Source organism: Aphis gossypii, chromosome 1 (assembly GCF_020184175.1).
Source record: "Aphis gossypii isolate Hap1 chromosome 1, ASM2018417v2, whole genome shotgun sequence".
Taxonomy (NCBI): Eukaryota; Metazoa; Arthropoda; class Insecta; order Hemiptera; family Aphididae; genus Aphis; species Aphis gossypii.
The window spans coordinates 49,354,057-49,603,811 of record NC_065530.1 but is presented as its reverse complement, the minus strand read 5'-3'; the positions used below and the strand labels follow the sequence as shown (position 1 = coordinate 49,603,811).

The window sequence follows — 249,755 nt, the reverse complement described above, 5'->3', positions numbered from 1 at the left end:
AATTGAAAAGAAAAATGTTCTACTTTTCAAAAACACACCACAAAATTGTTTTCTGCATACGTCCCTAAATCATTAATTATTACACATATTTTTTGTGTAAATTTATGGTAATAAGTATAAATCATCATATATCTACATTCTACATACATTATGTTAGTCAAGCACTAATGACATATCAGCAATATTTTCAAAAATATTATGCAGTATTCGCTATCTAAATAAAAATATTAGTACCTACATAACTATTTCTTACTTAATCAAATTTTTGATAGTATAATGTTGTTAAGTTTATTACTGTGTATAATTAATAATAATAAATAATACTATGCACTTAGTACAATAATTAATTTACAAATATCAACCTAGTCCTTCAATAATCATTAAATCATAAGTTATTCTCCAATAATTATTAAGCCATAAACAATGTATAATTGTTAAAAAAAATGTGAGTTATATAATTTATATCTTACATGTATAATTTATAGTTGTATTATTATATTGTTCAGAAATAAATATTTTGATACTTGCCTAATTGTGAACTTATTCATAATATTACATATTATAATATTCACAACACATCATAAAACAGTGTAGTATAATGCGGAAAGAGTTGGTGCTACTTACAAATTAATAGGTATAATAATTATAAATATATTATGCTTATACATTGTACATTTAAATGTAGAATTACAAAGTATTAGTTAAGCAATAGGTAAGTGTCCCTGAGTTGTATGAATTAGAAGTAAATAACTATCAATTTTATATTATCAAATACTATACGTTTACTGTTTTAAATGTTGAGTTATAATATAAATAATAGGTATGAGTTATTTATTTTAGTTTTTATAGAAATTCACAATTAGATCCTAAATTTACATCGTAATTCATATAAAATCGATTTTTATAACAGTAAGCATATAATATTATAATTTATAATAATTAATAATTAATTCATTATATTATTAGGTAATATTGTTTATAACTACATAGATAAATAAAAATTATACAACGTAATAAACATTACAACACTATTCTTGCAAAAATGCAGTTATATGTTTATACATCGCAAAAAGTTATTAAATACACATAATAATTCATAAATGCATAAGTTACAATAGAAAATCCATAGAAACCATTTTAGAAAGATCTTGATTAGATCCAGAAGAACCCTATGAAATAAAATGAAATTAACTATTTTTGAAAGTTGTTATTAATTTTATTACAAAAAAAAAAAAATAATTAAAACATACGTATTGAATATTTAATTAAACTTATAACCAGTAAGTATTTAAAATTTGAACTTTAGTAGCAAACAGACATTAAACATTTAGTTTCATTGAAAATTCCTGTACATCAATATTTGTAATGATAGTTACTAAATTAAGAGAAAAAACAAAGTACTGTTATATCACTAATCGGCTTAGTATATTTTATCAAATTTATATTTTGTGTACCTGTACCTAGAAATTGTTTTGTTTATTGCAATAATTAAAATAATAAATTACATTCACTTTCAAAATATTGACGTATAAATAACGTTCATATAAAGGCAATTATCCATTGTTAAAATATGTTATAAAAACTTATAAAAAAAAAAAAACAACAAAACAATAATAAATTTCATTAGTCTTTTCAGAATTATTTTTAATCGTATTCAAAGTACAGAATACCATAATATATTATTAATGAACTAACAACCAACAATTGTTCGGAATTCAGTTATTTAACATTTAAATAGTTTATGGACTATGTTTTATAACTTAAAGTTGAGTTATTTAATAGGTATTATAATATTTCCTATTAGTGTATTACTGTATTTCAACCTCTAGGTATCTAAGAACATTATTATTCTCATATTTGTACATAAATTTTATTAAATTATAAAAAAAAGTCTGATACCAGAGTTGTATATGTCATACCTACCAGTGATTTAAAGGTTGACGATATTTTTAAATTGTAAAGCAATGCTGAATACTTAACAGTCATTTATTCGGTGGAGTTTGAAATTCAAACGAATATTATAATAATCAATCATTGATTTAGAAAAAAAAAGTCAAGACATTTAGTTCAAAATAGGCATGTCAGGTTTTTTTCGAAATTTTTTTAGTAAAAAAAAATCCTCTTTAAAGTTCGGCAGAGCAAAAACATAATAAAAAAATATATATATCGATGTAGAATCTATATAATATTATAAATAATATAATGTTTATGATGATATACATATGATGTAGCTTTGCCACAATGAAACTTATGAAACTATAATACCACCTACCTATTAAATTTACCATAACTACTGGCATATTATGATATTATTATATTAGGTATGAGTCAATGTCAAACAGAAATCTTTATAATGCTCTGACATTGAACTTGAAAACGAAATGACGAATGACACGTCAGAGACCCGAAGATGAGCGTAGGTTGGAAACAAAAATCTTATGGAAAATCAACAACGCCAACGATGACGACGACGACAACAGCAACAGCAACAACAACAACAACAACAAGAAAAATAACAAAAACAACATCAATATCACACTGCAGCTGTTGCCGCCGCTGTAGTTGAGTAAGGTTGGTGTAGGTAGGTACGTAGAGAAAAAACAATGACGTCATTATACGATCGGACCTACTCGATTTATTTGCTACGTCGTCGTCGTCGTCGCTTGGCCCCGTCGTCGCACATATTGAGCACTATTAATACTATGTATACCTACGTCATCATATAACGTGTATCGAAAGGAAAGTATATAGTATTGATAATAATAATAATATAATAATAATAATAATAATAAATATATGTGACGATTACCCCCGTTTGGGACACGTCTCTTCCACTGCTTCCACCGATTACCGTTGGATTGTAACTACAGGGGTCACGACGACATCAAAATATGTACACACTACATCCACCTCTGTTTATGTGAGTTTTATACGTGCCGTACCATCTTTGACATAATAATTCAGCATAGACTTGAGTCCCTATGTTATTAGTTCGGAAAAAAAGAACTAGGTACGAAGAAAATCGCTATATATATTTTTTTTTTTTTAATTATTGTCATCAATTTTACTATATTATATAATCAAAATGAAGCTATAATAATATGATATGGTAATATTTTTTTCACGTGGGTTTGAAAATTCGATTTTAAGAAACTCCAAATATTAAGTACCTACAGAATAAATAATTGTTTAAGTACCTGGATAAATTACTAATCAGAGTAATAGCCAATAAAAATATAATATTAGAATTTCAAATTTAATATTTTAACTATAGAATACGAAATTTATTAAACATTTGAAACAAGTTCACAATTTAATATTTATATATAATAACATAAAGACTATAGACTTTAAACTGTAAATTATAAATTCACAATATGGGTACTTGGCATTCACAATAATATTAAAGTTAAAAATACAATATTGCAGATTCTACTGGACGAAAATTGCTTTATTGTATATTTGTTAAACAGAAACATTCCACATACTACGTGTGTTGTGTCTTTTTAATGAGATTATTAGAAAATTTTTATAACTTAAAAATAATAAGATTTATTTCAATCTTATTTGGGCTACTCGTTAGTTATTATTCGATACAATTATGAATATTTCAAGTACCACGTAGGGAAACATACGTATTATGTTTTTCAGGTTATATGTACTTAAAAGTTATAACAGCTAATACATTACTCACTTATCTACAGTGTATTCACCAATTTAGGGGACACTGTATTTTTCGGCAGGATTTTTTCAAAATAAATCGATTTTTTTTTACAAGCTGTTAGTATTTATATACACATTTTTTGATACATTTCAAAAATTTTTGAAATTCTGGTCTGCGCATGCTCAGCAAAATTTTTTTTTTTTTGAACAGCAACACTTATTTTGAACACCATATTCGGATAGGCCTATTTTTTAAAGCAATTTTGATTTATCAATTATGGTTCTAAATTCAAAATTGACTGAATAAGAACCATGTCAATTTTAATAAATAATAAATTTTTTTTATTATTTTAAAAAATTTATAAAATCATTTAAAATTAGTTCTTATTGGTAACTTTTTGAATATTTGTACGTTTTTTTTTTAGAAGTGTCATAAACAAGACTAACAAACTATGGGTATACAATTATAACACTTCTAAAAAAAAAAAAACGTACAAATTTAATATTCAAAAGGTATACATGATTTCTCATCTCAGTCCCTCAGAATACAGTGACTGCTAGATACTGGATATTTTGCGTACATCTTGCTTCAATAACATTAGAGCCAATTCAAATAAACATGTCAAATGACATGCGAATATGTTAAAATGCAATAAAATGCAGTTTTTATACACTTTTCTTATGAAATAACATTTAAATTAAAAAAAAATGTATTACATTTATTCGTGTTTCGTCGTCAACTACAATATTACCTATATATATATATATATAGATCTCGTTACTAATTTTTCAATTTATAGATACTTAAATATTGTTATGGGTACATTTTATTTTATAGTTTATTATAAGCTCGTATTAAATTATTTCATGTACATCTACAGAAAAGTAAACTAATATAAATTTGTTTAAATTTAAATCTGTGAACTTTATAAAATAATGACGTATGTAAAGTTCATTACACCTATTATACTTTTTGATAATTGATAACAGCATAATAAATAAATTATTATTACACAAATATAACATATTTATATATATATACATTAAATAAAGAATTATAGTACAAATATAAAAAAAAAAATGTGTAAAAAGGTAATTATTTTAAGAAAACATTCAAGATGTTCAATTTTATTTTCAGATTAAATGCTTTTTTTTTATTAAAGCTAGAAACCACTATTTGTTGTTTAATGTAATGAGATAAAAAAATTATTATTTCATAAAAACATTTTAAGGAATATATTATGTGCAAACTGCAATCACAGTTATCTATGTTGTGTTATATTGTTATTTTAACATTTTAAAATCTAACTATGAATGGCATTGACACACTTCTATCTCAATCAAGTACCATGGCGTAAAGATTACTTTAAAAAAAGTACTGATAAAAAGTTGGGTGGGGCAGAATACTACTGCGGGGTGAGTGATCTAATTTTAATAAATACAAATATTGTATAATATATTATAAATTAATAATTATAGTAAATACACATTTTTCTTAAATCTTTTGAAGAACAATTGTAACTCGTAAGTGAAATTCAGTTTATGTACAAAAAGTGTAAAGATTTAGTTTAAAATTAGTACCTCGTTCGCCAATATTTTTCAGTTATCTGAAAAACTATTAATATCTTTGAGAACGTGTAATCTATCATTAACGGAACATTGTTTCATGATTTTTTTAATTACTTTACTATTTTTTTAAAAAAAGCAAGAGGTAGACGTAATAAATTGTAAAGTTAGTAGATATAAAAGATTAAAAATGTATTCATAAATATTTTTTATTAAATAGGCTTTAGCAGCTATGCAGGGAAATTCTTTTATCGAACAACATTCATTATTTCAAAATATATTTACGTTCTTAAAAATGTTTTTTTTCATATAATTTCCAATCGAAATTAAACAAAATTTTTGTATGTGAACGGAATGGAATTGGAATACCTCGCAAAATTTTAGTCTACTATACAACTCCGTTGACTTAAACTTTAAACTATATTTAAATAAATCATAAACTACTCATCCAACTTTATGTATTGAAATACTTTGAAAAATATTCTGTTTCAGAATATGAAATTAAAAATGTATGTTTTCATTTAAAAAAAGTAAACATTTTTTTAAAAATTATACATATATTTTTTTTTAACGTTGTTTAATTTAACTGGGAATAGTGTGGGCAATCTTTTTTAAAAACTTAAGTAAATTTTCAAATAATAAGTGTTTGATAAAAGAATCATCCAGTTTATGCATACCTACATAATATATATATTGAAAATAGACAATAGTAGATACTTGATGTAATACATTGATCTATTTACAAATCTATCAATATACAATATTCTTTAAACTAAACTTGAATGTATACAAAAAAAACTATTTTTAAAGAACGAAAATGTTTTCAAATCTTAATATTTTTTTTTCTTTTTTGAGTACTGTTTTGGTGTATATACATATAATACATATAGACATATTGCAGAATATGAATAATTTTTTTTATTAAGTTCTTATGTATGTATGCTGTATAGGCAAATAAGCATTTTGTGTTTTAATTTTGTTTTAAGTATTACTATAGAACTACTTCTAGCAAAATATCACTTCCTATGTAAATTGTATTAAATACTTACTTTGTGTGTAAAATATTAAAATACAAAAAATCGTTTTAATAAATAATTATAAACTGTTAAATAATAATTTATGAGGTCAGTAAAAAATTGAAATAATCCTTTTTTTATACCTACTTAATATACGGCTAAATGATAATCATTTGTGCCAAATTACAAATAACTATAAAGATTATGTAATGGCTATTTTTGACAATGTTGAGAATGCCTTGAAGTTTCACTTGACCGTGTTCACTGACGGTCGACCACATTTCGTTGTAAAAGAACATTCCGCATCAGATTGCTGTTATTGGCACACCATTATATTCACGTCGTATTCCATTAAATGAACTGTCTTCTACTTTTTTTTTTTAAATTATTTAACAATTATTTATTTTTTTTTTTTTTTTGTTTTATTAAATAATATTTAATAGGTAATATCTTATTAAACAACATAAAAATACTTCGTGAATCTAATTCAAATATTTAAATATAAATTCGTGCTTATATCGCCAATAGCATTATATAATATGATGTGTTCAATTGGATGGGTACTACTGCAGAACAGTTTAATTATGCAATTGACATTTTGTATTTTAACAATAGTAGTCACTAGTTGGAATACAATAAATTGAAAACTGTATTCAATAGGTGTATTTTGGTCTTTGCTCACTTTCATAAAAGTTAATATTTCGCTTGGCCTGCAATAATAATACCTTCTTATAGATAATATATTGTAATGCTAATCACGAATACACAATTTTTCATTTCACATGCTAACCAACAATTAATTATAATTCATATACTTTAAGTATTAACTGAACAAATTATAGTAGTTGATTAAATGGTCTAATAGATAACAAATTATTAAACAAAACTACTACACATTATACTATATATTATATTTCCAACAAATTATTTATTATTACCCATTTTTTATTTGTATTTATATGTTATACAATTTTTAAATAATAAAGTCAAATCATAACATGGTTAGGTTAGGTTAGGTTATTAATTGTTGTAACTAATTCTTAAATTATTATTTAATATCGTAACAGTTTCAACGAATAAATGTTCCGTTTTAAAACGCAAAAAAAATTCAGGTTTTAAAAAGATATTTATAAAAGTTAAATTCGTATTGCTAAAAATATCTTATGAACAATGACCAGTGGTCCGGTTTTGTAATTTTATACTTCAAACGTGTACCATAAAAGAATGCGGTCAAAAAGGAATGGATACATAGGGTTTAAACACAAAATAATAGGTTAGAATAAATTGAAATAAAATGTTTAGTGTATCATCTTTAAATATCAAGTTGTTATAAGCTTATAGATTAGTGAGGTGCGTTATTTTTTTGTTGCCCTCTAATCAATAATCAATAACAACATGCATGGCAATAAATCAACAATGTTTATTTTATGCAGTTAACCGGTCTTTATAAAATACAAATAAATTGTAAACGACCCAATAAAACTCCTCCCATGTACAATAAAGAACAACTCTTTTCAACATCAATTTCGCACCAGTTGCGTTCAGCGTTAGAAATAGATTGCCGCACAATTATTAAATAATAATAGTAATAATAATATATTAATAAGTGTATTAATAACACTTGCCAAATATTTAAATGCACCTATAGGTAGGTATCTATAAATTAGATATTTTACTAATTGCTGTGAGAGTACATCACTAAACCATAAATTACTTAGAATTAATTCTCATTTAAATTTTTAACTAATAGGAACTTTCCGGCTTCTGTATTTTACTTAAATTATACTATTATTTATGTTTACATATAAAAAACTGACTGCAATATATAAGTATAAGTGTGTTTGATTATTAGATATAAATTATGGTAGCTATACTCATTATAACATACATTTTAATAATATGCTTATTCTTAATATCTGATTTATAATATTTATATATTTTTTTATATTTGTGTATATTATACAATCACCATTTAAAAATAATAGTATTAGTAAGTGCCTAAATACAATTTTAATTTTACTAATATTTAATTTCTTATTTTGAAAATAAGTAAATCATTGAAGATTGAACTACACGCTATCCCTAATATTATACATACTCGTATTATGTAAAATTATTGAATATTTAAAAATGTAAGTAAATTTCCAAATATTATAAATGTATTATAGAATGTTACTTGTAGATGTCTACTAATAATATAAACACCGATTAAAAACGGTAATGCTTATAATTCCTAATCAACAGTCATAGTATTAACCCCCAGAAATTTTAGTATAGCTTCATCTTTAATCCTATTTTTTTTTTTTTTTTGTTATCTGGTTATAGAAATATCCAATAAAATATCAAATGCCTAATGGTAATAGTAAAAATAAAAATTGAATTTGTTATTTAGACTAATATTTAAAATTGTTCAGTGTTTTTTGTAAAAACTAAAAACATACAACAACTGTTATTTTATAAGTTACAAAATATACAGATAGGAACCAGAATACCTAATACAGATAAACGTGTTTAGATGTGTACATCAATGTTTAAAACTAAAATCATATTGTTCGCAACTCATTTAATTAATTTAAATTTTTAATGCATTTTTTTTATAAGATATGAAGTAAGTAATCTTAAGTATAATATTTTTTGTATGTATTCCTTATTAATATTAAAAATAATATAAAATAATTAAAATATAGTTCTTGACTATTATACCTACTGGTAAAATCCGCAACTGAGCAGTGCACGTTATTTAAACGGGTCAAAGACCTGCAGAGTAATACCAGAGAGAGAAAGTGAATCGGTACCCATTTGACAACGACACGCGTTCAATTTATTTACACGTGCACGTGTTCTGTCATACGCATACAGTATACCTAACTACCCCTAGAGCTTAATATATATAATAATTAAATTTAAAAATTAATCCTTAAAAATTAAATATAATAATTATCAAAACTGTTCTTTTCTCTAATAAAGAATATGAGATTTGTTTAAATTTTTTTTTTTGAACGCGCAATGTTTCGATAACCTTTCGGTATATAAAGTCAACGAACTGTGAAAAGTTTATTTTGAAATATTTTTCAAGGCTTTAAATTTATCTGTGGCTGTTTGATCGTTAACATATATTTTAGTAATCTTATTACAGTAAATAAATTATTGATTCAGTACCCTAAACCTACATATGACCTTAGTATTTTTGTGTGAAAAAAAAAGTGTAATCAATATATATATATATATTTATACATAAAAACAAATATATGATAGTATATAATCTAAATGTAGAGAAGGTTAGTAACCTTTTTTTATTAGTTACGACTTATAGTTACATTTTTTTAAATTAGCATGTTTTTGACAGCTATTTTCAATGAGCATCGTCTTTGCGGAGAAAGTAATACTTCTAGCAAAAATCTGTTAGTTATATGTTGTGTGGGTCTGGTTTTCCCCTCTTTAGTGATTTTACAATCCAAAATATAGTAGCAGTGGTTCCTTAAGCCGGTTTTTATACATATATATTTTTTTTTGTATAAGCAAACTTATAGTTTACAATTTACGTAAAACTTAATGTAACTAATAATGAATAATGATAGGTATATAATATGATACACATTATCAAACGGTATTAATATATATGATATTGAATTCACACTAATAAAATATTTTAACTCCTAATTATCATAATCGATATTATCATATATACCTTCTCTAGAAGGGACTTAGTAGATAGTAAGTACCTGTCTTGTATTTTAACTCTCGAAAAAAAATATCTTGTGCTATAGGACTAAAATACTTAATATTCTGCATAATATATAATTATATAACTGTAAGTAGCTTATAAAAATACATAAGTTGTTAGTATAATATAAATTATTATTTTAATAACTTCAATATATTTTAAGTCTATTCATAGTTGTATGATATATAACTGTAAAAATTATTAAATGTATTTATTTTTAACTATGCGTATTTCTATAAATGTTTATATGTATATGAGATAGTCTTAAATTCTTTTTTAACCATATAAATGTTTCACTTATATTATGCATAGATATATAAGTACTATTTTAATAAATTTCAATGATTGGTTAATTTTAGTTACCATCATGGTCAAGGTAAGTTATATATTTTGTATATTTCATTAGCAATTAACATTAAATACCAATACAGTTTTTAGTTTTAACCATAGTTCGTAAGATAATAATATAAAATAAATACTCATGATTAAGAACAATTATTCCTATAACCTGCGCAACACATCATGGTGATTTTTTAATAATAAATTATAATCTTTCTGCCCATTCCTTATTCAAACAAGATCTACATAACAAACAAGGTTTAGGTAATATCCGTGTTCCTCTGGTCGATCATCCAGACCCATAGCTATTGCGTGACATCCAATCGTATACAGTCAGCTGTATGAAATCAAACGAACCGCATTGCTGTACGATATGAGTATGTGACTACACATTTTTAATGTACTTATATGAGAAGTTTTTCTTTTTTGACTATATCAAACGATTGATAATTTAAATAACATTATAGTGGTCAGGTTGGATGTCTGGTTCCATTCAGTGTGTCACTGTGTCTAATGATGAACTGGTTTTTTTTTACCATGCGGTCAATGACCTCGAACACTTGAGGCGACAGCACCTTTTCCTTGCTGGAATATAGTCAATTTGAAGCGAACTCTACTACTTCTGACTACTGTACAGACAAAAACTGCCTAAGTATATAAAAATGAATTCCAATCAATATTTGTGGTTTGATATCATAGGAAGATTTTCGCGTATCCCATAAAATCCACGCGAAATTAAGTAGGTATAATATAGTGTATAATAAACACCGTGTACTATAAGTATAAGCGTATTGCTGATACATTATAATTTTAGTTAATTTAGTAATTAAGTATAAACTATAAAATTTGTATTTTTTTCGTATAATTAATGTTCAATAAACTTTGTAGAAATACTTTTAATAAAAAAAAATTTAAAAAATGTATTTATAACGAAACTCATACAAATGTTTATCTATGTATGGAATTTGAATAATAGTGAATCTTACATTTTTACAGCTAAAATATTATATTTGTAAATAAATTTGTATGTGTTCTATCAATATTTATACATTAAATTTTTAACAATTGCTATAAACAACTAGTACCTATAATTTGCATTAATTTTATTCTACATATATCAATACAACTATATTATGAATTAATATCTGCTTGATGCGAGCGAAGTAATATAAATATCCTACAACAGATCTCTGGATATATTTATTCATTGTATGTTATTAGTATAGTATGTATGTGACACAAAGATAAATACAAGTCTTAATATAAAATATAACAAATTATTACATATTAAATTTTTTTTTTCGTATCACTTGATAAACTTTCAGTTTAACTGCATTTCTGATATATTATAATGATGTGTGACTTATAGTAAATTTGTTTGCTGTATTACTAAATATTAAAGTTTTAAGCTTTGATAACAAAAATAAAAACGAAAGACTACAGCGCCAGTGTTTTAAAATGTCTATAATTCAACCAATAAATAGTTGAATATATTTGAAAGTATTATAAGTATAATGTGTTCACGCGTATAACGTATAGAGTCGTAACATAACTATAAGAATAGTATAGCAATACGTCGGGAAGTAATGGATCAAGAACCCTACAGCTTGCGGATGTTACAGGTTTGAAATTGTTCAACGCTTCGCTAGTGGTGTATAGTATATACCATGATATTCTAATAGATCCTGCTATAACATAGATTTATATAATACTTATTTTGTATAAATCGAAAGTGTGAGTTTATTTATTATAATCCATAATAGGTTAAATATTCAGTTATTTGATGTCATACATTTTGGATGAAGGTAAGAGTTTAAAAATAATCATTTTGGAAGTATTATGTATTTATGTCTATGTATATATATTTGATTTTTAATGCAAAATATTTACTTTTTTTTGTTGACATCGAAGAAAATGTTTGTTATGTTAAAAATACACCTACTAACGATTTTTCTGCATTTATTTTAACTATCAATTTAGGGAACCAGTTATTTACTAATTCAAGGTTATTGTGAAGGGTTAAGGACACTTGGTCCTGGATACTTGTACATCTTTATATTGCCATAAGTGGCATCGTATAGTCATTTATGACTAAAAGTGGACCATATATTTATATCATTTTCAGATATTAGTACTAATATGTATTTATTTATACATTAGATAGATCACGAAAGAAGTCGCTTCCTTGTAATATACTTGCTATAAAATAAAAAAATGTAAGGATAATACATAGAATCATTCCATCTAATTGGAGTATTGTCACTATGATATTATGAATGAATAAATGGCGCACTTGGAGCAGAATATACGATTATATTTTTGGTATAAATCTAAATTATTTGTATATTCTAGATTTTGAGTGGAACGATTTTCAATAGGGAAAATAGAAAATTCATTTTTTTTACCTTAATTCAAAAATGAACAACAGTTGATTGCAGAGACTTTAATTTTCAACAAATATATTATATATTAACATTTTTATGACGTTTGTCATTTTTAGTGGTTTATTCATACATTTAATTCTATTCAATTTATGTACAATAAAATTTTAATTTGGGAGTAAAAAAGAATGAATATTTAATAAAATGTCCCTGATAAATTATTATTTCTAAAATTAAAAATTTTCAAAAATACACTATCATAATTTTTTGTAAGCATTTAAAGTTCAAAATTGTACAACATTTTAATAAAACCACGAAAACTCGAAAATTATTTTGTACATAGAACACATAGAGTTTTTAATTTTAACACTAAGGATTTAAAATTTAGTAAAAAATGACTCTTAATTATTTTTAATAAAAAATAGAAATAAAATAAAATAATGTAATTTTTTCATGAGCGATTGAAGTTTAAATTTTAATGACATCGGATATTCAAACGAATACAATAACAATTTCTACTAAAAAAAAAAATAAATAAATAATAAAGTATTGTTCGTAGATATATGAAACATTCCACTATTGTTGCTATTACTTTTATCTTCTATATGAGGTATTTACTTAAGTTTTCGTATTATGGTGGTTAGGTGGTTAGATCAGGAGTGAAATGATTATTTATTGTCAATATTTTTAGTAATTTATATGTAATTTGTATATTATTTCAGAATGAGACATTGTCATAGGCGGAAATCGGGGGAGGGGGGCTTGCGGGGACTAACCCCCCCCAAAGTTTAAGGTATAGCTGCTCTAGTACAGTAGTACCATATAGATGTAATGAGCATATATTACTTAGCCCCCACAGAAATTTCATCAAATTTCCGCTTATGGACATGGGTGTTTTAGCCATTAGGTAGATACTATCAAGTTTTACGAAAATACCTATGCCAATATGTTTCTATAATCGATACAATCCATAAAATATTTAAAAACATTAGGTATATGAGGTACTTACTTAAGTTTTCGTATTATGGTGGTTGGGTAGTTAGATCAGAAGTAGTATGATTATTTATTGTCAATATTTTTAGTATATTCATGTATAGTTTAGAAAAAGGCAAGTTAATTATTGTTACATTTATGTAACATGATATTATATTATAGTTAACTGTTTTTATTTTTACTGTTCAGCCTATTAGATAATACCTATCTACTAATATGTAATACAAACTTGTTGGATTGTTTCACTAAAATCATTTTTAAAGTGGAATTCATTATTTTAATTCAGTTCTTAATGTATTTTCTTTATGATTTGATAAATGACTAAGAATATTTAACTACGACTAGATGAAATTCTTAATAGTTAGTATGAAATATTTGATGCATACAAATAATATACCTAGGTAGATGATAAAAATAAAATAAATATAAAGCACATAATTTATTGTGAAATCGATATATTATATTATTACCTTGTTTAGTTAATAAAATAAAAATATATAAATAAAAATACATAATATATAGTATATACTATATTAAAAAGGTACTTGCGTATTTAATAACTTCAAATATATTAATTAGTATTTTCTATAAAGTAATTAAATTTTTTTAAATAAGACAATTATTTATTTATTTATTTTTTTTTTTAGGTGTACGAAGTTGATTTTATTTTATTACATTATTCAGAAATCATAAAGCAGCTAAATGTGTAAACGATGATTTACGTAACATTTTACATTTTATATCACCTTGAAAAGTGTACCAAAAATAAATGAATGGGTAGAGGTAACTATATTGATATTTACCTTAATAATCAATGAAAAAAAATACAATAGATTTTTTTTTTATATAGTATTATAAAAACGTATACTCATTTCATTTTTTTAATTGTTTTATTAGGCGCTGGGTATAGCGGTATTAATAAATGGAGTTATAAATTACATAATATTAATTTACTATAAAAGAATTAATATTAATAGGCAATCTATTAGATTTCAATGATATTATAGAATACTGAATAGGTATACCTAACCAGTACTTTATTAAATATCACTGCTGTATTGTATAAATTAATATATTCTATAATATTTATATATAGAGTCGGTTGTCTAATAAATTATCATGTCACATTGTCGCTTATATCATATTATTCAATATTCATTTTAAGAGGACCCAACACGCAACACTTGAGTATTTTGTCTTACGACTTGCACATGCGTAATAGGTATATTGAAATATGTATAGGTATACTTTCTTATCGCTTATGAACATTAACGATACAGTTTTTAGTTTATTTTAGGTAATATCTATTAGAGAAAATATTTTACTACTTATTAAATTATCGTGAACATTATGAGAACAATTATTTATTTATTCATGTGTATTATCAAACTGTATTAGTAATTTTAAAAAGTATATTATTTTTCTATACAAGTACCTACTTATAAAAAATAAAGTATAAAAACCTCTTCACTAAATTACAATTAATGTTTTTACTTATACATTTATTCTAAAATATTTTATTATAATAAAAATGTACCATATATTAATGCGTTATGTCGTTATGTGTTAGATTGTTAGAACCTACGTTATTTAACCATGTTACATGGGTGTAATACAAATAATACACATGTAATCGCTTCAAGCTGTAATTAAGTAAATAAAAGAATAACTTAATGATTCAACTTGTTCTTGATAAATAATAAAAAAGATGATTTTATAGCCATTAGTACCAGGGTGGCATACACCATGCGGTTTACCATATTATTATAGTTACAATATTACTAATACTATGTATAATAATGTATGGAGTACATCTGTATCTATAAAGACACCATAATTTAAAATAAATGTTAAATAATTGAACATAATATATAACTGTTCTTACTTATTACTTTAATAATTTATAGGTTATTCATTGTATTATGGGTATTATGTTTAAAATAATAATATAGGTATGCTTATTAATGTAATAAATTTATAATATAACTTAATATGCACTGAAATATATTCAAAAATTATCTTATCATTTTATAAACTATCTATAATTATCTTATAATTTTAGGACTTCTATTAATAGTGACTTTAAGAGAAATTACTAATGAATAATAATACAAATGTACAATTACCGTTATTAAAAAAAATTCTTATTTTTAAAAGTTGGGATAAAGCCACACTGCTATAGATAGGTATAATAATAGTTGTCAAATTTGTTGAGTGTATTTATCGAGAGGATTACTGTAATGGATGTGCTACATTTAAATTCAATTAAAAATCATTGAATATGAAAAATGATTCTGAATAGAGACTAATCATAGTACCAGAGATGAACTTATGTTTGAAAAAATAAATCTTATATGTTGTATAATATAGGTACTTATAAGTTATTACATTATTTTATATGATATTACTAGCTTTTATTTATTAATTAGTCAAGATGGTTAGATGTAACATTAAATGACTTAAACGGTGTGAAAAAGTTCGTAATATAATTGTATAAATAGTTTAAAATTGAATTGTGTTTATTTAAAATTATTATGTTTCAAATTCGTACGAATAATATTTTTTAAACTACAACATAATAACTAAAATTATAATTTGTTGTCATCATTACTTACATAAAATAAAATACTAAAAATGTACATAATTATCGAACTCTTTTACACTAAAAGCTTGTATTAGAGATATAGGTACAGTAATATACTTCTAATTGAAAACATATGTCATTTATAAGAAAATAAATATAAGCATATAACTAGCTTAAAATTAGTTTAAATATTTTTTAAATGTGACTAGTGACTAATCTTTTTAAATATTTTTTGGGTTGTATCGATTTTAAAAACATATTGGCATATTTTCGTAAAACTGATAGTATATCTATCTAATGGCTAAAACACCCATGTCTCATTCTAAAATAATATACGTATTGTATTACTACTATTACGGTCACAACACAAAAATGTAGATCGGCGCCACTGATTCGTCATGGTACATTCTTATAAAAAAAATAATAATACATATAAAAGGACTGATTATAGATCAGACGAGACACGTGGTTTCGTGGTCACGAAATTATCGTGAAATTTCAGTATAGATATTTTATAATACATTTTAAAATATAAATATATATTATTGAATATTTAAATAATATAATTGATTAAATTGTTCGGTTAAATTTTAAGCAATTTAAATAAATTCCTATATAAAATAATTTAAAAAAAAAGTAAAAAGTCAATCATATTATGCTCAATTAAAATTTCTTACATTTAACTATATTATTTGTATTCTTTAAATAAATATTTATACGACTTTATCACCGGATATATTTCAGGTTAAAAACTAAATAAAATTAAATCAGAGAAGGCGAACGAAAAAATAAATTATCTCTAATCTATAAACACGTGACACAAAATACCTAAAAACTACACATGTTCGCACTCTTACTGGAGGTAAAATGTAATAAAATAAATGAACATGGCGTAGAGAAATTAAATTAGAAAAAAGTTAATAGCCTACGGGAATGGCAATAAGTACTGTTGAGAAAGCAGACAACCTAATCATAATTTTAAGATTGTAAACTATATGTAACTGTTAACAACTATAGATAAAAACCGAAAAATGTTTTTATGAATAATATTATTTAATAAATATTATATTAGATAAATTTAAATTTACTTATTTTTAAAACTATTTTCACAAATACATTTTTATAAATAGTATACAAAATATATCGATAAAGTTTACTTCCTATTTTTAAATAATAATTATAATATAACATATTGATAATAATTATATTACTACAAAAAAAACTAAATAATTTATACAAGGTTATCATTATCTATATAATAAATTTATCCCTGAATTCATATAACGGAAAGCAGAGTAAATACTGTTTCCAACAAGCTATCCTATACCTTACCTGACTATGCAGTATGCACCTACAAATTATACGTAGGTACAATTTTACGACGAATAATTGACACCGAATTTGATACAAAGATGTTTAAAACTAGTTAATTTATGATAAGTAAAATATTGTCATTGTTTTATTATGTGTTGTTTAAAATATTTTTTATCCAATAAGCCAATATTTATGAATGTTAATGAGCAAATTTTAAATATTATCATAGTATAATCTACATTATACATTTATGTCTACCTATAATAACTATTTTTACTACACTGAAAATTAAATAAAATGGTCTAGCACTAACAACAACAAAATGGGTAGAATTATCATAAAACTACTCGATTACAATGTATAGGTTATATAATTTACAATTTGATGTACTTACAATGTTTAAAAAAGCAAATTCAATAGGTAGGTATAAATAAAACTGAAAAATAATACAGATAATACATAATAATAAAGTAAATAATATATAAAATAGCTAATTAACCAATACGTCTTCCTTATTAGTACTTTGTATAGTACGTATTCGTTATGATTATTATGGTTATTTAATAAATAATAGATCTATGATTTTATCAGAAAATTAATTTTTTTCATTAAAATTTCATATTTATTTTTGATAGATTAATCAAATGATCATCTTTATATCAATTGATTCAATACATTTTAAAACAAGGGATGCTATAGCAATCCAACATCTCAGCAAGTCAGACACGAGTCTGGCTATGTATAAATTGTAAACCTAGATTTTGTGAATAAACCAAGTAAAAAATACATTTAAACAAATTAATTATATTAATTACGTGAAATACTTATGCCCTAGAAAGACTTTTATCAATACTTATAACTTATAAGATATAAAATCACTTACACAGTATAAATTAAATATTTTAAATTCTTACGTCTTGGCAGTATTTACAATTTTAAAAAATATGATTTTCAATATTCGAATAAAAAAAAATAAAATTGTTCATCCTTGATACGTCAATTTTAAGCAGTATTATTATTTATTACCAATATGTACATTGTACCTTTATATTATAATATAATATTAATTAGTATAATTATTGTAACATTATAATTTATACTAATCACTTCGAATAATACAATTTCCATGTATGGTCATTGTGTTTCAACTTTTAATTTAACAGAGTGTACAATTTATTATTTTAGAGAAAACTATTTAATGAACAGATACATAGATAAGTAATATAATTCGGTGACACTAATTTTCCGGGTAAACTAAGAGTGTGGGTAAATATAAAAATAGGCCCTCCCTAACTTTTGTAGCGATAATCCGGCCTTCAACAGAATTGATGTCAAGGCTAAACATTTCTTGAATGTTACTAATATAACACCAATCAATTAGAATCCAATATGAACGCATTCAACTATTATCACAATAAAAAAAAAAATTTCCAAGGTTAACTCATAATAAAGTCTATACTTAATTTGGGGATTATTTTTGGGTTTTTATCTAAAATAAATTAATTAAAACTTAATTTAATCCATACCAAAAGAAATATATTGTACTTATTTAAGGTTCAATTTTTTTTAAGTAATATTTTTTTAGTCGGCCAGTCTAAAATAATTAATTTAATCATTTTTCTCATAAAAAATGTTTATAAGAATAAATGGTATCAACACCAAAATCATCTTCTGCTGTAAACTAAGCCCAATATTAAGATTTGTGGATACAATTTAATACACTAGACGTTTTATGTAACGACAAGGGCGTAATAGTGCACGTCTCTTAATATTATATCATATTTTAAAATAAAATACGGGCCATGGTCAGTGAATTTTAAAATCTAGGTCCGTTATTCAATATTTATATTCTATTATTTATAAACCGCGAATATTTATGTTAATATCAATATGTTGTCAAAGATTAAATACTTATTTCACGTTTATTATATACACAATATATAAACATAGATATTATATTGAGGTAAAATTGTAGAAGTCAATTTATTAATATTCAGAATTAAGACTATTTATTATCACTACTTTAATTATAATTTTTAAAATTAAATTTTATAGTAAAATAATGAATAATTTTAATTTTACTATAGCAGGTATTAGTTCCTACGAAAGTGTATGAATGTATTATCTACTGACCCTTATGTAATATCTTCTATAAGAAGTGTATTGGTGTAGGTATAATGTATATCATATAAAAGTTAATTAGATAATTAATTCATTTTTAATTTAAATTTTCAATTCAATTATACATTAAAACTATATAAAAATATTTTAAATTGCAGATAGATATATATATTATATGTATATTGTATGTGTATTATATATAGATAAAAGGGTATTAACAGTAAGAAGTAAAATGTACAGACCAAGAATTGTCAGTATTAGACATTTTCTTAAAAAAAATAAAATAATAAAAAAATATCAATATTTGTATCTATAATAAATAATAATAGTAGGAACCTAGGTATAAATAAAAAATGCATATTATAGAATATTCTTGTTTCTAATCGTTATTCGTTAATATTAATTATACGATTTAATTATATCATAGTAGGTACGCAATTTGATTTGTAGTATAGTCTTTGATCGTTGATGATAATAATACGATTTCATTATATCATAGTAAGTACGCAATTTTATTTATAGTATGATCTTACGTAAAATAATAACAAAACAATTACATAAATATAAGACGTGTTTATAATATAATGTCAAAATACAACAGTTAAAATCATTGTAAGCTAATAAATTAAAAATAAATAAATAAAAGAAGTTAGGTACAGTTAGGTATAGTTGTTATATTGTTATAAATGTTATAACGAAGCATTTGCCAACTAATAACTATAATAATTTGTAATGAGAAAATTTGATTTATCAATTAATCATTAGGATATTATTTTATTAATTAATTATTAATATTTTTAATTCACTTATTAATTGCAGTTGTTTATTCATTATATTTTATATATTATTCGAAGTAACTGCATTCATTAATTAAATTACTTGTTATTAGACTACGTTTGTTTTCATACATAATAAATAAGCTTATTATACCATCATAATTTATATTAACGATTCTATATTATTTTTGATGTAAGTATATAATTCTCTATAACTCTATTCTATCTTTGAAAAAACAATAAAATTATACCATTTTTCCTTGGTTATTAAATTATTTTCAAAGTACAGAAATTTATGACCTAAAAAATACTGAATAATGATCTAAAAAATGCCCCTCAGAAATATTAAAGCTAAATAATGCTTTTTCTAATTATTTTAATGAATTAAATTTTTAAATATTACAAATAATTACAAAAAAATTACAAGAAATTAACTTATTTATAAAAATACTCTGAACAACAAAAAATCAAAATCAAATTAATAATCGTATAACTTCGGAACCCTATATTTATTAGGTAATAGTTATAAGTATATTTATAATTTATGAACTAAATGAGCAATAATCTCAAATTAAAAATTCGTCTACTAAAACATTTATACATAATTAATATCATTTACAAGAATAAGAAATACAGACCAAGTTACTTATTTCAAAATAAAAATAATTATAAATGGTAAATACTTAACTTACCATATAAGAGTTTGTTCCTAATAGTTTCATTTACTTGATTAAACAATCAAAAATAAATTTACTAAAAACAAAAAATTTTGAAAAATCCTTATTCCAATTTGATTATTTAATACATTTGTTTTTAGATTTTCTTTATTTAAATTTTTGACATTTAACCTTGATTTTTTTTAGCATAAATTAGATTGTTTCTAATTAATAGTATAAGTAGTATAACTATTAATTTCGCAGACGCATTAATGTGACGCAAATGCATTATGAACACGTGCCATTCTTTTCACCTAGGTTAAAGCAGGACATTGACGGCACTTGTTTTTCACAACTAGCGTTTGTACTACATGCGCCAAAATCAAGGGAAACCACATGTTTTTAAATATCTACTACATACTTAATGTTTACATTACTGGTCTATACCGATAGATAATAAATTATAAATAATAAAAACACAGGTAGCTAATAGTTAATAATGAAAAATATTAAGTTTGTTCGACTTTTTATTGATTTACTTGCTATGTATGACTATATTTAACACTTTCATGTTATCTTACTAACTAAAACTAATTAACTTATACTAAAACTTACTAAACATTTTATAGAAAATTAATCAAGATAATATAATTATTTAGTCATTACACATCATCTTATATATTTTTTGAGACTCATAAATTAGGTAAAATAATTGAGAACTTTATTTTTCTATACTCTATATCTACTTGTTTTTTCTAATATTATATTCATACGTTAATTAAATATTTAAAAATCCAAAAATGTATTTTCTGAAAAATAAATTATATTATAATTTACATGTTCATAAAAGTATAAAACCATACGACTTTCCCGCTCTGTCCACAACTCAAAATTATTTCCGACAATTTAGTTTATGATTGACCGCTATATTATAACCTTCAACTCAATGAATATTGAAGACAATTTTCCCTATTATAATAATTAACTGACACCTCAAAATACAATAATATTTTTGTATGAACTGTTGCTGCAATGCAGTAATAATGCAATATAATAATATTGCAAGGTCGTGAATCATCTAATAATTACTGATTGCTCTATCCATTATAAATGGTTTTAGCTGAAGGTGTTTTCCGCATGCCATCACTGCAAATGTGTTGAAACACTATTGTAGTAAACAATAATTGCATTTTATATGCACTTATTATTGAAAAAAAAAATCGACAATCATTGCACGTTGAGTAGGCCACTATTTTGGATGGGTCGTGGACTCACAAGGACGCGAGTATACTAAGTACGGATAGAATACTACAGAAACTGGGTGTTGTCGTGTATGGGGCCTTGCTCGCTTTGCTCACCTCTAGATAGTAGATACGACTATACACGTCATTGTGTTAAATATTATTATATAATATTAAATATTAAGCAATGATTATGATAAAATATCACACTTACCATTCGAATAATAAAGCTCGGTTTACTATTTACTACTTTATAGTTAGTCGAATCGTACATGGTTTTCAAATCATTGTACGAATTTTAAATTTTTCTCAAAACAAAAATGTGTGCAAAATTTTATTTAATATTTTGCATACATATCTATAACATATCTATTAAGTTAACTGAAAATTAATATTTTATTTCTAAAAATGTACTAGGGTATTTAAACCTATACGAAGTGATATCTCCGTAAATATCTACCAACAACATTACAAATTTGAGTTATTATTTTGTTAACTTTTAATTTAATATTTGAATTCAATTTTCAATTACTTATGATATCACCTATATTTTGTCGCAGTTGGGAATATTAAACTTTTAGAACATCTAACAGTGAAATAACTGATCATCATACAAAAAAAAAACAGATCAATAAATTGTAATATATAATATATATTATCATAAATTATATTAAACCATGACATATTAACGTTACATGTAATATTAAAAAACACCAGAAAAATATCAATTATTGAAGATATTTAATTGCGTTGATAAATATTATACTAGGAAATCGATCATGTATTCATTTTATGGTGACCGGTCAAAATATATCCGACAAAATATCTTTAGTCAAAAATATCTCCAATTTAAAATATCTCCGACTTTAAATATCTCTAGTACAAAATACCTCCCGTTAAAAATATCTCTAATGGAAATATCTCCCATGAAAACATTTAAAATAATATTTAAAAATATGTTATAGTAATCATAATAATATGTAATTTTTAAAATAGGTAATAGAAATACAAAATAAATTATATTATAATCGACTGTATACAATAATGCACGATTGAGTAATGTAATAAAATTAAACAAAAATTAAATAAATAAATATAAAATCCAATCAAGTTAAGTCAAAATTAAAATTTAAGATTGTGGGCAATTCCCCTTAAATATTTCATAGAGAAGAAATTTATAAATAATGCACGATTGTGTACCTATTGTAATAAAATTAAAAATTAAATAAATAAATAAATATAAAATCCAATCAAGATATGTCAAAATTAAAATTTAAAATTGTGGGCAATTCCCTTTAAATATTTCATAGATGTCATTACGTTGTATTAACTTACTATTTTAAAAAATCATTCATCGTAATCATTGTACTTACTCTTTTCTTTTTTTCGGATTTTGTACTGAAGCTATTTTGTCCGAGATATTTTAACCTATAACTGATTTTATTCATTTGTATTGCACTTTTCATTGTCTATGTTAAATATTATATTATTGAAATTTAATAACGATAAGTAATAAAATTATGTTTCTTATAAAACTACAAAAATACTTTGATTTTAAAACTTCAAACCTAAATATAGTAATAATCGTATGCCAACTTTATAAAAAATTATTTTATGAATCATTAAATAATAAGTAATGAAAAACATTCATTACAATTCTCAAACACTTGATAATTTCATTTAGTTTATATTCAAAATATATCAATACATTTGAATAATTTAAGTGATACTAATGGAACAAATAATTATAATTGTCTACAACAAAGTCAGTGCCCATTTTTTAATGTTACCAAAACTATTAAATGCTTTATAAATTAAGCAATAAAATGTATTAATTATATTGATATTTCTAAGAGTACTTATACAATATATAGATCGAAAATATCTTTAAACGGAGATAAGATAACTAATAAAAGTATCGGACAATCATTTATAAATACAAAATCCTTAATAGGTACATACCCGAATTTAGATACTGATTTGATTTTAAATTATTTATAAAAGTTTAACTTAAGATAACAAATTCGAATTATCCAATAATTTTAATGTAATAAAGTTTTATTATAAACATAAATCCAGATTATTAATGCTTAAAAAATATATTGAATAATTAAGTCTGTACTTATGTAATAAGGTAGTAAATTAGAATACATAATGAAATTAAATAAATAGCTAAATCTGATCTTAATTTTGATACCTACTCATACTTCTATATGAGTCATTTGTGTTCAAATATTATTTATCGTTTATGATTCATTATAGCATAATAAATAAAACTATAATTTATTTATGTATTTTTCAGTATTGACCAGTTGTACCAAAACATTGAGTTGTATAAAAAAAATGTGGTTTCCCTTGATTTTTACGTACGTACCTAATACAAACATCAAAGTCAGCGGTGGAAAACAAGTACCTATACCGTCAATGTCCTGAAATAACCTAGGTGAAATTGGCACGTGCTTATAATTAACTTAAAATTTTATAGGTAGGTAAGAAAAATCACACATTATGAATATGCTTCAAGTTCCTTGTTACTAATTTTTATTTAATTTTACGAACATTTAAAAGTATAGTCTAAAAAATTAAATATTACTATTTTTATATTTTTATATTTTTTATGGGACAATTTCCCATGTTTCCAAAAGTACAAAATATTCGTAGTAACAAATGTTCGATATTTATGACCTCGATAAACGATAGATAACGATTGAAAATTTAAAAATGCATGTTATCATAAATTGATATATTATAATAGATAATTAATATTTTATAATTTTTAATACCTTTTTTTAATAACTTTACTATTTAAAATATAATTTGTTTTATTAGGAACTCATATGGATATATCATATAATTAAATATTAGTAAAATACATATTTTGAGTTTTTTAGCACATATTTATGTGCATATTTTGGTAGCATAAATACACATAAATCCGAGCCCTAATATAACTTACTATAACAAATAAACACTAGATACATATTATAATTTATAACATTATAACTTATACTAAGGTCTATAAATATTAATTGCATACAATAATTGATTTAATATCAACAATCAACACTTTACAACTTAATGAATTTAACCTTATAGTCGTATTATAAATTTATAGCATGATAATACCTTAAACCAGTTAACCCTTTATATTACAGATTTACAGAAACATAAATATAAATTTGAAGTGATTATATTGAGTAGAGTGGCTTACTGTGATTCCGTGTATTTAAATTTGTAAGCAGAATCATATTTTTCCATTAATATCGTTTTTAATTAAATGTCAAAACTTTCAAAATTTGAAAATGTTTTTAAAAATCATTAAACATTAAAAAGTACTATTTCTTATATAACTGTTTTAAGGTTCTTTTTTTAATTTTAATTCATTTCGAATGCATGTTACAGATGCATAAAACATTCACATATTTAAATATTTACAATATGATTACCTAATTAGTAAAAATAGTTTTTCTTGGAGTGTTCAATTCATCAGAGAAAAATATTTTTATTTTTCTAATTACACAATGTAATATTCTTATCTATTGATTTATTTCAATAAAATTTTATTTTATGGGTTTTGGTCTAAGTTAAAATAAATAAATTGCAATTTAAACATAAGATCGATAAAATTAATTTTTACGTAACAATATTTGTATATTGTATGCAAAAGTATCTTAAATATAAAAAGAATTAAATAGACATTGTTTTAAGAAATTTAAATTTAGTATAATAAAATTAATTAGGTAGTTGAATTTAATTGATTATAATTCGATTAATAAGGTTATGTAGGTATCTATTATTATTTATTAACAGATAATTAGTAAATATGCTTAAAAAATAAAAAATAGGTAAACAATATTTTTTGAAAATTCATATGCTTACAAATTAACTATTTAAATTATTATTATTTTTAATATTTTTATATATTTTTTTCCTGTTTAGAAAACTAATCTACATGCTAAAAAAACAGTATCTAGTATAGAATATTATACTTACTAACTTAACTATATTAACGAAAGACGAAAACACATACGATACAAACCCACAAATGTATTGACATCAACTGATCGTATTCGACGCTTCCTTGTTGACCGATTTTATGTTTTTTAAAAAAAAAATAATTGAGAAAACATACAGTAGATAGATTATTCAATAATTTATACTTAATCTATTTTTACAATTTCTAGAAAATTCATATAAAATATTGCATAATTAATAATACCTATGACCTATGTACTTTTTTCTATGTTACACAATATTAAAAATTTTTTTAATAAACTATGTGAAGTATGTATTTAAAATACAAATATAACAAGACATGCACTTCTTAATATTTATATTTATTTATGAGTCACCATAAATGTTAATTTTCATAAACTTATGAATAAATTTGAAGTTATCTTGATATTTAGTGAACTTATAATGTAAATTGTTAAAATTTAAAGATGGAAATGCTCATTTAGGGCTGTTCGATTATTTATTACCACTTGGTTGTTAATTTCACGTTTTAATTGATTATTTCGATTAATCAAAAATGAATATTCATATCGATAATACATTTTTTAACGTCTGATTAATCAATAAATCGATTTTTTACTATGGATAAATTAATTCATATGTGCTAAAAATAGAATTTCATTTAAACAGTCAAAACAACGGTCGACTTGATTATTTGAAATAAATTGATTAATCGAATTTCGATTATTTGGCGATTAATCACATTATATAAAAACTGTAAAATAATTTATGGAAAAAAATAATAATCCACCCTTTCCGTTAATGTAGGCTGGATCCGCGCCTGCTACTTGAAGTCTATTTTGTATTCGTGTCTGTACATTTTACAGATAAAATTTATATTATACATATACTATACATAATACAATATAATATATTTAATATTCGGTGAGACGGTACTTACGATACTGCAGTACAACTATAATATAGAGTATCTAGCATGATAAAATTAATTTGCGTCGTAGTCCAATAAAATATAATATATAAAAAACAACTTGTGCCATATAAAATAATACACCATATTATTATTTAGATTTTACCAAAAGTTTTATAAAATGTAATTTATTAAAAATATTACAATATAAGGTTTAAAATAAGAGATTCAATTTCATGAAATAGAAAAAAAAAATTAAATGGATGAAAAATATGATAACATTCATTAAATAGTAAATGAATACGACTTATAGATACTTGAGACTTTTAGAAATATTTTGTTATGTAAGTAGATATATATTTTGGCTATTGCTTATTTAACGATTTTTATAAGTGCATTAAATATTGTCAGTCCTTTTAAATTACAAAATATGAATGAGTGTACGATGTACCGTATCGCAATAGGCCCAATAGGGAATAGACAATCTATGTAATAGGGGTAGCCAGCGAGAAGAGACTCGCGAGCCACCAATATATTAATACATATTGAAGAGCCAAAATGTAAAAAAAAGGTCGTATTATTATATACACATAAATTCATATAAAAAAATTTATTAGTAAAAATTTTACAAGATGCAAGCCGCATGCGGCTCACGAGACGCGGTTAGGCCACTGCTGCTATAAGTACTGTGGATGATGAACATTTAGACGAGTGCAATCATTTTAACCAAAAAGTTAATAATCCGTTTGGAGACTATCATTAATTCTATTGCAATTTCTACCGTTTGGATTAGTAAAATTAATTATACTTTCATGTGTAATACATGGACTTTGCTAATTTTATGCAGACGACATTAAGTAGATACGCAAGTATGCTAAATTATAATATTATACTATTCCAATATACTTGAATACTTTTAGAATATATTATATCTATGGGCTATGAGTTAAATGATTAATGAGATTTTATTTTCTTATTTATATTTTTTCAGTTGACAATATACTTAACTGTACAATTCATAAAAATATAAATTAATCAATTACAAACCTAATCATACTTTTTAGTCCAAACTACATTTTTTCTGAAATTCACAAACTGTGTACAACTATTGTCTATTCACCTAAATAGACTATATTATTTTGATTTTTAAGGTGATTACATAAGACTCGTGAGACATTACTACTTTTTCTATTAGTTGGATTGCCTTCAATAAAAGTCATCGCCAAACATTAAACCACCATCATCATTACTTAAATATGAACACTAGTATAAATTATTAGTCCTTGCATATTTTCCAACCAATAACCACTGTTACCTATTATTTGTTATTAACCTACCAACAGGTAAAGTACCTATAATAATTTAATCTTTTTAATTTATTAAGTAGCACCTACAAGGTAGCCATAAGCCTATATCCAATCCTAAATTGATGACAGTAATTTATTATTATTTATTATATTATATAGTGTAAAAATATTATTTTTATTGCAACTATTAGAACTTATATTAGGCTATAGGTAACCTTTGTAAGTTGTAACCAAATTTCTTAATCGAGAGCTAGATCAAACAACATATTATAATAACTCATTACTCGTATTATAAACCCAACAATTATTATGGTTAAAAATCTTAGTAGATAACTAGACCTTGAATTAACCATACAATTATATAGACAAAAAGATAAATATATTATCTATAAAGATTACTTATTTAATAATTTAGGGAAAATTACATCTATCTACGTTTATTAATTGCTGACTTACAACAAATAAGAAAAAAAAAATTGCCGATTTTCCCGGTTATTTTGAAAATTACAAATTACTGAGAATTTTTAATTTTTATCTCTCAGAAGTTCCAACTACTAGATTAATGACTTTTCTATGAGAAAAGATATATTAAAGTTGAAAATCAAAGTTACAATATTTACTCTCGTGGGCATAGCCCGAATGCGTCCCGCTAATTATATCGTACCTTTTTTTTAGCCCAAATGCATCTCCAATAATATCACTAATTGTTTTGGTGTATTCCACAAATTTCAAGAACTCCCGCTATCAGTTGAAGCTTAGTTTTTCGATTTGCATTATTTGGTATTTTATATGGTAAATATTAATAATGTTGTATTGTATTTTATGATTTCTAAACCTGTTGTTTTAAAAAAAAAATATACATATTTTATTTAAATTATTTTACATTTGTTATTATATTTTACCATTAAAAACGATGTTATTCCTAATACATTTTGTATAATAAATGTAATGTTTTACCAACCGACAAAATGGCGGAAACTGATACATGAGTTTCACTTTAATAACTCTAAAGTGTTAATAATATATAAATAATATAGGAGTACCTTATCTAATTAGTACTTATATAAGTCTGTGGTGATACATACCAAGTGCGTCCGCAATATTATCGTTGATAATATACTACCTATATGTGTATATTGGTAGTTGGTTCCTATTATAAACCTATACCATTCGCAGGTAACTAACATTTTACATTAGTCTTTGACAACTACGCGCAGTATAATATCTAACGATATATATGCAGCTAACAGTTTTATTAAAATATTAATACTTACATTTTATATTAATTTATTTATTTTATTAAAAAATTTAATTCATTGAAAATAACTCACAAAATTATATAGCTGGACGAATTTCTAGATTCGATTATGTGAAAATCGCTGTATTAAAATTTCAACCAAAAAATTGTAAATAAATAATAATTAGAAAAATGCAATTGAAGTATTTATTGAACATTCTAAAAAAAGATTTTTATTAGACCAATGTTATATGAGGTGATAATTAAATAACTATCCATTCAAAAAACTAACAAAATATTGCACAACAATTAAATTCATAACTCAATGTGTGCTGCATAAATAAGTTTAAATCACTACCATTAAAGTTTAATACTACATAATGATAGCAATTTCCGTGCTTTATTGCGAATGCGTGTTTATATGTCCGAGTTGGGTCCCGAATCTAGGGGTTAATCGCAGGTAGTGTACTAGTTAAGTCCGGGATTTTTATAGGTACTACACTAGTTCCTGAATAGTTTTTAGTAAGTACTACACTATACTAAAATCTTCCTTCTCATTTTAACAGACTTAGTACGATCTATGATGTATTTAGATTTTAGACCAAAAGACAACATTTTTTTTAAATTGTATAACTTATATAATAGTATTGGAATGTTACTATAATGTAATGAAAATATTATACAATAATATTAATATAATTTTGTTAAATTTAAAAGTAAATGATATTTAATAAAAATAAAATAATATTTAAAAAAAAAAAGAATTTTATGTTGGTAAAAATGTATAATACATTAATTTTACAAAATCGAATCGATTTATTATTTTTGCAATTTTATTAGTCATATTGTTAGTTATAAATTTATCTTTTAGTAAAATCCACTAAAGTATTATAATATGAATTATACAATTGTTAAAAGATGTGGACCTGTGGTCTAAATAGTTCATAGACAGTTCTAAGTCAGTTAAAATAGGAAGGAAAATGTTAGTATAGTGTAGTACTTACCAAAAAATATTTAAGAACTTGTGTTATACCTAAAATAATTCAAGACCAAACTAGTGTAGTACCTATAAAAATCTGGGACCCAACTAATGTAGTACCTAAAATAATTCGGGACCCAACTAGTGTAGTAATTTTAAATTCAGGACCCAACTCGGATGCAGCTTATATGGCGATAAATAGTTAGAATAAAATATTGGACCTTTCCTACTTGGTATTTGTTTTCAGTTACTGCTTTGACATGTACTTCATATGATTTTTTTTCATTTTTTTTTATATAAAACTATTTTCAATAAAAAAATGTTATTTGGTCAAAAAACTTGAAAATTTAATAAAATATTCTTCATAACTTTTTATTAACAATACAGTTTATCCCAGAAATCCCGGTCCCTTAGTATTTCTGTGATAAAGGAGTCATAATTCCCTCCACTCACCATATACCAATAACAAATAAATAATTTGGAAGATACAACGATCAACATTTGTTACGCTTTTTTATTTCCCTACTTGGCCTATTTGTTCATTGACATTACAAAAGAGGTAATATTAATTTTTAATAGAATATAAAATCAATGAAATAATTCAATACGCTGCTAAATCATTCGCTACATATCTAAGCAATTTGGACGATTTGAGTATATTTTTTAAATTGTTGTAAACAATATGATAAAAAAAAAATGACCATCTTGAAAATTTAAAATACTAAATTTCGTATTTTTTAAAAAAAATATTTGAATTTTTGGAAAAAAATTAATACCTACATATGCCATTTAATTGGAATTTCCGTACTAGTAGTTATAAAAAAAAACCCATTTAAATGTTTTTATTTGATAGTTTCTACGGAGATAGGTACTAAAGGTGATAGGTACTTCTAGTTTCTATGGGACACGCTGTAAATTGGGTGGGTCCATTTTCTTCCAAATATTTTTTTGTATAAATTATGTCCATTTTTCTCGAAATATTAAAATATTTAGGCGATATTTTAGTTAACACCAGTGTTGTAGAGTTTTACTGTTGAGCACCGAATTATAAAGGGAGAGTAAGGATAGGACCATGCTATATACGTTTTATCGGTTGCCGATTATCCATTCTGGTCACGGATCTGCGATTAAACGAAGAAATCTGAAATTCTTAGAAATCATAAAAATTTAAATAATTTTTCATCTTTTTTATATTTAATTTATTTAAATAAGTATTATTTATTACTGAAATATCTTATGACTTTTTATCTATTCATAGGTAATAAAACGACTGATTTAAAAATATACTATATTTTATTATTATATATTCTTAATTCCTTATTGGAAAAGAACAGTACCTATCCTAATTTTATCATTGTAGATATTATTACCTTCGCCTTAGATTTTGTCAAATGAGTATCCTTTCATAATAAGCATATAGCATGTTATGATAACAAAAAGTCAGAAAAATATGCACATTTACGTTACAATAAATTAAGAAAATAGTGAAAATTATCCTTTTGTGAACATTGAATACCCGCCAAATGTTAAATCATTTATTATTTCAAATAAAAATTATTTGTATCTAATGACCATAAGGCATAAGTAATTACTTCACACTTATAATTTCAAAACCCGTGTCCAATCGTGGATTTATTTACATATAAAATAAAAGATAAATAAATTAAAAGAACAATTTTATTAATTAACTAATTGCTATTATCGAGCCGAATTTATAGCCCGGAATTAGATACGTTTAATATATTTTGTGGTTGTACAGCTACTACAGTAATAGTTCGCTCACACTAGTTAGGGTGAAGGGTGAATAATGTAATAATGATAAAAATCATATATAAAACGAATATCCATGAAGACTAAAATAAGAATACCAAATAACTCTGCTTTTGATAAAATTCCGAAATTAGTCGAATGATTAAAAGTCCACAAGCTTGAAGCTGCTTACGGTCGCAAAGGTTGCTATAAAAACCCCCACGTATAGTATATGGATAATTCGTGTTTTTCGAAAAATAAATATATTATTTTGATTGATGACACATTATATATTTTATAGCTCATAAAATTTCACATTCATACAAGTGCATAATATGTGTATAATTCATAAATATATTTTTTATTTTTCCTCATAAATTATTGCTAAAATAAATGCTATACCTAGCTATATTCAGTATAGGTACCTACCTATTATCCATGTTTAGCTTATAACATAATTATCAAAATATAATTTAATTTAGTACTATAATATTATAATGATATATTATATTTTATAATCATACATTAAAAATACAAGAAATTTATATATTTTAAGATTCTGAACGAAGTGATGAATTTATTGATTTTACAATGATGTGTATTTTTTTTGTGCCTGTGTACAGCATAACTTATCGAAATAATGCTTCAATTACAAACTTCAGAGTTGGTTTCCGATGGCAAATTGAATACTATTGGTGCATTATAATAGAGGTCAAAAGTAAAAATTAACTAAAAGTTTTCAAAAAGAAATCGATTTTTTTTATTTTATTGAGACTCAGAAACTAATTACTGTAAATACATGACATTTTCACTGAATGCTTACACTAGCGTTAACTACAATTAAATTTTCAAAATATTCTAGTTTTTTTTTTTTTAGCTATTTATAGACAACTGAAGTTTTGGATTTTTTTTAAGTATTTTTTTTTTTTTTTGAAACGTAGATAAAAAAAAAATTTAAATGCCCAAAAAAACTCGAAAAATTAATACAAAATTTCTTATAAGTCGTTCTTATATTATAGTTAAAAAAAATTGAAAATCGTTAGTCACAAATTGTTTTTATAAGCGTTAAAAGATCACATTTTTACGAAATTATCAACGTAATTTTGTAATTTAAAATTAATAAAAATATTTATTCTTATATCTAAGGTTAAAAAATTTAACACTAAGTTTTCTTTTAAATATTTTTTTTTATAGCTATAAAGAAAACTCGAAGCGCCATTATAGAAAAAAAAAATTATGAGCATTTGAATTATAAATTTTTACGAAATCGCGTGACGATAACGATTTATCCTCAATTGATTTTCAATATTTCTTATTACCTACTCAAAAAGTATAAGTCATAGATACTTGAAAAGTTTACCAGTTATTTGGATTGGTATTTTCTTTACATAATTTAATTTTCAAAATATTTCCCTATTTTTAAAGTTATATATAGGCATTTGAAATAATTATATTTTGTAGTTAAAAATATAAATAAAATGTTGTAAAAATAGCTAAGAATTGAAAATTAAATACAAGATTTTCCAAAAGTTTGGCTTACAATAATAATAAAAGAACTTGAGAGTTGGCCAATTAAAAAAAAATTATCTTAAGTTTAAATTATACGAATTGTACGATTTTACGAAACCATCAAATAATTTTAGATTTTTTTTATTGTTCAAAATTAGAAGTCGTAGAAGCTTGAAACATTGGTATATCAACATTAATTGTTTAAATTGGTATTTTCTGTACCTACAAGATTAATTTTATGAATTTTTATTTTTTATTGTATTTCGACTATAATATTAGAACTCTTATCAGCTAAAAGCATTCATTTATATTATTATTATATGATTGACTATTTTAAATGAAACTTAAATGTGTATTAGATTTATTTTATAATTTTTATTTAATTAAATTAGTGGTAATGACCATAAGCGGAAATCGGTGGGGTGGCTTGCGGGGACTAACCCCCCCCCCCCCAAAGTTTAAGATACAGTTGCTCTAATACAGAAAATGCCATATAGATGTAATGAGCATATATTACTTAGCCCCCCCAGAAAATTCATCAAATTTTCGCTTATGGTAATGACGAACCAGGGGAGTTCACATGTTTCCATCAGGTAGGTACCTAATATTGGAGTAAACCTGGGATAGTTTACCATCAGGAGAGTTTACAATCGCCCAAATTAACACACCCATTATAGTGGGCGGGTCCATTTTCCTCCAGAAACGAGGTATCGTTTTCCTCCAATAACTAAAATAATAAAATAGTATAAAATATTATATTTTTTTATAATATAAAGTAAAGTATAATAATACGACGTTTGTTTGCTCGGTGGTGTATCGATTTTTTTTTTTTTTTTGAGTACCTATGAATACTTCTTATTTAACAATAAATATAAGTTTGAATTTACTTCATAATATTGAGCCACATAAATATGTTTGGTTTTTCTTCGTATAAATTTTCTTTAAAATATGAATGGAATGACTTACATGCATTGGTAGTTCGTAATAATAAAGATGATGATTCTGCCCAAATATGTAGTGGAAATATAGCATTTTCTAAAATGTACGTGTCTGTTCACATCTACACATTTTTCACATTTGGTTCTTGAACTAAACCAAGACTTTGAATTTTTCAAAACCGTGATTGTGTCAGGTTAATCTCTGCTCAATCTTTAAATACGGAACGCAACACTGACTAAAATATTTGAGGAAAATAGACATTAATATGTCAAAAATAATATGGAGGAAAATGGAAACCAGCCTTTTTTTGGAGGAAAACTTTATCTTGTTTTTGAAGGAAAATGGCTACGGCCATTATAATGATCTACTCTATGCGTCCTAGGTCCACTTAATACCTACTGTACAGCAGAGCGTTACCCACTTATATATATAATATATATATATTTAACGTTTTCTTTATACGTGTATCATGTGAGTAATTTACTTGGTGATGTTATGTCTAAATTTGAATAAGCTATAAGTAAAATGTTATTAAAATATAATTTATGGGAGATATATTAAATTTTAAATATGCCCAGCTATTGCTTTAATAAGTACCCTATATAAAATATGTAAGTCATATGCCTGTAGTCATAACGCAAATTTCATAGCAGATAAATTATTGCATAAGAGACTAATATAGAACCTACCTATATACATTTATAGTAATAAATTAGTACATTTTTTCAAACCATAATGTATGTTTCCAGTTTTCTAATGAACGAAGAATTTCTGAATAAGTAACTATTTGAATTTGATTATTGAATTTAGGAGCCTGTCCTAATTGTTTAAATAATAATAATGAAATTTTATGAAATATGCACATACGCACATGTATATACTAAATAAAATAAATATTTAGTTATGATACAAACCTTAAAATTGACGGTGGTAAACTTTTTCGATTGTATGGTAAACTCTCTCAGTAGTACACCCTCCGGTCATCATTATATTTACCAATGGGAAATATATGTAATCTATCCTGAGTTATTTTATATGCACTGCAAAGATGACACTAGCGAAGTCGGAAATGACTGCGTTGTATTTTAAGATTTATTTTCACAGATCCTAATGAAATTGGGAATGTTTATGTACTCGTATAAATTTCAATAATGACTTCATAAAATGAAAAAATAGAAACTTTTACTTCTTAATTAATTCAGATATACATTGAATAACAATGAAGATACATCATACATTCTAACCTTCAATGATGTGGACTTCAGCATTATCGTCAACTTCAAAAACAATTAACACTGGAGATTAGTTCATTCGTATTTTAATTTATATTTTTCTAGTTCTTATCCATCTCTAATTATATGTATTAGAGCCCTAAAATATTTACAAACAGAAGCGTAAATAAAAATTCATAAATACGAATCGTATTAGGAGGGACTTACACCTTTTATCGTATTCAGTAGCGTGATGAAGCGGGTTTAGAGGAGCGACTGCTCTTCCAAATTTTGGATTGACGAGTATTAAAATGTATCATATACGTACATACTAAAATTAATGAAATACTATAATATAAATAAAATAATAATAAGTAACAAAATAATCAGATTATCAGGTATATTGTTAAATGTTAATAAATTTAAAAGCAGTATATTATTATTATCAATGTGTCTAAATCAAAAATTATTGTATTATGTTCTATATTCGCGGTATAAACTCTAAAAACGTACGGCGTATTTTTTATTTGATACATCTTTTTTGTAGATAATATGTTTGATAAAATATTTGGTGGGTTTGGGTAGATAAATATCTTTTCTCATGGAGTTAAAATAGCTCGCCTCGCCACTGGTTACGATAAACAAAATAAAGTAGGTGGGTAGGTACCTGAGTAAAAACTCATACCAATAAAGAAAAAATTATATCACAAAAAGTTATTGACTCTAAAAACTAAAACAGACGCCTTAATTTTTTTTAAATCTCTATGTTCCTGACACGATAATTAAGTATTGATAAAGTTATATTATAATCTAGGAGAGTTTACCATCGGGAGTTTATAATCTCCCTAAATTAAATTTTAAAAACAATGTACTCGCTTTTCTCTTATTATTCTGCATAAACTAATATTGTGTAATTGTACACATTAGGTAGGTATACATACAGTAGAAATTGCTTAGTGTGCAATTTACAAAACAGTCTTAAAGAATGGCTGTAACACGATTGCGCCCCTTTTACCATTTTATAATTTTATCTGGAAAAAAAACGTATCACGAATTCACGATTGTGCTCCATGAAATATAGGTGTTATTTCTTTCAACAATTTTCCAATACATTAAACACTTATTTAAAAATACTAATATATATTATAAAAATTTTTATTTTTCCAATAAGTAGGTATAAAATAAAGAAAATTTCCCATTTTCAAAACCGATATTCTAAAGCTATACTATATAATAACTGGTTATTTAATATGTATACCTACATATATATAGGCATAAATAGTTTTTTTATTTATTTATATTTTTAAATAATGTATTTTCAACAAATTTAACAATTTACCTTTGTTATCAGATTATTTCTAATAGTCCTAATTTATAAGAGATATATATATAAGTGAATAAGAATAAAAGTATAAGCAATTAGTATGTATATAATATTCATAAACTCTCACACACACACACTGATACATTAAAAATAAATTTTATTAAATTAATTAAAAATACTTAAAATATGTGGTAGCGGTAAGTGATATCTACCAAGAACCATCTATGAATTGAAAATTGCAATTATAGAATATTTTGTAGACATTACTCACAATTCTCATAGTTTTAATATATTCAATGAACATACAAATGTATACCTCCCTAATCATATTAAATTTATTAAGTATAAAATAAAAAAAAAACTAAATATGTGAGTGTACAGTGTACACCAATCTCCAATAATAAACCACTGAGTACAGTACAGTTAAGGCATGGGAAATATAAGTAATTAGTGTATGTATACATATATAACATTGTATAGACTACACAATACAGTAACCTATGACTAATGCAACAGATTTCTAAAAAATTGTGTAATCTAAACATGGAAATTTAAAATTTGTATTATAATATAATATTATTTATATTCAACAGTAATTGGATTTTCACTGGTTAGTCTAATAAAAAGTAGCTATATTAATAACGACAAATATATTAATACATTATTACGAGTTTATTACCAATTTGATATTATTACTTTATAATGAGTTATTATCAGATAAAATTAAAAAGTAGATACAATATCATGACTTCTGACAATGGTCAATAAAAAAATGTATTTATGACCAGACATCAACATTTTATTATTTTTTAGAAAAAAAAATCTACAATAATTATAATACTTTACTTTTAAACTATATAGATCATACAAAAAATATAATATGTATAGCAAAAAATTTAAATACTTCAAGTAAAACAGAAAAACATCTTAAAATGTTGCTAAAACAACTACAATTAAATAGTAGTATGATTTTGTTTAAAAATATGATTGACAATGTGTCAAAACAAAGTACACAAAATAGATGTGATAAGTACAAGTTATATTGACAAAAGAAAAATGACATTGGAATATATTAAGTGCCCAATGGGTTAATGGTGATTAGAACACTAAACATTTTTTTCTTTCAAATATCAAATTTCATTGTTCAATTGATTTTATTGTAAAGCTAAGTGTGCAAAAAAAAAACTATTTGTCATGGCCCTATTAAAATTACTTATTAATTAAAAACAAAATTGACGTACTAATTTTATAACTTAGGCTGTAAGAATTTAAAAAAGAAAAAAATCTTATTGATGATTTTCTGTATCATTTAATAAAATGCTCTCTTAATCACTAATAAAAACAAATTGTTTTATTAAAAAGACTTAAATTGCACTATTTTTACAATATTAACACTTAAACATTAAAAAAAATTAATATCTTCACTACAATTATAGGCAAAGATCAACAAATTTAACAAGAAACAATTTTCACTGTACAATTTTTATATTTTAGATATTCATAATATAATATTCTATAATTAAAAAAAAAAAAAAAAAAAACGAAAATAGTCCTCTAACCTATAAAATTGTATATTCTGATTGAAAATGTAAATTACATTTCTATCATTAACAAATAATAATAAAATAAAACAAAAACATAAATAAATAAATAAAGAGAATAATAATATTATGAAATGTTTAATAAATAATCTATTTTTTTTCCTAAAAATGGTATTAATTATTAATATTGTAATTTGATTAGAACACAATAACAGCAATATGGCAAAACATGTAGTATAATTAAATGTATTTACAGTAAAATTGTATGTATTTATACTTTTTCTAATTTAAAATACATTGTAAAAAAAAGTCTGTAAATACGAATACTGTGACTAAAAACATAGAATATCAAGAAAAAAAGCATAGTACCAAATATCTTTAAAATTACATTATAATTGTTAAATTAGTTTTAAAAAATTAATTAAATATGAAAATACTAATATAGTAGTTTAAAATAAAAATAGGTAACACTCTTACACAGGAAAAATAAAAAATAATTGATTAAGACATAATATTGTCAAATGAGATGTGTAAATAATCAAAATAAAAAAAAATTACTTTTCAGAAATAAATTATATATCTTGAGCGAATTCCACTTTGTGTTAGAAATTTAGTAGTAAATTGAGATCTACAAAATATATGTTGAGAAAACATGTATTATGTAAACACTTCATGAAACTTTGAATGGCTATACATTTCTAACAGTTTTGTTATTTATTATTACCATTATTTTAATAAAAAGGTGAAGGAGAATGAAATTTTTAAAATTAAACAATAATATAATTAAAAAAAAAAAAAATGTTAAATTTAGAATTACAACATTAATAATACATAAATAATGTATATTAGTATTGATAATAATATGCGTTTTCAAATATTAATAAGCTTTAATGTCTAAATTCTGTGGATGATGGCTATATACTCCAAGGCACTTTTACTTAATTTAAACTATTATGGAATTTACTAAAACTAACACAAAAAATAATAATCTCAAAAGAAAATCAATGTAAAAACAATACATTAGTTCTTCTAAAGCATATACTGATGAATAATACTTAAGTAGAACAAAACAACTATTTTTTTTTTTTTTTATTTAAAAATTGACATTATTTCCAATTCACCTACGCATCGCACTGCAGAAATTATAAAATGATAAAACGAGGAAGCCAAATTTTTTTGAATATCTTAACGAATTATCACATGAATTTCTATATTATAATATATAGTTAATAATTATTATATATAGATATATAAATTGGTTTTAAAAATCTAATAATTTTATCAATAACAATATAACTATAATAATTAAGAAAGAGGTTTTAAAAAACAATAAATATTATAATATAGTTACTTTTAAAACAGGACAGACAGCGTTCATAAATAAATCACATAGACTTTTTTACTTGTTTTTTTTTTTTTTTAGGCAGGAAAAGGAAATAAAAATTAAATAAATTAAATGAATAAAATGTTGTTTTTCGTACACTATTCCAGTCTTTACAAGCCGAAGAACTAGTATGTATTGAGTGACTGCTCTGCCGGATGTACCCGTCAAAAAATTGCTCTGTAAATTATTTAAATAAACAAATTTAATATATTAAATACATACATATTATGTATTAGCATTCGTACTAAATTTTATATCTAATTCTTGGTCTAAAATTATTATTGTGTGTAAATACGAACATTTGTTAAGAAAATATATTTTTAGAATTTTATTTATTAATTGATATACTGAATTTAAGTGTACAACAAATTATGATAAATTTAATAAAAAAAATAAACAAGTTAATTTGATTTTTTTTAAATATTATTGATCATAATGTATGTATCTATGTAGGTAAAGGTACGCTTTCATATGTGCATCGAATGCCAGGAACACCACACGAGTGATATGCAGTATTAGCAAAATACCCTCCGGCAATCGTGACCATTGTCTGGTTGCACCTAAGAAAGAGTATTTTTATGAACATAATACACATATGTCTGCTAAATAAAAAAGGGAAAATTATTGAGTGGTTTTTACCTATATTTTAAATTTTTATTTCAGGCAAAGAATTTAAGATGATAACTGCTTATAAATATAAATAATTACAAACATATAGTTTATAAATTTATGTATTACACTATACATAAATTAAGTGTTTCTACAGTGTAAATACATTTAAAAATTTGTAACTAACATTAAGACACACAAAAATAAACAAATAAACTTTTTTCTTGTTCACAAAAATATATATCTTGTGTGAACAAGGTTTTTTATATTTTTTTTCTAATTAAAAATCTAAAAATTTATAGATTTTTACAATAACTGACATTGGTATGATAATAATTAATAATAACATTTTATGATAGTAGATAAAAAACTGTATATTTTAAATAATTTAATTTACATAAAATTATTAAATTCTAAAAACTTAAATTTACCTATGCTTACTTATTTTCACGAAGATCTATTAATGGAGCTTGGGAAGAAAACTCATCACAAATCCTCCAAGAATAACAATGAGAATTGTCAAACATATCAGGATCATGATTTTCTTCTAATTATTTAACAACAATAATCATATATTAGTATAAAAATAACAACAATAAATAAAATATACAAAAATATGATCTAAATAAAAGAATAATGGGGAAGCTAATAGCATAAGCAAAGAAAACAGTGTTTACACAAACAAACAGTGCATTATTCAATATTCAATACTTATTGGTATGCAAAATCAACTATAACTAATAAAAAATAATAACAACTAAATTTCCCTTTAACTTGAAAATATTTAAGTATAATTTAATTATCAAATAATAGTATAAAACAAACACAAACACAATTGACTTGCCTTTTATTTAACTGTAACTTGGTGTTATTTTGTATAGTATATTAAACACAAAATAACATATTAAAAAAAAAAAGTATGTTCCAAGATAACTATTACCAAATATAATTAGATAAAACAACATATGTTTAATAATATGTTATATGATATTAATAATTCAAAATAAAGTTATGTTATATTTTGGAAGGATATATATTTATATATTATCTTTTTCGATAATAATTAATAACTTACTTTTTGGGCTCCTTTATGATAATCTTCAGCAACATCCAATTCTTTTTTGCCTTCAGCAACTTTTTCAACAGTGAATGATACATGGTATTCTATTCTATCAATAAGTTCACCCTAAATGGTTTTTTTTTTTTTTTTTTGGATAACATTTTCAGTTGGAATAAGATTGGGATAAGGAATTATTATTTGAAAATCCCAAAATTATTTATGTAATAAAAACAAAAGTAAACGAAACATTTTGAAAAGGAAAAAAAACAAAACAAAACAATCTTTAGTAATAATAAATTAATGGTAATCAGTTAATATTATACACTAAAAACTAATAGTATTTAATTTTTCTAAATACAAACAAATATCAAATAAGTAATAAAAACCTACAAAAACAAACAAATGCATTCAGCAAAGCGAGTGGGACCATTGCAAACTTCTACGCCTTTTGACTTACTCTTCTCGCTTTGCTTTGATATTTTAACGCTTTCTTAGTATCTTGAGTTGCCGTCTGTACATAATCCACGGCGTGTTCAACATGATACTCAATTCGATCAATCATTTCGCCCTAATTTTGTTTTTAATTTATAAATTAATAGAAAACTAATTTTATTTCATATTACATTGAAACATGGTAATATCAAAAAACTATGTAAATAAAAACAATAACTTGAATTTAATTATTTATTTGTTTTTAATTGTTAAAAACAATACCTATATTTTTTTAATTAAATAATCCAACTAAGCTTAATCAAATTTAAGGTAATAAAAGTTATTTTTTTTATTTCATAAATTAATACAAGAAATGGAATGAATGAATTTCAAGGATAAAAAACAACACTATTTCATATAAATGTAACTTACTACTTAGTATTTTAAGCGGTAGAGATGGAAATTAATAGTAAGTTTAAGTACAAACAAAAAAAAAAAAATAATTCTAACATGCATTGAAAAACATTTACGAGGAACAAACAATAAATTTATGTATTGAAATACACTTTACAATTCTTTATATGTGCTTAATGAAATTTGTTTAGATTTTAAGTATAAAATATATATAATGTTGTTCAAAAAAATAGAACACACTGTATCAAAGTCCAATAAAAACATTTTTAACTGAAAGGGCACTACAAAATCTAATTATTGACGTGATTTGTGAGAAATGCTCCTTAAAAATATAAGATATTGTTCCACTATATTTTCATATTTTATTAGTTAACATTTATGCGAAGAATGAAAAAAAAGGATAGGGAAAAAAATTGCTAAATCTAAAATAACTATAACATTAATTATAATAATTTCTTATTTAGATATTAATTATATTTTATTATTATCATAAATAATTGACTATTTTTTTATTATTCAATAATACTTTACATAAGGATCACATCTAATTTTGGCGAATCTACATGTTATTTATTATAGAACTGAAAATTTTTATTTACTAAAAATTCACAATATTTTTCTATAGAATGCTAAGATTTTAAACCAAAATATTAAAATTCTATAACATTATTGTTTTTTATTAAATATTGATCAATTAAGATTTCATGTTGTCATTATTTTTTTAAATGATATTATAAGATATTTTAAAAATTATCTCTATGATATAATATGATGTCAGAGGCACTAAACTTTCTTTCTTTTTAAAAAAAAAGGCGCATTAAATAACATTAGTTGATACACACCCACAGCACACTAATCCATTCTATTTTACCCAATAACTTAATTCAACAAAACAATTTTTTTCCAAAAATAGAAAATTAAAACAACTTGTTTTGAATTATAATCCAGACAACCAATTTGATTAAATACATAAGAAATTAAGTATCAATTTACCATAATAAATACACAAAAAATTCACCACCACATCATAAGGTTAGTACCTCTAGTATGTGTTAGGTGCCATAATCTGGAATAGATTACCCTAATAAAAAAGATTTCATATAACTTTAGAGTACTACTTTTATCCAAAAAATTGTTAACAGACAAAAAAACCACGCAATTTAAATCCAACAGCTTCCTTGCTCTACTCAGTATCTGATTACAAATGGATTGTAAACCATTATACAATAATTAAAATACATACCTGATTTTCTACCAACATTGCCATATCCATGAACATATCATGAAGTTCTCTGATTGAGTTTTCCAGTTTTATAATATCAGCATGCCTGGCTTCAATGTCAGCCAATGTTTGCCTAGCTTGTTGTGTTTCCATAATTATCTAAAAAAAAAAAAAAATCATAATAAAACAAAAAAAAAATTCTATTTTTATAATTACGCCTTGCGTGAATACAGCCGGGTTTCCTTGTTCTAACATTTCTTCAAGTTCATCATTAGTAGTTGTTCTTCCCGCTAAAATATAACACTGAATTAACACAAAATAAACTAATAGTAATTCTTGAAAGCACTATGTATACATTTATGAATATTTAAAAACATTGAACAACTAACAAACTTAGTTTTGAAAATTATTTAGATTTTTTATAAGAACTTATGAGAAACCTTGTATTAACTTTGATACAATATTGAATATCTCCAATACATTGTACTTTTAGCAGTTAACAAACATTAAAAATAAATAAATTGACACAATTTTTATTATTTGATAACTTTTATCAAAATTTAAACGCTAACACAAATATTATTATAACAAATCTTCAAGCATTATACCAAGTCTAATATGATTTCTTAAAACTTGTTTCAAAAATTTAAAACACCTTAAAATTAAAATTGTTAATATCTTGAAATTATTATGTATAGAAAATTATATTTTTTATGAATAGTGAAATGTTTTAAATTTTTAGAATTATATTATATAACAATTTTGCTGTATAATAATATAATAACATCATAACAAAATTGGTAGACTTTACTTTTGAATAACCAATGTCATCAAAATGTTAACCAAACATTAATCTCTCATAAAAATGTAAGCAGCTTTAATCAAACTTTTTTATTTCAGATTGAATAAATTTATGAGAAATCTTTTATTACATTTTCAAACCTTAGGTAAGACAATTTAATATAAATATAAAAAACACATTCAAATAAGTTTTAGGCCAGGCAATACATTTATCACTCTCCTCAAAATCTAAAATATAGTACTTACTTATTTCTAATTGCCTTTGAATTCGACCTTTACAGCGTTCTCTGTAATCTGTCTGTGTACGGTTATATTCTGTCATCACTTCAACAAATTTACGTGATAATGTTGAATGTTGAGTTTTGCGTATTCTTAAATCTGCTGACGATTTGTTCAATTGCTCTTCTGCTTCTATATTCTGTTCAATTTCTAATAAAAAAAAAAAATAATAAACTTAATACTCACATAACAAAAATATTATTATTTAATAAAAGAAAATTAACCTTTGAGTTTGGCACGGACTCTATTAGCAGTTTTTTTTATATCCACCATAAGATCTTCCAGCTCTTGTTTCACTTCTAATAAAACAATTTTTGTTAATACAATTACTTAAAAAAATACCTAAATAGTATATAAAAAGGTAAATACAATTATTATATAATTTATTTTTTATTTTCAACACCCCCTGCTAAAAATAAATAATACAAAATTGTTAGTCAGCCATTTTTTTTCACAACCAAAAAAAATAATAAAAATGTAAAAAATAATGGAGACTTTTTTCCCAATATTTCTTATCTATAACTGTAACAGGAACTAATCTTTCTAAAAAATGAAGTCACTTAAAATTATCCAACAAATTAAGAGTTTAAATCATCTCAACATATTATAACAAATTATAATAAATTTTTTCGAACATAAAATGAAGAAAGTTATTATTTTTAAAATGACCTCTCTTCTGTTTGAAATTATTGTTAATCATTCAATTTTTTAATTATTTGTGCTTACTCTTTCTATACTATATACTAAATAAATTTAATTATTTAGCTATTTTTTATTTAATACATGTACAGTTAAAGAAATAATACTGAATAAGTTAGGTAGGTAATATATTTTTCTACATGTTTTAGAAGCCTCAAATGTTTACATCATTCTAGCCGTGGTAGAGATAGATATAGTAATGCTGACAACCAGTGTTTATTTCAGAGAGTGGACAGGGGGTTAATACCCCCCCGAAAAAAGGCATGACATTATTACGTAAAGTGTACATTGTGATGAGATTTCTAAGCCGATTATCTTAGGCATACCCATCTTGAAAATTTACGATACTCCCCCCCCCGGATAGAAGGTCTGAAATAAACACTGCTGACAACTGTTAAAAAATGTAAAAATATATGATTTTAATTTAGAAGAGGTAATTCAATTTCCCTAATAATATTTAAAATACAATTGAAAATCCATACAAATTTATAAAACGTAAATAATCTAGTTTGCCACATGATCTTAACATTAAAATAATGTATTAAAAAAGTGCTGTCACTTTAAACATAAAATAATAATTAATTCTTATACTCAATTCTGAATAGAACTTATTTACTCATGAATAATAATATTTACTTATTTAATAATAAACAATAATGCATAAATTATTTTTTTTTTTAAGTTTTTTTTTTTAGTAGGCAGTAGACATTTTGTTATTTTAACTACCTAGCTTAAAAGTAAATTATGGTTAATATTAATAAAGATACTTGATCTCTTTTTACAACTATAAGTATTTTCCAAATTCAATAATTTTGATGCTTTATAAACTATAAACCACTATTTTACGAGTGATAGAAAATCATGTATTCTATTTTCAATTCTTAGCTACTCGTGCAAAATTTTTTATAAATTTTAACTAAAAAATAATTTGTATTATTCATGAATTTGACGAATTTTGTCAATATTTGAACTTCAAACGCTAATACAAAATATTGTGCTTATGTATTCTGATCATTTTTGAATCACTATGAAGAACTTTGTGTTAAATTTTCAAGTATTTTAAGCTATTTTGAAACTTCAATTATGTAAAGAAAATGCCAAGCTACATCTGATGAACTTTTCAAGTATCTACGACTTATACTTTTTGAATAATAACAAATATTTAAAATCGTTTAAGGATAAATTGTTATTGTTACGCGATTTCGTAACAATTTAAAATTCAGATGCTCATAACTTTTTTTTCAATGACGCTTCGAGTTTTCTCTAGTTATTTAAAGGATAACTTATAGAAAACTTTTATCTATTTTTTTTTATTTTATGAATAATATGGATTATCTTCTCGTTTTACGGACAACAATTTTTTCGAATATAGATAATAAATTTCTGTTTTTAAATAAAAAAAATAGCACTTCACAATTGTACTGGCGAATATTAAGTGTGAAAATAGACTAATTACATATCAGTGTCGTTTATTTTATAACATATAAAACATTTTATAGCTACAACAAACATATCTTCCAATTAAGATACCTACAGGGACGTACTAAGCCGGAGGGGGGTGTTTTTGGTGTTCAACCCCCCCCTGAAATATTTGTAATACAAATGTAATACTAACAAATTAAATTAATATAATATGAATAAAAAATTAAATTACTTAAACACGATTTATAAATAAAATAAAATAATATTTATTGTATATTAGAGTGATGGGTAGAAAATAATTTGAAAAAAAACTGTTCTACATTTCAATAACTTATTTTCAAAAACACCCCCCAGCATTTTTTTCTGCGTACGTTCCTGGATACCTATATTATGTAACCTAGAATACTAGTCCTATTTATTTTTCAATTTATCGTTAAGAAGAGTTCATAAACCCTGGCAGTTCGACGCTATTATTGTAATATTATAAGTACCTATTCAGACTGGCCAGACCGCTAATAAACATTCTTTCTCCATTTAATATACGACTTTTAACATTATCCAATATTGACTGATTAACGCTGCAACATTTCTGGATAATATTGATATTTCCGGTGCAATTGAATTGACTCCCCAATACAGGTAGTCAATATTTTACTCTAAATAAGTACCTTTGAATTGGCTCCCAAGAATTTACTGTTCAATTGGCTCCCTACCGCTTTTTTTTAAAAAAATGTATTGGTTATCTACCAAAATGTTAATAATTTAAAGAACGTAATTCGTAATTCGTATATTTTACATCATTACACAAAATTAAAAAACAGACAATATTTTACCTAATTGCGTCATTATAAAATGTATGTATATTATATAAATTTAAAAATTTAAAAAACAGACAGTATTTTAGCTAAGTGCGTCATTATAAAATTTATACATACAAATTAATAAGTTAAATAAAAATATTATATTAAACTATTTTTCGGGGTCTGTACTTATTGGTCAATATTTTTATATATTGAAACCTCGAACTTACACCAGTATCATATTTACTATAATTCAATTTTCTAAAATGTTCATCTTTTTTCATCTTTCATTTTCATTTCTACTTTCTTTCCTGTTATCTTTCCTATATTGGAACTCCTTTTAATAATTGTTGTATCAAATTGAATAGGTATACTATATATTTAGAAAGTTGAATATATTTGGATGAGGAGAATTAAATTTCTAATTAAATTTTGAATGAAACGATTCACACGAGTTAGTTGTACGATAAATATTATTACTTTTTTCTGCCCAAATTTGTGGTGAAAATGTTGAATCATTTGCAACATAATTTTCTACTAAATAGTCATTGAATTTTGTGAGTTTTTCATTCATGGCCAGTATTTCAGCTAATTCGTCTGAAAAGCGATCCCCAACTAATTGTGGAACTAGGAACGGCAATCCAAATATATACGTTAAATATTGGCCTATTTCTGTATTTTGTACGTATACCGATGGAAGATCAAACTTTTATATTGCTCAATACAAAGATTGTCCAAGATGAAATCGACAACCACGAACTTTAGTCGATGAGCAAACATCATTTATTGCAGCATTATATATAGCTAATTCAAAATCAACATAAATGCTTTTTACATTAAATACATTATTGTAAGTTAAACAATAATTATCAATAATTCGAAAAATATCAACATATGATTCTTGTTTTTTGTCTTTCAGTTATAGGTGAAAACTAAAGGTACATAAAGATTGTTTATTATTACATGAATAATTGTGAAAAATTGGTAATAAAACCATGCCCGGTGCAAAAAAGTTCCATCAACGTAAAATGTGGTTGATTGACTTAAAAATTTTAATTTTCATCCGTACTAAATAATAAAATCTCTTTTTCCGCATTATTGTAAAAATGCATTACCTTCATACGTTTTTACGTCCATGTCTTTCAAAATAGCATGCACCTCTTGTCTACTACGAGGTAATTTGGTCATAAAGATGCTCGAGCTTGAAATATATTGTGTTTTAGATATGTAACATCTTTAGTTGCAATTGCTTTGTATTATTCTCCCGTAAATATGAATGTAATAACTTCGAAGGGCGTTCACACATATTTTTAGTGGCCTTACGTTTCAAGTTATTGCTTATTATTTGACGTTCAATTTTATTTTATTCGTTCGCATCGTGGGTATGTTTTAGATTGCATGATGTCCACACGATGTCCTCATTTTTCAATACTTTTAAATTGGCAGTACATCCGTTTTTAGTACATTTATACCAATGTTGGCCATTTTGGAGGAGTTTATGAAAACTAAAATTGAATTTATTAACTATAAAAATTAATTTTCCCTTTTCACTTAACATTTTCTCAACAGAATTCATTTTTACACACTCGCGTGAACACAGCGTCTACTAATAAAGTTTAATACATTGATGTCGTGGTCATCAGATATAAAAGTAGTGTATAGGAGTCAATGATAATCGACTATTGTAGACAATTACGACGATTAAGACGATAAGACTAAATTCAATATATTTTTAATGTAAATAGTATAAGTATATTCAGCGGTAAACTATATTATTTGAGGGCAAACTGCCATGCTATATTAGGTAGGTTAACGTCGTTAAAGTAAATGCCTATAATCTTAGAACCCTTGGTTAAAAGATAATATTTAACAATTTAAGGAGCCAATTCAAAAATATATTTTTCAGGACCTAATTTATATTTACCCAAAATTGGAATTCAATGGTAGCCGATATTTCATGTTTATAAACGAAAGACTACGCATAAGTATTTAAATGTGTATAAATCACATAAACATTATCTAAATGTTAACATTATCCGTAACAATTGTAACATACATGTATAAAAACAAATAACAATTAATTAAAATAACTTAGTTTTTATCATAAAAGTTAAAAACTAAATTAACCTAAAAAAATTGTTATTTTTGAATAATGAAAGTGAAATCGTCTCATCTAATGTAAATATGTAAATGCGTTTTTTCGAAAATAAATATTATTAAATATTCTAACACGTTTAATGTCTATTATTATATAATATACAATATTTCAGCACTTCTTAGTTTTTTTTAGTATATTATATTCATGTGAGATTAAGTATCCAGCTAATTTTTAAAATCTTATCTCATGTCAAAACCAAACAAACAAATTCTATAATTAGAAAATTATTTATAATTATACGCATACAGGCCTTAGAATAAAGTGATTTTTAAATCATAGCTAGAAATAAAAACTAACAAATTATTTGACAATATTCACGGAGTCGTCAAGGTGACTAGACTGTATCAGAAGGAAGGCAATGGCGGTAGAGTAGGTTCAGAGTTTTGGGGCTGGGTAGTATATCGATTAAAATCACTGTAAAGGCAAAAAGACGCATTGTATTACAACGTACATCAAATATTAACAGAAAAGTATACAATTATAGCAATTAGTACTTAGTTTAATTATTTTTTTTTTTTTTTTTAATCTTAATAAAAATCATAATTTTGAGGTAAATTTTACATAATTAAAAAAACAAATTTAATAACAATTAAAACAAGTCTAGCCATAATGTGAATCATAGTTATGCATTAAACTTCGAAGTAATCAAGTATTATGCATCACACAGGATGTATCTTTCTCATATTATCATTTATCTTGTTCGCGTGCTTTTTTTATGATTATAAAAACAATAAAGTTGAATTTGTTGTTTTTAATTTACTAGTAATGTTTTTTTTTTCTGAAAATATTGATAGTCGAATTATCAATTTCGGACACGCTTCATTATTAACTAGTTTTCCATTAGGAAAAATGAAGCTTATTTGTGACATAAGATGCACTCTGTATACTTTCATATTATAATACTCTATTATTAATTATTATAACAATAACAACATTTATAAAATTAATTGTTCATTGAAAGATTAACTGACTAGCTTTCTAAAGAAACGCCATAAAGTATTGTGACTATCTATTTAACGCTGAATTCATTAAAATATGAGTAACCAATCAGCTGTTAAGCTATTTCAAAATCCAACATCGTATTAATATCAACTTATTATCTGCTTACACATTTTGAGTATCATTAACTTAACACATAAAAAAAATATGTATTTAAAATGATGATTAAATTATTTAGGGACAATATTTAGACAAATCGATTTTATACCCTCAAAAATATCCTTTATAATTTTTGTATTGGTTGATTTTATTCTAAGATTAATCGAAATCGAAAAAAAAATTGTAACATAAATGCGCTAACATTCTCTTGAAAAGAACTTTTTGTGATGTTTAGTAATTTTCATGATTAATATAAAATTCAAACAATCAAAGATCATATATTCTGATAAAAGATTGTATTAAGAAATTATAAAACTTAAATTCAGCTAAAGAATAACTAAAGGTATATAAAACGTGAAATTTGATAAACTCGGTTAATCGAAATACAATTATTCTGAGGGAGCTGAATTTACTACAGTGATATTTTTAAAGAACTTTAAAGTTTTAGGTTACTCATAAAAAGTAACGGAAAAAAATTTTAAAATTAATATCATAAAGCAATAAATGTATGTATGATTTAAACAAAAAAGATACTAAAAAATTAAAAAAAAAAATTGACAGTCAATTTATAAATAATATTTTATAATATTCTATAGTTAACTTTTTGTATATTTTTAAATAGTTACAACGAATACAAACTACAAAAAACAATCATAACATTTTAAGAAAACTCTAAATTATTAGAATCCCCATTTTAATATTTATCGAAAAAAGTGATTTTAACATTAATTAAACTCTTAAAATAACTTTTGAGATTTTGACGAATTTTATCAAAATTCAAACTTTAAATACTTATAAAAAAACATTGCGATAATAGATTTTCAATATTTTTTTAATTGAGAAATTAACGACTTACGATAAGTTTTATATTCAATTTTCAAGCATTTTTACTCAGTGAATAATTTTTAATCGACATTTATTAAAAAAAGAAAATTCGCATGACATGTAGCTCCAAAAGATTATTTCAAAATTTCATCGTAAATAGAAAACATATTAACATTAGGTGAACATTTTAAGTATTTACGGAATATTCGTTTTCGAGTTACACATAAAAAAAACAAAATTGATTTCATCAAAAATTAAATTTGTGTAATAATTTCCCGTTTTTCATTAATTTCTTTTTTTTTCTGTTTTTTTTTTTTTATTATTATAAAAAAGGTATTCCAAATTTTTACTTTTGACCTATCAACTAGAACCACTTTGCAACCAAAAAGCACCACATTTTTGAAAATTTTTTTCTGTTCCAAAAGTTGATGACAAACAAAAGAAAACATTCAAAATTATAAAATCAATATATATTCACTCAGCTTAGAATCTAAAAGTAAAACTACTCTTAAAAGTGCGTGCATTTTATATTACGAGTATCCATCATATTGTGAGAAAAAACTGTAAACCTAACTCCTTCTAGTATAAATTTTAAACTATGTTTATGCATTCATAATCTATTAAAATATAATGACAACACACTCTTTCACGTTACTCTATACGACTATGTAACATCTACGTGGCTACGTGTTAAGTATATCGTATATCTAATTTTTTTGTGTAACATGAAACCAATGTATAATGTAATAAAGAAAATTACAATTTTATTATAATAACGTTTTTTATTAATCAATAATTCAAGTAAAAAAAAAGAGTAACAAATCAAACAAATCTTCACTGTCAATTTTAACATCAGCATTTAACTCTTTTGAGTACCTAAGTTAAACTTAATAAACCAACGATTTTATTATTCTCAAAAATTGTATTTTATTCTTATATTAAATTAATATATTTTATTTTATATACATATCATACTATCTACAATTTAAGAGCAAAATCTGTATTTTTAAATTTTGTAATAGTAATTTTAGTAGGTAACTAAGCTATAAATTTGTGTAGCATCCTTGAGTTCAAAATCAACCCACAATGAAGCACTTTACACATCGATGTCATCATATTTTCTATTAAGAGAAAAAAAAATGCTTACTATAGCTAAACTATAAACAATTTTGACTACAGAATACGCAATTATATGTTATATTTTTTTATTAATGTATACAATACTCTATTTATATACCTATAAATCTATATATCTCTCACAACAAATTAGTTACAATATTAAAATGAGCCGAGTGCAATAATTTAAAAATCAAATTGAATATAATACACTTTTCCAGTTTTGTTTGTTCTGCAAATTGATGAAAGTTATTAATAATTGCTAATTAATAATACAATAAAAGTGTAACTCTACATTTTTTAATGCAGCATAAATAATAAAATACATAACATAAAATATAATTTATAGCAGTATTGCATTTTTTCTAATCCCAAATAATGTTTATATCTCTAGTGCAACAAATTTTTCTGTAATTAGAAATCAAATTAATTTAAATGGGATGAAGAAGACTGGGGTGTTAATTGGTTAAATAGCTAAAAGGCAATAGCTAAGTATTATTTGTACCATGTTAGGTATAATATGCATATTATAATTTTAGATTAATAGTTATAGAATCACAGATAAACTCATATAGGAAGTAAAACTGTCTTTTTTTAAAGAAAATAAATACCATACATTCCTATTTCTATATCTTTATTATCAAATTAGAAAACTAAAGTCGTTATAATTTCAACTCCAGAGTAATTAATAAATATCTACCTAATTATATACTTACATGCTAAATTAAACATTTGATTTATAAAAATAATTATATTTCAATACTATTAATTATTCAATATACTCTGTACTACAAATATAATTATATCTGATATATTTAAATAATTACAGATCACAGTTATAAATTACAAAAAGGTAATAAATATGATTGTAAATTATAGTATATGATTATTGGCCTAACGAAATATTCTACTTCAGCATAAAGATATTTTTAGCTGATTAATATACCAACTTGTATTTTTATTTTATTTTTAATAAATTAAAAATTGAAATGAACAATTTTGTTAATTAATATTAAAAGTAAATTATTGTGGAATATATTTTTTAATTTTATAAAATAGGTTTGAATATTATAATTTAAATAATAAAGGACTCAATACATTACAATATTTTAAATATGTAGGCTAGAACTATACATGTTAGAACAATTAATTACAATTGTCAATAAATATTATTGAATGTTATTAATAAGTACCTAACTATGTAGGTTAGGTTTCTGTAAATCTTCAAGGAACGATAAATTAAAATTGATACAATATCTGCAATAAATGGTTCTTGCAACATTCAAACTTCAATTGCTCATAAAATATTATTGTGCCATACACTTTATTTCTTTTAAAGTTTCCAAGAAACCAAGATGACAAAATAAAATATTTATGAACTTTAAACTACAAAAATTATTTGCAATTTTAATAAATTTTGTTAATTTTAAATATAGGTAACTGCCAAAATATTAAAAACTGTATCATACTTAGAAACATGAATCAAATCGGATATTCATACCCATAATCACAAATTAAACGCAATTTACTACCAAGAACCAATTATAAAAAATTTATAATAATAAAAAAATTATGTTTTTCTACTTAAAGTGTACAGACATAAAATTAAATAAACAAACTTAATTTAAAACCAATACCTCAATCAATACATTCTGATAACTACTTTCCAAAATAGGAAAAATTAGTTTTTTTGATACTTAACTGCAAACTTTATCAGTAAGATATAATAGGTAATATTTTTTTTATTTCATAAAACAAAACTTTTAATAAGTCAAAACTTTCAAATATTTAACAGAAAACTATTTCCATATTCAAATTATAAGTATAAGCAAAAATACTACAATATAAGCTAACTTTAAATATATAAAAGCTTAAAATTATTGATTAAACATATTTTTAATTAAACTTGACAATAATGCTAATAACATTATTTAAATAAATTACAATTACAATCACCGTTTTTTAATAGATCAAACATCCAAATTTCAAAAATTATTTTAGCATACCAAATACTTATATAGTCAGTTATATATTTTATTATATTTATATATCTATGTTATAATTATTTATTTATACTAATAAATTATAAGGTAAACTAAAATGGTTATTAGTTATATTAAATGGTTAGGTACTAGAACATAATTATAAATTAACCATACTAGTTGATAATAATGAAAATATATTTATATTTTATTCACAACTATGATACAAAATATATCAAAATAGCAATTTAATTATTTCTAATTAGTATGTTATGTTTGTTACAGCCCAAAGTTCACAAATTAATTTTTTGGAGAGCCATTTTGGAATTCAGAAAGTCTTAGAAAACACCAAAATTAATTTACATATTAATCCCAAGAAAGGAAAGACCAAATCAAAAACTTAAATTAAGACTTCATTTAATTTAACATGTAAAAAAGTATAGTGTGGTCCGTCGTTGGCGTACGGTTTGTTAGCCACACCCACCGTACGCGAACACAAGTCATGTTATTTTAAACAGACTAAATGTAATTTTACTATTTTATTAAAAAAAAATTATAAACTTTACTTCATTAAAAATAAAAATTAAGTGATTAAAACATATTTTGGCTATACACATAACAGTACTATGTGATATACATATTATACAATTATTTTTTACTTTAAAAATTAATATAATTTATTTTAATAAAAAAGTCAATAATGTATTTGAATTATGCAAGTATTATGATGTATGCAATTTAATATCTAGTTTAGCACAGTTAAAGGCCCTGTATTGGCTAGAAAGACTCATCACACTGTACGCTCAGTTTTAATTATCCATGATGGGTTAACTACATAAATCTATTAAATCAATAATAATTGAAACGGGACTAACTATACTTCATTTATGATTCAGAGTGAACCAAGCTAAACATTAAATAATTCACCAAGATGAATTTTTAAAATTAATTAAAATTTTAATCAAACAAAATAAAAAATTTTTAGAAAAAAATAATAATATAACATTTTACATATTTTACAAATCCATTTATTCATTGAAATTTCCAGAAATTCCATAATAAAAATAAAAAATAGCATTTAATAAAAGGTACTGCCTTGAAATTCAAACTTAGATAACTGAACTAGATGTAACTTCATAGCAGTGATGCTCTCAGGAATTTTCAATGGGGGGGGGGGGGGACTATGAAAATTTACTAAAATACTCGTAATAATTAGTGTAATTAAATATTAATTATAACAATTATAAATGCCTATAAATAGCATTAAAATAAGAGAAATATTTTGAAAATTAAAATCATGTGAAGAAAATGTCAATCTAAATAACTGGTGAAATTTTCAAGTATCTACGACTTATACTTTTTGTATAATAACAAATATTTAAAATCGTTATTGTTACGCGATTTCGTAAAAATTTAAAATTCTAACATTAAATTCATAAAATTTTTCCTATAATAATGTTTCGAGTTTTCTCTATAGCTGTTTAAAGGAAAGCTTATGGAAAACTTAGTATTGAATTTTTTAACCTAAGATATGAACACAAAAAATTTATGATTTTTCAAATAGAAAATTACTTGCAAATTTTCACAACTTTGACGTACATCGTAAAATTTTAAACTATAAACGCTTATAAAAAAAAATTGTGGCTGAAAATATTTGATTTATTTAACTACAATAAGAACAACTCATAAGGAACCTTGTATTAAAATTTTAAGTTTTTTTGGCCATTTAAAATTGTTTTATCGACACTTCAAAAAAAATTTCTCAGGAAAATCGAAAATTTCAGTTATCAATAAATAGCTCAAAAAAAGTGAAAATATTTTGAAAATTTAGCCATGTTTTAATAATGATAATATAAACACGTGGTAAAAATTTCAAGTGTTTATAGTGATTAGTTTTTTACTTACAACCATATAAAAAAAATCAATTTAGTCGAAAACTGGTTTTACATCAAAATTCCCGATTTCCATCACTTTTTTTTTGTTTTTCTCGATTTATTGAAAACTGTTAGAAAATGTTTACTTTTAACCTCTATAATGCACCAAACATATTCACTTTGCCATCGGAAACCACCCCCTAAGTTAAAATCAATTAATTCATCAATTAGTTCAGAATCTAAAAAAATACGTCCAATGGAGGGTTCAAACTCCATGAACCCCCCCCCACCCTGTGAGTACGCCACTGCACAATAGTAAAATGTTTTTGATGGACTTTTGATGACTAAACAACTTTTTATAATCATGAAGGGCTCAAGTACAGTTAAAGATAATTCATATTTTTTTTTCATAACATTAACATACACTTGTGTGTATTGTTAAGTTTAATCATTATAATTAAACAGTAAGTATACCATTAGAATAAAATTTTTAAATCAAACATTGAATTTTTTTATAAAAAAAAAGCTTCAACTTTAATAGGAATAATATAAAATATTATTTTTTAATATAAATTAATTACTTTTTTAGTAAGCTGTTACACTAATAAAACTAACAATAATTATATATTTCAACTAAAATTTCAGTTTTAATATAAATAATATTAAAATATAATTAAATAATTTTTAAAAAATATTAAAACATAATTCAATAATTTTTAAATAACAGTTAACATAATTAATATATTATAATGGTCACTTTTTTTCAAGATAGTCTCCTACCTAGAGAAAGAGGCCACAAGTGGCCGAGATGAGCAAGAGATATTACACATTGGCACTACCACATATTTCTGCTTAGCCACATAGTATAAATATTAAATTAAATAATATTCAATACTTTTTAAACTTAATTTTTTTTTTTTAATTAATTGTAACAAATTTCATGAATATTAACTTTAACTTAAATTTATATTAAAGATAAATTACCTACAACTTTCAATAAATAATTTATATAGCTATATGACTTTTTTATTTTAAACTTATTATGGTTTTATATAATATTCAATGTAATTTTACTTCAGTGTATACTAAAAATGTAAGTTAAATAATATTTATACATTTATATCACACCTTAAGCTTTAAAACGACAAGCTTTGAACAATTTTTAAAATTTAATAGTCCCAGTAGAAAATTATAATATAACATTAAATAAATCCACAAGAACTACTTTAAAAGAAACAACTCAAACATTTGATTTTTCTATTACCTCTTTAATTTTAGTTTAAAGCTTAATTGCTTACTACTTACAATATTACAACATGGCATAATTTATTAATTAGTGAATTTTATGAAATAAAAAAAGTTATAAGTTATATATCTATAGTTCAGTATATAAACCCCCAATAAATAATTCCTTAGTAATTATATACTACATTGTTATTAGATGTTGAAAGAATGTCAACTCTTAAATTATTTATTATTTATTATGAATAAAGTTATATTACTTTCATCAGTCTGAGGAGCAGATAAAATTGCACTATGTTTTTTCTTCACTTCTTCCACATTTGCTTGGATTTTATCTATCATCCCTCGGATACCTTCCACCTATAACATAAATAGTTTTGAATGAATTAACTAATTTAACTTAATTATTTAGGTAACTTAATTAACTAAATAAATCAACACTAATTTTTCATAATAAATATATAATAATAAAAATAAATTAGATATTTGAAAGTAACCTCAAGCTTAAAATCGCACAATAAGGGTTTGTAAATTGAATTCATTGTTATAAAATTTTTATTTTTATCATACAAAAATGAACATTTTCTAGGCAGAATGAATTACAAACTGATACAATTATCAACACTAATTAAAAAGTTTTATCTGTAAATAGGTTTATCTCCGGGCTTATCTTTTATTTGACTAACCAATATTGTTATAAAGCACTTATATAAAACTTATAGTTTTGAAGATTTTAATGAATATTGAACTACTATAATTTTTTATAGTAAAAATCAAGAATACATATTTTGTACGTCTATAATAATTATTTTGTCAAAATTAATTGAGTTAGTAAATTTTTAGTGAATATTGTTATTTTAAATTGTTAATTTCTAACTTATTATTAATAATTTACTATCATACAAATCAACACTGCATGATACAAGTAAGTACCTAAATAATACATTATATAATGTAACATAGTTATTTGTAATTCATAAAAGTACCGATTAACTAATAACATTTTATTTTATAAATATTGTTTAATTAAATAGTCTTTAAGATTTCAGAAAACTATTTTTATTAGGTATTTTTTAAAAATTCTTTATACAGAAAATGTTTGTTAAAAAATTCTAGAAAAAATACCTACCTATATACATAGGCACAGGTACATTACAATTAGTAATTTTTAGTTATATTATTTTTATATTTAACATTTTGAGTGCCTTGGTCGACAGATAGTCAACTACTATGACATTACCATCATCAGATATCAAGGCAATGCTTCCATTTTTATGTGTGATTATTCAGTGGTTTTTAAAATTGCCCTAAAGCCAACATTAACACATTGACGGTTAATAGGCAAACGGCTGTATCCACCACTTTAGATGTATCCACCATAGTAATTGATTTTTAATAAGCAATAGAAAATACATTGAATGGGCTCACTCTGGTGATTCTAGCTACAACTATCATTAAGTTATTTCAATTTTACTAGTAGCCGTATCCATCGTTTTTGATGATTTAATTAGTAGATATAAAAAACAATTGACTTATGCACCAGTATAAACATATAAATTATAAACCTTTCCAAAATAATATGAGTGGACGTAAACATAAATTAATTGAATCTTAAGTTTATAATTACTACTTTATTTATTGAAAATAATACAAAATAATAAAAAATGATTTTTTGGGTCTCCTGAAAAATAGTGATAGTGACAGATACAGCCGTTTGTCTGTTAGCCACCTACATAGTTATAGACACAGGAATTATGCTAATCAAATACTATAAAGTACTAAAATAAATGTGAAAAATTATAATTTTAAAATGATCATAACTAGTTTAAAAATTAAAATATTAATAAAAGCCTATGAGGTACTCCATATATTATTCTCACCTTTAAGTTTAGTATTAGGTTAATTCGCCTCAATAATAAAGTTAACACAATTGGTTTTGCTGAATACAAATTTTGTATGTTGAGCAAGGATAGCAAGGAGATAAAAAAATGAATAGTCAATCGATAATCCTCGGTAACAAATAGTACATAAAATATCTATACTCAATACAATAATATATAATACAATTTAATGAGATAAAAACTGGGTAAAAATGAGATAAATCATGGTCTATTTTTAAAAATTAAATCATTACCCATAATTTAACTCAGATTAGCTGTTTTTTTTATAAATTATAATGATATGATATACATATATTTTAACTATTATATTAAATTGGCTCATTTAGTATTAAAAATGTAAAGAATAACAATATATTTATTGAAATTTACTATAAGTACAAAATAATTTTGAATTTTTAAATTATTTAATCCTTTATTTTAATAACCAAGCTACTTTTTTCAAAATGTAAGAAATATAGCTAAAACAAAAATGTTAGTGTATAAGTAGCAAAAATTATATTGTTTACAAACTACATCACATACATGGTATACATTATATTATGTAAATTGAAACAGAATATAAACTTTAATTTTTTTTAAGAAAATTTATAAATTTAAATTAAAATATATTTTTTAGTTTAGTAATTATCTTCTTTAATCTATCGTTTCCATTTTCAATAATAAAAATATTTACCTCTTCAAAAAATTTATCCATAAATCCAGCTCCCGATCCATCTTGCCGGCCTTCCAAACTAACAGCCACATCATCGGTGCCTCCTTCTTCATCATCACTTTGAGCCTAAAATAAATAAAATGTATGAGTTTATTATAATAACAACTAACTTAGAAATAAATTAAAATTGTCAGGGCAATTTTAGTAAGTAGATATGTTAAAAATAAATGTTAATAGGTAAAAACTAACATATAACTTTATTCTTAAAATATTTATAGTTTAGTTTATATACTTCATAAGTAGAAAATATTGTAGATACTCAACATAAATCTAAATCACTTAGGTTTTGGTATAATAGTCAGTAATCATAGAATAGTAATAGAACACACATGTATATACTTAGTTTTTGATCAAAAACTATAGGATATTTTTTTTATAATTATTACTTATTACAAACACTAAGTAGTATGGTATAATATTTTATTATAATAATATAGATAGTACAAACAAAAATAAATATTTTTAATTTTAAAAGTATTTATGAACAGAAAAAAAATAGAGAAATATAGCTTATAATTTTCAATATCTGGTTTTCAAAAAACTAAAACCTTCTCCAAAACATTTTTTTGGTACTTGTTTGTTATCGTTCCACTAACATACCATATACAATTTATCACCTTAATGTTTGTTAGATATATATGCACTTTAAAGTATATATACAATACATAGATTAAACTGAAAACATACTAACATGATTAAGATATAGTAAAATCCAATTTTAAATATAATAAGTATTTACTTTTTTTCAATAAACAAATCATATAATGGATTAACCTACTCATATATCATAGAGATACACAGAAATATTAAAATTTTAGATTTTAGATTGAACACATAAAATTCTGAGGACAGAGTGATAAATTTAATACAGGTTGGTAGCAGGAAAATAAAAAACAAGTAACCTAATTGAAGTACCTACATCCATTATAACATTAATGTTTTTTAAAAGATATTTTTCATTTTAACTATCTCGAGCCAAATTATGATTAAATTTCAGTTTTTAGTTGACTATCTTCAGTTTAACACTTCATTAGGATCATCATATCACATATTGTCTTTTAATAGTACATAACTAAAAAAATACAAATATCTATATTTCAGTTACTTAGTAATATCTATACATAATATAATAATGATCATAAATCTAATTATTTCATTATTATTAAATGATTAAGAAAATAATCTTTTGAAGAAATAAAATCATTGTACAATACATCATTAGTATTACAAAAACAATAGGAATATTATTTTATATAGGTAAGTAATAATAAATTGTAAATAAGTATATACACAACAGCATAGGTTCAGTCATTCATTAATTTTAAACTAACTACCTAGTTTTAGTTACCTAGTTAATTAAAATAAAAAAAATTTAAATACTCAGCAGATAGTGGTTATCTACAATAAAATAATAAAGTATACATCAATTTTACGTATGCTCAGACTCAAAATTGAGTACTTTCGTCGCACGTCTAACTTTAAACCGTCTGATAACTATTAAAAGTTTAAGTATTAAGCTTAATAGGCAAATCGATGTTAGCTTTTAAGTTGTTGATAATGATAAAACTTTTGTACTAGATGTACATGGTTAAGAATGTTTATAACGTAAATTTGCCACCAATATCAAATATATATATGTTTTTTAAATCATACCGCTTTTAAAGCCGCTAGCCTGTCTTTAGCCATTATTTACAGTATGGAAACGCGAAATAGATACACAGACTAGCCGAAAACGGTTGGGTCTCATAAACGCGTCATTTGGTAAAAACGGTGAAACAGACACAAGTATAAATAACACTATAATATAGATTAAAAAAAATAACTGAGAAAAACGATAAAAAAATTAACTTTTATAATATTAAACTCCGAACGTGCGGAAAACTCGAAAAAGGGACGAGATAAAAATCAATACATACTTCCTAACTACAGCACTGTCAGCGGCAGACCTGCGAGTGAAATATTGCGCGGCTGCGCGTACCGTGGACCAAAAAACGAATCTAGACCAGTCTAGCCAACGTAAAAAGTTAGCGCCTTTCGATAATATTGATTAACATTTTCAATATAATATTTTGTATTTTTGTTATTCCACCTAATATTGGTATAATACGTTTTGTTATAATTTATTAAGTAGTATTTAATAAATTATACCTACAAAAATTAAGTTTCAAAAGAATTATTTATTTTTTTTTTTTTTTGATAAATACTGAATTTTTAATCTATACAATTGAACACAATAAGTACAAATTACAATATGATATTGAAATAGTGAAATTTCTGTAATGAAAATTGGCTTGAATAGACTTGAGAATGGAAACCGTTCAGCTACAGAACCTCCTAATTAATTTAATGGGTTTTGAGGAGTAACCGTCTTTTTTATTATTATTATTTAAAATATATTAAGACTTTTTCTTGGCTATTTTATTTTAAGTTTTTTGGATAAATTATTGGGAATGATGATTGATATCATAAATGAGATTATTCGGCTCTGTCGGTTCTGGTTGAAGAAGAATTTGAAATGACATTTTTTTTATGTCGAATCGTTACTTCGTTTACTGTTAGGCTTTGTAGATCGTAATATATGTAGAACATTGTTAATTATGTACCACGGGTCTGGTTACAATGATTTGTCTAAGATATATAAATTGAAAAGTTTGTATTTGTCTTATATTAGAGCCTTAGAGGGTTGAGTTTGACTTTAGCCCCAGATCTGAATACCACACGACCAGAGGGAAAAAAAATTAACTAGATATTCATTATACCTAACTAAATTGATATGGAAACAGGATATTGGATAGGTACCTTCGAAAATATTCGTTGTTACTTTAATAGACCACACAACCAGTGGCGTACCGACGGGGTTTTTTAGGGGTTTACCCCCCCCCCCTAAGTAAAACATGTATAATGATTTCTTTTATGGAATATTACATAAATAACATTTAATGTATATATATATATAAATGGTAACCCCCCTCATAAACGAATTCTGCGTACGTCACTGCACGCAACAATACGTTAAAACCATTTGATCATTTTATACTATAATTTTATTGCACTATATGCGTTAGTATTCTACCTTTTACCTAGGTATATTTTTTAAATTAATGAACATCAATAATAAGTAAAGAATACCAATAACAAAAATGGCTTTTTCTGCAAAATATATGTACTGATTGTTTAGTTTAAACAAATATTTAAATATATATACATAATACATTTACTATGTCTAATCACCGTATACATTTATAATGTATATAAAATAATTTAAAACATTGTTGTATGTTATTTTTATAATTTTATCTTCATCAATGTTTTGTAAAAAACAAATTAAATTTTCATTTATATTGATGAATGTTGAGTTTAATGTTTAAATGTATAGACTGCTCAGTTATGTCTACATGCTACATTTATTTATTTGTTCTTCAAATATAATGAATTCTAAATTTTAACGATAGACGAAGAATGTATTTAGTCAATACTTTATTAAATTTTCATGTGTTATATTGTTACACTAAACATTTCTCTCAAGGGGTGCGAGGGCGAAGCTTTTATATTTTTAGCTCCCCTTCCCCAAGAAACATTAAGAATAGTTATAGAAATATAGAATATTAACTGGCTACCTACCTATAGAAAATATAGTTAAATAATTAAATTAATTTCACATGAATATATTTTCACTTAAGCTTATGTAGTTCCTATTTTTCCTTATTTACGGTACCTTCTGCGTCCTGTAAAAAAGTAAAAAAAGGAGAACGAGAACATTTATTTAAAAAATACAAAGTGGACTGCCTACCCTACAGATTGCCTAACTACAATAACACAACCTTACTTTAATAGCCTAAGCTATGGTATACTTTTCAGACATTATGTTAGGTATTGATACTTAAGTACTTTGGTACCTAGTCTAGTAGTCGGTGGTAATACAATTTATGAAGTTTAAAGAAAAATAGTAGTTAAATATAGACTACTTATAGTAACAAGGCTAAAATACAATTTAAAAAACTGTCATTATAAGTCATTGCAAATACTATTGAAGTTATTAAATTAACGCTAATCGTAAGTCGTAATCACATTCCGTGAGTACAAAACCCTACCTATTTATTATTTATATTTTGTTATGACGTGCTGTCCATTACTCATAGGCAGATAGCTTATATTCTTTATTGTTTTATGTATTTTATTATTATTTATTGAATGTCAGTGTTAAATATTGCAGAAAATAACTATCATTACAGTAATTAATTTTTAACAATATTTTAAAATTTTTAAAAATAATAAAGTTAATATGTTAATTATGTTTATTATATAGGCAGTTTAGGCGGTTATATGCAAACACTTTAAGTTGTACATACCACGTATAGTACGGTTTATGTGATAAACCGATTCTAACATGATTACTGCGTATAAAATAAAATTTGAAATATTAAAAGAAGTACTTACGCGTTTCCAGAAATATATATATAACACTCTAACTCTATAAATTAATCTACAGGTAATGGATACCGAGATTTGAGATACTTATAGAAAAATACTGATCACCGAAATGTAAGACGATATATTTTCACAACTTTTCTATGATGGGGCGATAACAAGTCAAACAGTGAACAAGTTTACTATCCTATATTATTAATCATCAGTACCTAGAATGGTCATTTTATATTTTGTTTTTACATTGAAAAATAATAGCCGATTGCAAGATGAAGATCACTGATGGCCACTGAAGTGTCGGTCTGATCATAGTTGCTAGGCCCACTCTGGCTATAGATAGGTATATTTTGGATTGGTGCCGTTAGTAATTATTATAGTGGCTCTAAAATTTAAAAATCTTTATCTTTTCTTCTTTTTTTTTTTTTTTTTATCTTTTTTGGGTATGTATTTTAGTTATATGCTTATAATTTATATTATTTAGTTAACTATTTCTGACTGTAATAAAATAATAAAATTTAATATTATAATTTATAATTAATTAGTGAGTATAGGTAAATTTAATACTTATAACTTAAGATAAACCTAACTTAATTATTGTTGTTGTGAATATTTATGTTAGTATTACCAATTACCATGAAATCCAAAGTAATTTTTAAAAATTATCGAACACAAAGTACTGACCAATATTATACTAATATACCTATTTAATATATTAATGTATATCATACATAGATATTGGATGAATCCGATAGGGACCTATAATTACAGTTACCTAACTATCAAAGAGTATAGAACTTTTAAAAAAAATCCTCCAGGTGTCTTTGGTGTACCAGATCGACACTATAACCGTTAATTAGTTAAATCAGTGAATAGGAAACATAATATTCTGAAAAATACATCCTGTCAACGTATTAACCACTGCATTGAGATAGAATAGGTACTACTACGTATGGTAGATACTTAATAAAAATAATATGTATTATTATTTTATTTAAATAGATTTACTAATACGCATACTGTATACATGATACATATACGTACCTATAGGTATCTATGAGTAGTAAGGAAGTAATGCGATCAAGGAAGTAATGCGAAATCGGTCCCCTTCCGGTCGTCGATTCAACCGGAAAAAAAAAAAAAGGTATCTATGAGTATTTTTAAAGTATACCTAATATTTTATACTTACTTTAAAATTAAAATTAAAACTAAAAATACTTTCAACAAACCATAAAATATGACATAACATGTTGTTTTGTATATTTATAAGTTTAAAATCATAGATAGATAAATTCACTCAATTCTCAAATATCAAAACTTAATGAGAACTGCTAAACATTAATTTGTTACATCTATGTTACACATTTGTAAGTTTGTATAGACAAGGACAATATACATACTAGTGAGATGTTCTTTCAACAAGTAATACGTTGAATTTAATTTGAGTTCATGGAAATTCTTAAAATGTGCAGAACTGCAGAGCCAGGAAGTGTAGTGTGTATTATTTTGTGTTGGCAATTCTATATTATATGTTTAATCTTTAGTACCTACATACAGTAAACCTCTCTATAACGGACCATCTATTAGACGGAATCCTCCTAACCTTTTTATAACGGAAAACATTAATGGTCCCTAGCGATTCCGTTATAGAGAGGTTTTACTGTAATTTATATTTAAATTTTAAGGTGTAATAAATGTTTCAATTAAACTTACATATAACAATACCTACTTACCGTACAATACAAAATATTCTTATTATAATAATAATAATTATAATTCACAATGGTATGGGTAACTATAAATTATTAAAAATTATAACCTACATAATTATATACATTTATTCAAAATTTAGTATATATTTAACGAAAGTGTTTCAGAATAATGAGAAAGGATTAATAAAATAAACAAAATAAGTAGGTACAAATGTACAATAAGTACATCAAATATAATAATAATTATTATTAGTGAGTGACATATACCTATATTATTACAATAATATAATATATATAATTATTTTAAAAGACAGAAGAACTTTCATTATGTGAGATTTGAAAATTAAATTATATAAAGAAAATGCCAATCTAAATAACTAATGAAATTTTCAAGTATCTACGATTTATGCTTTTTGAATTATAACAAATATTTTAAATCGTTTGAGGATAAATCGTCATCGTTACACAATTTCGTAAAAATTTTAAATTCAAGCACTCATACATTTTTTCCTATAATGACGAGTCGAGTTTTCTTTACAGCTATTTGAAGGAAAACTTATGTTAAACTTAGAGTCGAATTTTTTAACTTTAAATAAAAATACAAAAATTTTCATGAATTTTCAATTACAAAATTACTTAAAAATTTTCACGATTTTGACGTACTTCGTAAAAATTTAATCTTTAAACGCTTATATAAAAAAAAAAATCATGACAACGATTTTTGTTTGTTTTTTTTTACTGCAATGATAACAACTTATATGAAATCTTGTATTAAAGTTTAAATTTTTTTTAGGTAACCAAAATTTTTTATTGACATTTCAAAAAATTCAAAAGTCTATAAATAGCTTAAAAAAAGCCAGAATATTTTGATAATTTAACTGTGTATTGATAACATTAATATAAACATTTGATAAAAATTTCAAGTATTTACAGTGATTAGTTTTGAATTAAAACTATATAAAAAAACGATTTTGTCGAAAACTTGTTTTGCGTAAAAATTCCCGTTGGGTGTTGTTCAGTCACTTTTTTGTGGTTTTTCCCGATTTTTTGAAAATTACTGAAAACTTCTTACTTTTGACATCTTTAATTTACCAAGGATATTCACTTTGCCATCGGAAACGACAGAAACCACTCCTGAAGTTTGAAATTAAAGCATTGTTTTAATAAGTTATGCTGAATCTACACACACATACAAAATAAAAAAAACCATAAATATAAAATCAATACATTCCTATTTCCATTCAGAAACTAAAATACGAATCGATTTTTTCTAAAATTGGATATGCATAAAAATTACTGTTTTTCTTAATGTTTTGTTTGTTTTTCCCAATTATAAAAATAAGAACTGGGAATTTTTAAGTTTTAGTAGTTTTACCTCTCAAAACTACAAACTATAGATTCAGTTAAATATTCAAAACCATCCCCATTTTTAAAAATCGAAGCATTTTATCAACTATTTATCGTGTATTGACACAAAAAAAAACTCATCATGATAAAATCAATACATTCATCGCTCAATTTATAGTCTAAAATTCAGTAACCCATGTTCAAATAATGGCGCTTAAAAATACAGGTCGCATTGACGACCACACATTTTGGCAACACTGTAGAATATGACAGTTCCGGTGGCGGGTTGTGACGTGATAGCGGCATCAGAGGCGGTCTCCTACTCTCCTGACGCCATCATTCCTTGTTTGCAATCACGACTCTCGAGCGCGTTTTTTTCACGTCTCCGACGAAGCCGTTGGAATCCGTTACAGTATACAGTAGTACTGTACGGCATTGTCATTACTTATTCGTTTTCACCTATATTGCTTACACAAAATTAATAAACACGTAAGTAATCTTATTATTTTACCATTGCTAGTGTTTAAGCAGTATACAACTATTATCGCTTTCATCGTAAGTAGTACTCTATGCCGAGCATCTTTTCTTAAACTATGATTCATAAAATCTTAGGTTATAATCGGGTTTCTCTTGAATGAAATACTTATCGATTCTTAAAAGTATTGGTCAATCATCAAATTTGTTTTAGCTTGCGTTTATCGATTAGTTGCAACATTCCTTCAAAATATTTTTCTTTGAACCATGTGATTTATTATAGCTAATATAGGCTTGCCGCCTATGCTTACCTACTAAAAATTATAATAAATTATCCTTATACCATTATTGATAAAGTATTACCACTAACATTTTTCAAACGTACATCATTAGATTTATTAGAACATTTGTCTTTATACAATTGAAAAGTTTCTTTGAAATATTTGTACTGGTTACTAAGTATTTGACTATTAGGTTAGGTATCCTTATCAAAACAATTGACTTTTTTTTTTTTTGTCTCGGAATAAAATGTTTTTAATTATAAGGTACTATTTTATTAATATGAGTTTTTGCCATTTTAGCTAAAAACCTAATAGTTGTATGTAAACTTATAAAAGTTGTAATACATGTACAAGATAAAAATGTAAAATGTGATAATTAAGTCAATTAAAAAAATATATATATTCAATATCAAATATTATTTCTCATTGGAACTCATTAAATCAATTACATTCCTATATTTTGTAAATAATCAAAAACTTATCTAATTCTGACTATTAAAAACATATTTTTTTTATTTTTATTTATAAGTGCATATTGATTTTATATAGAAAACTATAAAATGAATGTACCCGATGATGTTCCCACATTCAAATGTGTATTGGTTGGTGATGGAGGTACTGGCAAGACAACATTCGTTAAACGTCATTTGACTGGTGAATTTGAAAAAAAATACGTGGCCACATTGGGAGTAGAAGTACATCCGTTAGTATTCCATACAACTCGTGGTGTCATTCGATTCAATGTTTGGGATACTGCTGGTCAAGAGAAATTTGGAGGTCTCAGAGACGGATATTATATTCAAGTAATTATAATATGTATTGCTTAAAAACTGATTTATATGTTTATTTTACTCTGCAGTAAATATTAATAAGAAGTTATAGTTATCATACCTACCTAATGAAAGAATAAATAATAATTATTTTAATAAAATTTTTATAATTTATTATCACAGTACAGGAACTGGTGGGGAAACTATTGACTTAATGGCAAATGTTGATAATTTATTGATCTGTGTATTTTTATCAAAACCATATTTCATAATAGTTAATATGCAATTGTTTTATAATCATGTGTTGGATCAGTTTAAATTAATTTCAATTTAGTTATTAAAAAAAAAAAATGTAGATATTGAAGTATGTAATACAAAAGACTTCTTACACAATATTTTTACTGTATGTATCAATTTAAAAAAAAATAAGTCTCATATTCATATTAAAAAAATTACATTATGATGTTAAGATTCTATATTAAATGTTTTTTAGGGTCAATGTGCTATCATCATGTTTGATGTTACTAGCCGTATCACTTACAAAAATGTACCTAATTGGCATAGAGATTTGGTGAGAGTATGTGAAGGCATTCCAATTGTGCTTTGTGGCAACAAAGTGGATATCAAGGATAGGAAAGTAAAAGCTAAAACAATAGTTTTCCATCGCAAGAAGAATTTACAGGTTCTTTTAAATACTCTTTATTTGATCCTGAACAATTGCTTAATCTTTTGTTTTTATAGTATTACGACATTAGTGCAAAGAGTAATTACAATTTTGAAAAACCATTCCTGTGGATGGCCAGAAAATTAATCGGTGATCCCAACCTTGAGTTTGTTGCAATGCCTGCTCTTGTACCTCCTGAAATTAAGATGGATCCTCAATGGCAAGATCAAATAGAACAAGACCTTAAGGTAAAAATGAAATATAATGTAATTATGATAACACAAATTTACAAAATTAATAATTATTTTAGGAGGCTCAAGAAACAGCATTGCCTGACGAGGATGAAGACTTGTAATTTATTAGTCCCCATAATTTCAATGATTTGTCTGTCTGAATTGTCTCAATTAATTGATTTTCTTGCACATTAAGTTGAATCTTTTTTTTATATATATACTTATTAATAATAAACTTTGCCTGTATTTTTCCAACAAACAGAAACTTAAATTAGTTAGTTATTATTTAACTCAGAAAATCAGATTATCAATCTAATGTACAGTTTATTTATTAATTTTTTTTTTTTATTTTATATTGTAATTGTATGTCATAGTATGTGTGCTTATTATGAACATTAAATTACATTCAGTAAATATCAACAGAATTATCATGTAAACACGTTTTTATTTAAATTGAAGTAATTATTATTATTATTTTTTTAATTCAACCATTTTGCAAAAGGGACAAACCAAAAATACCTACATAATTTAAATTAAAGTTAGTTATTAATTATTATTATTATTTTTTTTACATTAAAATCAATTATCCAAATAATATAATTTAATAGTACATCTATTATATATTTTTTATATCTTATTTAATATTCCCTGTAAATCAAAATAGTTAACCCAACTATTTTTTACTTGAAATTACATAATAAAATTAATTTCTAACTTGGCTTCTCTCTATACCAGGGGTGGCCAAACTTTTTTGGTCATGATCTACTAAAATATACTTCATCTTTGAGGATCGACTTCCATAGAAAATTTTTTTTATTATTGAATAACTTTTATTGTAAAGAAACATATAGGGCGGGTGGCCTTAAAAATAAATTCTAACATGATCAACTGTTTGACTGCCCTATGTTCTATACTCTGCTTGCATATCTACTATTCATATACTCTGGCCCATCAGTACCGTCCCCAAATATCTATACTAACTAGATATAGTACCTATACTTTATTAATTTATGATATAACAGTAAAGCTTCTGTATCAGTTTCCTCCATTTTGTTGGAGGATAAAACATTAGATTTCCTATGCAAAATGTATTAAGTATAACATCGTCTTTAATGGTAAAATAAAGTAAAAAATGAAAAATTATGTATATAAATTTTTTTTTTTTTTAACGACAGGTTTAGACATCATAAGATACAATACAATATAATTAATATCTACTATATAATGCCCACTGAAAATTCAGGCTTCAATTGATAACGCTTTAACGGGTGTCAACTATCTAGTTCTATATCGAAATCTTAGGTGCTGTCACGCACATGCAGAATAACTGACAACGGCGTTATTTCCCCCACTATGTACCACTGTCGGTAGGTGGTTGAAAGGGAGATGTGTGAAATCGAACAAGTTTTAGTCAAATTAGTGGTACTGATCTCTCATGGGCTGGAATATAATAGGTTTATTTTATGAGTTGAAACTTTATTTTTAAGTATTTACAAAATTTAGTTGAACCAACTTGGAATACCCTATTTGAAGTCTTAAAATGACTCTTTAACATGGTTGGAATGCTGTTTAAAATATGTACAAAACAAAATGTTATGACTTACTATTGAGTAATATCAATTAAATTTGCAGATAAAAATAATTTGGTTATTAGATTAGATAAGTGTCCCTTTTTAGTTTCATTACCTAGTTCATTAGTTCCTCTTCTAAATATTTCTGAAACATGAAATTTACTTAACCACATTCTGATGTATACTTTTTTCAAATTTATTTAACCCTTAGATATATTTTTTTTTCTATCTTCCTATAGATAAAAATTAGCAAAAAAAAAAGACAAGTTTCATTTAGTACATCAATAGTATAATCTAACATGCTAAAACAAAAATTAACTTGTTTTCAAAATAGATCATGAAAATGTAAAACTAGAACTAGTTAGATCACAATGAGTAAGAGCTCGGAAGTTGTAGGAGTTACATATTCTTCTGTATGCTCTCAATTTATAGCCAAACCAAGCTAGAAATCTCTATTCTAAACAATGATGATTAAAAATAAAAAATGCATTTTTTTTTTTTTTTTGCACATTTTGTCAATTTTAGAAAAAGAGTGCATATTTCTTCTAATAAAATGACTCACAGCCAACAAACTCGAGAATTAGGAGGGGGTACCCAGGTTGAACAGTTTACTATCAGTGCAATGCTGGAATATTCCAACTATTGCATCACTGGCCTTATGGTTCGTCCAACAAGATCAGAGGTCTCCGTTTACCTGCACTATGTCATGATGCCGGTCCTGTGTTCTGTCACGGACTTAATCAAGTTGGTTAATTTTGTTTGCATATTTAACATTTTTTCATGCATATTTTGTCTTTTATAACTTCTACAACTTCTGAGACGTAGTCATTATTATTTATTATTATTTGATAATATATGAGCACATATTTTCTTATTATGTACACTTTAAACCACAGCTATATAATGTATAAAATATATTGTTTATGTTAATATCTAATTATTCATTTGATGAAATACTTAACATTTCAAAAAATAATTGTGTACTTTTATATTCTTTAGATTTTTTTTTTTTTATATCAAAAAAAAAAGAGCTTTTTTAATAAAAACTGTTTGCACCAATCAAGTTAGAAATTAAGGAAATTCAGGAATTAATCAGTTGAAAAAATTACTTTGAAGTTTGAATATGAGTTTTAGTTCAATTTTTTGAATTTTATGTATCATGAAATCCCAACCAAGTCTGGAGTTACAACTTAAAAAGCCTTCTATAAATAATAAATTATCAGCCCTCCACTATCATTTTAATGCAACATTTTAACAATGTCATTGGCAAGTTATGAAATTGATATACCTCTAAAAGTTACCTTGACGTCTTTCTTTCCAGCACATATTCCATCACTCATATGAATTGCTGCATCATCACTACGACATTACAACATTTCATTGTTTAATAACTAATGAAAATATTACTATTATTCTTATTTTCTGCAGAAAAAATGAGAAAATATAAATGCCAAAAGGAGTATGTATATGTTTCAATCTATATTTATTTAAAAGCATGAATAATTATTAAACATGTTTGTTTCATTGTACATAAAAAATAGAGATATAAGAGATCATCAAAATAATAAAAAGGTATACCAGATATAATTTATAATAATTCTAAATATATAAAAAAAATAAAAAAAATATATACATTCGTACTTAAAACAATTTACTACTACTTTCTGATAAATATTTGACATGGAAATCACACCAATTTCTAAGATAGTCTGCTGATTCTGTAAGAATAATAATTATATAAAAACTATTTTTTTACTAATTTATAATATACAATATTATACATGAAATATATTTATACACAATATTATTTAAAAAAATATTGTTGGTGGTTTTATAATTAATATAAATATTGAAAAAAATTTAATACTAAGCAGCGATTAAAAAATGTTACAGAAATGCATAAAACAAGTATCTTAAATATTCACCAATGTAATTTTAATAATAATAGTATAATAATATATGTCATGTAATTTAACAGATTGAATCAGAAATATAAACATCCATATACTTACACAGTTGTCTCTAATTCACTAAAAACTGTTGTTGTGTCACATAATAATGACTCTAAATTACTTGTTTCCATCAAAACGACAATATTATCTTCACTTATGCCCGTTTTCCATATTTTAGATAATGATTTCTAAGGAAATAAAATATAAAGTTAAGATTCTTATTAAATGATGTGTATGATTATATTGGAAATGGTAACTTATTTTTTGTTTGGAAATAATTAAGACTAAGTTAATAAAACTGTGCTAATTTGTAATAAAATAATAATAATTAATAGATCCAAAAATAGTATTCAAAATTAAAACAATCTTGTTAGTTGAAAACAGTAACACAAAATAGTAAGTGTTTATGTTATTTTGTATGTAAATTCCAAAAAACATTAAAGGTTGATCCAAAATACACAAATATTAATACAAATACTTAATTAATTAATTTTTACAACTGAGATCTATGGACTATGGCATTTAATAAAATTGTATTAAATTGTAACAAAATACTTTGGTGATAAATTTATAACCAAATTAAAAATTTATTGGTAATAGATGCCATTTTGTTGTGTGATTATCAATATTAACAAGATAAGAAAATGTTAAAGGTCTTGCATCTTTATATGAATAGTTAAATAACTTAATAAAATTAAATAATACAAAACTTTAATTTAAGCGTTACAAAAAAATTGTTTGTTTTTTTTTAGATATGGACAAAGTTTACTGCTAAGTAACATAATATATACACAAAACATAGCAAACAAGTAGAAAAGAGGTAAAATAAACCTAAAAATATATATTCATATGTATTAGCTTAGTACATAATATCATAATATAAAACACAAATTATAAGAAGAAATACTAAAAATAGACAACACTTTTTTAGAAATAAATTATCATTGGGAATTGAATATTGATCCACTACATTAATATACATTTTATACTTTCAAATGATTTTTTTTTGTTTATGAAATATAATAAAAACTTATTTAATATACATAAATCAATGTAATAATTTACCTCGGTGTCTACAAGATGACCCACATCAACAAGATTAACGTCATTGAACATGTTTGATATTTCATCTAAACGTTGTTGATTTAGGTATACAATTTTTTTTTTATCATTATTTTTTTTCCAGAGCCTATAAAAATAAACATAATTGTAATCTATTATTTACAATTTCATCATAAAATTATTAATAATTTTAAATGTTCTAAAAGTTGTAACAATATAATACATAAAATATATTTAATATAGAAATTAATTCATTTAAGCACACAACTAAATATTAAATTTAAGGAAAATAATTATAAAATATGGTAACATTAGTAGCTTATCTTGTATAGCTCATAGCTGTATCATATTTTACACTTATTTATTCTTTTTATTCTTACAGATATTTTATCGACATAAAAAATGAAACCAATTATATACACAAATATACAATACCCACTGATTCTATTATATCTGAGACTATGACAAAATGTAATACATCAGCAATAGTTTATGTTAATATAATAATTTAAAAATAAATCAACTCGCAGTTTATCATAATAAATTATTTATAGGTTTATCTCGAAAAATATAATAAAAAATAAATATTAAATATGTATTAGGTATTTGTAAGTCAATATTTTATACTAACCTTGATATACGCATTCTAGATGCTTCATCACCATAAATCACTGATATTTTATTTATATTAATGACTTTTGAGCTACAATTTTGTCCAAGTAACATTTCTAATCGTTCAGGACTCATAACTATTGTAATTTCAACATTAGTAGTTTCTCCTTTTCTTAATATAAACTCATGAGGATGAATTATATCTTCTGAAGAATTATCTAAAACATTAATTTTGATTGATATTGCAAGTACTTAAAAAAAAAAACAAAATAATTAAAATAAAATTCCACCTTGAATAATTTTTACAAATGCAGCAGTATTTCCAGAGTTTGTTATGGACAATTGAGATGTCATAAGTTGAGGATTAGGATATAACCACATATTACCAAAGTTGTCCTCAAATGGCCCACGAATTACAATAACTGAATGACCACAGTAGCCATACAATGAAATCTGAAGTTTGAAAATAATAAATTAAAGTAGTTCCATAGTTAAATAGTTTTACAACATAAATAATAAAAAACCTATAAATAGCAAACAATAAGGCGTAGAAAATAATTGAAATAGTAAAAATTTTTTTTTATTAAAAATAAATTTTAAATAAGTAATTTACTTAATTTCACAGTTTACTACTACATAGATATTGACTACCAATTTCTTAACACAAGAATCAATATGGATTTTTTTTAATAATTATGAATAATGAAGAAAAATATAATGTAGGTACAACTTAAAGTATTCAATATAGAATTTTCCAAAATAAATTAATTTATCATCAACAAATTTTTATTCTACATATTGTTTTAAAAATTATATTAATGAAAATCAACAGATTAAAATAAAAAATTTCTGAACGGACTGTTTCATAAATAGCCTAGATATATTTTAAATAATTAAATTATTTAGCAATTAGGTTGTAAAATAAATTAATAGAAAATAATTTATAAACTGACCACACGTTTTTCATCACTACGTTGTCTTTGTAAAACTAAGTGGCCATAGGCCTGGCCTTCATTTGATGTAGATATAAGTGCTACACTCAGTTTTTGACTTTCCATTGGTTCTAATAACAATTTCATTTCTGATACTTGATTTTCTCCAGAAGATATCAACTGAAAAGTAAAGATAATTAAACATCTTATACATATAATATGTTAAATCTTATTTTGAAAAAATAAATACATACTTTAAAACAATTTTTATTATCTTTTATCCTTAAATGCAATTTTTCTTTATGAGAACCACGGTTACGTAAGGTAAATATTTGAACTGATTTAGTATTTGAAGGTACACTTCCCCATATTAAACTTGAACATGTAGATTCCAATTCCAACCGTCCAACTATTGATAAATTCAAATAAAATCAATTAATGAATAAATATAATAATTAAATAAAAATATACCTGCACTGGATGAACTTGTACTCCAAGGAGATATAGGTCGCGATGATGGTGAACTAATTTGTTGAAACTCGACTAAAATATAAAAAAATAACATTACATGTATTTTATATTTTATATGACGCAAATATAAGAAAAAAAAAATTATTACAATTGGATTCAATATAGTTGACTTTAAAAAAAAATTGTTTCTGTGAAGACACAACTTGTAAACAAATACTTGTCTCACTGAAAATAAAGAAAAAAAAAATTAATAATTAATTATCAAAAAAATATTAAAATTATATTACTTGAAAGAATTAATTGACTTGGATGGGAAAAATACAACTTTCAATTTTACTTTTTCATTAACTCCTAGTTTGAATTTATCAGGCTGAATTGTAAACTCTGCACATTGTTTGTTATTTTGTTGTACAACTAAACTAATTGGAAGTTCACTATTGTTTGTTATTTCAATAGTACCATTCAATGAAAACTGTCCAGTTTTTTGCAATAATAAAGGATTTTGATCAAAAGAGATAGATGTAAAACCAACACATCCTGTCAAGTTGGAACAGAATAATAACGGCGAATAATTGGTGGACAATTCTTCAACAGAATCTAAAACTACTTGAAGACGACCAGTTAGCTTGCAATTAGATTTTGAAAAATGTGCTGTGCGAAAGTTCACATAACATTGCCATAATTCAGATGGATTAAGAATGGCTTTACCCTGAATAACATCACAATTATCCTAAAACAATTATAATATATTATAATAATATTATTAAGTATTAATTATAAATTATATAATTGGTGAATATATTTTACATTGGATTATTGTACAATGATACAAATACAAAACTCCGATAAAAAAAATTATTATTTATAACATCCTTTTTATTCTTATAATTTATTGATACAAAGATAAGATTTTGATAAATTTAAACAAACCTGGCTTAAAATAAATTTAATAGGGACTTGGTATGCTCCTTTGTTTAACAATTTGATTGGTATCGACTTTTGAGATAACTCTGGTAATAAGCCGAAGTCTATAGAACCAAAACTGTTATTTATCCATGTAACCTAAAAATATTTTATTTAATGATTTATTTACAATGTCAATCTAACAATAAAATACCTGTGGCTCAATAGACTGAATTTGAATGTTGCGATAAATTTCTTGAGTTATATCATTACTTTTAAGTTTTATATAAATATTTATACTTCCAGAAATTAATGGAATAATCCCAATCTATAAAAATAAATATATAAATAATGTATACATTTATTATAGTTTTTGTTTTCATACAGTAAACGAAGCTTCAGACAATGGAGGTATGATGCAAGTTTTATCTGAACAAAATACTGTTGCCACATTTGATCCAATTGGTTTATTATCAACAAATTTAGAATTATTAATATGGTCAAGTGACACATCTAATAAATGTAATGTATATTTTGCTTCAACGGTTAATCGATTTTCCAATGTAATTACTGCTTGAGAGTAAGTTCCAATACATACATCACCAATTTCAAGTTTTTTACTTATTTTCCCTTAGTTATAAAAAAATAAAATATTATTATGGAAAATATTTATCTATATCCTAAAAATGTATGTTTTATTAAAAAAAAACAATAAATCATTTTCTTGTGAAATCCAGACTAAGAAAATATATCATTATTGTGTATTATTTAAAACAAACAAAATAAAATATAACAGTTGAGTTAAAATTTATCTAAGATTCAAATTCTACTTATGATAAATATTAAATATAATGATTTATCATTGTCAACATATTTTTAAAGCACTTTATTAAAATTAAAAAAAAAATTAATTAATTAAAACTAACTGTAATCTTGAATGTTTGACTGGCTCAATTTATCTTGGCGTATTGCTTCATTGCAATAGACAATTTTAGAAATATTAGTAGATTTATTGAAAGACATTTCATTTAGAACTTCATTATTATTAGTTAAAATAGAAAAATTTGAAAGATCAATATTGTTTTCCAATATCTCAACTGTTCCCGATGTGCAATCTTCATAATATCCGTCTTTAGATGTTAAAAAAAATTCACAACCATTATTTATTTGTGTTTTTGTCTGTTTCCTGAAAAATGTTAATATGTATTACTAATTAAATATTGCAATTATGATGGCATTTATTTGAGCAATGAGTTTACTTGGTAAAATTATTGGATAAATCATGCTTGTTTGATGTACACATATTTGTGCTATTAATACATATTTCACTTTTTTCATTTATATTTTCATAATTTGTTTCCAAATTAATATTTTTATCCAGTTCTAAAGTTGTTTCATGGATATCTGTAGTATTTTTTGGAGGAGAAATAAAACTAAAACTGTCTAAAGATTGAAAACCTAAACAATTAAAACATAATCCACATGTTATGTAAAAAAAAAAAAAAAAAATGCATCGAAGATAAAAGTAAATAATAATTTACATAGTTCTGCATGCTCAAGATTTTGCGAAGCGTAAGAGAATCTAGTGGAAGTAGATAATCGTCTTTGAGGAAACTTATAAGATTCATTCAACTGTCTATCATCAGACAAATCTAAATTTACAATAAACGAGATACTTAAGTTAATTTAAAAAAAAACGCATTATATACGTCATATATAATATATATTTTATATGTATAAAATATAAATATATGTTACCTTCAAAACTCGATCATAATAGTTAATCTTAAATTTTAAAAGTAAACATAATAATATATTAATTATTATCACTCAAAAATAAAACCAATTATAATTTATGCATTTGCTAAATATATATACTATTTTTTGAATAAGCTTAATAATTATTTTAATTATAAAATTTTTTTGCATAAAATGGATATCCATAAATCATTGTTTTTTATTCAGTCTGTAAATATCAATATTACTAAGTTATGAGCAAGAAAGCTTTAGTTTTAATACTGTTCATAAATAAACATGCCAATTTGTAATAAAGGTTTCAATTATAAAATATTACAATAAAACTAGACATTTATATTAAGTTTAGGGACATATTTTGTTTGAGATATATCAAATTAAACATTGACTGTGTTTGTTTTTATAACTTTGAAAAACAAAAAGTGAAACAATTAAATTTATTGTGAAATCATTATTTACTGTTGGTATTGTGAAATTTAAGATTTAAAAATTAACAATTGTTAAGTTTTTAAATTTAGTACTTAAATGATATTTATATTTTATAAAGTTATATTCTTACTTTGCTATGTATAAAACAATAAAATAGTAATTTATTTGGCTTCATTACTTAAACTAAATAGTTTATAATTAAATATTAAATAATTGATTATACTGTTAAGTTTATAATTTTTATATTATCTGATTATTGTTAAATTATAACTTTCCTCCTACATATAAATACATTTTAAAATTGCTAAGCATTAAGAATAAAATGAAAGCATAAAATACAATTTTATTTTTTAATCTACGAAAGAAGAATTAGTAAGCAATATTTTTAAATACATAATTTACTAAAAAAATTTTCTAACCTCCTGATAACAATACTTCGGTCAATTCTTTTGGATTAGCTGAATTTGTTTTAGATGTTAAAACTTCAGAAATATCAGACAAACTTGTCAAGTTTAACAAATTATTGGATACATGGCTGTCAGTCCAAGACGTAATTGAAGACATTGTTTTATAGCCTATATGTGCTTTTTGATCTGAATAATCAATAAATAAATATTACATTGAAAACACAATTGATTATAAAATGTAATTATAAATTACCTTCTGGGTTTTTGTTAACATTACTAGGAATTAAAAATGAACAATCATTTCCTTTAAACTCTTTTTTAAATGTTTCATTGCAGTTTTTTCGTTTAGGAAAAATTGCAGATAAATCTTCAACAGGTATACTTTTAGCAGCAAAATAATTAGCTGCAAACGATGCATTTTCATTCGACTGCCTAAAATATTAATGTCTATTACATTTTTTTTAAATAAAATTGGCAAGACACCTATAACTGGACTTCTGATAAACATTATCACAGTAATAGGTCAGCAACATGTCTAAAAAAAAATCAAATTTAATTATTATAAATATTCATTACTTTTCTCCTTCTAAAGAAAAATCAAAACGACTTTCAGATAATGATCCAAATTCTTTACGATTAATTTCTTCAGTTTCAGCTAATTTTTCTTTAAAGTCACTACCACATATAAAATCATCACTAGAAAATGAACTGCTTGAATTAATAAAATTATCTTTCAACCTAAATAAAATAAATAAATTAAGTAAATACGCTTAAAAATCATGTCTAATTTATTACTAACATATCATTGAACGCATTGGTTACATTTGTTAAAGATGTTCTGGCATTCTGTTCATTAACTTCATTTTCTTTAAATAAAAAATAAATAGATTACAATAAAATTTTAACTAGGAAAAATATATATTTACTATTGACAATATTTTTTATTGAACTTGCTCTAGCAAGAGTATTTCTAGCTTGAGTAGCTTGACTTAAACGACGTTGCAGAGCAGATTGGTTATTATGAATATTATATTGAAATGATTCTCTTTTGTAAGTATGACCTATATCTAGAAGTCAAAGAAATATTAAGAAATGTCAAAATATTTAGTTAGTACTTTTATTATTATTACCAGACATATTATCTAATTCAAGTATTCCTAAAGAAGATTGTCCACCAAATGATGAATACATACTTTCCATTTGAACATTTTTTTTATTACTTGACATTTCTGATAAAGTGTATGTCCCTAAATTACCATTAGTCAATTCATCAGAGAATGTTGAACCAAATGTCTCATCACTTCTGATATTCCTAATATAATTTCTTAAGGACCTAGAAAATATAAATTATAGTTTTAGGTAATTTAATAACTAATTGTGTTTAAGTTATTGAAATTAAATTCAATCTACCTATTAAATTCTGAACATTTCAAATTATTTTGTGTTTAACAAATTAATAAGTTTATGACGTCATTTAATTTTTTGGCTTGGCGCTATTACAACACTATAATACTTTTAGGCCATAAAAAATACTTGTTATTTATTATATCCTATAGGTGTATATAGGTATAATTATTTAAACACGTAAGTGAAAAAAATGAACAGTAAATAACTTAACATTAAAATGTCTATATCGGAATTAAAAAAATAGTATCAAATTTTACAGATTATTGTGTGCAATGAATAGGTTAAAGCTGTTATCATAGATAAAAGACTGAAATAAAGGCTGAACAAAGGCAGTTAGTCAAATAATAATTTACTTATAGAACATTATAGAAATAATACAGAAACAAGAGTATCGCTGAAATATTAAAATGTATATAATAATTTTAATGTTATATTGAATTATTTTAAGTGTAACTACACATTGTTTAAAAGTATTATAATAAAATATGCGTCAAATGTGAAATGGTTTATATTATACTACTTAACAGAATAACAAAATATAAATAAGTATTCTTTTACTTCAATGACCAAACATGACATAATCTTACAGATATTTAGTTCTCAAATATTATGTGGATAGTGGATTTAGTATACCAAATAAATTAAAATGCTCAATTATAAATCATAATAAACTAAAAACGAACAATACAAAAAAAATTAAGATGAATACTTTTGTGTTGTTGTACAAATGGTGTTAAACAGAGGCAAAACATAGTGTAATAATGTCCTTTTAAAGTAAAAGATTTTTATTTTATCTTCTAATAAAGTTTGTACTCTATATTAATGTAACAATAATATAATTATTATTTATAATTTTCAACATACCGATGATCTTGAGATTTAACAGCAGTAGACGAGGCTTTAGGTTCTATGCCTGATTTGGACATGATTATAAACTCAGTAATAATATCACTAATTACCAAAGTATATTGTTATAATTAAACCACTGCAATTGATAAAATATCATTTTAATTAATAAGTATGTAAAACCCGCAGTGGAGTCATTTATACTTGTTACTTGATGTTGATGATGAACTGATTATCATAAACATTAAACACTACGTAAACACCATGATATCATGGTAAACACTAAACAGTATAAACAATAGAATAAAAATTTAAACTATTAATTAAACTGAAACAGGTTATAATACATATTATTTAGAGTAGACACTAGACAGATATTTGAATTCCGAACGGTTGAATATTCAAAACAAACGATGATCGTTAACCATAAAAACGAATTAAGATAACAAACACAATACCACAACAGTTAGAGGCTGTATCACTTATCAGTAAATTTTGACTTTTTGACTTTTTTGAGTTAGAAATATAAATGATTAACAACACATTGATGTCTGTAATTTTAATTTTTAATAACTTTAAATTACAGATTTAGGTTTAAAAACAGAAAATGTATCTAAAACTAAAATATTCAATTAAAAAAAAAATACACTCAAAGCGTAAAATGAATCACTATCTTATGTTCCAAATGTTCCAACGACCAATTGTACGACAATATACTTTTTTTTTGGTTTTAAGCACAGACCTATTATTAATAAATTTATAGGTAGGTCAATGGTTCTAAGACTCATTGCTCCAAGCTTTATTTAACCCAATATTGGTTTATTCTAAATCCCATTTATACAAAAGTATTTTTAATACGCAACATTAGATTTTCAAAGCTTGGAACAGTTGAAACCATTTATTATAATTTATAAGGTTAGTGTTCCTACACGAAGTGAAACTATCATAGAACTGTCGGGAACATGCGCAGTTTCCGTTCCAACCATATCGCCTGAAACGCAAACTCAAACCGTCAGATAGTTGTTCCAACACGTTATTAGACCAGTTTTATGTCTGGTTATTGACGGTCAAAACGATCCGCGGATTCTGACCGGACGACGGACCGGTAGTCAAAATCCATGATCAGTCCACATTAACGCATGCGCTGTAAATCAATCACGGATCAGTTGGAAACTAATTCCAAATTCCGTGTTGGAAGTTTGGAACAAACCTATTATAGGTAGTATGTAGAATAGACTATTCTATTCTATTTCTATAATCATTAATCAATGCACAATGCTTAGAACTACCTAACGACTAAATAAACCACCTAATGTTTATTGTAACAATTGATGTTTGGAATAAGCATTGCAGTTTTAAGAAATTAACTATAGAAATAAAAATAATTTTCGATTTGGTAACGTTTGTTTTACAAAGATACTTTTTTGAACGAAATATAATTTATTTTTGATTGTAATTTATAATGTTCTCCGACCGGATCAAAATAATTATAAGGCATTGTTATTGCTTTCATTTTATTTTCAAGTCTCTAAATTATAGGTAATTCCACGATTGGTATTTCAGTCTGACAGTAGGTACTACACTGCTACATTTAAGAGGCTCGGCTCGGTGCCAGATTTTCAAATTTTCCGCAATTCTATAAAATTTGAAAATTAAATTTTGTATTTTAATTACCACCTAAATTGTAATACTTTTCCACTAATTTACTTCCCTATACATATTTAAGGGGAGTTTATAGGATGTATAATATCGAACAAAATAAATTCACGGGAATAATTCTCAGGCCTTGTAGAATTGTCGGATTTTGGTAACTATATTTTTATTTTAAAGAAGAAGACTTCCTACAGGCTGAATCGAACTCCAATTTTTATTTTATTCAACATTTTAGTAAAATATAATTTATACAAAATTGTTTAAAATTGTATTACTTTTGAAGACAGATTATAAATTTTGAAATTAAAATATTGAAAAACGGAGATCGATGCGGCCTGTAAAATATTACCCTCTATTAATAAAAAAAAATTATAAAATTTGGTTAATTCTACAGAACAGGATCCTTATTCCCATAGTGCGTATTTTTGTGTACAAAATCCCATTGGCACCGGGCGCCTTAACGTTCAAAATTTGTTCTAGTTACTTTACACCTACTCATTTGAATTTACAAAAAAAACAACGATTTTATCGAAAACTGCAGGTATTGAGGTATGTAACGTAAGTATAAACTACTTATTATACAAGTACCTAGTAGTATTCTTGTAGCTTTATTTTGTTTTTCCAGATTTATTTGAGTAGATAGATTTTAAGACTATTTGAAAATAATTTTTTTATTGAATTATATTTGTATATAAAAGAAAAAACCATTCATTTTAATTATTTAATTAAAATAAAAATATTGACCGTACAGGTAGAAAATCTGAAATATTTTACTATTACTAGTGTTACTTATAAATTATTATCACTTGTAGGTACCTATTTAATTACATTTTCAAAACATTTAGAGATTAATAATTAAAATGCCATACTATGTACGTAGGAATAGTATTGAGGTATGACGCATGGCGCTTGCTATTTTTCTATAACTTATAAGTATTTACAGGCTTACAGCTGTGCAAATAATAATAGGTACCTAGTACTTTTTCATGGATAAATAAAACGGGAAATGTGTACCAGCTAATAAATAATATTTTACGAAAATGAAATCATTCTTACCTTAAATCTAGAGGATACTTTACAATATAAATACAGAATGTACTAATACAGTTCACAATATAGTATTTACAGAATATATAACATACATGTAACATAATATTCATTTAATTACATTGTCAAAGGAATAAATAAACTTCTTCGATGGTAGGTCCTCTGGAGCGGGGTCCATCTTAGGTACCAGGATGATGCACTATGCACTTATCGCATTATACCTATTTACTTTTCTATGCATTACCGGCTTGTCCTGCTGTCTGCACCACGGATCTTTTGAGCAATATTTTTAGATTCCCTTTCATAACACTAGTACTCATCTCTGTCTGCTAACTGATTATTATCCAACCATTGGATGACTGCATTACATTTTCAGCATTTCCGTTTACCGTTGTTTATGTCGGACTTCTTGTCACCGTCCTCATCGGCCTCATCCAACGTTTGTTAAGACTAGGGCACTTTAGATATAATATTTAGTATTTTAGTAGCTTAGTAGTTAGTAAATTGGTTCTTGGCTACGGTCTTAGCTTTTCGTAAATATTTAATAATATATAGTATATATATATATATTTAATATTTATTTTCTTTTTTTAATTCAGTCATTTAACGAATTTTTCCGGAATTAAATCGGAAAGTTTTGAAATTTTGCAAAAAGTTTGGTTGTGGGTTTCTGAAAAACAAGTCATCGTCATCGCTCTGAGGTACGGAAGTGTTCGCCATCTTTGATTTTATATGAAATTTTACAGTTTTTTAAAATTATCTTTAAAAATACATCTGCATAAAAATATTGCTGACAAAGTTTACTACAAATACGTGTTTATATATAGGCTTGTAGCCACGGTCTTAGTATCTAGAGTCATAATAATATTAACTGCTTAATAGCTTAAATAAGTGAACTGTGAAATCCATCACCCACGCGTTATGATATTTGATGTGGCGCGCATTATTGCATTAATATTTACCTTGTCTATAATACATAGACTGTCTGTTTGCGAGTCTCACTAATGTAAACTAGAAAACGTAATCTTACACTTTTTTTCATATTCTAAGTTTAGCATTTCATAATATTTTATTGTATATTTGTATATAATTATTGATAAATATTACCCATTATGTATATTGACAAAGGTAGGTACATGCAGTGGCGTATCCAGGGGGGGTTTTGGGTGTTCAACCCCCCCCCCCTTGGTTAGGTAAATTGTTAGTATAATGTATATAAATTTATAGTTTTATTAACTGTTATACTTATGTATTAAATCTTTTATTCAATTAGCTAACCTAACTCAATACATTTTACCGCTTCAGGACAATTTATTTTAGAGGTGAGCAAAAAAAAAGGTCATTAACCCCCCCCCTCGGTTAATTTCTGGTTACGCCACTGGGTACACTATAGTCTGTATTATTTTATTTAAAATTAATTTAATAATATATGTATACCTAGTGTAGCAAACTTTTCAAAATGTGTAATTCTATACTTCTATAGCGCATTATGTTTACAGTTTACTTACCAATTTAGATATTATAATATTATTATGCATCTTAAATAATATGAATAAAATGTTTATTTGGTGCACAAAAATAAACAAAAAATAATAATAGTAACTAGGTTTTTTTTAAATAAATTATTTTATTTAAATTTCACACGAATGTGAATATGAAGTAATAAGTAATAATAATGCATATCATTTAATTACAAATATTACAATAAATTTCACGTGTACGGTAAGTTTTAAATTATTTTTTGCGTTTGAGTGCAGAACCACTTTGACCATATGAAATTTCTTAATCATCCTGGATCATCTAAAATTTTTTTGGAATATTATCATCAATTGTTATTTGTTGACGATTTGAACACGATAGACCGTAACACGTTTTACATGCAACAGAATATTTCAAACCTCGTTTTCGGCATCTGCTTAATATAATATATGTCGGTTTATGATTCTTTAAACACACCCATGTAATTTTTTCTAAAACACATTTTGAATCTGGTTCTTATTTTTTGAAAATATTGTTTACAACAATATATTGCTGGTTGTTTATACCATCCCCAATCTTAAATGACTAGACTAATTAGGTATAGCCGGTAGATATAGGTTAGGGTGATCATACGTCCTGTTTTAAACAGGATTGTCCCCTTTTTCGTAGTAGGTATTAATAATACATATATTATGTAAATATTGTATATTGTTTCATGTTTTGACAATCAATATACCTATATTTTACTCATTGCAAGAAAGTGTCCTATTTTTTTCTTTGGAAGTATGGTCACCCCAGTATAGGTATACATCCGACCGGAACGTTCGAAAAGGTTTGAAGCGTTTCGCGAGCTCAGTCGTGAGCCTATGATAGCCGCACCACTTCCCTACTTTATCTATGCACATTTTTACTTACATATATGATATATGGTGTGTAAAATGTAAAAAAATATTACTATGTATAGTACTATAGTGTGAGTAGTATGACGTAGAAATAGGAAGTACTTAGGACAATTATAGGTACTTTTCTGTTATCCCTACTACCGATCAATGCCGCGACTATCGTGACTCTCAATACCTAGATTTATTCCTAACAATTTGTTTTTATTATTAATATTAATTAAAAATTTCAATAATCAATACTAAAAATTCACATGAGGAAATCGGCTTACTGGATGAAAGGAATAGTAACTACTAAGTATGAATATAATTTTACTAATTTAAACCACTAGGGCAATGATTTCAATTATCTTTATTTTTTAAGTATTTAAGTTTGTATAAGTTAACTGTTTATTTTTGTTTGACAATAGTTTTTTTCAATAACAACCTAATAATTTGGAATTATATATTTTGAATGTTTTGGACATCTAAATTATAAGCAATAAATAAAAAAAATTTAATATTTCCATCAATTTCAATTTATTAGTGTTACAAAAATAACAAGCAGGTTAATTATATAATTGAGACTAATTATTACAGTATTAAGTAAAGTAGTTACACATATACACATATAAAAATATTAATATTAATAATAAAAACATTGTTAGGAATAAATCTAGGTATTGAGAGTCGCAATAGTCGCGGCATCGATCGGTAGTAGGGATAACAGAAAAGTACCCAATTATAGGTAGTAGATGCCTAAAAAACATTTTATCGAATCTGTTTATTCTCACTTTTGTTATTCTTGTAATCTTGTTGTATGTTGTTTATCACGCATCTATAATCGTTTCCGACCACAGATATAGGTATATTATGTGTTTCCGACGATTTAATGGCGATGACAATTAAGCTTTATCTCAAACAATCGAACTTTAATATTGATAATACTATAATAAAAGTAATAAAATCTAGTGTATTCATGACCAGGGGTGGATCTAGAAATTTATCAAATACAAAACAAATATAAGATACTTAACGCTGAATATAACTAGTATTTCTCACAAGTCACAATGTAATAAATCTGTATATAATAAGCTCAAAGGTGGGGGTATTTACCCTATTATTTAAATATTTAAATATATTGGATCCGCCAATGTTCGTGACTATACTATATTGCTACTATAAATTATAATCTTAAGCCCATGAGGTAATCAGTTTTAATTAGGAACCATTTTAGCACCAAATGTCATACCATAGTATTTTATAGAAACAAAATGACAGGAATGAGATGTCCTTTGAGTCAATGTATATATATATTTTTTATCTTGTCTATATCTGCCTACCTAAGCATCATATTATAATGTCATTAATGAGTAATAGACAAGGTTTCTCTTTTCTTGTCTTTAAAATTATGCCCACATCATAATAACTTTTCAACTATTCTCCATAAAAAAAAAAAAAAAAATGAACTCTTAGTAAATGACTGACTCGAACATTAATGACCATGGGATTTACATATTGCAGGTTAACTGTTAAATTGTGCATTAAGGTATAGATCAAAAAATTCAAAATTGACAGGTACATTTTGATCCGTTAAAAACTTTATCTGATTATATTTGAAGCATCAATATACCTACATCACTTGCAGAAGTATATAAATAAGAAAAACCATAAATGTATGTTAATTAATAATTGCACAAGATCAACACTTATTGGTGTAGGTATTTTATAATATGCTGAAACAATTACATGAGATACTGTGAATACCTATATTGTATTGAACGGATAACACAAATTCTAATAAAAGGTTTACAAACTATTAAACAAAATTGCGATTAAAAATTAGTATAGTATACTAAATATTTTATTACATTAAAAATAAATGAACATAAACAAATTACATTAACACATTAACATACACCTATAACCAAAAATCACATGAATGGAATGATTAAGTACCTACCTATTAATATATATATTTATAAAAAAAAAACAGATAATCAGTCTATTAAACACATAACAGTATGATAAACTATTAAAATATTAAAGATATACTTTTTTTTATATACTTTATAATATAATATGTGTAATATTATGTTAAACATTTTAAACAAAACAATTATTTATCTATCAAATAATATTATATTATGCATATTACCATCTATACTCAATGATATTACATTAAAAAAATAGTGGTAAAATGAACTATGCTACACTAATGTTGCACATAGGTATATAATAAATAGCATAAAATAATATATATACCTATGGATATATTATATTAACATAATATACAAAAGATAAAATTTCTTAGTTCTGATAACAAGCGATGAGCATTTACACAATAAAGAGAACAACAATAAATTACATTTTAATCATATTATTTAGTATTTGCTGCGTATCTATAAAGTATTTATTCATTATTTGGAAAAAAAATACTTTCTTTTAATTATCTATTTATTTATTCATTAATACAATGTACTGAATAATGCAAAAGTATAACAAATCGGTACTTAAACATAACTTTTTTGGTAACAATATTTGGTTTTTGAAAATAATTACACACAAACGATAAACATACATATTATAAACCCCTAAACCAACTAAAAAAAAAAAATCAAAAGTAATCTGATAAATATTAGTCTTATATTTGAAATGCTAAGTAATTAAGTATATAGTTTATAAGCCGACCCAGTCTTAATAGAAACAAAAAATGTTTAGTTTAAAACATTTGTCTATTGATTAATAAAAACAATTAGTAAACCTAAGGGTTTGAAATATATTTAAACATGCTATGAATTATTTTTAATCCTAAAAAATTATCCAATCATTAATGTTTATCAAATAAAACTTTTTAAATGTAATGAAACAAGAGATTTCATTAAAATTGTAGAACACCCAGATAATTTAAATATAATCATAGTGATTATGTATAAATATAAGATTGATCATTAGTTATCAAAAAAAAAAAAAAGATTGTGAATTGTTCTAATTAATATTATGATAATATAATTATCATGAATTAATAGGCCAAGAATTATTGAAAAATAATAAAATTCACTACAACCACATACAAAAAAACATTGATATCAGATCAGAATTTATTTTGGGGCTATGAGACCAGCAAGCATATCAAACGAATTTCCATCCGGTCTGACATCTATGATGTCTCCATCTTCTGAACGAACTCTCAGAAATCCATGGTCATCAAGTCCTATCACGGTGGCTTTGAATGATGATTTGTTCGGTCGAAGCACAGTAACTACAGTATTACTAGTAGAAAAATACACAATTAATAGATATTATGTGAAGAACATTAATATGGGAACTAAAAGAAAATTATTTTTACCTATGAAGCCAATATTTGTAATAAAGATCAAATATTATATCTACGTTGCCATTTTGAACTTGATTCAATAGCCTTTCAAGTTCAGTAAATACAGTGGCAAAGTATTGCTCAAAAGTTAAGGTCTTAAGTTGATCGTGAGTGTTAGCATTATGTTCAATTATTATATCATTTATACAAGTGGTAGGTAAATTGTTATTTAAATTTACACCACATCCTGTAAAGTGAATAATAATAAATAAGCAACAATGCATTAAAATGTAATCATATAATTTGTAACATTATACCAATTGAACAAATGGCTGTGTTTCCTGCTGCAGAACTGCTAATGACTAAGCCACCAATTTTTGCATTCCCTCCAGCATATATATCATTTGGCCATTTTAGACCGAGATCAAGTTTCTATAAACAATTGAAATATTAAGTATTAATCCATAACAAGTATAATAAAATATAAAATAATTAAAATATTTACATTATAGCCACCAGGTAGTGAACATATAGCAGACACAACTGATAATGCAACAACATGTTGTAACAATGCTAGTCTTTGACCAAGTTGAGAATCAAAGGGAATATGTAACTGTACAGAAAACATGGCACAGCCACTTGGACTCAACCATTTATTACCACCTCTACCTATTTATAATAAATTATAACATAATTATGAAAGTGAATGTCTTAAAACAATTGGATATATGCATTTTATGTTCATAAACGGTTCTTATTTTTTGTTATTTCAATAAAAATTACAATATAGAAATTAAAAAAAAAAATTGTTTTACCAATTCCAGTAATTTGTTGTTTTGGAATGACTACAAGTCCATGTCGGGATATTGGATCGTTTAAGAGCTTCATGGAAGATGACATAACTTCTCCAAATATTACTAAGCGTCCTAATTCTTCAGTATGGAGATTCTATAAACATTAATCAATCAAGTATAAAAAAAATATATGGAAATATATGGAATATTTGTATAAATCTTTCAGTGTGATGATATATTTTATTATAAAAGCTGTTGGACTTATTTTGATTTTTAAACTAGTTGATATATTTTTTCTTTTAATATTACAATTATCTCATAATTAACCTATTTAAAAAACATAATATATAATTAATAAATGTACACATTAATGGATCATTGAAAAGTGATTGATAGGTTGAGTTAGAAATAATTTGATAAAATTAAAAACAATTTAAAGTGTAAAATGTACTTTTTTGCAATTATTAATTTAATTTTTATTCAACATAAAACATCATTCTAAGATATAACACTTGTTTCTTATAATTATTAAATTATTAAATATATAAGCAGAATGTATTCATTTAAAGTTTAAACATTTATTTAAAATAATATCATAATGTTATTTTTATTAGTTGTAATTATATGTAAAACTTACTTTGAAATAATCTTCTTCACTGAAGTCCACTGGGAAGTCATTACAAATTACAGGTAAGGAGTATTCACTAGCTCCAATACACATTTCATCTTTAGTACAAAACTGAACTTTTAAGTCTTTCAATAACAATATATTATTTTTAGATACTTTTCCATTTAAAGAAGTTAAAAATTTAACTTTATCCTATAAATTAATAAAAAAATTAAATATTAATGTAAAAATGATAAATTAGATTACAATATACATTTTCAGTTCCCAATAAATAAGCAGGCGTGTGTTTTGGTTCTTGATCACATGACACACAATCCAGTCCCAAATGGGTGCTCAGCAAATCCTTAATTAATAGGTATCTATCTTCAGTAGTTGACTGGTGTTCTCCTTTTTGATGAGGATCGATTTCCAAATGTACCTAAAGTAGTAATAATGTTAATGTATTTATTACTTTTTATATTAATTTGTTAATTTATATATTTATAAACAATATTACATAGACTCTTTAAATATTATAAGGATTTTATGAGGAAGTCATATAGGAAGTTAATATTGATAATTACTTGAGAAAAAATAACTTTTCCTCCAGATGGAGCTGTAGCTAAAATTAAACTTGGTGTTTCCCAGGTATCTTCAGCAGCCAGAACTTCAATGTTAATAGCATGATGCTTGTTGTTTGTATCGAACATATCCACAATATCTAAATTCTTATCTTCTTTAATGCTAATTGATTAACATACACAATTTTTTATTACAACTTAAATAATTACTGAATTAACTAATTAGTCTTTACCCATTTTCAGATGGAAAATGATCATTATTGGGTGTACTGGGTTGGTAACAAAGAATGTGGTGTAAGAGAGATGTTCGCATGGATAACGGACGGTATGTGAAGCTTACTATGTCATCAGAACATACTTCAGCTGTACTAAAAGCAGTTGGTAGCAGTGTACCAAGAAAATCAGAACACATGCATAAAATTCGACCTCCTTCTGTTAACAGGTATTGTTCAAGTAATGGATAAAGTTCATCAGGTACAGCACCGTAAACGACTACCATTGTAGCTTGCGACGTCCATGGCGAATGAAGCATTTTATCTAAGCTCAATGTGTAGATTGTGTACCTATATCATTGATAAATAATAAAATATATATAATCAACATTTAATATTTGAAGACTCTAAATCAATAATAAGAATAATAATCATTTGTTGCATCAATACACTTTACAATTTAAAGTGGTTTACAATATTATAACACCCTCTAAACTCTAACTGTGGGAGTATCAAAAATATTTGTAATTATTCAAAATTTAATTCTATGATTTATTATGGCTATATGTACAAATACACAGTATTATTTGAATATTTATTTCAGTTACAATTAAGTATTATTTTGTGTGTGCGAATATACAATAAGTAATCGACAAAAAATGCTTAGATATTTTCTTTGAGAATAGCTTTAGGTAGGAAATTATATCTAGTTTGTTCATTAGAAATGTTAAAATGAAAAATAACTGGGAAAACAAACATAAAATTAAGAAAAACCAGGAATTTTCACACAAAATCAGTTTTGTTTTAATTTTGCTATAACTTAAATATGAATAACTTAAGATATTTAAAATTTTTATTTTTACTGGTTTTTTTTTATTTATAAATGTCAATAAAAATAGTTCAATAGGTAAATATGTTTGAAAATTGAATACAAAGTTCTTCAAAAGTTGTTCATTTACCATAAAAAATATTGATAATTTAGTCACAATATTTTTTTATAAGTGTTAAATTATAGAATTTCAAATTATTTTTTAATTAGAAATTTATAAAATATTTTATTTTTATACATAAGATTTGAAAATGTAGTACAAAATTTAATTTAATTAACAAAAGTTTTTCATATTAGTTCATACCTATTGAAAGTCAAAAACTAAAATATTAGCATACTTTTTTTTTTATAGACATTTTAAATTTAAATTTGGACAAAATAACATATTTAAACTATGAATAAAGATAATCATTATTTTTTTTATAATTCGAAAATATTATTTGTAGAGTTCTATTATTATATTTTATATATACAATGGTATTTTCAAGTGCCAATAATTTCAGCAAAAATTAATTTAAGCTACTGCATTACTAATAGTAAAATAAAATACTTTACCTATACCTAATAGCAATATCAACATGAAATACATAAAGATAAATGTAGGCTGATAGAGACCATCACCGCTCAGAATCGTTTTTTATGTACAATGGTATATCATTGAATTAATTGAATTCAAATTTAACATATTTATCAGTGACCCACTCAACAATATTCGTAAAACAGAATTGGTACATACATTTTGTTGATAAATTTTATGATAGTTTTGAATTTTTGATGATAGGATGTTTAGATAGTTATCATATGAAAAATGTAGGCAAGTAGGTACCATTCTGCTGTATAGTGGGTATCGAGTGGGTCACTGACGTGGTCATAGTGACAGTCAATATCTCTATGAACTTAATTTCACTAAGTATCATTCATGTTATATTTTTTGATATTGCTTTTAAAATAATAATTTATTTTAATTTGTAAAAGAGTAGGGTTAATTAATTTATGTTAAAAACATTAAATTTCAAAATGTCATTGTGTATATAAAATATAATTATATACCAACATAGAAGTGCTATATATCCACAAATAATGTTTTTGATTAATGATTAATTACGTTAAAATTTGAAATCCAAATGCTATGTGTTAATGTATTTTATATATTTTTATTACATATCTATAAGGACAACTAAAGTGGGATCATGAATTAATTTTCAAGCTTTTTAATCGAGCAAAAACAATTGTATTGAAATTTACAAAAATAAAATTAAAATATCCATAAATAACTCAACAAGAGTCAAAATACTTTAAAAATGTTAAGTATCTATGGTAATTTGTTTTTGAATTACATGAAACAAAATAGCTATAACTATTATTAATTGATAGTATTTTTTTTGTCAGTTTTCTCAAATATTGGAAACTTCTATTTTGATTTTTAAAAATTACAAACTAGATCTAATTTGGTATCAAATATTACCCACATAGATGAAAATTGAATCATTTTATTGATTAAACACATAAATTATAATAATAATAACAAAAAAAAAACAACATGTAAAATCAATACATTCAGAAGTTTTAGTTAAGAATCTACGAAAAAAATAAGATTTGATAAGTACTAGGTAATTAAAAAAGAAAATTAAGCCATTACAGATTCAATTTAGAAATATTAAAAGATTTATGTAAATATATAATAATCAATAATCATTAATTAATAACTTTAATTAATAGCAAATGATACAAATAAAATATTATAATAGGTATGTGTATTGTGTACAATTGAGATTAATTAAATATTATCTATAGTTTATTTGTATCAATAAAGTAGTGAAAAAAAATCACGATAAAAACATTAAATAATAATATATTATTATAATAAAATAAAATTTAATTACACGTGATGAATATTATTATTAGAAAATGTTAAAAACTACTAGGTATAATTACAATTTAATTACTAATAACAATAACAATGAAATATTTGTTTAGTATTAATCAGCTAAATATTATGATAAATCATTAACCCATCACAGGAGTCCTTATATTTGTTTTGTAATTGATAGCTATGAGCTAATATTAGAATTTTATTATATCATTGGAAATTGATTTATAAAAAAATATCAAGATAAATTTTTTTTTTTATTGAAACTTTGTAGTTTTACAATTTGTTTCAACATTTACATATATATTTAACAAAGATAAAATTACTATTTTATATTTATTTCCACATAAAAAACATTATAATTTACCATTTATTTAGTAAATTAAATATGTATAACAAATTAAAAATATATATATTACTTACATTATTACATTGTAATAAGTAAGATGCTAAAATAACTTTTACTGCAGACTTAGACCTAACGTACCATTGAAGTATTGACATCTATAAATACTGTTTTTAGTTATAGTGGTACTATATTATCATGTTGATAAAACGTACAGAAAGTCTTAAAACAATCAGTAATTGTTTATGCAATGATTCCCAATAAAGTAATAATGATAGGGGAATACTAACACTGATACAGATCATTTAATAAGTATTTTGAAAATAAACTTACCTGTATCTATGCAAGACAGACTCCAATGAATGCTGAATTTGTTGTGCACTAGAAGCACTTTCACTAAATATTATAATATTTGGCGGTTTTCCAGTTTTTGACTCACCACTATGTTGTACAGGTGTATGACATCGGGGTCTTGCTTCCATATTGTTACTAAAATCTGAAAATGATCGATGACTTCTCATCATTGAACTATTTAAGGAATTATTATAAATCCCAAACACATCAGGGCTACTTTTAATTGGTTTCATTCTAAAAATAAAATAAGGATAAATCATTGATAGAAATATTTTTAGTGATATTTAGTGCACAATTAAAATCTCCTTACCCGCTTGATAATTTTACTTCATTTTCTTCAATAGGAGTAAGAACTATTCTTCGAAAACTAATAGATTCACTGGAACTAGTATTTGAAGCACTTTCATATTCATAATCACTATTTGATTTTCCATTTAGTCCATTAGTTAATTCGTATTCATTGTTAAATTGAACATATTTTACGTGATTTTCTTTTGGTACTTCAAGTACAGGAATAGTGTTTTTATAAATTTTGCTCTCAGTAAAACATTTTGATTCAACAGTGGTACTGTCAACTTCATCTTGTACATTTTCAATAACAACATAATCATCCATACTTATTTCATTATCTGTTTTCTTTGACAACACTGCTGAACTGAAAAAATTCAGATAACTCATTAGAAAATTATAAAAAAAGTTATGAATAAATGGTTAAGAAATGTTACCAAAAATTAATGGGTTTTCCAGATTTTAGCACATTTGTTGCTGCAATAGATACAGCATAAAGTGTGTCACAGTAGTTTTTCCATTGAACAGTTGTAACATTATTGTTAATACCTATGAGAAAAATAATTTTGAAAAATCACTCGTCTTCATAAAAATAAAACTATAATTTACCATAATTATCATGTAAACTATAAACAAAGTCAATGTTAGAAGCAATTGATTCATTATTTTCAATATCACATGGTTGACCTTCAACTTTTACAGCTAAAAAAAAAACAAAAAATTTTTTTTTTAATTATTATTAGCACTATATTTTAAAGATAATTTATAACAGACTTTGTATTCGTAGTAATTCCATATAGTTTCCCAGGTATAATGATTTGGAATCGGCCATAAAATTACTAGTAAGTTTAGCAAAATGATCCAGATCAGTTTCTAATAATAGACTAAAATTTTCACCGGCATTCCAAGCTTTAGGTACACCAAAATCTTCGATCTAAAATAAAAATATATAATATTATTAATATTAATATATATAGACACAAAAAACAAACAAAAAAAATAATCAAGAGTTAAATTTAACTTACTAAACATTTGTTTATATTTTGATGAACATCAAACATTCTGTAAGTGGCTTCAACCAATAAATGAAGTTTTGTTTCTAAATTTAAAGTTAATGGTTTGTGTGTATTCATGAGTATAGGAAATGTAATTGAGTTATTTGGAATAAGAATCCAACTATCCACATTCAATATTTGCTATTAAAATAAAATAATCTAGTCAAAACTGGCTTAAACTAAGTAGATAATATTTAAAATTTATCAATATAATTTTTGTATAAATTATTAATTCTTCTTTACTCTCAATTATTTGAGGTCAGCCATCCTTGTTCTACATTTCTATAGGGCCTCTATTTTATGAACATACATTCTTAATCTCCACAATCTGCCTCATATTAAAAATTGTTTCCATCATAAATATTCCTCAAAATCATAATTTCATTACTTGTTCTTTTTTCTATTACCTTTTACTGAATTTTCATACTATAACTTTTATGTTTTATATATCTTTAAACACTATTAATTTAAAGTTGAATTTTAATATTTTATTAAATATAAATCAAGCAACAGGGATTATCTTATATTCTAATAGGGATATTTACAACCTCAATATGTTATAAAAACTAAATATACATAAATATTTTACCTCAGGTAAAACGGAACATGACCTTTTGTGCCCAATAAATGATAGGATCTGATCAAGCTGAGCAGACCTAGCATTTTTGCAACTATCTGAAGTAATACCACGAGGTCTAATAGACAGAAATATATCACCATTTTCTTTATTGTACAAGTCTAAAATTACAATCTCGTAAAAATATTTTCATTAAAAAAAAATTAAGTTATTTAATAATATACATACTTTCATTGTCTAATCCTACAAAATCCTTTTCTTTATACAACACGAGAGTCAAATTATTAGTCAGGTATTTTTTTAAATTTGATTTTATGTTTGATAATCTATATGATTGAAACCAACTTGTAGCCATATAATAGAGCGTCAATAGCATTGTCTCTTTAAGATACCATCAACAGAACTCGTAAATTTAAATTGGTAACATAAGTGTTTACCAACAATAACTATCTAAAATATAAATTACCTAAACATAAGTAACAACATAACTTGTAATTTGATGAACACCATAATGATAATTATGTTCTATGTTTACAATACAGAATTGGATTTGTAGAAGGTCATCTGTACACTTACTTTCATCTGGACGACAACTACGAATTATGATGGTGATAAATAAGTATAATATATTGAATTAAACTCAAAAAATTATATTTCGTATTAGATCAAATGCAAATGCATAGTCAGAATGACATTCAACTGACTTTAAACCAATAACTGGCATAATCACTAATTAGATTAGGAATTATAGGGATATAATATTTGATAGTTGTCGATCGACATGATATGAGAAAAAATACATATTTATTAGTTACTATTTATTTTTTATAGTTCTGTTTTTACATTAATTATATATATCATCAATTGTAAGTACTAAAAAATATAATCTGTGATAATATAATCTAATACCTTAGACAGGTATGCAGATAATACCTAGATAGCAGCACAAATATTGCATATTATTAATATTATGATAATTTATTTTTGCCTTTTTGATATTTTACAAATATTTTAACCAAGATGATTTATGAATTATCTTAATTTTACTTTTGAGTAAAAACTAGGTAAAAACTAGGTATATAATAGAGATAGATGATAATAAATGCTTTGTACCTATTTTTTTCATTATAAATTATAATTAATTAGTAAAGTAAATCGATAAGTACCTAAAATATGTTATTTTGACAATTTACGTGGTGAGCAATTCACTTTGGTAAATTATTATAGAATTTAAGTATTATATTATTATAGCCATACAGCCATATATAAAGGTATATAATATAATAATATATCACATTTATATGAATTGTATTTGGTAGGTACTAGGTAGGTAGTGTTTTATGCACAGATGAGTAATGAGTATATAGGTACTGTACACTTATTAATTTATAGGACCCAGCTTTATATGTATTTGCATGTTTTTTTTAAAATAGTCAAAAAATAGCTAGGTAAGCTACAGCCAACAAGTTTGAATAATATTTAATAGATCCGTAATATTAAGTTTTATTTTGCATATTTTTGAATATTTTATTATTTTTTGATATGTACTTACTGCATACTTCTGTATTTTATGATTTTTTATTGCATTTATACGGTTTTTATAAATGCATAATAAAGGTATAATATTTTACTTATTTTAATTAAATTGACGTATTTATAGTTTTGTAATTGAAATTACAATATGTTGAAATAACTACAAAAAAGGAATCACATAAATATAATATAATTTTATGAAAATTGTATACATATAAAAAATAATGAAAAAAAAAATGTAATCGATTTTTTTTGTTATTATTTTTTATTTTATAGGGTATATTCCTTCAAAATAAGAGCATAAATCCATTTTATGATGCATACTTCTGAGATTTTAAGAGCATATAAATTTGAGCGCTGAGCCCTACAATTATATTATTACCTTCTTTATGTCCTTTATGGTTTTATGTAAGAATATGAAATCGTGACGAGTTAAATATATACTAATTTTTATTTTTTATTTTTCAGTTATAAATTTATAGTATAAATATATTATAATTTATTAATATGATACAATTTAAATAATAATTTAATGTAAGTATTTAAATAATACATACCTACTACCTAGTATTTAAATTAGTATTTTTAACAAATTTAATCAGTGCACTCTGTTTAAAAGTAGGTATTGTTAAAATTTTATTGAATACCTACTAAAGATTATTTTAATTATTTCGTTCAATTGGTTTTGTACGTATTTCTCGTATTTTTATCGGCAAATTAAGGTATTACCTATTTTATAAAATAAAAGGCTAAAATGGTTTTATTAACAACTTTTTATGCTTAAAATGATGGTGTACATTTTTTTTTACCGTATACTTATTTTAGAACTTATAGTCTTCCAAAGTTTGCGGTTATTTGACAAATATTACCCATTGCGTTCGGCGCGCTCATTAGTCAATAGTCATTACTCATTAGGTACTCATTACCTCCATAACTCGATCAACAGCGCGCGCGTAATAATAATATTATGAATCACGTGAAAATATAAAATATTAATTTAAAAATATATTTAACAATACTAATTATTATATAAATTTATATCTCATAAGTCATAATCATCATCGACATCATCTCCACTGAGTGTCTCATAATTAAAGTAGTGAGTATCAGACTACCTACTATGTACCATTTAAATTTTTATACTTGAACCAAATACTGTAAATTTGCTTGAACTTCTACAGTACCTGTATATTATTTTATTTTGTGCTCCTATTATGGTTTGTGAACAATTCGAACGAAACGATGTTTGTTTTGTCCATAAACTATAAGGAATATGCCGAAAGCTGATCGATAGCCAATATAAATATCCATCTTTGAAGTGAGGACAATGAGACCTAAAATTAAGTTATTACTTATTAATGAATAAGTGTTTGAAATGTTTTATTATATTTTTATTTTATAAATTACATTGTAGGTTTATGATCCAATTTTTAAACCGTTTTCGATGTATCTTTTTTCAAAATAGGGATATTTAGGAGATAGATAAATAACAAATGGTCAAACTGATTTTATTAGGTTATGTTTTTATAATCAAATTTATTTGCATTATCAGTGTTAGTTTGCAAAATTTCAGTCATAATACAAATTACAAAAAAAAGCTTGATAAATATTCAATTACAAAGTATACAATATACATTATTTCTTTTAATTATTTTTATAATATAGGTATTTAGAGTGTTTTAGTTTGTATAAATTACATTAATTATAAATTAACCAAAATGAGTTCAATTGGAACTGGTGTAAGTATATGTTTTGATTTTTTCAATGACAATGTTCATTTTATATTTTCAATAATTTCCCTGTAATTTATTAAATTTAAATCACAAAATAATATTAATCAATTAATTAATTATTTAATCGCATTTTTGGATTTTAACGAATATACATTGGAAATATTTTTTGTACAGTATGATTTATCAGCATCTCAATTCTCGCCTGATGGTCGAGTATTTCAAGTTGAATATGCCTTCAAAGCAGTTGAAAATAGCGGGTAAATACTATAAAGCTATTTAATTGTTATGTTATTTTTTATTGAATTTATGATTTGTATTCGCTAGAACTGCAATAGCTCTACGTGGTTCAGATGGTGTTGTTTTTGCTGTTGAGAAATTAGTCACTTCAAAACTTCATGAAGACAGTACAGGAAAAAGGTTGTTCAGCGTGGAAGATCATATTGGAATGGTAAATCTTAAAATATACATTTATTGTAGCCTATTAATTAATAATATACCTAATCATTTAGGCTGTTGGAGGATTAACTGCTGATGCGAGTGCTATATTAGATGTTGCTCGTGAGGAAGCGAGATCATATCGCCAGAACTACAATATGCCTATTTCAGTGAAATATTTAAATGAACGAGTATCAATGTACATACACGCTCATACATTATACAGTGCTATTAGGCCTTTTGGATGTGCTGTTATTATTGGCTCTTATGATCCTAAAGATGGTCCTCAAATGTATATGATTGATCCAGCTGGAGTATCATTTGTATGTTTTAGTTTATAAATATTGTACCTATATATTGGTTGTATAATAATTCACCAGAATTTCAAAATTAGAAATTTTTTACATTCTTATTTATTTATTTATTTTTTTGTAATTTTAGGGATATTTTGGATGTGCTATTGGAAAAGCTAAGCAAACAGCAAAAACTGAAATAGAAAAATTGAATTTGAAGACAATGACATGTAAAGAATTGATTAAAGAAGCTGCTAAGATGTATAAAAATATTTATTATTTTGTATAAGTATGGGTTTGAAAATATTTTAATTTATTTTTTAGAATTTACATGGTGCACGATGAGTTGAAAGACAAACAATTTGAACTTGAACTTAGCTGGGTTGGTAGTCATACTAATGGAAAACATGAAGAAGTTTCAAAAGATGTATTTGATGATGCTTTGAAATATGCTAAGGCATCTCTAGATGATGATTCTGGTTCAGATGGAGAGTAAACTATTGTTAATAAATTAAGGAAAATTGACTTTGTCAAATTACGGTACATAAGCTTAAAAATATATTTTTTTTTTATTTAATAAAAAACAATAACATTTTTGAATTTGATTATTTATTTCTACCTTTTAAAAGATATAGTAACAAGTAAAATATTTTCACATTATACTATTATTTCCTACCTACTCTGATTTCTGACCAGTTATACTGTCAAGTGTTGGATAAATATTTTTTATAGTATTACAATATAGATTTCATTTTTGATGTATTCACAACTTACAAATAAATCACAAGGATTAATATAAAATTATAAAATATGATTTACTTAAAAAAAAAAAAAAAACTATTATAATAATATTTACATTTATTGCGTCAATAATTAACTAAAAGTTATAGTTTTGTGTTAATTTAACAGCAATATAAAAATAAAATGTATAATAATAAAGATTGTACATTGATGTAACATTGACAATAGTCATATGTGGATATTTGTAACTGGATAACTGTTTGCTGCCATTTTTGTTAGACAGTCGATTTTCTTCTTTTTGAATAATTCGAAATCCAGTTTCAATCCATGTTAAATTGCAAAACTATTTTCTGAACATTCAAAACAAATTATTTATCAGAATATTTATATTAATGTTAGACAGTTTTACTTTCTTTAATTATGTTTGTTAGTTAAAGGGTGAATTAGCTATAACCATTTTTTAATTTAGAGTGAATTTTGCCAATCAATTATACCTAAAATAATAAAGGTATTTATACCTAAAATTATTGGATTTAATTTTAAAAATAATTTTAGTTCCTTTTTTTTTTTAACTTTTTGTATAATAATAGTATATAATATGGTAAGTTAAATTAATTTTTCCTAAAACTAAGCACCTGACATACATTAAATAGTAATTGTTACAATATTACTTCATTTAATGTTATTAACTTTTTACCTCTCTACTAACTTATAAGTCATTACCACCATACTGTGAGAATATGTGGTATGAATAACTTATTAAATAAATTTAAATATTTTTTTAAAAATCATTGTGAATAGTAAATAATAATGTACCTACTACCTATACATAATGGCGAGGAGTCATAAGTAATTAGTTAATTTTTTATTGTCTAATGTTTTTTGGATTAGGTACAGTATAAGCAAAATTATTATTTTCCTTTTAATATTCTATTTTATTAAAACTTATAATTGAAATGTTCAAAAAAAAAAAAATAAAAATGTACAAAAGTATCTTAGCAATATTATTATATTAAGGTTGTTTCTTTAAGAACAACTTAGGAGAAATCTATGTCGTATAATATTGTTTTTACCTCGGTTTTTGTCTGACGTCTGACATCAAGTTAATAATTTTGACAAAATTTGATGTTTAAATAAAAATTAATAATTTTAGTTGTAATTAAAAAAATATTATTCGAACAGTTCATTAGAAGGGACTTAAGCCTTTTTTGTATTCCTTATATTATTATTTTCTTCGGGCACAAGACGTTTTCAAAATATTTTGAATATATTATATATAGGTAATATTGAGTTATTAAGTTATTTATTATTGGTTATAAGACGAATATATTCACACGTCACACCGTTCTATTATGGTACCTACCTACTTTAGTGTTGATCACGATTTAAGATATATATATGTACATACATTTGTATATCTTAAATCGTGGTGTTGACAGCTAGTGTTTGACATGAGCGCCCACGTCAAATTATTAGGGAAGGGCAAAAACTAAAAAATAAGAAATTTAAGTATACTAAACTTATAAACTCAAAATATAAATTTTCAAAGTTATATTTGAAAAATATAAAAATATAAAGCTACGTCTTATCACCACCCCACCCCCACTACACACACACATACTTTGGTGCACCATACCTGTTAATATAATAATAGTAATAATTACTAAATTATAAAGATTTTTTTTTGTTTAACACTCGACACTTTATTTTATACCTCACTGATTTCTAAAAATGTTCTATATATTATTTATGATGAAAAAAAATATTAAAATGAATTAACAAATAAATTATTATTAAACATTTAAATTTGTGATTTATTTATAAATCGTATCCTTGATTTTACTAAAATAATGGGTAAATATTTTTTATTAGAATAAGATAACCTTTTTTGTTTTCTTAAATTGCGATAAGAAAAAAAGCTATTTTCATAAAATATAATTTATATTTTATGGTTATAGTTGTGGGCTAATATTTTTAATCAGTGGACATATCTATTAGAGAAATATTACATCATGTTTACTATTTTTTGCTATTACTTTTTATTTTTACTTTTTTAACGACAAGTATTTTAATTTCTGAAGTTAAAGTAGAATATTTTTTTGAGTACCTACTCCGATACACAAAATGTGCTATAAATTAAAAGTATTTTAAATTTTCAGAATGTTTCGTACAAGAGTAGGTAGGTACCTACCGCGCGAAATTTTGATACACTATTACCTACCTATAACTTAAAATACGTATAATTAATAAGCTACTTGTCCAAAATTTTATTTTTATAGATCGAATAGTATACCTATTTTGAATAATATTTTGCTTTAGATTTAAGAATATGAAATTAAAAATATATGTTGTAATTAAAAGATTAAAAAAAAAGATTTTCCAAAAATGTTGTTTTTTTTTAACGACTTAAAATGATGTAAAAGAAATAATAAGTTTAAAAATGACTATATTTTCTAAAGTAGTGCGTCGTATGATAACTGGATTTCTCCGTATATAATATACAATACTTACATACATAGAAGTCCTTAACGGTTTTTAGTAATATTATTAGTTGGGCATACACGAAGTTTAACTGTCAGAATTGTTCTTTTGTCCCTTGTGTTGGACTCCAACAGTTGGAGCGAAGTCTATTCGGAATCCGAACTTCGGATACCTAATATTATAATATACTACGATTAATTAATATTTTTATACACCCGCGGACGACGATATCCGACTGCTGAGTGCAGATGACCGTCGACCATACTGCGGTGGTGACGTAACGAATATTATGATTATGATAATATAAAATATAATATTATGATATAATATAATATTTACTTGGGCATGGTTCATGATGAAAATAATGGTTACGTCCATCGGGCGCGGTACAAGACCGACATCTACACCCCAATAATAATAAAACTTTATGTGGACGGTTTGAAGACGTCGGGCGTTTGCAATAGAAATACCCTAACCTCGGTTGAACAGATAACTATACAATGGATTAAATATCAAATCGTTAAATAGCACATAAACAGCAGCTAGCATGTACAGTAGACACAATACGCAAACGACCAAATATACGTATTTGAACATTTCGATTGTGTTTCGTGATCTAAAACAAGAAGAAAAAACATGTAAGATTATTTCCGAAGAATAATATAGATCAGAGGTATTCAAACTGTGCGTCGCGGCTTCCAGGGGCGTCGTGGGAATTGTCTAAGGGAGCCACGTCATATAATTGAAAACCAATAAATATTTTTACGAAAAAGTTTATTATTATATCATTGAGGCACACTGGTTGGGAAACGTTGAATTGTCTACAATAATCATTCGCTGAATATACCTAGCTTTAATTTGTTTCCATAATGTTATAGCGTTAGCGATAAATTAAAGTTTTGTATTTATAGTACTTTTTATTACAACCAGTTACTATTATTGTAGCAATATAGCGGCCAAATTGTTATAATAATAATAGCCCATGTTGTAAGTTTGTAACCATCGACTGTCATAGTTAAATTATTATCAGTGCGTATGTCGTTTTTGGCAGTACTAGTCGCGAGTAATAAATAATTAGTATAAATTATAAAATATAAATTACATTCATACAAACATTGATTTTTTTGTCATTTTTAATTTGGAAGCCGTCAATATTCACTCAAAGGAGCCTCGGGATGAAAAAGTTTGAATACCTCTGATATAGATATATTCCTACAATATACGGGTATTACGAAGATATATCATAAATAATTATTGTCCATTGATAAAAAAAATAATTTATAGGCACCTACCTGAATATTATAAACGTTGTCGTGCACGGAATAACGCGTGCGCTGGGAACGTGTGTTACAGACTACATTTCAAATGATGACATATCGCAGTATTAACTTCAAAATAATACGTATATAACGATACTATCATAGAGTAATCGCGGTGGGTTTGGGCAATTGTGCCGATTGTGGGAATATCGAAAAGAGTGATCATCGAAGGTTGGTAATTAATTATACAAATAGATCAGAATTTCATTATAACAGACGTTTACGTTTTTCGTAAAAATATACTTTGATAAATACGGATAATTTCATCAATTAAAATTTTTTTTTGAATACATTATACAATCCAAAGATTTTTTTTAGAAATGAGGGGGGGTATGATTAAATACTTTTTTTGTGACATCAGACGTCAACGTTGTGTCTGCAGCTGTTAATATTTTTTTCCGTTATATTGTTGATATTTAAATATCAAACACTATATTGAATAAATATTTTTTTATACCTATCATCGGTATTGCTTATACTTATAAGCATTCAAATAGGTAAATATAAATTATTGGGATTGGTGGATCGTATAAGGTCATACAAGGGGATACCAAATCATAAACTTGATAATGTGGTTAAATACTCAGCTTGTCAATACTTAAAGCTTGTATTCATAAAAAGTAAAAAAATTGTTCTTACATATTCAGTGATGAGTATTTGATAGCTATTTAAACAATGAATATTTTAGTAAAGTATTTTTCTACTTTTGATTATAAAAATACAATTATGAATTGTCATTAAAAAAAATATCTAAAAACCGATATGATAAAAAATTAGATCATTTTTGTAAAAAACAAATAATCAAATTTATAAAAAAAATATTTTTCCAAAGACATATTATCGACTAAAAGAGTAGTACTTATTCTAACTACTCTGTGAGTGAGAAATTCATGAACTACGCTTGTTGTAATATATAGTTATCAATGTACCTGCAGATACAGCAGAACACTTATGTAAACTCATACGTGCCACGATGTGTGCGCATATTGTGTACCTTAGGTTAAGTTTATAGTGCTTTTAAGTCAACAAACGCGTGAGAAACGCACTATCTATATAAACAATACCTAAAAACGCCGCGAAGACTTCAAACACAAATTAAACAGATAACTGATAAGAATCTGTGCATATAAGTATAACTAGTATAAGTGCGGACACACCATAGCATTAATTTAATATAAAGCGTATCTGCGTAAGTAGTACATTATCATGTGTAGTTAGGTTATAGTTACACCTTACACTGCTCCGCTCGGTGACAGCATTAGAGCAATAGAGCCGCAGTTATAATAAAGACTTTTGTCCACTTAGCTTTAGCACTCCCGATATTTGTATAAACTTAAAAGCTCGCTGGGAATTTTTCCATACTAAAAATGAAATTTATAATATCATAATTACTTACAATACTTATTTTTGAGTCTATAAAGACCTCTTTTCATATTTTTTTTTCCGGTTGGCGTAACATGCGCGCTCGATAGTTCATATACATATACGACCACGTGCGTGCTGTTTATTAAGTACCTTTACAACGCATTTGTATGTGATAGTTTAGATAATATACCATATACCTATTATGTATAGACAGCTGTACACATATATTATGATGTTATTTAACACTATGAAAGTTTACTGGCTTGGAGACAAAAGGAGTAGGTATGCTCTCGAATTCTTATTATTATACATATTACAGTATTTGGTACGGTTATTGAAACTGAATGTTCATTCATTATAATTTTAACGAAATTCGGTTACGATTTTGATTTCAAATTGTAAAAGTTTTAATAAGTTCCAAGATCGTTTTAGCCAGTTCACCTAACCTAGAGATTCAAACATTGTTTGGCGAGGAAATGTTGAGTGTTCGGAGATCCCAGTTTTTGTCGGCATTTCTAGGATATCATTGATATCAATATCCTAATTATAAAATTTGTGAAAAATAAATTCATACAGATTATGGCCAATTGTATATTGTTGACGAAAAATGAAGAAAGCCAACATACCAATAATACCTACAATATTGTGATAGCTAGTGACTATTTGTTTGCAATTAGTAATAATTACAATAAAATTACTATAAGGCACCGGCGCGACGCTGTCATCTCACTGCTACTACCACACTATAAACACATTCATAATATGTTTATTTTTTTTTTACATGTTTGGTAAAAGTAGGTATGTATATTTTTAATGTTTTATACACTGAAATATTAATATGAAATTTATTTTGTTTAGCAAAAACAAGCATTTTGGACAAACTGGTGCGTATTTTGAAGAGTATGCATGGTACCTATAGTTTCAAAACCATTTAAAATAACTGTTTTTCAATTTGTGTCTGGTGCGCTTAATGGTTCAAATGGATTGTTGCATTTCAAGAACACCAACTGCTAGAAGAGGGAGGGAATGAGAATGGCTACACCTGCAAAGTGTATACAACGTGATTAAAATATAAAATTAAAAATATCTGCAGACAGCATTGGATGTGTCGTGTGATTTGTTTGTCGAAGAACCGCGCAACGCAGAAATTTGAAGATCCAATCTAAACTATACATAATAATATATGACATAAATGTATATTGTATAATGTATATTGATTTGTGATTCCCTAAATATGGTTGCGTTCTTTTTCTTCTTCAATAATGCCGTTTTTAAAATTCTTGAGAATTTTTGTATCATCAAAGACTATGGTATGTAAGTACCTTTAGGTATATATTAAACATTTTTAAAATATGAATTTTAATAAACCTATCATTTTTTAAATAATACAAAAAAATTGTAATAATTTAAAATGGGGTGGGAATAAGCACGTATAGCGATTTGTCCTGTTTATTATATACAGTAGATACCACACGATTGCGTACGAATCGTACAATGCACTTTTTTGGGAACAAGATTTCGAACGTTAAACAATTGACTTTAATATTTACCCCAAAAGTCGAAGATTGCGTATGATTTGCTGTGCAACATTACCACATTTAAGTTTTTATTTGTGATAAGTCAAAATTAAATTTTGAAAAAATGACTTAAGTCAAAATATTTAAAAATAATAAAAGGTTAAAACAATGAATTATAAAAGTGTAATTTAAAATTGTACATTTACCTTGGCACAGCTTAAATAACTAATTTTTGATAAACACGTTATAATATTCACTTGTACTAATCATAAAAGTAAAATTTTGTTCCGTAGTAACACAAACCAGCAATTTATTGTCAGGAATAAATGCAAAAATGGCAAAAGTGCTTCAAAGCTATAGATAAAAATCGTGTTTCATCAATACAGTATACGTTATATTATTTTTTCAACAAAACATTGATATTGACTAGAACTATATTTATTTCTCATTAGGTACTCAATAAAAAGCCTTTTTAATATAAGTGTTTTATTAATTTTCATAACAAAAATTGTCGATAGGTACATCAAATTTGTAAACAATGGTTACTTTTTAAAATAAAAATATTGTATTATATTATATTATAGAACTTTGACTAAAATAATATAATAATATGATGTCTTTATTTCCTTAAATTTATTTACGCTAATATACATTCGTATAAGTATTTTCTAATAAAATATTTAATAATAATAATAATTATTATTATTAATCAACATTATTGCTAAGATTAACAGTACATAATATTATTATGTTTACAGTTTTGGTACACTATTAGCACTTGAATATATATATAATATATGTATAAACTATAAACAATACATAATATATATACTATATTAAAGTAATATAATTTTTTTTAGATTTTAAAATCGTGTAATAATATATATTTAATATCACAGAAATTTCAGAAATATAAAAAAAGAACACCCAAAATGGTGATGAAATGGAATTTTTTAAGATATTATTTACCATTACATTATGTGAAATATATATATTGTACAATTGTACATACATTAAAAATAATTCTGTATTGTAAAATGTGTATATATATATATATATATATAAATACATATATGCACAGTTAGTGGAGTTAGTACACATGATGTGGACTTAATGATTATAGAAACTTGTTTCCTTCTCTTAAAGTTTATAAAATACTATTGCTTAGTGTTAGATGATTAAAAAAATAAATGAATACGTTATGAGACACGTGGAATCATCAATAAAAATAAAACTAATGTACACATTTCATAAGGCACGACTGCAAGATGTGTATTCTTGATGAACTTACGAACCATTTAGACTTCTCCAACGAATTCAGCTTGTTTTACCGTATCGGGTAATTTTTGATCTTTTGTTTCAGGAAACAAGAAAGCTAATGCTCCCGCCATAAAAGATATGATTCCAAACAATAAGATCGGCACGTAATGTCCAAAATAGGCACTCTGTGAAACAATATTTAAACATTTATTCTTTTCTGGAATTACATATTATTATAGTAATAGTATATTATGTATGTTTTTATCACAGATATGTATATATTGTATATATCTGTGGTTTTTCTTTTCATTAAACTCACAGACATATATATTGTCAAATATAACTCATAATATGTCTGTGATTAAACTTGGCTATCGGAAAAATTTTCAAATATACACACCAATAGAGTCATCTGTGGAGCGAACATAGATCCCATTCGACCAAACATAGAAGCTATGCCAAATAGTGACATTCGCAGTTCGGTGGGGAACATCTCTGCGGTGAACACGTACATAGTATTAAATGCCATGGTGATGGCGTATTTACTGCTCAAGAACAATATCAGTTTGAACCACGCATAATCTGCAAATTTATGATACATATATTTTATTGCAAGGTTAAACAAACATAATCGGATTAATATGTTTTTATAGACATGCGTATGTGTATATTGAAAAACCAAGTCTATTGGGACCTTAATACATTACACAATATTTTAATTTTTAATTTTTTTTTTAAAATTAACATATTTTTTGTTGTTATATAAAACCATAGAATGTTAGAATGAGTGGTGTGCAGGCTTATTTAATTGTTCTAACTGTTTAACTTTATTTATTTTTTTGAATGATCTTTAATTTGTTTTACCAATTAATATATTCATTAATGATTTTAAAAATGATGAATACGGCGTGAACGACAATTTTTTTTTTATAACTTAAGTAGAAGGTATTCAATTGTTTTTTTTTTTTTGGAATTAGACATTTATTAAAGAACCAGATTTTTTTAACGAAGTTACTAAATTAAAAACATAATATAAAATGCACTTGCTTATCTAAACAAATAAAATGTATTATACAATATTAAACAATTAAAAATAAAGGAACTTGTAAAAATATACTTACTTCAATAAAATTAACTACAATTTATATATTAACATGTTATGTTATAAATTTATAATAAGGGTTAGTTATAAACTATAATATTAACTTGAATTCTTTTATTGAATAGAATATTTTTACTTGACGCCTTGGCTATATGTATCACATTTATATATCATATACCTATTACAGATAATATGCGTAGGTATTTATAAAGTCAAGTGGAATGAGGAACTATTTAAAATTTAGTGAGTGGCTTACCCTTAGCAACTAAGTTGACCATAATACACCCGATCCCACTGAAGAGAAATGAAAACGCTTGGGTATTTCGTCTGGAAAAGTGTTCCATGAAGTACCATGATGTCAAAAACGCTGGTACTTCTACAATGTTTACAAGCATAAAGTTCACGTATTTGTTACCGGAGAACTCCACAGAAGTTAATGAGAGACCGTAATAAACTAAAGTAATCGTCATCCTGAAGTCATAAAAATATATCAAGATATTTTATCAGATCAAAACGACAAGGACGAAAGCACTAACTAATTTATAATATAAATAGTTGTGTAATGTATATATATATATATTAAGATACTATACCAACCAGCAAAACGAACAGTTGATCAGTCTTAGGAAAATCTCCTTTGAACTAAAGATTTTACTCATTAATTTACTACAAGACAATTGGTTTTCTTTTGGCTGAAACGACAACGATAAACAATTTATAACTTCAATATGGTCGAAAGTTGTGATATTTTAGTAAAATTACAATTTATAAATCATTGTGCGGGGGTATAAATTATCATTACCGAGTTTGTTGCGTTGGAATTGGCTATACTGTTGGCGATCAGTGCTTCTTTAACGCTAGCTGGTAGTATTTTGCCATTGGATTTTGCAACTTTAGACAGTACGTTAGCCATTTCTTCGATTCGGTTTTGTGTTTGAAGCCATCGCATAGACTCTGGTACGTACCTATATTTATATATATATATATTAAAACGGTATCCAGATAAATGCGTTTAAAACGGTGCGTAATGTAACGGTATGTAATCGTAAATGCAAATATGACAGCAGTGAAATAAATGATCATTAAGCTTACCAAGCATATCCTAATATAAGTAATCCGGGTAAGTAAAGTACCCTAAGCATTATCCGCCAATCGAGAATCATGTAAGCTGCAAAGCCCATGATAACCGCACCCATGGGATAGAAACAGCCCATCAAAGTGCTGACGGTAACCCGCGATTTTGGACTGACTAGTTCTAGACCTTAAATATAAATGTTGATATTATAGAGAATACATTTTGGTATTGTGATGTTTTATTTTTCTAACTAAATCAATTGCTTATTGCTTAGTTTGGTTCAAATATTTTCACTTTTTGGTCGGAAACCTAAATATGTATGTACTTATATTACCTACATATTTTAATAACAGTCAATCCGCTATAAACAATAATTTTAAGAAATATATTAAATATTGCATATGTATATTTACAACCTGCGGTCATATTATAAGTCTAATTTAGTAATTAAAAATTTGTATTTATTTTAGAATATATTTTGAGATTACGAGAGTTTGATTTCTTACCTAATACAAATGTGGCTGCATACACTCCGCTAGAAGCAATAGAATCCAAAAGTTCGAAAAGGAGGAATGTATAGTAATTGGTAGAGAAGGATCGGAGTGTTCCAAGTATGGCTGATAAAACTGATCCTATAATTAAGATAAACTTGCGTCCATACCTTTATATTCATAAAAAAAGTATGTAATTTAATATTATATAAACAATAAGAATAAAATGTATAAAACACATCCTAATTACTATACAAAATAAAAACGGTTTTGTTAATATAGGTAGATAATTGAAAACGTACCCACTATATGATTATGGGTTTTATTATATAGGTATAGTTTTTAGTTTAGTTTCAATTTGCAATGTAACTTATGTTTGACTGAATATTGCCACCTCACTATCCAACCGGTTTGAAAATTGTACTAATAAAATATGTTGAAAATTATTAATAAATTATTTTTATTGATTTTTAGATTTTACAATAAGTCATGTTATGCCATGTTATAAGATAAAAGTCATTACGGGTAGAGGGGGGGGGAGAGGAAATTCTCACAGTCCTCCAATTTTGTTCGATCAATTTAAAAAATATGTCAATAATTATCAAATTAATTGTAAATTGGATTTTAGAATTTGCAAATAATACCATATTTGTTTTAAGTTTTGATGTGTAAGACATATTAAACATGTACCTGAATTGATGATAGTCATGGCATCAATAAATAAAATAAATTAATAATTTATTAGCTAAAAAACATTCTTTAAACGTGTAATTACTTGAGTGTCTATTTTTTGAATCTATAGGAAAAAGTTGGGGGACTGCTCCGTAATAGTTTTAAGCTAATAATATTTGAATGACTTATTTGCGAGGTCTAAAAATCAATTTGCAAAATATTAGTACAATAAAGAAATTTATTTGACAAAACCGAGAGTCTTTCCAAGATAACGATTATCGCGAAATTGTATAAAAAAAAAAACGGTTTTTATGATTTTTTTGATAATAAAGTAAGTTAAAGTACTACCCACATATTTATACTATATAGTACATTCATCCCATACGGGGGATCAGTGATATAGACTTAATCCAGACAAATAATAGACATACAATTTAAAGATAAAAGATTACTGTATGACATAAATCTATAAAAATATTCAATAAAATTATGGTAAATCGATTGCTGAAGAGTGACACGGTGGATACATATAATAATCGTTCAATAAATTAGTCAAGTGAAATGTAATTTAAGCAATTTTTAAATTTAGAAGTTCTTTGAATTACATGAATGCTTGTAGTGTCTATAATGACTTCAGACTTAATACATAATAATATAATACTCACTTATCCGAAATAAATCCTGCTAAAGGAATTCCGACAAATTGACCAATGCTGTTGATGGTTCCCACCATGCTGAGTTTCCATTTATTTTCTTCGCACATAATTCCAAACTGTATAGACAAAACGGGTATATAGGTATTGAGTTTTAACGAAAAATTATACAACCAAGACCATTGACTCACATCGTTCACTATCGTTCTTTCCGTTTCCAAAAATATCCATTTGTTGCACTTTTCTTTGGAATTTCGATCAAATGCATCGTAATTACAAGTGCCATTGGTCGAGGTGACAGTTCCGTTTATTATAGGCTGGTAATGTAACTTTAGACATTTGTACGGCTCTATGGTCTTTTCGTTGAAAGGCACCACTCTTTCTAACCAGGTTGGTTTGTATTCAGGATTTTCTATGTCATCACACTGGGGAATTTCGCATCTAGAACAATATTATAGTTAAAAATAATAATACGTTGAACATACACGTACGGTAAAAAAAAACCATATAAAAATTACTATTTGTGCTATGTTTATTATCTAAAAATAGAATTATAATAGAAATCGTGCAAGATATATATTTAGGTATCACTTAGTGATATGATTTTGATTGTTGCTATGCAGTTATTTTAAATTCGTACCTATTCAATCAACGAACCTGGAAGTGAAAAACGATTACAACTATACACTTTTGATCGAATACAACGAGAGATCTAATATGACATTTTTTATTATTTTACAACTACAAGAAAATTAAAAAAAAATCTTTTTATTAGAAAATATTGAATAAGTTGTATTCATGTTTTTGATAAATACGGTAGGTACAGATATTACCGTATTAAAAGGAAGTGATGAATGTATTGATTTTACAATGAAGTGTGTATTTTTTTATATATCTGTGTACATCATAACTTGTCGAAATAATGGTTCGATCTAAAACTTCAGAGATGATTTCCGATGGCAAAGTAAATATCCTTGGTGCATTATAGAGATCAAAAGTAAGAAGTTTCTAGTAGTCTTCAAAAAAATAGGAGAAAATCATAAAAAAAGTGACGAAAAAACGGGATTTTTTTACAAAACCAGTTTTCAAATTTTCTTTTTTGTAATACAAAGTTCTTCATGAGTTAGTCTTATAGAGATTCAAAAATTATAGGAATAATTAGGCACATTTTTTTTATTAGCGTTTGAAGTTCAAATATTAACAAAATTCATAAAATTATGAATATTTGCAAATTATTTTGTAGTTAAAAATTACTAGTCACATGAACTTGAAACATATACCATTTGTTTAAATTAGCATTTTCTGTAGGTACACAATTTAATTTTGGAGTATTCAGGTCATTAAAAGTTAAAACATTAACCACCATTTTCACCACCCATTGAAAAATATATCCTATGCTGACCAATCATCTCCATTCAGAATCGTTTTTATCATACAATGATACCTATCATTGGATTAAAATTTAACACACTCATTATAGTGACCTAATCTATGTCTAAGGTTCACTAAATGTCTCAATACCTACTATATATAGCAAAACGTTACCCACTTGACCACTCTTTTTTATTATAACAATAAAGCTGATTTGCATGAATGTACTAAAAATGCCTATTCAATGCGCCTGGTTAAGAATATGAAATATAATATTTTTTTATATTTAACATATTATTGTGTATTTAACATAATGTTGTCAATGACATTATTATTTAGAATTATACAGATTGTGTATACCTGCCTAATTATGTATTTTAACAAATTTAATTTTTAAAGTAGATTTACATATTCAAGTGTATTATAATTACTATACGATTGATAATATTTAGTGATGCGTATTTTATTATGTGCATTTATAAAAACGCAGCAAGATTGAAAATTAATCATTTTTAACCTTGCACATTAATTAAGTATCTGAAGTTAAATTACATAACGATTGTTACGTTATTCAAACTCATTACTTCTGTTGTATCTTTTAAATATATTTTTTTGTATGAGTAGCAATTAGGTAATAACGAAGTACCTAATACTAATTAATTATAATATATCATAATATATTATAAATATTATTTCGTAAAAATTAAAAATTTAGACACTCATAACATTTTTTCCTATAATGGTGATCGAGTTTTATCTTTAGATATTTAAAGAAAAACGTATGGAAAACTTAGCGTTAAATTAAATAACCTTAGATATAAACACAATTTTTTTTTATGAATTTTCAACTACAAAATTACTTATACATTTTCGCGATTTTGACATAGTCTGTAAAAATTTGAACTTATAACACTTATATATATATAAAAAATTGTGATTAACGATTTTTGATTTTTCTTTTGCTGCAATAATACCAATTTATAAGAAACTTTGTATTACATTTTAAAGTTTTTTTAGCCATTTAAAATTGTTTTATCGACATTACAAAAAAAAAAAAAATGCATTTTAGTTTAAAATCGGAAATAATAAAATAAATAATACATATTCAATTATAAATATACAAGTATACAATATATTACTTTGTGTACAAAAATTAAAGAATAGCTAGAAGGATTTATATATTATTTGCTTATCAATGAACCAACTAAGATTTATTAGCTTTGCATTTAAAATATAATTGTATTCTATTTGTACTATAGTTGCATTATTTATTCGAAATATTATATTATATTAAATAATTCGATTTTTTTTTTCATATAAGAAAAAATATACGTCGGACATTTTTTTATTTATAAAAACTTTTTTTGTGCTGGTATGTTTTATCCTGAAATTAAAATTAAAATTTTTTTATATGGATATAAATTCAATTTATTTTTTTCGCAATACATCGATGAAATTCGATTATAAAAAGTGTACTGTCAATCATACGACAAAAAAATTTAGTTTATATATATACAAGAGTTTTATTTCTGAAGAAATATATTGGTTTTACAGTGATGTTTATTTAATGTAATCATTTTTCCTTTTGAAATAAGTGGTTTAAAAGTTTGCCCTTCAATACATATTGTAAATTGAACTCTGATAGTATTTTTTAAATGTCACTTCTAGGATTCTTTAGAATTTTAAGAAATTACAAAAAGCTGTATTTGTGCTAAAAACACATAATTTAGTACTTTCAAAATCTTGATCACATCTGGATAAAGCAAATATAATATGAAAAAATGAAAAAAAATGTATGTTAGTTGGTTTTTTTTTATCTTTTGTTTTACATGAAAACAACGATAGTTTTTGTAAGTATTTCACGTTGTAAACATTTAATTTTAAAATATAAATAGTTAGGTATTAAGTACTCTTTATATTAATATTTATTATATAAGTATATGCTTCATAAAATTTTACTAATAAATTAAACGATTTAATGTTTGAAAAATATCTTAACATATAATACATTTTAGCATTAAGTGCTCATAACTAAAATGAAAATAAATTAAATAACTAAAGTTGAAATTATACAGATTATTTATTCTTAGTTACTAGTTATCTCTTGTTTACTTATTATAGTTTTGTTCTATGTGAGTAGCAGCAGTAGCACTGCGTTAGAAAATGTATGTATGTAACTGTACTAGCTATTCAATTTATTTTTATTTTTATCCGTATAACAATATTATGTAGCTTAAAAATTATTTATGAATTCATTTGACACTGATATTCGGTCAAAAATTTAGCAGCATAATTGACAACGTTAGAGACAACTTTTGCATAATGTATATAAAAATAATATATTTAAAATAAATTGTATACCTAGTAAAATTATACATTCACATAATATATTAGTTATTAATTTAACGGGTATTCATCTGCTTAAATGACTATGTACTATGATAGATGATAAAGCCAATTTGTAATATTATTTTGTCCAGTTTGTAATAAAATTGTATAATAAAAACAATGAGAAAAAAATTGTTCAAGTTTACCTGTAGTTAAGGTCACTAGCTGTAATAGCGTAACTAAGCGGTGATATGTTTGAGTACATGAGCACGAGTCCCATCAGAGCACAGACGGTCACTTGATATGAACCCAATCCAAAATTGCTTAAGATCTCGTCTAAATCCATTACTTCTCCGGAATTCACTTCTTGGTACTATATACGAAAAAAAAAAAACAACGGTACAATCATTAAAAATACTCAGACAGTATAATGCGCGGTTGTATGGTATTATTATGTGATTAACCTTACGGTGAGTTGAATACCCTCGACTAATGCTCCAAAAAATAGTCAAATAATAATATGTAGAAAGGTTTATCATAAAATTATATAGATTATAATATAAATATAATAATTATTTTTAGTAGGGAATATATTTCGGTTAAAAATAAAACTAATAATATGATGGACCTAATAGAGGGAAATTGATCATAACGATTATTATATATGTATTCGATAATTCGATGCGATGTAGATATTGATTGCTAAAGTATATTTGCTCCGAATGAACACAGATAACAATGATTTGAAACAGATAATTCTCTAAGATAGGATTAAGATTTAAGTTGCAATAAACCACGCTGTCAGTGAACTTAAAGAATATTTCAAACAGTTAATATAACTTAAAATTCTCAAAGTAAAATACATAATACGATGTGCAAATATATCTCATATATTTTATTATTATTCACATTTATTTTCAATTTTCTCAAACGGCATTTTGCAATTATAATAAGCAAATTTTAAAAAGTATAATTTAAAATATATATATATGTATATTAAACTAGTCAGTATCTTTCTTCTCTTAGCATATACGATTTTATTTTATTTTTTTCTAACTTTTAAGAGTATACCCACATAAAAATATAATATAAGATATTATGTTTAGTAATTCATTAACCATAAAAAAGTAATTTTGTATACAAATTTGTGACTATGTTTAATGATAGTAAATAAAAGCTTACCTACACTTTTAATTACCCAATATACTAAAGAAGACATTTTGATATTTTTAGACATAATACATTAATGTATTTATATTAAATTATGTATTTTGTATTAAATACCTATACTTGATATATTATGTGTGATATTACTATATTTTATTATCAGAACCGTTACACTCGTCCATAATGTAGTACTGTATGAACGAATGATATAATAATAATATGATCTATGGTTGTCCATGGGCACCATACAGTTCGTCCCCGTGACACAATAGAAATAATAATAACATAATTAAAACAATCGTGAATTATATTCAGTAGAGATTTCAGTGAAATGATTTATTTTATTTTACGCTGTTATTTTGATATATTTAACGATATGAGATGGAAATTATAATACTGTGTCATGCCGTTGGTGGTAAGTACCTAAATATAATATTATGAACTTTAATATAAGTAATGTATATCATCATTGTCTTATTCAACACTAACATAAGGTAATATTATTCAGATACTAGATTATAGGTAGGTTATATACAACTTAAAAGCGTAAATTGAAATGAGATAACAACGTGTGAAATGTTTGTGTAGTACACTGTAAGTATGTCATATATTGTTGAACAAAAGTGAATTAATAACAGCGGTGAGTTGAAAACGCAAACGAATGAAATTTCAAATGCCTAATATGTTAATTATATAAGGTACGTTATAATTTTTATATGCATGACAAATTAAAATGTCTAACAATAATACTTATGAGTAAATGAAACAAACGATAAATGTAATAAATATAACTTGAAAAGTTAGACTCTAAATAGAGTGCGCTAAAATAAAATAAAATAAAATAAAAAATATATTATATCTACAAACATATATTATACAAATAAAATTTATAAATTATATTTTATAAAAACGAGAAAAATAATATTATTAGTAGGCTAAAGTTTTCTATTGCCTAAATTATAATATATACTACGCTGAATATGTCTGTTCATCATGTCTATCATGTATGCATGTTTAGTAATTAACAATAGATATCATTATCAAATGTAGAACCTACTATGCTTGCGAATATTTGCATAAATAGTAAAACAATTTGAATAAAAAAAATCTCTAAGAGATAGGAATGATAATTTTTTTTAAACTTATGAAAACCGTATAAATGTTATTTATATCAAATAGGTAGATAATATCTAATATGAATATTGCAATAGTACCTATATCAATTATTTGATAATATATACATGCCTATTAATAAATAGATAGTTGTCACTAGTTTATGTATAGTTATATAAATAATTATAGGTAATACTAAACATTAAGTATTCATATTTTATTTTAGATTTATTGTTAAATGTTATGTACTTCAAAATGTATTCTTAAAAAATGTAGTTTTTAATCTTATTTAACATGAGTTTTAGCAGACAATTTTTACGTTAGTTTAATATGTAAATAATGATATTATTATACCTATATACATTATAGATTTAGTATTAGAAAAAAAAACAAATTTTTCTTTAATATATATGTATTTTTTAAGTTATTATTACTTGCAATTTTTAAATTGGTAATCGTTATTTTAAATTCTGTTTGGAATGATGAGAGTATTGATTTTATAATGATTTCTTTTTTTTTGTATTTACCAATATACGAGTACCTATATACCTACACACGATTAGTTATCAAAAAAATGCTTTGATTTTCAATTATGAGGGTTTCGGATTGCAAGGTTAATAAAGAATAATAAGGATTGAAATTTTCACTGGATGTTACTAAAAATTATATTGTTTTAACAACTTATAAGACATTTATTATTACCTATTTATTTTATACATAGATATTGTTATACATATTACAATAAAAAAATTGAATTATGTAAAATTATTTTTCTACCACTTCAATCACCTTATCATCAACTGTTTACTTTCGTGATAAATTAATCACTTAATGTAAGTTAAGTGTAATAATGATTTAAATGTATAAATGAATGTGATTTGTTAAATAAAATGTTTAGAATATATAAATATTTTTAAAGCTTACATTAATTACTAATATAGTATACATTTGATAAATGTTTATTGACATTATATTTAGTAGTTACATGATCACATATTATGTACATATTGGACGGAGTTATAAGAAATCTATCATTAACTCTGATGTTGGCAGATTTTACTCGTTGACCTACCTATATAGTATATATAGTACTCCAATGGAATTTGCATTTGAACTCACAATGAATAAAACGATAGACAATTAAAAATAAACATGATCGTTTTACAAGTAGATCGATTAGTATTTTTTTTTAATTAAATTTTATAAAACTATACTGTACTAAATTTAATTGTAAAATGTTTTATTTAGTTAAGTACCTATATCTTCAAGCGCAAACGAATCAACAAATCAGCAAAGCGTATTTCTGCGTAATACGTATATTTTGACGTAAATTCTGAAGTAAAAACAACTTTAATTATACAATATTTCATGTTGTTTGTGTTTATTTTTACCGAATCTAATTTACCTATATTATAACTGCGTAAATCTACGTATTTATTACTTTTATTTTACATTAAAATTTCAAACGATTACCATTATATTTTGACGACGAAGAAATACTATTAAAAATAGTTAACATAACTAAATGCAATTAAATTCTTAAGGTAAGTTTACCAGTAAAATTGCAGCCTCAAAAAAATTAGTCATTCATAACAGTGGAAACATCTTAAGTTAAAGGATTAAATTTGATGCATTATAATATATTATCTATAAGAATAACATTTGTTAAGATTTTTTTTTGTCTGGCAGTGGTGGGAAAAAAGCTATTAGTTATATTAATTATAGGACATGGCATGGCAGGCTATTTAAATGATTTGGTGGTTATCCATTCGAGATCAAGGAACTTAAGGAGTCATTTGATTTACCAATAATGGACAGCAGCTAGTGTGCAGCTATTTATTTCATATGTAAATCAAGTAATATTTGTTCAACAAATTTACAATTATTAACGTTAAAATTTGATTTTTCGAAAACTGATTTTCTGAATTATAAATTCTTTGATATATTAGTTATCGAAATGAAACACAATTATGAGGTGAGAATAAAAATAAAATAAAGACATTTCAACATTTGTTACCTAATACTTAAAACTTAAAGATAGTTTTAAAGTTATACTTGGTCCAGTCTAATCTGTCTAACAAACAATGTCTATACTACATCGTTGAAATTATTTGAAATATACAATGGCCTGGACTTCATAGATTGTTTCTCAGAAAAAAGTTAAGAATAAAACAAAATAACGATTTTAAACATGTATTAAGATATTATTTATGTACGATTATAACACAATTTTCAGCATGTTTTTGTTAATTATACTGTTAAAAAAAAATCTTAGGCATTTTGTTGTTTGGAAACCAAATAATGGTTTTACATATAGTATATACTATTATAACCATAACTTTTTCAATAGATATGTACTTTAAGTTGCTGAATCTTACACAGTTATATAACAAGATATGCAACATTATAGTATCTATTATAAGACTGTTACAGTACAGATAATCTTCCCACACGGAATACACTGTATACATTTACGATTTACATAATATTATATAATATAAATAGTTCTAATTGTCTCATTCTAAACGAATATAAATTAAATCAAACGCTAATAAACTAGTAGGTAACCTATAAAAATCACATACGTACTTCTAACAGAGGGTAAAATAATTTTTTCTTATTTCAATTTATCACGTTCAACAACAGGTAATTTTCAAAGTTTTTTAGGAACTTAGGTATATGTCCACAGTATACACCCTGTGAACAGTCCGTGTATTATGTTATTTTACTCGTCAATTGTTATATAATTACAGAACGATGCGACGCTGTTGACCTTGATTTTCTAACTCACTCACTCGTAAAATAATCATGCGTTTCACGTGTTTGGTCTTAAAAACCACAGTTAAAGGAAGTATCTTAAAACAATTATAATAGGAAAACCACGATTGCGGTATAGCCATCATATTATACACAAGTAGCGCATAGATTTATATACAGTGATAGTATAACATATTATATTGCATTGTGCGTCATAATATAAAACCTAAGCGTATTTTTTTACAACGCACCTCTTTCAACACGATACAGACATAGGTTTTTCTCTCCGTCCACAATGCGGCCATTCGAGTAAAACATACTCAGAATACCAGCAAAAAATCTCTTTATATATATATATATATATATACATTATACATAATACTGATTTAAAGACCCCCTCCTAAAAAAAAAAATAGCTTATTTCGTCGACAACACTTATAAATAATTATAATATTAGATGACGCCCCACCCGCGTGTGTTGTCTCTGTCTGACAAATATAAAACAGGAAAAACTTTCGTTCAATAAAACTAATTTTGTGTGCTTAACTTAAGTATTAGAGTGAAATTACCTATTATCAAACTTAAAGGTACCTAAGAACATTATCTGTATTCTCTCGATGGTATTTTACAATACTTTATTTTTTTGTGAATTATGAACGTAGGTAAAGTATAGGACTTACTTCATTATTCTGAAACCACAATAACTTGTATTTCGATAATTTCATTGTCATATTATAATATTAACTATGATCTATTTATTTCGATTACAAACGAAATAATTTCGACAAAGAAAAGCAAAAAAAATTTACCTATGTCTGGCGATAACATATAGTAGGTAACCTGGTTAATACAACACAAACAAAGAAATATATTATGACATTATCAACTTATTAAGTAATTATCAAAAAGAGTACAACTAGAGAAAAAAACAAAGTAAATTTTACTTCACTACAATCAAAATGATACAACACGAATTTATACATTGATTAACATAATTATTTTATTTTAAAAATTAATTTTTTATTATATTCACCATCAGAAAAGAACTTGTTACAAAATCCGAATCTTAAATTTATATGAATTGTGGAATTAAAATATAAATATAAATATAGTATCATTTACTATTTGTTTATTTACGTTTATATGTATATTTATATCCTATGTTTGGGGAGCAAAATGTATGCTGTCAGTCGAAGGTCGACAAATCTGCGAAATTTTGATAACGGATAAAAATTTTAAGCCCTTCCCCTCCTTTGGACCAAAAATTTGTCAATGCTGCGATCGTATTTATCCCACGTATATACGATTTAGTGGATGATCTAACAGATTATACAAAATATATGATATTATACATAGGTATTGTCATAATTCATGGTCTACGAGTCTCTTCGCATTAATATTTTGTTACGACCGATCGACCAGCGAACGACCGCCACCCATCGCGAACGAATGCGCACACTGTGTGCGTGTTCTTTAGCTTCTTTAGTCGCGGTGGACGTAAATCTCCGTCGACATAACACGTAATTATTATATTGAAGCGCACGCACGACCCAAGGACGATTCCCGGAGTCGATCGGCCAATCGTCTTATTATATTATTATTTTTTGACAACGTTTGTTTGAATCGCATTCGAAAAAATCACAGCCAAATACGATATAGTGATTATATTCACGCGTGATGTTATTGAGTCGTCTAGACTCTTTTCCTTAGATTTTGAAGAATAAAAAAAAATCCTTTAAATTTGTGCGTATAGAGAAATGATAGTGATACATTATAAAATAGGTAGTTTAACAATCATATGTTTTTTTCTTATATACCAACAGTAATCGTATTTTTAGTATTTAGTATTTGCGTTCAGTGACAGGTATAATAAATATACCGAATTCAATGCAGATTGTGCACTTTAGAGATGGGCGGGTTTTTTTTATTTATATGCCTCTTTTCACTCTTCGCGATGCATTAATGCGTATTGGTAACGAAAAACTTTCAAATCTATGACATACCTGTTTTTTTTATATATAACCTATTAAATTTAAAAATAATCAATGCTATAAAAGTTTGAAACTCTTGCCCATATTTATATTAGAATATTAGAATTTTTGATCACATGTATGTGTTTAATGTTTTGAATAATTTAAGATACCTAATTATATATTTTTATTTATTCTTTCATAAAATACTGAATTTTAAGTCTAATTCAATTCAGAACTGCTCAAATATTATATTGTTTATCAACTGAAATTACAATTTTTTCCAATACTCGCATAGATATTAAAAATGGTGTCAAGTCTCAATATTCTGTTCTAATGTAATTCGAACGTACTCTAATAACAATAATATACATCGTGTAAAATAATATGTTGAATCGTAGAATTGTGCTTTGCGTAATGGAATATATGTGTATAGTAAAATTATAATTCTATACGAAAATTTAATCGAACTGTGCCAAATCATAACAAATAGTAAATGGATACCGACAAGTGTTTAAAAAATAATAATAATAACAACAACGAAAAAATATTAGATCATATGTATATTGTATATATTATATTATATATATATATATACGTGGCGAATTCATTACTATTGATATTCCATAAAGTTTAACATTTCACACACTTATTTTATTTAATTGTATAATGTAATACTTATTGGAATAATGTATTAGAAATCATAATATGTAATATTTTTCTCACATAATTTTAAAATAAGTTCTATTTATTTACTGTTATTATTGAATTATACCCACGAGTGTATGTAATAATAATGGCATGCCAAAGTATAGGTACAGTTATATTAATATTATAATATCATAATTTAACCTAAATTATAATTTGAAAACTATAGGTATATGTAAACGGGTTAGATACAAAACAATTGTTTTATTATGGTATAAATTATACAGCAGGCAGTAAATAAATATTTGTTAACGTGACACACCTAAGTTGTTTGAAATTCGTTAAATTTTAAAAAAAAAAATAAATAAATAATAATATGGAAATAAAGCACTATAGTAGCTTTGAGTGGTTGGAAATTCGGGGTCATTTGTTAATTATTTTGGCGCCTGTGTGTTATGTTTCACAGACCGTTAAATTGAAATACAATAGTCGTGGAATTAGCTTAGGTTCACGAAATCCCCAGTAAAAAAACCGCATGCGTTTAATTAATTTCATTATAACCGTACATTTAAAATATTAAGAAACGTATAATTTAGATCAATTAGTTTCTCATTAATACAATTCTGAAGACATATATACGTATCTTAAGTAAACACGCGAGATTCATCAACTATCTAGTACTCAAGTCGAGTGTTAGTACATCGTAATAAATATCAAGAGCAATTGGATTAATTTTCCGATTATTTGTTAATGTAATGATTTGTGAGCTTTTTTATTTTCAGGCTAATTAAATGGGTGCTATAGAATTGATTCTAAATACTACCATTTTTAATCAATGGTACTATTAAAAAATATAAAAGTGTATATTTTAATTAAAATAGAAACAAATCATACGTATGGAGAGTGAATTTATCGAATAATTTATCGAATATTATTCAGTGTCATATTATATTATTATGTATAAAAAAATTATGTATAATAATTTTTATTTATAAATATTTTATTAAGCAAATGGCGAACATGTCAGTAATTTGTGTGGAATTTAACCGTAAAAATTGATTTCCATTTAGTTAATAATTTAATAAATTAAAATTAAAATAATTATAATACTATGAAAATAATTATAAATTAATTAAAAATAAAATAATATTAATATTTAATTACAGCAAATACTTTTATATAATATATAGTACCTAATCAAACCTTACCTTAAAATGTCTTTACATTTGTATTACTTTTTTATACTAACATATTGATTATAAATGTGAAATATATAATGATAATAACAAAGAATTGTATTATAAATACTTAAATAAAATCAATATATTATGAAAGAACGCAGTCATCTTTTATAGTGATCTGCGTGCACGTTTTTGAATTAAAAAATATGTTTTAATTATGCCACCGAAATAATGTGTTTTCGAAAAACGAGTTTAAATAAAACCGAAATTTGGTAGGTGCCTACTAAATGCATAAAACTATCTACAACAACTACTATCTACATGCTATAATATTTCGTGGATATTGCAGCTATAAAAACACGTTATTTATTCATCAATTAGGTAAGTAAAAAACTATTTTGGATAGACATCAAATAGTTTTCATGAATAAAAAAAATGAATAAGACGAAGATGAAGAAATATTACAACTATTTATGAATAATTCATTTTTGAAAAAAAATAACGTATGATACTAACTATAGTATACTGATGCAGAGGGTCAAGGTTGGGAATGTTTACGAAAACATCGCCGTATAATCGGTATAGCGTTATAAGTTTCAAAATTTTACTTATTCATATCAGGTGTAGGTAATGATGTATTACCAGCAATTTTTTCACGGAGAGGGTATAAAAAAACTATTAATTTATTATTATCGCAATGTAAAAATGACCCCACTAACTTTTCAACTACCTATTTTATTTATGAAAAAAAAATGGAATTGAAAGAATTAAAATTTTAATTTTTGATTAATTGACATTTGATATGTTCAAAAGTGAGAGGTTTGAACTCAGATCCCCTTAGGTGATCATTTATTTAATATTTGAATATTCTGTATAATGTATATTGTACTAAATAATTCGAACCATAATAACTATTTGGAGAAATTTATCATATATACTTCTGTATTAGTTTGTTAGTACTTTTTTGTTAAGATTTAAAAGTCGATCGATAAACGTTGAAAATGCTGACATAAATCTAATAAAATTTCATAAAATTTTATTTTAAAATCTAGTTTTCAAAAATATAACTTTACAATCATTATATAATCCGATAATAGTTACATTTTTGTTAGGGTTGGTCACTATATAATAACTGATTAACGAAACATTAATTTAGTGGTTAAAGAAAACAATTATAAATACGATACCTTAGTTATAATAAGAGTCTTTGTGACAAGTTTATCTTACCCTAATTTCGAAGAAAGGGAGGGTTATATCAATTGGCCTTTCCCCTATTGAATTATGATAATACAATAATAATACGCAAGGAAAGTATTTAAAAGCAATTAAAATTAATATCAATTATTATGAAAATTATAATTATATACACAGATATCAACACATAAAATATTTAAAATTAAAATTTAATTAATTAAATGTAGAATAATTAAATATATCCAGATATTGGTATACAATTAACTTCGATGAAGATATTGTTGTTTTTAAACATGTTATAAAAACAAAAACATGTTAACATGTTGTATAACATGAAAAAAATATTTATATCTTAATTTATTAAGGTTCCATAGCTTTAAAATTAATAAGAATGCAACAATATACCTAGGTCTAAAATTTAATTATTCTAAAGTTGAATTGGTTTCATTTATTTTTGAGTATGTAACGTATCTTGATGCAAAACATTTATTTATAAATATTTATAGTCAAAAAATATTGAAAAGTTTCCAAACTGAAACATGCAGTTTTTCACTATGTATATATAATGTATTTAATATATATTACTCAGAAGTCAATTAAGATTGTCAAGTGATTTTTAAGCGTTTGACGAACTCGTTTAATTTGTCAGACTACAACCAGTAGATCGACCGAATTCCAACCCCATTCCTCATAAATATGTCATCGTTATACACAAACAACTTTAAATGAAGATGTGAAAGTCGAAGATTGTTTTTCATGTATGTTTGCATCAAATGTTATTTTAAATGTATTTTTTTAACATTTCCCACGCAACTCGTTTTTTACAAAATGATTTACAAGGCACTTTTATAAGTGGATGAGTTTATATAAATGGGTAAGACTAGTGAAGTTGACAAATCTGGGCTTAATTATGTTTGATTGATTTCTAATATAATATATAAATATTTTAAATATATAAAATTATTTTAATTTGTCAGAAGGAATTGCAATTATGTTTTGTTATACAGTTATTGATACGACATAAAAACGTATTAATTATAATAGATATTCGTTTTCTTTTCAAAATAAAAATAAGTCATGAACATACACACTTATGGCTCCATGATATAAAAGGCTAGTATTGAGTATATAAACTATGGTTCTATGAAGTATCAACCTAACGCATTTGGTTTTATCTTTGCCCTTTGCAGAGTAAGAAATGATCTCAAGTTTGATATCTATTAGTCTATAAGCAAATACGCCGCTACCTACAATAATGTGAGAATATTTTATTATGTTATGCAATTCAATACATGAACAATATCAATGAAATTTACATGGTAAAGTATATAGTTATACACATAAAATATTAATATCTGTTTAGTTTATCAATTATTATCATCATATTATTATTAGTAGGTAAATATTGTAAAATCAGATTAATACGTAATTTATTGTATATTCTAAATCAAAAATATCAGATTAGATTAGATGTTTATGAAGTGGTGCCTGTCATTGCTTAAAAATGATGTTAGTATATGAGCGTTCTATTATAATTATTATAATTTATAAAACATACTAACATTTTTATTTAAACAATGTTATTAATTGCATTACATTTTTGATTTACGTAAAGTACGATTTTATCTTTGTCGTTGTGATATACGAAAATCAAGAAAAGTGCCAACGCACAATTTTTCATATTATTTTTAAACATGTATAATATGTACGATGTCCATTCATATTTAACAACATTAATGTTATTTTTCCTTTTAATACTTGATTAAATATCTGTCACGTATGTGAATACGAAGATACACAGAATCATAGAATATAAAATATGATCAATTATATAGGCAAATAAATAAATATAATTTAAAATATAAAATATGTTAATTATACCGATTATAAAAATTATATTATTATATTATTCAAAGTATTTCATATTATTAAGTTATAAGTAAAAGGTTTTGTAATAATCTAATATATTAAAATATTATTATAATGGCATTGCTAAATGGTTTTTTATTTATTATTGAAGGTAAACTAATTATGTTTTATTCGATATTAATATTTAATTAGATATTTATGGTTTTTTTTTTATCATATTTATATATTTTTATATTAACTCTGGGTCAACCATAATAATTATAATAAGCATTTGACTTTTTATCATAATTGATATTTTTGTCAGAGCATTTATCCTTTACGCCTATTTTGCTTATTCTTATCTTGAAATATGTCAAAATTAATAGTTATATACTGTTATAGGTACCTATGTCCTATATAAAATCAGAATAATGACAGAAGACAATCAATTCATTTTTGGGATTAAAATTGAATTTCGAAATTTTAAATTTTAAAAATAAAGGTTTAGAGGAAATTGAAAATTATTGTTTTTAAAAAATGTGATAGTGATTAAAATTTATTTGGGATATTTTATACAATTATTATGCTTACATAATAAGCTAAATAATATATTCACTTCACACAAAAAACTTTCAACATTAATACTAATTTCAAATATTATTAAACATAATATATTATAATAATTCATAAATATTTGAAATGTATTCCACTAAAAAAATTGTCATTAAAAAAAAAAAATACATTTACAGTAGGTACCTTAGTATACCTTTGGTATAAATATGTGTAGTATACATCTAACTTATTCTAGTCCTATAATATATATATGCGTTAGAAATATGAACATGATCTTTCATCAATTTGGTATCAAATAAACATAGTTTTCGTTATTTTCCCGATTAAATATAAACACAAACAAGAACATCACGGGAAGCGTATATATTTTAGAATTTATATCTACCGAATAGATATAATTATATTATAACGATTTTGTTAACACAATAATAATAATAATACGTATCAATTTATATTCAACACAATATACGTCACCTGAGGATATTGTTTTGATTTCGAATGAGACTGTGAGTTTGAATCGGTGGATAAATATTAAATAAGAAAAAAACAGCGTCGGTGTTGACAGTACTCGATACTCGATGCTACTACATCTAGTATAATCCGATTGCAATTTATGAGCATCTCTAGTAGATCCCCACTAGAGTATCCCTACTATAATTTATTATTGGTTATAGATAGAGTATGTATATACTTAATTTATATATAGGAACCGTTATACCTATCATCCTACTTTCGCCTTTAGTAAATCATATTTGTTTTTTGTCATTAATTTAACATTCAGTATACACACCACCATATGAAACCTAATTAAAGTATAAAGCTGTAAATGCACATATATGCATACGTTATTTGTCGTATACGTTATTTTTTATTGAACAATTAATAAGATGATAGTCAGCGAAGCTGTTTTATCCATAATTGTACTAATAATATTTACGAGACAAACACCTAAATTATAATTTATGCGCACTATATGTGTTACTCGTAACAATATTGTAACATATTTTAGATGAAATTTGTCAATACAATTTTGACTTATAATTAAAATTTATTAGATGTATTAAGTTTTTACTTCTTTATTTAGTTCTAGTTAACTTAAGAAAATTGTATAATTTGCTCTGTCGTATATATGATTTGAGTGTCCTATAGAGAAGGTCATTGTGACACTATTCATCATACTAATGTATATGTTAAATTCGAATTCAATGATAAATCATTATGTAACAAAAATTGATTTTAAACGAAAAAGTGACATTTGGATTAGTAAATATAGATTTAAGGATAATTTATATAATGTTATATCTTATAATATATTATTTATCAATTCAATATGCCAATTTAACTTTTGCTAAAAACATACCATTTAACTCATAATTTAATATCAACGTACGGTATAATGATGTGAATATATCCGTGGTTTAAATAACTTAAAATTAATCTAAATATTTTGAATAATTTTATTGTGTATGGTGTATACAAAATAAAAATGTACGTAATGGTAAATAATGGTTTATAGTTTCTACATCTAATATTTTTTTAATGACAAAAAAATAACTAAAAACTTTAAAGCAAAAATAATTATATTAAGTTTGAATAACCAAAATCTTTGAACTTCAAATAATTAACACTAAAAAATTTTAAAATATCTGTAGAAATACCTAGAAAAAAACCAAAATACTCTAAAAATTATATGATATATTTAAAAGCATATTATTGTTATTAAATTTAAATATTAAGTGAAATTTTTTAATCACTACGATTATTTCTTCATAAATTACAAAAATAAAAGGACGGTCAAGTGAGTAATGCTCTGCTGTAATTGATAAACAATTCTAAGTATAGCTATTGAATATTGATGTACCTTAAAATGATAAAAATGAATAGGTAGTTTACTTGATATTTTTGATAATTTTCTTGAAATTTATTAGAATATTTGAAAAACTATATTATTCTATACAACTCTACAAAATGTTTTATAATAACTTTTAAAAATAAATGTACCTACCAATAATCAATACATAATAGGCTCGATAATCTGGCAAATATCAGTCCAGAGAATATCGGATTAATAAAAATGTCAGATTAATGGAGGTTGACATAAAAACAAATTTTTTCTTATTGAAACATTAATTTATTTTATTAAAACATAAATAATACATACATTCTGATTTACTATTGTATTGAATTAATCTTTTAATGAGAAAGGTCAAAAAAGTTATCATTTTTTTTTTTTTTTAATGATGCTTTTAATACTTTTTAGTTTTTTTTGTACCGGTTGTATTAAAAATAGTCAATAATCAAAAAGATGAAAATTATTTATTTAAAATACCTATATTAAACAAACATGTTTATTATCATATTATCATAATGTAGCATCACCCACAAATATTGTTGAGCTAGTCTAAACTTGATTCCTGTGCCGAATTATCCTTCCCTAAAACTGTTTTACTTGATTATGTTTCGATCATAAGATTGTCAACGTCAAGTAAATTAGGAATAAGTCCAGTTTTGTCTTTGACAGCTGTGATTGATAAAGAAATATCTTTATTCTGTGGTGGTGTGACATTGTCTTGGTGATAAGGAATTACTTTATTTAATTATGTTTCGATCATAAGATTGTCAACGTCAAGTAAATTAAGAATAAGCCCAGTTCCGTCTTTAATATCTGTGATCAATAAAGAAATATCTTAATTCTGCGGCGGTGTGATATTGCCTTGGTAGTAAGGAATTGCTTTATAGTTTTTTGGATTCTGTTTTATCTACAACCTTTAAGCAATATTATGAACAAATTATTCTTAGATATCGTATATTTACTATTAGCACTAACAGGTTTAATCTTTTTTTAGGAGGGGGTCCCGCCGGGGCTCTATTTCATATCTGTTACATAAAGCGACAAATATTTTATATTATATTATTTTTAGTATATACCAGGAGTGGCATTTTTTTTCTAATTTCCGTCTCCTTTTTTTTATTTTTCCCGATTTTTTTGAAAGCTGCTAAAAATTCTTACTTTTGACCTGTATAATGCATCAAGGGTATTCACTTAATCACTTTGTGATCGAAAACCACCCTTGAAGTTTTAAATAGAAGCATTATTCCGACAAGCTATGGTTTACACAGACACACACAAATAAGAAACACACACATCATTGTAAAATCAATATTCCGTTCTGAATCTAATATAGCCTGCAGATTACTAGACGTACCTGATTATCGTACGCCCAGATTAACGAAAGTCTACTGTATACACTAGAGCACTAGACGTGTATTCAATAATATACTTATAAACATAATAATAACTATAATATTATATAGTATAATAGATGTTTGATTTTTAAAAAAGCCAAGTTATTACTATAATTATTTTAATACAATTAATATTCTTAAAACGTATCATCTACTAATTTATTTACTGATTGCGTATCTGAAATAGAAATTTCAAAACAAGACAAAAAAATATATTCCATTATGTAAACAAAAGTAGTATTTTTCCAATTGATTACTGTAGTTTATTTCTTCAAAATTCAACACGCATTTAACATAATAATCAATAAGTTAAATATAACAGAAAAATTAGTTAAGCTAGTAAATTATATCATCAATATCATATATTAAACTACTGAATAAGCATTATTTTTCTCACTTATAAACAACAATCTAACATAATTATTAATTAATATAAATATTCTGTTTACAACTTATGTGGTATCTTGTATCAATTTTTCAAAAGTTTTGACTCATCGAATAACTTTTTAGTGACTATTACCTACATGGAAAATTGATTAAACATTTTTTTAAATTTGTTATGCTGATAAATTACCGATAAATTATTATATAATTTAAATTATATTATAAATATTTGATGAAAATTCTAAGTATCTATTGTTAAAATACAACCAAATATAAAAAATTGTTTGATGAGTAATAATTATTCAATGTGAAAATATCTAATTATGTAAACATTTTAAATTTAAATGCTTACAAAATCTTAATTTGCTTTCCAGTGGATTTTTTTACAACTTATAATTTATACAGACCTTTTGTTAAATTTTAAAACTTTAGATATAACCTCTTTATAGAACAAACTAAATCTAATTTTCCATTAAAAAACACACTCAACGTTAAAAATTGTAGCATTTTATATTTTTATATTATTGATCGTGTACCGTGTACATTTATGTATCGTTAAAACATACAAAAGAAAAAAATTTAAATATTGTATTTGTGTTTGTATTCCTTCTTCTAACTTTATGTGCCAATCCGTTTCGAATGTAGGGGGTTATCATTGAAATACGAGTTTTGTTAGTGACACTTCGGAATAATTCTATTGAACTTTTGTCAAACCATGTTCTATGGTTGGCTAGCCAGTAGCCACGATGTTTATCTCCCAGGCGATCCTTTTACATCTATTTTTCCTTTTAGGGTAGGTTGTAGATATGTCGGAGAAAATCATATCTACACTCATTATATGTCCTAAGTACCGGAGTTTCCTGCATTTAACTGTTATAACTAATTTTTTTTTCCCATTCTACGCAATACGATATCTTAATATTTGTAATTTCCTCAGTCTTCGATATTCTCAAAATTCTTCTGTATAGTTCACATAGTACCATCATTCAAAATTTAACTTATTCGAAGTGGCTTTGGTTAGAGTCGAAGTTTCCGCACCGTACAAAAGAGTTAAAAACACTTAATATTTTAGGAGTCGTATTTTGGTAAGATGTAAAGATAGGTTGTGGCTCTTAAATGAGGAACTCATAGAACTAAATACATTTATGGCTTTTCTAATATGACACTATATTTCTTCCACGTTGTCCCATTGTTCGCTAATGATGGTGCTAAGATATTGGTATTGATTTCTGGTTTGCTTAATGTGTTAGTATTTATTTTATGTTCTTGATTTAAAATTAATGCATTCATCGCTCGAACTTAAAACAAATCTAACTAAAAAGGACCATGTATCTTTGTTGATAACTTTTGATAATAAATAACCTTTCATTAATATTTAAACTAAAACACAAAACGTATATTACTGAATGTACATTTGCAAATTGCAATGTTACAAACTTGTAAGACAGAGATTACAAAATAATTCGGGAAAGATGAGATAAATTCTGTATAAAATTAATTTTTAAGACGTGATGAAGTGTTATCCTGATGTATACGCAGTGTACGATAACAATAATAGTAAATTATTCTCCGATAAAACTGTAAAAAGTTGCAAAAATAATTTAGTCCAGTATCGCTTTTATTAGTGATAATAGTAGGTATATCAAGTTATTTTATGACATAGTTATTCCTAATCAAAATGGGCTGTAGTACTGCACCTGTACGTATACTAACTCTCAACACACTTGGTGTAAATACTAAATAGACAATAGTACATAAGACCAAGAATTGGAACCGAAATTAAGAATGGGTATATTTGAACCAGAACCTTTCCAAAATTCTTATCGATTTTCTTAGGAACCTAAGCAGGACTAATATTTTTTGGGGTAAAGAATTTTTCTGTTTTTTTGATTCCCATTTTATTTAGCTATTTTATATATTTAGGTATACATGTATTAATAATTTACTATTTTTATAACAGTTTCAGAAAATAATAAAACTTGAATAGTCACCATAATGAAAATGTATACTCGTAAATAATAAGTATTGTAATTCACCTGTGGCCGGTCAGTTAGTCAAAACCTATTGGCGTAATTATAAATATATATACAGAGTAATTCTTTCATCATATTACACTCATTATTTCAATTTCAATTATGTATTTTAAAATATTATTTTTACATAATTATCAATCTAAATAATAAACATTAGAAAAAATTCAATGTTTTTTATCGTTAATAATTTTTTTACTGTTTTGAATGATAAACATACATTTTAAATTTTATATTCATGAGTAGAATATTTTTTGGAGTATCTCGATGTATAAAAATCAAAATTCACATAGGTAGTTTATGAGTTAAAAGTATTTAAAGTTTAGTCGGAGAGATAAGGGAATAGGTACCTGTTAAATGTTTGTCTATTACACCGCTTTCCTAACCTTTAAATAATTTTAAGTTATAATTCATAAATAACTTGTCTGAATTTAAATTTTCATATCAAATATTCCAAAAAATATTCTGTTTAGAATGTGAAATTAAAAATGTAGGTTATCTTTAAAAAATTATGTACAATTTTCTTTTCTTTATTTGCAATAATTTACACTCTATACTTACAGAGTACAATTCTTGTATGGGATGTAGATAGTTAATAGTTATATAATATAAATGTTAATTTTTAAATAATTTTTGATATAAGATATTTAAAAAAAAAAATCATCAAAATCAGATCATGAAACCAAAATGAACGAATATCCATCAAATATAGAATCGGATAATGTCTATTAATTTCAAAAGAATATTATTTTAAGACATTAATGGTAAATATAATCGACATATTATGAAGAATAAAGTTGGTGCTTCACGCGTGAACTATAGCTCAAACGTTAGAAAGCTAGCTGTCAAAATGTAAAATAAATAAAAATAATAATACCTAGATTAATGTAAAATATACATCAGAAAAATTAAATTTGTAAAAAAGAACTGTAATGATGATATTTAGTTTGCAAGTTTGCTACTTAATGTTTTGCCATCAAATAATTTTAAGTGATACATTTATATGTATGATAATCAACTAATTCGTTATAATGATATATTATTTGAATCACCTCACGTAAATATTTCACTGAATCTATCTTAATGTATAGAGTAATAATCATTACATATATTTATTTTGAATATAAATTTTATCTACTAAATGATAATAAAAATTACATTTATATGTAACCGTGTAAGCAATAAAATTTTTTATGTTCCTGTATAGGTATAGAATATAGATACTCTATATGATAGCTAAAGTATACACGGTTCACTGTTTACAATGAATTTAAGTACCTAGGAACGAAAAAAGTAATATAACTTAATTTTACTTGTATTAATATATTACATTGATAAAAGATTAGTAAATGCTTAAATCACTGTAATACATTGTTTAGTTTTAATCAAATAAACGGATATATTTTAGCCTACATAATCTAAGTATAATTAATATTATGATTATAATATATACAATAGTATCACAACTGTTTTCATAAGAATAAATAATTTTTTTAACTGTAACTATTAATAACCATTATAATATCTATTCATCTCGCTATTTATGTAAGATAAAAATAATATCCATAGTAAAAATATATTTTTGTATAATATATAAATTATAGGTATTAGAATAAGTAATTTGTCCACTATTTAATGATTTCAGTGTTATTAAGAGGCCGCCACACCATAATTTGTTTTCTCTCTATCTCCCACATAATACATATAGGTACAAAAATATTCCGAATTTCTACGATTACGACTCCCTAGTTCAGTTTAGGTAAAAGGCAACTATTAGATATTTTATGAAGAAGAATATTTCCTGTAAATTGACTGGATTGATTTTTAATATTTATATTTTTGAATAAGTTATTAATGGTGAAAATAATAGAAATCATTTTAAATTGAAACACACTTATATTTATAAACGTTGGTGTGGCGGCCCATTAAATATTACTAAATTATAAAAAAAATTTTAAATGAAAAAACTGTTTGGTAAAATATTAAACATTTTTCAAAGGCTTGAAAATAGATAGATTGTTTTAAGAAAAACAATAACTTTTACAAAAAAGTTAGAAGCCAATTAGAAAAAAAAATGTATGATGAAAATATATTTTAAATACCTAAGTAAATTATTTCGGAAGTTATAAAGAAAGTACCAAATGTCGTGACTTGGTGACTTACTACAAATATAACCTATATCCCTAATAATCGTTTCATAATAAATAATAGTTAAAAAGAAAAAATGAATCAATAGATAAGTTAGGCCTTCGTGTCAATTCCCACCCTTAGCTTATTGTACATCGTATATATTTGTTCATTTAAAAAAAAAATAGATATATATGTGTATAAAAATAATTATGATTACGATTATGGTAATTAATTTGAAACCAAACTATATGTATAATATAATATATACATAGGTTTAATCGTTTTTACAATAACGCTTCCATTATTTTTTGATTAGAATATAAATTCTCCATCAATAGTCGCTTAATGAGTAACTTCTTTCTCATATAAATGTATAATAATAATTTACATTTTAAATTGCATATAGATAATGTATAATTCAAAAAGTCAAACTTAACATTACCACATTACCAAAATCACAACGACTAAAATTTTTAATTTTTGTTACTCATTACAGACAAAATTCACCGTTGAAATAATTGTCAAAGGTTTATACGAGATCTTTATAAACGACTTATATGCATTAATATAACAATATAAATATTATATTATACAACTATGGAAACCCATATTATAATTAGCCGTATATTTTTGTAACGGCAGTAAATCAACAACATACAATATGGTTTAATTACCATCCGATATTGCAGTTTATACTGTATTCTATAATATAACATTACAATCAAATAACCTAGTTATGACTGCCGATATACTCATAGTGCAGTGTGGTTGACGGATAAGTATACGTAAGGACTGATACATAATGAGGTTCGTCTACTCGACGAATGGATGGCGCACTAGTACATAAAAAGACATCTGCCGGTATGGTTACGGGTTGACGTCCGTGTCGGCGGCATTCATTTCAGTGAGTCAAGATGACGGTGCCAAAAAAAAAATTATTAAATAAACTTGCCGCCGTCTGGCGAGCGCATCAAATTTGGGGGATGCCCATACCTTGAGCGATGACGACTGCGGCGACGGTGGCGGGAAAAACGATGACGCAATAAACGCGGTCTGTTACGCGTGACGTCGCGACGGCGGCGCGGGTCACTACTCGCATAGTCGCATTATAATGTTATACTAGCGTTACTAGCCGTAAATGTTAGAACAACATTCGATTTCGTATCGTCAAAAAATTCAAATGAATGAAAAAATAAACATTTATCGGTGTGTAGGTACTTTTAAATCGTACATAGCATTTACTTAGTAAAAAAATAAAATGTATTAACACGATCGGATTACATAATTGATAATATAGAATAATATATAATAGGTATTTTAAGTACGCGACAGAGACCAATTGTTGGACGATACATTTATTAATTTAACGTTAAAAATTATTTCATCCGTAAATCGTATGTATACTTTTAGGAAAACGCGTTCCGCGTGACCCCAGTTTCTCGTTCGTTATCGAATGCATACCTACAGGGTGAATTATTGTGACGAAAATCGACCAGTTTTGTCACAATAAAAATATATAATAACTAATAAATAAACGTTAAAATATTACGTATCGTAATGACGGCGATTATTTTAAAATTGTTTTCCCTATTTTCCAAACGATTAAATATTTTGTTCAACATGAGCTCGTTATTTTTCATCCCGTCCGGGCGCCCCCAAAGCGCACAATGCAACGTCGATTTCCGGTTTTAAATTTGTAACTTGTGTGTATTATAATGGCATAATGCAGTTTATTGTATGCATTTTTTAAAAAAACTACCAAGGGCTTACGGAATATTTTTTTGTAATAATATGCTGTATAATCGTATAAATATACTGCAGTGGTTTGATAGAATATGTAGACGATTCTCGTGAGACTGGCATACTATGTATGTAGAAATGCTATACGCAGCGCAACGTGGCGAGTAGCGAAAAATACATCCGTATGGCAGTTTAGAATATAATAATAATACGATTAAGGTCATTATACCATTATTGACTCCGGTGTATATTTTATTTATTTTAAGCCACGGTCGATGTGACAAATAATTAAATTTAAACACAAAAAAGAAAAAAAAATACAAAAAGGATCACTTACCAACATCTTGGCGGTGATCTGGTTCTGGAACTGTAAAACGACTATAAAATATTACGAGTATTATTGTTTTTTTTTATTTTTATCACCGTTTCTGCGGGTTGATCGGAGAGAAAAAAGCACGTGCGACGAGATCGTGGCGGCAACGTGCGCGCATGCACAAGTACTGTCGTCGACGTTAACTGTGAAGACTGCGGACGGGTGCGCGAGGCGCGACTACCACTGAAAAAACGATGAGGACGACGACGACAGCAGTCTGGTCGCGAGTTTCGCGGGGGCTGTGTTCTGCGAGCGTCGTGGGGTCACCGTGGTATGGACGTACGCCAAAGACGCCGCAGACAACACTGACGGCGCGCGGGAGAGTTCGCGTGTGCCGCGCCGGCGGTCTGTGCAAATAAATACTACGTATATATATATTTGAATGTGCGGATATCGTGTGTATATCTCGTCGTCCGTCGCACAATACATAACATCGTGTACATTAATGGTACATATCTTTATATATATATAAATTGTGACGTACTGTCGTCGCCGCCCACCCGCCAGACAGATCTGGTGGTGGTCGACTGGTGCTGCAGGTAGCTGTCGCCGTAAATTATATTACGTATTATTGTTTTTCGTTTGCAATAATATTTTGTAATTTTTTTTTTTTTTTTTTTTACCCATTTCCGCTCACGTCACACAGTGTCTCCCTCTGCGTATAAATATTATTGTAGAAACCTCGCCGAGTCCCGCACGGTGGTTTTTACTTTTTAGTTTTTACACTGCCTCGCCATAGCTGCAGCTGCCGCTGCTGCTGCTGGCGGCGTCTGGCGGCCGTCCGCTGTAACCGATGCCGCTCCGCCCATCTCATTTACCTATATAGGATAATCCTATTATTATTGTACCTTTACGGACATTTTATATTGTTTTTTATTCTATTTCTATAAAGTATACACATTGCACGTCACTGCTGTCGCGGCTTCTGGATATCAATGTCGTTTTTGTCTGTTATATAAGACCATTGAATAAATGCAATTTTTGTACCGCGTAGTAAAACTACGTAATACGTATACGCGCACGCGTACCTCGTGATGAGCGGAAGTTCGGCGCACCCGCCGCCGGTGTACAGACGGCCGCTCGAGACATCCAAGTTACAGAGCTTCCACGCTTCCCGTTCACGCCATTCACGGAGCACGCGTCATTAATGCAGGTTTAGCGGTTTGTGCGCTTCCGGTAACGGGCGGTAGTCCAGAGTATACGCACGACTTAAAATTAGACTACACTTTGATTAAATTTTTTGGCATTTTGCTAGGTTCTTGGTGGCTAAATCACATCTTGGTGACCATAATATCATTATGAAACAATAATAATGCGTTTAAAATTTGTTTGTAACTTATAATTTAAATTCAAAATCAACCAACCATTTTTTGTTGAGTTTGTTTTTATGTTGTTCACATCCGTCAGTTATAGGTAGTCCCGAAAAGGACCGTTTTCACCAATATGGCCGGAAGATCTTTCGATGTTCGGCCGCTTGATTTATTATAGTGTTTTACTTCCTCTTGTTAACATACTATTAATATCTTAAGGTATGAGCATTCAAATCTTCAAGTATTAACAACACTGCTAGGCAGGAGGGCCACAAGAAGGTACAGCATATACCTGCCATTTATCGACATAGTACTAAATAATTGTTATTGTTTTTTTTTCATTTAATTGATATAATTACAATTTAAAAACGTTAAAAAAAATTGTGTTACATCAACCTTTAAAGGAATTATAATTTATTTTACAAATAAAAAAATACGGGCTTGTGAATGTTAGCTTATTATTTTTATTTAGTTAAATATTTGATTTAAATGACGACTAAAAATCGTAGGACTACCTAGTTATTTAATTTCAAATAATGACAAAATGAAAAAAGTAAAAGTAATTTATTTTAGTAATGGCTAAAACAAAAAAAAAACTATTTTGTATTATTATTGCAAACTTACAATTTAAATTGCATATATTGACATATTGTGAATTGTGATTAAAATGATTACTTATTGCAGTAATGATTGTAAAAAATGTTAGTAAAAATTTACAAAGATTAAGGTATTATTTTTAGATTTTTATCTTCCAAGTTCTAACAAGCCATTTTAGTTTATCTATGGATTAGCTATAAAAGGACAATTAATAGAAAATAAGTATACTGAAGTACTGAACAGGTATAATTTAATATTATTATCTTATTCTAATAAAAGAATTATCTATATTACTATATTATAATTTATAGTTGTATTAGGCGAGTTTATTACTTTATAAGTAATTTATAACCGCCATTATGAAGTGCCTTAATTGCAGCTGCGAAATGTTTTAACTACGAATCGAGAAAATGAAATAATATTATGTATTCGAATTGTAGATAATAATATAATTGATTTTATATACTCTTATAATGCATTATGCATGATGTAAGTATATTAAAAATACTAATTTTGTAAACAATAGTTTTATCATTTACTATTTTATGACTATAATAAATATTTTATTTTGAAACGTAATACAAATCTAAAATCTTTTATATCTTACAAACTACGAAACATTCCTCATTCCTTTAATCATGAAAATAAAATTAATACTACAATCATGATTGAGAGTAAACTCTCAACAAAACCTCAATCGTTATTCTAAGATATATGTATCATATAAACGGATCAATATAAAAATACAGGAAACCGTTATTATAGGTGAGACTGTCGACTAGCTAGTCGTATGCCGGTATCTAAAATAGTCAATGTCTAATGCTGAGGAATGGGACTTTTCAACGATAATAACAAAATACATGCATACAAAATATTTTATTTAAAATAATATATAAAGTAAATTATTTAAATATAACATAAAATAGGTTAAAATATATTATATATAAATCAGTAAAAAAAAAATTGTATAATAATATAGTCAACTATGTGGGTGCGAAAAAAAATGCTGGATTGCATGAACAAGGTTAAGGACTCAACAGTCAACATTAAATTAGCCAATAGTAACTAATGGTTTTTTCAACATAATTTAGTGGCTCATCATGATTATATCAATAAGTTTTATTAAACTAATTTAATTAATTTTTTTTTTTTTAAAAAACAGAATAATTAATAAATATACATGAACAATGTGTTGGGGTAATGGGGTGTAATATGTTATATAGAATATAGATATACTCGTAAATCAATATCACTTATGTAGTTATGTATATACTACATAACATATGATAACAGTTAGGTTAGGTTAGGTTGAAAAACTATTTTTAATTATAAAGTACCTACCTACTTAATAATGGAGGATTGTAAGAAAGAGAACATTTTATGGATTTCGATTTTTAATAAAACCTATTATACAAAATCTTATCAAATGGGGTTTATTTAATCTCTGACATGTTGATAAAAGGTTAATTAATTGGTTATATAGATAATTGGCTTATTTTTATTTCCTATACGAGCTCTATAGAAACGTGGTACCTTGGTACCTATTTATCTGTCTGTACTTAATTTATTTGTTGATAAATCTGTCCGGAGTATAGACTCCCACACACTTAGCTGCCTCAATAATAAGACTATAGAATCGTTAAAATTCAGAAGTATTGTACCGGTAATACAATAAATATTATTTATTTTAAAACTTTATCAGAATTATACATTTTATCAGATATTACATAAATTATTCTCAAAACTAATCAACAATACTAATTACTTTTGCACTTTTATGCGATAAATTGTTATCAAATAACTTACATGGTTTTAGGCAAAATATATCAACAAAAACAAATTAATGTATACTTAAATTTTAATTCGTTTAAAAATTGATTACAAACCGATGTAATTTATGTACCGGTAAAGAAAAAGTCTTTGTTAGTCCCCAGGATCAATCGTAAATTATTATTTAATAAAATTTCTCTGAACAAATTTCTGAACAAAAAAATTTCAAAAAAATTAATTATTTGAATAACACTGTTGAACAACAATGAGTTAAAAATATGTATGTATAAAATTTTAATAGTGTCACCAAAATGCTATATATATGTACCTACTTAAATCTAAGAGTTTGTATAATATATGATCTTAAAGAATAAAAAAGATTAATATTATAAATTAAAGTATTCGACTTCAAACTATCTTTAAATTAGTAACTACCATAAAACGTCTGTAAAGCTGGGTTTTTGAAACGTGTCTGTCGACATTTTAGAAATAAATATAAATGTACATTAAAAATATTGTATTATTCAGAATAATTTATTATTTAATCCGTTCACATTTTAACTATGTCCTTAGTAGGTAACATAAATCCAAGTTTAAAACAAAATTTAAACATAATTTTATGCATAGTATAGATTTTTATGCAAATTTTTATATAAATTACTAAAGAATATGATTGATTGTCTTGAATAACTGAAAAATATAAATTAACTACAAATTATATACAAAACTCTACAAACAATATATAACTCTGTTATTGATATTGATTTTTTTAGTAATTTTTAAATCAGTTTATGGTAAATGTTTTAAGAAATACTCGTACATGATAAATTACTAGAAGCATAATAAACATCTAATTTTTATTTTATTTTCTATTTTTTCTTTTATAAATAAATATACTCAATATTGTATAAGCGATTAACTACAAAATATAATTACATAGATTTTTTTTTCACTCGTGAAAATTTAATTCCAAATTTTTTTTGGTGAAAGCTTTTTACCTGTACGATTCTGTTTTACTATAATATTTTGTTCTATGTGAAGTTAATTATACTATTTAATCAGCACGTCACTGATATTTTTATTTTAAATTTCTAAAATAAACAATTTAAACATTATATGTACAATCGTCAATCTGTATCAGTTAAAATTTTAAATTAATTTTCTAAATCTTTTTTCTGTAAATCTAGCAAAATTATTTAAGCATTAACTACTGATATTATGATCTAAATCTGTTTCAGTGCTTCGTGTAGTGCTATTCTATAACTCACGAAATGTATTTTATAATATTGCAATGGTAATGGTAAACTAATATAATATTAAAATTTTAGTATTGTACTTATGTAAATTATGGTTCTAATTTTCGTATACTATTACAATTAATTTACAATTTATCTTTATGCGTATATATATTTTAATTTCACTATAAGTCTATAAACTATAGTACAACTATATAACTATAGTTCACTCTAGTAGACAATGATCTACTCGCAATTTTAATTTGATCAATAACTGTATAATGTTTAAATATAAATTATATACCATATGCTATTGAGTGAACTTTTTTTTTAACAAAATATGTATTAGGTATATACAAATGAGAATAGAATAAAAATATTTTTTTTTTACAAATAAGGAAAAATTATTAAACTTGGTTTTATAGTTGAGCGGTGATTATAAGTTTGTCAGTGATAGAAATTTATTGGGGATGATTTTTAAGTACCTACCGATTTGGATGATTGAGGTCTAGACTTCTAGAGGATATAAATTGATTCGAGTGTTATGTAGTAACTAGTAAGATACATCTGTCATTAAATTAAAATGTGCTTAATTGTACTCGGGTATTCCGTATGTGGTATATTTAGAGGGTTTTTCTCTATTAAAAAATCGTGAGAGCTTTGTACAACCAATTCTAAGACGGAAGAAAAATATTATACCCACATCGAAAGTACCTCCGTTTCGTCCCTGAATTCCATAGAGGTAGCGTGGCCGAGCGGTCTAAGGCGCTGGTTTAAGGCACCAGTCTCCTCGGAGGCGTGGGTTCGAATCCCACCGCTGCCAGTGGATTTTATTGAATTTTTGTAAATTTAAAAATAATATTAATTTATTGCATTGGCGATTGTGTGTAGATATTAGAAATGAAGACCTTTTTTTTAGTTTAAAATCAACGGCGCTGCTGGAAAGATAGTGAAGACTACTTGTACCAAATCGTACCTTTTATTTGGTAATCAGATCCAAACCGGGTAGAAATTATGTTTATATATTATAACAGGGGTGGCCAAATTTTATGGACTTTTAATCGACCTCTGAGTTTTTTTAGGTTGTTACGTTCGACCAAAAATAAAAAGTCGTTAATAAACAAAAATAGGGACGTGCTCACGGGGGGATGAGGGTGTCAATCCCCTCATGAACTTTTTTTCTTATGCATTTATACATTTTATGTTTATGACAATCAACAAAACAAAATACAGTTCACCCCCCTATCCCCTTCATTGGAAAAAGCTGAGCACGCCCCTGAACAAAAATATATAAATATATTTATCTATATTATTTTTGTTAAAAATATCATAGGGGAATCGCGATCAACTAGTTGGCCACCCCTGAAATTTAATATACTAATATAGGTTTATAATATTGTTATTAATTATTATTTGATAAAAACGGTTCGGTAAAAACGATATAATTTGATCGCTATGACCTGTGATATATTAAATTATGTGTTTTGATTATTCAAGACCAGCTTCCCTGTAAAAACTATAGACATTTTATTGTTTCTATGTTTAAAACTTAGCATACTAAAGCATGCTTAATAGATTACAACTGCAGTCTGCAAATAAACTGTTATAGTTTAAAAAATCATTTGAACTTATTAATTCCCAAACAATTTTTGTGAATTCAAAAGTTCACATAATACTTACAGCATTAAATAAACATTGTGCTTATCGGGTAAATTATGACTTTTTTTGAATAGTTTAATTAGATGAGGAATGTTATTAATTTGAATTAGATAAAATATATAATAACATAATTTTATGTTAACAAACGAAGCTCTATAAATTTAAATAAAATCTTTTAAAAATAAAAATTTATTAACTTATTTATAATAAAATAAATTAATAACACACATTTTTTAAAAAATAATATTGGAATGTCAAGTTAAGTATGAAAATATCTCTTTAGAAGGTAATATCTAAAATTGAGTTATCAGTTAAAATTGTACAATTTTTTTTTAAACTATAAATAGGTATTTCAAATAATTATTTTCATAATTTTTGTATAACACAAAGTATTATAGTAAATTTTAATTAAATGGCATTTTGTTAAATCTTATCATTTTAGAAAAATGTTATAGTGTTTTTTCATTTTTGTCATTATTATTAATAAAGTAGGTACTTCTCCGTAGTCTGTACTAAAATAAACATATTAGATACAAAAAAAAAAAAATATAAAATACGATATAATTGAAATATAAAAGAATTAAAAGTATGTATTTTATACATTTTGCTTATAAATTAAGTTGTATAATATTTTTGGTACTGACTTATGAGTAATCTTCAAATACTTTTTAAACAACGGTGGAATGTTTTCTTTCAGTAGATACCTATTTCGCTCAATAGCTTGTTACTTTTTGAATAATTATTTTGTTTCACGTGTTAATCAGTCAGTCGCAGTCGTCTGGGTGATAAAGTAACCATTCTGTCCATATTATGTTTTTAACGTTCGCGTCCTGAAAGATTTCCAAGATTTTTATTTGTTAGGTAAATATTAATGTGACACTAATAATTTGATCCATCAGCATTCAGCAGTAATATTATATTCCCTCTTACTACTGGTTAGTGATAACTAGCATTTTTATAAGAAAAGTTTCCATATTTTAAGTGATATATTCACATGTTTACAATACTTACAATATTTAGGTATATATTTTGAATCGGGTAATTATTAATATGTTGACTGAATACAGTAAAAAACTATAAAAACATAACAAATATTGACTGTGGATTTACATTTTGAATAAAATACCCATTATTTACAAAATATTTAATTTAAATTTAAATATTTTTAGGTAGGTACACGGTATGCTTACAATTATGAATAAAAACTTGAACTTATTACTTATTGGTTATAATATAGAGACACTAAAATCGAATTTAACTTACACGTTTATCTAACGAGTAATATTACCTATGTGTTTTTTTTTTATTATTATTAAATTTATAACCTACATAACATTCTCTAAGAACTCTTTGTGCTTAAAAAAGTGGAACAATATTTAAAAAAATTAATAATAATATAATATAATTTAATGTAAAATAAAATGATATGTTACAACGTTTCTTAAATTGTGGGTCGAGAGTAAATTTTTGGAGGTTCGCTAGAAGTTTTTTTAATTATACAAATTGTAAGAAATTTATATATTTTTGGAAGAAAATTTGGGACACGGTCCTAAAAAGATTGATTGAATTATATTATATTGTTATCCAAAAAAATTTTGAGTACATAGCTCTAAAACATTAAAGTAAATTTAAAGGAATTATAAGTTAACAAATCGATTAAAATTGAATTAATTTTTTAATTAAACACGAATAATTAATAACTATATAGTATCATAATTTGTATAATATACTTATATTAATTATATTAATTTGGTATTTTATTCATTTTTCTTTTTATGATAATCATCAAAACGGTGAATTACAGTCACTTATAAAGTTAACCATGCCTATATTATTTCAATTATATATTATAATATAATTATTAATTTCTATGACGTAAGTGTGAGAAACTTAACAGTTTACTATTTCAACATATAAAAAAAATAATTGTAATTAAAGTTACAATAACTTTTAATTAGGTACAAGAGAAAAATAATTATTTTAATTTTTATCTATGTAGCACAAATTTTTCGAATTCTAATGTGAATATTTGATTTTATCATTATAGTTTGTATAGTTATAGTGCTTGCGATAATATATTATGCAGTGTGTATAGTTTTATGTAAATTTGGTTATTATTGTTATTAATAAATTGCGTACTATAAAATAATGAAATATTATAGGATCTATACGTGTTTAATTTATAACGATGAATATCATATTGTAGTATAACAATTGCCATCAAAAATACAAATCTTCCAACAAAACTAATTTATGTACAATGTACATTGTAAATTTGTACAGATCTAATAGGTATATTTAAATCAGATTTTTTGAAAATTATCGTGAAATTAAGTATGTTGTATGTATAGTGTATATAATATACCTAGTGCGTTACCTGTGGGTTTATTTAATAATATATCGTGTTATGTAATTTTACGGTTTAAAATCTAAAGGATAGACTTCACATTTTCTGTTTTTGGTTACGGCAACCCAAAACGATACTCGCATCATAAATCTATATTTTTCTTTTTTTTTTGACATACAGTGGAACGTCGATAACTCGAACCTCTATAAGTCAAATTTTTGATAACTCGAAAGAATGTGTTGACTCCTGCTTTACAATATATATATATCGTATATTTTCTGTAAGTCGAATTTTCGATGACTCAATTGTTTTTTCACCTCCGACCGATTCGAATTATCGAGGTTCCACTGTACTCACATCATTTCGTTTGCTGAATTTTCGTGAACTACTTTTTGCCACCGAATAGGTTTTTAAATGAATTTGGTCTTTTATAATAGATTTTATAATGTAGTTATTTCAAAGATATATATATATGAATATATGAATATACGATACGCCTACGATGTGAATATATGATGTACATGATCACTTGCTAGTTTGATCATTTATAAGTTATAACCCTAAACATAAACACAAAATTCAAAATTCAAATAAGTCTTTTATACAAAAATTATCATATACGTCCATATGGAATATATTAAACGTATATTGTATATATATATTACATATAAGTACATTTAGTACAAATAGTACATTATAGGGATGCAATAGAATCGTATTAAAAAGGGTGGCCTGCAAGTGAGTAACGCTCTGGCTGTATAGTAGGTCACTATAATGGATGTATTAAATTTGAATCCAATATTCAATTATTGTATACAAAAAATGATTCTGAACAGAGACAAATCTTGACAAATCATCAGTCTAGGAAATATTTTCCAATGGGTGGTGAAAAAAGTGGTTTATGTTATGAAAATTAAATCATGTACAGATATTGCCAATTAAAAAAACTGGGGTATGTTTCAAGTTTCTATGATTAGTAATAATTAATATTCAACTCTAACAAAAATATAAAATTATTTGATTGTAAATAATCGTTATTATACACGTGCATATATTTTGATTTCATAAATCTTTAAACTTAAGATAAATTTGTTTTAATTAGACAACGCTTAACTTCTTTTATAATTATTGTAAGCCAAATTTATGGGAAATATTGAATTACGTTTTCAATTATTGGCTACTTATACAATATTTTTTATAACTACCAAATTATTTGCAAATATTCATGATTTTGACAATATTTGAACTACAAACGCTAAAAAAAAATTAATTGTGCCTATGTATTTTTATAAATTTTGAATTACTATAATAGACGTACTCATGAGGAACTATGTATTAAATTTTAAAGTATTTTTACTTAACCAAAAAAGAATTATCGACATTTATTACAAAAATAACGAATATTTAAAATGCCTATGAATAGCTTCAAAATAAACGAAATATTTTGAAGTATTTTTTTTTTTTAATTATGTAAAGAAAATGGTTATCTTAACAATTTTTCAAGTATCTACGACTTATACTTTTTGAGTATTAACAAATATTTAAAATCGTTTGAAAATAAATTGTTATCCTTACGAGATTTAGTAAAAATTTTAAATTTAGACGCTCATAACATTTTTTCCTATGTATAATGGTGCTCGAGTTTTCTTTATAGTCATTCAAAGGAAAACTTAGTGTTGCAATTTTTAACCTTAGATACAAATATAAAAAATGTTATGAATTTTCAACTACAAAATTAATTGCAAGCTTTCGCGTTTTTAACATATTTCGTAAAAATTTGAACTTTAATCACTTATAAAAAACTTACGATTTTTGATTTTTTTAACTACAATAAGAAAAATTCATAAGAAACCTTGTATAAATTTTCAAGTTTTTTTGGGCACCCAACATTTTTATCGAAATTTAAAAAAAAAAAAGATGCTTAGAAAAATCGAAAATTTCTGTTGTCTATAAACAACTCAAAAAAAGCCATAATATTTTGAAAATTTAATTGTGTATATATAATACTAATATATACATTTGGTGAAAATTTTTTTGAAAACTACTGGAAACTTCTTACTGGTGACCGTTATTATGCACCAAGGATATTCAATTTGCCACCGGAAATCACCCCTGAAGTTTTAAATTGAATCATTATTTTGACAAGTTATGGTGTACACAGACAAAAAAACCCACATTATTTTAAAATCAATACATTCATTATTCTGCTCAGAATCTAAATTATCAAATTTTACGAGTTAATTTATACACAATTAAAAATAATATGTATATATAACATTATAATTTATAAAGATTATAAATATGCGTGTTGAAATTATAATATTATATCTTTAACGAATATAAAGAAATTGAACAAAAATATTTATACATAACTCAACAAACAGCTGTTTTGCCTGTTTTCTATTCACGGAAAATGGCATTCATATTGAAATTTAATACAAATTCATCGATGATTTTATCCATATCTGGATTAATGTCTCGAATCTCGATAAATGGACATTATTATACTAATCCATCGTTCAGTCGTTAGGCTACACAATAAAAAAATTAAAAACACAGTTATAAGTTATTTATATATTTTTTTTATATTTCCAAAATAATTAAAAGATAACTTCATTTATTGATGATCTTGGATATTTTTCAACTTTGAAAAAATCGAAAATTTCTTTCCGGCGTTGCTGTTGACACGTCTTGTAACAAAATAAAAAATAATTTAGTTAAAGAATGCAAGTTCAAATTTTTACAAACGATATTTAGTAAATCTTAAGATAAATAAGTAGTATTGGTAAAAATCCGAAATTTTTTACCATTTAAGTGTTATTTTTTCCCTTGTTTTATTCCCGAATACAAAAAAAATATTTATTATTCATTTAAGTCGCCGATAGAGAATGATTTTTTAACATTGACAAATTTTGATTCTTAACTATTCGTTCAATAATACATCATATTTTCACTGCAACAACACGATTTTAAAATTCGTAAAACCGTATTTTAAATGACGTATTAAAATGAAAATTCCCAAAGTCAATCGCAGTATAATAATTCATAATAATAATATGAATGTATGTACCTATCTAATATATTATAACAAGTAGTAACTAATATAATTAATATAATAATATTTTCTATTTTTTATTTTATTTTTTTTTTTGTTTTGTTTACCTATTACTTACGAGTATAAAGCGAGGGGAAATATCACATAATTGGTAAAAAATATCAGATTTTGACCAATGCTAGTTATTTATTTTAAGATTTACCATATCTCGTTTGTAAATGTCCAAACTACAAAAAACAATCGTGGTTTGACTAAACTATTTTATGTGGGTATCCTAGGTTTTACCGACTGCGGTCGGTAGAATTTACCAGTAAATCCTAGTTTTTATCGGCATTCATACTTTTACTGAACATGTTTATTTGAAAAAAAATCTTTGAATAATTCAAACTGCTAGTTATTGTTACTTTTGATATTAACATCTTGACTGGCTATTTTTTTCTCATATTAAAAAAACCATTATTGTTTTCCATTGACGATAAATAAAAATCAACCAAATTCTCAAATGGCAATGTTTCTACATCTGTAAATGTTGAAATAAATAAATATTCAAATCTTATAAAAGATATAATATAAAACTTAATGTTTAATACTAATTTTTTATATTAACGTAGATAAATCAATAGCACTACCTTTGAAAACTGATTTATGATTTAAAAATTAATTAGTAAGTTGGTTAATAAATTTGTCTATTATCTACAAAAATACTGTCACTCTATAGTCTATATAATCGTCTATAGAAGATATTCGAGGATATGTATTATTTGATTTTTTTCTTGTTGTGCATTTTTCGGATATTTCTATACCAATAACATTTGCTAAATTCTACTAAAATATTAAAATTTAATTGCACAATTACGAGTATATTCAAGATAACATTACTTCAAAACTCAAATCACATATTTTTATTTTAAGTGCAACAACGCATAATAATTATGATAAAAATTTTATCGTGAATACGTAAAAAAAAAAAAATTGTAAATGATTACAACATATATTAGCATAGAATATGCGCTATTTATATATATATATATATGCATATATTAGAATCTAATAATTAGAAGATTAAATAGGAATTGATGAGTGTTATATTGTCCGGATCCTATAGACCCTCCCCATTGTAAATACGCTAGTACGCTACTATTGATAGACCACTTTTGTAGATAAATATCAATAAATAATAACAAATAATATAGTTATAATATAAAAAAATATACAACGATGACTAAATTTGAAAACAAGTTGTTTTGATCTCGCACATTATCGAAGTGTTAAAAAATAATACTTTTAAAATGTGTTTGAGAATGTATGAATTTATTTATCTATCCAATAAATTTAAAAAAAAGCATGACAAATAATATAATAATAATAATAATTATATACCTACTAAAAATATTTTTATAAATACCGTATAGATCATCCTTAAAGAAATAATCATATGAAGTTTGAACCAAGATTCAAAAACACCTTTCTAACTCGTCTCGAATCAGTTTTAAATTAACTACTGGATATCAATATTAAAATCTTATTCATATGCGCAGTCGAGCCTATTCGTTGTCTCGAAAACACAATAATAGCATTCCATAGTAATTATCTCTTTATCTTATCTCATTAAACTTAAAGCAAGGTTTTTAATTATTATATTTTTATTTTACTTTATTTTAATTATCAGTCTATTATTATAATTTATATGTTTATTTAAATGTAATTACATTATAATTATTGTTATAATATCTGTATTTGTTTGTAATCGTTGAACTGTTTTAATTGTAGTTATAGTATTATGCAGGAAGCTCTATGTTAAATTTAAAATAATATAGGTAATAAGAAATAACGAAAAAAGTCTTAATATAACATTATTATTATCTTAATTCCTTTCATTCAATTTATAAATATCACAATATTATGTCCAGCACAGCAGTGAGTCGTTAATTAAGTATCGCACTCCCTTAATATAATACAGTACCACTTCATGTTTTCATATGCTATGCTCTCGTAAAATTTAATATGTACCTATCTATCTATTATATTTAGTAGTTTTTCAAAACTACAAGAAAAAAATCATACTGCAAAAAACTAAAATATCAACACAATCGTTATTAAATTAGTTAATTTATAAAAATACAAAATAACAAGCAATATACTCTTATAATAAATAATACTTTAATGATAATTCACAAATAAAAAATTATCGTGGTGATTATATACAAAATCAATTTGTCTTTTTGATACAAAGTATTATCCAGACATAGTATTATTATACTGATGAAATGATTTATCTATATATTATGCTTTTAATGACTCACTACTCATTTTATAGAATGAATTATATTTGATAATAAACATAGTAAATTATGAATATAAATAAAACTTAAATTTAAATCTATAGTTCTATAATTTATAAATAATGGTTTATCAAAAATGTGTACTTATACATTTATTTAAGCATTTAGCAGTATATATTAATACACTTTTAGTCTACAAATACTAGGATTTAAAAGCCTTAATTATAACTAATTATTCTGTTTCATACACACCGGATGAAAATTATTGCGTATACCTTACGCCTGTAATGGATATAAACAATAGTATAACACTATAATTTAACTAATGACACAATTGTTAGAATTAAAACTTTTCATAATTAAATTTAGTAGCTTTTGATTTTATAATATATAATTGTTCATTTTACAAATAAAATGCAAACATATATCTTATATTTGATTTTGGGATCCAGACGTATTGAATGTCATTAGATTAATTTATAAGTTTATGTACCATTTCAACAAACGTGATACGTAGGTTTTATTATGATATAAATTCTTACATAATTATATGTTACGGGAAGAAGATGAAATCGGACAAATAACCTTAGGTTTTCAGATATACCCGGGTAAAACTCGAACTTCCTACGATACATGGGCAAAACGTCTTACTTCGAATGTTATCTTGACAAACCTATACTCTGTTCAATGAGAGAACATGCCAATTTAACACATCCCCTCGCGAGACACTGCCATAGTGGAATTATTCCTGATAGTAGGATGTTGCGTGGAAATGTAGAAGAACCATTTTTTGTAGGTCCGCGGCATGTTCTCTTACTGGATAGAGCATAGTTGTGATCGATATAATTTAGACAAAACCAAAGCAACCGTATACTTGAATATTTCACAGTATTGTAAAATAATTAAATATAAAAATATCTTAACAATATTTTTTTTTTGTATTTTTAATTTTAAATGTGTTATAATATAACTATATTTTATATGATTAATAATCATAATAATAACAATAATAATCAGTAGGTACTTAAATTTTCGAATATATTCAAAATCTAAATTTTATATTTAATTTATGATATGATATTCTAATATATTATTAGTTATTAATATATCTTATATTTATTTTAAATCGACAGTTTATACATTATAATAAATTCATAGATTAATATTAATTGTTAAGGTTGATGAGTTAGTAAACACTAAACGAGTATCTTTATTTGATATCGAATGTATATGTGAACATTCAAGGTTTTAAAAAAACTATAACTAACATATTACATAATTAAAATGATTTTTTTTTTCAGTATTTCGTCATCACACCACAAGCACTCACGGCTAGTTAAAGCATATATTTTGTTTTTAAAAACGTGGATGATATAATAATTCTGGATTCGAGGAAAACTTGTCGTCATTTAACTATTAAACTGTGAGTATTATAAATAGCAGATAAATATAGCTCGGAAAAAAATTTTGAAATGTCAGACGCGTCAGTAAGGGGAAAAAAGCTGAAGAAGTTAATAGTATACCATAAAGCATAATTTACTACTAAAAATTAAGTTATAGGCTTTTAATATCTTTTAAAAATGCTCATTATACATAAGAATATCTCCAATATTAGGTAATTGAATAATAGGTACAAGAAAAATATATAATTAAAATACATTCCTCGCTTCACTCAGAATCTAATATAGAAGTGATTTGAATTTTTTTTAACGTCTTTAATCTATATTTTATTTTACTTACCTACTATATAATATTATATATTATTTGTTATTTGGTATACATTTTTATTGGCTGCGCTAATATTTTATATTTTATTCTAACATTTTTCATAAACTATTTTATTTTTATTTTATTAAAAGTTTGAACAAAGTTTTTAAATCGAATGACAACTCGAAAACCCTCAATTTCCTACCAAATTCGACTGTATTGAATCATATCGACCATAATATTGTGTTATATAATATTATGTTTGTGTAGATTGTATCATTTATGATTTACAAAATTACAAATGTATTCTTTAATATATTATAATACACACTTAAATATAATACTGCTGTTGGCTAATACCTGACTAAAAGAATCATTTTGGATTATTTATTAGATTCGTGAATATAATACGCTATGAGTTCATTATACAAACCACCCATTATAGGTACTTGTAATATAACTACTTATCATAAAATAAACGTTGGCGGTAGTGAATATTAAAAAAAATAATAATAATTCTAGAAAAACGTGTATATACAACGAATAAATGAATTTTGACGAAATCTAAAATATAAGTCCCGGGATCATATTATGCTTGAGTCACATTCTCTTTGCTACAACGCATAGTTGATGTTTTATTATATATTCAGATTTCAGATATTTGGCATAAAAAAAACATAAATGATAAAACGACTACGTATTTCACTACATACAGTACTACAATAGTTATTAACTTAACTTCTTATTTTTTTCTTTATTTCAATGTATTTATGATATTTAAGGTAATATACTTTACTCATCATGCTAAATACAGCGACACCTAACCTCGCCAAACCATTCTAATCCAACCAAGAACGGAGAATGTTTGTATGAGAGAAGAGCATTGGTTTGCTATAACTTATACCTACATCATCACTTGTAAAACCTCTATATCTATATATTAATAATTCTGTTCTATTTTATATACCTGTACCTTATTTATATTATTTTTACAAAACATATTTGTAATCATTAATTGATTAATAGTAATACATACTTTACTTCTTGGAGTCATTAATATAAATTATTTATAAACACCATCATTTTCTATTGAATATGTCAATCATCAATAATCAAGTATATATGATCTAATACAGAATAAGATATAAAACAAGTATATTGATTAAGTTAGTAGATTTTATAAAATTCAAATATTATTCTTAGGCATGATCTACTCAAAAAATATAAACCATAAAAATGTACGGTACTGGTCTAGTTGACCCCCCGCCACTTACATCTCTTGTATTTTCGATGTTATAAAATGTATAATATCCTGATGTACAAAATCAATGTGGAATGAGTAACTATACTGTAGTAGATTGGAATAACTTTATGAGGGAAATATGTGTATGGAATTAAATTCCCAGAAAATACGTCATTTAGTGTAGGTTAAAAGAAATAATTTATTAGGAATATAATAAAAACGTAATATTGCATTATAACATCGAAAATACTAGAGAGATGCAAGTGGTGGGCGTCAACTAAACTTGTGTGGCGGGGGAATTGATTTCTGGGCGACGGTCAACTAGACCAGTACCAAATGTACTTCTTAAATACATTTTTAGTGTCTATTGGCAGAAAATATTGCGTGACAATGAATACGTTTAGTTATCTGAAATTTATAGCCCAGTAGGTTATACTATTTAAAAAAACCAATTTAAAATCTAACCTAAAATATCGAGATACCTAAATAATTTGATTACTATATAATAAACAATAATTGTTTTTTTAATCAAAATTATTTTACTATAAATTAATAGTGCTTGAATGTTTCTTATAAGCAATATCTTTTTACTAGAAAACAAATTTTCAGAAAAAGGTCATTCATCCCAAAAGATATATCCTCTACTGCCTACGTCCATGAACTTCAATGTACGACCATGGACGATCATCCATCGTCATAATATTGTATATAGTATATCTACGATTTATTCAAAACAATGAGTTAATTAATATAATAGTTAATAATACGAATATACGATAGGTATATGTACCATAATTGACATAATTATGCTACTCGTCTAGTTATCCTGTATACAATTTGTAAATTGTAATAAACAAAATTGAATATAATTTAAACTTTGAAGACTATAAAAGAGTGTCCAACAACGAGTACTACTCAAATTATTAGACTGAGGAAAAAAAACTATGATTAGGCAATAGGCGCAGATTAATAAATAACTTATTCAATGATTATATAATATAATTATTAAAAATTAATAAATTTGCATTTATAAAATTTATCCAACTATAATACTGGTCAACATATAGTAGACTATAAAAATTATTAATAAAACAAATATTTTATAGATATAAAACTCAATAAAATTATTCATGAATAACTATAGAATTTTTAGTCATTGATCTTGATTAATTTCAATAAATATGTATTTACTTTTTAGCCAAATTGTATTCATTTTCGTATCAATAATACATCATCTGTGTCCTCAAGACAAATTCAATGAATCCATACATACCTTCTGAAATTTTCTGAAATCACTGACTATCAAGCCCATTTAAATACGATAAAACTAATTTCGTTATATTTGATAATTTTTTTTTACTCACTGATAATTTATTATAAAACGTACAGTTATCCGAATACACGGGATAATGATATCTATTCCCGCAGTATAAAATTGTAGATAAAATTCTTACTCACATTTTAATTATTATAATTTTTAAAATTTAAATAACTATATAACTATTAACTATAATACAATTATATTGTATGATTGGTTGACGACGTACTCCGCATCGTAAGTAAGTAGGTATACATCATAATAGTATAATTAAAATTAAAATTAATTTATCAAATCTTGTTTTACTTATATAAGATAAACATATATTTCCTAACATTTAAAATACAATAATACAATTTTTTAGTTATTTTTTGCATATTTGGTGATATTTCTAATAGAAAATATCTACATAAAATGTTCATATTCTAATTTTTTCAATTTCGTGTCTATTTGACAATTTCTTATGACCTTAAGTTTTATAAATTAAAGAATATTTACGACTTTACTGTTTTTCACAGTGCTAAGTGTAATACGTATAAATACATGTGCATTAAAAACATAACCAACGTCTTTATGCTTAAAAGATCGTATTTAATACAATTTAAAATTTATTTATTAAGTAGATACCTATATAGAACTACAGAATACATTAAAATAAAAAGTTGTGTTTTTCTAAACAAATAAAAGGGTATGATTTATGAATTTCGAAGTATATGTTTTTAATTAATAAGTTACTTAAACCATTAAACAATTATAAAAATGTATTATTAAAATTTTCTTAGTGTTATTACTTGTTATTTGTTGATAATACGAAAACATTATCATCATATAAATAATTAGCATAATTATTATAATACATACATATTTAAACTTTTTTATCAACGTAATTTATTATTAAGTGCATTTTTAGTACTTTTTAGTTTTCAAGCTTACTGAGTTACTGTATCTATAATTTATTATGTCTAGTAATTAGTACAATAGTGACTACTTATTCGATGTGTTCTATATATTATTGGTTACTTTTAAACTGCGTCTTATAATTTATAAAGACTAAGCTGTTCCGTAATATATCGTCGTTTGTGGTGTTGATAATTATTGTTAAATTAAAAATATAAATGTATGTAGTTCGTAATGGGTTTACAAAAGTATTCACTCTACATTAAAACAAAAACAGGGCACATTCCATAGGTAAAGATAAGCAAATAAATAGTATAAATGAAAACATTAATTTAAATAAATTTAAAGTCATAATACGAAAATAGAAACAAATGAATAACCGTCTAGTGCAAAAGATACATTATAATACTTTATATCATAATATTTTTATAATATAGATATTTACTAGCTACCTAAATAATATTCGTAAGCACTAACTACTAAGCATGCATTACAACAGATGCGAAATTAGATTTATGCGCACATACAATAAGTATAATATAAGATGGAGCCCTACGGAGGAGGTCGGTTTTGTCCCGACTCACGGCGAGTCTGGCGGCGACAACGAGTATAAAATGTTATATTATTATATGTACATATACATAGGTATACGCCGTGGATCAGCAAAAAACGTAATAAAAGGGTTATAAAAACATATAACGAGATTCTTCGCGTCTCCAGACCACAACAATATGTGAAGACAATGGCTCAGCGAGTGCAATACCTGCTATATAATATTATAACACTGTCTATACACCAAAATGCATATATACCTATAGGTACCATTATTACGTACAAAAAATATTATTATTGTTATATTACTGAGGTGCTCGAGACTCGATTCTTATCAACCGATTTATTTATCGGCGCATTTACCTGACGAGTTTTTTTTTCTCATAACCGTTACATTCGTATTAAATACAGGTATAACGCGAGCGCGTAAGTCTGTGTTTTCACGTGTGTCTGTTATACAATACACCCACTGCATAGGATATAGAATACTACCTATAATTTATAATCAATGGTATAACGCACACAAGTACCATGATACGTCCTGTGTCGTACCTACTATACTGGCTAATGACTAAACTCCTATAATACCTATGTGCGGTGTTGGCGCTTGAATGAGTTCCTCGACGTGAACGCAGCACATACGGTTTTCTAAATATACGTTGACCTTTGGCCGAGTTTATTTAATCGTACATTCGCACTGTCGTGCCAGCGAAAAGTACAGAACAAATAATAATAATAACAATAAAATAAATAAACAAACAGTCAACGGTTTGTGCATAAAATGTTCTCTTATATATATATTACACATAATACACGCTGTTTATGCGTGTATAAGAAGTAATAACCTACAGTGTACAAGATACACAGTTTATAAAAAAAAATAGGTGAGTAGGCGACAAGCGACGCAGTACTACGCAGTACGCATATTATAATATATAGGTAATATATTTATGCGCTGCAGGATTACAGTTGTGTTTGTGGTCTCGTATACCCATGAGGGAAGATTGCTTGAACAGTTTTATCAGTACACGAACACTACCCACTAGGGAATGTATAGTTGCCAATAATTATCATTATTATAACACATATAATTACTATATATATATATGTAAATAATTTATATTATTGAACATAATTATACATTAAATAATATAATTGACATTTTTTGAAAATATTTTTATTACTCAACTAAAATAATAATTTTTTTATATTTTTTATCGTTATCGTATTTTAATTTTTTACTTTTCTGAATAACAACGTTCATTTTACATATTCTGAAACATGACATTTTTTTGGAGTATTTCTAGGTTGTTGGTAGTTATGACAATCTAATTTTGAAAGTTTAGTTAATTATTTACAACTTTAAACTTATATAATGCGTGTTTAAAGTTTAAATAAGCAGATCAGTGGACCAACTACATATTACACGCTACCCCTCAACCCCTGTTCCACTGTACTCCACTTGTCTTAACTAATGTAGATTTATATGGATCACTCTGTATATATATAAATAGTATCTCCAGATATGATAAAGTAAATGATGAAAATGAGGAACGCGATATTAGGAACGTGTTCGATATTTGGCAATAGACGTATACAGTATTATATACGTTTGATGTTAAAAATAATGGTATCCATTGGTGCCTACTACTCATTAGCATAGAAAAAAAACAATGATAAAATTCAGCGCGTATAGTGAATAATATTAGTGATTATTTCGCAGATATTATATGACATAGTCATAAGAAGAATTCAAACCAAAAAATTCAAATTTGTCTGAGGAAACGAAATTATATTTTTTGTTAAAAAAAAAATTGGCCTTGTAATGTGTATAATATAACGTACATAATACAATATAAAATATATTATTATATGCATATTAATATATTATATGTTTTTTATATGCGTTGGCGGTGGCTAAGTTGTCTCGTCTGATCTCGCATCTATACATATATATTATATACGCATAAAGAGATGATTTTCTTTTATATTTTGTGTGTGGTATATAGTACCTATACATATATCTATATTTAATAATGATAATAATAACAAAATACATCGCTATACATGTATTATTATCCATTATAGTTCGTCTTTCTGGAACGTCTATGATGACGTATAATATATAAACAAGCCGGATAGATTCGGGCACGTCAACAGTGGCTGGTTATAGTTTACTTCCGTCAAAATGTTATCAAAATATTTTTTTTCTGACGTCTATACAAAATTAATTTGTATACTATTATAGTACTATACAAATCTACCGTATTACGAATATTTATAGGACGCTGACTGAATAACCAGACTTCGCCCGGGAAAATATTTATTAACATAAAATACGACGCTGTATCAGTGTATCTCGGTTTTAGTATATACCTCAATTCTATGTAAATCAGAATTGGTGTAGGTATTTCACTACATGAACTAATTCGACCGAGATAAGCAAACCATGTCTATCAAAATCGGTCGAGTAGTTTTTGAGTCCATAAGCTACAAATATAAGGACATTGTTTTTTGCTGTACATTTGAATAAATTATAATATACGAAAAAATAAATATATTCAAATATTATTTTCTTTGTTTTTAAAAATCGCATATCAATGACTATGGGTCAGCTAGTCAAAATAAATTGATTTGAAGAAATAATAGCTTTGTATCCAAATATATATTGTATAAACAAATATTTATTCAATTTTCGTGAGCCAAATCAAAATTCCGTGAGAACCGCACCTATATAAAAAATCAAAAAATCACGAAACACACTGCGAGTTTTAATAAATATATTGCTATTACTTTTATTAAAGTCGGTCCAGTAATTTCTAAGATTAGCCATTAGTAAAAATTTCATTTTCTTTTTTTATTTTGCAATATTATAATAAATACAAGATTAACCATAAAATGCTTAATTTTCTTACTTAAGAACCTCTTTCCCTTAAATGTGCCTGTATAGCAAATATCGATGGCCGATGCCCATGGACACAAAATACATCGTAAGAACACCCTGAAACTGCATCGGTCGATATACACAAAAACGTTTGAAGCTTCTTTTTATCATTGTATTTTGCCAATCAAGATAAGTAAATGTTCACACAAGAAAAATAATTCGATGTGAGTATCGCGGCAAATAGATTTGATTATTTACCTGTCTCATATGAATCAGTAATTCCCAACTTTTTTATTTTAATCGCATACTAAATTTCAAATCACATTTAAAATATGTAGGTATAATAAACAAGTATACAATAATAATATGGACAACGAAACAATAATTATCACATACCATTTAAGCACATTAATAATACTTCATAAATACTACAGAAATTGTTATAGGTAGGTACACATTACGTACTGTGATCAAAAAAAATAATTTTTGGCGATCATTAAATTTAGCTTTTATTCAGTTACTTGGTTAGTTTTTTTGAGAAGGAATAGGCGACTATTTGCAAACTGAATTTTTATGCGTATTTTGCACTTGGTTCAGTAGAAGTGTAGAGCTCTACAGCAAGACTATCTGTAAGGACCACATACAGCATTTTGAATTATCCCTGTATTAAAATAAAAATTTAACATTGAATATCAATGTTTATCTACTACAAAAGACGTTATGAATAGGTACAGAAAAAATCAACACAACAATTGCAACAATGGCTTATTCACAGAACAAGTTTTTATCTCTCTATATATATGTAAAATATTATATTTATATAGTAAAATACTTGCACACTTGGCGTTTCTTTATATTGAAAAAATAAAATTCATGTTTAATCTGTTCTAATTTATTATCTTTTTTATGCATTCATCACATACATGTAAACATTATAAAACATATTAATATACACTGTTTAATATACTTTATTTCTATATATATGTGATATTACATGCCCTAGTTTAATTTAAATACCTCAACTGGTACAAATGCTAAAATATCGAGGACATATTTTTACTATTATTATTAAAATAAGATTTAAGAGCTTTCCGTTTAAATGGCCAGTGCTGTACCTACGTCTTAGGACGTCCTCAATAAAGTACATAATATATAATGCGGCTATACATAATATTATATTACGGTTAAATCCCACAATCTAAACGTTTCTCTATTGTTACAAATAGGCGATTTCCTAAATCCGTAGGTAGATTTTGATAAATTTGTATCTGTATTATGTGTAATATATTATAGGTATACCTATTACAGGATAACACTTAAATTGAGTCCCGGGCTATTTTTAGTGTTCGAAATTTGAATTTGAACTTGCAGTTTATCTTCATTATATGATCGAACTGAGTTCGATATATTTTCTTTATTTCTTGTCATGTGACTAGTAGTAACCAGTTAGTATATAATTGTTCTTTTTGATATAAATATCTACCTATAAAATTACTATAGTTATATCTAATACTTCTTATGAACATACAATTTCAAGAGATTAAATTCGTAGGACGTGTGTTGAGTAAAAACAAAAAAACTCAGTTTTATAAACTATACGTTTATTAAGTTTCAATTCCATTTTCCATTATATATGAAAATACGAAAATTTGTTGTGAAAACTCATGTACTTACATTTTTTTTAACTATAGTACTATACCATAACAACGTAATTTTATAGAATTATAATGAACAGTGATATAAAAAAGTGCTTATGGTTGACAAAAAAATAGGCATGATGAAGGGACAACTAAAACTGCCTAACAATATTTGTAGGACTCGAATCATAAAAATATTTATTGGAATTAATTCACTATTTTCTAGGATATTAGTACCTATATATTATCGTATTATCGTATATTATTATTATATTATATATCGTCATATAAATTATATATTAAAACGAATTACAACATTTTAAAGAGTTCTAAGGGAAAATAACGAATATTTTAGATTTTTTTCATATAAGTAAGCTCCTCCATTAAAATTTTATAAAACAAAAATATAAAACATCAATTTCACATCACTACGATCGTGTCAAATTCGGTTTAGTGATCGAATAGATCATTAAAGTATTTGAAAAATATAAAAAATCACATATCTTATTATATTCAATAGATAATACTTTATCAAGGGACTTGGGTAATGTAATAGAAAGTTGCACAACTGTAATTGTAATCTGTTTATACATTTTGTAATGATTGTAATGATGAGACGTGAGAACTGAAAACCACACTAGTCATTTATAAAATAATATATATTGTTAAGACATTGGGTGTTAGTTGAATATATATTATAATAATGAGAACACCAATTAATCTAAAATTCTATGTAGGTACTGAAAAATATTTTTATCATGTTAGATTGATGAAGACACACAAATCAAGATTACAGTAATTTTTCTAGGTCATTCCGAATACCTTGACAGATAGTACAATCGGTGGTGTAAATAATATCCAGTATATTATGCCTATAGGCCTATATATATATTTTTTTGTCGTTTATTATAATATATGTATCTATATGGTAATGTTAATGAGTAATCACTTATGACTTATGAGTAATATGTTGTTATTATATTTGTGTCAATGGAATTTTTTTTTCTAACTCAACACACTGCGGTCTTCGAGTTGTGACAAATATTTATACAATCATTTCGCATATGACGTATATTTTTAAAACATAAAAACAGCATACACATTACATATGCAGATAGGTATATATGTGCGTAAATATTATGTATGCTTAAAAGGCAAAACATTTTTACTTTGGTACATAAAATATTGAATAACAAACAATTATTATTTGATAGGTTTTATATTATCTGATTTACACCGCAGCAAAACGTACAATGCTATGTAAATCTATTTATCGTTAATTGAAATTATTTTGAAAAACTATGACTCAATATAACAATGTAAAATGCAGATATCGTTTGTAATAAAACATTTAAACATGCAATTCTATTATTTTAATTTTCAATTTATTGATCACAGGATACACGCAGTTCACTTTCAAGTTACAACAGTGAATATAGGCAGTGGCATAGTCAGAAAAATATTTTTATTTTTTTTTTGTGGGGAGGGGGGAGGTGGTTAAATTTTCAATTCTCTACTACATAAGTAGATACCAACTTTTTAATTTTAATAAGTCAATTAAACATAAGTGTAATTCATTATGCATACTTATTTTACTATACACTTAATTAGTTTAATTATATATTATGTTCATAACACTCAATTTATGTAAAAAGAATTGTCCCGTTAATCATTATAAATAAATATACATTTGTTTTAAAATGATTACATATTTTACAAAATAAGAGACATTTCGGGAGAGGTTCGGGTTATAACCCGTCAACCTCTACCCCCTGTCTACGCCACTGAATATAGGTATCTGTCTCTATATAAATATTGTATAACCAACATGAAAAAAAATAAGTAGCAATGTGAAAATAAATCTGTCCATATATACAATACTCGTTAGTTTAAAACCATCAAGTATCAACAATATATTTTATAAAAATAATGGACGAGACCTATTATCTACCTATAATAATTTATATTTATTGTAACGGTCGTTATAGCTATCTACCTAACGAGTAACGATCCGTCCCTGGCATACTAATCACATACACAATTAATTTCAATAAGTAGGTATATTCACTTAAGTATAACTCCAAAAATTAAGCCTCTAATACCATAACAATTTAAAACTAAAATCTAATCATAATACATTTTTCTTATCTGAACTTTTAATGTTATATGGTCTATAGAAATAATTCGATATTTTTTCAGAAAAATAATAAAGCCGCATTCTCACAACTGGTGTACTGCCAAAAACGCCAATAATTGTACATTTGACCAGTCCACAATTACGGCGTTTACACGACTGGTGTACTTAAACAAGTAATACAATATACAAGTAATATTGGCAGTTCCTTTGACTTGTGTCACCCTTGGGAACGGCATCAGTGACAAATAATTGTACAAGTATGCCGATCCGACGTCATGGCAAGTAACCACCAGCACCAAAAATTGGCCAAGTACACTAGTCGTGGGAATGCGGCTTAATAGGTATACCTACATAAAATTTAAATAGAATCAATTTTACGTCAAACAAATTATGTGCATCACATAATACAATTAATTAGTTACTACTGACTGTATAAGGATTCAACATATTTAAATAAAATAGACTACATCACTAAAATAGGTAAGTAAATTTTAATAAAAGCAATATTGAAAAAAAAAAAAATCTCTAATTGAAATTTTAATAATGATAAAGTAACTATAAATTATTTTGTAACCAAAAATGTTTTTCCTTTCGTAACTGGGTAAGTATTTATAATAGGTATATCACATAATTTCAAATATATATAAAGTTATATACATTAATACATTATTTAATATATTATTACATGTTTAAAAGTTTAATGCCTATACGCATATGTAATGTAACGTGAACATTAATATCATTTTTTTTTTTTTTTAATATTGAATAAAATTAATTTGAATAGAAATTTTAATCCATTTTATTTGTTTATTCATAAGCTAGTACACGAGTAGCATAAAGGCATAATATCACATGATATAATATATTAAATTTAAATAATAATATTTTGCGATACTGCGATAGCTAACCGCGCAATTTACGTGACAAAAATGCTAACCATTTTTTCATTAATAATTCTTTATTGGGTTATTGTTCTGTGTATTTTTGCTTTGTGTTTGGTAACTATTTTGATAATGTAATAATATTTTTAATTTAAAAATAAAACAACAACAAATAAGCACCTGCCTGTTAAACAAATTCAAACTATTATATGCCAAAAATAGATGTCTCGAGGTCCAATGCTTAAAAATTCAGCGATAATTTACAACATTGTATTGTTAAATATTATTAAATTATTCATTCGCGATGAATTCGATAGTTCAACGGATTTTGTATTACTCGAGGCAATTTAAATGATTTATCTACGGACAGATTATTATAAAATGTAAATAAACCTGACAGTACCATAATTACAAATTTAATAATTTACACGGAATTAAAAAGTATAATTTTAACATTTTACGATGCTTTGTTCGTTTTTGTTTTAATTTTCGATTAACTTTTTTTTTGGCTAAACAAAATATAGAAAACGTATACAATACTATTCATTGGCGTGTATTGTATAATATAGTACAATTACTAAGCAGGTACTTAATAATTAGTACCTACATAAATATGAACTACGACTATAATACCTAAGCACATATTTCGAGGTTAAGTTAAGTTTATATTTATCTATGAGTACGATAGGTATAGTTCACAGAATCATTTTGGGCGTTATACCACTTATAAGTATAATGAACCTATGTGACAGTGTATGGCATTGTGTATTTATACTATATATACGGTTACGGTATAAACACTATAATATTTTGGTAGTTTAGTTGTGATAGTAGTATGCGTATATAGTAACCAGTAGAAGTATAAGTACCAGTCATGGGGGTGATAAAAATTTTTTCAGCAAAGATTTACTAAGAACATTTTTTTCTTTTGAGAATCGATATCTATAAAAAAAATTATATATTTTTATTATTGAGCACTGCCTATTTTCCGTTGCCTTAGTCGTTGGTTAGAAATAAGTGTTAATAAACTATAAAATCAATGATACTTTTAAAATGGATGTTGTTTAGTTTATTTGAAGACATTTAAGTATGCAGGAACATACTGAGCATATTGAGTATACGTTTTGGCATTTACCTATAATTATTAACAAAAATACTTGTATATACAAGGAAATTACAATGTATTTTAGAGTTAATTTCTAAAATTTAAATAAAAAATTAAATAATTTATATATTATTTTGTTGATATGTGGAAGAGTGATATTGCATACTTGCATTTTGCATATTTTTGGCAAGTTGCACATAATCTGGAGAATAGTTGCTGTGCGCTAAACCAAGACACTGCTCCAAATGAACATCGTAAAGTGTAACTTGGCAGTCATATTTAATAATTTTCATGGGAAAAAAAGCTGTTTTACATAAATATGTTGACCACAACTATAAATAGGTTATTGTCGATTAGGTATTTTGTTTTCCCGACGGGTGATAAAATTGATTAAAAATAAATGTTGACACGATTGACTTTAAAATCGACCGTTTGACCACCTCCGGTATAGGAAATACTTAGTTTATATTAATATATAGGTAGAATAGGTAGACCGTAACCACTAGTGGGTTCATTAGTATTCGTCCACTGCACCATACTGATAAATTAAGCGCACCACAAATACACTTGTGGTCTTGTGGGTACCTATATATTCATAATATACCAGCCAATAAATTTCTAATTTCAAAAATAAGTACATGGGTTATGAGGAATTAATTTTAATGACTGCCCAGGAAAAATAAAAATCAGCACTCGGTCTAGTGACAATAATAATTCGTCTACAAATCACAGTCACGTGAGTTATTTAAAGAATCAAATATTTTTAAATCGACCCTAAAAATAGGAACGCCAACCATTCATGCAGTACACACTACACATCGATTATACAACTGCCCAACTTAATTTTGGAAAGTTATGCAACTGAACTTTTGAAGCATATACTTAAAACATTATTGAAAATAAAAAGAAACTAAGGAATATGCGCTGATCAAGTTTTTAAGTAATTAAATATCTATATACTTATTTATTTGACATATAACTTCTTATACAGTTTTATTGAATCGACGAATAAATTAATATAATCATAATAATTTTGCTTAATATTTGTTTTTGTTTTTTTATTATTAGACTACAACAGATATTAATATATTATGTATTATATAACTGATAATATTATACATAAGCTATCAACAGGACTATATACATAATGGGCCCAAAACCTAAACTCGAGGAGCAGCCCCATGTATTTGATACATAACCCGCAGCTAGCATTATAATAATATATTATATTATGCATTCAAAACGCGTGCGACCCTAATAAATTGCACTACACGTTGGAATCAAACACACGATAGTAATAATAATTAGGTATAGTAAATATAAAAGGAAAAAAAATGTTTACACTTTTCGGCAACCGGTAGGTACCTATATGTTTATATTATATGAACGACGAAGTCAACATGAAATCTCTCGTAAATCATTATAATTTTATACGTACACGACGCCCACGCGATTCGAATAGGTGTGCACGTCACATTTGGCGGTTCAAAAATATGTAAAATATCGTGTAGCGGATATCGACGATGTACAGGCGCGTCAAACGCGGCGGGCCCATTTACGCCATTGATATACACGCCCGGCCGTGAGGTAGGTTTAATGTTCGTATTGTGTATTCGCGAGACGACACAAATGGCATAAAATTATTTTATGCTTGCAAATTTATAGCAAAACCTTCCGAGACGCGTAGTTTATCATAATTTACCAGCATCGCGAGGTCCTAATTATAATATAGTAAAGGTATACGTTTCATGTGGTACGCACGCGATGGGCGTACGGCGCTGGGCTAAAATACAGACGGTAATAACAAAAACAACGAATACCTACGTCAAAGTCGAAAACCAAAAAAAAAAATGTACCGAGTATACGTTTTAGACGAACAGTCACATAATAGAATTCATGCGTATATTATAATTATATGGGTGTCTATACTCTTATTGCGCCCATATTCTTAATTTACGTAGATACACGCTTATTATTATATTATATTATTATTTATTATGTAGGTACTGGACGGTTCTTTCAACAGGAAACTCTCATTATATCGAAATGTATAATATAAACGTTTAGTTCATATTGTATTTGTATAGATTTTTTTACGCTATTTGAGTTTGTCACAAAAAAACAATAATTATGAAAAAATTGGATTTTTTAAGTATTTTTTTGAACGACAACAGCTTTTTAATTTAATATTCTTACACAAAATATTTTATTCTCATCATTTGTATGTACCTATACACATTTAATTTTGGACGTGTGGTTGATTAGTTATAATAAATTATATAATATTTTAAGTATTATAGATGAGTGAAATGGAGTATACTTTCCAAAATGTTGATCCATTATTTACTCTGTGGGTTCAAACGTCAAATACTTAAAATCAGTGGAGTAACTGTGAAAAAACTAAAACGAGGATTGGTCAAAACAGTTTATATTCACTTAAAGTCTAAACCATAACCTAATTTATTGTTTTTTCATAAGTCTTATAAGTTATAACTCATTTCATTTATTACACCTAAACAAATCGTAGACACTTATTAGTAATTACAATAGGTACCTTAATCACTAAATAATATTAAGTAGGTATGAGTACATAGATGTTCATTAAAAAAAAAGATGCCTTTACTAGTATAATTTGTTAAAAAATTATGTGATGATGATTCTGTACCTAATTAATAATTATAATACACAAAATAATATTATTGAATTATTTTTGTAACCCAGAAAACAAGATAACATTTATTTAATAAACCTATGTTAAAATTGTTAAGTACATTGCATTCTTTCTTTATTTTAGAAGATTTAAAGATTTATACTGTAGCCGATAGTCTTCGAGGAGGGAATGATATATTGATTACCAAAAGTACATTACTGCTTATAGGTAACTAATTAATTACATATTCAAAATTAAACTAAACTTATATACACCAAATTCTCAGAAAAAATATTTTATTTAGTTCAAATTATAAAGGTTAATGAAATATTTTTTAGATAATGTAAGACAATTAATAATATTAACGTAAGTTTAATCATTAAATGGACCGTCAAAACAAGAAAAAAATGTATTTTATGTGGTATATAAGACATAGAATAACTAATAAGTATAACATTATTTCAGAAACATTAATATAGGTACATTTAAAATTTTAACAAAATACATTCTGACCCAAACTCTAAGGTCTAAATATACTTGTTTTAGGTTGAATGAGTCTTAATATTACAATATAAATATATGTATATCAAAAAAAGAGAAACGTTAATAATAACAAATTTATAAACTATACATAGAAAATGCCATAATAAAAATGCCATTGAAATTATTAATTTGATTCATTTGTTACGAGTTTAATTTCCGTAACTCCTAAAATCTTGGCCACAAGTAGAAATATTAGTAGTAGTTTATTATTATAAGTAGTATACAATAAAAAAAAACAACATAAATATTATACTTTACAGTGATTTACAAAAAACAGTATTTAAGAAAAAAAAATACATAGTATATACACGATTATTAAATATAAGCTCAAATAACGTTAGGAATCAGTAATGTCAAACTTTATAAACAATTAATAATATAATAATTATTATAATAAAATATTAAGCTTCGACAGTAGCGGTATTTAAAATAGTAATATTATCAATACTGCTGTAATACGGGTATATTTAAACATAGGTATAATTTAATAAAAATGATGGTAATATCATGACGTCGTCGCGGTACATGAATAACACATAAGCTTATTAATTTTTGTGATTACGATTCATGGTAATCTCAAACCAAACAATTATAAATATGAAAATTTAAAACCGCACGTAATAGCAGGTACATTATAATATGTTCTGCAACAAAGTGCAAATAATACCCTGACGTGCCATATGCAATATACATACACTATATACTCGCCCAAGAAAACACGATTTTGCTATATACTAATCGGTTTTGTTTTTAAAAACATTGCAAACGTTATTGTATTGTTTTTCGTTAACATAAATCTCGAACAAACAATAGCTGTAGAAACGAGCAGACGTCGCGAATAAATTGTACACGCATATAATAAATAAAATATTTTATGTATATACGATATACACAACAAAATAATGACAATATAATGAACAATAGTTGGTTTTTAAAGTGGGGAGAGGATTATTATAAGCACGCTTAAATGAGTGGGTGCTATCCACTATAGTTTTTTACGTTTTTAAAATGTACTAAACTGATCCCATATTTTGTTGTTTTTTTTTATGTATATATATGTACCGCGTACAGACGTGTACGCGTAGTAAAAACTTATGTATTTTAAAAAAGTGACCGCAATATGCATATGCCATTTGTCAACTAAAAGATCACTGTAAGTTATGCCAGTAAAAGCTTAAAAAAATAATAATGAATAATTAAAAAATATATATATAAATACAGATAAGTTCTTACCAAAACTTTAAAATGTAGCGAGTAAGATCAAATAAAACTAAAACTAAAAAAGAAATTAAATTAAATTAAATAATTTTAACAAAAAGTTTAATAATAAAATAATCTAGACAACTGCGGAGAATTGAATAATTCACAGCAGTATCACAGATTGACGTGTCCAATAATAGTTGTCTTGAAAGTGTTTAATTCTTAACATTTCAAATGCCTTATAGTTCTGTGAAAAAACATCAAATTCGTTGAAAACAATTTTCATTAAAATTTAAAAATCATTACAATAAAAAGGAGTGAAAAATAAGTTTTTTTGTAAATATATTAGGTATGTTATAAATATGTTTTAATAAGAATACTGGACATGAATTTGTATTATATTGTGAATAGATACTTATAGGTAATTATTATCATTAGGACGATTGTTGTTAAATATAAATAAAAGACGGTGCAAATTTCGTTTTGATTATATAAAAAATAAATAAGTAAATAAAATGAATTGGAGAATCCAAAAAGTTCTGTGGCAGCGGTGGGATTCGAACCCACGCCTCCGAAGAGACTGGTGCCTTAAACCAGCGCCTTAGACCGCTCGGCCACGCTACCTCTGTTGCAATTGTGTAATAGAAGGTTATTTAGCATCTTAAATTATTTAATATCTACAACATTTAAAATGTATTAAAAGAATATTTACATCAAATGTAATATTAATAACTAAATATAAATTATTAATCTGGACGAATTAAAAAACATTGATCTGTTCGATATTTTTTAATCAAAAATGTTAATAATTTAAATGAATTGACTTAATCTATATAATATAGTAATCAAATTTATATAGTATTCTAGAAAATTTAAATGTACTTACAACTCGTAATTAATATTTTCTAGTTTTTTTGGATCCTTTGGTTTATTTTGGAACAAAGTGACGTGTAAGATTTGGCAATGTTTGCTCTAAATATAAAGGATTTTTATTAATATTAAATGATTAGTAACTATAGTATTTATTTTATGTCTGATTATCTGGTTTTAAATATGTACTCATAGAGTACGTGGGCAATTTCAAATGCAACAAGAATTTTTAAACTCCCATACAAAACCATTTAAGTATAATATAGGTAATTTATAATCTTTATGTAGAGACATCACACGTCATAGTAAAACTATGATAATATTATATTGATCATATTAATCTTGGGTATATTTTATTGATTTAATACCGTAACTATGAATATTTTTTTTTTATTACAAAATAGATACAAATTACTTTTAATTAAATATAACAGTTTAGGTTACAAACAGATTTGATAATGGATTATATTTATGTAGCTGTTGTACTAACATTTAGTTGAAAAAATTTACAGCACAGTGTGGTTTTAAACACATACCTATTAAAAATAAATAAATTCAATGAAATTTATTTTATTAGTTTAGTTTTCAAAATTTTTTCTATATATCATATGGTATTTTAATAATTTTTAGTGCGAAAAAAAAATCTGTGCTCTACTTATAACTCTTAATCTACCAAATTAATGTTTTTATGTATCGAAATACTCCAAATAATATTCTGCTTCAGAATATGAAATTAATAATGTATGATACCATTTAAAAAAGTAAAAAACTTTAAAAAATAGTAGATTTTGAAATAATGAATGTAGTTTGATAACAAAATTATCCTATATACTCTAGGTGTACCTAGATTAAATAATACACAACATACCATAATAATTATTAAATTGATAGAAAATAGGTTTTTAAATAATAATAAAATGAAATATTGGTATGTTTAATATTGAAATTTACCTATACTTTTCTAATTAAAATTGTTAACATCATAATCTATAGTGCAAGTGATTCCAAAAAAAAAATAATGTGATGATAGGCATTGTTTTTAAAATCCAATATTTCAATATCAATTGAACACTCTGTGGTGGTTAATCTGATGCAAGATTCATAAGACAGATTCTGTATACAGTTTTGATTTAGACTTTGTTAAATCCATAGTAGAAAAAATGCTGATTCACAAATATCCGTATTTTCAAATGACAACAACTTTGTTATATTGGGGGGAAAGGCGGGCAGCAGGTTACACCACCCTGCTTCCCTGATATTACCCATCTTAGAAAGTAGCACTTCAGGCTGATCAACTTTATCAAGCACACACATCATCCATGCATTTTAAACAAATGTTAAACAAACTTTAACTAATATTTAATTATTATAATTAAGTGTATACAATTTACCAATATAAAATTATCATCGACCATAACCAAAACCTCCTTATTTTTATTTATGATTTTTAAAAATGCATTTGTAACTTCAGGTGCAATTGAGTCAAGTTCATTATAACCAGTCAAACAACAATGGATCGCTTGACATGGTAAATTACAAAATTCAACTTTCAAAAATCGTAATTCTGTCTTAGGTATATTATCAACAGTTCCGTAGTCCACATGAATAACCTAATATAGTTCATAAAATCATAACATCAATATTTGAAGTATATATTACTTTTTTTTTTTCATTAAATACTTACTTCAACAGTGGTTGGATTAACTTCTCTTAAAACTCTAACTCTATACCACTGTTTTAGATTTGAAAATGAAGTATAAGAAGATGCATAAAATGAACCAGGTAAAATTTGTTCTAGTTTGACAAAATAGTTTTTATTTTCAGTTTCATAAAAATTTCTGAAAAAAATTATAAGGTGAATACTATAGTAAACGATTACTATTGCTTTAAATATTTACTTCATTTGCACTATTAAACGATCAAGTTCCACAATTTTATAACATAATTGTAAATAAAATAAACTTGGATTATATGTTTCAACCAACAGCATTTTTTTAAATTTGCCCTCATTAAAAGACAATATTGGCTGTTCTATACTTGTAGAAATGTTTACTTCATCATTTAAACAAACATTTGTTAATATATTATCCTGTAAATATTAAAATCATTTAGTTAAGGAAAATGTATTCAAAACACCCACAATATTCTTCTGTCTTACACAAACATTTGTAAATGCACTCATAAAACATTACCTGTACTATTTTATTTTACTGATATATACAATTTTACACACGTAAGACAAAAATAATAAATGTGGTTATTGTATACTCTGTTTTATGTGTTCTATATTTGAATATTATTCCATCAAACTTGTGTACTTACATTTTTATTTTTAAAATCCATATTTTCACATAATTTAAACTCATTTTTTGGATATAGTACATTATTACGGACTTCAATTAACTGATCTAATACCTTCAACAATTGTTCAATTGATGTAAAACCAAAATAAATTGGATCAAAAATAGTACAGTATAATTTCTGAAAATTTAACATAAATATATTATATATAAAGAAGATACAAATTAAAATTATAATATAAACTTACATTATAAATGAATTTAAAATTCTCAATATTCACACCATTACGGTACACATTGAATATTCTCGCAATATTTAACCTTACTACTTCAGGAATACTTTGGTCTTCATTCAATATTATTTTGTCTATTTTTGAAAAAGAAAATAAATAAAAATGTTAAATATAATACATCAAATAAATAAGTATCAAAACTATTATACATTTTTTTTTCTTTTATTCATATATAGTACATACTATATATTATTTTAAATACAATAAAAATAATTATATTTTATAAAAATCAAAAAGCTAGAAACTCTTTATAAACATTTTTCTCTTTTCAAAACATATTTGGTGACAAAGTCACCAAGATCACACAGAAATAAACCAGTTTTATAATACATTATGTAAAATAATATTAAATTAATCTAATTAACTAACTAACAAATGAACATCTAAATAAATAACTTATAAATAATTTAAATTCATTAATTGAAGCAACCATTTAATTTTATTTTGAAAAAAGTAGTATATCATATAATCATTAATATGAATACTAATAAATTTAAATACTTATTATTTATAAAATAAATAATTTTTGATAATGGATTCAATACTCTATTCTACCAAACTATTATAATATAAAATTTACAATTAATAATAGTTTTCTAATCAAAACATTAAAAACATAGCAAATTTAGTTTTTAAACCTGACAGGAATTTGTTTTGATCTTTAACAAACAAAATGAATAGAAAACATATATTCTGCACAAGTTATCATCATGACTAAGTAACTAATAATTTAGTGTATTTTGCACACCAACCAGCTCTTGATTGGTTCTCCTAACTCTCATCTACCAACTACTATAGCAAGAGATCTAGTGGAGAAAGTATTTGGTCTATGCAACTAGTCATAATCTTAACTTGCGTGGATTAAACCATTCTCAAACTTTAAAGTTGAAGTTAAAAGATATCTTATCCCATAATGAAATTAATTTAAAACTTGAAATATATACTTAAGAATTTATGTATATGAATAAATAAAATAACTACTTACCATTACTATTTTTCTTTGGAGTAGAATGCAAAAATGAGTTTAAATTGTTTAGAGAATTTTCACAACTCATCTGAAAATATTGAAATTATTTATTTTGGCAAAATTATAAAAAAAACATGATTACATTAAAATAAAAAATAAAAATAGTAGGAAATTATTAATAATGAAGGAAAATTTTTTAAATAAGTGTATTAAAACTTATAATTTATAAATCTTAATTAATCCAACAAACTATTCACCTTCAATTATGGGAAAATGAAAAACAATCCAACAATAAATCAAAACTTTATAAAGTAAATGAAATAATACTTCTTCATAACTTTTGATGTCTCTACGCAAATAATTCATTCAGATTTCAGACACTAAAAGGAAGCGATACCCGCATGTGTTGTCTCTTTTTTATACACACGTAACTTAGTTAAAAAGTGTTTTGCACAGAACGACTTTATTCCCTCAATATTTATATCGAAATTACCAACATTTTAAATTGTATTGAGAAGAACTTTACCTGTGATGTAGTGTTTTAATTTTTTTGATAGTGGTAACCAATAATTTTTAACAATTAAATGAAAAAAACCAAAAGTTCTCAAACCAATAATTTTTTCATTAAAGAAGAAAGAAGAGAAAAATATGCGGGTATGAAGTCCTCTAGAATTAAAAATAATTTAAAAAAGCAAAATTACTTTACATCTCAATTTAATCTTATTTTTAAATAAATTCAAAAACTGATGTTAGATTTTCTTATTATTTTTGTTTGAATCAGTAATTGTTAAATACTTTTAATATAAAAAAGACGACTATAATTTAGTTAATGACATGTACCAACTAATGTACGTTTTAATATTATTTTTATTTAGAATAAACAATTGAAATATGTTTTACTACATTTTATACTTACAGTAATAGAACAAGATTCAGACTTCTTTCCATTTACAATTTCTGTAACTACATTTTTATTTATTCTATTTTCTGATTGTTTTTTTACAAATTCAATATTTTTCCATAAATTAATTTTAGCAGTATCAGAGTTTTTATCTGAATCATAAAAATTATCTCCAAGTACTCTAACCATACTTTGGTTTTTACATTTGTCTATATAGTCAATTGAAGATTTGATTGATCCATTTATTTGACAATTCATTTCATAATTATTATCATTATTATTTTTATTATGAGGTGTATCTTCTTGAAATCCATTAACTGTTAGCCGTGTATACAAATCAGACACTATATTTTGTTCATTACATTCATATTTTTTTGAATTTATCATATTTTTATCTTCACCATTAATATGATTTATGGCTGATATACTACTGATATATTCATTTTTATTTTTATTGTGAGATGTATCTTCTTGAAATCCATTAACTGTTAGCCGTGTATACAAATCAGACACTATATTTTGTTCATTACATTCATATTTTTTTGAATTTATCATATTTTTATCTTCACCGTTAATATGATTTATGGCTGATATACTAGGTAATGAATTATTATATGATAATTTATTAACATCCGATCGCCTTAGAGGTTTAATTTGTACATCTGTAAATAAAAATGAATTTTTATAATATACAGTAGCATATCACATGCATTTAATATTAACACGTTGACTGCATACTGACACCAATTAGTGTTTAAAGGATCAAATAAGGAAAATTAATTTAAAAATTAATATAATTTTGCGAAAAAAAAAACCACATTATTATATTTATATTAATATCAACATTTTGAACATTAATTTTCTGTGTACTGTATTTTTTCTTTTAATAATAGAAAAAAAATATATAGCTAAAATTGGTTTTTATTTTGATGTTAGAATGATGCAGTGTTTGATTCTAGTAGTTAAAGGTGACATGAATCAAAAAAGGTTGAGATCTACTATCATAGGGCATGGCTACAGTCATATATACAAACATAATGTTTGAAACATTGGTTTCACAGAAAAACTGCATTGCTTGTTCGTCTATGCCAAGGTTATGACTTTGTGAGTTTATGATTAAAACCAGTAATTGTAGCATAAACTTTCCAAGCCCACTATTTTACGACCTTTGATAGACAGAAAATGCCATGCTAAAACTAGAGAATTTTGCAATACCTTATATTTATAAATAATTCTGCTTTATAGATGTACCCAGTGGAATGGTGAACGGTGTTAATGATGCCTAAGCATCATGATGGAAAATTTTTTTGGGGGGTGAGATGGTTGGATACATATTTTTTACCAATTACATAAAACAAAAATTAAAATATATACTGTCACATAATAATTATATATATTATATTAAGGGGATAAAAAGTGGGTAGGTACTGAAATATATATTGTGCATCATGGTTCATTAAGGTTCACCAACCCATTGGTTGTACCTATAATAAGCTATATAAAACAATTAATATTGAAGATCTAGGTAAAATCTTATAAAAATATAAATATGACTTCACACTTCCATATCTATTATATCTATTGTAAGTAAAATTGTAAATTATAACTTACAGATAATAATTTTTAAGATGTATAAAAAAAAATCAATAATTAAAGAATTAACATAACAATTTTACATTATAAAAATTTGAATTGCATTTTTTTTTTTTAATAATCTAAAACATTTCTTTCCAAGTACAATATTTGCTTAAGAATTTATAGGATATTTTTATATTTAAGAGATAATTTTTGTTTATTTAAAAAAATACATAACATTTGATAATTTATTTCATTGATTTTATAAATGTTATATTTTTACCTATATTCCAGACAGATACAGTAGCAGCTGTATAATGATAAACAATATTTTTTATGTTTACTTTCTTATTACAGTAAAACTTCCGTTAATGGTTAACTCTATGTAACTGTATTTTTTTTTTTTTGTCCCGTCAAGTGTTATGGAAAAAATACATTAATACCTTTATATAAAACACACTCTAAATAACGTCAAGTTATAAGATAAAATAATATAAAATATGTATATGTGTATAGTGATATCAAGTCATTCATCACAAAAGATAACGAAGAAGAGGAATGTAATGAAGACACCGAGGAAGCTGCAGAAGAAATTGAAGAACCTGTGTGCTATATATCAAATTATTCAGAGGTTGTAAATTAAATAAAAAAGTTAGCTCTTTTTACTCTTCAAAAAGGTGACGTAAATGATTTTAATTTATTTAAAACAGCAGAAATTCATTTTAAAAAAGTGTTGAGAAAATAAAAATTTAAAACAAAGTAATAATTAATAAGTAATTAGTAATACCTACTCAATATTTTTAATTTTAATGTTTACAATATACACAACTTTGAAATTTGAAATTGTACAAACATACGTATAAATAAATAACCCTTTGTCATAAATACATATTTTAGCATATGCATATTATTGTGTAAATATTTAGTTTTTCTATGCACTTAATATACCAGACATCTGGAAGTATAGCACTTTTATTAATGATCACCTATGTAGGACGGCCATCACTAAATAAGAGTCATTATTTTCAGTCCTTTTGGTGGCCGTTACGCAGAAGTTTTACTGTAATTTAAATCATTGATTTAAACTTATTATAAACTTATTTTAAACTTATATTATATTTTATAATACAATTTTACAATTATATTTTTTTTCGTTTTGATTTTATTGTTTTTAATTTTTAATAATAGAAATTCAGGACTGGCTCAAGTGTTTAAACACACCTAGGCAAACTTGAGTTTTGCCGCCCCTTAAATACTACATCAAACATTTTATTATCTATAGTACAAAAATATTAAATGCCGCCCTAGGCGTGGGCCTATGTTGCCTAACCCTTGAGCCGGGCCTACTACAGTTGAAAGTTATTATTAAATTATACCGGTAGTCAATTATTTTTAAGAGCATTTTACTTAACCTTGTTACGTAATAATAATATTAAATCATATTTTTTTAAAAGCATCTACTTGTTTTTTAGAGCATTTATATCCACACCCTACTTATAATCAATTTAGTATAAACAATAATTATAAAATTATCTAACTATTCATAATTAAGGTTAATATGTACCTGTATTGTGGTGTAAACTGGTTATATCAGTTTTAGATTGTAGCGCATTTTTTAAAGAAACACTTGTATCATTTATATTTAAAAAATCTTTAACTTGGTCTTTAAAATCTTGCAGACAGTTTATTTTCAAAAGTGAAAAATCAGGATGCTGTTTTACTTTTACTTTAAACTCATCTAAAAGCATCGGCTGAAAAAAAAAACATCTGTTAACATGGATCTTCAAAAACTAAACTTAAAATAATTTCTACCATAGATTTTAAATAATATAACCATAACCTATAAACAGTCTACAAAATGTAATGTATAATAATTTATACTTAACGTTATAAGTTTTAAATACCATTAACATTGAATCATTTATAGATACCTGGTTTCTAATTATAATTATAATGTATTTAATAGTTACCTCAATTTATTTTTGAGCTTATTTATAACTATTAATTTGATTTTTATTATAATTTAGATTTAATATATTAATGAAAAATGAAAACCTAATAAAAACCAAAATTAACATACATCATTAATTAAACCTATATCTAAATGCGAAATCTCCAATACTAAATATTACTAATTTTTAGCTTTTACTGCATTACATATAATATAATACAATCATTAAGAATAAATATATAAACAGAAACTTATAATTCAGAAAGTATCATCATATTATACTATACTGTCTATACTTTATACTCAATTCAAGTTAATAACAAATGTAGCAGCAATCCAGTAATTATCGAGATGAAGTCAGGCAACATTGACTAAATCACTTCTATAGAGTCAACCATCAGCATTCAGTATAGAAATAGAAAAAAAAACAAAAAGAATAAGGTTTTTTATTAAGGGTTTTAAGGGCTTAACCCCCCCCCAGAAGTGAAACATGAAAGAATAATTCTTTTATGGAATATTACATTAATAACATTTTATACATGGACATAAATGGTAACCCCCCCCCCATAAATGAATTTTGCGTACACCACTGCCTGTATTGCTTTTTTCCATATATATATATGCCTTTTTTTCTATTAGTGATTTCCTAGGTTTGTATGGTAAAGAAACAAGCAAACTGTGCACTAGATAAAAACATAGTGTCAAAGTACAGTTTTTAATTCGAATAGTGTATGGATTGACTTGATTTATACTAATATAATATTATATGATAATATCTTGTAACTATTTATTTTATATAGTTAGTTAAGAATTCACATTTTATAATTTGTTTTTATTTATTTATTGTATACTAAAATAGAAACCGAAAAATAATTTTATCAGCTGACATGTCATGTAATAGGTAGCCAAATCTAATCTTAAAAATAATTATTTTTCTATTATCTAACAGTAGGCATGTATAACTATAATATAAAATGTTACCTTTTGATTTTCAAGTAATAATCTCTCTATATCAGAACGTAATTTATCTGTCATGCAACCAGTACTAGAATTTGCATTTTGGTTAAAATCATTTCTATTTAAATCATAATAAAGTCTACTAGTTGTTGAAGATGACTGTTTTAATTGATTATAACTTATAGAAGAATTATTGGATCTATGAAAACAACTTCTAGTATTTTGAGATATGTTGCTTGCATAATTGTTTACTTTAGTTGGCATAATTTTATTATAAGAGTTATGTCCAGAAAAATTTTTATTTCCATTATAATTTGTTTGAAATCCATATCGCTTATTCACACTTGGTTGAGCTTTCTTCTTCTTTTTAGTATTCGATTTTTGTTTAACAACAAGCATTCTCAAGTGGTTGGTTTTATCACCAACAACAAGAGATAATGTAGATGACTCATTTGGATTTGGAGGGACCTAAACATTTTAAACAATGTATATGTTAACATATATAATTTTTACAGTAACTAATTATGAAATACAGCAGAACCTTAATTATCCAAACTACCATCCTTTATTATCTGAAAAGCGATTAGTATATCCGAATGTCAAAATTATTAACTGGTTGACTAATTTTATCATTATCTTAATATATTATTAACACATTACATTCAAATATTATGTGTATGAATGTTTTGTAGAAAATTGAGACAAGATGTGTAAATGTGTTTCTTAAACTAAATGTTTGCACTCTACTTGTCAGTCTAGTTTGGTATTCTACAGTGTACCAATTTTTAAACACAATACAAATGTCGAGTATCTATAATGTTTAATTATCATAAACATAATGTTCTTATAATGATAAAAATGGAAATTCTTACAAATTAAAAAGAAAAATGAAAATGTTATTTAAAAACACTATAAATATATGTCAAATATGTGTTCCTATGTATTTTTAAATAATGTAATTCATGTATAATATATAATAATAAAATCTGTAAATTTTTTTTTGTGATATGTATGATTTAAATCAGGGTTGGGATTTTATAGCAGTTGTTAATTATTATAGGATAATAATAAAAATAACAGTGAGCTATAAATTTGTTTAATGCATTAAAGACTTCAAATATGAAATTTTATTTTGCTATTCTTTTTACATATTTGAATTATTTTAAATTTATAGTGCTATTTTTTGCTAAATTGTTTTTAAAAAAAATATTAATTCAAAAGATAAAATAAAAAATTTAATAATATTTTGATTTAGGTACATCTATTTTTTTGTTGCTATTTTTGATGTTTTTAGGGCATATTATAGCATGTCATATTATGTTAGTACTTTTTTCAGTGATATAATATACAAACCCTAATCATAATAGTATTTAATAAATATCAAGATGTACACATGTACATTATATGTATGTATTTACTAAATCAATTTCCAATATTCAAACTCTCGCGTATCCAGAATAGGTAAAGTCCCAATTAGTTTGAATAATCAAGGTTCTAATATAATACATTTCCAAAATAATTATTTTATTCTTACAGTTAAAACATCTGTCATATTTTGAAGTAATTCAATGACTGAATTAAAACCTAAACTTCTATAAGGTAAATTACATCCTTCTTGTTCACGGTAATCTTTTTGAAGCTGCAAAATACTGAGTGGCTTTTGAGAACTGGTTAACAAGCTCCTTACATTAATTTTTACTTCTTTTAAATCCACAGCCATGATTATTTGAGATCTATCTATTTTATTACAAATAAGATATTAAAATAAGATAGGACATTATTATAATTTATAACAAATCATGTTTTAAGAATATAAATTATAAGCCAAGTATAGATACCTTGTTTTAAAATTCAGTCAATAGATAAAACTGTAATTATCTTTCATATGGGTATAAATCTAGTTTAGCATCCCCTCAAAATTTTTATTTTTTATTTTTGGAAACCTAAGTATTTCAACGTTTATAAAAATTATGGTGTCAAATGTTTTTTTTTTGGAAATCATTAGTTTTAAAGTTATAGCCTACTAAGTTCATGATTTTCAGTGTCTTACGCATGCGCAAAACGCATACTACAAGTACTAATGAGATATGATAATCGAAAATTATAACCAATCATTGTTAAGAAAATTATGGGCATTGTTTTTTAGCCCTTTGACCGACCTTAGGTGGTGTTGCATACTTGCATAGCAAATCAAGATATATTTTCGTTTTGAATGCTGGCCCCTCCTAATTTTACCTAATAAAATTAGAAATAGAATTCACTTGTAAAATGCAAGATTAGAGTGGACACAGCGTCGCAGTAACCCTTAATATGTGGTAGTCGCGATAACGCACAAGTACCGAAAATTGTATGTTCAAATAAGTACATTTTTTTTTTCGATTATTCAAAAACTAATGATTTCAGAAAAAACTTTTGGCACCATAATTTTTAAAACATTAAAATACATAGGTTTCCAAAAAAAAAACCAAAATTTCTAGGGGGTGCTAAACTAGATTTGTTACTTCATATGAAAATTGACTAAGTTTATAACCATTATTATATACTAACATAATAGAAAAAATTATAATAAAAATAAAACACAAAAATTAAACAATTTAGTCATTTTACAACACGTGTATAGGTAAAAAAAATGCAAATCAAGTGATTTATGTTGCGTGCAATGGCATGATGGCATCTAGTTTTTTTGGCATTTTCAGTCATCACAAATAAATACCAGTGATCCGAAGTGGCTCAAAATAAGTAGAGGGATGCTTCAACTTTTATACTATTATTTATATCAAGCCTATATTATACCTATGCCTATAAGTGGAGGGATGACAAATGTAGATTGTAATAAATGATGGGATGTCATCCCTCCGTATACCTACCACTTCGATCACTGATAAGTACCTAATATAATCTTTCAGTAAATTAAATTTTGTTAATTCGAAAACCACAAATTAACATTTTATTATATTTTTAAGATAATTCTATAAGCTGCATTTTAGAAGTGATGTCTTATAATAATATAATGTAGTAAACTTAGTTTAGTAGTAATTAAACTTTTTAGTTTCAATAATGGACTTAAATTAACTGCAAAGTTGTATACCTATACAAATACCTAGTTACAATTGATTATTTAAAAAAAAAATTTATACCAGTGGCGGTTATGATCTAACCTCAAGGGGGAGGGGGGTCATCAAAATGTCAATTGCCCACCCCTCAATAAAAATTACTATCTAGGTATTAGGAAACAGGTTACATTAATACATAATATAAAAAAATTGACCAGGGGGGGCGATTGCCCCCCCCCTAAAAACCACCACTGATTAATACTAACTTATGAACTAGATAAATTCTAGTAGTGAAGTTAAACTATGACATGAAAATGGATCAAAATGTTTGAATAATGCCTATCTACCTATTGAAGAAATAAATTTAATACTATACATGTTTGAGTAGGTATTAATTAAACATTATTAACATTTATTAAAATATATAGACTATTAACTTACAGATTATTTAAATGATCCAATATATAACTGTTTAGCTAATTGAACAATTCTGAAACAGCTTCAATGATTATTTTAAGTTTCATAGTACACAATTCTCGTCACTTTGTCTAGTTTTGCAGACTACTTACATGTATACAGCGACTAGCGTCTCACAAATCAAAATAGCAAGTGGAAGAATGAGATGAGTATAAATCAAGAATACATCACCATAAATATAATTAATAATGTTGTGATCATGATCATAGACGAAGAAAAATATTTCATCTCCAAGCCAATAATCTTAATAGTATGATATATAAGATATTATAAGGAAATAATGTACAACTTCAAAAACGGTATAGACGTTTATTCGTTATCAAAAATATTTTAAGTGTAGTTGAAATGTTGAGTAGTAAAGTGTGGCAAAATTAAATGTCTCGTATTGTTAATTGTTATTAGTTCACGAATAACGATAATGCAATAGGGGTATTGAATTGACAGAATTGTGAATCGTGAGCATCGAGTCACAGAACATGTAAAATGCCTCATTGACGGTGAGTATGAGACTAAGGAATATTAATATTAATTATTATTTAATATTTACTTTTTTACGCTATAACCAACTATGGAGGACACACTACAATACTGGTACGAACTACGAATTCGGTATACAAGCCTTCTGTTTCTATATTCACTATTCAGCATTTCAGCATTGCTATTTGCCAGTATATTACTGATAAGATTTATGGCTACACGTGTTTTAGAAGAAATTTTGTAGCGGAAAACATTCAAAGTTTGATAACGGAGAAATTTCATAGATAATAGAAGAATGGATAGGCCATGTACCCTTATCATAAGGGAATTAATTGGAGTTATTTGAGGTTATAAGTGCCAATGTTTACAACATGAAGATTAGAAAGAATCCTTCTCAATTTCGCGCCGCCACTGTTTATGAATAATCATTTCCCTATTTAATTATTTGTTACATAAGCAGGGGCAGTTCCATCTATATTTCCGAACTTGCCATTATAATATTTCATACAGAAATTATGTATTACCTAGCCACCTAGGGTTACTTATTATTTTAAGTAGGTAGGTATTGTACGCTTTTTTTATTACAATGCGTATGCATTTTATTGTATAAGACATTCAAACTACATTACTACAATGAAACTACAAAAAAAAGGAAAAAACCAAGTGTAGGTAGTAGAAAATTTTCATAACTATGATTAATTTATTATTTATATATTATATACTATCTATATATATGTATCATATTTCATTTGACATGGTAATCGGTAAAAAAGACCAAGGAAAAAAAGAACAATTTTTAAAAATTTTAAACAGTGTCCCACTAATCAATATTTTTAACACCGTAATTTTTGGTCGAATATTTCCATGTAAAATAGTTTTTACCTTTGTGCTTTGTAGTATAAGTATATCCTTCAAAAGCTACTTTTTCACCTCCTTTATTAGATTTAAAAGTTTCCATTTCAAATGTATTTAAAAAATTGAAGTATAAAAATTTAATGAAAACACTTGAACACTTCAATGACTGTCAATAGACTAAAATATGTTCACTCAAATTATAGTTATTAAAGTATGAAAAGTCTACATGAGAAATTTCCAGTAATAAAATGTTGTTTTATATTTTACCACTAGTTATATTTTATGATAAAGTATAAAAAGGTCACCTATAGTCAACTATAAGGGCACTAGGATTACTTAGGGAATTTCCAGTAATAAAAATGCATCTTACTCTATATTATTATTCTAAGCTTTATTTTATTGTATTTAATATATATATATACATGTATCTTGTATTCTTGTATCTTCCATCAGTTGTATCTAGATACACTAAATGCAAGTATCATGTATCATGATACTTTTTTTTTAGTATCTTGCCCAACTCTGGTTCTATGCAATATTTTAAAAATTTAATTCATAGACACTTGCGCTACATTTTTTATTTTTTAATACTTAAAAAATTTACCATACAAATATTTCTCAAAGTAAGATTTACAATTTGACTATATTGAATGTTTCGGATTTTTTTTATCAATTTTTAAGTTTTTTATTTTCAGTTATAAAAATTAAAAAATGAATACCAAAAATATAGCATAAGTGTCTATGTGTTATATTAAAAATTTTTTTTAAAAAAATATTGATTAGTGGGACACTGTTTAAAATTTCTAAAACTTGTTCTTTTTTTCCTTGGTCTTTTTTTCCTAGATTCATTTGACATATATCATTAGACAAGTTCTGAAAAATTGAAACCAACCCGTGAGGTAAAGCCACAGGGACCTCCCCCAGCACAAGAGCACTTGTGCAACAGCATTTTAAAAATTCACCTGATTGTCATACAAATAAAGGATAAAGGAAAATCATACTAACGAAAGCAGAACTTGCAGTAGAGATTTTCATTATATATTTATAAATCACTGTTTTATATGGATTGTTATTTGATTTTATTATTATTATGTATTGTATTTATTAAATGTATTTGGATAGCTGCTCACTATTCTGAAAAAAAAATGTAATCCCTCCCTCAAAGCTTCCAGCAGATTTCCAGCTCCGGCCGTTCGTTAGTTCCAGCAGTTCACCAGCTCTGGCCGTTCTTCAGCTCCAGCAGATCGCCAGCTTCAGCCGTTCGTCATTTCCAACAGTTCGCCAGCTTCAACAGTTCGTTAGCTCCAACGTCATCACCATCGGCGAGAACCATGTTGTGATACACGTTATACATCCCAAGAAGGAGTATGTTCGCGCCCCGATTAAGGCAACACTCCAGCCAGCTATGGAAGTGGTGTTAGATCTTATTATTTTGTTAAAAAAAATAACAGTAAGTTTTCCATAAGTTTTACATCAAATCGCTATAAAGACAATTCGAAGAGTCATTATGGGAAAAATGTTATGGGCGTTTGAATTTTAAATTTTTACGAAATTGCGTAACGATAACGATTTATCCTATAAAACGATTTTTAATGTTTGTTATTATTCAAAAAGTTTAAGTCGGTACTTAAAAATTTCACCAGTTTTTTGTGTTAGCAATTTCTTTAAATGGTTTAATTTTCGCTTATTTAAATGTTATTTATAGGCTTTTAAAATATTAGTTATTTTTTTTTTTTATATATAATTATCGATAAATTATTTTTGGCTGAGTCAAAATACTTGAAAATTTAATACAAAGTTGCTCATAAGTTATTCTTGAATTATTTTTTTCATGAGTTATTCAAAAACTATAAGAATACAAAAGCACTATTTTTTTTTATTAGCGTTTGAAGTTGAAATATATACAAGATTTTTCATATGTTTAGCTTACAATAATTATAAAACAACTTAAATTTTGGGGTATTCAGGCCATTAAAACATAAACCTGCACCTTTTTCACCATTCATTGGAAAATACATCCTAGGCTGACAAATTTAACACTACTATATTATATAATAAAACATTCTCGTACGTAACGTCACGTATATTATTTAATAATATTTTTTTAAATAGATATGTATTACAAGGCAGAAAGATAGTTGATATAGCAAATTTATTCAAAGTAATTCAAAGTATACGACACAATAAGTTTGACTGTAGGTACATTTTCTAACTTGCAAATCATAAATGAAAAAAAAATGGATTTCTTAGCACATTTAATTTTAAATGTAACATGTATGGTACGATAGAAAATATTTACTCAGAAGATTCCGAACGAAAAGGATTCAATATAAATACAGCGGTTACCTCTACCATACTAAACACGGAACAAGGATATTCCCAATTGGAAAAATTGTGTGATATACTTGATAGTTGATATGTATTGTATGTCATTTACTACTTACCAAAATATTCATGAGGAAGTGAAAAATAAAAATGTTTACAAAATATAGAGTAGGTATTTAGTTTTTGTGGACCTGCAGTGATGTATTCCGTCATACTAGTGCTAAAATTGATTTACCTGGTGGATATACTTAGTACAATCATTTTCAGAATTTGTACCTAATTAAGTAAGTGAGGTACAAATTAAAAAATTTGAATCGCCGAAAAAATGACCACGAAAAAAAAACCCAAACTAAAAAAACACACCCCGGAAAAAAAACCCAAGAAAATGAAAGTGCTATCATTGTAATCTTATATTATGAAATATTTTATAAACTGTGGTTGATTGTTGATTATACAATGGATTTACAATCATATAATATATTTTTAATAATAAATAATAATATTTTTCTAAGGCAGTATCAGGCATAATAGATTTCAAATATGACATCCCCTGCTCAACATCTGTCAAAGGTAAAAATGCTAAACCATCAAACATCCCACAAAATTTACTAAAGGTATTGTCTTCACAATATAATTTTTCTAGGCCTAAAGCTTGAACCTTTCTGTGAGTAGACTGTGACAAATTATAGTCTATAAAAGCACCCACGGACAATAACTTCTCGGTTAAATACTTTATGAACAGCTTTAATTACAGCCTTTTCAAAGTCAAGATGGACATATTTTGGATCAAGGTAAAGGTTTTTCTCTGCACACTTTTCGATTTATTTTATAAATAATAATTTATAGGTTTCTGATGTTTTCCTTTGTAATAGGCAATAAATTGCAGTTATAAATATGCCGTCTACCTCTACTCTTATGACATACAATTGTAAAAATAATTTTGGTGCTAATGAAAAATTAACATCTAAGTACCAAGTACTAGATTTTGATAAATTAGTATGTTAATAAGTTTGATTAAACAAAAATAACTAACTAGTTTAATTAAAAAGTTAAAAAAATTAACTTTTTAATAAGTTAATGCCCATCATTGCTAAAAAGTATGTATGTATGCATAATTTAATAAAGTATTATATTTTACTACTGTGTATATTATTTAAAATATGTATCTATAAATAAATGTAAATATATTATCTATAATATATTTTTTTGGGCTTTTTTTCCGGCGTGTTTTTTAGTTTAGGTTTTTTTTTTGGGCTTTTTTTTCCGTTGCCATTTTTTCTGCCTCCCGAAAAATTTATATGAAACCTTATATTCAATTTTTGAATCTTAGTTATTAACAGAACATTTTTATACATTTTAATACTACGATTTATTTTCATGCGATGTTATAGGTAGGCACGATGTAGAGAAGATTCTTTTCTACATCATGTAGGTAGGTTATACCTACGATGAATCTAGTCTAGCCTCCTGCCTCATATTATTTATACAACTTCGTGAACCTACGGTTGATAATACTGTTATCAATGTCGTGGCACTAATTAATGTTTATCGTGGCAATATTATCAATGAAATATTATGATGTTAATATGTTATGAGTAAGAAACTTTCGACTGAACACAAGTATAGGTACTTTCGTACTGACAACTAAAAAGTGAAGACATCTTATTGTCTTGTATGGGTTTTACGACTAGGTAGACCGTAGACGTTACATTTAAATTTCATACGACAGATCGTTTACTGATCGATATTGTCTATTTTATTATTAATATTAAGTATAATAATAAGAATCTAAAAACTTAATTGATTCATCATGTCGTCGAATGATTGGAACGAAGTAAAATTATTGGCAGCTGACTTCCAACGCATTCAGTTGACTACTTCTTCTCAAAGGTAATTTTTGTCATCATGTACTTTTCCTAAGGTACATAATCACTTTTTGTTTGGTTATTTTTTCATCTTCTTAGACTAGGGGAAAGAAATTGTGTGGAAATAGTTGCAAAATTGATCAGTACCAAGTTACTGGATGTAGTGTTCACCACTGATGGTAAAGAATATGTAACACCAAAACATTTGACAAAGGAATTAAAAGATGAAGCCTATGTCCAAGGAGGTGTGTATTATAGTATTTAAATATTTTAAACTAACATTCTGTCAATAATTTTTATGGGAATTTGTGTGAGATGTCTGTCTCTTGCTGTTTATGAGTTTATTGGCACATCTGATTATTTAACAATTAATGATACCATATAATTATAAGGTTATTAATAAATACTTATGAAATATTTATATAGTTAAAATTACACTACACTTTTATTGAAGTCACTAAAAAAAAAAAAATATTTTTGTTTTAAAAATTGATATTGCTGATATTATTGTATTGTCTGTAAAACTAAGATAAAATAACTAGGTACATACAGGGTCAGTTATAGCCGTAGGCAACGTAGACCCAAGCCTACGGCGGCAAAATTTATATTTATATATAGAGGCGGCATATAAGAAAAAATTATAAAACAAGAGGCGGCAATTTTGATCTTTGCCTACGTATAAAAATTTGCTTGTACCAGCCCTGGGTACATATATAATAATCAGAATAATAAGAATTTATTTTCTAGGTCGTATAAATATACTAGATGCTGCTAGAGCTTTAAAAGTTGATCCAGATGTTGCATCTAATTTATGTGAAAAATTAGCCAAGGATGAACCTGATGATTATTGTATTGTTCATGGTCAATTGATTGGATTTACTTATTTAAATCAGATTACTGAGGACATACTTGACAAACTAGAACAGAATGGACACATTAACTCATTACAAATATCTCAGCAATTTGATTTGCCTGTAGATATAATTGATTCGGTAAAATAACAAATTTTTTTTGTATCTATTATAATATTGTAATAATAATAAATAATTTAAAATTTAGATGATAAAAAAACGTAGTAAAAATTTGGGATTTAATTTACACAAAAATAAAAATAATCCTTACTTGTACTATACTGATTCTTACTTTAATTCTATTAAAAGAATTGTTAGAGGAGCTCTTCTAGCTATTACCCGTCCAGTTTTATGTACAGCTATAATAAATCAATGTTCCATTGATGAAAAGGATTTTTTTAGTAAGTACAATTATTTTTCATCTTTTACTTTTACCTTAAATCTTCATACATTTATGTTATACTTTTTAAGCTGTTCAAGACTGACATAACAGATAATTATCTCTTTTGTCTTTGATCTTTATATCGTTTAACTTAATTTATAAAATAAATGATTTTAAAAGGCAAAATATATATAATAATAATTTAATTTATATTTTAGCTGTTTTTGAGAATTTACTAGCAGAAAAACAAATACCTGGTACGTTGACTGATCGAATTGGAAATTCATGTACCTATGTTCCAAACATACATACTAAAACTCTCAATAATTGGGTTATGAATTTTTACATCAACAATAACTATTTAGGTATATAATTATCTTAATATCATAATAGTTTTTATGAGTCTATAACAATTATCACCAGTTTTCAGGGATAGTAAACAATTGTCATCTAAATGGTTTTTTTTTTAAATTCCAGTACGTTGAAATGAAAGTAGGTCATTTTAACATAAAAAATAGATAATCTGTTTCTTAACTTTTCAAGTATTATTTAAAATGGATTTTTGCTAGGTAAACAATGTTCTACTAACTGGTGGCAATTGACTGTTTATAACTGTTTAACAATTTTACTAAAAATATCTGCAGATTATGAAGCAATGAATAGCGTTGGTATAACTGATCCAATTTCTTATATATCACGCATGCAAATTGGCAAAGAATTAATCGCATTAACCACATGTTCTGTTGGACCTAAAATATTGGATGATATTTCTGCTGCTATAGAAGAATGTATTTCTAGCGGAACTTGGATTGATATTATGGTCTGATTTATCTGATAAATTTTTTTAGCCAATTATTTAAAATATTTTTATATTTAAATATAAATGTATATAAATTATGTTTAGGATTTTGTGCCAGTAGTTTTTGACACAAAGGATGGAGTATTGGTTTTAGAATATTTGTTGAAAAAAAATAAAATATCAAAGGGTTTTCAAATTTTTGATGATACTGCATTGGTAACTGATAAATTTATAGAAATTCAATCTGAACGTATAATCAATACATTAGATACAAAAGTAAAAAAGGTATAATTCAACTATTATTATGGACTACATAATATTTTTTTATAATAATTAATTAATAATATTAAACTTAACAGTATAACCTATATTAATTTCAGATTATTGATTCTGGAGAATATGCAAGTGCTTTGATAAATTGGAAAATTCAAAAAAAACTTGCTGAAGATAAAAATCCCGAGCTTAGCCGAAAAGAGGAACGCAAAAAAAAAACTGGTGGAAAACATGGTGGTGGAACACAGGTAGCTAATTTTGATTAGAATATTAAATATATAAACAACTTCATCTATACTCTGTTCCAAACAAGAAGATTTGTGTGCAAACAACCAAATTTCGTTCTTAATCTATCAGAGTAGTCAAAGTAGATAGTTTACCACCACCGTGCGGTGGTCATCATGTCAGCTGATACGACTTGCGGCTCGTTAGTTACATCCTCCTATCCATGCACAAACACATGTCTTCTTATTTGGAACAGAGTATAATTATAAATTATAAGTTATTAATACCAATTAACTAACCTAATTTAAAGTGTCATTTTCAACCAATTTTGATTAATAGTAAAATTTTCTTACATTAACTTATTACTGTTATTTATTTTTGCTCATAAAAATATGATTAAACAACAATTCTTATTTAGGGACGAGAAACTAAGATTAAGGCTGTTAAAAAGAAATATGGACAAAAATCAAAACAACATGATTATGATTCTGATGAAGAGGATAACAAAGAAGTTACAAGTGAACAATTTTTAATAGAAATTGTTAACACAGATGAAATTAGAGAAAATTTAGAAAATGAAGAAACATTTAAAGATGTGGACGAAGAAAAGAATTCTTTAATAGAAAAAATTGTTTTATATCTTTACCCGTAATTTACATTATATATATATTATAATTAAATGAAAATACATAATAATTTAGTATGCCTTATTGTTTTAGGATTTTGAATCAAGAAGCTCTGAAAAGATCTCAAGAAATGTATGATCAAATAATGGCTAACCGAATGGGTGATCGGCGTAAAGTGCATCAAAACTTTAGAGACAAGCTCTTATTACTTTTGTCTGATTTACATCAATATATTAAAGGTATTCAAAAATTTGATAGTGTTGAAACTCAAGGACAGCTCACATCTTTCTTGTTAAAATCTGTTGGTGGAGAGATTGTAGAAATAGTAAAATGCTATGTAGCACAAAACAAAGAACATAATTCAGAGGTATAAATCCCCTAAAAGTAATATTAATTTTAATTTTAAGCTAAATTTAATTATTTTTCAGTCAAAATCTAACCAATTTGATAAACAAGTTGAAGATGCCATTGAAAAACTACAAAAATCATTAACATCTAAACTGATTGACGATTTTCATGAAGCTGTTGATGAGTTATTGTCTTCTGTAGATGTAGTACAAAAAAAAAATGATCGTAAAAAAGAAAGGTACTTAAATAATATACATACATAATGCATTACTAAATTATTTATATTACCCTAATTATTAAAAATATTATTACCTTCACATGTTTTATTGTTATTCAATAATTTAACTGTTATCAATTTTTTAACCACTTGTTGTTTGACAGGGAACATTTACAAAATAATCGTCAACTTCTTTTGAAATCGTTATCAGAGATTGAAGATGATAGTGCACAAGTGCTATTAATTGCCACACAAATACTTTTCCAATCTATTACACAGACAATGATTAAAGTGTCCGGAAAATTTGTATCTGTACTCTTAGGATTTTTACAAAAACACTTAAGCGATCAAGACTTTTCCGTTCTACAAAATTACCATGGTTTGTTTTATAAGATCCTTTTTATCATAAGATGTTTACTAAATGTGACTTTTGTTTTTAAGATCTTGTTGTACAACTTTTGAAAACTGATGATTCCGAGGAAAAAAATAATATTAAATCTAAACTAGAAGAAACGACATGCGATGTGAAAAATCTTGTGATAAATTTTAAAAAGTCTTAATTTTGACCCAACAATTAAGTTGTCCAAAGTTGATTTTTAAATGTTGTTTGGAACAGACTTGATGTATTAGATTATATTTACTTTGTTTTCAAGTTTTGTTATTGGATTTAATAAAAATTATTTAAAAATTTGATAATTGTTTACGTCATAATTAAAATCAATTTGTTGTATAATCATCATGTCATATCAAATGTAATTTGACAGAGATAAGACTAAATAATCACTAAGAATGTTGAAACTTAAGATTAGAAGTACATATTTACGTATTTACAATACTTTTGTTTAGTGTGTACAGGTCAAAATGTACAATTACATAGAAATGTAAAATGTTTTCACCATTTGAATGATGTAGAATGACACACTGTACAGTTCTAATCGTTCTATTGATTTTGTATTTCACATTCACATATGTGACACAGCATAATCATAATCTATACAATTATATTTGACTTACAAGTGTGTAAAGCTATGTATGATGACATTTAAAATAAAACAGAATGTTAAATGTGACCTTTCTGAAATCATGTTTAAATTAAATAATATTGTTTAACTATTAACACGACAATTGTGCATAATTATTGACATTTGACATTAGTCTTGAAAAAAAGGATAAATATCCTAAAAAGTACAATACAAATTATTTAATGTTAATATTAATAATGAAGATAAAAATGTATTTACATAACTCTAATTTCTAAATAATATCCCGAGTTCATAGAATATGACTACTATCAGCTAGCATGAATTGATCGCCTAAGACATTATTACTGGAAATATTTATCCACATAATATAAATTGCAAGCAATAATATGCATAATTCAGCAGAATTTGTATTTAGATATCATTTTACAACAAATGATACTTCATAGCATTACATATCTCACTATTAATAAATATACAAACATAAAGTCAATATAAATGCATAAACAAATTGTTGATTTAATCACTAACATATTTTAAGTCATTTAGACACTAATTTTAATATATTTTATATTATGTGTCGACATCAGTTCTATAATACTAATTAAATGATTAGGTTAAATTTGTAAGCGATAATAATAAAAAAAACAAAACATAAAACTGTACATTGTTTGTTAACAGCAATAAACAATTTAAAACTACCAGTTGAAGCTAAACATAAGCATACTTGTGCACAATGGTAAATATGACTTTAAAGCAGACAGAAAAAGCACACAAAAATTAAAATATTTTTGTAGGTTTATTAAAATTGTATATTGACATCACGAAATTTTTCATACATAAAGAAAATCGCCCATTAACATAATTACGTGATAACGCCAATAATGTAAAAATGACAAAAAAAAAAAACAGGTAAAACTTATGATAAATATTTTTTTACAAAAAGGATGAAATAATAGAAACAAAATAAAAATTACAAAAAGTTGTATAATATTCATATATGTTAAATATTTATATATTTTATGATTATCTAAAGGGTTGTTGACAATAACTTTGTTTTAAATTAATAAGATATTTCTACCATAATATTCTTAACTTTAGGTACCTATTTCATTGACCCATAGGGAATAATTTCATAATTTGACTGCAATGATATTTTCAATTCTCAAAAAAAATTTAGAACAATATTTGGCAATAAACTGATTACGAGATAATATGAAATAGAAACAATTTCTCATTGAGATATAATATAATAATATATGATGAAAATGCATTTTAGTAAATTAGGCATCTTCGCTTTCTAATTTAATTTTAGAAAAATCAAACTCTTCTCCAGTGGCTCGTTTGTAAATATCCAAAACATCCAAGCACGTTGTTTCAAAATGCGATGTAGCATCATATGACTTTGAAATAAATACTTTGCTATCTTTTCCATCATCAATAGGTTCATAATAATCAGAAATGGATACAAATTTCTGTTTGATGGGTCCCAACAAATCCAAACCAGGTTTGATCTCCAATTCTGGGTTACCAGTTTCTACTTTGGAAGAAACCATAGCAATAAACCATCCTTGTGCAGACACTTGATGAGTGTTACTTACTAATGAAACGTAAATGTCTGATTTACGATTAACCTGATTCTGTGGAATTATGATCTGAGTAGAAAGTGCGTCACGGGTGTTTGGTATAGGATGATTCAATAAGCATATGCAACGGATAACTTGACCAGTTTTTTTCACTCTTTCTTTTACATAGGATGGGTCACAGAAAACTTGTTTACATTTAGCGACAACACCACCACTTTTAATGCCAACAACACTCGATCCTTCAAAAACAATTTCATCAACAGGAGTATTCAACATGTAAGTACCACCATAAATAGCACTGAGACGAGCAAAACCTTGAGGTAGTTCTCCAAGTCCGTACAAAGGATACAAATACGGACTTTTTCCATAACGTGCAAGAGAATCGCTGTACAACTTAATACGTCTGATCAAATTGGCAGCAGGTTCATTAATGTAGTCATCATTCAAATAGAGAGCTAGAGCATGACCAGTAAAGTCCTGAGTGTTCTTGTCCAAACCAAATTTGGTATACAACTGTTGTGCAGACATACGCTGTGGGTCGACATCCTTCCATGTTTTGGGGTCGTTCTCCTGGAAGTCTTGCACAAATATCAGGAAATTTCTGAATCGCCTCTTCTCGAATATTCCCATCAGATCCGACGACAGTGCTTCCTTTTGGTCAACAGGTACCTTGTAGATTTTTCCACCCTTGTACACGTAGCTGCCCTCGACCGACTTGAACTCCAAGTAGCGCGTAACGCCTGTATGTATAAGCAGCTTGACCAGTAAACCATTAGCCATGAGGAACTTCGGCACCAGGTCGACATTCCAGTCACGGCCGCGCCCGTGCTCTTTTTCATCGGGTTCTTTCAAGCCAAACTTCTGGAACAGCTCCTGCAGCGGCGTGATCGACGCCGACTCACCACCATAGTACTTATTGCGGTCGACGTGCAACACTTTTTTACCTGAAACTGACAGCATTCCAGATAGGATGCACTCCTTGAGACCGGTGCCCAACACGATACAGTCGTATTCTTCATCCATCGTAATTTGTTAATAACACGCTGTGTGTCCTAACCGGACGCCGTGGCCGGTTGAATCTCTAATCAGATACGCTTGGACAAACCAAGAACGCGAAATCAAAAATGTTTAACGAATAACAAAAAACTATTGCCACGCTAATAAATTATTGTAAATAATTAAAAATAACTATTATTATCGTTCCACACGTCAGCGTCGCGAAGCTGTGTTTTTATTTAGACGAAAGCAGAAAAAGTTAAACAAAACGTCGAGTTGTTGTGAAAGACACTAAAGTAAGACACAATAAGGTGTACACTACGATAGTAATATTATAATACTAGGTATATCGTATATTCCTATACCATACAAAATGACGTCGACGAAATTTCGTCAATCGGAAATATCAATAAAAAAAAAATTGATAAAACGCTGGCTAACCCGTCAAGGTCACACTGTTTGGTACAGTGTACACAAAGAAAACACATAATATGGACAACAGATTCTCCACTGAGAGTACAATCACAACTACAGTAGGTACAACTATAATTATAGTATAATACTGATTATACCGCTGCAATATTAAAATATTATGAATAATAAATATATTATATAAATATTTTTAATGACCATTGCCCGTTGCCCATTGGGCCAATTGTATTACCACTTGGCACTTACCAGTATTAGGTAATGTGTTATTTTCATCATTGTACTTATAAAAAAAAAATTAAATTTTAGGATAATATAGCTTATCGTAATTTATGGTTATACAATCACATCGTTTAGACTCTAGGCCTTAGAATAACAATCAACAAATTAAATAAGAGACAATGAAAAAGACAAAATTACATTGAAATTTAAATAGGCTAATTACTAAATTATTACGAATTTAAAAATGTATTGTATAATTACTATAATTTAAATTTAGAAGTACAATTTATTTAGTTTAGAAATGCATTATTTTTATTATGTCTGTGAATATCAATACCTATCTATATTAATTATTAGGTACCTACTTATTTAATTATGAGCAAGAAATCTTTTATTTTAAGGCATAATAATTATAAAATACTAGAATCTAGATGAAAATAAACGTCTATTAGTTTTTAAGTATATTTTTATGATATTATTAAAAATATATCTCTTTCGATATTTAATATTTCTAAGGACAAAAAACGGTATTGTGTGATAGTTGACCGTATATATGAATTGCACGTCTCATAGTCAAAAGTGTCCTCTCACATGATGCTGAAGAAAATAGTTTGGTCAGAGCTAAATTTAAAAGTTTTTAGTTTATATAAATTAAGAAAATTTGACACTGTAATGTGTTTTTTCATTTTTGAATAAATTTATTGAATAATATTTGAGTTCCTGTTCATTATTATCAAGTTAAGTACAACTTTCAACTATCAGCTTTAACGGAATTCAAATCAAAATTCAATAAATCCTACATTTAAAACTTTAAGTAGGTACCTACCTACCTACCTACCTACATAAGTTTTTTTACTAAAATTGATTAGGTAATTTATTTACATTTTAAAAATCGTATAGGTATTGTTGAATAAAAAATAAACTTTTTTCATAGTCCAGATTTTAAAAAGTGGTCAATAGCAATTACCAACTGTAAGTCTGTAAACTTTCCGGAGAAAATCTTGTCTTCGTATTATTTATCATCTCGTTCTATTATCGGATAATAAGCATGTATACTCTACAAACTCCAGTAAACAATTAAATTTGTCTCATTATCAGGCTCCTCATTTTCAGCTACAGTTGTTATTGTAGTTAAAACAAAATTTTTTTAGAGATAGGAACAGACTTTGTTCTTTTCTGTTTAAATTAATGAAAATATACTTTAATAATAAATTAATAATTTATTTAAAATTAAACTATTTATTACTTTTATAGGGGACTTTTATAATTCTATATTATATTCTTGAGAAAATGCTGAAAATGTCATCATGGGCGTAGCGATGGTGGTGTGTGAGAAGGGGTAACTTGAACCCCTACCCTGCAGCACCACGAATTGAATTCTATATTTCTTTATAAACAAAACGTGTAAATTTTACATTTAAAATTTAAATCACTCTAGCGATTGGTATAATAGCTTGATTTTGCGAAGACTATAGACGATTGTCATTGATATACCTAATTTTAAGTATTTCAATCATGTGGTTGGGTTTGATGGTTTGATAAGGTATTTGAAATTTGTAATTGATAAAATTGTTTCTGCTAAACGTGAAAATTTGCTATATTGTAACATAAAAGTATATACCGTGTATTAGTGTGATGTCAATAACTTGCCAATACCTATAATCTATGTATAAGTACATATTTTGAAAAAGGTAACAAAATAATAATAATTAGCAACAAATATAAAATATGAAATTAAAATGTATTTACAAGCATTAAAATACCTATGTAATATTAAATATAGGTAGCTTATAGAGAGTAAAAAATAATAATCGCTAACATTTTTTGGTTTACATATTATTATGTATAATATATAATAATATATTTAAAGTTTAGTATACCTCCGAATTTGATTTATTAAGATCAATCGAAAATGTACCTAATATAATTTATTCGTATAATCAGAAGTATCTAGGTACATAGTATTTTAAATTTTAATGTTCAAAGAATAGGTTAATAATTATTAATTATAATATAAATATTTATTAAAATAATGAAGGCTAAAACACTTAAAACCCTGATATATCCGTTCCCGATTGTAATTATGATCGTTTTTGGTACACTTTCATTGATTATAAATATAATTTATTGTTGTTCGGCAATTGTGATTAAATTTAGCGATACATATAATAATATGTTGTGGATACGGCGGATCCATGTTCCACTCTGCGCCGCAAGTATATATAGGTAGGTAACATCATCGACGATACCGCAAAATGTGTCTACCTATATCATAATAAGGCACTATATTTATATCACTGACTAAAATAATTATTTCCTTTTCGTGGCTTATATATTACTCTAGTAGTCTAGTCATAGTATAATAATATATCAAAAATACGGCATTGGTTCCCGCAGTTTTTCAATTTGGTCGCAGTTGATGACTACCAGACTACCGTACGATGGTGATGTGTACATTATAATTTATAATTTACTGACTGCGCACCATAGTTTTTTTTCTACATTAACAAATAATATTATTTACATAATATAAGTATATTTGTATGTATAATAATAATATTGTTTATAACTTATAAGTATACAATCACAAAATATTGCACTCGCTTCACGTTCGTATACACGAGAAAATGCATTTTCAAATATCAGAACATAGAAGATCTGAGGCGGTCAACATAAAGCTGGTTATAATAGTTTATAGACAAAATATAGCGGACTATATCTTTAATATAATAGTTAGTATAGACGTTATAGGTCGATATATTATTTTTTTTAACGGTATCTACAATTTAAATGACGGATTTCGTTACATACAAATAATACAAATAATAATTATGGAGAAAAAAAAATTTTATTTTAGAATACTCTAACTCGATAGTTTTTCAATTTATATTAATTGTTTAAAAAATATATTTATATTTCCTGAACTATACAACCATATTAACTAAACGATGTGCGAGGTACCATCATATTATAATATAATATATAGGTAGGTACCTACGTATATATTTTTATTAGCTGTATTGTAAATTTGTAATAAATTAAATATAATTTACCGTTCTCCGTGATCATGCGTGAACATGTTATGCTTAAAATGAAATTTCCATCATCAATCCGTTTACATAATATGATATATGGTGGGTACATTCTTCAGACATTGTTCAGTATAATAATTGTTATTTACTCGTAATTATACTGGACGCAGTTATAAATTATAATATCTATAACTTCGAGAAGAATATTTTGGATTATCCGTCAAAATTGTACTCTATAGCTTTCGACATTAAAACGGGTTAAAGGGTGAATTCAAAATGATCGGAATATTTTAAACAAATCACAAATGTTAGAATGAACAGAGCAGCTATAAACACGAAACACCATCTAATGGTTTTTGAACACTGCATGATGGCTGCGACGCTAGGAAAAAAAATATAATCAACTTTAAATTCGTGGTCGTACCCGATATTAATATTATATTATTGTAATTTGTAGTGTTAATTATTATTTATATTACACACGTACCTTTACGAATGCGGCTTTATGAGTGTATACGTTTTCATATGTAAAGTAGATAATATTGTGATGTTTGTGCTCGTCTATAGATTATATCACGCTGTATACATTCAATTAATATAATTATATTGTGCTAAGTACCATCGCTAAATGATATGGCGTGTAGTTACTAAACAGTAGGTATTTAGTGATAGCTTTATCCATTCGACCGTTGCTGTCGCAGTTGCGTCATGCAAGTGCACAAAGTTCATATTTATCTAAACATATTACATCGGACGTATATATAATAATAATATTTTCCCTATACTGTATAATATATTATAGTGTAGGTATATAAAAACCATAAAAAATAGGTAACCAACTAGAAACGTCCAATTTTCATTTAAATTTATTATTCATAATATTGTAATATACCTATATCATTATTACATCTCTGTATAATATATTAGGTATAAAATGCATTCAAATTATTCGTACTTATATACAAATATATTATACGACGTGGTCAAGTGTGAAGTGGGTGTTTAAAGAAATAAGGTACCTACAATATTAAAATAATCATTAAATTACTTTAAAATTTAAAATTTAAAATAGCTATAGGCGTGGCCTTAAAATAGGTAATAGTAATTATTCTTATCTTTAAATTTTATATAATATAGATCAAATCACTTTAATATGAAAAATAAACGAGTAAAATCAATTATTCTGAATTTCTGAATGTATAATTTGATGATACCTATGTAAATATTATTTTATAGTCAGAACTTATACATGACAAACGAAATTTTTATACGGTTATAAACTGGCATTGGTATAAATGTTATATTGGAAACGGTTTAATGGCATTTCTGCTTTTCAATTAACTGTATGAACCAATAATATTTTTAAAAAGCTATACGATACATTAGTGAGAGACATCCCTTTTATTCCTCTATAAAACGTATTCTAGGGACATAGAGGTCACCTATTAATATTTTTGGAGGTCCACATTTTTTAGGGAGCCGCATCAAAACTTAATGCACGTATTCAACCAAAGAATTAAGAAAGTAAAGAAAAATTGGCACTATCAAACAACAAAATGAAAACTAGGTAATGTAAACTTCGAATAATTCATCAAACAAAAATAATTTAAGAAATTAATTTCTTGTCTACGGGTCGGATCAGGCGATCCATGAGGGGAGAACCTAGGGCTATGGCTTCCCCAGGCTTTCAAAAATGTTTAAATTAATAATACATATTTGATATTTCACCATGTGAACATTAAATCCCTATATTATTGAATTATATACTTAACAATTTTATTTTGCCTGAAAAAAACATACATGATATTAATATGCAGTGTGTATCGCTCTCTCGTTAACCCTATACCGTGTGATGTAAAAAAATTGATTTTTTTTCTTATATTACTATTTATGTAGAGATTTTCTATGGATATTTTGGATAATATGTTTAAAGGAAAATGTTACAATTATTTTTTCATTGCGATTACGTATAAAGCTGTTAAGTATAGGTACCTATAACCTATTATACCAGTAATACCTATAGGCTATAATCATTATGTAATAATTTTTATAATTTTGAAAAGTTTTGTAATTTTAGATTAGTTTTTTTTTTTGTGTATACAGTTTTTGAAATGAAATAAAAACAATAATAGTTATTGCTGTTATTAACATTTTACAAAACGTATAAATTATAATTTACAAATAAAATATCGATTCCTTTGGCAGCGGTGGGATTCGAACCCACGCCTCAGAGAGACTGGTGCCTAAAACCAGCGCCTTAGACCGCTCGGCCACGCTACCTCAGTACAATTTTTTACTAAAATAGAGCCACTTTCACTATGGTACAGTAAATTGTCACTTAATAACCTACCTTTGTCATAAATAGGGCCAGGAACTTGATGCATTTGCATCTTTTCTTCTAATGCTCACATTCAAGGCTCGTCTATAGATACAGAAATTTGATTCATGAAGTTTAGCATTTTTACAATTGAATAATTAAAATTAAAATTAAAATTAATTAGTACAATTTTTATTTTGAATTTTTAGGAGATTTTATACTTTACGATCATTTTTTAGTATTTTTGATGCATTTTATTCATTTTTATACATTTTTTTTACATGTATTTGTATTTTTCTTGTTGAAAGTTACATTTTACTATAACACACGCGACATACAGTTTTCATTAGCTTGTCGTCTGTCAATTATTAACGGTTCTATAATCTGTTCTTGAATTCTTCAACCGTAGTACGGACGATAGTTTTCAATGTTTTCATAGATATGAAAATTATACCGTCAATAGTCAATACTCAATGATTTACCGCCTTATTCAGCCAACCGGTGCTTCAATACTCGAGTGTGAGGTTGGTGTGCCTAATTTTTAGTCTGTTCATTATTATTTGTAGTCACCTCACTTGTCTGCGTAGGAGTGATTCGTTATGTATTTCCATATGGTCATATGGAGGATGGTTCAGCTGAACCACTAGTGATTGATTATATTTCTCAATTTCTCATATAGTATATACCTATATTATATTAGTATAAAAATAAGATATTTTTTTCATAAAAAGTAGAAAAGATTCAAACTCATAAGTCATAGGTATAAACATGTGGTAAACATTAGGTATGTAGTTTATATACCTAAAATACTGTAAATAAATAATTATAAACTTAACATTATAGTGTATTATTTATTTTTCAAAACGTGACGGGAGATGTTCCATTATAATGATATAACATATAACATAAAATAATAATAATAATAATAATACAAATAGATAAGATTGTAATATATACTTTTGAACCTTACAAGTTACAATACAAAGATTTATTTTTATACTTTTGTTTGTCTAACACTGCATAGTGGACAGTGTATACTAAATACTAATACTTTAATAGATACTTACTAACTACTAAGTCTCGAATACCAATTTTGAATGAAGCGTTACAATAAACTATTAAGTATCTCGGGCAACAATTTTTTTCAATACTATGTAAAAGTAAAATATAATGTCTAATACAGTATTTCAATAATATTATTGATTATTGTGTATATTTTGTCTACGTATATTGTTTATCCATTTCGATCTTCTATAGTAGTATAGTTCCATAATATAAAAACAATTTTTGTTATTATTTTATCGCCAAATAAAATATTTGTCGATTACTTATTCCAATTTGTTACATTTACATCGTTTGTTTTATTAACGTATTGTGCAGAAATTATCAAGTGCTGACCAATTTATATTATTTTGTGTGTGGTATTTTAGTTATTTCAGTATGGACCTATTAAAATAGGATATTAGGATGTACTGGTGGTTGGTCGTGGAGAAGTGCTAAGATTTTATCATTTTCCCCATGAATATCTGTTCTGTGTTCTGTCTTGGTTTAAGTGAAATGGCAAACTTACACCAGTCACCTAAAATAGAGGTGCTAAAATTCTAAATATGGCCTTAATTTTAGTTATTTGGAGCATTATTCTTTCTAGAATCACGATTTAAACAGGATCCGAGATCAAGTGTCTATTTTTAGTACCTACAATAATCATTAAAGATTAATACTACCGTTTTTTTAAACTAACTAACAAACCACCATAATAAATTAAATAATAGTGCAATATAATAATATTTCGATTTTGAATAACAATAATAAATTAATAACTTAGGTAGTAATTATTGCTCAATGCTCATCGTGGTAAATTAAACCATTTATATCAAGTTAAGTAGGTATATTTATGACCATTATTGATTCTTTAAAATATAAACTCTAATAATAATTCAAAATTAGAGGAATTATGCTTAATTAAGTCAGATGCAGTGGCGGATTTATGGAAGGGGGTAAGGGAGTTTGACCCCCCTAAAGTTGACATATTATGTGTAATGGAATAAAAACCAGAATCTATACCATTTCGTTTCTATATTATGATTACTATTATTAGTTTATTGTTTATTTACTCCTTTAGTAACATGGATACAGAAGCTTACAACTTAATTAATAGTCTAATAAAAATAACGTGTTATTTTATTATGTAAACTGTAAAGCATAAGACATTTTTTTTTTATATATATAATCTAATTAGTAAACCTCGTGAATAATTATAATACATTTTTTTTACAACCAAATTGTTCTCGATCAAATTAATGTATTTCAAAAAATACCTATACGTTCTATACTAGTGGTCTTCAACCGGTAGGTCGCTACCAATTTTTGGGTCGCGTAAGCATTAAAATTGGGTCACGATTTCATGGAAAATACATCCATTTGATCAAGGAAAATTTTATCCTAAAAAAAATGTTATGTTATATTATTATTCATAGATTTAACCATTCAGATTATAGTAATAAAAATAAATAAATGTTCTGTTGTATAATAGATATTCTTTCTTTTTGTTTGTGGTCATAATGTCATATCAAATACTTAATACTTGGAAACTATAAATCTCAATAAAATTAGCAAGGCACACGCACACTTGAATACATACAATACTGGTAAACCTAACCTAACTGTCTTAATTCATATTTTAGAGGCCATTTGATACATTTTGAAAACTTTTCAACTATACAACACAAAGAATAACACAAATTAAAAATAATAAAAAATATTTAAGACTGAATTCTAAAACAATTTCTTGATACTTCTGTTTACTGATTGTACTTTGGGTTAAATTATGGTGCAGCATAATGAATTACAGATCATCAATCATCTGCATGCATTTTTCCTAACATTACAAATGCAATTTATATGCAAACACAATAATTAACATTAAAGAATGGTATGTAAGAATAGATAATTTCACACTATGTTAAATTTAAAATAGTTTTTTCTTTCTTATAGACTTGAATATTTTATTAAAACAATAGTAATATTTTAGTAATTAACAGGATTTATAACAATAGTTATCAGTAAGCCATCTGACATATTTGCACATAAATTATCAACTTAATTGTACAAAAAATAAAATAAAATAAATAAATAAATAAATAAATACATAGATACATAATACATACGTACATAAATCAACAACACACAAATTTTACACAAATCTAGACATAATCTACATTATTATGATTAATTTGTTCATACCTTCCATACCATATCACAGTAACCACTATTTTTACATAAACCATATTCTATTTTGTCAAATATAATATATATTAATTATGTAAAAGTCTCATTTTGAGCTCTTGGTAGTTTTAACAATTATTTTTAGAGTGACAAACATAATGTTATATCCTATGTTAAAAATTACACACGACCTCGCACCATTAATATAAATATAAAAATAATTTGTGCACGAGTATTGAATGTACTATAGTTCATTTAACTAGTAAATTAAAATCTCAGATTAAATAAATACAATAAATAAGACAATATAAAAACCTGGTATAAAATATAAATAACAATAATTTTACAGACATAAAATTACCATTTTAGACATAAAAACAAAAAACAGACATTTGAAAAAAAACAAATACTATAAAAGGACTAGACTATAGACAAGTTTAACTAAACAGTATTTGTAAAACTAACATTAGTTTACTTTAATTAATTAATAGAACATGTTATGCGTTCTTATATAGAGAGCTTTTAAAAAAGATTTTTTACGACTGATAGTATTTAAACTCAGTGAACCAGGAAAAAAAACATTTAAAAATAATTAAAATACCACCAAGTTTTTTGACCTATCAATTCAGTTAAATGTTTTTCTACTTGATGGTTTAATATAAAATTATTAACAGATCACATACTTATAGTAATTTAAAATTTATAAAAGAGAAGTGAGGAAGGAATGTAGTGATAACAATGTATTATACACCTGTAGTAAATCAAATTGAGTTGTGATGTTTTTCTTATACAATTTCAACTTGTTTACCTCAGGAGTTTCCGAAATTTTTCTATTTCATATATACTTGTAGATAACCTAAAACAATATCATGATTATTAATATATAATGAAAGCAATTACTAGAATTTAAATGTTTTAGCTCTATATAATTTAATGATGGCTTAAAAAAAAAATCCAAAAAGCGTTATAATTACATATTATACACTGAATTACTACAAATGAAAAGTATATTCTCCAAATTGTTTAAATCACTAAAATCTAAACTTTAAAACTAATTAAAAGAATTCTAAATTATATAACAAGGAAAAATACTTAATATTTGAAATGACAAAATAGTTGATGTAAAACTACTTAAATCTTAGATCATGTGTCTAAAACAAGAATCTGATCCATTATATAGATATAATTCAGTGTACAAATAAATTTTAACACATTTCATTAAATCATACTTAACTATAATTATTTAATAATTAATTAAAACAAATATCTTCAACATCCAAACTCTAAATATAATTATAGAGGTGAATATTCTATATTTTAATATAGAATATTATTATGTATAATGTACAAACAATACATTTATAAATATATAAGATGATGTTTCTCACCTTCCAAACGCATTAAAGAGAGCAACTATTTCACTACGTTCTAATTGTAATGTGTGCTTGTTGACAGTAGTAGATAATTCATTATATCCATTTGTCCGTGCTTTGTTTGAAAATAATATTTTCAGCGCTGTTCCTAATCCTTGTATTTGCAACTTTCCCCAAAGTCTGCATTTATCACATCCCACACAATCCATAATGGTTGATACATTACGAAAATGAAGACGAAACTCTTCTTTTAACTTTTGTGCCTGTTGTCCACCCAAGAACATGGTATGCTCATTAAATTGTTGTGGGAATTTTCTAGAAAAAACACAAATTTTATTTAAAAACTAAACAAGAAAAAAATAACTAATGAAAAAATCTAACTTGATAATTCCTAAGAAATTATGGACAGCAAGTCGAGTAGTTTCATCTTCTTTATCATTTCCTGTATAATACTCTACTTGTTTGAGTAAAGGTGCAGCTTTTTGTAATGCTCTCAGTTCAAGGAGATACAAGAAATATAAATTTCTTAGCCATTGTGTACCCTCGCCTTTAGTGTATTTTGGACCAAACTTACGTTCAAATTCTTCGGCATTTGGACCCCAAAAGCCAGTACCACATGGGTTCAAAAATGTTGATCTTTTATCTATTAATAGTGGTAATATTAAATATATTTTATAAAAATATATCTAAGCAATTTTAATAAATTATAAGAAACTTCATTGGAATTATCAGACAAAAAAATCTTAAATATAATACAATTGAATTATTAAGCCGTACAGTAGCTATAGATGTAATCAAACATTAGAAACTCTAGGTATGTCAATACCTAGCCTATCCAACACTAATTTGAAACAAAGAGATACACTATTTCCAATATTATTAACTTGACTTAATGCTGGAAAAAGTACTTAGAGAAAAGCAAAATAAGCAATAGGTGTAACAATAGGAAATTTATGTACTTAGGAACTTGAGTTTGCAGATAATTTAACAATTTTGAACGGGTTATTAAACAACACCAAAAGAGGAGCTCAAGCCTTAGAATAAATAGCCAATAAAATAGGATTGAAAATTAACAAGGGAAAATTTTGATCATGAAACTTTTAGAGACTTATAGAGTTTAGATAGTACCTATGAATGTTGATGAATGGTGATAATGAATGAGGTATTAGACTAACGAGATTTAATATTTAGAAGTTATATTGAGTATCATTAATGATTGGTCAACACAGAAAAAAGTTTAAGATAATTTAATAGAATATAAAGATAAATGTTCTCCCTAGAGTAACAGAATAGATGAATGGAGAAAAAGTTTTATAGGGAATTACAGGAAGAGATGAAAGCAACACAATAACACCAGTCAACCACTTTATAAATGATCAACAAATTCAGTGCCATGTGCAAAAATGAGGAAGAGATACTTAGAGTAGTGCTGGAATGGAAACCTATGGAGAAGACACCTTGTGGAAGACCTAGAAAGAGATAGATGGATAAAATGGAATATCTCAAGGAAATAGGTTCAACAACAAAAGATGTTATTCGGGAAAAGTAAAATGGAGGTAGATTGTCAGTGGCAAAAACCCTAAAAGAATATTAAATGCTAATATAAGAAGAATATCACTACTAAATAAATATTATTTTTATGTACATACCTGATAATAGATATTGAGCACTAAGATGAATATTAATACTTGTATGAAGACCAGAAATAGCTCGATAAAATGCTCGTTTCTCTAAACACATCCCTGCAATCATTTTCTTATATAAAATTTAAAACAAAACAGATTATAAGTAACTTAATAATTACCAGTCAACTTTGCTGATATAGTGTAGACTTCAAATAAATTTTTTGGCCTAAAAAAAAAAATAGCATTAACTTTTATTGCACCAAAGTTAATCAATAACATTTACCTGAAACAGTTTTCCATATAAATTGTGTTCCAAACGCGATTAGCAGAAGGTCCTTTGTATCCAGTGTATCGCTCAGGATTTAGAGATAGGTCAACATACTCGGCTTCACCATCATCGTCGGGCAACGTACAATACATGTCTTGTATATCATCATGAGCTTGCCAGAGAGCAAAATCCTCCATAGCTGCAGCACTGTATTGGGAAAAGTCCATTACATTTAAATTAATATGTCAATAGATTTAAATAGTTTTCATACAATAAGACATAAGTACTTAATATTGGAATAATTGTCTTTAAATTAAGTACATATATTGGTAAACTTTATAAATATATTTAGCGGAAATAGTAATTACTAATAACTAATTAATTATTAGACATACAAATGTGTTCAAATAGGTACATTTCAATTTTTAAATAATATGAATAACATAATGTTGTCATATCACAACTTTACATTATACATTTTTAATCTGTACCATATTTATAAACAAATATTCTGTTAATACAGTGTACTCTCGGTAACTCGAAGTTAACCTAACCTAACCGGGGGGGGGATTCGACTTATTAAAATTTTGAGTTATCAAAAAATGTATAGTTATACCTATTTTTTTTTAAAGTTTAAATTAATTTAGAAGTTTAATAAAAAAATATACATACCTACATATTATTTTTAAAGAATTGGTTCAAAGGTTATTGTTTAATAATAATAATAGTTTATTCAGTAGAATAAAACGGGCCGAGGCCCAATAGTACAGATAGTAAAGTTTGAGTACAAATACAAAAGAAATACAATATTACACACAATATTACATACAATAAATATCTTATATGTATATATAATGTTTACAAAAATCTAAAAAGGAATAAATAAATAAATATTTATTTAAAACATTGTTCAAAATAATCTAGTGGTAAAAATAAATCTTCCATACCTTCATTAGTTTCAATATATTTAGGCAACTTTTTTAAAGCAAGTGTCATTTTTTTTATAATGGTACAGGGTTCTATTTGTGGGTCTTCGACTTCTTCTTTATCATTATCCAATATATCGGAGACGATATCGTCTTATACATGTAGTTCTATTAGTACTACACTTATTTAGTTCTAAATTTGGTTAAGAAAAATTCAAGATAACGAAATCTTGTTTAATTAATTTTCGAGTTAACAAGATTATTTTAACATTTAACATTAGTGTTATTGTTATTTGAAGGAAAATTTTATTTATTCGAGACATCGAAAATTTCGAGTTATCAAGTTACGAGTTACCGAGAATTGACTATAATATTGTTATAAGATCAGAAATTAAAATTAACAAAGAAAAATAATATATTTTTTATAAATGACAGTGACTAATGGATGTAGACATGTAGTATACTAGTATCGGAGGTATTTGAATGAACAATTTATACAGTTATTTTATATAATTAAATTATAGGTTATTAGTTAGTTATTAATATTATTATTAATTAGTTTAATGTTTCTTTTAATTTCACGATGTTACACATTAACAGTTTCAGTTTATATACTATGTTATTATTTCATACTTATGAGTGGAATTGCCCCTTTCGCGTTTATGGTTGAATCTGTTTGAAAATGTGGTAAAACTAATATAAATTTATATGTTAAGTAATAATACCAATAGATTATTTAATATACTATATTTATTAAAAACAATTAACAAAATTATATACAGCCCATATATTAGCGGTAATGAAGGGTGGTAAAGAGTAATTTTATCGGTAATATATTAAATTAGTATTATTAACATGGGTTTAATCTTGTTTTTATGTTTAGGGACACCCACAAAGGCAGTGGTCATATCCTCCTCAAGACCGTATTTCTAAAAAACTATATATTGTTAAAAACAAATTATTTTGTAGTAGAAAATCATACAGAAAATTTTCTGTTTATATCGAGATTTGAAAATTTAGTAGAAGGTTTTTTATACGCTTTACGGCTTATATTCAAAATACAATTTTTATCGAGAAGTAAAATTCAGTTTTTATAAACGTTAGAATTTAAAATTAATAAAAACGACAGACATTGAGACATCCACTAGTATAATAACGATTTTATTTTATTTTTTTGATTTAATTCAAAAACGAATAACCGCAGATAATTGAAATTTTTACAAAATGTTTATTTTATAAATTTCTATACGGTTTTTAAAATATTATAAGTCGAAAACTAAAAGACTTGTTGAGCTATTTTTAGGCGTGTGAAATGTTTAATAATTATTGTTTTTTAGTTTATTTCCTATAAATGTTATTTAAAAAATATTGCGGGTCACAATTCTTGGGAATTTAATGCAAGATTCCACACAGCTTGATCTTATAACTGTAATATACAAATACATAGGTACAGTTTTTTTTTTATATGTAATTTAAGTTAGAATTTTGACAAAATTCTTCAAAATTACCGAAAACTGTTATTTTGTAGTTAGAAATTCATAACTATTTTTTTTTTATATCTTAGTTTTGAAAATTTAATACAAAATTTCTCATATGTAATTCATAATGTTTTAAAAAATATAAAAAATAAACAAATACAATTTAATTTTTATTTTTATGTGCATTTTAAGCTAAAATTTAAAATGTTATTTCTGGGGACTTGAAACTTTCACGTACATTATATTACTGTGGGTTTAACTATAAGCAATGAAATTTTTAAAGATATTATACCTGTTTATATACTATAACCTATTTTTACTTTTTTAGGACATTTTTTACAGAAAGTTGTTATTTAATGTTGAGTTATTTAAATTAATATAAAATGAAATAAATACATTTATATTAATATATCATATTGACATATTGTTAAGGATCTCCACAATTTGAAAGTAACTTGAAATCACAAGATTATTCAAATTTAGTACAATTATTTCTCATACACTTTTCTTAGTTTACAAGTTGTATTCAACTAGCATGTCTCAGTTACAATAATAATAGTGATGGTGCGTTATCGAACAACGCAGCATGATACAAATTCCGCACCAGTTAAACAACTAAGATACAGCATTATTTCATTACATTATAATCTTATAATGTAAATTTATGTTTCTAAACACTTATATATTTTTACTAGTATAGAAGTATATTATGTGAAACTTACCTTATAGTTGTGTTAATGTAACCCAATTCATCTTGCATTGCTTCTTCGCACTCTTCTTGTTGCGGCCCTTCCATATACTATGTAGACAAATATTGTTTCATTACTATTTTTAAAATATAAAAACTAAAAACAAACAAAATTATGGATTGAGTGTTTTAAATTGAAGGAATACATGGAATGGATTACGCGATATATTCGTTTATTATGATCGTGGAATTGAGACCAAGTTGAAGGACAGAAACAGCAGCCACACTAGGAAAATAGCAATATAGTACATTTAAAAATATTAATGTATATACATTTTTATGTTATGTTCTTAGGCGCAATTTGGAGGTTGGGGATGCTTGGGGGCGCTTAGCACAACCCAAATTTCGTATTAGGCATTAGCGCCCCCAAACTTTTAATAACAACATTGAATTTTTGTGTGATAGTGGGCAAAGTTACCCACGGGTTATAACTTTGGTCAATTTAAATCTAGTACCCCCATAAATTTAATCCAAATTGCGCCTATGGTTTTGTTTTAAATATTATATTATAAAATAACTAAAATTTAATAATTAATGATGTTTACAAAACAAAACTCTCACCTTAATCGACATATCTTCATCTACCAAACTATGATGATTACCTTTCAGACCTATGGGTAAATCGTCCTACAAACAAAACCATAAAATCCGGAATAAATAAATTTGCTTGTAAAATATAACTACACCTACACGAGTAGTTCAAATCATTATTGTTTATTACCAATTGACAGGATTCCACTTGACAATATCTCATAGCACATTTGCTGTCGTCTGACCAAAAAGGACAAGTTCTTCGTAGATTTACCTAATCGCGTAAATATGTACATATTATAAGTTAAGTTCATGAATAAAAATTAACGAATTCTTACCTTAAAAAATTTAAAATAATCTTTTGAAACAATACTAATAATACGGGGGTATATTTGATAATTATTAAGTTTATCAACAATTTCTACAGTGCTGTTTGTCTCGTCAATACTCCCTTTTAACTGTAAAAGTAAAAAAAAAAATAATAACATTAATTATTGTTTGACCAACAAGATGTATATTAAATTCATTAAGAGGAGGCCGCACCAACGAAAAACACGGTACAAAAACGTGTTCATGTGTTTCAATTATACACACTGGGTGGTTTTAAGGCAAAACACCTCATAATACAATTTGTAGATAATAATATTTTAGAGACGATGGCATAGTTTTTTTTTTAAATTTATACTTAGTAAAAAAGTTATAGGCATTTAAAATAATTAAAAAATAGGGTTTTGCGTTGTTCATTGTTTGCTAAGTACTGGATGTATTGAAAAACCGATACGTCATTGTCTCCGAAATATTGTTCTCTACAACTTTTATTAAGGGGTTTTTGCTTTAAAATTACTTAGTAAGCCGTATTTTTAAATCTAAAAACTAATTTTTTACGTAAACATCTATATAATATTACAAAATGCACACTGTTAACAATATTGTTATTTATTATATACATTTTACAAACATTAATAATGTAATATTCTATATTTTTTAACACATTGTATTATACAATACAGATACAAAAAATGATACGAGGATTAATAATAATTATAGTACACGTAAATATATATGCAACGATTGTTAAGTGTCATTATCCTATTGTCACTACAGTGAAAACAGTTGAAAAACTTTTGTGATTCCACTGTGCTTACTATCTGCCTACTATACGTCATATAATATATAATATAATATAATATACAATATATATAATATTATACATAAACATAACTAATTGCAACAACAAAAAAAAAAAATTCATCTATCAATAAACACGTCCGATATTTAAACATGGCTAATGTATTTTTAATACCCTAGAAATCTGAATGACAGACACCACTAATAAATAAACCATGCTTAATATTTAACATAATATTATGCAAACAATGGATATCAATAATTAGTTATAACGATGATAAAAGTACCGTTTAATTAATAACATTTCCATTGTAAGAGAAAAATAATGGTTATTATTATTTTTTTATATTGTTAGTATGCACATTACTGCATACATAGGTACCATCTTATAGAAATATATATTATAATTTATAATATTATACAGTTTACAGTATTTGAAGTACAAAGAGAACATATTAAAATAATACATAACATTCATTCACGTTTGTTACTTATTTGTTTAGAAAATTGGGAAAATTATCTAAAGTAGGTATAACGAATTTCGCTATATATATATTCCGGTAATACATACACTAATTTTAATAGTATATCTGCTAATATGTTTAAGATTAAAATAAGAAAAACGATTATTTTTAATTTTGATTAAATATTTTATCCTTATCCGGTTTATGTAACATGAACTATTAACTATCCAAATTCCTGTATTTAGAAAATTATTGATTAAATAGATGTAATTTTATACTTCATATTGTATATAAATTATGTATTTTAAAGGGGTCTCCAAAAACTAACCCTCTGCTTAGTTTGATAAATATGTTATAATATACCGTGTGATCCTTTTATCGAACAACACTCATTAATTCAAAATCTATTAATGATTTAGATAAGAATTTATTTATCTTTTTTTTTTAAGTTTTTACTTTTTTGAATGACAGTATATTTACATTTGTAAATTCATACAAGCAGAATATTTTTAAGAGTATTTCGATACTTAGAAATTGAAATTCAGACGAGTAATTTATAAGTTATAACTTATTAACTTATAAGTTATTCCGTTAAAATATTCTGCTTTATAGTATAAAATTAAAAATTATAAACATTTTATTTTAATGGGAAATTAAATTTGAAAAATATTTCCGAGAACATTCGTAGATGTTGAAATAATGAGCGTTGTTTGATAAAAGAATCACTCTGTATAGTAACGAAAAAGAAATCAGTGGCAAAAGTTTACCGATCATACGGAATTTTGTAGGTATTGTATTTTTTGTATACATATTAGAGCAAATTAGAATCATATTGACAAAAAAAAAATAAAAATAATAAAAATAAATAAAAATGTCCACATTTCATAAATCATGAAAATGTATAATACTCGTACTTTGTGGGACCACAAATCTCCTACCTCATATTATGACCTTCGTTAAAGCGAACGGTGTGAAAAGTTTGGAGACCACTGTTTTTATATAATGCGCGTAAAGCATACTACTGTTATAAATTATAATATTATTTAGGTAAGAATGAAAAACATATTTCCATGACGTATACATAAACATTAATAATTAGAATTTGTAATTAACCGTATGGTCATGATAATCAAACGTCGAATACAATATTATACAGAATATGTTACGAGTTAAACGCCCTTATTGTACATACATATTACATATATTAGTGCACCTGCAGTCTTTAAATTATTTGAAAATTGTTTTCACTACTCTGTAAGGCCTATACAGAATAACTTTATTGAAGTGCATGTAAAAAGTAAAAACATACGATAAGTACTAAAAGAGTTCAGTTTTGCACCATTAAAAAATGATATTGAAACAATTTTACTTCGGTTTTTTTTTCTTTATTAATTGTCATTTGACAACTGCAGGTATGCAATAAGCGTATACTACGTATTTATTTTAAATACGATAATTAAATACTTGCTATGTTTGTAAGTATAGTAATTAAAAAAAGTTTGGCGCAATTGGATACCGCTTTGCTGTACCAATACATTAAGTATCGAGTTACTGCAATGAATGTATTACATTTTAATTCAATGTTATATCACTGTATAGGTACAAAAATGATATTGAGTGGAAACAGTCTATTAGTCTTTATCACTACATATATTTTTGATTTTATGATATATTTCTTTATATTGCAGCTATTAAATTAATTTATTTTACAAATAGTAGGTATTACGATAGTTTAATTTAAGTTTTACGAAAACATTACATTTATAAATATTATTAATTAATTTATACATTTTTGTCCATATTATATTATTATTTACTTTAGAGTTGATACAAATTTACCACGGAACAGTGTGTATTCATGATGTAAATAGGTCTTGACTTATAAAATTTCATCGTGTATAGAAAAATGCATACATAACATACGTACATTTTTAAGTCTCATTGAATCTCGAATAATATAGTTTAAAAACTATAACAAAATATTGAGCATCGTTATTCATCAACAACATATTTTGTTATGTAGGCCAAATTTAAAACGTAAATTATCTATTAAAAAACTGTGATTAAAATTTTGTTTAGATTTTTCAGTTACAGTATGGACAAATGTTGACGATCTTTATAGACCATTTTCAAGTTATAAGCTAGTTAATTAGAACTTAAAATCGCTTATAAAATAAATTGTGCTTATGTGTTTTAAATATTTTTATTTAGCTATAAAAACAACTTATGAGATCTTGTACTAACATTTTCAAGGTTTTCAACTGGACAATATTTTTTCGATAATAATTTAAAAATAAATCAAAAACATAAATTTTTATTAATAACTCAAAAAGAGTCAAAATATTTTAAAATTTTTATCATACGTAGGTACTCGTAGAAAACAATCATGTATTATAAAGTTTTGGTGAAAAATTCAATTAACTACAATTATTAGTTTTTGGGAAATATAATAATAATAAAAAAATACAAAATCGAAGTGGTCAACAATTGGATTCGCGGAAAAATTCAAGTTTTCCTTAATTTTTTTTTTTAGTATATAAGAAAAATACTGGGAACTGTTAATTTTTATCTCTCAAAACTCAAAAGTATAAGCTAAATCCTATTTGCTATCCTTAACTACTCTCAGTTGAAAATCGAAGCTTATTTTCAATTGATAATTACTTATCGTATTAGTATATAGGCACATACACACAAAAAAACACATTATTGAAAATAAATATATTTATCGCTCCGCTCAGAACCTAAAACAAGTAGGTACTTGTATAATTATGTACAATCATTTAAATACTCGTTTCAAGTAAGAAAATGACATTTTGACATTAGTTTTTACAATATAAAAATAATCAGGTATCTACAATTTTGTTTAGTTTAACCATACTCGTAATATATACATATAACATAAATATAATATATACATTATATACACATTTAAACAACATAATATACTAACAACTAATAAGTAATAATCAAGCTAAACACACAATACTTGTTATGTTTACAATTTTACAAATTACAAGTAATAATAATTTGAGTTGGAAAATTAGAAAAGATATAAATAATAATAACCAATAATTTGTATTGTTTATTTTGCATTTTATGTTACACAAGAATCCCGGAAAAAAAGACAAAGGAAAAAAAGTACAAGAAAAAAGAACAATTTTTAATACTAATAATCCATTATGAAAATTAGTATAAAATATATACTTTAGCACCCCCTCGAAATTTCGATTTTTTTTTTTTTTTGAAACCTATATATAAGCAAGTAAAAAATATGATTTAAGTAGTAAATACTTAAATTTGTTTCAAACCAAATATTAATTAATATTATTTTTCATGTTTTATAAAATTCCCTTTTTAAAACTACATTTACCATTTAGGTATTAACTTTAAGATTGAATGCAATAAGTAATACAATCCTAAATTCACCTTCAAAATTTTAAACATCTTTATATTATGTATATTTTTTGCATAACTTTATGGCAGATTTAATACTTGTTTTTAAAATGTTAATTCCAAATATTATATTTGTGACAAATTATCCCTTGATAAACATAAAATGTTAAGTAAATAATAATAACAAAATTTAATTTAATTTTTTGACTGATAGATATATATGTGATTAAATCTAACAAATTACATATTTTGTGTTATATTTCTGTTTTACTGATTATAAGATATAACTTAATTATTTAATTATCAGTCATTTTATCAGGTATATATAATAATAATGATATGTGATACATAATCTGGGCCCAATTAGTTTTATTTTTTTAATTTCATTAAAATTTAATAAATTGATTAAAATGCATGTAATACCTAATTACTTTTTTTTTTTTAAATAATAATTAAGTAATAACAATAATCTAACTGCAGAAGCTACTGTATTTAATATAATAGCTGTGAAGTATTTTTATGTAAAAATACTATTTCAATTGTATACACAATGTATAATTTGACTATTACTTAATAGAATAGGTATTTTTTCTGTTGTTGAAATGTTTAAATATTACAATGAACCAGTGGCGTATACAAGGGAGGGATGTGGGGATCAGATCCCCCCTCATTGGCTTTATTATTGTTTGTTTTTGCTTAGAATATTTAGTATGCATCATAATGTAATATTTTGTTATATTGTGAATAATGATCAATCAAGCTATTGAATTTTAACAATTTTGTCAAAACTGAATACCATTATAATTTTATTTTGGTTTATTTATGTTAAAGTAATGTTTATTTGGTGGAAATGGTCGATAACCATGATTATTATAAATATTATAATTTATAGCTTATCTTTATCTTATCCTATTATTTATAGAAACAATACTATATTATATTTTATAAATTTATAATATTTAGGTCTATAGAATATACATAGAAGTTATGACTTTTTGGATTATTGGAGTGAATAATCTTCCATATTGTGTTTGATGTGAATTTTGAATCAATTAAAATTATATTCATTGTTTCTTATTGTTAAATATTTAACTACTTAAATATAAAGTTTTGAGAGGGTTCCCCCTCCTATTTAGTTATGCAGTTTACTATTTTTGATCCCCCCTTTCAGAAATATGTTTATGCCATTGCAATGAACACTTGTATTGGTATCAGAACATTACTTTTGCCAGTTGTATTTACATCCAACACTGACATTAAATACAAGAAAAAGCCTAATTCAAAACGAGGTTAATGACTCATACAGTATATAATTTAGTCACCCATCTTTGTGTGCATTTTAAGAAAATACCACTAAAAAGTAAAAAAAAAAAATATTGTGTTGAAATCTAATGAATGCAAAAAAGTATATTGAAAAATGTCAATACAATTATGATATTTTTGTTTAATACTGTATGGTAAATTTATATAATGGACGAATTGTTTTTCTGGATAATATAAAAACTGATTTTTTGAAAAAAAAAAACAATGACATACATTAAGATACATTTTTTGTATTATGAATTCCAATAATAATAATTACTAACTAATTACTACACATATTGTCATACAAACATAACAGTTGTCTACACTTCTACAATAACTATTATCTAAATTAGTAGTGCAATTATCAGTATCCCTTGAGGAAAACTACCTCAGTGCCTCATGAGTCATAGTTTAAATTATTTTTTGACATTTATCTCTCTTGGGACTTAGAACAAATATGGGTGTAACATTTTATATGTTATAAAATCTTAGGCTACTTTACTGATCTAATGTGGTCACTTGAAATTTAGTATTTTTTTGATCAGGAATTTGCAATCTGACTACCAACATTTTAATAATTCAAGTTTAATTTTATAGTATGCAGATTGCACATACATAATTTTAACATAGAAAAAAAATATAATACGCTTTCATTATGCATTTTCTAAACTTGCATATACATAAACCTAGTATAGGCATATATTTTGTAACAATATTATATATAGCTATGGATACTTTCAAGAACAAAATAAATAATTTATGTTTCCAAAAATGCATGAGCAACTTGAAAAAGCGAATTAAAATATTAGATGTAGCAGCTTTAATATGCAAAATATAATTGTATATTTTATTAACTAGAGCAAGTTAGGCTATTTTTATTTAGTAACTCCATATTTTGTTTGATACAATTAAAAATATATGATAAATATTTATCAAAAATGTATTTTTAATAAGTAAATATTTCTCTTCATAAAAATGATTAAATAAGTATACCTACTATTACTTAAATATATTTTATGTAAAATTTTTATAAATATTGTAAGAATGGCGCATAAATGAGTCACTAAATGTAACTAATTTCACTTAACATATTAAAAACTTTCTCCAGTATGTACGCATATCTCATATCACATTATAATATACAACTGCACATTCAAAATATTTTGAATGAGTTCACAGATTTTGATGACAGAACATTGTCAAATTGAATTATTGTTTGAAAAAAAAAAAACACAGATACTGACATACTGTCTACAATTCTAATTCAATTATGTGTCATGTTGGAATTCAATGTAGTAGAAATTAATTTTTAAATGTGACCTACTTATTTTATTTTATAACAGTACAAGCCGAATCCCAATAAAACAAGAATACCTAGGTAATCTAAAGGAAATTATTTAATATAACTTAGGTATAGCTAATAATTTTAAATTTAAATACAATTTAAAAACTCAAAAATAAAAACAGAACTTATAAATTATAAGTTGCATACCTATGACATATTTTAAGGGAGAGTGTAATTTATTGAGGATGCTTAATTTTTCACCAATATCTTCTAATGGGAGAGGATTAGTTTAGATATTACTGAGTTGATGTGTGCTGACTTACCTCGTTAAGCCAACTGTTGTCGATGCGGCTATTTACAATCGAACTGGACGATGAGAAGAAACATACAACGCTCATGTAAAGACAAACGTTGACCACCAACATGAACAAGCAGTTGGCGCTGCGGAGCGACATCTTTTTTGGAGCTGATGATTATCAGTTAGAAAGACACACACCACCGTTGACCTCTACTACTCACTGGTGAGCCAGCAAAACTCCAGTGATTGATGAGCTTTTATCAATCTGCAACCGGTGAGACGTCATTGATCATTGTCCAGAGCGTCTTGTCAATTGTCTTTGTCTCCAGCTATCGTCTGATATTCTTCGTTTAGCATTCGCAGCACCAAATAATAATGTAACTCGTTGAAAAATTCGAAAATTAGGATCGTATCCAAAACAGTCGCAAAACAACAACATTCACGTCTGGCGTTATCAACGCGGACTGAGCACGGTTATCATTTATGTTTATTATTATCCGTTGAGGCACACGGACCTTTACAGTCGTTGTCGGGCAACGGAAACACGTCAGTAAATTATAACTTACCAGTTACCAGTGTGGTCATGGACGATATGATAGTGACCACAGCTGCTAATATTTAACACGATTCGTGCTAATAATCCATTAGCTTAGAAACAAAGCAAAATTTGCAAATTTGCCATTAGGTAATTATAGACAGTGTCTAATACAAGATCGGAGATACTCCTTATAGTAGTAGTAATATAATGTATAATATGATAAATCCGTGCTTGAGTCTGAGCGCTATTTTTGTTTTTTATGACTAGACTATAATAATTTTAAGGAAGTGAACAGGAGTTAATGTAGTGCGGCATAAGAATTATGAACCACAGAATAGGTTACATTTTAATATATTCTGTGGACGAATTATAAAGATGTTCATCGCCTAAACGATTCGAAAAGAGACTTGTATTTTGTAATACAAATCGGTCATAGAAGCTGTAAACCAATCTATTTTTCACATACAATAAACTTTTGAAAAAGTCAGTTAGTGAACGAACAAATATTTTATTATTTAGTAAACTGTTTAAGTACACTATTTACTTAGGCCAACAATTCGTAGCTCCACGACGTTGTCCGGGTACAATTTTAATGAATAACTGGCACAAATAAGTCTGATTTTCTTAAAACACATTGTTATAAATTTATTAATATCGCCCATCACTATATAGTTGTATTGAAACACAAAAAATTTAGAAGAAATTATAAATTTCAAGTACCCACATTCCACAACTAATTTTTTTTAAATACATCAATACAAATAAAATTGTCATTCTTAAATGTATTTATTGTTAAAAAAATAGATTTATACTCTATTCAATGAGACAGAATTACTTGTCTTCACTCAAGAGCAATTGATAACAAGTAGGTAGGCCAAACCGCCAAACCTTTTCGTACTGTAAGAATAGAGAAATAGCAAGATTCATCCAACACGCTGTACTATTCTCTAGGTGAACAAGAGTGTAATATATTAATAGGTACCGTTGATAAAATATACAGATTAGATATTTAATAATCAATGGTAATTTTGTTTTATTTTAGTTGATACCATAGAAATATTGTACTGTAACTCAACATACAAGGTTGTTATTAAAATGTACTCATTAACTTAAAACAATAAATTAGTAATAATTGCTTAACTGCATAAAAAATTTAAGATGACTCTGATTTTTCACCAAGTTTTATAGACATTTTAATATGGAACAAGCATGCATCAGTACAATCATTAATTATAAAATGGTCTATTCTATAGTCAATGGTACAACTCATTCCGTGAACTAAGTTTTTTATCCTTGTAAACTGAAATTAAAGTAAGACAAGTGTGTTATCAATTTGATTTATAACTTTATTATCACATAATATAAATACTACTTAAAAGTGATGGTAGAGGCAAAAAATAATTATTCTTAAACTAATTTTCAATTTTGTATAAAAATAAAACTATGAGGTAGTTTTAAAGTACATTAAAATAACACAATATACATTTTTAATATAAATTTACATAATTAATTTTATAACATTTAAATACAAAAATAAATTCATAATTTAAAAATTACTTGTTAATTGTATTAATAATTAAATAATCATTACATGAGCTATTTTGTTATAATATGTATTTTAAATTGAGATATTTCTATGAATAAAATATGTATGTTTGTTTTGACTAAACTTCCAAACTTATACGTTTTCATCAATTGTATGTGATTATAATAATTTATAGATGATGAAGAATTGTGATGTAGATAGTTCATTAACATATAAGTATGATTGTTGTAAAAATTAATTACACAATTTTTATCAAATAATCAGTTAAAAATTTAAACTAATTTTTTAATACAAAAATATTTAAATATCATTGAAGGTAACAAATTAAAACAGTTATAAATAGAAAAAAATAATAACTAAAAAAAAAATAACCTAAAAGTCCGTTCAACATAATATAATATAATTAGATCTATAAGGTACTTTGAAAAAAATATGTATACTTAGAGGCAAGTCATTTTTAAGGATACAGAAATATTAAAAAAAACTAATGCTAATTTAGATATTTACGACATTTCCTTGAAAGACAATGGCACGTAATTTTATCATCTTCTAATGGGAATTTATAGTCATATGTGAGTTCTTCGCCTTGCAGTAGTTTTCTTTTAGCCAAAATCATTATATGCTTTTTACCATGGATAGTTTCAATTTTTGAATGACAATTAGGCTATTTGATAAAAATATTTCATTAGTTTATCAATGTAAAAAACTTTTAATATTTTGTGTCTTAAGATAAACACAATATAACATTTAGGTATCTAATGTATTTACTTCGCATGAGTGATTGATAAATCTAGAAGAGTTTCCGTTCATAGTAGCATCTACAACAATATCCTGATCGATTCTGAACATGTAACAGTCAATCCCTTTTTTATTATAGAGTCTCTCACGCACATCGCTAACTTCTGATCGAATAACCTGCAAGAGATAAAAATAATTGATAAATGATAAATTTAAATATCAAAAAACCAACACTCACCTCTCCTGTATATTCAATGACATATTCCCCTTGTTCAATGTCTCTCAAACAAAATAAACCACGCCCATGAATATCTGATCGATATACACCTATAGTGCTGGTCAATGCTTTATTCATGTTTCTATATTTCATCTCATTAGGCAAGGAATTAGCACGGCGACCACCAAAGTCTTCATTATTTGCTGACAATTTTGGAGGTTTTCTATGCCTAGAAGCTAACCAACTGAACATATCATATCTGTTTTTTCTAACTACTATTCCCGTGCGAGCACACCCTGAATTATTTTCTGTGGTTGAGCCAACAACATCAGCACCCTTATGGTATACTGGTTTGTATTTAACAAATTCTTTTGCACCCGAAAGTTGTTCTAAAAGATACTTTAAAAAATTATTGCTTAGGCCTAGAGATCGAATTGCTGCTGTTATATCACTCGCATATGGATTGCTTGATGACAATTGGGGCATTTTACGTTCATTTCTTGATACTTGAACAGCATCAAATAGTTTAGACCAAATTTCAACAAGTGAACGATCTTTACAGAAGACACCATCAGCAGAACTCATTTCAAACATGAGGTGAGGTACTGTCTGTTCACGTTCTGCTGCAGACGAAGACCATTGATGTCTTGGATAGGTTATATGGTGGTCAGTTTTTGTTTTTATTTGAGATGAGTTTTCTTGAATACTTGAAGTAATTTCTTTATTTGATGAATTAACTTTTTTACTTTTATCTTCAGTAACATTATGTATATTTGGAAAAATACTTTCATAACTGTTAGAAGATAAATTTTTTTCCAAGTGTGATTTATCATTTCCAAAATTACTACTATTAGGTGGTGATAGTATTTCTAAATTCATAGGTTTGTAACTTTTCAAGGTTTTATTAACCATTATCGAACTATTTGATTGCTTATCTAAATTTAATGAAGGTGTTGTGTTTATACTTGTTACTAATGTGGATGAGTATGTTTCTACTTTAGACACATTTGATTTAATTTCTACATTTTGTACAGATGATCGTGATGGCTCTTCCACTTGTTGCATAATAGATGGCTTTTCTGAATTTATAGAAGTAGGTTCACTAAATAGTAATTGAGAAATTGATGAATTATCTAATTTTTGTAGATTTAAAGACTGAGAATTTTCCCCTTTTAAAAACGAAGGATTCATTTTTTCTAATTTTCTGGAACTAACTTCTTTTGTTATCTTTTGAGAAGGTAACACTTTTAAAGTTTTTACTGATGAATCTAAAGGTTTTATTTCAGTTTTCAGAGGTGTAGATATAGCATTATTTAATTTCAATGAAGATGGTGTAATATTTGACACAGCATTAGGTGGCGATGAATAACCCAGTTTAACCGGAGAGGACTCTAGTAATTCTGTATGTACTGAAATAGGCATCACTGTATTCATAACAGTTGTTGAAGGTTTAACTATACCTGTATTGTTTATAGGAGTTGATGTTTTAAATAAATGTGATGGTTCAACACATTTTGGAAGAATTTTCTTTTCTTCAATTCTTCTGGGTGAAATTTTCTGTTCTTCAATTCTTTTGGAAGGATAAGTTTTCAAAGTTGGTCTTTTCCAAGGTTCTGGATTTACGTTTCTCATGATATTCATAACACCATATGCTTGGTTTTCTATAGATTGCACTAAGCTATTAGGTATATTTTCTTTGGTATCATAACACTCAGTTAATCGCAATTTGCGGTTAGAGTAGACTTTAGGCTGGGTACACACTATTTTACGCTCAGTTTTTATTTCAGACGTAATATTGTATGACCACTCATTTGAAATTGTTGGATCTGTATTTATGATATAATATTGATTTGAAATTGGTTCAACGGGTTTGGTTGGTTGGTAAATTTGAGGCGATTGGGTAAAAGTATAATTAGAAGACATAGTAGTATATTGATCCAAACCAACTATCATAGGTTGTGAACTAAATAACAAATTGTTACTCTGAGAGACATACATGTCTAATGGAGGACTGTTTAGAACTACTGTAGTAGGATCAACAACTGATGGTTGTACTATAACAGTTGGTGAAGTTTGATATTGAAAACATGGTAAAACAGATTGTGTTTGAGTACTATTTATCGTTATGTACTGAACATCAGTCACAGAAGGTTGGACATATGAAGTATGAATAGGTTGAAGTATAACAGTTTGAGGTGGTTCCTCTTGTTGCTGTTGCTGATGATCAGATTCTATTTGAGTGGCAGGAACATAACTTTGTTGAGGCACAATATTATTATCTTCTACTCTTACAACTACTTCATCTACAAGTGGCAAACAATCGTCTTCGATTTTCTTGTCACATTTGTCGTCATCACTAGATTCACTGTCACTGTCTATCTCATAATCAAAATTACAATTTACCAAATGTCTTTCATAACTTAAACTAGTTCTATATGTTCGATGACATCTATTACATTTTACTGGTTGGTCATTTGTGCAATCATCAATCACATCAGTCAAATTGTCCAGTTGATATAATTCAAACTCTGATTCACAGTCACTTGAATCATACAACCCATCAAATTGAGGAATTGCTTTTGGTTTTAATCCATAACTATTTGAAAATATTTCCATTCTACAAGTTTCATCAATTGTGGATTCAAATTCAGAATCCGTATCATAATTAGGGTAAGTAAAACAATTGATATTACTATCCATTTTACAACGTTTAGCTTGAAAAGTAGAATCAATTGGACATTTTCTTTTTAAAGCTTCATAACATTTTTGTAAATTATCTACCTGAATAGATGTAAACAAATTAATATCTAAATCTCGTTTACAATCTTCATCTTTAATCAAACCAATTTCATTTTCTTGTTTGTTATGATCAATAGTATAGTTAAGTTTGTCAATTTTTAACTTTTCTACATAATTTTCCATTTTGGTAGTCCAATTGTACTGAATTAATTTCCAAGGTTCTTTTGTTGACCAATAGTATCGTTTTGCTTTAAAATTAATTGGAAAAATAGATTCAACACTGTCTGATAGAAATGGATGTAAATATCCTATACAACTAATATATAATGAACCAATTAAAATATGAATCTCTGAACTTTCTTTACGCTTTTGTTTGATGTCTTCTTGTTCTATGTAAATCAGTCTTTCCAATGTAAAGTCTTTAACACTACAGCGAGTATCAGATGCATGGTTATTACAATACACAGTTTTATTTTCATTAAAAACACAAAATACTTTTCTAGCACATTGAAAATGATACGTCTTCACACAATTTCGATAACAACATCCAACACTTGCACCTTTTTCGTTGCAAACCACACATCGAACAAGTTTACTTCTTGATAGAGCTAATTGAACATTTTGTAATGAACCATCAATTTCTTCAAAGACTTCAGAAGACCATAACGCACAGTTAGCATGGGCCCACATATTATCACCGCAATAAAGAAGTCTCCCTTCTCGCATTGGAATACCTTCACCCAATTTCTTACAAAATTGACATACTCTTGTATCATCTATTTTTGGAGTCAAATAATAATTATTTTCATCATTGCCAATAATATCATGCACAGCTTTTATATCAGAATTCAGTAAATTAAATGAAAATTTTGGAATAAACTTAGGTGGACTTATGATTGGTAATGTGCTTGATGAATAGGAACTTTTACGAGGAGAGTTCTTTTCAAAATCAGAGCTGAACCATGGAAAAACTTGAGTAACAATTTTCTTATATTCTAACCGAAGTTCAGGCACATCAAATTTATCAATAGTACTTAACATATCATCATTAAATTGACAAAGGGATTCATATTCATTATTATTGACTTTCTGTTTTATTGTGACTAGTGTTGGAGTACCTTTAGACCATCCTTCCAATCCATGACAAACACATTGTTTAGGAATTTCATCAGTAGTTTTAATTGTAGCAACATTAGGTCCATCAAGTGATGGGAATTTTGGTATGATCAATTTTTTACATACACAACCTGGTGATTGTTTTTGAGGACTCCATTTAATAAGATCACATGTTTTTTTATTTTTTCCCAGAATCAGAATAACATTCATAAAACCACTTTTTAATGCTTCATCAACATAAGCTCGCCATGGAATAGTGCTCTCAGTAGTACAATTCCTAAGAATAACATTTTATATTAAATAATAACAAAATAGAATTCATATTTATAATTTATATACCTAATTCATTTTAACTATTTAAAAATATATACAATAAAACTTACTTGCAAACAAACTCAATAACTTCAGGTAATGTGCTCAAAACTTCATACTTCTCATTTGATAAGCCTTCACATTTAGAATGAACCCAATGTTTGCAAACTGCACATTCCATCATCTACAGTAAAAAATTATTATTTTGATTATAATTTAAAATTAATAACCATGAGTACCTTACCTTGGTTTCATAATCATCAGTCTCATAACATTTTTGACACAGTGGACAATAATTACCGCGTTGTCGTAATTGAAAGCACATTACACATAGAGCTAAATTGCCGACAAAGTAATCAACTTGAGGTGCCTGACAACTTTTGCATTTTCTACAAGGTGGACAAGCCTAAAAAAAGTTATTAATGAAAATATATAACTAAATAAAAATAATCAAATATTAAATATATTTATAATATCTATATTACCCATGGCCTATTTCGATCAAAAACAATTTTATCAACAAGACAATGATCATGATAGGAATCCTTACATCGTTGACAAGTTAATTTTGGTCGTGTCTTACCTCTACTTTGACAACCTTTACAAACCTGTAAAAAACCAATATTTACATTAAATAATAACAAAACCCACAAGGACAAATAATTTTATATTATTATTAAATAGATGTATTGATAAAGCCCTTTTTTTTTAATAGTCTAAATAAGGTTTTGCAGAAAGAAAAATTGGAAAAATTATCAAGAAAATTGAAAAATTTAGAAAAACTAATAGCACTTATTTCATAAGCATTTTGAATGAACTAACGACCGTATGAGTGTATTTGCTAAAATTTTACAAGCAAATAGAAAACTAGCGACAATACTCTGAACCACTCTCAAAATAATAATTAAAAGTTAGCTAGTAAAATTATAAAACGTTATGTCAAAATGTATTGAAAAAGAACTAAACATTTTAAAATGTCAAATATCTATAGTAAAATAGCTAAAAATATACCAAAATAATTTTAATTATTAGATGTCGAGAAAATAATAATATAAATACTTTAGAAAAATAATTTATAGTCTAAAACTGATTACACTTTTGTTTGTTAGCTTTCCCTTTTATTTTAAAAAAGTACTAAAAGTTGAAAGTTGATTTTTTTTTGCCTCAAACTACCAATTAGATCCAATTAACTAATAGTGGCAGTCTTCAGAATTTAGGATTGAATCATTTTATCTGCTTCCAAAAACTATTATTCAATATACATAAATGAATGAATTCACAATATCAAATAAATGTCATCGATTAAATATTTTAAAATTTTAAGTTAAGTTAAGTTTGAAACCATGAAATTCCAAACTTAAGTAAATGGTTAATATAATATTACAAATACAACTAATAAAACATAGCTTAAATTTTATATTACTTGTTAATTATTACCATCCATTAATAATCATAATTTCACTTTACCTTACATTTCGGACATGTCCAACTAATTTTTGACCATTCGCTTTCATGTGACGAAACTGCAACACCAACACCATCAACACAAAACTTGTGATAGGGTTCACAACAAGAAACACAGTGGATTAACTAAAATTAATTGTTTTGATAAATTATTGTGTAATTATTTTCCTAAAATACGTTTATCCGTTTACTTTTTCCATTCCAGCACTTCCACATAAGAAACATACTGCTCGCCGAGGTATTGTTAATGGTTCAGTACCCACAATAGCAAATCCATTTTCAGCAATTCTATCTGGGTCATAACTTTCACGGAAATTTAAATCAATAGTTTTGTCATCTTCAGTGTTATCTATGTTGGCATTCAAATGGTCTTGCATCATTAGATCTTGAAGTGTTCTCTAAAATCAATAAAATCATAAGTATGAAATAATTTTGAAAAATGTTTAATTATTAATAATAATTTAGAGTTAATCACATTTGGTTGAATAGATAAATAAAAATCTTGTTCATTTTCAACAGGTGATGACATTTTTGAGCATTTACTAGACGAATCCATATCATTGGCAACTTCCATAAAACTAAAATTTAAGTATCAGTTAATAAAATAAGCTTGTATTTTTTATGTTTTAATTTTACTTTATCATATTTTCATCACTTCTTATATGCTGAGATGCATTTATATCCACTGACAATGCTAAATATAAATAATCATAAATTATTAAAAGACTTACAATGCAAATAAACTATTAAATGCATAAAATTAACAAAATGTAAATAAGCCAAATTGCATAAATATAAATATTTTAACATAACCAACAATTATTGTACTTAATATTTACATAATTAGTTTAATATAAATTAAGCATTTAAATAAATACTTTGGTTACCATCAACATCTAGAGAGTTTTCTAAAACATTTCCAAATGTAGCAAGGGTTTGTCCCAAAACAGACTCAGCAGTGCGACACACATGTTTAATTCTGGGTCCTTTTGTGTTAAAATATTTGTATTCTTTATTGAAATATAAAAATAATATATTTACAATTGATACTCGTTTTCCTAACACATTCAATACCATATATAATTCATAAGTTGTGCGTTCCAAATTCAAATTCATATTTTGAATGACAACAAAGCTATACTAATTTGTAATAAGATCCTTAGTAAGTCTATTTATATTTTATACACACAAAAATGAAGAGAATTCAATTATTTTTAGTAGTTGATAAACATATACTGAACAACTACTAATCAAAAATTATAATCGTTGCATGGCTGCTGATTATTATAAATAACATTTAATAATATATACATTACGACTACTACCTGATCATCAACAGCTTAAAGCACCTGATATTGAATGACAATGAATAATAATAATGGCATTGAACATGTTAAGAGCATGTCATATCCACATGTGCTGTCTCCATCTTACTAATGCATAACATAGCAATATTTGGATTCAGAAATTCCAGTTTTCTGTTATTAACTTAAATATTAGAGCGATTTGGCCTATTATTTAACTCAAAGGAAAGAATATTATCAGTGTTTATTGTTGGCTTTTTTTTTTATATTTTACATAATCATAATTTTCTTAAAAATAAAAATATAGTTAAAAGCCAATGAGAAAATACAAATAATGTAATCTTAATAATAATCTTTAAATTTGATAATAGGTCTTTCTAATATTTAAACTAACAAATCAAAATTAGAACTATTGAACTTAAATATTAGTATGTTATACTTTAGTAAGAAACAGAAAAATCATGTAGGTATGATGTTCTCTTAAAAAATAATTTTTAGCATACCTTTAGTTTCTAATAAGTTGGGCGTTGCATTTATTGATCTCATCGATGTGGCTCGTTTAGTATAATTTTGTTGAACATCTCTACAAATCTCAACTTTTTTTCTTTTTCTTCTTATTATTTTATTATTGGTTAATTTTTCCTCAAGCTTTGATTTCTTTCTATTATATGCTTTTTTTGTATTGTATTCCATATCTGAATCAGACTTATCAGAACATTCATCTAAGTCATTTTCACTACTATACAATTCTTCATTGCTTTCATCACTGTCTTCATCTAAAAGAAACAATTGTATATAAATATTATTTAATATATAACATATTATTCTATACTCTATCCAACGAGAGAACATGCTGCAGGCCGACCAAAATTGGTTTTCCTGAGCATCTTCAAACGTCACCCTGCCATAGGGAAACCGGTTTTGATAGCAGGGAGATGCAGGAAGATGCGCAGAATTGGCGTGTTCTCTCACTGCACAGAGAATACTGATAATTTTTTTTTTTTTTTTTTTACCTCGTAAGGCACTAATGATCTCTTTATGAAGTTTATACTCTCGAATAATTTTTTTTTGAAGACAACTTTCTATGTTTATGGTCCATGGATCAGGTTTCTTCAAAACCCACATAAGAACTGGTGCTATTTCTCTAGGAAGTGTGTCTAATAACCGTTGAACAGTTGTTTCTGGTAACTTGAATCGCTTTAGACACATTTGAAGCCAACATGCTTTACATCGAGAATCAGTTGACACAATTCTTGTTACCCCATTTTGAGATTTAAGCCCATTTGGAATACGACACTGTCCTATGCCTAATCAAAAGTACGATTCAATAAAAAAATATTCATTAAAAATAAATAAATGACAAATTTACCTCTATCATTATTACAACGATTGATAGAATTTTGATTTTCAATTGATTTAGCTATAAACTTCCTACAAGAATCACAACTGTATGCTCCATATTTTTTGGTCTTAGCAATTGATTTATAAAAACGAATAACACCACAAACACCACATTGTACTTCACCGCTAGTTTCATTCATATTCAGTGGACCTAAATTAATACATAGATTACCAACTTAAAATAAAATATCAAATTGCTGAAATTAATAGTTACCTCCTTTGCATGATTTTGCAAAAGTATAGTTCAGATTGTCATCCAGACAGGATACGACTGAAGATAAACTGGTGTTTTTATTTGCACTATTAAGTTCACATATTGAATTTTCTTCTTTTTTAACTTTTGGAAAATCCATTTTACTCATAATACTAGGCTAAAACATAATGATTTATATTATACTATTTAGTTTTAGTCAATATTTAAATATTGACTTAATATTATTGCAATAAAATAAATGTTAAAATATAAATTATAGAAATAATTTAATAATTTAAATTTAACCAATTTACAATATCTAGTACATTAAAATAAGTCAAGTAAAGATTTGAAATAAATCTAGAATTTAAAAAATTATAAAAAATTGATGTTTTAGTACTTGTATAAGGTGCAAAACCACTATCATGAACAATTAAATACTAATTATGAATAATTTCATATAATATTAGGTACTTGGTACATTATGAATAAGTAGTGAAAATTATAATCAAATAAAAATATCTACCTATTTTATTGTTTTAATTTAAATGGTTCACATTCTAGACAACAAAATAAATATGAACATAATTAAAAGGAACACCTTAAAAAAAAAAAAAAGGTTATACGTCTCAAACTCTCAAACAAAAGTCACTTTCGCAAGAATTCATAAGAGTACGTCAAACGATTTTCCAAAAATGACAGTTATTAAATTTTAGTTATAGTAAAAACAAATAGGCACTCACCATAACAGTTTCAGTTTTGTACTTGTTCTGATGGTCGTACGGCACGGCATTTCGATCACAAGTCTCTCGTAGCTTATTGGCAGTTTCTTCGCAGTCGCTATTGCTAAACCCAGCGAACTCCTGTTGCTGTTTTATAGATAAAACAAGAGATAAACAGCGATTATAATAATAATAGACGATTGCGTTATCACCACGGAACAGATACGAAATCCTTTCTCCACCAGCAAGAAAATAGCGGGATCCGCGAGATCGTGATAACGAAAAGTGAGAGGAGGGGTACGACTCAGATAAAAAATATTATAAAAAAAAATTAAAAAACCGATAGACCCATTGATAGACTATCACACTTTTTAAAAAAATTTATATTCTTCCAACATCTAGTTCTAATATTATTTTTTACTAATACTACTATTAATTACCGTCGTGTTTTACGTACCTCTCCGTCCTTTTCGAACGTAGTCCGAAATACATTGAGCGCGATGGCTATCAATCGGGCGTTCTTGGCCTCGACGTCCACGAAATCGGACACGCCGACTCGGATCATGGTGGTGCGCTGACATCGCGCCTTTGGCGCTTTGCCGAGAAACCTGGACTTGACCATATTGTTATTATTATCGGAGCATTACAACTGTCGTGCCGACGGAAGCGGTCGCAGCAGAGGGTCGTACCGAGAATCGACCTGCGAGCGGTCGAGTGTATATTATACTTTCTTCCGGGGCTGCGTGACGATGGAAAGTGCGGAGAGCGGTGAGCGAACTAATCGAAAATAAAATAAATACAAACGGTTAAAATACTTTTTTGCGATCCAAATCGCCGACCGCGGAAGTGATTCACTTGATGCGACAGCGTGAACCGTCAAAGTCGCGCGCACATCGCGACGGTCGTGTAGTAGCCCGCCCGATCGATCTACGCGAAACACACACAACCGACGAACCGCGAGAACGGTTTTTAATGCTAATTATTATCGTTGCTTCAAAGCATGAACGTATTATTATTATTATTCGTGTTTACAGGCGCGCACACGCAACACTACCGTAGCAAACGATCGTACCGTACGGCGTACAATCGCAGTAGGGCACGGGCACACGGAACGAACGCGCGGTAAAACGGAAAATGACAGTGCCTCACTACCGCGACACACGGGCGGCGTTTTGACGTCACGTGCGCGTGCAGCGCCAGTCTTGCGCGGTTCGGTTCGCACGGCGTGCGAGGGGGAAGTGGGAGATTGCGCGCGCAAAGTTTAACGAGAGACCGGCCGATTGGAACCACACCTGTGGGTCGTACTGTCGTAGGGTAATCGACGGTCGTGGTGACATGAAAGGGGAAATGTTCAAACGTTCTTTCCAAAGAACACTATACCGCGGCTGTTCCGCGCCCGGCCGTCAACCGGAACGCGGGAAAATCCCTCGTCGCGCCAGACCTACCCTCAAGACAAACGGCTTTTGTACTACCTACCGCGCGGGAGAACCCCCCACTCTATAACTGACGGCGAGCCCGCACAGTCGGGACCCCGAATATCTACTATATTTCCAACTGACCGGGTGTTGAGTCGCCGAACACTTCGTGTCTTGGGTCGTGGCGATGGTGCTATTCGAATACATATAATATACGTTTGGCTTATTTTAGTTTTTCGATTTTCATCTTGAAATCTGGAGATAATATAGTTATTGTTTCGATGTTTTGTATATTATACGTTGTAATATTCAATCTATTCTGAGCAGGTAAAAGTGCTCAGTGATGGTCAAATGATTTTGTTATGTTGATTGGGGACACGGTTCAGAATAACGAATATAACCGTTCTAAAGCACTCGTGATGAGGAATTTTGGGAAGGATGAGATTGATTTTTTAAAATAGACTTTGATCATTATAAACAGGTATTGACAACCCGTAGTTTTTTAATATTTTACTGCGCCCATCAAATATTTCTCAAAGTATTTAAAATCGTGATTATGTACCTATTTAAATTTGTTAAAAATAAAATTCTACCTATAAAATGTCCATTATACTTTTGATTGTTGTGGTTATTAAATTCATATGATTTCGAATTTCTAATCTTCAAAAATTTTAATTTAAAAAAAAAAAACAGGGCTCTAGATGAAAAATAGTAAATAATATGGTCTAGGTATGTTAGTAAAAAGGTTGTCGAATCCTGATTCCTGATTAAAAACATGATTATAGATCAATTTACTAATTAAAAAGTTTATTAATAGGCACAATTTTAAATCTAAATATTAGTAAAAGAGATGTTTAGCAGTTATTATTGAATACTTCACTTGGGGATTGGGATCATATTATTTACAATTCCACAAAGAATAACCATCATACAGCTAAATCATTGCGACTACTTGAGAATAACTTTACAATTCATACATTTTTAAATTATTTATTATTTAAATGAGTATATTTTCGACTTTGTGATATAAATATTTTATGTTTGAACTGTTAATTAAATATTTATTATTTATTTTTTTAAACAAATATTCAAGATATTTCGAACCTCCGCTGTAAAAATAAAACGGATGTATTCTAATATTTAAATGCTCATTATACTCTTTGATAATAGGTATTGAAAATATGAAACTACAAACTAATTATTAATCAAATAGAAGAGAAAAAGTTTCGTCTCTATCAATAATTTACATATATTTACTACCTAACTATTGCTAAATAAAGTTTAGTTCATAATTACTAGCGCGAAAGAATGATTAAAATTAAATTTATTCGAATAGTACGAGCCACGAGGAGAGACATGAGTCATGAACTTTATTTATTTAACAGGGTCGGACTAGACCGGACCGCAGGTCCGCGATCGCGGACTGGGCCTCTGGATAATTTAGGCCCTCAGACTTCATATTCATATTTTAAAATTAAATATAATGCCATTGTTTTAGTAACTGTATTTAAACATCCCCATGGGCGTCCCCAGACATTTTTCTAAGGGAGGGGGGCAAAATTTTTTTATCTGAATACATAGGTAGACCCCCTCTTAGGAACGCCCATGTGTATCCCCACAAATAAAAATCCAAAGGCGTTAAGTTAGGGTATCGTGGTGGCCAAGCTATTGTACCTCCACGCCCAATCTATTGTGGGTAATGTGCATTCAAAAATTGACGTACTGAACGGTCTGAATGAGCAAAGTGTGCGGGAGCGCCATCAAGTTGAAATCAAATTACTTGGCGAGTTTCAAGTGGTACATCTTCTAAGAGTACTGGCAATATCTTTCGTAAAAATTCCAAAAAAGTATCTTGATTTAGCCGATTAGGTAAAACGTCTGGTTCAATAACTAAACCGTCTATCATTCCAGCCCAAACATTAATTAAAAATTGTTGTTGGAATGAACTTGGCCATATAACATGGGGATTTTCAATTGCCCAGACATGTCCTTTACGGTGATTAGTTATACCTGTTCTAGTAAACGTGGCTTCATCCGTCCATAAAATATGTTTCAAAAAATCCAGAGTTCTCTATGTTCGCGAAGGAGTCACATACAAAAAACTGATCTTGCTGCACTATCCCCAAGTATTAAATTGTGAGTTCGACGAAAATGATATGGATGAAGACCATATCGGATATCGGAGCCTATACTCTTGCACAGCAGCTCGAGCATTGTCAATACAAAATCCATACACAAAATGCATATCAGCAAAGTGACCTAATGGCAAATCAAAAAATGGCATTTTGAAACTTGTTTTACAAATTATTTATTGAATAACAGGTCTAGGTATAGATGACACAACAACTTAAGTGTACTGAAGAAAACATAATGACATCTTAAATTCTTAACTAAAATTTACCGAAATAAATAAAATTAAACGATTAACGATAATTAACGAGCGATATTCGATTCTAAGAAAACTAAAATAGTATAACCATAACATTAATCTAACTCTGCGATTATGAAAGATAAAAAAACCAAACTTATAAAGTATAAATAAAGCATCTAGGTATTGTTCAGTAGAATAATACACAACCAAAATAACCCATAGGTATTAAATATTGAATTATTTTGAGTAATACGAGATTTATTTTTTAAAATTTCCAACTTTTAATAAAAAAAAATTTTCAATTTAATAATAATAATTTGCATAAGTCTGGTTTAATTGCATGTGTTGATTGATAGGATAATAGAATACCTTTAAAATAAAATAAATAATTATGTTAAAATGTTGAAAAGTTTCGGAGAAACATAAAAAAATCCGAGGTAGGTTTGGTTTGGTTTAAAAAAACTTAAATTGCTCATAACTCAAAAAATAAAAGAGTAAGACCCCCAGTTTAAAGGTTATTTCTTTATCATTTTAGGTATACATATGTATGACGGCTACCGGCCACTTCGCCCCGGAACACATTGTATACGTTGCATATCGCACGATATTCGATAATATAGTGTTCGTTGTATCTTCTAACTTCTTGAAGATCATGTTTGATTGTATTACCTAATCAAGTCCCGTTCAACTGGTGTAATTGGTCAGTGTTAGACTTGGTTATACTATGGTAGCACTTGAAAAGTATTGAACTGGTCGTTGGTTAATGTCTCCCACGGTTACCGGTATTTTTCCCAATTACCGAATGGCATAAACTAATATACTTCGGGGTTTTTGAACTTTTGGGAAAAAATGATGGGTTCCGTTTCTCACATAGTATAGGTACAATGTACATACCTATTATATAGTCAGTGACGTGCCCAGGGGAGAGAGGTTAGTGTTATATTCCCCCATTGAACTTTTTGTTGATTAAAAACTGATAGAAGTGATAGAACAACTCGTAAGATATTAGAGCTGTTATGAAATCATTACTTTTAATAACTCAATTTATATGTTTAAAAATCTTTGTATTGACTTAAAATAAATAATATTAAAACAAATATCAGATTAAAAGGATGTTTAAATAATATTTGTTACTACCTACATTAATAAATGTAAATTAAAATGTTGGTAAATTATTTTGTACAATAAAATTCAAAAAAAGTTTTCTTCTTATATCCAAGTTGAAAATTTATAAAATATGCAATTTGTATAGCTACGACTTAAAAGTTAAATAAAACATTCTGTATAACTTATAAGTAATAATTAATAGTTCAGACTGAAATCAAAAAATATAAATGTGCATAATTTTTGTTTTTAGCCATTCTAAGAACAAATTTGGACAAAATTTCAATTGTAATAAACTATCTTATTATTTTTTTATGTTTAAAAAATATTATTCGTGATCCGTGAGACAAATTTTTTTTATGTATATTACTATATTTTATTCATACTTAAATGAAAGGTTTTTGGCTAAAATTAATATAACCTACTGGCTACTGTGATATTTAATATAAAAATAAATTACTTTAATAACAATAGGAAAAATAAATATACCATTAAATATGTTTAATGATATAGATACTGATGTAGGCTGTCTAGTATAGCCTATACAATCAGCTAGTCCGTCTTCAGTCAGAATTGTTTTTCATAATACAATGGTCAATGATACATAATTGTTCATTGAATTCAAATTTCAACACATCCATCACAGTGCCCACTTACCAGCATTTTTAAAGTTGAAGATAAGATTGAAACATTTGAAAGTTGAAATTATGATACAGAAGTTACTAAGTGTATAGTCTCAGCACAGAATAACAGAATATGTTAAATAGTAATACTGTAATAGTATATCTAAAGCTAAATGCTAATACATAGCAAATTGGTAATATAGTTATCACCCGTGCATTGAATTTTCGATATAAAATGCATCTGTGTTAAAACTACATGTGGTCATTAAAATACTAATGTAATGGTACCATAAATGAAAAAATTTATATTTTTATGTGTGTATTTTTCAATTGTTTAAAAAGTAAATTATTTTATTTTTCATTAAATTAAAGAATCTAAAATAGGCTTAAAACCTGCTCTGCTATGTGCTCTTTCATTAAAATCAAATTCAAAATAATCAGATGAGTGTTTTTAGAGAGCAAGGTGATATAGATTTCCTTTTTCTCATTTATATAATATATAAATAAAATTTTTTTTTTATACTCTAAGCAAATTATTAAAATTATTATTACAATGAGATGTTCTTTTTTTTTTTTTTGTTAGAATTGATCCAACTATCTGATTACCATCATAATTTTTTATCTGTTTACAAAAGAAAATTGGAAATATATTAATTATGTTTTAAATAATTACAAATTATTGAGTTATAACTTGAATTTTCTGTTGTTTTCTTATAGAAAGGAAGAAAGAATGACTCCTCAATGATTAAAAAAAAAACACTCTAAATTAATTATATAATATTATATACAAAAAATTTTATTTCATTTTACTTTTTTATTTTATTTATGCATTAATATGTACAATATACAATATATAAAAAAAAATTACTTAATTTGATACGTCTTTGTCTTAATGAATTAATCCTGAAATAATAAGATAAAAAATGTTGTAAATAATAATGTAATAATATAACTGTAATTATTATAATTGCTAATTTGTATAATAAATTATATACCAACCTAAATAATCATCCATCAATGTACCAATAGCAAACTGTAAAAAAAAAATATTTCATGATTAATGACATTTTAATTAAATTTGAATATAATTCACAAAAAACTGATAAACTTTACTAGTGAATGGAGATTAGTTTATCACTAATCACAAAAATTAGTGAACGCAAAAATACTAGACTAAAAATTTAATTTACTTGTTGTAGGAGAATTATTTTACTAAGAAAATTGATTTAAGGTGACAATAGAGTAATGAATAATAAGTATTGGATATTTTATACAAATTTATAATTATAAAATACATACTATTCCTGATGCATCAACACGTGTTCCAACAATTTTTAATCTTATTGTGTCTTCTGGCTGTATTGCTATATTCTAAGAAAATAAATAATAATTTGATAAGCAAATATTTTTTTTTTTCCATTAGGAAATGTGGATTTTTTAACTTATTCTTTTATAGATTTTAATTTTATTTACTTATACTCATCAATATACAACCTCTTCCAAAATGTGTTAAAAACAATTTTATACTAACTAAAATTAAATAATGTGGAATAAATATAAATAGACAGACAAAAAGCTTCAAGGGACCAAAATTTGACATAGGTAAATAATATTTGAGTATCAAACAAAAAACCAATGATTACTACGAGGTTACTATTTGATGCCAAAAATAAAATCTAAATCTATAACCCCATTATTTGGAGAAGTTTAAATGAACTCTGTTAATCAAATTATTAGAATAATATACTATATGATTTAAAGATCTTGAATTAGTCATGATATTACATTTGCATAAGTTTAATACTGAAAGAAAGACCCAATTTATTAGCACATAAAATTATTGAGTTGATATTCTTTAGGAGATGTAGACAATTAATAATTTAATTCTGTAAGAAAAACTTAAGATCATCAGCAAATATAAAGAACTAATAAGAATTCAAGACTTCAAGATGACCATTTACAAAGATAGGCGATAACAAGAAGTGGTAATAAGTGATCACCATGACGGATATCTAAAGGAACATGAATCAGATTGCACACTAATAATTGGAGGTAATTGTAGCAATGACATTACATAATTATGTTTACTCAAAACTATATATAAGATAAAATGAACATCTTTCACTGTTCCTTAACATAACTATTTACATAACACTATGAATATGTGTAAATCAAGCATTTGATACATACTTCTTCTTTTGATTTGTAACACGGAGGTGAAGTATTTGGACAAAATTGTAGCTCTGATGGTATGGACTAAAACAAATAAATAAAAGTATGCTTTATTTAACAATAATTAAACATTTTAAAACAATAGGTATTCATGAAGTCATTAAATAATAATAATATAAATATTACATACAACATTTATCTTATTTTGGTTTTATTTAACCTTTGAGATATAGTCAGTTATATAGTATACAAATATACATTACATATAGTCTTATAGATGAATGGATCGAATAATTAATTTTAAGTAATAATATAACTTACATGATGAGATATAAAACAGGAGAGTGGTCCAATTTCAGCAAACATTCCTACTTTGTTTAATTGAGTAACTACAGCTTCCAAAACTTCACCTTTAAAGGGTCGGAAAACAATAGCTTTATACTTCACAGTATATACAACAAATCCTTGACCAGGCAAAATTAATCCACAACCAATATTATCAATATGGGTTACAGCAATAACAAATCCATACCTTGAAAGTAAAGAACAAATAAAATTAAAAATATAAATGACTGAATGCCTAGTAAGATATAAATGTACTATTTTGTGGTATCGCCTCTTTCGATACTACAAAAAATATATTATGTAACCTTGCCCACCGTCATTATGGTACAAGACGTCAAGACATCGCCTTGTTCACTTTTTAATCTTAATGCTTAAGACATGTTGTTATATTTTTTTTTAAGTATATTGTGAATACGATAAAATATCAATATAAGAATTACTCACTTTCCAGTACATGTGCCTTCAACCTCACGATACAACTTTTGTTTAACTGTGTCTAATAACTGTGGACCAAAGTACCGAGGATGAAGTAGTACGTCGTGTTCTAGTGCGATCTAAATAAAATATAAAAAATATTATACTAAATAGGTATTCACTCAACATGTTCTCTGTAATTACGTGATAAAACATTTTGTGCTTCTTAGTTACTATTTAGTATTTACACGTCTTTAACTGAGTAACTATCATAGGTGTAAGGTATTAATAAGTTAAAAATATTTAAGATATGAACTAAATGACACAAACCACCGGTAACATGTAAATAGTAATCGTTAATACTAAATCGTTATCGTTGTGTGTATTATGGTATTAAACGTTGGTGACTGGTGGTTGTGTTCTCGTAACGTTGTAAACAATAAAATAAACTCCGTCCAATGGCTTATCATCTGATACTATCAAGTTGGTTCAGATAATTCTGATTTTTATTTACAACATCTTTGAATATAATTTATTTTGAGTTATCAAATTTCAAAGATTAGACTTCTAAAATTGATTTTAATTAATAATAAAATTAATTAAATATTTATTATTTAATTATTTTAATTTACCAAGGTACACAGAATAGAATTAATAATATTCGTATCTTTTAATTAAAATTAAAATCATACAAATGAGATAATTTTATTTATTTATCAAACTATGTACTTATAGGATATAAGCTACATTTTAATCATTTATTCGTTCAGAGTTTGTTGACTTTATGTAACTATTTATGTAAATATTTAAGATATAATATTCTATATAAAGTATACTAAATTATAGGTAGGTAACTACAAATTTATTATTTTTAATAATTTTTTAACTAAATTCTTCAAAACCGTTATTTAAAATGAATCCAATTCAAATATCGAATATGAGACAAAAAACAAGTATACTTGATAAATCTATAAGTAAAGGTAAAGGTGAAATAAACATGAACTGTTTTGCATTGATGTTTTCTGAACTGGTACAGTACTGCCAAGGAAAGGCTCATACAGTAAATGAATTACAAACGAGGTAGGTACTTACAGATTTAAGTTTAAAATTATTATTTAATTTATGACAAATATCAATTTTTTAGGTTGTCTGACTTAGGACAAGAAGTTGGCATGAAATTAATAGATTTACATTTCTTACGTGAAAAAAACAGCAAACGTGAGATAAAACTATTGAACATGCTGTTGTTTATTAAATCTACTTTTTGGAAAGTATGATGGCTATGTTTTTAATATTTATTTTAATCTTTGTTTGAATTGAAAAATATGTACTTATACCTATGCCATTGATAAAAATTAGTTAGGATGGGTTAAAATAATTGTTTTTCAATTAAGTAGTACTCGCTTTACGATGCTATTCTTCTAATTTATGTTCTGAGATCAATAATTTATTGAGAAAAATTAGGTCAAGTAATTATTAAAATTTCAGAGTTTCTTTGGTCGTGAAGCTGACAAATTAGAACACTCAAATGATGATGATTCTACCTATTATATAATTGAAAAAGAACCATTAGTAAATAAATTCATTTCAGTTCCTAAAGATAAAGGTAATTTGAACTGTGCTGTATTTGTCGGTGGCATAATTGAAGGAATACTCAATTCATCAGGCTTTGTAAGTACCAATTATTTATATTTATTATTACTATCATTTGCTTAACAAAATACTTGAAATAGTTAATTCTATTCAAATAGCTAGCTAATCTTTTGATACATGATTACCAGGGCTCATAAGTTAATGTCTAAATAAATTAGCATGTGTTTATGTAGTAAAAGCTGACAAACTACGCATAGGAATAAACCTTAAAAGAAATATGCAAATTAATGAAAAATAAGAAATCATAATACATGAATATTTTTTGTTGATGAATTGAATAGTACACGTCACAATAATGACTGAAATAGGTGAGACTCAAGGATAAACTGTTGTAAACTTATCAAGAAGATAAGACTATTTCATATAACATGTTTTTCACTAATTGCTTATACAAGTACATACATTAATCGAATAAATAATGGTTACTATACTAATAATTTTACTTTGCAACAATTTCCTTGTATTTTATACAGTACATAAATATAAATTATTCTATTATTCATAAAATTCTTGGATGAAAAGATGCTAAATATGCCTAATAGTAGAAAAATAATATAAATATAATATAAATAGGAAAAAAAACTAAAAATATGTAAAACAAAATTTTACTTCTCACTTCACCTCAAATCACCCATTACAAAAACATAAGAAAATAATATTTTTGAAGGTATGATATATTGTCTCAAAACAATATAAACATCATTTAAATTAATATTTTTTGAAAGTTGAATACAAAATCAATTAACAATCATATTTAAAGCCGATATGTCATGTCCTCAAAAATATTATCTTCTATAGTTTTTATAATAGGTGGTTTTACTTTAAAATTGCTCAAAAATAAAAAAAAAAAAAAAAGGTTTTTTTTGGTGAACAAGTTTTATCTATGTTGCACTGAATCTGAGAGAAAAAAAAATACGGCACTGATATCCTCTTAAATACAACTCAGTAAAATTGATATTGTAAATTCATGAACTCATAAGTCCTAGTGATTATTGTATATTATATTCATTTAATATTAAATTATATACAAACCTGTAAAATTTTGAAAAATAGATTAACATGATTTTGAGTATATACATTTATATTCCTTATTTCTATTTTTGTACATAGGGTGAATTTTACTCTATTAAACTTGCAAATTGACCATAGATTTAGTAAAACCAACTTTTCTCATTTTTTTTTTTTTACTTTAATTTAATACTTTTTAGTACTCTTTGGCACAACTCGGTCTGAAAGTTTAAATATTCAATAAATAACACTGAGAAAATTGACTCGACTGCCTTAAATTTTGTCTACTTTAAAATAAGATTTAATGAGTTTTAATTTTAATACTTGTGTTGATAACTTTAATTGATACGACCATATATCAGATTTGTAATTTTACGTCATAAATACTAATTAAAAATAAAACTGATTGTAGGTATAGTATAAAATAAACAACTATCTTTTGTGAATAAGATGCATTAAGTTTACATTATTTTTAGTTCATTATCAAATAACTATTTATTTAATCTTATTTTTTTATTTTATAGAATGCAAAAGTCACTGCACATTGGCACAAAGGTACTACTTACATGGTAAAATTTGAAGACCATGTTATAACCAGAGACAAACAAATGGATGAACGTTAATATTATTTAATCAAAGATCTATTTTTGTTTTGCTGTTATCTGTACCATGTATATAAATTTGTTGTAAATTAAATATTATCTTTCAAAATAAACTGAATACAATATAAACATTCACACTAAATAAAGAACATTTGAGTATTTTTATTCAATGATTCCTTAATTATAATTCTTTTTATATGAAATAAATCTTAAATAATAATCAAAACATTTAACCTAAATCTAAGAAGCATCTCTAAAATTAGTTAAAAATTTTATTTAAGATGAAGAACTTGGTTTTTCAGCTTTTGGGCTGCGCAATTTATATAATAGATATCCAACAGCGATGGTTCCATAGGTTGCACATACAATCTGTAACAAAAATATAATGTCTTGGTTTACTTTTTGTTATTTTAAATTTGTTGATTATACATTATAACTATCTAGCATAAATGTTTAAAACAAGTAAATTATCTTTATAATTATATATTTCATATTGATGATAATAATAATATAATAATGTGAAACATACAAATTCAACTGAAAACAATATGGAATTATCCTAAAATAATACATTAAAGAAATCATAGTGTCATCATAGACTACTACAAC

General features: G+C 25.6%; 13 protein-coding genes, 5 long non-coding RNA genes and 3 other non-coding genes across 48 annotated transcripts; 8 read left to right on the top strand and 13 right to left on the bottom strand.

Annotated features, from left to right (window-relative positions):
- Positions 1–10,246: 10,246 nt before the first annotated feature.
- LOC126555905 (uncharacterized) lies at positions 10,247–24,897 on the top strand. Its single transcript, XR_007607007.1, has 3 exons — positions 10,247–11,047; positions 14,330–14,465; positions 24,677–24,897. It is a non-coding gene; the product is annotated as an uncharacterized LOC126555905 (long non-coding RNA).
- Positions 24,898–38,165: 13,268 nt separating this feature from the next.
- On the bottom strand, positions 38,166–63,038 carry LOC114132506 (syntaxin-1A). 14 transcript variants are annotated; one of them, XM_050197948.1, is made up of 10 exons: positions 62,739–63,038; positions 61,047–61,151; positions 58,733–58,832; positions 45,481–45,555; positions 45,224–45,406; positions 44,393–44,466; positions 44,198–44,335; positions 42,566–42,676; positions 41,480–41,595; positions 38,166–40,616 (listed from the first exon to the last, which is right to left on the bottom strand). In XM_050197948.1, exons 1-9 carry the CDS (start codon positions 62,769–62,771, stop codon positions 41,509–41,511), a joined length of 906 nt encoding a protein of 301 aa, XP_050053905.1. In that variant the 5' UTR covers positions 62,772–63,038; the 3' UTR covers positions 38,166–40,616; positions 41,480–41,508. The 14 variants fall into 14 exon arrangements, with proteins under 14 accessions (XP_050053905.1, XP_050053903.1, XP_050053906.1 ...); XM_050197946.1 differs by having other exon boundaries at positions 41,490–41,595; XM_050197949.1 differs by lacking the exon at positions 42,566–42,676 and adding an exon at positions 42,124–42,234.
- LOC114132507 (GTP-binding nuclear protein Ran) lies at positions 59,379–71,413 on the top strand. Of its 2 annotated transcripts, none has more exons than XM_050197960.1 (5): positions 59,379–59,397; positions 69,871–70,124; positions 70,585–70,773; positions 70,833–71,003; positions 71,066–71,413. In XM_050197960.1, the coding sequence occupies exons 2-5, from the start codon at positions 69,882–69,884 to the stop codon at positions 71,108–71,110; spliced, it is 648 nt and encodes a 215-aa protein (XP_050053917.1). In that variant the 5' UTR covers positions 59,379–59,397; positions 69,871–69,881; the 3' UTR covers positions 71,111–71,413. The 2 variants fall into 2 exon arrangements, with proteins under 2 accessions (XP_050053917.1, XP_027853779.1); XM_027997978.2 differs by lacking the exon at positions 59,379–59,397 and adding an exon at positions 68,887–69,055.
- A 2,610-nt stretch (positions 71,414–74,023) lies between these two features.
- Positions 74,024–83,717, bottom strand: LOC114132508 (uncharacterized). Of its 3 annotated transcripts, none has more exons than XM_050197945.1 (24): positions 83,547–83,717; positions 83,354–83,474; positions 82,213–82,415; positions 82,009–82,149; positions 81,882–81,948; positions 81,659–81,820; positions 81,336–81,514; positions 81,095–81,268; positions 80,033–80,143; positions 79,751–79,949; positions 79,418–79,677; positions 78,877–79,121; positions 78,706–78,819; positions 78,519–78,650; positions 77,876–78,318; positions 77,737–77,813; positions 77,589–77,660; positions 77,372–77,526; positions 77,139–77,297; positions 76,476–76,638; positions 76,205–76,403; positions 75,577–75,700; positions 74,572–74,699; positions 74,024–74,277 (listed from the first exon to the last, which is right to left on the bottom strand). In XM_050197945.1, exons 2-24 carry the CDS (start codon positions 83,413–83,415, stop codon positions 74,259–74,261), a joined length of 3,588 nt encoding a protein of 1,195 aa, XP_050053902.1. In that variant the 5' UTR covers positions 83,416–83,474; positions 83,547–83,717; the 3' UTR covers positions 74,024–74,258. The 3 variants fall into 3 exon arrangements, with proteins under 3 accessions (XP_050053902.1, XP_027853780.2, XP_027853782.2); XM_027997979.2 differs by having other exon boundaries at positions 83,540–83,702; XM_027997981.2 differs by lacking the exon at positions 80,033–80,143 and having other exon boundaries at positions 83,540–83,702.
- Positions 83,718–90,831: 7,114 nt separating this feature from the next.
- On the bottom strand, positions 90,832–100,068 carry LOC114132498 (biotin--protein ligase). 2 transcript variants are annotated; one of them, XM_027997967.2, is made up of 18 exons: positions 99,798–100,068; positions 99,450–99,687; positions 99,234–99,382; positions 98,615–98,785; positions 98,364–98,523; positions 98,199–98,291; positions 98,027–98,138; positions 97,612–97,956; positions 97,281–97,535; positions 93,924–94,253; positions 93,694–93,853; positions 93,384–93,548; positions 93,140–93,322; positions 92,524–92,656; positions 92,214–92,377; positions 92,026–92,140; positions 91,742–91,955; positions 90,832–91,665 (listed from the first exon to the last, which is right to left on the bottom strand). In XM_027997967.2, exons 2-18 carry the CDS (start codon positions 99,595–99,597, stop codon positions 91,494–91,496), a joined length of 3,069 nt encoding a protein of 1,022 aa, XP_027853768.2. In that variant the 5' UTR covers positions 99,598–99,687; positions 99,798–100,068; the 3' UTR covers positions 90,832–91,493. The 2 variants fall into 2 exon arrangements, with proteins under 2 accessions (XP_027853768.2, XP_027853769.2); XM_027997968.2 differs by having other exon boundaries at positions 99,450–99,671.
- Positions 100,069–102,324: 2,256 nt separating this feature from the next.
- LOC114132510 (proteasome subunit alpha type-3) lies at positions 102,325–103,815 on the top strand. The gene is made up of 6 exons (XM_027997984.2): positions 102,325–102,493; positions 102,662–102,744; positions 102,812–102,935; positions 102,997–103,245; positions 103,364–103,476; positions 103,540–103,815. Exons 1-6 carry the CDS (start codon positions 102,473–102,475, stop codon positions 103,709–103,711), a joined length of 762 nt encoding a protein of 253 aa, XP_027853785.2. The 5' UTR covers positions 102,325–102,472; the 3' UTR covers positions 103,712–103,815.
- Positions 103,808–107,996, bottom strand: LOC114132500 (uncharacterized). 2 transcript variants are annotated; one of them, XR_007603182.1, is made up of 5 exons: positions 107,730–107,996; positions 106,777–107,053; positions 106,468–106,609; positions 105,320–105,445; positions 103,808–104,306 (listed from the first exon to the last, which is right to left on the bottom strand). It is a non-coding gene; the product is annotated as an uncharacterized LOC114132500 (long non-coding RNA). The 2 variants fall into 2 exon arrangements; XR_003593056.2 differs by lacking the exon at positions 105,320–105,445 and having other exon boundaries at positions 107,730–107,929.
- A 3,828-nt stretch (positions 107,997–111,824) lies between these two features.
- LOC114132487 (solute carrier family 22 member 21-like) lies at positions 111,825–142,373 on the bottom strand. 2 transcript variants are annotated; one of them, XM_027997952.2, is made up of 11 exons: positions 141,909–142,373; positions 119,797–119,963; positions 116,083–116,332; positions 115,904–116,010; positions 114,582–114,736; positions 114,093–114,261; positions 113,803–113,965; positions 113,598–113,692; positions 113,257–113,471; positions 112,299–112,480; positions 111,825–112,083 (listed from the first exon to the last, which is right to left on the bottom strand). In XM_027997952.2, the coding sequence occupies exons 1-11, from the start codon at positions 141,912–141,914 to the stop codon at positions 111,937–111,939; spliced, it is 1,656 nt and encodes a 551-aa protein (XP_027853753.2). In that variant the 5' UTR covers positions 141,915–142,373; the 3' UTR covers positions 111,825–111,936. The 2 variants fall into 2 exon arrangements, with proteins under 2 accessions (XP_027853753.2, XP_027853755.2); XM_027997954.2 differs by lacking the exon at positions 141,909–142,373 and adding an exon at positions 132,516–132,674.
- Positions 142,374–142,377: 4 nt separating this feature from the next.
- On the top strand, positions 142,378–144,430 carry LOC126549043 (uncharacterized). The gene is made up of 2 exons (XR_007603185.1): positions 142,378–144,094; positions 144,163–144,430. It is a non-coding gene; the product is annotated as an uncharacterized LOC126549043 (long non-coding RNA).
- A 3,167-nt stretch (positions 144,431–147,597) lies between these two features.
- Positions 147,598–147,679, top strand: Trnal-aag (transfer RNA leucine (anticodon AAG)). Its single transcript has one exon. It is a non-coding gene; the product is annotated as a tRNA-Leu (tRNA).
- Positions 147,680–149,056: 1,377 nt separating this feature from the next.
- Positions 149,057–155,435, bottom strand: LOC114132503 (uncharacterized). 4 transcript variants are annotated; one of them, XR_007603183.1, is made up of 5 exons: positions 155,323–155,431; positions 154,120–154,437; positions 153,475–153,552; positions 153,236–153,393; positions 149,057–149,345 (listed from the first exon to the last, which is right to left on the bottom strand). It is a non-coding gene; the product is annotated as an uncharacterized LOC114132503 (long non-coding RNA). The 4 variants fall into 4 exon arrangements; XR_003593058.2 differs by having other exon boundaries at positions 153,236–153,552; positions 155,298–155,435; XR_007603184.1 differs by having other exon boundaries at positions 153,236–153,552; positions 155,302–155,435.
- Positions 155,436–168,771: 13,336 nt separating this feature from the next.
- LOC126549044 (uncharacterized) lies at positions 168,772–173,438 on the top strand. The gene is made up of 2 exons (XR_007603186.1): positions 168,772–169,054; positions 173,355–173,438. It is a non-coding gene; the product is annotated as an uncharacterized LOC126549044 (long non-coding RNA).
- Positions 173,439–174,246: 808 nt separating this feature from the next.
- On the bottom strand, positions 174,247–189,059 carry LOC114126827 (MATH and LRR domain-containing protein PFE0570w-like). Of its 3 annotated transcripts, none has more exons than XM_027990854.2 (14): positions 188,390–189,059; positions 188,262–188,319; positions 186,302–186,504; positions 184,792–185,235; positions 183,424–183,610; positions 180,300–180,946; positions 179,402–179,471; positions 178,372–178,490; positions 178,146–178,304; positions 177,722–177,912; positions 177,508–177,661; positions 177,215–177,433; positions 175,840–175,925; positions 174,247–175,200 (listed from the first exon to the last, which is right to left on the bottom strand). In XM_027990854.2, the coding sequence occupies exons 3-14, from the start codon at positions 186,485–186,487 to the stop codon at positions 175,176–175,178; spliced, it is 2,487 nt and encodes an 828-aa protein (XP_027846655.2). In that variant the 5' UTR covers positions 186,488–186,504; positions 188,262–188,319; positions 188,390–189,059; the 3' UTR covers positions 174,247–175,175. The 3 variants fall into 3 exon arrangements, with proteins under 3 accessions (XP_027846655.2, XP_027846656.2, XP_050053355.1); XM_027990855.2 differs by having other exon boundaries at positions 188,262–188,310; XM_050197398.1 differs by having other exon boundaries at positions 188,262–189,058.
- Positions 175,496–175,577, bottom strand: Trnal-aag (transfer RNA leucine (anticodon AAG)). The gene has a single exon. It is a non-coding gene; the product is annotated as a tRNA-Leu (tRNA).
- A 4,482-nt stretch (positions 189,060–193,541) lies between the features above and the next one.
- Positions 193,542–198,236, top strand: LOC114126835 (E3 UFM1-protein ligase 1 homolog). The gene is made up of 13 exons (XM_027990863.2): positions 193,542–193,844; positions 193,919–194,064; positions 194,567–194,811; positions 194,879–195,071; positions 195,271–195,417; positions 195,697–195,872; positions 195,957–196,136; positions 196,232–196,372; positions 196,768–196,997; positions 197,069–197,342; positions 197,404–197,561; positions 197,705–197,919; positions 197,982–198,236. The coding sequence occupies exons 1-13, from the start codon at positions 193,765–193,767 to the stop codon at positions 198,098–198,100; spliced, it is 2,304 nt and encodes a 767-aa protein (XP_027846664.2). The 5' UTR covers positions 193,542–193,764; the 3' UTR covers positions 198,101–198,236.
- Positions 198,237–199,300: 1,064 nt separating this feature from the next.
- LOC114126836 (rab GDP dissociation inhibitor alpha) lies at positions 199,301–201,527 on the bottom strand. Its single transcript, XM_027990864.2, has one exon. The coding sequence runs from the start codon at positions 201,127–201,129 to the stop codon at positions 199,804–199,806; it is 1,326 nt and encodes a 441-aa protein (XP_027846665.1). The 5' UTR covers positions 201,130–201,527; the 3' UTR covers positions 199,301–199,803.
- A 5,457-nt stretch (positions 201,528–206,984) lies between these two features.
- Trnal-uag (transfer RNA leucine (anticodon UAG)) lies at positions 206,985–207,065 on the bottom strand. The gene has a single exon. It is a non-coding gene; the product is annotated as a tRNA-Leu (tRNA).
- Positions 207,066–209,897: 2,832 nt separating this feature from the next.
- On the bottom strand, positions 209,898–225,633 carry LOC114126814 (ero1-like protein). 2 transcript variants are annotated; one of them, XM_050198850.1, is made up of 12 exons: positions 225,175–225,633; positions 217,615–217,734; positions 217,467–217,550; positions 217,307–217,372; positions 216,906–216,971; positions 216,720–216,796; positions 213,609–213,800; positions 213,505–213,551; positions 213,350–213,442; positions 212,082–212,343; positions 211,716–212,015; positions 209,898–211,183 (listed from the first exon to the last, which is right to left on the bottom strand). In XM_050198850.1, the coding sequence occupies exons 1-12, from the start codon at positions 225,304–225,306 to the stop codon at positions 211,132–211,134; spliced, it is 1,491 nt and encodes a 496-aa protein (XP_050054807.1). In that variant the 5' UTR covers positions 225,307–225,633; the 3' UTR covers positions 209,898–211,131. The 2 variants fall into 2 exon arrangements, with proteins under 2 accessions (XP_050054807.1, XP_027846636.2); XM_027990835.2 differs by lacking the exon at positions 216,906–216,971 and having other exon boundaries at positions 225,175–225,631.
- Positions 225,634–227,032: 1,399 nt separating this feature from the next.
- LOC114126838 (histone-lysine N-methyltransferase trithorax) lies at positions 227,033–238,988 on the bottom strand. 3 transcript variants are annotated; one of them, XM_027990866.2, is made up of 17 exons: positions 237,897–238,988; positions 237,461–237,586; positions 236,739–236,895; positions 236,493–236,675; positions 236,137–236,430; positions 235,627–235,899; positions 234,707–234,805; positions 234,456–234,513; positions 234,295–234,397; positions 234,011–234,217; positions 233,823–233,945; positions 232,841–232,963; positions 232,600–232,761; positions 232,427–232,539; positions 228,210–232,320; positions 228,002–228,148; positions 227,033–227,897 (listed from the first exon to the last, which is right to left on the bottom strand). In XM_027990866.2, exons 1-17 carry the CDS (start codon positions 238,059–238,061, stop codon positions 227,724–227,726), a joined length of 6,618 nt encoding a protein of 2,205 aa, XP_027846667.2. In that variant the 5' UTR covers positions 238,062–238,988; the 3' UTR covers positions 227,033–227,723. The 3 variants fall into 3 exon arrangements, with proteins under 3 accessions (XP_027846667.2, XP_027846666.2, XP_027846668.2); XM_027990865.2 differs by having other exon boundaries at positions 234,707–234,829; positions 237,897–238,987; XM_027990867.2 differs by lacking the exon at positions 234,707–234,805 and having other exon boundaries at positions 237,897–238,987.
- A 4,730-nt stretch (positions 238,989–243,718) lies between these two features.
- Positions 243,719–246,324, bottom strand: LOC114126819 (DNA-directed RNA polymerase II subunit RPB7). The gene is made up of 7 exons (XM_027990841.2): positions 246,088–246,324; positions 245,914–246,023; positions 245,446–245,656; positions 245,143–245,208; positions 244,252–244,323; positions 243,952–243,985; positions 243,719–243,855 (listed from the first exon to the last, which is right to left on the bottom strand). The coding sequence occupies exons 1-7, from the start codon at positions 246,097–246,099 to the stop codon at positions 243,842–243,844; spliced, it is 519 nt and encodes a 172-aa protein (XP_027846642.1). The 5' UTR covers positions 246,100–246,324; the 3' UTR covers positions 243,719–243,841.
- A 138-nt stretch (positions 246,325–246,462) lies between these two features.
- Positions 246,463–249,295, top strand: LOC114126831 (trafficking protein particle complex subunit 5). The gene is made up of 4 exons (XM_027990860.2): positions 246,463–246,963; positions 247,028–247,154; positions 247,372–247,554; positions 249,069–249,295. Exons 1-4 carry the CDS (start codon positions 246,797–246,799, stop codon positions 249,165–249,167), a joined length of 576 nt encoding a protein of 191 aa, XP_027846661.2. The 5' UTR covers positions 246,463–246,796; the 3' UTR covers positions 249,168–249,295.
- The last annotated feature ends 460 nt before the right edge of the window (positions 249,296–249,755 follow it).

Coding starts and splice junctions, on each gene's coding strand:
- LOC114126827 (XM_027990854.2), bottom strand. CDS start 186,487: ATGGCTGTGGATTTAAAAGAAGTAAAAATTAATGTAAGGAGCTTGTTA. Junction 180,947..183,423: donor CAGTTTACACCACAATACAG/GTACATATTAAC, acceptor TTTTATTTACAG/ATGTACAAATTAAACCTCTA. Junction 177,913..178,145: donor TGGATTTTAAAAATAAAAAT/GTAAGTACACAA, acceptor TAATATTTACAG/GATAATATATTAACAAATGT.
- LOC114126819 (XM_027990841.2), bottom strand. Junction 245,657..245,913: donor GAAGGCACATGTACTGGAAA/GTGAGTAATTCT, acceptor TTTACTTTCAAG/GTATGGATTTGTTATTGCTG. Junction 243,986..244,251: donor GTGTTGATGCATCAGGAATA/GTATGTATTTTA, acceptor TTTTTTTTACAG/TTTGCTATTGGTACATTGAT.
- LOC114132498 (XM_027997967.2), bottom strand. CDS start 99,597: ATGCTATTGACGCTCTATTATATGGCTACAAGTTGGTTTCAATCATAT. Junction 99,383..99,449: donor TGTAGGATTAGACAATGAAA/GTATGTATATTA, acceptor TTGTAATTTTAG/ACTTGTACAATAAAGAAAAT. Junction 98,786..99,233: donor CATGTTCCGTTTTACCTGAG/GTAAAATATTTA, acceptor TTATTTTAATAG/CAAATATTGAATGTGGATAG.
- LOC114132506 (XM_050197948.1), bottom strand. CDS start 62,771: ATGGCTAAAGACAGGCTAGCGGCTTTAAAAGCG. Junction 44,336..44,392: donor CGGCTGTATTCACGCAAGGC/GTAATTATAAAA, acceptor TTTTTTTTTTAG/ATAATTATGGAAACACAACA. Junction 42,677..44,197: donor CAATGTTGGTAGAAAATCAG/GTATGTATTTTA, acceptor AAACAAAATTAG/GGCGAAATGATTGATCGAAT.
- LOC114126814 (XM_050198850.1), bottom strand. CDS start 225,306: ATGTCGCTCCGCAGCGCCAACTGCTTGTTCATGTTGGTGGTCAACGTT. Junction 213,801..216,719: donor TACATTAACACAACTATAAG/GTAAGTTTCACA, acceptor TTCCCAATACAG/TGCTGCAGCTATGGAGGATT. Junction 213,552..213,608: donor TATATGGAAAACTGTTTCAG/GTAAATGTTATT, acceptor TTTTTTTTTTAG/GCCAAAAAATTTATTTGAAG.
- LOC114132487 (XM_027997952.2), bottom strand. Junction 116,011..116,082: donor AAAGAACGATAGTGAACGAT/GTGAGTCAATGG, acceptor TTGTCTATACAG/TTTGGAATTATGTGCGAAGA. Junction 112,084..112,298: donor CTCCACAGATGACTCTATTG/GTGTGTATATTT, acceptor ATTGTTTCACAG/AGTGCCTATTTTGGACATTA.
- LOC114126831 (XM_027990860.2), top strand. CDS start 246,797: ATGAATCCAATTCAAATATCGAATATGAGACAAAAAACAAGTATACTT. Junction 247,155..247,371: donor TTAAATCTACTTTTTGGAAA/GTATGATGGCTA, acceptor TTAAAATTTCAG/AGTTTCTTTGGTCGTGAAGC. Junction 247,555..249,068: donor TACTCAATTCATCAGGCTTT/GTAAGTACCAAT, acceptor TTTATTTTATAG/AATGCAAAAGTCACTGCACA.
- LOC114126835 (XM_027990863.2), top strand. CDS start 193,765: ATGTCGTCGAATGATTGGAACGAAGTAAAATTATTGGCAGCTGACTTC. Junction 193,845..193,918: donor TTGACTACTTCTTCTCAAAG/GTAATTTTTGTC, acceptor TCATCTTCTTAG/ACTAGGGGAAAGAAATTGTG. Junction 195,873..195,956: donor GAACTTGGATTGATATTATG/GTCTGATTTATC, acceptor AATTATGTTTAG/GATTTTGTGCCAGTAGTTTT.
- LOC114126838 (XM_027990865.2), bottom strand. CDS start 238,061: ATGGTCAAGTCCAGGTTTCTCGGCAAAGCGCCAAAGGCGCGATGTCAG. Junction 234,398..234,455: donor AGTGATGAAAATATGATAAA/GTAAAATTAAAA, acceptor CTTAAATTTTAG/TTTTATGGAAGTTGCCAATG. Junction 232,762..232,840: donor TTGATCGAAATAGGCCATGG/GTAATATAGATA, acceptor AACTTTTTTTAG/GCTTGTCCACCTTGTAGAAA.
- LOC114132508 (XM_050197945.1), bottom strand. CDS start 83,415: ATGTCCAAATCAGGCATAGAACCTAAAGCCTCGTCTACTGCTGTTAAA. Junction 81,269..81,335: donor TGTTAACAAAAACCCAGAAG/GTAATTTATAAT, acceptor TTGATTATTCAG/ATCAAAAAGCACATATAGGC. Junction 76,639..77,138: donor GTAGTGATGAAAAACGTGTG/GTCAGTTTATAA, acceptor TTCAAACTTCAG/ATTTCATTGTATGGCTACTG.
- LOC114126836 (XM_027990864.2), bottom strand. CDS start 201,129: ATGGATGAAGAATACGACTGTATCGTGTTGGGCACCGGTCTCAAGGAG.
- LOC114132510 (XM_027997984.2), top strand. CDS start 102,473: ATGAGTTCAATTGGAACTGGT. Junction 102,936..102,996: donor TGGAAGATCATATTGGAATG/GTAAATCTTAAA, acceptor CTAATCATTTAG/GCTGTTGGAGGATTAACTGC. Junction 103,246..103,363: donor ATCCAGCTGGAGTATCATTT/GTATGTTTTAGT, acceptor TTGTAATTTTAG/GGATATTTTGGATGTGCTAT.
- LOC114132507 (XM_050197960.1), top strand. CDS start 69,882: ATGAATGTACCCGATGATGTTCCCACATTCAAATGTGTATTGGTTGGT. Junction 70,125..70,584: donor GAGACGGATATTATATTCAA/GTAATTATAATA, acceptor AATGTTTTTTAG/GGTCAATGTGCTATCATCAT. Junction 71,004..71,065: donor AAATAGAACAAGACCTTAAG/GTAAAAATGAAA, acceptor TAATTATTTTAG/GAGGCTCAAGAAACAGCATT.